The 239,397-nt window shown below is 41.9% G+C and overlaps 2 protein-coding genes across 2 annotated transcripts; both read left to right on the top strand.

Annotated features, from left to right (window-relative positions):
* Nucleotides 1-23,880: 23,880 nt before the first annotated feature.
* LOC132816697 (alpha-(1,3)-fucosyltransferase 4-like) lies at nucleotides 23,881-26,958 on the top strand. Its single transcript, XM_060826578.1, has one exon. The coding sequence runs from the start codon at nucleotides 24,303-24,305 to the stop codon at nucleotides 25,377-25,379; it is 1,077 nt and encodes a 358-aa protein (XP_060682561.1). The 5' UTR covers nucleotides 23,881-24,302; the 3' UTR covers nucleotides 25,380-26,958.
* A 43,175-nt stretch (nucleotides 26,959-70,133) lies between these two features.
* Nucleotides 70,134-226,651, top strand: LOC132816696 (piwi-like protein 4). The gene is made up of 18 exons (XM_060826577.1): nucleotides 70,134-70,224; nucleotides 75,227-75,441; nucleotides 79,846-79,967; nucleotides 81,158-81,238; nucleotides 98,547-98,744; nucleotides 115,954-116,065; nucleotides 131,048-131,174; nucleotides 134,849-134,966; nucleotides 144,996-145,107; nucleotides 151,667-151,851; nucleotides 180,961-181,033; nucleotides 182,992-183,189; nucleotides 191,992-192,092; nucleotides 199,286-199,356; nucleotides 206,379-206,532; nucleotides 214,477-214,602; nucleotides 219,517-219,664; nucleotides 226,535-226,651. Exons 1-18 carry the CDS (start codon nucleotides 70,134-70,136, stop codon nucleotides 226,649-226,651), a joined length of 2,349 nt encoding a protein of 782 aa, XP_060682560.1.
* Nucleotides 226,652-239,397: the final 12,746 nt, after the last annotated feature.

Genomic DNA, 239,397 nt, shown 5'->3' with positions numbered 1-239,397 from the left:
GTGCAACTTTGGAACTCTCTGCCTGAGAAGGCAGTAGAGGTGAAAGTCGTTGAATGTTTTTAAAACAGGTGTTGATAAATTCATGTCAGGACATTAAAGGGTTGATTATCAGGATTAGATAGGAATATGAAATTTGAAACAAATAGATAATCCTTGATCTTATTGAAGAGCCTGAATGAGAGGATCCTATTTCTTCTGTTCAAAAAGGAGGCAGTCTGAAAGCAGGAAATTAAACAACAATGAACAATCCCAATACAATTCAGTGAGCTCCATTACCGACCTGTTGGTAACTCCATACCAGTATTGCTCCATGATTGTAATTTGGCAAGCTGGACAGTAGAACGTGCAATTATGCACAAGTATATTTACATCAGTAGGGCAAGAGCAATGACAAGAAAATACTTTTTGTATCTAAAAATTGTGTAAGTCTCCAGTATAAATATACTTTCAACTTGTGACTTGCAACCTGTGATCAGATATTACTCTTGAAATGAAGTTGTCTTCAAACTAAAATAACAATAGGGTAACCATTATTTGAATAACGAAGGTAAGTTTTTAATTTCTAAGCTTTACTTTACCCTGCCTTCATCTGAATTACATAACTTTGTGCTTCACGGTAGTCATTAGTTGAAGTTTCAACTTCAAGTTATTTAAGATTCAGCAATATATTTGAACATTTCTGATGTTTATCGTAGACTTTGTTTGTTGTGGCTGAGAGAAAAGAAGTGTCACTGGTTGGAATGCTAATTCTGTCCCATCAGGGACCACTGACAGACTGTCATACAAAAAGCTTTGTATGGCCTTTGCTGTGAAGGGCACTGCTTGCCACTGGCCACTTGGCTGTTTTCTTTTCTTCCTGGTGGTGGAAACCGAATGAAGATTTGTGCACCTTGTGTCTTTCACTGTGTCTCACACCTACACACATGCACCATGGGTGCTGGGGGAAAAAATAAGCACTACCACAGTTAGGTGGTAGTGTGGGGGTTGGGGAAAAAAGAGGAAGGAAAAAAAGTGTTCACCTACACACACGAGAAGAAAAAAATAAAGAAGTAAAAAATAATCAGAAGTGCCAGAGGTTCTGCTCACTGAGAAAAATAAAACTTGAGTATCACACAGCATTGCCCTTTGATGTGAAGGGCACTACTTGTCACTGGCCACTTGGGTGTTTCCTTTCTTCCTGGTGGTGGAAACTGAATAAAGATTCATGGACCTTGTGTCTTTCACTTTTTAAAAAAAAGTATCAGAGATACTGGCACTCTGGTACCTGACTCTGAATGAGGCAGTACTAAAGTCAAGGACTGCACCTGTGGAAATAAAGTATGAATTGATGATGGATATTGGCCTCTGGGGTGTTATTTCAGTGGTGATGGGATGAACCGCAATCCTGAAGAAACTCGCTTACAACAGTCGGCCTTAAATTGGAGTAAACATTTCTTGTATCATGCTTTTATTTGGAAAATGTGCCTCATTTGACACTACCATTGAGGACAGGGCCCAGTACATGAAAAGAATGCATATTTTTTCTGGGTAAATAACATTGTGGCAGATGAAAATTAACAATTCTCCTGGCAGCATATGCAGCTGTAGCTTTTTCTGTTATTAGGAGCTTTACTTTTCCTGAGGGACCAGATACTAAAAGCTTTCAAGAATTACTGCCATAGTTAAGAAATAATTAGTTAAGGATCTTCCAATGGAAGTGGACAATCTTGCCAACTCAGCTTTGGTCACCACTTGAGCACAGGCAATTGCAAAGCTTCACGCAGGACATATCCTGATCAGAGAGACTCTAGAATAGCCCACAGCTAAACCCCAAAACTGAACCAAGTTTGGCCAAATAATTTAAAATTTTCTTCAAGATGCTGGTGGGCAAACCATTGTAGTTGTTGCTGGTATGTGGATTTGAGGCAACAAAAGAGACCTACTAGACCTAAATTGAGTAAGATACCTCATCGTTGAAAAGTGTGACACTGGAAAAGCACAGCAGGTCAGGCAGCATTTGAGAAGCAGGAGAGACAATGTTTTGCAAATAAGCCCTTCAGCAGGAACATGGAAAGGGACTGAGAAATAAATGGGGGCTGAAGGTGAGACTGGGGAGAAGGTAGGTGGAGAGGCATAAGTGGATGCAGGTGGAAGGTAATTATGATAAGTTATGGGGAGGGTGAAACAGATAGGTTGGAAGCAAAATGTACAGGTCAAGCCAGCAGTGCTGACTTGGAGGGTTTAAACTGAGATGAGGTGGGGGGGGGGGGAGGAGATTTGGAAACTGGTGCAATTGATGTGATTGCCATTTGGTTGGAGGGTTCCGAGGCAGAAGTTGGTGGGTTTGGTTTGGCGGTGGAGGAGAACTTGCATGTTCTTGGAGGAATGGGAGGTGGAGTTGAAGTGGTTGACCACAGGGTGGTATGGTTGTTTGGTGCGTGCATCCTAGAGATGTTCCCTGAAACACTCTGCGAGTTGTACTGTCTGCCCGATGCAGAGGAGACCACATTGAGACCAATGGACACACTAGATGAGGTGGGTGGATGTACAGGAAGATCTCGACTGGATTGGAAATGATCCTTTAGGTCCTTTGACGGAGGTGAGGTTGCAGGATTTGCACATTGTGCAACGAGAATTAGATGGCAGAAGTCAAGAGACTGGAAAGTGAAGGAATCATCAAGCCAGAATAGGCAGCACCGGTCATACTCATTTGAAGCCCAACAGGTCATATCACCTTTGTGGGAATTTTAAACGAATGGTTCACTGCTTTTTGCAGCTGGATAAATACTCAAATGCTTGTAGATGCAAAGTTGGATATGAATCGTGCATACAGGGAAATCTAATAAGGAACACTGAGAAAACTTGGATGTAGTCCTAAGGTACTTTTCCAAGAAAGTGAAACATTTGTGTTTTAGGCTCCCAAGTGTCCTGCTAGAGTTACAGAGTCAATAAGACCAGGTTACACATTGGAAGATAAAGTGAGTTTGCTGACCAGGACCAGGGGCTCCCATGTTTTACCAACCTAAGTCATTTCTTCGGTTGGTAAATTATTACAGTAAATTCATACATAACCTGGCACCATGCTGGCACCTTTGCATCAACTCTTAAAGGGTCAGCCTTAGAATGGTTACATGATTTGATTTGATTTATTTATTGTCACGCATCCCTAAGTACAGTGGAAAGCTTTGGCCAGTACAGCCAGATCATAGTAAGCAAGGACATACAGATCATAGGATTGAAAAAAAAATAAGAGGTGTATGCTGCACAAGGTGTGCATGAGACAAAGTCAACTTTAGTAAGGTCAGTATTATTTGAAGTTAGAGAGGCTTTTCATCAGTTTAATAACACCCAGGAAGAAGCTGTTCCTGAACCTGCTGTATCTTCTGCCTGACAGAAGAAGTTGTGGGAAAACATTACTGGGGTATGATGTGTCTTTGACGATGTTGGGAAACTTTCCATGGCAATGAGCCATGTAAGTGGTGTCCATGGATGTAAGGTTGGCTTCCATGATGATCTGGACTGTGTGCACAATCTTTTGTGGTCTCTTTCGGTCCAGAGCAGAGCAACTGCAACACCAAGTCACTATGCACCCAGACAGAATGCTTTCAATGGTGCATCTGTAAAAGTTGGTAATGGTCTGTTCTTATGGTCATGCCAAATTTCCTGAGCCACCTGAAGAAGAAGAGGCATTGTTGTGCCTTCTTGCCCTTCGCATCTAGGTCAGAAGTCCAGGACAAGTTGTCCGTTATCGTCACTCCTTAGAACTGAACACTCTCAACCTCAGTTCTGTTGATGTAGATGGGGGGTATATTAGATTACTTACAGTGTAGAAACAGACCCTTCAGCCCAACAAGTCCGCATCGACCCACCAAAGTGCAACCCACCCATTCCCCTACTTTTATCCCTTTACCTAACACTGTGGGCAATTTAGCATGGCCAATTCACCTGGCCTGCACATTTTTGGACTGTGGGAGGAAACCAAAGCATCCGGTGGAAACCCACACAGACACGGGGAGAATGTACAAATTCCACACAGTCAATCGCCTGAGTCGGGAATTGAACCCGGGTCTCTGGCAGTGTGAGGCTGCAGTGCTAACCACCGTGCCACCCACAGATTACTGGAATGCCCCTATGAAGTCCAGCTAGCTGACACCATTACAATCACTACATTCCTCCACCTCTAAGTCTGAGGACATAGGCTAGTCCTTTTTTTAATCTTCTCCATTCTTCTCCTTTCTTTCTGAAGTCAATGATCAGTTCTTTAGTTTTGCCAATGTTGAGAGAGAGGTTGTTCTCATTGCACTGCGTCACCAAGTCCTCTGTCTCTTTTCTGTATTCTGACTCATTGTTGTTAGATATGCCTTGGGTTGCACTCAATGGCAAGCTCTAATAATAAGTGCTGACGATTATAATTTGGAACACTGTACAGGAAATGCAGATGCATTGAGCCAACTACCATGAGCAAATACGTTACTGGTGGTATCCACAAATATGGAGTTTGTAATGATATTAAACTTTTTGGACATGCTCCTAGTTGACAATATCAAACTTTGGATGCAGAATGATCCAGTCCTTTCAAAATCAAAACGACTAGTACTACTGGGGGGAAAGCAAGGCACCATCACAACTGGAATTGTGGACCTGAAGAGACCAGTTCTCAGTATAATGTTATAAGGAGAATGAGTGATTCGCCTGAGCAAAGACTGTCATCAAATACTGGCTGAATTCTACCAGGGCCATTCGGGAGTCTCCAAAATGAAGATGCTGGTGAGAAGTTATGTCTGTGGCCAAACATGGTTGTGTTGGTGAGGCAGTGCCCAGAGAACCAATATGAACAAATATTACCAGCAGCAACTGCCCCACAAACATGGGAATGGCAGGGTATACCTTGGACTTGGTTGCATGTCAATTATACAGGTCCTTTCATGGTTTGCATGTTCTTTGTCATGGTAGACTCTCAAAATGGGTAGACATGCATAAGGTTCATTCATCAATTACTGAGACAATGATAGAAAAGCTGCAAGCATCATTTTCAACAAATGGAGTACAGGAAACATTGGTCTCATAAAATGGGCCATTGTTATCTAGTAGGGAATTTGAATATTTCTTAAACTCGAATGGGATTCAATGTATAAGGACAGCTCCATACTACCCATCATCAAATTGTCTGACAGAAAGAACAGTCCAAACTTTGAAGGCTGGCTTGAAGAAACAGCCTACAACCTCACTGGATACCAAGCAGTCATAGTTCTTATTTGATTACTGGAATGCCTCTATGAAGTCCAGCTAGCTGACACCATTACAATCACTACATCTCTCCACCTCTGAGTCTGAGGACATAGGCTGGTCCTTTTATTTTTATCTTGGACAGCCTCTTGGGGCATTTTAGCACTGGATCAGGTTTTGTCTGACTTGGCATTTGATAGGGGTGATGTGTAACACATGGGAGCTCACTTCTTGAAACAGCATGGGGCAGTTGCTGCTGGTAACATTTGTTCATATTGGTTCTCTGGGCACTGCCTCACCAACACAACCATGTTGTGATATTGGAAGAATATCACCTTCTTCTGGCAGCAAAGGCATTGAGGTGACTACATCCATCATGCCCATTTCGGGTTCTGAAGACTTGACAACACTTGCTGAAAAGGGTGAACCCATGGATTTTGGCAACCTTTCTAACTGTTCTGAGAACAGGGCACTGCTCCTGCACTGTTTGCAAATTTGTGACTTGCATATGGGCCACATGCTTGTTCAGAATCGTTGCAGCTATCACTGGTCCTGACCTCGCATTGACCATGCCTCTTACCCAAGTGGGACCATTTCTGTGATTCTGACACCAAACCCCTGCTTTAAACTGTTTCTCTTGATTGGTAGAGTCTTGGGTCCTGAGACAGAGTCCTCTACCCATTAGCAACTTTGCTGCTGCTATCTCTTTACTGGTATATAGGGTGTTCCAGTAATCAAATAAGAACAATGACTGCTTGGTATCCAGCGAGGTTATAGGCTGTTTCTTCAAGCCAGCTTTCAAAGTTTGGACTGTTCTTTCTGTCAGGCCATTTGATGATGGGTAGTATGGAGCTGTCCTTATACATTGATTAGGGCTGTTAATCTGGTCTAATCAGGGAGCCCTGGCTGACATATAAAAAGGGTGAGTATCAGAGATGCTGACATTTTGGTACCTGTCTCTGAATGAGGCAGTATCAAACTCAAGGACTGTTCATGTGTAAATGAAGGGTGACTTAGTGATTGATGCCAGCCTCTGTGGAGTTATTTCATCCTTGTGGTACAGGCATAGTATTCCTACCTCGAAGCTAGAAGAAATCCCAAATTCCACAAAAGTTGGACACAGCATGTCAGAACTCCTTAACTAAGAATAATTCCAAACATATTTTGTCATAGTCTTCCTTGGTGTTAATGATAAATTTCCCCATTCCAGTTCTGGTATCATCCTCAAGTCCCTTTTGCTTATGTACCAATTTATGTTTTTACAGTTCAGGAACAGTAAACAACTTCCTTTATATTTTTTCTGAAGTATGATGACTCATATTTAATATTTGTTTAAATTCAAATGTGCACTTGAATGTTCATTCGCATATTTATTAATTATGTTTTGTAAATTTTTGCAGTCCCCATATTTATTAACTCTTACTGTTCTCCCCTTTTCCACACTTTGTGATGTTTTGGAAGTTTAACATTTGTGTTTTTGATTCTAGATTCTAAACCCGTATTATAAATTAAGCTGTTTTTGATTTCAAAATAGAGGCAGATGGATGTGGGTCAGTTCTGAGAAGTTTTTTTTTGGAAGTCAAAATACTGAAATACTCTAGTCCCAAGAAGTCAATGTGTTTGTTGATAAAGGTGTAGCATTGCAACCGTAACTCTAAGAATTCTTGTTTGGCAGAAAACTAGCCACCAGGATACATGAACATCAACTAGCCACAAAACGACATGACCCACTAGTATCCTTACATACAAATGAGGAAGGACACCACTTTGACTGGGACAAACACATCTATCCTAGGATAACCCAAACAGAGACACACATGAGAATTCCTAGAAGCATGGCATTCCAACCGAAACTCTATCAACAAACACATTGACTTGGACCTGATTTATCACCCCCTGAGAAAAAGAACGGGAAATGACATCACCATAGGAGATGACGTCACCATAGGAAACGACATCACTAACCCAAAGAAACCCAACCATATAAATAGAAATCAGGAATCATCAACAGTGCTTCGTCTGGAGACTCACTGAAGATGTTACCTATTATGGTGACGAAATGTCTGAAAATGAACCTTCCAGCTCAGTGAGCAAATATGCATCCAAACTTTTATATCTTCCACCCAACAGAAGAGGTAGGACCTTGATTATATTAGTTGCTCTCCAAATGCAGTGAGAAGTATGCATGAGGTCAATGGCTGGAAGGCAAGTTTGGGTGATGGACTGGGCTATGTTCACAACTCTGTAGTTTCTTGAAATCTTGAAACAGCAGTTACCGCATCCAGATAGGATGCTTTCTATTACCCTTCTATAAAAAATTGTAACATTTGTAATATTCAAAGAAATAATTAATTGTTTGAGAATAAAGCCGTTTGTGTCTTCAGCTTATCATCCTCAGACTTCAGCAGAATTGCAAAGGTGGCATTGAACTTTTTCAACCATGACTAGAACTATTGTCAAGAGTGTTATACGGATGAAGGAATTCCCTCTTTGCTGTTTGCCATTAGGCAAACCCATAATGGGTTTACAAGATTCGGTACTTTCCAATAGATGTGTAGACATGAGATATATTACATTTATTAAAGAAAAAATTATCATACCAAGCTAAGAGACTACGTTTCCAGCAAAGAAACTAACCAAAATGATTGAAATAGTGAAAAATGCATTTGCAAGTGAACAATGAAAACTAGAGCAAATAAAAAGGCCAAGCTCAAAGTTTTACTAGATGAAAATGAGCACTGCAGATGCTGGAGATCACAGTGTGATGCTGGAAAAGCACAGCCAGTCAGGCAGCATCCGAGGAGCAGGAGAATCATTAGCTCTTCATCAGAAATGAGGGTGTGGCCCAATGGGGGCTGAAAGATAAATGGGAGGAGGTGGGGCTGGGGAGAATGTAGCTGGGAATGTCATTGGTAGATGAAGTTGGAGGTGAAGATGATAGGGTGGAGTAGGTAGGTGGGAAGGAAGATGGATAGGTAGGACCATTCAAAGGGGAGGTGCCAAGTTGGAAAGTTGGGATAAAGTGGGAAGAGGAGAAATGAGGAAACTGGTGAAATTCACATTGATCTTGTGAGGTTAGAGGGTCCCAAGGCAGAAGATGAGGTGTTCGTCCTCTAGGCATCAAGTGGTAAGGGTTTGGCAGTGGAGGAGGCCCAGTTAATGTGTTCGGCCATGAGCCAGTGGAAATGTTTTGTACATGTGTCCCAGTGATGTTCTCTGAAGCATTCTGCGAATAGGTGTCCTATCTTTCCATTGTGGAAGTTCAGATAAATTTCTGAAGGAATGTGGAAGGCTCCTTTGGGGCCTTGGATGGAGGTAAGGGGCGGGAGATTTGGGCGCAAGATTTGCAATTCTTGCGGTGGCAGGGGAAGGTGCCAAGTGGGGAGTGTGGGTTGCTGGGGGGACGTGGATCTCACAAGGGAGTCACGGAGGGAATGGCCTTCACAGAATGCAGTTATGGATGGAGAGAGAAATATATCCCTGGTGGTGGGGTCTGTTTGTAGTGGCGGAAATGGCAGAGGATAATGCAATGCATCTGGAGGTTGATGGGGTGGAAGGTGAGGACCAAGGGATTTTGTTGTTGTTGCAGTTGGAGGGATGGGGTTTGAGGGTGGAGTTGCGGAAAGTGGATGAGACGCACTGGAGGGCCATCAACCACATGAGGGGGAAATTGCGGTCTTTGAAGAAGGAGGCCATCTGGTAAGTTCTGTAGTAGAATTGGTCCTCCTGGGAGTGGATGCAGTGGAGGCGGAAAAATTGGGAATAAGAGATAGCATTTTTACAGGAGGCAGGGTGGGAGGAGGTGTAGTCTAGGTAGCCGTGGGAGTTGGTAGGTTTGTAGTAGATGTCAGCATTGAGTCGGTCACTGTTAACAGAGATGGAAAGGTCCAGGGAGGGGAGGGAGGTGAACTAGATATCAAGATGGAATATGTTAGTGAAGTTGATGAACTGTTCAACCTCCTTGTGGGGGCACAAGGTGGTGCCAATACAGTCATTGATGTAACGGAGGAAAAGGTGGGGAATAGTGCTGGTGTAGCTGCAGAAGATGGACTATTCCACATACCTGACAAAGAAACTGGCATAGCTGAGGTCCATGGGGGTGCCATGGCTACCCCTTTTATTTGGAGGAAATGGGAGGATTCGAAGGAGAAATTATTGAGAGTGAGAACCAATTCAGCCAAACTAATGAGTGTATCAGTGGAAGGGTACTGGTGGGGTCGATAGAAGAGGAAGAAACGGAGGGGTTGGAGGACTTCATCATAGCAGATAGATGTGTGCAGAGACTGAAATTCCATGGTGAAGATGAGGCATTGTGGGCCGGGGAAATGAAAGTCGTGGAGGAGTTGGAGGGTGTGGGTGGTGTCCTGAATGGCACTGGGGAGTTCCTGGACCGGGGGATAGGTTGGTGTCAAGGTATGTGGAGATAAGCTCGGTGAGGTCAGAGCAGGCTGAGGGATAGGTCAACCGGGGCAGTCAGGTTTGTTAATTTTGGATAGGAAGTAGAACCGGGTGGTGCAGGGCTCCAGGACAATGAGGTTGGAGGCTGTGCATGGGAGATCCTTGAAGTGAAGAGGTTGTGTATGGTCTGGGAGATGATGGTTTGATGATGGGCCGTGAGGTCGTGGTCAGGGGGGCAGTAGAGGGAGGTGTTTGCGCCTGGCTTCAGTGCTGTAGAGATCAGTGCACCAAACTACCACTGCAACCCCTTGTTTGCTGGTTTGATGGTGAGGTTGGTGTTGGAGAGAGGGAGTGGACGGCTGCGCGTTGTGAGGGTGAGAGTTGGAGTGGATGAGGGGGGGGGGGGATGGACAGGTTGAGGCAGTCACTGTCCTGGTGGCTGTTTAAAATAAAGAGATCGAAGACGGGTAATAGGCCAGCATGGGAGATCCAGGTGGGTGGGGTGTGTTGGAGGTAGGGGAAGGGGTCCTTGGAGCATGGGCAGATGTCCAGGTGGAACAAGTAAGTCCGGAGGTGGCGGAACGAGTGTTTGAAGTCACAATGGGTGTTGAATTTATTGATCAGGGAGCATAGGGGGATGAAAGTGAGGCCTTTCCTGAGGACTGATTGTTCATCCACAGTGAGGGAAGAGGTTGGGGGAGCTTCCATTCAACTCCCCAAAGGAGCCTTTCATAAGAGATTTACCTGCACTTCCACACATATCTGCTCTATCTGTTGCTCCCAATGTGGTCTCCTCACATTGGGGAGACAGGACTCCGACTCGCCAAATGCTTCAGGGAACATCTCCGGGACACATGCACAAAACAAGCCCAACACCCCATGGCCAAACACTTTAATGTTCCTTCCCACTCCGCCAAGGACATGCAGATCCTGGGCCTCCTCCACCACCAAACCCTTACCACACGAAGCCTGGAGGGAGAACGCCTCATTTTCCACTTTGGGACCCTTTAACCACACGGGATCAATTTGGATTTCACCAGTTACCTCATTTCTCCTCCCCCCACCTTTTCCCAGATCCAATCTTCCAACTCATCATCGCCCTCTTGATCTGTCCTACCTGTCCATCTTCCTTCCCACTTATCCACTCCACACTCCTCTCTAACCTATCACCTTCACCCCAACTTGTCTACCTATCTCATTCCCAGCTACCTCAAACACAGCCACCCCCCACCCCATTTATCTTTTAGCCCCCTTGGACCACCACCTCATTCCTGATGAAGAGCTAATGCTCAAAATGTCGATTTTCCTGCTCTTGGAATGGCTGGCTGTGCTTGACTATTAATGTTATTGCTTGTCTTAGGAGAACCATTAAAAGCAAAGTTTGCTGGACCATATCAAATCAAAAAGAAACTCAATGTGAATTATGTATTAAGTACTCCACACCGACATGTCCTTTAAGCTCCTTTAGTCACTCCAGGTGTCCATGCATGGTGACTGGCGTGACAACACCATTTGCAAAAGTAACTTACTGCTTTGTTCTTGTTTAGGAAGAACACTGTTCGACATAGGAGGAAAACTCAGCATATTTTAAAAATACGATAATGAGATATGAAAGGGAGGTTATCTAAAGAACAATGGATTCAGGATGGCATAAAGCACATAGGGTCTAAAAATAGTGTGGCAGATCAGTGGGTGAATTTATCAGAAATTGAAAATGCAAAAGTTTTAATGCAAGAAGTATAGTAGGTAAGGCAGGTGAACTTAGGGCTTGGATAAGTACCAGGCCTATGTTGTTATTGCTATTACTGAGACTTAGTTGAGGGAAGGGCATGATTGGCAGCTAAACATCCCAAGTTATCGATGCTTTAGGCGGAATAGAGTGGGAGGTAAAAGGGGTGAAGGTCAAAGGAGATATCACAACTGTGCTGAAGGAGGTCATTATGGAAGACTCAAGCAGTGAGGCAATATGGGCAGAGCTCAGAAATAGGAAGAGTGAGGTAACAATATTGGGCCGGTACTACAGACCTCCCAACAGCAAGTGTGAGATAGAGGGACAAATATATAAACAGATTATGGAAAGATGTAAGAGCAACAGGGTGGTAGTGATAGGAGATTTTAATTTTCCCAACATTGAGTAGGATTCACTTAGTGTTAAAGGGGTAGATGGAGCAGAATTTGTAAGATCATCCAGGAGGGTCTTCTAGAGCAGGATGTAAATAGTCCAACTCGGAAGGGGGCCATACTGGACCTGGTGTTGGGAAAATAAGCCAGGCTAGGTAGTTAAAGTTTCAGTAGGGAATTACTCTGGGAATAGTGATCACAATTCCATAAGTTTTAGGATACTCATGAACAAAGACAAGAGTGGTCCTAAATTGGGGGAAGGCCAACTCTACCAAAATTCGGCAGAAGCTGGGGAATGTAGATTGGGAGCAGCTGTTTAAAGATAAATCCACATTCAATATGTGGAAGGATTTTAAAGAGAGGTTAATTAGAGTTCAGGAGAGGTTTATTTATGTGAAAATGAGGGTTCGAAATAGCAAGTACCATGGATGACAGGTGAAATTATGAGACCATCTAAGAGGAAAGAGGATGCATACATAAGGTCTAGGTGACTGAAGACGGACCAAGGCTTTGGAAGAATATCGGGAATGTAGGACTAATCTGAAATGAGGAATTAAGAGGACTAAAAGGGGTCATGAGATACCCTTAGCAAACAGGGTTAAGGAAAATCCCAAAGCCTTTTTTTTCACATATAAGGACCAAGAGGGTAACTGGCCCAATCAAAGACAAAGGAGGAAAGTAATGCATGGAGTCAATGAAAATGGGTGAGATTCTTAACGAGTATTTTGCATTGGTATTCACTGAGGAGAGGGACATGACGGATGTTGAGGTTAGGGATAGATCTTTGAGTACACTTGGTCAAGTCAGCATAAGGAGGGAGGAAGTTTTGCATATTTGAAAAGGCATTAAGGTAACTAAGTCTTCAGGTCTGAATTGGATTTAGCCCAGGTTACTGAGGGAAGCGAGAGAGGAAATCATTGGTGCTTCAACAGATATCTTTGCAGCATCCTTGAACACGGGTGAGGTCCCGGAAGACTGAAGAATTGCTAATGTCCCCTTGTTTAAGAAGGGTAGCAGGGATACTCCAAGTAATTATAGATCATTGAGCCTGACATCAGTGGCAGGGAAGCTGCTGGAGAAGATATGGAGGGATAGGATCTATTCCCATTTGGAATAAAATGGCCTTATTAGTAATGGGCAGCATGGTTTTGTGCGGGGAAGGTCATGTTACAAACCTAATAGAATTATTTGAGGAAGTTTAAAAGTTGATTAATAGGGGAAGGGCTGTAGATGTCATATCATAGAGGTATTTGATAAGGTTCCCCATGGTAGGCTGATGGAGAAGGTGAAGTTGCATGGGGGTCCAGTGTGTTCAAGCTAGATGGATAAAGAACTGGCTGGGCAACAGGAGACAGAGTAGTAGTGAAAGGGAGTTTCTCAAAATGGAGACCTGTGACCAGTGGTGTCCCACAGGGATGCATGCTGGGACCACTGTTGTTTGTGATGTATATAAATGATTTGGAGGAAGATTTAGGTGATCTGATTAGCAAGTTTGAAGATGACACTAAGATTGCTGGAGTAGCAGATAGTGAAGGGGACTGTCAGAGAACACAGATTGGAGAGATGGGCAAAGAAATGGCAGATGGAGTTCAATCCAGGTAAATGCGAGGTGAGGCATTTTGGAAGATTCAATTCAAGAGTGAACTATACAATAAATGGAAAAGTCATGGGGAGAATTGACGTATATAGAGAGATCTGGGTGTTGAGATCAATTGTTCCATAAAATTAACAATGCAGGTCAGTAAGGTGGTCAAGAAGGCATATGGCATGCTTTCCTATATTGGATGGGGTATTGAGTACAAGAATTGGCAGGTCATGTTACAGTTTTATAGGACTTTGGTTCGGCCACATTTGGAATACTGCGTACAGTGTTCCACATTACCAAAAGGATGTGGATGATTTGGAGAGGGTGCAGAGGAAGTTCACCAGGATGTTGCCTGGTATGGAGGGCACTAGCTACGAAAAGAGGTTGAATAGATTAGAATCATTTTCATTAGAAAGAAGGAGTTTGAGAGGGGACATGATTGAAGTCTACAAGATCATAAGAGGTATAGACAGGGTGGATAGCAAGAAGCTTTTTTCCCAGAGTGTGGAATTTAATTACTAGGGGTCACGAGTTCAAAGTGAAAGGGGAAAGGTTTAGGGGAGATATGATTGTGAAGTTCTTTACACAGAGAGTGGTGGGGCCTGGAACGTGTTGCCAGAGAGGTGATAGAGGTAGGAACGATAGCATCATTTAAGATGTATCTAGACAGATACATGAATGGGCAGAGAGCAAAGGGATACAGATCCTTAGAAAATAGGTGGCAGGTTTAGATAGAGGATTTAAATTGGCACAGGCTTGGAGGGCCGAAAAGCCTGTTCCAGTGCTGTAATTTTCTTTGTTCTTTGATTGCCCAGTGATCAGCTTGAATGATAGAAAGTTTCTTCAAAAGTTAAATGGAGTGTTACGATATCTTCCAAAAAAATATCAAAGTTATGTACAAAAGTGACTGCAATCTCATGTACTCATTTGTGTGAATAGCTAGGAAAGTACACTTTATTTATACATGATGTTGTGGGATATAGATATAGTGTTACTTCTGCAATCATAATTACTTATGCAAGGTAAATGAACTCACACCAGTGTATAATTGTTTCAACCAAGAGCTGAGTCAACAAGATTGAAAACTATGTGAGGAAAATATATAATTGTTTTTGTATTAGCTAAAATGTGCATACAAGAATGAAATGTGCCTGCAAACAATGGTAGAGGTAACTGACAAATAGATAAGGTGCTGTGAGGGTGTAGGTTAAGTCAGATATGCTTGTACCAACAATAGTTATAAGCATCTGTTTCCCACTTCTGCAAAAACAAAAACAAACCACAATTAAAAGATCATAAGACTCAATATGAATGAAGAATGGGAGGAAATGTTACAAGTAAAGGAAGCAGATGGTAGTGAAGGAGGATATACCTAACAATGGACCACAGCAGGATGTGGTGAAATGGCCAAGTAAAACTTGTACTTTGTTATGCACTAGGCCAGATAAGGCAAGAGATAAACAATAGTAATGGGCACCGGGTTTAGAGTAATGGGAGGAGGGAAGGAGAAATAAATTCTATATAAGATATGTACTCGCTAAACTCTGCGTGTCTATTTTAGGCACCACGCTTGCAAGTGTATAATAAATGATACTGTGCTTCAGCTCTTGTCTCGGACTGAAATTTTTGAAGTGAGTGGGTTCTATTTCCCACAATGTTATATAGGGAATACACTATTCATACATAACATCATTATAGATTCAACACAGAGACATTAGCTTGGGTGAGGGAAGAGAGTAAGTCCATGATGGAAAGTTATATTATCAAACCAGATCTTAATTGCTGGAGTTCATCTATCATGGTTGTGCCTAAACCTATTGAAGTCACAAAGTTTGTGCATTAGCACAAAGTCAGTGTGGTAACAAAAGCAGATTTCTGTCCAAGACCATGACTTGAGGACTGCGTTGAAAGAATTGGATACATGATTTGTTGCCAAAGTGACTTACTAAAAGGATAATGGCAAGTTGCAATGACTGATAGGTCTAAAGTAACATGAGCTTTTTCACAATTGGGTGGAGTTTATTAATATAAAGTCTTACCATTTGGAATGAGAAACGCATCAGTAAATTTCCAGTGACTAACCAACAATGTTGTAGAAATGTGGTGTAACTGTGTTGTCTAAAGCTGTGTTCAACCAAACTTGTGAATAACAGTTATACCCATTTGAATGAACTATTTAAACCATTGCAAAGAGCAAAATTGGTCATTATATCTGACTTAAAGTGAATTTGCCAGAGCACAAGTGACTTACTTGGGCCATGTTGTCAGCCAGAGTCAGGTGGCATGTGGGGAAGTAAAAATAAGGCTGCCATGGATTTTATCAGAGAAAGGTGAAAAGTTTAAATGGCCAGACATATGTCAGAGTGCCTTTGACAATTTGAAAGCCTTTATGGCAACTCCATTGTGAGAAGCCATTCAAAATGGCTATTAGCACCAGCAATGTTGGAGGCTGCTATTTTCATAGAATCCCTACATTGTAGAAACAGGCCTTTTAGCCCATTGAGTCCACACCAACTCTCTGAAGAGCATCCCACCCAGACTCACCCCCGTTGCGCAATACTCCTGAATTTCCTGTGGCTAACCACTGCCCCCCCTTCCCCTCAGCCTGTTCATCCCTGAAAACTGTAGGCAATTTAACATAGAGTAAAAAATGAGGTCTGCAGATGCTGGAGATCACAGCTGGAAATGTGTTGCTGGTCAAAGCACAGCAGGCCAGGCAGCAACTCAGGAATAGAGAATTCGGCGTTTCGAGCATAAGCCCTTCATCAGGATGAAGGGCTTATGCTCGAAACGCCAAATTCTCTATTCCTGAGATGCTGCCTGGCCTGCTGTGCTTTGACCAGCAACACATTTCCAGCGGCAATTTAACATAGCCAATTCAACTAACCTGCACATCTTTGGACTGTCGGACAAAATTAAAGCACTCAGAGAAAACCTACACAGATATAGGAGAATGTGCAAACTCCACACAGATGATCGACCAAGCATGGAATCAAATCCAGGTCTGTGGCACTTTGAGGCAGCAATGCTAACCACTGAGCCACAGTGGTACCCTATTAGAACATGATAAGATAGAGATCAAATCGACAGTTTGCAATTTTACACAGAAACTGAATGGCCATCAAAAGGAATATTAAAAAATGAAGAAAGAAACCATGGATCTGTGTTAACGCTACAAAAGTTTGCAACTTATTTATCTAATAAAAGAGATTGGTTTTTATAGAAAGCACCCTGTCTTCTTTGTTTGGAGAAACTAAAAAAACCATGATAAAAGTTGGAGAGTGTTTCTTTGGAGCTCTAACCATTCAATGGCCAGCAAGAACAAAATCGTAGTGTATTCATTTTCAAGAACAAATATGAATGAAGTCAAATGCTGTGAACAAAACAAACCTGCATGGAATACGGTAGTTATGAGAACCAGTGTATGTTTAATACAATATTGCTATTGATGTGCCATAGAAATAATGTTACTATTTACTGTTTGATGGAAAAAATGAAAAGCCTCTTCAGGATATCTTTTCATTTTGTCTTTGTGTTGAAAGGTGAATTATATGTTTCTTTTGGATTTGGATGTCAAAATAGGGATAGATGGATGTCAGCCAGTTCTGTGATAGATTTGTAAAGATCAGACTGCCATTTAGAAATGACCTACATGTCTCAGTTCCAAAAAAGAAATTGTACGAATGCAGTCTAGATGGATCTTGATCAGATGGGCGCATAGACTGAGGAGTGGCAGATGGAGTTTAATTTAAATAAATATTACACGTTTCATTTTGTAAAGGCAAATTAGAGCAGACTTATACACTTAATAAAGTCATAGAGATGTACAGCATGGAAACAGACCCTTCAGTCCAACTCATCCATGCCGACCCGATATCCCAACCCAATCTAGTCCCATCTGCCAGCACGGCCCATATCCCTCCAAACCTTTCCTATTCATATACGCATCCAAATGCCACTTAAATGTTGCAATTGTACCAGTCTCCACAACTTCCTCTGGCAGCTCATTCCATACATGTACCACTCTGTGTGAAAAAATTGCCCCGTAGGTCTCTTTTTTATTATTCCCCTCTCACCCTAAACCTATGCCCTCTAGTTCCCCAACCCCAGGAAAAAGACTTTGGCTATTTACACTATCCATGCCCTTAACACTATGTCAGTCCCAGTCTATGTTTGGAAAGTTAAAATCCCCTACCATAACCACCCTATTATTCTTACAGATAGCTGAGATCTCATACAGCAAGAACAGCCCATGATATTGTGCTGCACATTTGTCCTATCTTAAGCACCTATCCATGTACCTATCCAATTGCCGCTTAAAGGTCACCAATGATTCTGATTCTGCCACTCCCACAGGCAGTGCATTCCATGCCCCCACCACTATCTGGGTAAAGAACCTACCCCTGACATACGCCCTAAACCTTCCACCCTTCAGCTTAAATTTATGTCCCCTTGTAACACTCTGTTGAACCCAGGGGAAAAGTCTCTGACTGTCTACTCTATCTATTCCCCTGATCATCTTATAAACCTCTATCAAGTCACCCCTCATCCTTCACCGTTCCAATGAGAAAAGGCCTAGCACTCTCAACCTATCCTCGTATGACCTATCCTCCATTCCAGGCAACATCCTGGTAAATGTCCTCTGCACCCTCTCCAAAGCTTCCACATCTTTCCTAAAGTGAGGTGACCAGTACTCCAAATATGGCCTTACCAAGGTCCTATGCAGCTGCAACATCACCTCATGACTCTTGAATTCATGACTGAGGACTGAGTCCTTTTTTTTAGATTAGAGGAGGAGGGAGAGTGAGAGACACAACACGTAGTGTCTCGGGTTCCTTCTCCACTCAAATAACAATCACTTATCTTCCCGACTAGCTCTGCGTTCCGACTTCACTTCCATCCAGCTCCCGCCACTCTCTGCTGCAAAAAGACTGTTGACATCAAGGTAAGTTCTTAAATAACGATCACTTACCCTCCCTACCAGCTCTGCCCTCTGACTTCATTCTGCCCAGCTCCCGTCGTTCTCTGCTGCAAAAAAAAGAAAAAAAAATGTTTGTTTACAAGTTTGTTTCTCAGTTTCCCTCTGACTATTAGGGAGTCTTTAATACAATCCCAATAAGGTGATCATCCCTTTCTTATTTCTCAGTTCCACCCAAATAACTTCCCTGGATGTATTTCCAGGAATATCCTCCCTCAGGACAGCTATTATGCTATCCCTTATCAAAAATGCCACTCCCCCTCCTCTCTTGCCTCCCTCCCTATCCTTCCTGTCATTAACTGTTTGCTTCCCTTCTGCATTAGATCTCTCGAAATGCAACACCTTGTATTTGTCCGGAATAAACTCCATCTGCTATTTTATTGCCCAACTCACCAGCCTATCTATATCCTGCTGTTTCCTCTGGCAAGCCTTCCCCCTATCCACAGCTCCCCTCAATCTTTGTGTCATATGCAAACTTACTAATCAGAATACCTACATTCTCCTCCATATCATTTTTATATATTACAAAGGATAGGGGTCCCAGCATTGATCTCTGAGGAATGACATTTGTCACAGATGTCCAATCTAAAAAATACCTTTCCACTTCTACTGTGAGTCTTCTATGACTAAGCCAGTTCTTTATCCATCTTACCAGCTCACCGCAGATCCGACGTGCCTTTACTCCTGCCATAGAGACCTTGTCAAAGGCCTTGTTAAAGTTCATATAGACAACATTTATGGTCCTTCTCTCATCAGTCATCTTTGTCACTTCCTCAAAAACTCAACTAAGTTTGTGAGACATGATTTTCCTGCACAAAGCTGTATTGCCTATCACTAGTAAGTCCATATTTTTCCATATGTGGATAAGTCCTATTTCTAAGAATCTTTTGCAATCATTTCCCTACCATTACCTTCTGCTATTTGAAACAACATGAGGGCTGCATTCTCCTTCACTGCAATATTCTCTGGATTTTAACATTATGTCGAGAGTGTGATGCTGGAAAAGCACAACAGGTTAGGCAGCATCTGAGGAGCAGGAAAATTGATGTTTCGGGCAAAGGTCCTTCATCAAGAATTTTATATTCATGACCAGCTTAGCAGCATTTGGACAGAAGTGCATTTGTTATCATGGATTCAATATTGACTGACTGTGCGCATTTGTTGTGTGTTAATCATGGTCTGAAAGCTGATTGATGACCCAAAATGGACACCCATTTTGTGAGTATTAATGCTGGATCATGGCAGTTGGTTCTATGATGGTTCACCCTCGGAAGAAATGTATTCTTTTGAGGAGTCATTCTCAGGAATGTCCTGCAACACTTCTTGTAAGTGGGAATGTTCTCCCATTCACCACATTTAGTTTTTATATTTTAGTTCTTTATAAAGCTTCAAGTCACAGATATTTCTAATTCTGCCTCCAGCTATCTGTGAGCCTTCACTCTCTTTATTGCAAACTGAGAAGGTTGCAGATATGCAACTTTTCTCCAGAGGATCGTTCTTTCCATTAGAGAGGTTCGTTATTGTGCCAGCCCATGCCTGGTGAGATATTCCAATAAATGTACTGTGTTATATTGTGTAGTTACTGGAGTGAGTGATGGATGGATGATAGGAAAGATGATGAAGTGCATAAAAAGTGTAGACTGATGCTGCTGAGAGTTTAGTGGGCGCTACAGATGATGTGATGGAAATGCTAGCAGGGAAAAGTGAATGTAACAGGGTGAAAAATGTTCTTATAGCACAGGATATAGTTGAATCTGTAGTTCAGTTCACTTTTCCTAACCTTGTTTTATCATTCATCTACTGTCTACATTGGGCTCAGTTGATGGATTCAATGTCCCTGCTGCTCAATTCCTCAACTAAGTTCACTTACAACCTCTTGTTGACAGCAGATGCACTTTTCCGTCTACTGCTGAAAAAAATGGCCCTATTCCTCTTGGCTTTACTCAATGATAATTCCAGTAAGCCATCATTAAGTCTGGTGCTGTCATTATTTATATGTACAGTTCATCCTGAGCATCTCCATATGCGCAGTGTCACATTAAATGTAGCTGAAATCAATTTTTCTTGGTTCATATCATACCTGTACAGCTTGGAGTATCAATGTCAAAATTAATTTGTACAATGAATTGAAGATCGCAGATTGTCTTGTGATTCGTTGACTTCTGGATTTCACTTACATATTATCAAATTGTACAAATCTCCACCCATCAACACTATCACAGAGACCAGATGCAACATTCTAATTAACATCAGGCCTTGGAATCATGATGTATGCTACTTGCAGGTGACATTTTCATGACAAAAATGTTTTAAGTGAATGAACATACCTGAGTTTAAAATACCATATATAGGGTATTTTAACTTTCACAAAGAATTTTGTGCAAAGAAAAAAGCATTAAAAGTAAAGGATTGCAGTTTCTTTATTTCATGATTTTAGTTTAAGTGAAATTTACATATTAGTCCCAATGGGAAATAAGTAGTTCATTTAATTACTGAATATTGCTGGGCTTAAGTATGAAATCAAATGGAGCTGAATGATTTGTGATGGAACCTCAACAAGGACAGAAGAAAGAAGAGTGAGTCAAAAGTGCTTCTCAATGTCCTGCTTCTCAACTGCTTGCTGAATTTTTAGCAAGGTTTGTCTTTCATGATGGCAAAGTAGTGAGGCAGAGCATGACGAGTCTTAAGTATCAATATGTCAAGCATCACAAGGTTCCTTCAGAGCATACCCTTTTAGCAAACCAACGATCTGTTCAATTTCACTTTGTGTGGCAAGAATATAATGTGCCTACAACTACATGTGTTCAGACTGCAGTCATCAGCTACACCATCAGCAGAAAATCTTTATTGCCCAATGGCCAAGGTTTAATTTGTTGTGATGTTCTGTAAATCCCACAGAATGAAAGTATTATGACTAGAGTCATAGAGTTCTACAGCACGAGACAGGTCTTTTATCCCAAACTAGACCACACCAACCAAAATATCGGTCCATGCTAACCCCATTTCCATGCACTTAGCCCAAATCCTTCCAAGCCTCTCTGATCCATGTATCTGTCCAAATACCTTTTTAATATTGTTAACGTACCTGCCTCAATCATTTCTGCTGGCAGCTCATTCCATATGCATCCCCACTCTGTATAAAAATGTTGCCCCTCAGGTTCTCATTTATTCTTTCCCTTCTTACTTTATACCAATGTCCTATAGCTCTCAATTCTTCAATTCTGGGAAAAAGACTGAGTGCAATCATTCTATCCACGCCTCTCATGATCTTATACACTTCTATAAGATCTCCCCTCAGTTTCTTACATGCTAAAGAAAAAGTCCTCGCTTGTCCAACCTCTCCCTATAACGCAGTACCTTGAGTCTTGGCAACATCCTTGTAAATTTCATCTGCACACTTTCCAGTTTAATGCCATCCTTTCTATAACAAGGTGACCAAAACTGAACACAACACGCCAAGTGCAGCCTCATCAATATCCTAGAGATTGCTGTGGAAGGAAGGAAAGGGAAAAGGGTGTGGGCTGGGTGAGGAAAGAAATATAATCATCAACTACTACCAGGTTACTGGGCAATATCCTGCATGATTTGCTGTTTGTGTGGAAATCATTTTGATTCCAGCGTTATGAAAAAATAACGTGACACCCTCAAAGCATATCACACGCTTTGCCAAGGACTGGTCTGTTTATCCCAGTGGATCTGCATGCTTCAAAATTCCTAGTGACCTCTCTAACGCAACAGTGGACAGAAAACTGCAAGATGCTGCAAATATCTTGACCTCCAGCCTGAAAGAAAGCAGGAACCAATTCATTGCTACAGTCACCTTCACAGCCACATGACATGCAATCCTTGCCCTGCTTGGTGTTTACAGTTGTGGCTACAAAAGATGACAATTTTGAGTGAGCACATTGTTAGTGAAACGTGGATTTCTTGTATGTAGTTGCTTGCTAAGGTTCAGGTATGAAAATTGCTTGCAGAACACCTGGTTCTCTGCTGAAAGCCCCTTCCTATTCCAGAAGTTTGTTCAGCTTTGTATGAGTTGAAAGTGAGGACTGCAGATGCTGGAGATCACAGTCAAAAATTATGGTGCTGGAAAAGCACAGCCGGTCAGGCAGCATCTGAGGAGCAGAGAAGTATCAATTCTTCTGCTCTTCAGATGCTGCCTGACCAGCTGTGCTTTTCCAGCACAACACTTTTTGATTCTGCTTTGTACAACTGCAGTTCATTTTCCAGGTCATTTTTTTTTAATCAATGGTATGCCTAGTGAACCCATGACTAAAAGCAGCTGATTTTGCAGAAGTCTGAAGTCAGTTTAAAGCAATCCTTTACTATGTACCTTATTGTAAACTTCTGCAATTACAAATACTGAAGTGATTGTAACAAGGTCAGCCAATGCATAGAATATAAATTCCCTAACTGAGTCTATTAATCTGGTCCATTCAGGGAGCCCTAGCTGATATAAAAAGGGCAAGGATCAGAATTTCTCTGAATGAGGCAATACCAAAGGCAAGGATTGTTCATGTCTAAATACATGGTGACTTGATTCAGAATACTAGCCTCTATCAAGTTATTTCACTCACTTGTAAATTCAAGTAACAACTAAGTTATAATCTCTGCAAATGATCCCTCTAAATAGCATTGGCAGCAGGACCTGCCTGCAGTGGGAGATTAAAATAAAAGAACATTAGCTGGATAATAGTGCTTCAAATTGGAATTGCTAGCATTGAGTGAACAATGCTGGTGCCTAGTGTGATTTGCTGGTGCCTAGTGTGGGACTTTGGTTTATTTCTCTGAAACTTTCAGCACCTTCAACATTCACTTCCTCTGCCACCAGAGTGGTAGCATTGTATACAATCTACAACATATATTGCAACAATATAACAAGTCTCCTGCAACAACACTGCCCAAATCTATGACTTATACAAGCCATAAGGACAAGGGCAGCAAACATATGGAAACACACAGCTGCAAAGTCCCCTCCAAATTCTATACCATCCTAACTCGGAACCATGTTGCTATCCCCTCACTGTCATTAGGTGAAAATCCTGGGATACCCTAACAGCACTGTGTGAGTACCACGAGGATTGCAGCGGTTCAGGAAAACAGCTCACCAGCTCCTCCAGGGAACAGTAATTGGGGATGGTCAATAATTGTTGGACTAACAAGATGTCCAAATCGTGCGAATGAATAAAAAAAACTGAAAGCTTTAATTGGGCATGCTTTTATTTAGAGTGCTTTTTATAAAAAAAAGTATTGAATAAACTCTGAAAGATTGCAAACAGGTGCACAATTTCTGTCCCAATATGAAATGATAGTTTGCTAAAGTAATTTAATGATTAATTATACACACGTGTTTCGTGGATGTAAAGTTTCGAAATTTTCTGGACATTTTGTGAAGGCTATCAACTTTTTACGTTGAGTTCTGAAGCAGCTTTTAAATTGGTTGGACTTTCCCTTCACATGTAATACTTAGTTTACGTAATCATTGAATGTCCCGCTAAGCGTATGAGAACAATTATATTAAAAGAATTCCTCCCACGCAGACACAAGGAGAATATGCAAACTCCACACAGTTGCCTAAGGCGGGAATAGGCAACTGTGTGGAGTTTGCATATTCTCCTTGTGTCTGCGTGGGAGGAATCCTTTTAATATAATTGTTCTCATACGCTTAGCGGGACATTCAATGATAAAGCAGAGAGCTGCTGCCTTTGTACTTTCAACTTAAATCTGTTGGACTACAATCTGGTGTTGTATGATTTTTGACTTGGTTACTTGTGACAGGCCTCCTCCCACCCACACTTCAATTTGTGCCACGTACGTATCCTGCTCGAAAAATTGCATAGTAAAGGTGAGGGGCATGGGTGCGGTAGCAGAGCTGGTCGAACAAGGCTCATTGCAACAGTTGGTAGTACAGAAAGCACTGTTTCCGAGCTTAACAGCAAGTAAAGCACGCCTCTCGGATGCATCTGATTTTAGCAAGGTTAATAATCGAACCTCTGGAGGAGTGGCAATTTTTTAATGTTGCTCACAAGAGTGACTCGATGCGTATTAATTATGCGCAGACGCTTGTGCCAGCGGCTGTCTTTGGCTCTTTCCGTGGCCATCCTGCTAAGCTTTTACAAATCTGTGCAAGACATTCCTCAGGTCATTCTTCCACATTCTTTACAGAAAAGAATCGGAGTCAGTAAAACGCCTCCGACCGTGACTGTGCTCATCTGGTGGTATCCATTCGGTAAGAAAACCAATATCCGGGACTGTAATACTCTGTTCAAGATCAGCGGCTGTCGGTTAACAACAAATCGGCAACTCTACCCCGTTTCGCAGGCTGTGATCATCCATCATCGAGATTTAACAGGAAATGGAAGCCAGCTCCCTGCAGAGCGGAGACCGTCTTTCCAGAGGTGGGTTTGGATGAATTTCGAGTCTCCCACTCACTCCTCAGGTCTAGAAAAACTTAATGGCGTCTTTAACTGGACTGTGTCATACAAACGAAACGCTGACATCTTTATTCCGTATGGATACCTCTATCCCAAAAAGAGAGCAGGAAGGAGGGTAGTACTACCCGCCAAAAGTAAATTGGTAGCTTGGGTCATCAGCAACTGGAATGAGGAGCATGACCGGGTTAAATATTACCACCAACTCAGTCAATATGTTCACATCGATGTTTATGGAAAATATCACAATGATCTACAGAATAACAACGTTGTTCAGACTGTATCACGTTATAAATTTTATCTGGCTTTCGAAAATTCGCAACACGTGGACTACATAACTGAAAAGCTCTGGAGAAATGCCCTAATGTCTGCTGCCGTGCCGATAGTTCTAGGGCCTAGCAGAGCCAATTATGAACAGTATATTCCACCTGATTCTTTTATCCATGTAAATGATTTCTCGAATCCTAAAAAGCTGGCTGAGTATTTGTTATTTTTGGATAAAAATGAAAGTCGCTATCAGAAGTATTTCGATTGGAAAAGGTTATACAGTGTGCATCTGACAACTTTTTGGGAGGAGCCCTACTGCAAAGTATGTCAGGCAGTCAAAAGTGCCAAGGCTAACTATAATACTATCTCAAATCTGGCCAGTTGGTTCCAATGACTAAAGTAGTAGCCTCTATATTTCTACAATAAGAAAATCAAGAAATGAAAGCATTCTTCGTAATTGACTGATTTTCATGTTATATAATCTGCTGCTAAATTGTGGAATCTACATTCAATGACAGAACTATACTTTCAGATACAATGTTATGTGTGACATTGCTGCAAGAACGATGATTTTAAAAACAATAATTTGAAAATGGGGTGGCACAGTGGTTAGCACTGCTGCCTCACAGCAGGTTTCATTCCAACCTCAGGCAACTGTGTAAAGTTTGCACATTCTCCCTGTATCTGCGTGGGTTTCCTCCGGGTGCTCTGGTTTCCTCCCACAATCCAAAGACGTGCAGGTTAGGAGATTTAGCCATGCTAAATTGCCCATAGTGTTAGGTGCCTTAGTCAGAGAGAAAATGTGTCTGGGTGAGTTACTCTTTGGAGGGTTGGTGTGGACTTGATGGGTCGAAGGGCTTGTTTCCACACTTTAGGGAATCTAATCTAACCTAATCATGTTGCACTATTTTTGCTCTAGCGAATCACAATTTGCGCAAATATTTCATTGAAATGGCAAAGAAGATTTTGAATTCTGATTACTAAAACAAAACATCTGCCAAATGCAGCTGAGATGATCTACCAGTGTTGTTTACTGTGTACACTGTGAAGTATAGGATAGAATGAACCATCTCTATTCTAAAGTTAACTCTAAGGAAAATTTTTAGAGAATAGTATTTTCCCCTGCATCTACCATGAGTTTCCTAATTTCTTTCAGTGTTTTGTTGTTGCTCACCCCTACTCCCAGGTATTGTTTGGAACAGTCACTTTCAATTACATACTTGTCATACATAAACCAAGTAAAACTTGCAACAAGAGAATAACAAGAATAGCGCAAAAAAAGTCTTGAAGTTGAAGATCAGCTATGATCTCCTTGAATTGTAGGTTCAGCTCACCTACACTCTTCCATTTCTTATGTTCTTAGTTTAATTTTGTTAATGCAACTTATTCATTGGCATTCTCAGGTGGTCGCTTGAAGATGCCTTCAGATTAACGTTTTACTTAGAAGAACTGTTTATGAATTGGAGTTTCATACAGATAAGAGTATGTGAGTAGCATACAGATAGGACTTTGTTCAAAACAGCTATCTTGCAGTAATAATGATTTCATCAAGCAGCTATTTAATGTGAATGCAGTGCTTATGCTAGAATAATGTTTGTAACTCAAGAACAGTTTGGCAAATAAGTTTAAAAACAAATACTTCAATAAACGTCAGGAAAACAATATGGAAAGTTAATTATTGCTTTTTCAGTGTCCATAATCTGGAAAAAAGGAAATGCTTCTGGACTGTAGTGTATTCAGATGAATAAGTAGCAAACTTGCTGAGTTCTGAGGTTTTGATGATAGTGGGATTTCAAGGAGCAAACATAAATAATGGACAAAGTTAAAAATCACACAACCCCAGATTAACTTCAAACAGATTTATTTGGAAGTACTAGTTTTCAGAGTGCTGCTCCTTCATCAGGATCATAAAATACAGAATTTTTAGCAAAAGATCACAGTGTCATGCAATTAAAACAAAATACACTGTGATCTTTTGCTATAAATTCTGTGTCTTATGATCCTGCCCCACATGTTACCTGATGAATGAACAGCGCTCTGAAAGCTAGTACTTCCAAATAAACCTGTTGGACTCTAATCTGGGGTTGTGTGATTTTTAACTTTGTCCACCCAGTCCAACAATGGCACCGCCCACAGCATACGTAATGGTGACATTCAATTCAAGTACGTTTGAGGCTGTTGTGATCATGCTTTATTGTACCATGATATTCAGGTGGACAATCATTTCACAGTTCACAATTTTCTTAATTCCTGTGATTGGCTTCTTTCTTTTCACTTTGTATAGAGGTTTTCAGATGAATTTTACGTATTTTAAAATCAACTCTTAAAGCAGAATAGCCTCAGCAGTTTTAACAATCTGGTTTTAAATTAATCTTGTTACAACTATGAAAGAAGCATCAACTTTTTTCACTCCTAAATAATTTTGTTATAACTTTTACATGATGAAGAAAAATAGATTTTCTAAGTAGCTGAGAGAGAGATTTCCCTTTTTATTTATTTACTTCTTTTGCACTACAGGCAATAAAATGTCAAAACAAAATGTTGTGCAGTGTTAGAAACAAAACTTGAAAACTTCAGCAATTTAAATATTACTGAAAATTAAATTGATAACTGGTTTGATGTTTGAAGCACAGACTGAAAAATTGAACAAAATCACAGAGCACCAAAAAAATGTGACTGGGATCAGAACTATTCCTATGCAAATGTCCAGATAGTATTCTGAATGAAATTTGCACTTTTACCATTACTGCATTTTTACTACTGTAAAACATTGCCCTGGAAAAAAGAAAAACAAGTTTATCATTTGTAATGAATGATATATCGAATGCGATGGAGCTTAATAGTTGTCGGCTTCTGGATAATCTGGTTAGGTATGTGATGTGTGGAAATACCATTAAAGTATAATATATAAATCAGAATTGTCGTGAAGCTTTCAGTTTAATTTAGAAAAAAAGAAACAAATTGAAGTTTTAGTTCAAGGAAATATTTATTTTAATAATATTTTGTGCTTTTTTTGTCTGCAATTTTCGTATCTTATTAAATAAAAATTTCCAATGAAATTGGGTATTTTCCTTTACTTCATTTTAAGTGAAAATAATTAGATTAAATTCTAAGGGCAGCATGCTAGCAGGGTGGCACGGTGGCACAGTGGTTAGCACTGCTGCCTCACAGCGCCAGAGACTCGGGTTCATTTCCCAACTCAGGCGACTGACTGTGTGGAGTTTGCACATTCTCCCTGTGTCTGCGTGGGTTTCCTCCGGGTACTCTGGTTTCCTCTCACGGTCCAAAAATGTGCAGGTCAGGTGAATTGGCGATGCTAAATTGCCCTAGTGTTAGATAAGGGGTAAATGTAGGGGTATGGGTGGGTTGTGCTTCGGCGGGTCGGTGTGGACTTGTTAGGCCAAAGGGCCTGTTTCCACACTGTAAGTAATCTAAATGTTCAAAATATCTTTTATGCACTTAAGCTGTATAGACAACTCATCTCTGTTGAACTGCATCATTTCAGTAGAGAAATCACAATTGGCCTAGGTGCCCTAAGACAGAAAGGAAGAAACTTAGCCAGGATTCCCATTTTTAAAATTTTTTTCTCTTTTTATTCTTACATGAGATGCAAGTAAGCATTGTTTCCATGTATATTTGCCCTTGAAGTAAATGGCGTGCCATTTCAGAGGGCAGTTAAGAATTAATTGCATTACCATGGCCTGGAGTGATACGTAGGCCAAACTAGATTAAGGATGGCAGATTTACATCTCTGAAGTATATTTGCGGATCGAATGGGTTTTTACAACAATTGATGATAATTGTCATGATCGCTATTAATGAGACTAGCTTTATCTTCCAGATTTGCCACAAATTTTAATAGTCACTGACCCTGTTACAAAGTCCATTTAGCTGCAAACTTTTGCCTCGATCCTCATTATTATTGAATATTCTGCCAAAGTTTGCCCTTAAGATTTACACTGAAGAACTGTTTTTTGTCCTCTGGTTGTCTTTACGACCATGTACTCACTATATTATCAGTTCTAGAAATTTAGCCTTATGACAATAAAGAAGTAATAAAAATGAAAGGAAAGCCTTGCATTTATATAGCACCTTGCAGCACCATAACATATTGCAAAGCTCTTTACACTTTCCCTCTAAAACATACTTTATTCTTAACATTTATAAATGTATATTACAAAACACTTTTGCTTAAATATTGTAGAATTTGCAAAAAAATTTCACATCTTTCACAGTATTAGTCTTATTCGAGGCAACATATATTATTTGTCAGGCATACAGCTCAAGAGCAAAACGTTTCAAATCCAAAAATACAACAAGTTTGGGAATAAATTTTTCTCCCTGAATCAATGAAGAACTTTAAATTAGTGAAGTATTTTAACAAAACAGGGAACGCAACAGTAAATATGCTAACAGCCAACTCTAATTAACAGAACTGTTGAAATGATTTTTTTAAAATGTTACTTGACTGATACATATTGAACTGAAAATGTGTTGCTGGAAAGGCGCAGCAGGTCAGGCAGCATCCAAGGAGCAGGAGAATCGACGTTTCGGGCATGAGCCCTTCTTCAGGAATGAGGAGAGTGTGCCAAGCAGGCTAAGATAAAAGGAAGGGAGGAGGGACTTGGGGGAAGGGCGTTGGAAATGCGATAGGTGAAAGGAGATTAAGGTGAGGGTAATAGGCTGGAGTGGGGGTAGGGGCGGAGAGGTCAGGAAGAAGATTGCAGGTTAGGAAGGTGGTGCTGTGTTCGAGGGTTGGGACTGAGGCAAGGTGGGGGGAGGGGAAATGAGGAAACTGGAGAAATCTGTTTTCGTCCCTTGTGGTTGGCGGGTTTCTAGGTGGAAGATGAGGCACTCTTCCTCCAGCCGTCGTGTTGCTATGGTCTGGCGATGGAGGACTCCAAGGACCTGCATGTCCTTGGGGGAGTGGGAGGGGGAGTTGAAGTTTTGAGCCATGGGGTGGTTGGGTTGGTTGGTCCGGGTGTCCCAGAGGTGTTCTTTGAAATGTATTGACCAGGGCATCAGAGATAGCTCCAATGATTGTCTTTGAAATAATACTGTGGAATTTCAAAACTGGAGTCAATGCGAATCAAAGAATTAAAATCATAGTCTGGTGGTTAAGTCATACCTAGCACAAAGGAAGATGATTGCTGTTATTGGGAGGTCAATCTCTGAACCCTTGTATATCCTAACCAGAAATGTTATTATACACCCCAGAATCAAATTGCACCGGTGGTGGAGGCATGACCACTGCACTAAATCCTAGAGTAGTATGCTAGGCCCAACCATCTTCATTTGCTTTATCAATTATCTTCCCTCCATCATAAGATCAGAAGTGGAGATATTTAATGATGATTGCACAATGCTCAGCACCACTTGTGACTTCTCAGACAATGAAGTAGTCCATGTCCAATTGTACGAAAACGATATGTGCTGGCAAATGACAAGTAACACTGTATCACACAAGTGCTAGCCAATGGCCATTTCTAATAAAACCAAATCTGACCATTGCCCCTTGACATTAACAATCATCACCATTACTGAGTCCCCTACAACCAACATTCCGGGGGTTATAATGAACAACTAAAATGAACTAGACTAGCCATATAAATACTGTGGCTGCATGTGCAAGTCAGAAACTAGCAATCCTGTGGCAAATAACTCATTTCCCAAAGCTGTCTACCGTCTTCAAGACAAAAGTCAGAATTAGCATTCCCTCTTATTTTCTTTGTGGCTGTATGGGTCTGTGAGGTCCATGGATGCTAGTGACTTTTGAAAGTAACATCAATGCCACAATTGGTGTACCTACGAAATAGCCATGTTTCGAACCTTGGACTGGCTACGCAAACAGCCCTGCAGAAGGAACTTTGGTCAAAAGTGTGATAGAATGCTCCCCATTTCCCTGGTTGAGTGCAATTCCAAGAAGTCTGAACCAATCCAGCGCAAAGCACCATATTCACTCATCGATGCACAGTAGCACCAGTATGTAACATCTACAAGGTGCATTGCAGGAATTCATCAAGGTTCCTTAGATGGCATCTTTCAAATCCACAACTAATATCATCCATAAGGACAAGGACAGCTGAAATACCACCACATGCAAGTTTCTTTCCAAGCCATTCACAATCCTGACTTAAAAATATATTGTTATTCCTTCAGTGTCTCTGACCCAAAATCTTTCTCTGGTTAAGCACAATCTAGACACCTACCTATTCTCTGTGTAAAATATTTGTCCCACATATCTCCTTTGAACTTTCGCACTTTCATCTTAAATGCAGGTGTCGTGGAGAAAATATAGAGGATCACCAGGAGACGCAGAGAGTTCTTCAAGAAGTAGGGCTTTTATTTGCAAACAAAAAACCGTTACACTGAGAAAGCAGATTCTCAAATGCCCATGAACCTCAGGGTCCATGGATTTTTATATTTTTTTAAATCATGTTTCTGTTGGCTTATCAGCATGTCCAACTATATCAATCAAAATACCTCACTCTAGCTACACAATAAACCAGTGATGTTAGTTTCCATTATCTCTTTACTGGTACATTCTATTTAATGTTATTCTAATGTCACGGTGATAATATTTATTATCACCTCTGCTACAGTGATCTTCCATTCCAGACTAACTTGTCATGATAGATATTTAGCTATTCCTTATATTACAATAGTCTCCTGCCTCAAGCTAACTCAACTAACTAGATAACTAATTAGATATTTTAATGTCATGTCCCAAGTACTTATGGTCCCAATCCTGTCATAATGACACTTAACAGAAAAACTAGCTCTACTAACTGCTATCTCATCTTGCCATAGTGACCTTTCAGCCTTAACCTTACTCTGCTAATTGGTGTAAGAGCATTCCACTATTCCATCTTGCCTTCCACAGACCACAGATTGCCAATGGTCTTCATGCTTTAATCCTTCCCATGCTTTCATGCTCTTTATTTTCCATACAGGCCCCTTGGTATTAGACATTTGAACTCTGGGAAATAGATTCTAACAACCCTATCTATGCATCTCATAATTTTATGGACTCCCTTCAGCCTCCACCACTCGAACAACCCAAGATATTCTAGCCTCTCCTTATAAAATGAACAAACAGTGAAATTCACAGCTGACCTTGGAAGAATCTGTACGGGAGAGCTCACAACACGGGAACAGATAAGTGCATAGTTTTTAATGTGTAACCTTGCTGTAAGTCTACAGTAGTGAGTGGAGTGGTTTCTTTTTTGATTATATGTTTTATTGAAATCTGTCTCCGGGTGCTCCGGTTTCCTCCCACAGTCCAAAGATGTGCGGGTCAGGTGAATTGGCCATGCTAAATTGCCCGTAGTGTTAGGTAAGGGGTAATGTAGGGGTATGGGTGGGTTTCGCTTCGGCGGGTCGGTGTGGACTTGTTGGGCCGAAGGGCCTGTTTCCACACTGTAAGTCTAATCTAAAAAAAAATCTAAATCTAAAAAATCGTAAGTTCTAAGTTAATCTGGAACACTTTTTTTAGAGCAATATGACAGTGCTATTTTCTGAGTCTGTAGGTTGTAAAGGATGGCCTTTAGTAGAGTAATACACTTTCCTGTCAGATGGGCGCTTTGGAAGAGTTTCTACATGACTGATGATTATGTCTGCAGAAGAGTCTTTGGTTATAAATCCTATCAAATTGCATGGATTGGTTGGAGCAGCAGTTAGAGCCAATGAGGATTTACAAGAGTGAGGGGGTGTGATGGATGGCAGTTGTAGGAAAGGACAAAAGCCACAGATAGTTAGATGGGTTAACTCCAGGAAAGGTAGGAGGGGTAGACAGGTAGTGCAGGAGTCTTCTGTGGCTATCCCCATTTCAAACAAGTATGCTGTTTTGGAAAATGTAGGGGTGATGGACTCTCGGGTAAAGCCAGGTTTCTGATATTGAGACAGGCTCTAATGTAATGAGGGATACATCAGGTTCCAAGTGATCGATTGTGATAGGGGACTGTCCAGTCAGAAGTACAGACAGACTTTTCTATGGGCAGCAGCTAAATATCAGAATGGTGTGTTTCCTCCCTGGCACCATGATCAAGGATATCTCATAAAGGGTGCAAAATGTTCTCAAAGGGAAGAGGGACCAGCAGGAGGTCATTGAACATGTTAAAACTAACAACACAGAGAGAAATAGGAGGATAGAGCAGATGAATGCGTGGCTAAGGAGCTGATGCAGGGGAGAAGGGTTCACATTTTTGGATCATTGGAATCTCTTCTGTGGTAGAAGTGACCTTTACAAGAAAGACAGATTGCACCTGATTTGAAAGGGGACTAAAGTACAGGTAGGGAGATTTGCTAGAGCTACTCGGGAGGATTTAAATTAGTAAGGTGGGTGGGGTGTGCGGCCCAGGGAAATAGTGAGGAAAGAGATCAATCTTTGGAAAGAGCAGGCAGGAACAAAGCAGAGAAAAAGAAAGGACTGATAAATTAAACTGCATTTACTTCAATGCAAGAGCCCTGACAGGGAAGGCAGATGTACTCAGGGCATGGTTAGAAACATGGGACTGGAATATCATAGCAATTACAGAAATGTGGCTTAGGGATGGACAGGCTTAATGTTCCAGATTACAAATTATATAGAAAGGGAGGTGCGAGAGGAGCTGGAGTAGCATTTTTGATAAGGGATAGCATTACTGCTGTACTTAGGGAGGATATTCCTTGGAATACATCCAGGGAAGTTATTTGGGTGGAACTGAAAAATAAGAAAGGGATGATCACCTTATTGGGATTGTATTATAGACCCCCTAATAGTCAGAGGGAAATCGAGAAGCAAATTTGTAAAGGGATTTCAGTAATCTGGAGGAATAATAGGTGATTATAGTAGGGGATTTTAACTTTCCAAACATAGACTGGGACTGCCATAGTGTTAAGGGTAAGGATTTGTTAAGTGTGTACAAGAAAATTTTCTGATTCAGTATGTGGATGTACCTACTAGAGAAGGTGCAAAACTTGACCTATGCTTGGGAAATAAGGCATGGCAGGTGACTGAGGTGTCATTAGGGAAGCACGTTGGGGCCAGTGGCCATAATTCTATTAGTTTTACTACAGTAATGGAAAAGGATAGATCAGATCTAAAGGTTGAAATTCCAAATTGGAGGAAGGCTAACTTTAACAATATCAGGCAAGAACTTTCAAAAGCTGCCTGGGGGCAGGTGTTTGCAGGTAAAGGGACAGCTAGAAAATGGGAAGCCTTCGGAAATGAGATAACGAAAGTCTAGAGACAGTATATTCCTGTTAGGGTGAAAGGAAAACCTGGTAGGTGTAGAGAATTCTGGAAGATGAGAGACATTGCGATTTAGGTTAAAAAAAAGAAGCATATGTTAGGTATAGACAGGATAGATCGAGTGAATCCTTAGAAGAGTATGAAGACAGGAGTGTATACTTAAAAAGGAAGTCAGGATGGGAAAAAGAGGTCATGAGATAGCTTTGGTAAATAGTGTTAAGGAGAATCCAAAGGATTTTAAAAAATATATGAAGGACAAAAGGGTAACTGAGAGAGAATAGGGCCCCTCAAAGATCGGCAAGGCAGCCTTTGTGTGGAGTGCAGGAGATGGGAGAGATACTAAGTGAGTATTTTGCATCAGTGTTTACTATGGAGAAGAATATAGAAATGTGGGAAATTAGATAGTTACATCTTAAAAAATGTCCCTATTTCAGAGTAGGAGGTCTTCCAATGCATGAAAGTGGATAAATCCCCCAAGGCCTGATCAGGAGTACACAGAACACTATGGGAAGGTAGGAAGGTGATTGCTGGGATCCTTGCTGAGATATTTGCATCATTGATAATCATATGTAAAGTGCTGGAGGACTGGAGATTAGCTACCGTGGTGCCACTATTTAAAAAAGGTGGTAAAGAAAAGCCAGGGACCAAGCCAGTGAGCCTGACATCAGTGTGGGTGGCACGGTGGCACAGTGGTTAGCACTACTGCCTCACAGCGCCTGAGACCCGGGTTCAATTCCCGACTCAGGCGACTGACTGTATGGAGTTTGCACGTTCTCCCTGTGTCTGCGTGGGTTTCCTCCAGGTGCTCCGGTTTCCTCCCACAGTCCAAAGATGTGCGGGTCAGGTGAATTGGCCATACTAAATTGCCCGTTGTGTTAGGTAAGGGGTAAATGTAGGGGTATGGGTGGGTTGCGCTTCGGCAGGTCGGTGTGGACTTGTTGGGCCGAAGGGCCTGTTTCCACACTGTGAGTAATCTACTCTAATCTAATCTAATCAGTGTTGAGCAAGTTGTTGGAGGGAATCCTGAGAAACAGGATTTACACTTATTTGGAAAGGCAAGGACTGATTAGGGATAGTCAGCTCAGCTATGTGTGTAAGCAATCATGTTTCACGAGCTTGATTGAGTTGTTTGAAGAAATAACAAAAAGGATTGATGTGGACAGAGCAACGGACATGAACTATACGGACTTCAGAAGGCATTGGACAAGGTTCCCCATAGGAGACTGCTGAGCAAGGTTAAATCTCATGGAATACAAGGGGAAGTAGCCATTTGGATACAGAACTGGCTCAAAGGTAGAAGACAGAGGGTGATGGTGGAGGGTTGTTTTTCAGACTGAGACCTGTGACCCATGGAGTGCCATAAGATCATTGCAGGATCCACTACTTTTTGTCATTTGTATTAATGATTTGGATGTGAGCGTAAGAGGTATAGTTAGTAAGTTTGCAGATGACACCAAAATTGGAGATGTAGCGGACAGTGAAGAAGGTTGCCTCAGAGTACAATGGGATCTTGATCAGATGGGCCAATAGGCTGAGAAGTGACGATGGAGTTTAATTTAGTTAAATGTGAGATGCTGCATTTTGGGAAAAAGAATCTTAGCAGGATTTATACACATAATGGTAAGGTCCTAGGGAGTGTTGCTGAACAAAGAGACCTTGGAGTGCAGGTTCATAGCTCCTTGAAAGTAGAGTCATAGGTAGATAGGATAGTGAAGAAGGCATTCCTTTATTGGTCAGAGTATTGAGTACAGGAGTTTGGAGATCATGTTGCGGCTGTACAGGACATTGATTAGGCCACTTTTGGAATGTTGCGTGCAATTCTGGTCTCTTTCCTCTTGGAAGAATGTTGTGAAACTTGAAAGGGTTCCAAAAAGATTTACAAGCATGTTGCCAGGGTTAGAGAATTTGAGCTATAGGAAGAGGTTGAATAGGCTGGGGTTGTTTTTCCTGGAGCGTCAGAGATTGAGGGTTGACCCCATAGAGGTTTATAAAATCATGAGGGATATGGATAGGATGAATAGACAAAGTAATTTCCCTGGGGTGGGGAAGTCCAGAACTAGAGGGCATAGGTTTAGGATGAGAGGGGAAAGATATAAAAGAGACCTAAGGGGCAACATTTTCATGCAGAGGGTGGAACATGTATGGAATGAGCTGCCAGAAGAAATGGTGGAGGCTAGTACAGTTGCAACATTTAAAAGGCATCTGGATTTGAATAGGAAGAGTTTGGAGGGATATGACCCTGGTGCTGGCAGGTGATACAAGATTGGGTTGAGATATCTGGTCAGCATGGACGAGTTGGACTGAAGGGTCTGTTTCCATGCTGTACACCTCTATGACTCTATAACCTCTCTAGTGGCTAGTGAGGATACAAAGATCTTCTCTTGCCTCTCTCAATAACCTGGATAGATACCATCAGGTCCTGAGGACCTATCCAATTTAATGCTCTCCAAAAGACCCAATATCACATCTTTCTTGATCTCAAAATGACCTAGGATATTAGCATAGATTCATAAAGTCATACAGCACGGAAACAGATCCTTTAGTCCTATCAGTCCATGTTGAATATAGAACATAGAACATAGAAAGGTACAGCACAGAACAGGCCCTTTGGCCCACGATGTTGTGCCAAGATTTAATCCTAATGTAAAATATAGTAACTTAATCTACACACCCCTCAACTCACTGCTATCCATGTGCATGTCCAGCAATCGCTTAAATGTCCCCAATGTCTTCACTTCCACCACCTCAACTGGCAATGCATAAAGAACCTCCCTCTGATGTCTCCTTTATACCTTCCTCCTAATATCTTCAAACTATGACTTCTCTTAGCAGTCAATCCTGCCCTGGGGAAAAGCCTCTGGCTATTGACTCTATCTATTCCTCTCATTATTTTATACACCTCGATTAGGTCTCCTCTCTTCCTCTTTCTCTCCAGAGAGAAAATTCCAAGCTTATTCAACCTTTCTTCATACTGCAAGCCCTCCAGTCCAGGCAGCATCCTGGTAAACCTTCTTTGTAACCTCTCCAAAGCCTCTATATCTTTCTTGTAGTAGGGTGACCAGAACTGGACACAATATTCCAAGTGTGGTCTCACCAGGGACTTGTGGAGCTGCAGCAAACCACATGGCTCTTAAACGCGATCCCCCTGTTAATGAAAGTCAAAACAGCATATGCTTTCTTAACAACTCTATCCACTTGGGTGGCAACTTTCAAGGATCTATTTACGTGCACACCCAGATCTCTCTGTTCCTCCATACTGCCAAGAATCTGGTCTTTAATCCCATATTCAGCATTTGTGTTCGACCTTCCAAAATGCATTACTTTGCATTTATCCAAGTTGAACTCCATTTGCCATTTCTCAGCCCAGCTCTACATCCTGTCTATGTCGCGCTGCAACCTGCAGTAGCCGTTTAAAGTATCGACGACACCTCCAACCTTAGTGTCATCTGCAAATTTACTAACCCTCCTCATCCAAGTCATTTATAAAAACTACAAAGAGCAGAGGCCCAAGAACAGAGCTCTGCGGGATCCCACTCAACACTGACCTCCAGGCAGAATATTTTCCATCTACAACCACTCTCTGCCTTCTGTCAGGCAGCCAATTCTGAATCCAGATAGCCAAATCTCCCTGTATCCCACACCTCCTGACTTTATGAAAGAGCCAATAAATATAATTCCAAACTAAACGTATCCTACCTGCCAGCTCCTGGCCCATATACCTTCAAACCTTTCCTATTCATATACTTATCCAAATGTATGAAAACATGGTAATTGTACCCACACCCACCACTTCCTCAGAAAATTAATTCCATATGTGAACCACCCTCTGTGTAAAATATTGTCCCCAAGTCTTTTTGAAACCTGCCTCATCTAACTTTAAAATGTGCCCCCTATTCTTGAAATCCCCCATCCTAGGGAACGGACAGCTACCATAAACTCTATTCATACTCCTCGGTATTTTATAAATTTCTATAAGCTCACCTCGCAACCTCCCATGCTCCACATTAATCTCATTATTTTCTGTATTCTTCTCTTACATGAATACCAATGCAAAGTACTCATTTAGGATCTTGACCACACCCTCTGCCTCCACGATCAAATTCCCTTCTTTCAATGGATCCCTTCAATGGATATCTCCCTTGTTATTCTCTTGTTTTTAATATATATACAGAATGCTTTGGGCTTCCTTTTAACCCTAGTTGCTGAAGTCAGTTCATGGCCCTTCTTGTTCTCCTAATTCCCTGCTTATGTACCGTCCTGCTTTCTTTATATACCTCATGGACCCTGTCGATTTTAGCTTTCTAAACCTTACATGTGCTTCTTCATTCCTTTTTACTAAATTCACAACCTCTCTCACCTTGTCCTTCCTCCTTAGTGGAACATGACAGCTCTGAACTCTGATCAGTAGCTCTTTAAGCAAAAGTCAAATGTGGACTTTTCTGATAACAACTGCTCCCAATTAACTCCCCCTGGCTCCTGCATACTACTCTTTCCACATTTTTGTCCTAAATGGTCCATCTTGTATCCTGAGTATGTGTCTGCTGGTTCTAGACTCACCACAAAGGGAATCCATCCTTCTTGTATCTAGTCTATCCAGCCTGTTCCAATTTTATACATTTCAATCAGATCTTACATCATCCATCCAACTTCTCATGAATACAGGTCCAGTTGAACTAACTTCTCATTGGAGAGTCCTGCCAACCATGGTAAACATCCCCTATACTCCCACTATAGCAAGTATATCCTTTCTTTTGTAGGGACATCCAAACTGCATACAATACTCCAGATAATGTTTCACTAAGACTCTGTATAACAGCAGGGAGGCTTCCCTATTTAGGAACTCAAATCCTCTTGTAATGGAGGCCAATATACAACTTGCCTTCAAATTTGTTTACTGAAAGCTGCCTGTCTACTTTCATTGATTAGTGCACAAGGACACCCAGATTGCTTTGTACATCAGTATTTCCCAAAATATTACCATTTAAATCGTATTTTCTATTTCTCACACTGAATATTTTCACAAGTTATTTAGGTGGAATTGAGAAATAAGAAAGAGATGATCACCTTATTGGGATTGTACTGTAGACCTCCAACTGCCAGCACAAAATTGAGGAACAAATTTGTAAGGAGATGTCAGTTATCTGTAAGAAGTATAGGGTGGTAATGGTAGGGGATTTTAACTTTCCAAACATAGACTGGGACTGCCATAATGTTAAGTGCTTAGAAGGAGAGGTATTTGTTAAGTGTGTCCAAGAAAATTTTCTGCTTCAGTATGTGGATGTACCAACTCGTAAAAGAGCAAAACTTGACCAACTCTTGACAACTAAGGCAGGGCAGATGACTAAGGTGTCAGTGGGGGAGCACTTTGGGGCAGTGACCATAATTCTATTAATTTTAAGATAGTGATGGAAAAAGATAGACTGGATCTAAAAGTTAAAGTTCTAAATTAGAGCAAGTCAAAATCTGATGTTATTAGGCAAGAACTTTCAAACATTCATTGTGAATGGAAATTTGCAGGTAAAGGAATAGCTGGGAAATGGGAAGCCTTCAAAAGTGAGATCCCAAGAGTCCAGAGACAATATGTCCCTGTTAAGGTGAAGGGCAAGGCTGGTATGTGCAGGGACTGCTGGATGACTAGAGAAATTGAGGTTTTGGTCAAGAAAAAGAAGGAAACAATTGTCAGGTATGGACTGTAAGGATCAAGTGAATCCCTAGAAGGGTATAAATACAAACAAATACTTAAGAGGGAAATTAGGAGAACAATAGGACATGAGGTAGCTTTGGCAAATAGGGTTAAGGAGAATCCAAAGGGATTTTACAAATACATTAAGAACAAAAAAGTAACTAGGGAGAGAATAAGGTCCCTTACAGATTAGCAAAGCCACCTATGTATGGATCTGCAGGAGATGGGGAGATACTAAACAAGTATTTTACATTAGTGGAAAAAGAATTGGAAGGTACAGTATGTTGGGAAATAGATGGTGACATTTTGAAAGATGTCCATATTAGAGAGGAGGAAGTGCTGGATGTCTTAAAATGTATAAAGATGGTTAAATCCCTGGGACCTGATCAGTTGTATCCTAGAACTCTGTGGGAAGCTAGGGATGTGATGCTGGGCCTGTAACTGAGATATTTGAATCAATGGTAGGAGAGATCCCAGGAGATTGATGTGGTGTCACTATTTAAGAATAGAGGTAATGAAAAGCCAGGAAATTATACACCTGTGTGCCCGCCATCAATGGTGGGCAAGTTGTTGAAGAGGATCCTTCAGGATCCTTTAGAAAGGCAAGGACTGATTAAGGATAGTCAGCATGACTTTGTGCATGGGAAATCATGCCTCACTAATTTGATTGAGTTAATTGAAGAAGTAACAAAAAGGATTGAAGAAGGCAGGTGGTGGACATAATCTATATGGACTTCATTAAGGTGTTTGACAACATTCCTCATGGTAGACTGGTTAGTGATATTAGATCACACAGAATACAAGGAGAAATAGCCAACTGGCTTGACGATAGAAGACCGAGGGTGTGGTGGAGTGTTGCATTTCAGATTGGAGTCCTGTGACCTGCGGTGTGCCACAAGGATCAATCCTGGTTCCACTGCTTTTTGTCATTTATGTAAATGATTTAGATGTGAACATAGAAGGTATGTTTAGTAGGTTTGCAGGTGAGACCAAAATCAGAAGTGTAGTGGACAGCAAAGAAAGCAACCACAGAATACAATGGGACCTTGATCAAATGAGTCAATGGGCTGAGGAGTGGCAGATGGATGGGTATATGAATAAGAAGGGTTTAGAGGGATTTGGGCCAAGATCTAACAAATGGGATTAGATTAATTTAGATGCGTGTGAGATGCTGCGTTTTGGAAAGACAAATCATGGCAGGACTTGAACACTCAATGGTAAGGTCCTGGGGAGTGTTGCTGAGCAAAGAGACTTTGGAATGCAGTTTCAATAGTTCATTGAAAGTTGGGTCTCAAATAGACAGGATAGGAAGAAGGTGTTTTGTATGCTTCCTTTTATTGGTCTGTGCATTAAGGATATTGAGATCATGTTGCGGCTGGACAGGACAATGGTTAAGACACTTTTGGAATACTGCATTCAATTCTGGTCTCCCTGCTATAGAAAAGATGTTGTGAAACTTGAAAGGGATCAGAATAGGTTCACGATTGCCAGTGATGTGTTGAGCTACAAGGAGAGGCTGAATAAGCCGGGGCTGTTTTCCCTGAACTATGAGGGTCTGAGTGACCTTAAAAAGGTTTATGACATAATGAGGGGCAACCCAGGGTGGGAGAGTCCAAAACTAGAGGGCAGAGGTTTAAGGTGAATGGTGAAATATTTAAAAGGGACCCAAGGGGGCAACTCCTTCAGATACAGCATGCTGTGTGTATGGAATGAGCTGCCAGAGGAAATGGTCGAGGCTGAAAATGAAAAGGCATCTAGAAGGATACCGTATATGAATAGGAAGGGTTTAGAAGGATATGGGTGAAATTTTGGCAAATGGAACCAGTTTAATTTAAGATATCTGGTCAGCATGGATGGGTTGGACTGAAGAGTCTGTTTCCAGGCTGTACTGCTCCAAAACTCTACAACTCTGTTATTCTGCAACAGCCATACGTTTGTTTACTCACTCAAATTGTCTAAATCACATTGATGCCTCCTTGTAACCTCCTCACAATCGACTATCCTACCCAGTTTTGTGTCATCAGCAAACTTGGAAATTGAGCATTTGATTCCCTCATCCAGATCATTTATGTATTTCATGAATAGCTGGGACCCATGCACTGATCCTTGCAGTATCCCACTAATGACTGGCTGCTACTCAGAAAAAGACCCATTTAAATGTCTCACCTTTGAATGTAATATATTGTTAATTTATTTTGTAAGCCCTGATTGAGCTAACTTTCCTCTACAGTTTTTAAGCAAGACAGGAAAGATTAATTGTTATAATTCATGCATACATTCTTTAACTATGACATATTGCCTATCCACCATCAACCCCTTTTGGTTTGTTCCTTAATCCATCCTTTCAATTTGTGCCTCATACCAGCATAAATACCTTTATTTAGATTCAGGTCCTGAGTTTCAAATTTGACTACTTCACTCTCCATCTTAATAAAAAATACGTTCCTTTATATCTCCACTACTATTTGATGATGTATAGGTAACACCCAACAACATCTTTTTGCCCTTGGTGGGTTGGCCATGCTAAATTGCCCAGGAGAAAGTGATGACTGCAGATGCTGGAGCTCAGAGCTGAGAGTGTAGTGCTGGAAAAACACAGCAGGTCAGGCAGCATCTCAGGAGGTCAGGAGCAGGAGAATTGATGTTTCAGACATAAGCCCTTCATCAGGAACTGACCTGCTGTGCTTTTCCGGCACTACACTCTCAATGCTAAATTACCCATAATGTTCAGGGATGTGTAGGTTTACAGGGATGACTCTGGGTGGGATGCTTCTAAGGGTGGCATGGTGGTTTAGTGGTAAGCACTGCTACCTTATAGTGCCAGGGACCCAGATTTGATTCCAGCCTTGGGTTGCTGTCTGTGTGCAGTTTGCACATTCTCCCCAGGTCTGTGTGGGTTTCCTCCGGGTGCTCTGGTTTCCTCCCACAATCCAAAGATCTGCAGGCTAAAATTGCCCATACTGTTCAGGGATGTGTAAATTAGGTGCATTAGTCAAGGGAAATGCAGAGTGATAGGGTCTGGGTGGGTAATTCTTTGAAGGGTTGGTGTGAACCTGTTTGTCCAAATAGTCTGTTTCCACGCTATATGATTCTATGGTGTTTTTATCTCCATCCATACAGATTCCACGTCATGCTGTTATAAGTGTTTATCTATCCTCACTATTGCATTGAATGCTTCTTTGCGAACAATGCTACCCTATCTCCTTTCCTACTTTGTCTGTCCTTCGTAAATAATGAATACTCCTGGATGACCAGTTCCCATCAGTGGTAACACTACAGTCATGTCTATGTAATTGAAACTATATCATGACCATGTATATCGCTTTGCACTGCTAATTTACCTAGCTTATTATAAATGCTATACTCAATAAGACACAGAAATCTTTAGACTTATCTTTTTAATCTTGTTAGTCATCTTAGCTTTATATTGCATGAAGATCCCATTTAATTTTCATCGTTCTTTTTTCTGCCTTCCACTCTGGCTTCTTACATTTCTGTCTTTTGTTTCTTTCCTCATTTCTTTTTCCCTTTCTTCCTGCTCAAGATCCTATCTCCTTTAATATTTTAAACCTTTCCTCATAATACTAGCAATGCTCATCTCCGTATTATCTTTTGCACCCCTGAGGACATTGATCCTGCTTCTGTCCAGATGCATTCTGTCCTGCTTATGTCAGTTCCACCTTCTTTCTGCAGAACCCATTCCAATGTACCAGCAAATTCAATTCCTCCTCCTACACCATTTTTCCAGGCACATATTTAACTGCTATATTCTATTTGTTATACCTTCTTTAGAACTTACTACCTTTGAGGTTCTACAGTTTAATTTACATCCTAACTCCCTGTATTCAGCTTATAGGACTTCATCCCTTATTTTACCTGTGTTATTGGTGCTAATACATACGATGTTCACCCTCCCACTACAGAATGCCCTGCAGCTACTCCACAACATCTTTGACCCTGGCGCCAGGGTGTCTCATTTTTTTGGCCATACCTGTTCCTCCTACTACTGAATTCCCTATCACCATAGATTTCCTGCCATTCTTCCTTCCCTCTTGTGCAGCAGAGCCACCTGTGGTTCCATGGACTTAGCTTCCACTATTCTCCCCTGAGAAGTCCTCTCCCTCCCACTCCCAACAGTGCTTAAAATGGTGAAGAGTTTCTGGTTCAGAGAGGTCTCCTACACCACCTATCTGTCTGCCACTATACCGGGTGGACATCCATCCACCTTCTACCTGTTTAGTCTTCACCTGTGGTGTGACCACTCACTGAACATGCTGTCCATGGCAAATTCAGCATTGCAGATATTCCACAGTGACTCCATCAACTGGCCCAGCTTGGAATAGCATTAAGCCAGTGACTGCAGCTGGACACACTTCTTGTTCACATAGTTGCTGGGAAAAATGGACATATCGATGACTTCCCACACAGCACAGGAGAAGCACCTCACAATTCCAGTGCCAGGATTTCCCATCAGATTAAATTTGTTAATTACACCCTTTGAAGTATGCTAATTATACGAAGGACCTTATTTCGGAGAGGGGGCAGAGATCAATGGCCCGTGAGTGGCATCAGATATCGCTGTGGTTTAGCTGGGTCTGGGCCTTAAAGTCTCAGCCCATCCTCTGTTCTGAGCCTCTGCATACTCCCACCTCCATCAGTCTGGGACAAAGCACTTTACAGTTTAGTGTGGGAGGAATCCAACATTTTAGGACAGATGAGGAATCTCACAGTCTCCCAGCTCCCCTGCATCTCTCTCTATGAGCTGAAGTCCTCAGCCCAAGTCACAGCCACTGGACCATTCTCTGGACTTAAGCCAACGTGAGTAGCTTCAGTAGTATACCCACGTAGCTTTGTAGGTCATTCATTTCCAGGGAGTCCAGGATTACTTCTTTTGGGCTTAGTCATATTATAGCAATCCCTGATTGCCACAGAGCTTTTAAAATGTCAGCCACCAACTTCTTAGAGATGGTGCACCTTCAGTTCTGACAAAGAGTTATATTAAGTTTAAAATGTTAACTCTGTTTCTCTCTCCACAGATGCTGAGTTTGTTTAGTGTTCTCTGCATTTGTTTCACAATAATTTTGCTTTACTTGCCTTCAAAGTCTCCTGGTTCTGATCTCAAGTCTTCCATAGGACCTTCCATATCACCTACAAGAGAGGCGGTGAACCAAATCTTCTAATAGCAACAATCACTATCAGATTGCTGCCTTTGCACCTATCCATTCACCTTGCATCCGGCCCCCACATTTTTGGACCAACTTCTGTTGCTGGAGGCCTCAGAAATGCGCAGCATATCTTTAGTCCAACTGAATTCTCATAGTTCCAAGGAGGGGGGGTGGGGTCATATCAGACTCGAAGCATTCTCTCCACAGCTGCAGCCAGACCTGCTGAGTTTCTCCAGCACTGACTGTTTTTGTTTTGAATTCTTGTTGAGGGGTTAATTCTTGTTAGTTCGCTAGATGAGCCAGTGGAAAGCCAGGCCATTCTTTACAGCAGTAACTGCCATATTCTGACAAGTTTATTCATTTATTAATTCACTGAACAACAGTCGGACACTTAAACAGCTTCTTCATGTGTTAGTAAATGAGTGTGAGTCATATGTGTCAGAGGGGTTGGGTGAGGTAAGTAGTAAAGGTATGGGGGGGTTATTGTCACTAGAGAAGGAGGCAAGGTGACGGGGGTAAAATTGGGTATAGTGATGGGAAGTAACATGTTAGGGTAGATAGAGGGTAAGTTGATGGAGGTAAAGTGACAATGTGGCAGGGTGGCAGGATAGATGAGAGGATGACTGGTTACTCAGATTGGGTCAGGGTGGGATGTTAGTGAGTTGGGCAAATTTGTGTCAGGTTCGAGGAAAGAAGTCAGGTTGGTTCTGGAGCAAGGATTGAGCAAAGAACAAAGAGGATTAAAGCACAGGAACAGGCTCTTCAGCTGAACAGGCCTGTGTTGACACACTTTGCACTTCCATACTATAAACTTCTAGCAGTTTGTCCCTCAACCTCCTGTGATCCAGTGAAAGCAAACCCAATATATCCAACCTTTCTTCATAACTGGAACACAGGATGAAAGCAAATGGTTATTTCTCTTCATCAGCAGTGCTGTAAGAGGTGTGAAATTGTACAATAAAGTTTAGATAAGGAGATAATTAATGTGGAGGTATCAGGACCAATTTATGAAGCTTCACAATTAATATCCTAGTTTAGATGGTTCTTGCATCCTACTGTGAGAGCAGCATGGACATCTCTGGAAGCCTCTTAACTCATCTCCCTCTGTACTTTTGAGACCTTTGTGCCTAATTTCTTCAAGCTTGTCTATCTTCTAAAGCAGGTGGTCTTTCTGTGTTCTAACATTGTTGTTGCATTTTGATTTTATTATTTCATTTGTCAACATGGAGCTGTAAACAGGAATCATTGCTTACATAGTCCTTTGTTAACTTTTGCCTGTACTGCATAAGCATTTGCTAAACTTAATCCTTACGCTCATGTGGTAATAGCTCCAAAGTCCATGTATCAATAAATTGAAAAATATACCCTTTGATTAAAATTGCTAATAAAGCACATCTATCCTCATCTGTCTTTTGTTATTTACATTATACTACTCATTCCTGTTACAGTGTGATTTTAATTTGACTGAAAGTCACACAGACCATATCTCCTAAACGTACACCTAGAATTAACCCTTTATCTATCAGGAGTTTTTTTTAGATTTGATTCCCTACAGTGTGGAAACAGGCCAATTTGCCCAACAAGTCCATACTGACCCTCCGAAGAGTGACCCAACCAGACCCATTGTCCTATATTTACCTCTGACTAATGCACCTAACACTATGGACAATTTAGCATTGTTAATTCACCTGACCTGCACATCTTTGGATTGTCAGAGAAAACAGGAGCACCCAGAGGAAACTCACGCAGACACAGGGAGAATGTCCAAACTCCACACAGACAGTCGGCCGAGACGGGAATTGAACCCAGATCCCTAAATCTGTGAGGCAACAATGCTAACCATTGAGCCACCATTCCTATAAAAAACACATTAAAAATGCTACCACAAAACAAAGAAGGCAGAGCTAAACGTTTTTTGCTGTACGGTGTGAAAAACTCAAATGGTTTGTTGATCTAGTGGGGTTTGAGCTCTTCAAGTATGTTGAAAGTGTGGTGCTGGAAAAGCATAGCAGGTCAGGCAGCATTCGAGGAGCAGGAGAGTCAATGTTTCAGGCAAAAGCCTTTCATCAGGAATGACAAATATTTCTGATGAAGGGCTTTTGCCCAACACATCAATTCTCCTGCTCCTCGGATGCTGCCTGACGTGCTGCGTTTTTCCAGCACCACGCTCTCGACACTAATCTCCAGCATCTGAAGTCCTCCCTTTCGCCTCTTCAATTATGTAGCTATATGCTGGTTATCACTGGAAAAAGTTATGGCTTATATTGTATTTTGAAAATGTGGTCTGCATTGTCTCATACTTCAGTACTGAAATTGATCAAAGTATTTGCTGAAGCTTCCTTTGATAGAGTAAGATTAAAGTGAAGGCAATAATGAATTTGCCATTATAACTGTTGTCACTGTCTAATTAACATTCTGGGACAAATTGTTACCATGCTTGAAGAAGTCAACCTAAAATTACTGTCCATGCTAACATCTACACTTGTCTTTCCCTAATCCTCATTTCCATGGCTTGAGACATTGACTTCCATTGGACTAATCTTCACTATTTGCAAAGTACTTCAGAATGACTGACCAGGAAGCCCTCCTAATTACAAAAACCATCAACTGTAGTGAAGGATGTACAAGCTGAAAATCACCCTGTTTTGTTATTTTATAAGTGCACTTTTCATGGCTAACAAATCCTGGAATAGTATTCATACCCAGAGGTAGGGAAGCAACCATTGTGCCAAAAGACCACCTCAATCCACGGTAAGATTGGTAAAGAATCCATGGGTTATTCCTTTGGCTCCCAAGGATGGTAGCAGAGTAGAGCTTCAGCCAGAACTCATCCACTCAGTTTGTTTATTTTTCTTTATTTCTCTTTGGTGTATTTCACTCTCTCTTCTTTCTTCTCAGCAATTTTCTGAACTCCTGGCCTCAGGACTGACTTGGAGTCTCAGATTCGGAGCAAACCTGGCAAAGCATCCTCTTTGCCCAGCATGGTGGTTTCCCGGTTCGGCCCAATGGTGTCTCAGCCCGGTGTGATGGTCACTTAGCCTGGCATGGTAATCTCTCAGTAGCCTAGTGTGGTGGTCTTTCGGAAACCCATGGCAGTCTTTCGACGTGGTGTGGCCTCATTGTGAACGTGCAGACCCAAGATGAATCCAGAGTGGTTGCCCAGCCTCGAAAGCCTTGGAATGAAGTTTGGCGTGGACTGGAGTCAAAGCCTGATTCAGACAGGAGGCTAGGTGCCAGCGTGGACTGGGTTGGAAGGACTGTTGTTTTGAACTTTTTATTTCTCTATTTTCTAATTTATTCTTATGATCTGTAATTCTGAACTTTTTATTTCTGTATTTTCGAACTTTTTTTCCGAAGAATTTGTATGAAGCACCTTGTACCTAGGTACCTCTTATATAAGATGGTGCTGGAGGTGGCAATTTGTACAGTTTTCACTGTAGTCTTTTGAATACATGTGACAATAAAGCTAATTCAATTCAATTCAATAGTGTAGTCTGGCTGAGCTGCCTGATCACCAAAGGGAAGAATATCAAGAAACTTCTTCACTTTCATCCAGCTAAGAAGTTCATACCTTGAGAAGTAGTTTGGTGTGACAATTAGCTGTTTGCCTAGAGATGTCTGATCTTAAATGATGTAAGTCTCAAGTATGGTGTTCGAAAGGAGTGCATGTAAAGTTTTCAACTTCATGGTGCCCTTCTAACTGATAGTCAATATGGCAAATATTGTACTCTCACATCACTGTTAAAGGATGTTGATCGGGAGAAATTAGTTCCAGAGAAAAAGAATAGATATTTAGATCATGCATTATGTTGAAAAACCTGTATACATTGATGTTATTTGTCTTGAAAAAATGCCCAATTAAGTGCACAAGTTAAGACATATTTGCATTGTGACAGATGGAGTGTTTGTAGGAATGGGTGCAGTGCTGATCTCATAAAGGTTGAATGTGGTCCAAGCTACCTGGGGACAGCCAGTGGGCTGGAGGCCTGAGTGGAGGGGAAATGGCCAGCAGACTGTAAGCTCAAGTGTAGCAGGATGGTTGTTAGACTGGGGACTGGTGCAAGTGGTCAGTGGCTTGCGAGCCCAGTCAGGCCATGTGTTGAAGCTCCCTAAGCTGATCTACTGCAGGCCTTGAAAAAAGATTGTAATGCTTACCTTTTTAGGAGATAGTGTGGTCCACAGATTTCTGAGAAGCCAGAACTTTATCCAGTGCCACAGCTTCATTGATGCTTATCTTTTGAACTTTATTTTTTATTTTTCTAAATTATGCTATGAATAATTGTAAGCAATGTAACCTTTTTCTTTTTTTCCTTTATTCCTCTATTTTGTATCTAAGACCTGTACCTAGATACTTTGTACTGATTTCATTGTACTCCTGTATTTCTGGACTTGAATACATGTGACAATAAAGGATATTCTGTATTCTCTTTAAAATGTAATTGCCAAATATCATGCAATGAATTTGTAGCCTTTCCATTGTCTAATTGTGGTCTGCTTGAAGCTGTAGCATCAAAAATAAGTATCTGAATAAATGATTGTTCAGTAGACAGTAGACAGTAGACTATATCTTTCAACAGTGTTGCTATCAAATCAATAATAATTTTAACTAAATCCAAAGGCTCAGAATAACGAGATGCAGAAGTTTGACATTTAAGTGATTTCTGATTTTAAGGAAAGAACTTGTTAGAGGTTATAGAGCAACTAGGCTTCCAAGGAGCACTGAGGTCCTTAAGTGGAAAGGAGGTCCTTATGGGGTGTCACTCACCAAGGTAAATGGAAAGTATTCCATCACACTCCTGACTTGTGAGTATACAGATAGTGAACAGAATTTGAGAAATTAGGAGATAATTATTTTCTTCAAACTTCTCAATCCCTGGCCTGGTCCTGTAAGCACATCAGTGTGGGGGTAGTTCAGTTAAGTATCTGGTCAACGGTGCTGTCCAGAATTTTAATCTTGGGAAATTCAGCAATTGTAATGTCAAGAGCAGAAATTATTTGCTAAATAGCTGGAGTTCATCATTGCCTGACACAAACGTTAAATGCCACTTTTTGAAAGTCTGAATGTTTTCCAAATCCTGCTGCATTATACACATTACAGACTGCTTTGGTTTCCAATGAGCCATGAATAGTGCTGAACATGGTGCTAGCATCAGCGACTGTCCACAGTTTTGGCTATATAGTGAAGGTAAGGTTATTGATGTAACAGTTGGGCCAAGAATACTTTCAGCAAGGTCTTGGGGGTGAGACAAATGACCTCCAGCAACCAAAACCTTTATGCTAGATATGAGTCCACCCAATGGAAAGTTTTCCCTCTGATTCCCATTGACTTCAATTTTGCTAGGGTTTCTTGCCTTCACATTTAATCAAATGATACCTTTTTCAGTATATTTTGTCTGCATTTGAACAAAAGCTGTAATGAAGATAGGAACTGCAAGGCCGTGGCAGGACCAAAAATGTGCTTTGGTGAAGGGGGTATTACTCTGTAACTGTGTTCTGGTGAATCATGGCTGAAAACAAATGTTTTGGGTTTAAAGTATAGTTATTCATTAAATTACCTTGTTTAATTTTTTTCTCAGTTAAAGTTGTTGTACATTTAATAAATTGTTAAGTCTTTTGTTTAAAATACAAAAGTGGTATCTGAAATTAACTATTCATAAAGTCTGGTTAGTTGTTCGAATGATTGGGTAGGAACCATTGGAGTAACACTTGAGGGTCTTTGAAGGTTTTAATTTACCGAGTTGTGAACACAGAGGTGGAAAACTGGTTTGGTTTGGTTGTCTGTCTCCATGTCATAACATAATTGGGGGCTTGAGTTCAGGATCTTGAAACATAGATCAAATTGGATTTTGGTACTTAGAGTGAGTAATCAGACACCAGCTTTGCACTAAAACTCCTGATGACACTGGAAATTGTTAAAGCATTTTTCAACCTGCCAAAAGTTTTCTGGTATAGTTAAAGAGTACAACTAAAGCCTGTTGCTTCTGAGTGAAAAATCACCTTTCTGAAAAATCACCAGATCAATCATAATCCCTCTTTGCTTCTCACATTTGACATTTTAGTTCACTTCTGAATCCTTTGTATTCCATTTGGTTCGCATTTATATTTGATATCTTACATTTTTATAAGGACACTTTGTGGTCTTCAACTCAATCTTCATTTCATTTATCATTCAGGGACCACTGGATTTAATTGTCCTACCTTTCCTTTTTGAGGGAATATTCCTTGTTCCCAAATTACATCATATTTGAATGTAGCATATTGTTTGCCTACTTTTTTTTCCACCGTTTGATTTCTGTTATAACCACAACAATGTAATTACACAAAACAATCTGTGTCTGTAACTCTTATCTTATTAACTATATGCTGATCATTCACATATATGTAGTGTAACCTTGAAGTTGGGAGTCAAGGATTGCATTGTTAAAATGGGGGTAGTGCTGGGATGAGGTGCAGTCCAGGTAGCTGTGGGAGTTGGTAGGTTTGAAATAGATTTTCCTGTTGAGTCAGTTGCCAAAGATGGAGTCAGAGAGGTCCAGGAAGGAAAGGAAGGTGTCCGTGATGGTCCGAGTGCACTTAAGGTCAGGATGTTAGTGAAGTTGATGAATTGTTCAACCTCCTCGTGGGAGGACTAGGTGGCGCTGATACACAATGTAGTGGAGGAAAAGATGGGGAATGGTGCCAGTGTAACTCTGGAAGAAGGATTGTTCGACCTATCTTATGAAGAGGCAAGCATAGCTGGGGCCTATGATGATTTCCTGATGAAGGGCTTTTGCCCGAACTGTCAATTTTACTGCTCATCGGATGCTGCCTGAACTGCTGTGCTTTTTCAGCACTACTAATCCAGAATTTTATCTACCTGGGCCCTATGGCTACCCTTTGAATTGAATGAAATGGGAGGATTCGAAGGAGAAGTTGTTGAGGGTGAGGACCAGTTTCACCAATCAATTAAGTGTGTCAGTGAGGTGGGATTTCGTTGGGTCAGCGGACGAGGAAGAAATGGAGATCTTGGAGGCTTTCGCCATGATGGCCTCCAAGTATGGATACTGGATGTCCATGGTGAAGATGAGGTGTTGGTGGCTGGGAAATGAAAGTCACGAAGGAGGTGGAGGGCATAGGTGGTGTCCCTTATGTATGTGGGAGTTCCTGGACCAAGGGGGACAGAACAGTGTTGAGATATGAGGAGATAGGTTCAGTGGGGCAGGAGTAGGCAGAGATGATAGGTCAACTGGGGCAATAAGGTTTGTGGGTTTTGGGTAAGAGGTAGAACCAAGCGGTGGGGGGCTCTGGGATTATGAGGTTGGAGGCTGTGGATGGGAGATACCCTGAGGTGATGAGGTTGTGGATGGTCTGGGAGATAATGGATTGGTGATGGGAGGTTAGATCATGGTCGAGAGAGTATTAAGAGGAGGTTTCAGAGAATTGGCGTCTGACTTCAGTGGTATAGAGGACAGTGTGCCACACTACCACTGTGCACATCTGCTGGTTTAATAATGAGGTCGGTGTTGGAACGGAGGGCTTGGAGGGCTGCACTTTGTGGGCGGCACAGTGGCACAGTGGTTAACACTGCTGCCTCACAGCGCCAGAGACCCGGGTTCAATTCCCGACTCAGGCGACTGACTGTGTGGAATTTGCACGTTCTCCCCGTGTCTGCGTGGGTTTCCTCCGGGTGCTCCGGTTTCCTCCCACAGTCCAAAGATGTGCAGGTCAGGTGAATTGGCCATGCTAAATTGCCCGTAGAGTTAGGTAAGGGGCAAATGTAGGGGTATGGGTGGGTTGTGCTTCAGCGGGTCTGTGTGGACTTGTTGGGCCGAAGGGCCAGTTTCCACACTGTAAGTAATCTAATCTATGTGTTAGAGGATGGAGCAGGTGAGAGGGGTGGACAAATTGAGGTGGTCAATGTCATGGTGGCAGTTAAAGACCAAGGCAGGGTGTCCAAGAGGATGGAGAATGTTGGAGGTTGGAAAGGGGTCCTTATAGGATGGGTGGGAGTCATGATTGAAAAAGTAAGCATGGAGGTGGAGGTGGCGCTGTCAGTGTTTGGTGATGACTGACAGGTAGTGAGGGTGCAGTCTCTAATGATAACTGAAAAATGGGAAGTGGCTAATTAAGTAGATTAGATTAGACTTACAGTGTGGAAACAGGCCCTTCGGCCCAACAAGTCCACACCGACCCGCCGAAGCGAAACCCACCCATACCCCTACATTTATCCCTACCTAACACTACGGGCAATTTAGCATGGCCAATTCACCTGACCCACACATCTTTGGACTGTGGGAGGAAACCGGAGCACCCAGAGGAAACCCACGCAGACACGGGGAGAACGTGCAAACTCCACACAGTCAGTCACCTGAGTCGGGAATTGAACCCGGGTCTCAGGTGCTGTGAGGCAGCAGTGCTAACCACTGTGCCACCGTGCCGCCCACGAATGTATAATGATAACTGGCAGGTGAGGGGTGGTCCATGGAGATGAGTGACGGTTAGGTTGAATTGATACGGATCACTCGGGCGGGGCTCAGCTAGTTTTGGATACGTTTGCAGCCCAGTCAGTCAACTGGTTGGGAAGGTGTGTTGCGCAACTGACCGTAGGTTAAGCGGCAGCAGTTTTTTCCTTCAAATAACTGGGTAACAATTTCGAAGTTATTAAATGTGAGTAACGGTGGCTTTTGCCCTCCAAATTATTCTATAGACAATTGATAGAATGCTGGTTGAAGTTCCTTGCAATTGGTTTGTTTGCAGATGCATTCAGAAGAGCTAGCTCATTCAGGTTCTATTACAAAGTATATGATAATTTGTAAAGTTTTTATCGGTTACAATGCAATGCAAACTTTTAGCATTCTCCGATGTAAATAATAATGCGAAATAAAGTACATTGAACAGTGTTTGGACGTTTCTATTTTTGGCAATTATCGAGAGGATATTTTTGAAGAAGCTGAAATGTTAACAAATTTAAATATGTTTTTTCCAACAGTAATCATGAGGCCGCCTTCTCACACTTCTATTTAATGATCAGATAACGAAGGACAGAAAAATTGCTTACATTTTAAGCATTAAGAAAAACGCTTGCTAGTAGGTTACTATACTCTGGATTTAGCGTTAAGAGTGAAAAAGGGGAATAGTTTTGCAGGAATACGAAAAAAAGAGGTTATTGTGATACGTTGCTACAATTGAGGAATAGTGCAACCTTTTATTTCAAGTGTGCAATGTTGCGGTATTTTTTATGTTCGCGGATTGCAGAAGGGGCGAATAAGGGCGAACGCACGAAAATAAATCCCAATTTAGCAATTTCAGCTTTGCATTCCATTTTCAAACAAACGTTTTTACGTTTTAAAGATTGTAACCGTAACATTTCCTGCAATCTCAGTCGGGATGAGGTAGCATTAAGTTCGTGCAAAGTTCTGGTATATATATAAGCAAATATCATTCCTCGCCTAACAGTTTCTCTGTGCTTCCCTATATTGATTCTCAGTGTCTCAACGCAACAAATTAAAATGTTTATACTTTGTTTGAATCTTGTTCCCGTGTTCTCTACCTTCCTACACCCTCTCAAAAACTGGCACAGAGTACATCATATGCAGTGCTAGATTTGAACAAAGTACTCTAGTGAGGACAAATGAATATTTTATTAAGTTCTTCAAAACGTCCTTGCTTTTTTAAAAATTCTGCACTGCTATTTGGAAAACTGTAGATCCCACGTGCCTTTGTGACCATTCTTGTAGCTGGCATTGCCACCTTCACCCATTAGGCTTTTTGGACAGCATAATTCAAACCCACAACCATTACCATGAAGAAGGATAAAGGTGGCAAATACATTGAAACACTACCTCTACCACATTCCCCTTCTCACCACTCACCATCCTCACTTGGAAATATACCACCATTCTTTCAGTGTTGCTGGTTCAAAATCCTAGAACTCCCTCCCTGACTGCATGTTGGTCCACCGACATCAAATGGACTTTTTAAAAAAAGATTCCCTACAGTGCGGAAACAGGCCCTTCAGCTCAACAAGTCCACACAGACCCTCCAAGATGCAACCCACCTAGACCCATTTCCCTCTGACTAATGCACCGAACACTATGGGCAATTTTAGCATGACCAATTCACCTAATCTTTGGACTACGGGAGCACCCGGAGGAAACCCATGCAACTATGGGGAGAATGTGCAAACTCCACACAGGAAGTCACCTGAGGCTGGAAATGAACCTGGGACCCTGGTGCTGTGAGGCAGCAGTGCTAACCACTGAGCCACTGTGTCGCCCCAAAATTGCTAACGAAGGAAGCTCCCCAACACCACCTTAAGGGCAACTAGGGATGGACCATCCCATGTATGTATAAAAATACATTACCAGGACTTTCATTTCAGCAGACTGTACTGGTTTAGCTAGCATTACCCATATATTTGTTGGTGAAATAAGGATAAAGAGTACGCCAATATCACTAGAGCATAAAACTGTCTAACTTATTAAGAAATTTCATAGACTTCATTGAAGAAGTGACAAAGAAAATTGAAGGTAGAACAATGGATGTAGTCTGTATGGACTTCAGCAAGGTGTCCAACAACATTCCACATGGTAGACTGATTAGTAATGTTAGATCACATGGAATCCAGAAAGAGCCATTGGATACAAAGTTAATATGAAGGTAGAAGACAGAGAGTGGTGGAGGGTTGTTTTTCAGACCATAGGCCTGTGACCAGTGGCCTGCCACAAGGATCGATGCTGGGTCCACTGCTTTTTGTCTTTTACATAAAATGTTTTGGACGTGAATATAGGAAAAATGGTTAGTAAGTTTGCATATGACACCAAAATTGGTTGTGTTTTAGATGGTGAAGAAGGTTATCTCAGAGTAAAACAGGAACTTGATCCGATGGGCCAAGGAGTGTTGGATGGAGTTTAATTTAAATAAATGTGAGGTGCTGCATTTTGATGAGGCAAATCAGGGCAGGATTTCTGGTAATGTCCTGGGGATTGTTTCCAAACAAAGAGACCTTGAGGTGCAAGTTCATAGTTCCTTGAAGGTGTAGTCACAGGTAGATGGGGTAGTGAAGAAGGCATTTAGTATATTTACATTTATTGGTCAGTGCATTGTGTACAGGAGTTGTGCCTGCACAGGACATTGGTTAGACCACTTTTGGAATATTGCATTCAATTCTGGTCTCCCTGCTACAGGAAAGATGTTGTTAAACTTGAAAAGATTCAGAACAGATTTACAAGGAGGTTGCTGGGGTTGGAAGGTTTGAGCCAAAGGGAGAGGCTGAATAGTGTGAGGTTGTTTTCCTGGGGCATTGGAGGCTGAGGGGTATTTTTTTAATAGATATTTTTATTGGAAATTTAACATTTTTACAAGTTTACAAAAATAAAAAAAACTCTCAAGTACAAACATTGATATACAATTATATCTTAAATAAATAATAACCAAAATTTAACAAAAGAAAAATACCGAGAGAAATAAAACAAAACTCACCGAACTACTAATCTAACCTACAAATAACCAGAGTGTATAATTAAGTCTCTTACATTGTTCAAATAAGAGAAAGAAAAAAAACAATGGGTAACACAGAAATTGGACAGTGAGATACATGCTCGGAATGTGTTAACATCAAATGTAACGAAACCCGTATTCGTGCGGGATTCCTCTCCCAAGGGGCCCCGGACCAGCCATAGTTCTCAATCTCAATTAAATAAAAGCCCTTGTTAGAATAGCCGAAATATCTGTATTTACATAATTCAAGAAGGGCTGCAATATTTTACTAAATAATTCGGTCTTTCGGTGCACCATATTTGTAAGGAAGTCAAGGGGAATACATTCCATAGTTAATCTGTGCCAGTTTGAAAGTCCAGGGGGCCCTCAGACACCCAGTTTACCAAAATATTTTTCCTTGCACAGAAAGAATAGAAAATAATCTCTTCATGTGCATATCCAGGAGGGTAAGTTCGAAAAGCCCAAAAGGAGAGATACAGGGTCCACTTTAATTTCCGTTCCTAAAATTTCTGTCAGGGTACTTGCTACTTTACTTCAGTATCTACGGATTTTATGACAGGTCCACAGGCAATGTACAAGAGTGCCCACCTCTATTTTACATTTGGGACACATTGGAGATGCTCCTGCCGTAAATTTTGCCAATCGATCTGGTGCTATATGGGCCCTATGAAGTATCTTCAGCTGGATAGCCTGAGTTCTGTTGCAGATGGTGATTCTTCTGGTGTTTTCTCAAATGTCATTCCACGTTTCTATAGAGATTTCTAGTTCCAAATCCTGATCCCATGTTTTAAGCAGATTGTCCATATCTCCCAATACTACTTCATGTAGTAAATGATAAGTAGTACTGACGGAAGATACCCCCATTGGCCATAGCACTCTACATTCTCTATCTGATTTATAAAGACTATCTAATAACATAGTCTTCTTCAGTATATAATCTCGAATTTGGAAGTGTCGAGGTTTCCATTATGTAATCCGAATTTCTGACGCAGCTGTTCAAAAGACATCAGGACCCCTTCTTTAGATAGGTCCCCTAAACATGAGATACCCCTGGATCTCCAGAGTTTAAAAGTGGCATCTGTAAACCCCGGTTGAAATCCCCATGCTCCCACAATCGGAGCATAGGAGGATGTCCAATGTGAGTTGCCCTCATTTTGCCGCATTATATTCCAAGCTTTAATTGTGTTTAGTATTATAGGGTTTTTACAGTGATCTGTAATGATTTTCCTCTTGTCTGAAAATAAAAGGTTAATAAGTGGGCATTTTACTTGAGAAGCCTCGATGTCCAGCCAGATTGATTGCGGGTCAGACAAGACCCAATCAGCTATGTAACTTAATAGGGAACTTAACTGATGTTTCCTAAAATCTGGGAAGTCCAATCCTCCCCTTGCCTGTGGAAGCTGTAGCTTCTTCAGCTTAATGAGGGGCCGTCTATGATTCCAGATAAAGGAACCCAACCAGCCATACCGATGCCAGCCTCGGTAGCATCACTGGAAGCATTCTCATAGGGTATAGGAGACGGGGCAGAACATTCATTTTAATTAGTGCTATTCTACCCAGCCAGGAAATTGGAAGGTCTCCCCTTTCCTGGAGGTCCTGCCTTATCCTTTCCAGTAAATGCACAAAGTTAGCCTTGTATAACTGACCAAATACTGGAGTAATAAAAATGTCTAAATATAAGAAACCCTTCAGGGAGCACCGAAAGGGAAAGTGGGATCCGTCCACTAAGTGGAGTATCATAGCAAGACCACCCATTGGCATAGCGTCCGATTTTGAGAAGTTAGTTTTATAGCCTGGGAATGCACTAAGTGTATTAATAACTTGGATTAAGCGAGGCACAGATATCAGAGGATTACTTAGGAATAGAAGAACATCATCTGCATAATTTTATGTTTACCTATACCAATCCTCGGGGCTGTAATATTAGGATCAGCCTGTATAGCTTCTGCTAGTGGTTCAATTATTAGTGTAAATAACAATGGCGAGAAAGGACATCCCTGACGGCAGCCCCTATCCACACTGAAGCTATCCGAGCCTAATCCACTGGTAACCACAACTGCTTTGGGATCACTATACAATGTTGAGAGCCATTTGGTAAACACCTTTCCAATGCCAAACCTTTCCAATGTGTAAAACAAATATGACCATTCAACCCTATCGATTGCCTTTTCCACGTCTAATGAGACTACTACTCCTGGTATCATTCCCTGATGGCAGGCTTGAATCATATTCAAAATCCTTCTAATATTATTGGATGATCTATGGCCCTTAATAAATCCTGTCTGATCCCCCTTTATGATATGTGGCAATACCCTTTCAAAGAGGCTGAAACAGCATAAGCTGACAGACCTTCTGTTATCAAATTGCAAAGGAGTGTGGTGTTTAAAGCTGTCCTAAGGGCATAATCCTTTGCAATTTGATAATAGAAGGTCTGTCAGCATATGCTGTTTCAGCCACTTTTAAGCGAGCTTTGAGCAGACGCTGTTGTTCTCCCTTTAACTTTTTCTGGGTCGCTGAGTATGAGATGATCAAACCTCGCGCATAAGCTTTGATGGTCTCCCATATCATTGATGGGTTGCTAGCCGTACCTAAATTAATTTCTAAAAAAGTTTTAAATTCTTGAGAAAAGTACTTTACAAACTTACTATCTTTCATCAGGAAGGGGACCATACGCCAATGCCGAGGGGATGTCCCATTGTTCCTCGCCTTGATTTCCATATATACAGCAGCGTGATTGGAAATTGTTATACTACCTATTTTAAAAAATCGAGGGGGCAAAGAACATATCAATTCTGGTATGACATTTATGTGGATTGGATAAAAAGAAAAATCTCTACCCTGTGGATGAAGACATCTCCACACATCTACTAATCCTAATTCTTTGTTCAAATCCACCAATTGTCTAAATCTGGGAGATACTCCTGGGAATTCTATCTATTTCCGGATCCATAATACAATTAAAGTCTCCCCCTATAATTGTATGACGGGCACCGAGAGCCATCAATTTTGAGAAGGCTTCCATTATAAATTTAAAAGGATGTGCCGGGGGCAATACAAATTTAAAATCCCATATTCCTCTGCATTTATAAGGGCTTTAATCAGAATATATCGTCCAGATTTGTCTTTTATCTGATTTAGGATTTTGAAAGGGAAATTCTTCCGAATAAGAATAACAACTCCCCTGCTTTTTGAGCTAAAAGAAGAAAAAAAGACCTGATCAAATCCACCCTGTCGTAATTTCAAGACAATTTTCTTTATCCAACAAGTGTGTCTCCTGTAGGAGAGCAGTATCAACCCTTTCTTTCTTGAGATTTGATAATATTTTCTTCCTTTTGACTGGCGAATCACTCCCCTTGACATTCCAGGTGCACCACTTAACCAACTGATCAACCATAATCGTCCGGGCAAATCGAGACCCCTCGGGAGGGGAAACCCTATCTAGAACATCCCGAGCATATAAAATTCACAAAAATAAAGGCTCTCTAATACACGCACAACAGTATAATAAAAAAAATTTCAAAATTAAAAGAAACGTATTTAAATGGAGATTTTCCCCCTTGTTCCTAGGGGGTATCACTTCCATTCCAAAGGTCCATCATATCCTCTCCCAGCCAGTGCCCTATCCTTGACCCAGGCGCTCCTCAATAGGATAAGGAAAATTCAAATATACTACAGAACTTGAGTTAACAGTGAGTACTCTACCCAACCACCCCACCCACACCAACACCTGGATATATTCGGTAATGTTAACATATATACCTATAAAATTACAACCTCAACAAGTAATAATTAAATATAATACAAAATAACAAGGGAAAACAACCCCACTCCTCAAGACAGAGGTAAAATAGAGTAAGGTAATGACCTCCCCACACCAACATTAACTAAACCCCCCGGCCCATATATATGTAGAATAATAAAAAAAACGGGGTGAGAAAATCGTTAAGTAGAGAACAAATAAATAAATCCCTCTCCCCACCCCCCAAGATAATATTAAACAGTAAGGTAAAAAAAAAGGGGGATGTAAACCGGAGTGGGGAGAAGGCAAACCAACATCAATTATCTCTTACAATTTATCTAAGAGAGTCCAAAAATTCCTTAGCCTTTTCCGGCGATCCGAAGTTATACACGGATCCTTCATGGTTAAAGCATAGCGTCGCTGGGTAGCGTAAGGAGTACTGAATATTCATCGCCTCATAGAATGTCTTCCTCTTTCGTACCAGAGCTGGGGGAAAAGTCCTGGAATAACATGATCTTGGATCCTTTATAGATCATGGTTTGGGGATCTTTTCCAAGATTTCTAGAGGCATCTAGGAGTATCTGCCTCTCCTTATAGCTCTGCAGCCAGAACAGGACCGGGCGGGGGCGCTGGTTCGAGTCAGGCCCACGTGTTGCGTCCCGTACTCATTCTACCCTTACCTGGCCTGATCCAGCCTCCAGATTTAACAGCTGTGGAAACCATTGTTCAAGGAACCTTGTAAACTGGCCTTACTCTTCCCGTTCGGGAAGGCCCAGCAAACTAATATTTTTTCAACGACCTCGATTCTCGAGGTCATCAATGTGGTTCTCTAAGGTCCGGACTAGCTGTTTGAGAGTCCGGACCTGATCCACGGCCGATTATGCTGTAGTTTCGGAGGTCGCAGCCTTTAGCTCCGCCCCTCCGACTCGGCGCTCAATGTCCTTAATGTCTCGGTCGTGCTTTTGCAGCATGGCCGAGAGTGAGTTCCATCGACTTCGGGATTCTTCAATAAAAGCGTCCAATTTGGAGATGATTTCCACAAGGCTCGCCACTGTAGGTAAGTCCCCCGGGGCGGCTGCGGACACCTCTGCTGCAGCTGGAGAGGGTGGGGGAGGGGTTCCTGCTTGCTGAGAGCTGCGGGCTCCGTTCCCTTTAGTCATTTTTATTGAAGATTAAATTGTTTAAATTCAATACTAAACAAATAATTAAATTAAACAGCTATTGTAAATGATTTGGTGAGTATGGTGGGGGTGGGTGACCCGCTTTGCTCAAGTCTTAGGAGGAGCACTGTAGACTCAGACTTGCTGGGTCGCCGCCATCTTGGATCCCCCCCGAGGGGTATTCTTGTCGAAGTTTATAAAACATTAGGGGTATTAATAAGATGAATAGCCACGGTTTTTTCTTTCAGGGTAGAGGAATCCAAAACAAGAGGGCATAGGTTTAAAATTAGATGGGAAGGATTTAAAAGAGGTTGGAAGGGAAACCTTTTTTCAGAGATTGGTGTGTGTATGGAATGAGCTGCCAAAGGAGGTGGTAGAGATTGGTACAATGACAACAATTAAGTGACATCTGAATGAGTGCAACAGTAGGAAGAGTTTCGAGGGATATGGACCAAATCCTGGCAAATGGAATTAATTTAGGTTATCTGGTCATCATGGGCAGGTTGGACAAATGATCTGTTTCCATGCTGTACAACTCTGACTCTAAAGAATCCCTGCAACCAACTCCTGGAGAGTTCCACCATATGCCTTCTTCCAGTCCAAAAACACCTAATCACCCATGCTCCTTTCTTCCTGGATCCCATATCTATGTTGTTACTTTCTCTTTTATTCCGTTGTGTGGTCCTATTAAATGATTTTTGTAAGTGTACTACATCAGTTGCAATATCTAATCAATCCTTTTTGTTACTGCATAAAAGCATGTAATCAAGATATTTAAATAAAACGCGCATGTAGTCCATGATGACTTTTCCTAACTTTGTCATACATTTTCAACTCTGAGCACATCTCCACTATCAAAGCTAAACTGACTAGCCTTTAATTGCTGTGTTTTTCTTTACAATCATTTTGATTAAGGATGTAGCATTTGCAGTTCTACACTCATCTGGTACCACTGCTATTTTAAGGGAGTATTGAAAGGTCTTGCTGCTGCCTCCACCCATATGCCCTACTTGGCATGAAATGTGAAACAAAATTCTCCATGCACCTTTTTTGACTTTCCCACATTCAGAATATACTCTACCATTGAACAGAGGTATTATCTGCTATTATCTTATGGTATTATCGCATGACTATTAATCCAGAAACCCAATTAATGTTATGGGGATTTGGGTTTCAATCCACTATGACAAATGGTGGAATTTGAATTAAGAAGAAAACTTGCTGATGACCATGAAACTAATGTTGATTGTCAGGAAAACCTATTTGGCTCACTAATGAGGCCTTCTGAGAAGGAAATTTACCATCCTCAACTGATCTGGCTTGCATGAGACTCCAGCCCCACAGCAATGTGGTTAACTTCCCTCTGAAATAGACTAGCAAACCACTTAATTGGTTTCCGAAGTCTTAACAAAGAAATGAAACTGGATGCACATTCTGACATCGAACTAATGCCAAAATTGGGAGAGCTGTCTCACAGACAAGTCAAATAATAGCCTGACTGAATCATAAATTACTGAAAATGTCCCAGAAACCACTATCACCAACCCTGGATATGCCAAGTCCAACTGGCAGGATAGACCCAGCAAAGGTTGTGGCACAGTAGTAAATGTTTGGGAGAGATTGCCCTGGGAGTTCAAATTCCAGATTCCATGAAGTCTCATGGCTTTAGGTTAAATATAGGCAAGGAAACCTCCTGCTGATTACCACATCTGTCCTCCCTTGGCTGATGAATCAGCACTTGGGTGAAGCAATGAAGGTGGCAACGGTGCAGAATGCATTCTGGGTGAGGGATTTCAAAGTCCACCACCAAGAGTGGGGGGGGGGGGGGGGGGGGCTGCATGATTGGCTCAGTGGTTAACACTTCGAACCAGCAACCTCGGTTTGATTCCAGCTTTGGGCGACTGTCAGTGTGGGGTTTGAATGTTCTCCCTGTATCTGTGTGGGTTTCCTCCGGGTACTCCGCTTTCCTCCCACAATCCAAAGATGTGCAGGTTAGATGAATTGGCCCTGCTAAATTGCCCATAGAGTTAAGGAATGTATATGTTAGGTGCATTAATCAGGGATAAATGTAGATTAATAGATTAGGGAAATGGGTCAAGATGGGTTACTCTTTGGAGGGTTGTTGTGGATTCATTGGGCCAAATGGCCTCTTTCCACACTGTATGGATTCTATAACTCCATAACACCACTACACTCCAGGCTGGTTGGGTCCTAACAAACCTAGCTGGTAGACTGGGTCTGCATCACGTGGTGAGGGAACCACCAAGAAGAAAAAACTTACTTGACCTACTTCTTACCCATCTAATGCCTGCAGATGCATTTATTCATGACACTATTGGTGAGAGTGACCACCACACAATCTTTCTGGAGATGAAGTCCTTTCTTCACATTGAGAATCCTCTACATTGTGTTTTGTGTCTAAATAGGACAAACTTCAAATAGAACTCGCAACTCAAGACTGGTATTGTGGTCCATCAACAGCAGCAGAATTGGACTCTGGCACAATCTGCAATGTTGTCACTGAATATATTCCCCCACTTAATGACCACCATCAAGCCAGTGGATTAACCCTGGTTCAAAGGAAGTCTAGTAGGGCATGCCAGGAACAGCATCTGGCTTATCTAAGTGTCAACTTGGTGAAGCTAGCAACATTGCATCCCAACCAGTATAAGCAGCAAGTAATGGGCAGAGCTAAGCGATCCCACAACCAACAAATCAGATCTAAGCTCTGTAGTCGAGGAAGATCAGTCATATATGGTGATGGACAATTAAGTAACTCACTAGAGGAGAAGGCTCACACATATCCCCATTGTCAATGATGGAAGAGCCAAATAATCAGTGCAAAAGATAAGGCTGAATCATTCATAGCAAACTTCAGCCAGAAGTCCCAAGTAGATGATCCATCTTGGTCTCCTCCAGTGATCCACCATCACCGATATCAATCTTCAGCCAATTTGATTCATTCCATGTGATATAAGAAACAATTGGAGGCATTGGATACTGCAAAGGCTGTGGACCCTGACAACAGATTTATAGAACCAAAGAATTCCTAGAATGTAAACGCAACCATTTGGCCCAAAGAGCATGGGCCGAATGCTAATCTTCCAAAGAGCATCCCACACAGACAGACCTGATCCCTGTACCTCTGCATTACCCATGGCTAATCTACCTAACTACATGTCTGTGGAGGCTATGGGCAATTCAGCACAGCCAAATCACCTAATCTGCACATCTTTAGAAACCAGAGCACCCAGAGGAAACTCAACTGAACTTATGTGGACTTACCACATAAACACAGCAGCTACAAGAGCAAGTCAAAGGCAACGATTACTATAGCAAGCAATTCACCTGCTGACTCACCAAAGCCTGAGCAGCATCTACAAGGCACAATTATTCCCCAATTGCCTAGTTAGGGTGCTGCTCCAAAAGCACTCAAGAAGCTTGACACCATCTGCGCGAAAGCAACCCACCTGATTGGCAACCACCCTCTTCACCACTGATGCTCAGAAATAATGATGTGTTCAGGTTTGCTTTAGGAAGGATGTTATTAAATTGGAAAGAGTGCAGAAGAAATTTACAAGGATGTTGTCAGGACTGAGGTGTATGGAGAGGTTGAACAAGTTAGGACTTTTTTCTTCAGAGCATTAGAGACTGAAGTGTGATCTTATCAAATGTATAAGATTATAAAAGGCATGGATAGGGTGAATGCACTTAGTTTTTTTTCCCCCAGAGAACTAGAGAGCATCAGTTTAAGGTAAGAGGGGAAAGAATCAATGGGAACCTGAGGAGCAACATTTTTACACAGAGGGTGCTATGCATATGGAATGAGCTGCCAGTGGAAGGGCTTGAGATGGGTGCATTAACAACATTTGAAAGGCATTTGGACAAATACATGGATAGAAAGGGTTTAGAAGAATATGGGCCTAGTGCAGGGAAATGAGGTTACTATGGATGGACATTTTAGTTGGGATGGGTCAGTCTGCATTGAAGGGCCTGTCTCCATGATGTAGGACTCTGTGACTCTATATAGAAGGATAAGGGCAGCAGATAAATGCAAACACCATCACTGCTTCCCACCAAGTTCCCCTCCAAGCCAATCACCATCCTGACTTGGAAATACATAGCCATTTCTTCATTGTCACTGGGTAAAAATCCAGGAATTCTTTCCCCAGGGCCATCATGAATTAACTTACTGCAACAGTCCAAGAAAGGGTCTTCCAGTCACTCTTAAAGTGTACAATCAGTTTTCAAAATGAATTGCATAACACCATAAGGTAATAAGATATATCAGAAGAATTAGGCCATTCAGTCCTTCAAATGTGCTCTGCCAATTGATCAAGGCTGAATGAATTCTCAACCTCATTCTTCTGCCTTCTCTTCATAACCTTTGATTTGCTTACTAATCAAGAACCTGTCTATCTCTTTTTTAAATATACTCAATGACTTAGTCTCTGCAGCATTGATTCCCACCCTCTGGCTGCAGAAATTACTCCTCATCTCAGTTCTAAAGGTTTGTCCCTTCATCCTGTGGCTATGCCCCTCTACTTGTGGAAACATCTCATGCATGTCTATTCTATTTAGGGCTGTCAGTGTCCAAAAAATCTCAAACAGATTCCAAATCCTCAACTTTAATCATTTGATAAGACTTCCAGCCCTGAAATCATTCTAATAAACATCTTTGGCCTCCACCCCCAGCCTCAGCACAGCCTTCTTAGATAAGGGGCCAAAAACAGCTCACAATATTCCAAATGTGGTCTGACCAGAGCCTTATACAGCTTCAGCAGTATTTCTCTGCTGTTGTTTACTAACGCTGTTGAAATGAATACCAACTTTGTACTTGCCTTCCTAACTGCCAGCTGGACCTGCATGTTAACCTTGAGAGAATCCTGAACTAGGACACCCACGTCCTTTTGTGGTTTGAATTTCTGAAGCCTTTCCCTTTTTAGAAAATAGTCTATACCTCAATGCTTCCCACCAAAATGTATAACCTCACACTTTGCCACATTGTATTCCATCTGCCACTTATTTGCTCACTTGCCTCATATGTCCCACCCCTTCTGCAGTCTCTCCATTTCTTTAACACTGTCTGTGAAGGCCAGTGAAAGGACCCCTTTATTCGTACTCTCTGCCTTCTGCCAGTTAGCCAATCCTCTACTCATGCCAGTACCATGTCTCTAATACTATGGGGTAATCTTATTTAGCAGCCACCTGAGCAGCACCTTGTCAAAGGCTTCTAGAAATCCAAATGTATTGCATCCACTGGATCCCCTTCGTTTAATTAGCTCAGTATCTCCTGAAAGAATTTTAACAAATTTGGCAGGCATGACTTTCCCTGGATGAAATAATGCTGACTCTGCTCTGTTTTACCATGTAGGTGGGGGCGCGGATGGGGGCAGTGTTGAATAGGATTGGGGGCAGGTGGTGGGCAGTGTTGGACAAGGTTGCGGGCCGGGGGATGAGGGCAGGCGGGCGGGGGCTCACGTCCGGTGTGCTGCCTCACTTCCTTTAGTAACCTTGGATAAATCTGGGGACTTATCTACATTGATGCTTCCCGAATTTCCAACACATCCACTTCCTTTATATCAATCTGTTCAAGCTTATTAACCTGGTCCACAGCGTTCTCACTATCAACACGGCCTCTCTATCTAATGAATACTGAAGCAAAAAACTCATTTAGGGCCTCGAGGTAAAAACAATGACTGCAGATGCTGGAAACCAGATTCTGGATCAGTGGTGCTGGAAGAGCACCGCAGTTCAGGCAGCATCCAACGAGCAGCAAAATTGACATTTCGGGCAAAATCTCTTTTATTCCTGATGAAGTGCTTTTGCCCAAAACGTCGATTTCGCTGCTCATTGGATGTTGCCTGAACTGCTGTGCTCTTCCAGCACCACTGATCCAGAATCATTTAGGGCCTCCCCTACCTCTTCAGACTCCAGGCACAAGTTCCACCCACTATCGCTGATCAACCCTACCCTCTCTCTGATCATTTTTTTATTCCTCATGTAAGTGTAGAATGCCTTTGGGTTTTCCCTAATCCTTCCTACCAAGGTTTTTTTGTGCCCCTTCCTAGCTCTCTTCAGTCCATTTTTGAGTTCTTTCCTCACTACTCTGTAATCCTCCTCTACCTTATGTAAGATTCCTTTTGACAAGAAGCCCCTCTACTCTTGTTATCCAAGACTCCTTTACCTTACCATTCCATGCCTGTCTCAGTGGGACAAAGTTATCCAACACTTGCAACAAGTGCTCCTTAAACAGGCTCCATATTTTTGTTGTGCATTTCCTGTAGAACAATTATTCCCAATTTGTAATCCACAGCTCCTGTCTAATGGTGTTATAATTTCCCCTCCCGCAATTAAATACCTTCCCCTACTGTCTGTTCCTATCCCTCTTATTATCTTGTACACCTCTATCCAGTGTGATGCAAAGGAAGTAAATATCTGGATTGTGTCATGCTAAAGCTATATTAGATTAGTACCAGAGCTGTAGGTGTTTGAACTACTCCATGATCAAAGTCTCATTTAAAATATCATGAGAGTTCTGAGGGGTTACTATTCATTGATGGAAGAGCTTGAAGTCAACTCGTAAAGATACAGTGTATACCTGTTACTAAAAATTGGAAAAGTTAAGTCTGGAATATTGCTTCAAGCTTAACTCTGAAAACAAGACAAAGGGACATTAGTCTTAAATTTTTCATTTGTTGTTTGAAATAATGTTAAGAAATTCTCCACAAACAGCATAATAAATGTGTGCAATTCTGGGTAGGGTATTGCAGCTAAAACTCTGGAACTAGTCACAAAATTTGGGATGGAGTAATAATGAGTCTTTCTGTTCATAGACTCCCTTTGGCCCAAATGAGCCAATGCTGACCAAAATGTTCATCCACACTACCCTCTTTTCCCTGCACTTGGCCCTTGCCCTTCTAATCCTTTCCTATCCATGTATTTGTCTAAATGCCTTTTAAATGTTAATGTACCCACCTCAACACTTCTGCTGGCAACTCATCTCACTAAGATTTTTTATATAGAATCCTTACAGTGTGGAAACAGACCCTTCAGCCCAATAAGTCCACATCAACCCTCTGAAAAGTACCCCACCCAAACCCATTCCCCTACCCTAATACTCTACATTTACTCCTGACTCGTGCACCTAACCTACACATTCCTGAACTCAAAGAGCAATTTAGCACAGCCATTCTGCACTTCTTTGGATTGTGGGACGAAACCCACACAGACACAGGGAGAATGTGCAAACTCCACATTTACTCAAGGCCAGAATCAAACCTGAGTCCCTGGCGCTGTGAGGCAGCAATGTTCACCACTGAGCCAGTATTGTTGATTGACTTACTGGAGCTCATCATCAGAAATGATTGCAATTCCCTTCATAACTTTTTTATGAATGGAAACTAGTAACAGTATCAATTATATATTGAATTATGTTGTATAACATACTGAATTATGTTAACTATTAGATTGCAATAGAGCATGTCTCGGACCAGTCATATCAAAAGGTAAACAAAAAGTTGCCATTGTTCTCCTGGACTATACGGCTGCTCACCCATTAGAAGGAGACAACTGGTGGTGTTTTAATCTGAGGGTCACTGTATCTCAGGTGAGAGGTCAGTTTGTGAACGTGCAACCTTCATGGTCACCTTGGTATGGGAATTGAACCTGCACTGTATTGTACCTGTTCTGCATTGTATTGCTAATCAACCATCATACAATGTTCTAATGAACTAGCATAATTTCTAAATTCAAGAGTTTGGTGCTGGAAAAGCACAGCAACCAAGGGGCAGAAAATTGGTGTTTCAGGCATAAGCCCTTCATCAGGAATCGGTGATTTCTGAACAATTTCTCAATTGTTCATTTTGCTTTTCAGTATAACATTGGGCACTGTTCAAGTTTGCATACGGAAATGTTTGGAATTCACAGCGCAATGAAACTGAGAATATCAGAAGTTTCAAAGACATTGTGTGTTACACTGGGGTGGACAAAGTCAGAAGTCACATGACACTAGGTTATAGGCTAACAGGTTTATTTAAAATCATAAACTTTTGGAGAATTGCTCCCTTATCACCTGACAACAGTGCAGTGCTCCAAAAGATTTCAAATAAACCTCTTGGACTATAACCTGTTGTGCTAGAAAAGTCAACTGAGGGTAATAAATAGAAAACCCTTTTTCTGAACTCGTAGCTGATCAGATAGACATAAATGTTCCAGTACATGCCTGGTTTATTGCAATCAAGATTCAACTCCTTTTGGGTCTCCAAGTTAAAATGTGTGGTGCTGAAAATCACAGCCAGTCAGGCAGTATCTGAGGAGCAGGAGAGTCAATGTTTCGAGCATAAGCTGTTCATCAGGAATCATTCCTGATGAAGAGCTTATGCTTGAAACATCAACACTCTTACTCCTCGGATACTGCCTGACTGGCTGTACTTTTCCAGCACCAAACATTTTGATTCTGATCTCCAGCATTTGCAGTCCTCACTTTCTCGCTTTGGGGTTCTGCCTGTCAGATGCCAAAATGTTATTTGGAGTCCAGGCGAACTATTGGGATTCTGTGAACCATTGTTTGTTGATTTTTACAGTTTAGGGCCAATTTTCTCTGGAGAACAGATTCATACAATCAGGCATAATAGTAATCATTTTCTTGCTTAACAGACGGTATCTGCTTGTTCTGAATGACAATTAATAATGGAGAGACGACATTCCAAGAGAAGCAATTTCTTTGATTTTGGTGTAAATACAAGGCAAACAATGCGACATGTGGAACATTCTAAATCAGGTGAAAAATATTTCACAGCATAATTGTTTTAATTTTTCAGTCTGCTGTTCTAGAAGTCATTAATATATTTCTGTGAAAATTTAACTTAACTGATCATGATTGCATGTAATTAAAGCTTTAATATTAGATTACTTACAGTGTTGAAATAGGCCCTTCGGCCCAACAAGTCCACACCGACCCGCAACCCAGCAATTCTCTTGCATTTATCCCTTTACCTAACCACTATGGGCAATTTAGCACGGACCAATTCACCTGACCTGCACATCTTTAGACTGTGGGAGGAAACCTGAACAACCAGAGGAAACCCACGCAGACACAGGGAGAATGTGCAAACTCCACACAGTCAGTCACTTGAGGTGGGAATTGAACCCAGGTCTCTGGTGCTGTGAGGCTGCAGTGCTAGCCACTGTGCCGCCCACAAATATCTAGCAGCAGATGAAATAATCAAAAATGACTTGAACAGGTAGGTTGTTGATAATATAACTCTGGCAACAAATTCATTAATCCATGAGTTAACCTGGGATAAGTAGTACTTGTGCAATATAATTTCACTCCTGAGCTTCCAGGATACTGTACACATTGGAAGCAGACTTTTTGCTGACCAGACAATCATTATTACTGCCATGAAAGTAGAACATGGCTTGCATTCCCGTTCTGTTATATGAAAGAACTGTCAGAATGGAAGTCCACCTCTGCATTTCTGAGGAAGACCTGAGTAGAATTTCCACTCATAACTGTCAACGTCCTTTCTTTTGTAAAATGAAGGGCTGACAATGTGCATGAAATTGTCATTCCTGGCCCATTGTATTGCGTATAAGTACTCACAATGCCTGAAGTTGAATGATTTTAGTTTTAGATTGAGGTTAATATTGGTTGAACAAATTCCCATTTTATGTTATTCATTGATGGGATGAGGGCGTCAGTGGCTAGGCCAACATTTATTGCCAGAGGGTAGCTAAAAGATAACCACATTGTTGTGTGTTTGGAGTCAAATGCAGGCCAGACCAGGTAATAATGGCAGTTTCCTTCGCCAAATCAACAATGGGTTCATGGTCATCATTAGACCCTAAGTTTCAGATTTTTTTAAACTCGATTTTAAATTCTACCATCTACCATGGTGGGATTTGAGCCTGTATCCCCAGAATATTACCTGGGTTTCTGGATGAACAGTTCAGTGATAATGCCACTAGGTCACCACCTCCCCATGTTCTGTATATTACCTTCACATTTGTGGATAATTTGCTAGAGATGAGACGGGATATTGAAGTGAGGAAAAAGAAGACTGGTTTGATTGACTCTATTTTTCAAAGACATTAGGACTATTGTACTTTAAATGGTCATGTATTCATCCATGTTGTTGAGATGCTGCTTAGTATGATGGAAACCCAAACACCTTGTTATTACAATCATGTTATAAACCACCTTTCAGATCACCACCATATGACAAGCTCTCCAACACTGGGATTGTGGAAAATAACATTAAAGCTATGAAGGATGACCTAAAATTACACTCGGATAAAACCTAAATGAGCTATGAGAGTCGATGTTCAGAAACCATTCCTGAGAATCTCTGAAGGTGGAGTAGGGGATCTAAGAATATGCTTTTAAAATAATTTCCTAGCTTCAAAAATCTGAACTGAAAAATCCATGTCCTCATCTGTCTCAGGAACTCCTCAGTTTCAGTTCTTAATAGACACTGCATTTCATTGAGCTGCACTTATTTGAGTACAGCTGCAGTACAAATCAAGGTAAACCAGAAGTTCTGATGCTCTCACTTTAAAATATTCAAATGATGCAAGTGGTAGTCACTTAGAAAATGAACATTGCATCACATGTAGACAAGATAGTTAAGAACGTGTTTAGCAAATTTGCCTTCATTGAACATAGAACATAGAACATAGAAAAATACAGCGCAGTACAGGCCCTTCAACCCTCGATGTTGCAGCTACACTAGCCCAATAACCTCCATATGCTTATCCAATGCCCGCTTAAATGACCATAAAGAGGGAGAGTCCACCACTGCTACTGGCAGGGCAGTCCATGAACTCACAACCCGCTGAGTAAAGAATCTACCCCTAACATCTGTCCTATACCAACCTCCCCTTAATTTAAAGCTGTGTCCCCTAGTAACAGCTGACTCCATTAGCGGAAAAAGATTCTCACTGTCAACCCTATCTAAACCCCTAATCATCTTGTACACCTCTATCAAATCTCCCCTAAACCTTCTTTTCTCCAATGAGAACAGCCCCAAGTGCCTCAGCCTTTCCTCATACGATCTTCCTACCATGCCAGGCAACATCCTGGTAAACCTCCTCTGCACTCGTTCCAATATCTCCACATCCTTCCTATTGTATGGCGACCAAAACTACACACAATACTCCAGATGAGGCCGCACCAGAGTCTTATACAACTGCAACTCAGGACTCCGGAACTCAATTCCTCTACCAATAAAGCCCAGTACACCATATGCCTTCTTCACAGCACTATTTACCTGGGTGGCAACTTTCAGAGATCTGTGTACATGGACACCAAGATCCCTCTGCTCATCCACACTACCAAGTAGCCTACCATTAGCCCAGTAATCCATCTTCTTGTTACTCCTACCAAAGTGAATGACTTCACACTTAGCTCCATTTGCCACCTTTCTGCCCAGCTCTGCAACTTATCTATATCCCGCTGTAACCTGCCACATCCTTCTTCGCTGTCCACAACTCCACCGACTTTTGTGTCATCCGCAAACTTGCTCACCCAGCCTTCAAGCCCCTCCTCCAGGTCATTTATGAAAATGACAAACAGCAATGGTCCCAAAACAGATCCTTGTGGTACACCGCTAGTAACTGCACTCCAAGATGAACCTATACCATCAACTACTACCCTCTGTCTCCTTCCAGCCAGCCAATTCCTAATCCAAACCTCTAATGCACCCTCAATGCCATACCTCCGTAGTTTTTGCATTAGCCTGACATGGGGTACCTTATCGAACGCCTTCCTAAAATCCATATACAGCACATCTACTGCTTTACCCTCGTCCACTTCCTTGGTCACCTTCTCAAAGAACTCAATAAGGTTTGTGAGGCACGACCTGCCCTTCACAAAACCATGCTGACTATCCTTGATCACATTATTCCTATCCAGATGTTCATAAATCCTATCCCTTACAATTCTTTCTAAGACTTTGCCCACAACAGAAGTGAGACTCACTGGCCTATAGTTACTAGGGCTGTCCCTACTCCCCTTCTTGAACAAGGGGACCACATTCGCTATCCTCCAGTCTTCTGGCACTATTCCCGTAGACAACGACGATATAAAAATCAAGGCCAATAGCTCCGCTATCTCCTCCCTAGCTTCCCAGAGGATCCTTTGAACATAGGAGCTGGGAAGTCATGTTGAGGGTGGCGAGGCCTCTTCTTGAGTTTGGTCATCCTGTTATTGGAAGGATATTATTAAGGTAGTGAGCATTCAGAAAAGATTTACCAGGATACTGCCAGGAGTGGAGGGTTTAGGTTATAAAGATATGGGCTGGGACCTTTTTCACTGGAGCATAGGGGGTTGAGGCATGACCTTATGGAGGTTTATAAAATCATGAGGCATATAGATAAGGTGAATGGCAGGCATATTTCCTTAGGTTGGAGTTTTCAAGACTATGAGGCATCCTTTTAAGGTGAGAGAAAAAGGATTTAAAAAGACATAAAGAGCAACCTTTTTTACACAGTTCATATGGGGAATGAACTTCCAGAGGAAGTGGTGGATGCAGGTACAATTACAGCATTTAAAAGACATTTGGATAAGTACATGAATAAGAAATGTTTGGAGGGATATGGGCCAAGTGCAGGCAGGTGGAACTAGCTTAGTTTGGGAAGATGGCTGGCATGGACTGGTTGGATTGAAGCGCCTGTATCTTTGTTGTATGAATCAGACACTATAACACAGAAACAGGTCATTTGGCTCAACTAGACCTTACAGATATATCTACAGCACACAAGTCTCATCTTATTCTACTACTATAAACTTTCAGCGCATATTTTTATTCTTTCCTTGTATTCCATAATCTCCTTGAAAATGTCTCTGCAACCCAAAAACTGTATCTCAATGGCTGAAAACACTGAACGTCCAATTTCTCCAATACTTTTACATTTCTCGTGTAATGTAGACACCAGGACTGTGCACAGTACTCAGGCTTTAGCTGATACAGATTCTGTATAATCATTCCACATGACCTTCTGTGGGGAAATCAGTCTCAAATGAATCAATATGGCAGCAAGGAGGGATGGCATCTTAGAAAGCTCCTCAAATGAAGCCATAACAGGAGCAATTACATTGCCAGGATTGTATTATACGTGCCTTAAATTTTGACGGAAAAAGAATAGCACTTATGTAGGTAATTCTTGGGCAAGTGTAAATATCATAGGATACTTAGTAGGAGATTTCAGCATCTTAAACATTAACTAGTAGTCATAGTGTGAAAGGTGTATAGGATGAAAATCCTTAAAATGCATCCAGAAGAGATTTTTTTACGTATGTAGAAGACTCAACAAGACGGGGGTCCTGAACCTCCAACCACTTACCTGGATTCAGTGTCTAAAATGATGTATCAGTGGTGAGCATTTTGCAGACTGTAATCCTAACAACCTTGAATCTAAGAGAGTTATGGAAAAGGGCAAGCCTGGGTCTGAATTCAAAGTTTTAAATTGGTGGAACACTGATTTTAATTAAAGTACTTAGATGGTTGTTTTTGACCGGTGCCGATTCGATGGACCGAAGGGCCTTTTTCTGTGCTGTTGACCTCCATGGCTCTACTTTTGCCTTAAAAATATTTCCTGAGGAATCTCCTGACTTTCTGAGCTCTTTGATTAGATGGAGCATAAGCTAATAGTTTCCATGTGGTCCACACTGTAAGTAATCTAATCTAATCTAAACTCACTCTGTGGTGCTGTGAGGTACTATTTGAAACTTCTCCTAAGTGTGATAATGTTACTGACTAAATTAATTTGAATACTTGCAGGTTCCAGTGGGATTCCAGTGAAGATTGTTCCTAATCTTTTTGCCTTCAGATCACCATCAAAATGGTGTCTGTACCAGTACCAAGTGACCTTTATGCCTGACATTGAATCCAAACGTTTACGAATGGCACTGCTGTTCAGCCACAGTGATCTTCTCGGAACAATCAGGGCATTTGATGGAGCTATATTGTTCCTCCCAAATAAACTGCAGAATCAAGTAAGAAGCATATTTTTGAAACTCCTCAATAATATTGATATTGTAACTTTGGAAAAATGTTAAGAATGAGAATTAATGCTGAAAAGCAATATGAGAACCAAACCCATTTTAACACCTCCAATTAAATCTCCCAATTAGTCTGTGATGCTGTCATTGGTGTGGACTTGTTGGGCTGAAGGGCCTGTTTCCACACTGTAAGTAATCTAATCTAATATGTTATAAAATTATGGACGTAGTGTCTGAGATTTTCCAACCCTCACACACAGGATACCACAGCACTGATACGACAGTTTAGACAATTGAACTATTCATTGTTTTTAGAATGAATACCCAAGGGTTGGTCAGAATTGTAATCAGTGCTGATGATATTTATGTTGCATTTAAAAAGTAGTTAGTGTATGATTGTGTGAGCCCAAGGGCATCAATTTTGTGAAAATAAACACAGCTTAATGCTTGTTTTGCTATGTTGCCGTGTTTATTTATTGCCAAGATTTCAGAATTTAAGCGGAACTCTTCAATCAGTATTTCAGGAAGGATGTGGAAGCTTTGGAAAGGGTTCAGAGGAGATTTACTAGGATGTTGCCTGGTATGGAGGGAAGGTCTTATGAGGAAAGGCTGAGGGACTGTTTTTGTTAGAGAGAAGAAGGTTGAGAGGTGACTTAATTGAGACATATAAGGTAGTCAGAGGGTTGGATGGGTGGGCAATGAGAGCCTTTTTCCTTTGATGGTGATGGTCAGCACGAGGGGACATAGCTTTAAATTGAGGGGTGATAGGCACAAGACAGATGTCAGAGGTAGTTTCTGTATTCAGAGCAGTAGTGGAATGCACTGCCTGCAACAATAGTAGACTCGCCAACTTTAAGGGCATTTAAATGGTCATTTAAATGGTCATCTGGACGAGAATGGAATAGTGTAGGTTAGATGGGCTTCAGATTGGTTCTACAGGTCAGTGCAACGTGGAGGTCTGTAGGGCCTGTACTGCACTGTAAGGTTCTATGTTCTACTTCCTTTTGAAAAACAAAATAACTTACTTAGATCCCAGCCATATCAGAATTATTACTTAATTTTTTCAGCACTGATCAGTTGCAAGGTAACATATTTAAATGAAAGTAAATCAATCAGCTTTTTCAGATGTGTTATGACAAGCGTTTGGAGCAGATAGGTCTCAAACCCGGGTATCCTGGCTCAGGAGTAGGGATCCTGCCACAGAGCTGTAAGATCCCCTAATTTCCATTCATTTACCTTTAGGAAATTGGCAGGCCACAGTAATGTGACAATCTGCAAGAGATAGCTGTCCACATTTTATTCACGGGCATATGTGAAAGAAAAATCTACTGATGATTTACAGTTGTGCATGTTCGAGACCAATTTAACCATTATAACTATTACCATGCTTTATCTATACCATATCTGATGTATCCATTGCTCTTAGGAATTTAATAAGCGTGCAAGCCAAATCCATTCCAGTAAAAAGGAAAGAACAAATTAAACAGTTGGGTATTTGAGGGTGAATAAAGATGTAAACAAAATTTTGAGGTCTGGGAATGAGGTGTACATTGAAAACATAAGCAGCAGTGACTGCATGATATGTGGAAAAACAAAGAAATTAGGAGAGAAGATAGTAAACAACTAAGAAAACCATGAAGAACTATGAAAATAAAGTATCATGAAACATAAATTAGATTTTTATTAGCACATTAATGTAAAATATGGAGATTGACTTGAAGTAGGACTATTAAGGGAAAGAGAGGATAATACCACAGGGAATGATAAAGCAATAGTAGCAGTATTGAATCAGTATTTTTATCTGATATTTACCATGGTGATGGAATAAGTAGCCAAGATATTAAATAATGAAGAAAATATGAAATAGTGCATTTAAAAGTAAAAACAAAAGGAAATTGTTTAAATAAGATAATCACAATCGAAGAAGATAGTACTCCTCAGTCTGGATCCGATTTCCACTCCACCAAAGACAGGCAGGTCCTAGACCTCCTCCATCACCAAGCCCTAACCACCTGATGCTTGGAGGAAGAACACCTCATCTTCTGCCTTGGGACCCTCCAACCACATGGTCCCTTTTATATCTTTCCCTTCTCACCCTAAACCTATGCCCTCCAATTCTGGATTTCCCCAACCCAGGGAAGAGACCTTTGTCTATTTATCCTTTATCTATTTTATAACCTTTACAAGGTCACCCCTCAGCCTCTGACACTGCAGGCAAAACAGCCTCAGCCTATTCAGCCTCTCCGTATAGCTCAAATCCTCCAACTCTGGCAACATCCTTGTAAATCCTTTCTGAACCCATTGAAGTTTCACAGCATCCTTCCAATAGGAAGAAAACCAGAATTAATGTTAGTTCAACCATTTATTGATGAGTGTAAAACCAGCAGTTGTGCTGTCTGAGGTAGTTAATCTATCATTTACCTAACTATCCCAGAAGTCCGTATTACTGCATGCTTTGAAAGAACTAGATACAGAGCTGAGATTGTGCCTTATCAATATTGTGCCCACATTGAAGTGCATTTCAGCTGCAGATATCGTTGCATTAAACCACATAACTGTGCAGCTAACTTGAAATCCTGAGTATAGCTCATTTTGTTATTTCCAACTAGATATGTTTGCTATTATATTGGCTAATGCAACAATTGTATTATTGCAAAGAATCCTGATCTGATAGGCTGTGTACCTTCAGGACAATTACATGACACATTAACCGTGCGATGCTGTGGTATAAAAGTTCTAACTTCCAGAAACTCCTTGCTCAATTCAGTGGAGTTAGTGTGTGTTCAGTCAATCAGTTATAACAGTTAACAGTAATAGTCTGACAAGTACAGAGCCTGACAGTCTAATACACATAGCCTGGTTCTATGTTCAAGTCTGAGATACCAAAACAGTGTAAATTGTTGATAATGTAAATAAACTTCTAGACTTCTGTCTCAACTAGAATGTAGCGTTGATGTTTAATGTTATGTGAGCTAATATATAGAGAATCTCAGAGATATGCCATTCTGACAATGGTGTTTGATCAAAGAAACCATGTCAGTGGCTGTATAAGCTATTAAATTCCCTGGAACGTCTTATTTCATACATTGCCAAATGAAAAATGACATTGTGATTTTATACCTTCCAAAAAAAAAGTATCTAGTATTATGGTTTGTCAAACTTTCATATACCCATCCTATTGAATATGAGTAGTCTATTGCAACCAATGAGATTTGTTTTGACATTAGCTATCCTTAAATCATATTTCAGATGTATTTGCAACCAGGGTCAGTCTTTCCTATGTGCTTGCATGCACTATGTACTAGGTTGAGACTGTAGTGCTGGAGAAGCACAGTAGGTCAGGGAATATCTGAGAAACAGGGTAATTTACGTTCTGGGCAAGTGCACTTCATCAGTCATCTCTGATAAAGGGCTTTTGTCCGGAACATCAATTTTCCTGCTCCTCGGATGTTGCCTGACCTGCTGTGCCTTTCCAGCACCACACTCTTGACTCTAATCCCTAGCATCTACAGTCCTCACATTCAACTATGTTGAGACTGTACAAGCAGTAAGTAGGTAGCGAACAGTTTTATCCTATTAGTGTAGGTAGAATTCAAACCCAAAGCTTAGAGTTCGAAGTGTTAACCTACTTTGTTTGCATTCAAATTTTATTAGACCTATGTTCTGTGCAAAAACAATTCTGTTTCAGCAGTTCCTGTATATCCACAAATATTTCGTCCCAAGTAATATCAATGGCATGCAACAGAAACAGAAAGTACTGGAGAAATTCAACAGGTGGAAATAAAACAGAGTTAATGTTTTGTGTTTTGAACATCTACTTCCATGTCTTTTAATCACTGCTACACCCCAGATCCAATCATGACATGCCAATTCATTTTGACCCACTCATGGACCTCATTATTATCTATCTAGATTTACCCTGCCCTTGTTTACTATCAACAATCCCTTTGTTCCTCTCTCTCTCTCTCTGGGCTCCATCTCTAACTGTCAGCTCACTTCTTTCTTTCCAAATCTACCCCTTGTCATTAAGATAAATACCACATTTACCCAGATGCTATCAGTTCTGAAAAAGGATTACTGGACTCAAGATGGTGACTCTATTTTCTGCGTACAGATGCCATCACACCTGCTGAGTTTCTCCAGCAATTTCTGTTCTTGTTTTGTTTCAGATTTCCAGCATCTGCTGTTCTTTATTTTATAATATCAATTTGTCTTAGTGTCTGTCCATTAGTAATGGAGACAGTTTTAATTTTTTTTAGTTCCTGCAATATTGGGAAATCATTGGGGTTAGTTATAGTGCGATAGTCTTAGATGCTAAAAATACTTTTGTCAAGAACATTGTAAATCTTTTTTTGTTTTGCTTTGAAATTTTCTATTAAAGTCATATTTTGCTTATAGGCTACAAAAGTGACAAGCATGATGAAAGATGGTCAGGTGGTGAATATAACAATTCTTCTGACAAGTACGTTTCCGCAGGATTCTCCAACATGTGTCCAGTTCTTCAATATCATCATTAAAAAGTGAGTTTTTTTAATCCAAAAAGCTCCAAAATCTGATTTTTTTTTCTGGAGTGTGGAGCATCATTTTGGCATGTGAGCAGGTAACGCAACTCCACACCCACTTGAAACATGTCACTCAGATGTGACGAGGTGGTGTGGCCCAGCACCAGCAGGCATCAATTGTCTCTCAGCGGTTGTACTATTCACAGGTGAGTCTGCTGTACAAATTCTGCTTTTTATTTCACTGTGAAAATGTCATTTATTCCAAAATTTGAAAAATACCAAATTCCAAAAAATAACTGGCCCCAAGGATTCCGGATAAAGCATTGTGTACCTGTTGTACAAAATAGCACATTATTAAAAGGAGCATTAGGCTTAGGTACAGAACTAGGCCATTTGGTCCTTAAAGCTTTCTTCATTATTCAATAAGATCGTGGTTGATCTGGCTGTTGTCACAGCTCCAATTTCCTGTCTGTCCCCCGTAACCCTTGACTACCTTGTCTATCAAAGATCTAATTCAGCCTTGATTAAATGTAAACACCCAGTTTCTGTTACCTATTGGGAAAGAGAACTCCACATTCTCATGACCATCTATAGGAAAGGTTTCACCTTATCTAAAAAGGACTTAAAAGAGAGCCATCTGGGAACTAGTCCATTTACCAGTGCATTGAATGTAAGTTCAATCTTATATAGATTAGATTACCTACAGTGTGGAAACAGGCCCTTCGGCCCAACAAGTCCACACCGACCCGCCGAAGCGCAACCCACCCATACCCCTACATTCACCCCTTACCTAACACTGGGAAATTTAGCATGGCCAATTCACCTAACCCGCACATCTTTGGACTGTGGGAGGAAACCGGAGAACCCGGAGGAAACCCACGCAGACACGGGGGGATCGTGCAAACTCCACACAGTCAGTCTCCAGAGGCGGGAACTGGACCCGGTCTCTAGCGCTGTGAGGCAACAGTGCTAACCACTATGCCACCGTGCCGCCTAAGATGTTTTCTCATTTTGGGAATGTTTTAATGAAATATCATAAAAGAAACACAATGAGAATTAAGAATATTCTTGTTCACGTAGTTTAAAATGTTTTGAACTTGTACTTGATGCATTCAAGTGATTAAAAATGCAAGTGATGTTATTTTTCTACATAATTGGTCAATTTTTAAAATAAATGACATGTTTAAGACAGTTATATTTTTGAACAGAGTTCTGAAAATGCTATCTCTGTACCAAATTGGGCAGAACTTCTATAATCCTTCAACTCCAATTCACATTCCTCAACATAGGTATGTAATTTCTTTGATTATATTTCTAATTTTCTGAAAAGATTGTGTGATAACCACTTCATGAAATATAGTGAATTACTAATATTCAATAACCAATTTTCTTTTTAGTTAGAAATAACCAATAATGCTATTTCTACTAATGTTATTTAGTAGTACACAGCCTTGGCATCACTGAAACGACACATTTTGTGAAAGTTTCGTATGGAAGTGATCAGAACATCACACAAGGGTACAAACTCAAAGGGAAAACCTGCAGTATACTGCATAAGACAAAAGTGTTATGGAGGTAAAAGCAATGATTGCAGTTGCTCAAAACCAGATTCTGGATTAGTGGTGCTGGAAAAGCACAGCAATTCAGGCAGCATCTGAGGAGCAGTAAAATCGACGTTCTGGGCAAAAGCCCTTCATCAGGAATAAAGGAAAAAAGTGTTATGGAGCAGACCAAACCCCTTCAAAACATATCAAGGAGATAACCTATACCCTAACTTTTCTTGAAAGACAAATGCAGGGCACTGCATTCCAGAAGTGATTCAATTTGTCAAACTATTAGGTTTTAAGCAAATCATCCTTTATTCTTACATCACAGTTAAAATACCAGCAATAAAAGAAGAATTGGCATAACTTTAACCTGTTTGTTAAGTTTTTTTCTCCTGAGGTTCTAATGCACTTGATGCAACTGCAAGCACCAATTTCTGTGAACAAGCAAAATTTATTAAGCACAGTACTGTACAAGCTTTGGAGAAACTCTGAACATTACTCATCATGCTTGCAAGCCATGTCCAGGGGTCTCTCTCTGAACAAAGTAAACAATCCTTCCTTTATACAAAATCTTTACATCACAGTTAGTAATGCTCACGAGACAACCCCCAATCACTCCCTCACAGTCATACGCTACTCAAGATACAATGCAGTGACCACATCACCTCTAGAAACAATGTAATGCAAATCATCCCTTAATGGCCAGATCTGGTGTGAATTTGTATTTTTTGTAACTATAGGGGAGTAGTCAAACGCCAAGTGTAATGTTCTGAGTAGGGGATGAAAATGTAAATCATCCCTGAATGACAATGGATGGGAATGTAAACCTCCCACATTCCACCTATAAGACAAAGACACACCACCCTACCCCCAGGGCATTCAATTTTTAAAAGTCAGCAGAGCAAATTAACTCTTTATAATGCTATACATACTAAAATACTATATGATTTAACTAATACTTATCAACTGTTCCAATATAGCAGCATCCCATAAACACACCTATGGCAAAAGCAAATTCAGCAAAACAGATTTCTCACATTCTTCTCCAGTCCTGAATAAGGAGCACTGACAGAATGAATCTAGCAGTAGAGAGAGCACTCAAGCTTTTGCAACAGCAAAGAGAGCTGTATCTAGCAGCTTCAACTCCGAATCCCCTCAAACACTCGACAATTTGGTTGAGTGGAAACAGGCATATTGCATCCAAGTGTTCTTTCTGCCTGCAGAGGACAGGAGCCTGTACATTAATATTTGCAGTTTTTGCAGTACATACAACTGTCCCATACTGTGAGCTTGACTGATAATCCTAAGTTGGTTGTCAGTGTAATTTTTTGTATGCTAAGAATTATCCAGAAAATAAGAGAAGGTAGCTCAAAAGTGGCCAATCAGAATCAACCTGCCTGGTTTGAATTTTAAAGAGAGCCATCCATCATTAATTGGTACATTCTTCATGGCAGTGTCTCTAGAAATCAAAGTCTACATGCGAGCCAGTCACCACTCTCCTCACATGTGGTAGAATGGTACTTTTCCCTTTGAACTGGTATTCTTGCAAGTGGTCTTGATGAATGCAAGACACAGCTTCAATAAATTGTCTTTTTCAGACACCATATTTCTGTCGGAGTTTATCATTGTTGTTTATCACTTTGCCTGTGGCTTAATTTAGCAGGAATGGCAATAAATTGACTAATATTAATATATCTGCAATAATTGTTTTTGCTTAGTAAATGCAAAAATATCAGTTTAACTGGTATAAGACCATAGGACGTAGGAGAAGAAATTAGGTCATTTGGCCCATCGAATCTGCTCCGCTATTCAATCATGGCTGATAGGTTTTCCAAACCCATTTTTGTGCCTTTTCCCTGTAACCTTTCAGCCCCCTGGCAACCAAGAACATATCTACCTCTGTTTTAATTATACTTCATGAGCTGGCCTCTACAGCTTTCTGTAGCAGTGAAATCCACAGATTTGTCACTCTCTGGCTGAAGAAATTTCTTCTTATCTCTGCTTAAAGGGTTTTTCCTTTACTCTATTGTGCCCTTGGATCTTTATCTCTCCTACCAGTGGAAATGCCTCCCCAATGTCCACTCTGCCTTTCAGTATTCTATAAGTTTCAATCAGATCTCCCCTCATCCTTCTCAACTCCATCGAGTATAGTCCCAGAGTCCTCAAACATTCCTCAGATGTTAAGCCTTTCAGTCCTGGGATCATTCTCGTAAATCTCCTATGGATGCACTTCAGGGCCAATTCATCCTCCCTGAGGTATGTGGCCCAAGATTGCTCAAAGTACGCTAAATGTGGTCTGATCAGAGCTTTATAAAGCCATAGAAGTATATCCCTGCTTTTATATTCTAGTCCTCTTGAGATGAATGACAACATTGTGTTTGCCTTCATAACTACCGACTCAATCTCCAAGTTTACTTGAAGAGAATCCTGGATTAGGACTTCCAAGTGCCTTTACACTTCAGATTTCTGAATTTTCTCTCCATTTAGAAAATAGTCCATGTCTCTATTCTTCCTGCCAAAATGCATGACTCCACACTCTTCCGCATTGCATTTCATCTCTTACTTCTTAGCCGACTCCCCTAACCTGTCCAAATCTTTCTGCAGCTTCCCTGACTCTTCACTACATGTCCCTCCACCTATCTTTGTAGCATTTGCAAACTTAGCCAGAATACCCTCAATTCTTTCATTCAGATCATTAATGTAAAAAGTGAAAAGTTGTGCTCTCAACTTTTGGACCCTACTTCTATCCTGAAAAGCACCCCTTTTATCCCCCACTGTTTGCCTTTTGCCAAAAGGCCAATCTTCTATCCATGCTAGCACCTTGCCTCTAATACTTATCTTACTCAGTAGCCTTCTGCATGGCACCTTATCGAAGACTTTCTGGAAGTCCAGATAGATAACATTCATTGGTTATCCTTGGTCAAACCTGCTCATTACCACCTCAAAGAATTTTGACAGATTTGTCAGGCATGACTTCCCCTTGATGAAGCTATGCTGACTTTGCCCTATTTTAGAAATCTCATCCTTCACAATGAACTCCAAACTCTTACCAATGATTGATGTCAGGCTAACCAGCCTATAATTTCCAGTCTTTTGCCTCACTCCCCTCTTAAACAGGGCTTGCATTAGCAATGTTCCAGTCCTCTGCAACCTTCCCTGACTCCAGTGATACCCGAAAGATCACGACTAAAGCCTCCACTATCTCTTCAGTTTTCTCCTTCAGAACTCTAGGATATAGCCCATCTTGTCCAGGTGATTTATCCACTTTCAAACCTTCAGTTTTCCTAAAGCCTTCTCCTTGGTGATGTCCACTGTATTCATCTCTGCCTCCTGACACTTGAATTTTTTGGACATTATTTGGGTCTTCCACCATGAAGACTGACGCAAAGTACTTATTGAGTTCCTCAGCCATTTCTTTGCTCGCTTTACTACTTTCCCAGCATCATTTTTCAATACCCAATGTCCATCCTTGCCTCGCTTTTGCCCTTTATATATTTAAATAAACTCTTGCAATCTTTCCTAATGTTACTGTCTAGCTTAACCTCATATTTAATATTTTCCCTCCTTACTACTTTCTCCGTTGTTCTCTGTTGGTCTTTATAGGCTTCCCAATACTCAGCCTTCCCACTGCCCTTCAACATTTTACATGCTTTCTCTTTTGCATTTATGCTGTCCCTGACATCCCTCATCTGCCATAGTTGCCTTATCCTCCCCATATCATCTTTCTTTTATCTCAGGATGAATTTTTGCTGTCGCCTGAATTACTTCCAGAAATTCCCGCCATTGCTGTTCCACTGTCTTTTCTGCTAGGCTTCTCTCACAGTCAATTCTGGTCAGCATCCTCCCATGCCTCTGTATTTGCCTTTATTCAACTGTAATACTGTTACATCTGATTCCCTATCAAAGTGCAGAGTAATTTCTATCATATTATGGTCACAGCCTTCAAAGGGTTTCTTCTCCGTCAGCTGCCTGATCAAGTCTGCCTCATTGCACAATACTAAATCCAGTATTGCCTGTTCCCTAGTGGGCTGCACCACAAGCTGCTCCAAAAAGCCAACTCGTAAACATATTACAAATTCCTTTTCTTGCGATCCACTACCAGTCTAATTTTCCCAGCCCACCTGAATATTGAAATCCCTCATGATCACTGTAACTTTGACTTTCTTACACGCCTTTTCTATGTCGTGGTGTATTTTATGCCCCATATCCTGACGACTGTTTGGAGGCCTGTACATAACTCCCAGTGTGTTTTTTTTTAACTTTACGCTTCCACAGTTCTACCCACTCTGATTCTACATTATCTGACTTTGTTTATTTTTATTTTATAAGTAACAAAAATATAGTAAATGCACATATTGACTGTAGGAAGTTAGAATGCTTTCAAATAGTAAATTGAGATGATCAGGAAAACTGATTTACTGCCCCATCTTGCTTTATCAAAGTAGAGTTGCTGTATCAAAGCAGAAAATAAAAAGAACTTCCATCAGTCAGGACTGAACCTTGAGTCTCCATAAAGTATTGATGAAATCTGAAGCAACATAACTGTTAATTGTATTTTGATTGTATTGGGAGCTGACAATGAGTATTAAATCATCTTGGAGACTGCAGACAAGAATTGGGTTATAATTTCTAAAGGACATGAATCATATCAGCCAGGCACAAGGCAATCATTGCATTGCAGAAGATACACGATGGAATCTTATAGGGGGCCTGAACATCATAGATTATGATGATAAATGTGGCAGGGAGGCCTATCTTGACATCAGAAACAGAAAGCTGTCTCTTTTAACTTATTTTTGAGGCATGATCTTTGTTTATTATTATTAATGGGGATTAGATTAGACTTACAGTGTGGAAACAGGCCCTTCGGCCCAACAAGTCCACACCGACCCGCCGAAGCGAAACCCACCCATACCCCTACATTACCCCTTACCTAACACTATGGGCAATTTAGCATGGCCAATTCACCTAACCCGCACATCTTTGGACTGTGGGAGGAAACCGGAGCACCCGGAGGAAACCCACGCAGACACGGGGAGAACGTGCAAACTCCACACAGTCAGTCGCCTGAGTCGGGAATTGAACCCGGGTCTTCAGGCGCTGTGAGGCAGCAGTGCTAACCACTGTATTGCTTATTAATGATCTTAAACGTGCAGACTCACCTCATCACTATGTAGATTTCTATCGTACAGCCTGCTGAGTGAAAGCAGGATGGCAGGAAATCACTGCTCACTGCTTTCTACAACAATCTCCATGTTGAACTCAAGGCACTCCCATATCAACAGATATTAGCATCTGACTTGTGCCAGTTACTAAGAACCCTCATGGTGCAACTCCAGTCTACTTGTAGGATGCCTCTATACTCCAATACTGCTGCATCTTGGGATGCAGCAGCATACATCTCTTTGATATTTGCTTTCTTTCTCAGTGCCCACCTGAATGCTCCCTGCATTGTCTTGCCTTGCCTTTTTACATCTTGCCCTCAGCCAGTGATACCAGGGTCATAGTGCTCTGTATTTCTGTGCTGTTTGGCACAGACACAAAACCAGGAAGCTTTTCATTGTTGTCAGCAGACCTCATTCATATCAAGGGAAATAGACTACAGTTAGACGGCCCCAATTTCATAAGTCAAGGGTAGCCTCTGATACTAGTGTCTTGTTAGTTAGCTGCTTGTGGTGGATAGCTTCAGGGTATTCTCCTCGTAAGGGAGGAGGAGCTGAATTTCAGGCAGCCCACCACTTGTCCTGACATCTTGTGTTCTATTTTGGACTGTTTTCTTCCTGGAATGAGAGAAATGTAGAGATAATGGGCGATTTGAAATCAATGGCAGAGCTGTTACTTTTGTTGCAGATAGAAATATGCCGGGCATGAATAGGCAGTGCACAGAGCATCCAGAATGGGTAAAGTAGAGTGAGGGAAAGTGTTACAGACAATATTAAGAGTGGTGGACAATGAACCTTGGTTGGAATGGGTACAATAACAAAGAAGAGTACAACTGTAAGATATCGTAGAATTATAGAATCTCTACAGTGTGGAAGAAGGCTTTTTATCCCATCAAATCTCCGAACAGCGTGTCCCGTGGCTAATTTACCTAACCTACAGATCCCTGGACACTATGGGCAATTTAGGAGAAAATGAAGACTGCAGAAGATGGACATCAGAGTTGAGAGTGTGATGCTGGAAAAGCACAGCAGGTCAGGCAGCATCCGAGAAGCAGGAGAATCAACATTTTGGGCAAAAACCCTTCATCAGGAATGAGGATGTGAGTTAAGGGGCTGGAGAGATAAATGAGAGTGGAGAGGGGGTGGTTTATGGGGGGGCTGGGGCAAAGGTAGTTGAAAGTTCAATAGCTTGATGAAGCTGGAGGTAATGGTGATAGGTCGGAGTGGAGGGTGGAGCGGATAGGTGGGAAGGAAGATGGACAGGTAAGACAGGTCACGAGGGCAGTGTCGAGTTAGAAGTTTGGATCTTGGATAAGGTGGGGGAGGGGAAATGAGCAAACTGAATGAAATCCACATTGATCCCATGTGGTTGGAGGGTCACAAGGCTGAAGATGAGGCATTCTTCCTTCAGGTGTCGGGTGGTTAGGGTTTGGCGCTGGACAAATAGACAATTTAGCATAGTCAATGCACCTGACCTACACGTCTTTATCTGTGGAAGGAAACTGGAATACCTGGAAAAAAAACCCATGCAGACTTGGGAGAAGTCCACACACAGAGTAGCCTGAGGGTGGAATCGAACTTGGGTCTCTGGTGCAGTGAGGCAGCAGTACTAACCACTGAGCCACTACATCATCCCTGGTGGCACTAAAGCTAGCAGAGTAGAGAAAAGTATTGACTTCTTCCTACATTGCTGTGTATTGCTCCAGATAATTGATGCTGTAGCCTGAATTGCTGGTTCAGTGGTAAGAAGATATCCTGTGTCTGCACCACTTGTCCAGCAGGACCCTGCCACAAAATGAGGTGCAAATTTTCCTTTCTCTGACAAGTCCAGGCCAAATATCAGGAACAGTGCAGGTTAGTCAGGGTGCAAAATGAACTTTTAAAGAAGGCACCAATGCCAGGGATACTGATCCATTCTGTAATATCTAGACAATAGCAAGTTCTTCTGGGTTAAGTATTAGAATGGGTTAAGATCAAATATGAAGAATGTTGTTGGGCTGGCGTGGGTCGTTAACAAGGTAAGTTTACTAAGGTATGATTAGAAAATCTGTTAGGCCTTGTGGAGAGAAACTCTCCATGAAAACCAGCAAAAATGACAGGCAAAAAGATGTTAGATTCAGCCAACAGAATCTGAACATAGAACAGTACAGTGCAGATCAGGCCCTTCGGCCAACAATGTTGCACCAACCTGTGCACAAATCTAAGCTCATCCCCTTACACTATCCCATCATCATCCATGTGCTTATCCAAGGATTATTTAAATTTCTCTAATGTGGCTCAGTTAACTACATTGTCAAGCAGGGCATTCCACACCTATCCACTCTCTGAGTAAAGAACCTGCCTCTGACATCTGTCTTAAATCTATCACCCCTCAATTTGTAGTTATGCCCTCGCATACAAGCTGACGTCATCATCCTAGCAAAAAGACTTTCACTGTCTACCTCTGATCATCTTGAATGTCTCTATCAAACTCCCTCTTAGCCTTCTTCCCTCCAGACCCAAGTCTCTCAGCCTTTCCTTGTAAGGTCTTTCCTCCAGACCAGGCAACATCCTGGTAAATCTCCTCTGCACCTTTTCCAATGCTTCCACATCTTTCCTGGAATGGGGCGATCAGAACCGTACACAATATTCCAAGTGCAGCTGCTCTAGTGTTTTGTATAGTTGCAGCATGACATTATGGTTCTGGAACTCAATTCCTCTACCAATAAAACCTAATACACCATATGCCACCTTAACAGTACTATCAACCTGGTGACAACTTTCAGGGGTCTGTGTACATGGACTCCAGAATCCCTCTGCACATCCACACTACCAATAATGTTTCCATTGACCCTTCCTGTTATTCTTCCCAAAGTGAATCACCTCACATTTAACTGCATTTAACCCCATTTGTCACCTCTCAGCCCAATTCTGTAGTTTATCCAAGTCCCCCTGCAACCTGCAACCACATTGTCCACTATTCCACCGACTTTAGTATCATCTGCAAACTTACTAACCCATCCACCTATGCTTGCATCTAAGTCATTTGTAAAAATAACAAACACCAATGGTCCCAAAACAGATCCTTGTGGCACACCACTAGTAACTGGACTCCAGACTGAATATTTTCCATCAACCACCACTCGCTGCCTTCTTTAAGAAAGCCAGTTTCTAAACCAAACTGCTAAATCACCCTCAATCCCATGCCTCTGCATTTTCTCCAATAGCCTACCATGTGGAACCTTATCAAAGACTTTACTGGAAGTCCATGTACACCACATCAACTATCCTACCCTCGATCGTATGTTTGGTCACCTTCTTAAAAAACTCAATGAGATTTGTGAGACACGACCTGAACTTGACGAAACCATGTTGCCTCTCTGAAATCAAATTGTTGCTTGCTAGATGATTAGACATCCTATCTCTTATAATCCTTTCCACTGGTTCACTGGTCTATAATTATCTGTGTCATCTCTACTGCCTTTTTTGACAAGGTCACAACATTTGCAATCTTCCAGTCCTCTGGTATTAAACCTGTAGACAATGACGACTCAAAGGTCAAAGTCAAAGGTTCCACCATCTCCTACCTAGCTTCCCAGATGATCCTGGGATAAATCCCATCCAGCCCGGGGACTTGTCTACTTTCACTCCTTCTAGAATTGATAACACCTCTTTCTTACTAACCTTGATCCGTTCTAGTTTAATATCTTGTAACTCATTCTTCTCCTCTACAATATTCTCCTTTTCCTAAGTGAAGACCGATGAGAAATGTTCGTTTATCACCTCTCCGATCTCCACAGGATCCACACACAACTTCCCACTTGTGTTTTTGACTGGCCCTATTCCTGCCCTCGTCATCCTTTTATTCCTCACATACCTATAGAAAGCTTTAAGGTTCTCCTTTATTCTATTTGCTAAAGACTGCTCATGTCCTCTCTTTGCTCTTCTTAATTCTCAGTTTAAATCCTTCCTAGCTGATCTGTAACTCTCTCTCGCCTCATCTGAACCATTTTGTCTCATTGTCACATAAGCCTCCTTCTTCCGCTTAACAAGAGATGCAATTTCTGTAGTAAACCATGATTTCCTTACCTAATCACTTCCTCCCTGCCTAACAGGGACATAGTTGTCAAGGACACGCAATATTTGTTCCTTAAACCAGCTCCACATTTCAATTATCCCCATCCCCTGCATTTTGGTATTCTGTGCATCCCAAGTTTTGCCTAATCACATTATAATTGCCCCCTTCCCCCATTTATAACTCTTGCCCTATGGCATGTACCTATCCCTTTCCATTGCTAAACTAAACGTAATTGAATTGTGGTGACTCCCTCCAAAGCGCTCACCTGCCACGAAATCAAACGCCTGGCCTGGTTCATTACCAAGCATGAGATCCAGTGTGGCCTCCCCTCTTGTCGACCCCTCGATATACTGTGTCAGGAAACCCTCCTGAGCACATTGGATAAAAACTGATCCATCTGACGTACTAGGGTTAGAGCATTTCCGGTCAACATTGGGTAAGTTAAAGCCCCCATAATGACCATTGTGTTCCTTTCATTCCTACCCAGAATCATTTTGTCAATCCTCTCCTCCAGCTCCCTGGAACTCAGCGGAGGTCTATAAAAAAAATTTCCAGCAGTGTGACCTCTCTTCTCCTGTTTCTAACTTCAACCCCTCCTAATTCTGTACACGTGTCCTCGTCAAAAGTTCTTTCAGCCACCATTATACTATCTTTGACTAACAAGGCCACACCTCCCCCTCTTTTACTGCCTTGCCTGTTCTTAATGAAAGATCTAAACCCTGGAACCTGCAACATTCATTCCTGACCCTGTTGTATCCATGTCTCCAAAATGGCCAAAATGTCGCAGTCCAAGGTTCCAATCCATGCTGCAAGCTCACCTACCTTATTTTGGATACTTCTGGTGTTGAAGTAGACACACTTCAAACCAGCTTGCTGTCTGCCAGCATCAAGAAACAAGCTAAATCATTCTCAGTTTCCAGTGCTGAGTCATAGCATCAATGACAACATATATCCTCTCACTTGCTCTTCGGCTAACCTCTGATTCAACTTGCAGCAGCAAAGTCCACTCCGGTGATTTCTTCCCTCAGCCTCTCTGGCTGTGCTTTTCCAGCACTGCACTTCTTGACTCTGTATCCAGACAGCAGTCTGTCTATTGCAAAGAGTTCTAGATTTGATATGGTTTGTCAGTCAAACAGGTTCACTAAGCCTACATACCTGACCTCACTCCGGCACCTTAATTCGTATCACATTTTATCAATTTATGATGATCAGTTGAGTTTATAGCGCTGTTTGCTTACAGGTGCTAGAAATCACATACTTTCACATTCAGCTCTATCCTTTGCATACAGAAAAAAATGCCGCCATCACAATCTGCTTTTTTCATGTGAATCAGAGCTTGAAGATATCAATTTCCTGGTTGATTCTCTGTGACAATACCTCTACTAATTAGAGTACCCTTCTTAATCAGTCAGCACCCTCTGCTCATGCAGTATAAATTGTTCCTTTTTAGATTTGATCATTGTGCAAGTTTGCCCTGATGAATGCAAGATGAAAAATTTTGAATTTTTTTTGGCAGTGCTCAAGTTCTGTTCAACTATGTAGCCAACAATTTGAGATGGTTTAAAACATGTTCATCATAACCATCTTATAATACTTCAAATTTGTAATGAAAGCTTCTTTGGCAACACCTTCCAAAACTGCAACACTGGAAAGAGCATTGCATATAAGGACACCATTGCCTCTTGCATCTCCAAGTTATGTTGACTGCTTAGGATGGATATATGTTATGCTGCTCTGTTGCTGGTTCACAGTTCTGATGCAGACTAATAACAGCATTAGAATATACCTTCATCTTACTAGTTAAATTCAGCTTAGTGTTTTTGGATGGACAGCCTTATATAGGAGGAAGAGGGATTAGATTAGATTACTTACAGTGTGGAAACAGGCCATTCGGCCCAACAAGTCCACACTGACCCGCCAAAGCGCAACCCACCCATACCCCTACATCTAACAGTACGGGCAATTTAGCATGGCCAATTCACCTGACCCGCACATCTGCGGATCATTCGGGAGGCAGAGGAGGTCATAGATCGGAGCTTTAGGCAAGTAGTTACTCCGAAAGTTCAAGATAGATGGGTGACAGTGAGGGGGAGTGGGAGGAGGAAGCCACTGCAGGGACCCCCTGCGGTCATTCCCCTCAAGAACAAGTATACCGTTTTGGATACTTGTGGGGGGGATGACTTACCAGGGGCAAGCAACGAGGTTCAGGCCTCTGGCACGGAGCCTGGCCCCGTTGCTCAGAAGGGTAGGGTGGAGAAAGGTAGAGCAATTGTTCTTGGGGACTCGATAGTGAGGGGTACAGACAGACGGTTTTGTGGGGGCGACAGGGACTCACGTTTGGTATGTTGCCTCCCAGGTGCAAGGGTACGTGATGTCGCTGATCGTGTTTTCCGGGTCCTTAAGGGGGAGGGGGAGCAGCCCCAGATCGTGGTCCACGTTGGCACCAACGATATAGGTAGGAAGAAGGGTGAGGATGTCAGACAGGCTTTCAGGGAGCTAGGTTGGAAGCTCCGAGTTAGAACAAACAGAGTTGTAGTCTCTGGTTTGTTACCCGTGCCACGTGATAGAGAGTCGAGGAATAGGGAGAGAGAGCAGTTAAATGCGTGGCTACAGGGATGGTGCAGGAGGGAGGGATTCCGGTTTCTGGACAACTGGGGTCCTTTCTGGGGAAGGTGGGACCTCTATAAAAAGGATGGGCTACACCTGAACCTGAGGGGCACCAGTATCCTTGGGGGGAGGTTTGCTAGTGCTCTTTGGGAGGGTTTAAACTAACTCCGCGGGGGCATGGGAACCAGGACTGTAGCTTTAGGGTACAGGACCTTGAGTGTAGGGAGGTTAGGAATAATGCAACGATCTCTAAGGAGGGTGCCTGTAACCAGAAAGGTGGATTGAAGTGTGTATACTTCAATGCCAGAAGTATAAGGAATAAGGTAGGTGAACTTGCAGCGTGGGTTGGTACCTGGGACTTCGATGTTGTGGCCATTACAGAGACGTGGGTAGAACAGGGACAAGAATGGCTGTTGCACGTTCCAGGGTTCAAATGTTTTAGTAGGATCAGACATGGGGGTAAAAAAGGGGGAGGCGTGGCATTACTTGTCAAAGACAGTATCACAGCAGTGGAATGGACGATGGAAGAGGACTTGCCATCTGAGGTAGTTTGGGCTGAGGTTAGAAATAGGAAAGGTGAGGTCACCCTGTTAGGTGTTTTCTACAGGCCTCCTAATAGTCATAGAGAAGTAGAGGATAATATTGCGAGGATGATTCAGGAAAAGAGTGAAGGTAGCAGGGTGGTTGTTATGGGGGACTTTAACTTCCCAGATATTGACTGGGAGAGCTATAGCTCGAGTTCATTAGATGGGTCGGTGTTTGTACAATGTGTGCAGGAGGGTTTCCTGACACAATATGTCAACAGGCCAACAAGAGGGGAGGCTATATTGGATTTGGTTCTAGGTAATGAACCAGGCCAGGTGTTAGACTTGGAGGTAGGTGAGCACTTCGGGGACAGTGACCACAACTCGGTGACTTTTACTTTAGTGATGGAGAGGGATAATCGTGCATCGCAGGGCAAGAGCTATAGCTGGGGGCAGGGAAATTATGATGCAGTGAGGCATGACTTAGGATGTGTGGATTGGAAAAACAGGCTTCAAGAGAAGAACACTAATGAGATGTGGGGATTGTTCAAGGAGCAGCTACTGCGTGTCCTCGATAGGTATGTACCAGTCAGGCATGGTGTAAAGGGCCTTGTGAGGCAGCCGTGGTTTAGTAAGGAATTGGAGTCCCTTGTGAAAGGGAAGAAGGCGGCATATGTAAAGATGAGGCGTGAAGGTTCAGTAGGGGCGATTGAGAGTTATAAGGTAGCCAGGAAGGAGCTAAAGAGGGAGCTAAGAGAAGCGAGAAGGGGACATGAAAAGTCTTTAGCTGGTAGGATTAGGGAAAACCCAAAGGCTTTCTATAGGTATGTCAAGAATAAAAGGATGACTAGGGTAGGTATCGGTCCAGTCAAGGATAGTAGTGGGAAGTTGTGTGTGGAGGCGGAGGAGATTGGAGAGACATTAAATCAGTACTTTTCATCAGTATTCACTCAGGAACAGGACACTGTTGCTGATGTGAATATGGAATCACAAATAATTAGAATGGATGCCCTGGAAATATGCAGGGAAGAGGTTTTGGGAATATTGGAAAGGATGAATATAGATAAGTCTCCTGGGCCTGATGGCATTTACCCCAGGATCCTATGGGAAGCTAGGGAGGAGATAGCAGAGCCATTGGCCTGGATTTTTATGTCGTCATTGTCAACGGGAATAGTACCAGAGGACTGGAGGATAGCGAATGTGGTCCCATTGTTCAAGAAAGGGAGTAGGGATAGCCCTAGTAACTATAGGCCAGTGAGTCTGACTTCAGTGGTGGGCAAAGTCTTAGAGAGAATGGTAAGGGATAAGATTTATGAACATCTGGGTAGGAATAACGTGATCAGGGATAGCCAGCATGGTTTTGTGAAGGGCAGGTCGTGCCTCACAAACCTTATTGAGTTCTTTGAGAAGGTGACTAAGGAAGTGGATGAGGGTAAAGCAGTAGATGTTGTGTATATGGATTTTAGTAAGGCGTTCGATAAGGTTCCCCATGGTAGGCTAATGCTAAAACTTCGGAGGTATGGCATTGAGGATACATTAGAGGTTTGGATTAGGAATTGGCTGGCTGGAAGGAGACAGAGGGTAGTAGTTGATGGATTATGTTCATCTTGGAGCGCAGTTACTAGCGGTGTACCACAAGGATCTGTTTTGGGACCATTGCTTTTTGTTATCTTTATAAATGATCTAGAGGAAGGACTTGAAAGCTGGGTAAGCAAGTTTGCGGATGACACAAAAGTCGGTGGAGTTGTGGATAGTGAGGAAGGAAGTGGTAGGTTACAGCGGGATATAGATAAGTTGCAGAGCTGGGCGGAAATGTGGCAAATGGAATTCAATGTAGCTAAGTGCGAAGTCGTTCACTTTGGTAGGAATAACAAGATGATGGATTACTGGGCTAATGGTAGGCTACTTGGTAGTGTGGATGAGCAGAGGGATCTTGGTGTCCATGTACACAGATCTCTGAAAGTTGCCACCCAGGTAAATAGTGCTGTGAGGAAGGCATATGGTGTACTGGGCTTTATTGGCAGAGGAATTGAGTTCCGGAGTCCTGAGGTCATGTTGCAGTTGTATAAGACTCTGGTGAGGCCTCATCCGGAGTATTGTGTGCAGTTTTGGTCGCCATACTATAGGAAGGATGTGGAAGCTTTAGAACGAGTGCAGAGGAGGTTTACCAGGATGTTGCCTGGAATGGTAGGAAAATCTTATGAGGAAAGGCTGAGGCACTTGGGGCTGTTCTCATTGGAGAAGAGAAGGTTTAGGGGAGATCTGATAGAAGTGTATAAGATGATTAGGGGTTTAGATAGGGTAGATACTAAGAACCTTTTACCGCTAATGGAGTCAGGTGTTACTAGGGGACATAGCTTTAAATTAAGGGGTGGTAGGTATAGGACAGATGTTAGGGGTAGATTCTTCACACAGCGGGTTGTGAGTTCATGGAATGCCCTGCCCATATCAGTGGTGAACTCTCCTTCTTTATGGTCATTTAAGCGGGCATTGGATAGGCATTTGGAAGTTATTGGGCTAGTATAGGTTAGGTAGGATTCGGTCGGCGCAACATCGAGGGCCGAAGGGCCTGTACTGCGCTGTATCCTTCTATGTTCTATGTTCTATCTTTGGACTGTGGGAGGAAACCAGAGCACCCGGAGGAAACCCACGCAGACACAGGGAGAATGTGCAAACTCCACACAGTCAGTCGCCTGAGTCGGGAATTGAACCCGGGTCTCTGGCGCTGTGAGACAGCAGTGCTAACCACTGTGCCACTGTGCCGCCCACAGTAGGATGTAGGCAAGAGATTGGTGATGTGGCTACTCAGTGGATGTGTTGGAAAGGAAGATTGAAGAATGAAGCAATTGGGGGTGCTTCTTGTAATCAAACAATGGTGAGAGCTCTTTAGAGAATGCTGAAAAGAACACAGTGAGAAACATCAGAAATGTTCAAGAGGAATTCAACCCGAGATTGGTAATGAAGCAGAAAATTTGCAAGAAAAGTGAATTGGATCATACCATCAATTGAGCAAGTTCAGCAGTTTATTAAGATGGTTTTGATGTCAAAGTTAATCATTCTGCCATATCCTCATATCTTTTGATACCCTTACAGACCATAAATATATTAATTTAATTCTTGAATATTCTCACCAACTGTGCATCCACAACCCTCCAGTAGAGAATGCAAATGTCCTCACCCAGAGGGTGATGAATATTTCTCTTCCTTAATGGCTGACTTCTCACCTGAGACGATGATCCCTGTGCTGGATGCTCCATGTGTGGCAAGAGAGCAAAGGGGAGAAAGGCTTTTGCACTCAAGAATAGAAACAGAGATTCAGGTAGTGGACTTGGGTCTGAAGCACCAAAACTATTAATGGCCACAATAGGAAATATGTAGAGATTAGGTACGACATACAGTTGACTGAGAAGACAATGTAAAAAAAGTATAAAGTTACCATTTAATATTTGGGATCAGATATTGAAAATGTCTGCATGGAGCAAGCTAGCTGGGAGGTGTTTGTGTAGACGTAATGTCACAAAGGCCCTTGGTTAATGCTGTAGGTCCAAATCCCACCATGACAACTTGGTGGAATTTCAATTCACTTACATTGGAATTGTAAGCTAGTCTCTGTAATGGTGAATATGAAACTATTATCAATTGTCATAAAATCCCATCCAGTACAGTCATGCCCTTCTGGAAAGGAACTTCATCAACTGTACCTGGTCCGTTCTACATGAGATTCCAAATCACAGTTATGTGGTGGTCTGTAATTGCTTTCTGAAATGGTGCATAAAGTCACCTAGTTCAAGGGCAACTGTTATTGGCCTCACCAGAGATGCCAATATCCGAAGAAAGAATAAATAAAAAGCTCTACCCTTTTAACTTCAGATTTACTTATGGAACAAGACTATATCCAGGAAACATGTAGGGCAAGATATCAATGGAAGCATTGGTGGGAGTTACCTTGTAGAAATAGACAGCCAAGGAAAAATGGACAATTGATCATGTGTCAGGAAAGACTGATCCTGCAGTTCAGTGGAACTGCATAGTGGACTCTCTTGTTGCTAAGATGGACCCATTATACCAACAAAAGGATGAAGTGTAGTGTAAGTGAAATGCATTAACCAACAGCTCCAAAGCCTATGAGAGTCCATGGGACCACTGCAAAAGATCACCTGTAAGGTTGTTTGAAGCAAACATGATTGGAAGCAGCATAATGAGCTTGATGGTGTGGTTCAAAGAAAGCTTCAAAGGCAATTGAGGAATTTTGAAAGATGAGTGGGGATTGAGTGGTCACAGAAGTGAGCAGTCACCGAAATTAAATGGCACTAGAACTGTGTTCAGTCCCTTGGGAGTGATATCCACAGTGGGATGAAACAAGCAGGACCAAATAGCAGGACTAGTCCAGAGCAGAGTTAAATATCTCAAAAGCAGGAGTGAGTCTAGAAGAGCTACATAAACAGGTAATAGAAAATCGATAGTCCAATGGAAAAATCAGCTTCAGTCAAAAGAAAGTATGCAGTCATTAATTATTTGTCAAGTTCTTGAATCCTGCTATATGCTGTTAATCCAGTGCCTTATCTGCCAATGTTTGACTTCTCTTCCTCTTCCATTCTGAAATAATCAAAATTAGAATTTATCTCAATTCAGTTGTATTTGGAAAGGGTCCAAATACTGAATTGCCATGTATTTATGATTTATGCATTTTCTCATTCCAGGTTGATTTTATGGCCAGGCTTTTCTACTTCAATCTTGAGATATGAGACCAAGATCCTGTTGTCTGTTGATATAAGCCACAAAGTTCTACGTAGTGAAACTGTATTAGACTTCATGACTGAGCTATACAACAGAGTTGGTGACCAACATTTCAGTGATACCTGTATGAATGAGTTAGTGGGATTTGTTGTTCTTACAAGGTAAATAAACAAACCAGAAGAGCTAGTTGATATGTAGGTTCTTATTGTCATCTTCTGGTGTGATAGTAATAACAACAAAATTATTTTTAAAAATTTAATCATCAAAACAAAAAATAAAAACTAAACAGTATTTGAAATCTTTAAAGTTATTGGTAGAATAGTCTCTTTACTCAGTTAATGAAATTGTAATTAATAATTCTACCTAATGTTGCATCATTACTTAAAATTGTGTAGTAACTGATTCTGAGTTAAAAGTTTTATTTGTCTTCATGTTCATGTGATTTTGTAAGTTCTGTTTGTCTTTTCTGTGCATTTAAATTTTGAAAGAGAAGCTTGGTGGAAGTTTCACCTATGAAAATGCAAGTATAACTTGTTCAAAAATGCATAATCAACATTGTATTTTCATGTATATTGTTCCAAATTATTTGTTATAAAAAATCTAGCAATAATGTCAGGGGATCACAAAAAACCTTTCACAATGTGATTGTACATGTGGATTAAAGGTAAAAGAAAGGATGTTAATTAAGAAACCATGTCACTCATCATTGTTAATTAACTGCTTTTAGGTCAAGTCATATGAATGATCTTCGAAACTCCGTAATACAATCTCAAATCAAAATATTAGTATTCTTGAGCATCATTTTCAGTTCTTTTTCATTCCATTATTGATGCTGAATTGATCTTGTAGAAGGGGGTGGCATGGTGGCTCAGTGGTTAGCACTGCTGCCTCATAGTGCAAGGGACCCAGGTTCGGTCCCTGCCTCAGGTGACTGTCTGTATGGCGTTTGCACATTCTCCTTGTGTCTGCACAAGTTTCCTCCCACAATCCAAAGATGTGCAGATCATGCTAAATTGCCTATAGTGTTAGTTGCAATAGTCAGGCATAAATGTAGGGGAGTGGGTCTGGGTGGGTTACTCTTTGGAGGGTCAGTGTGGACTTGCTGTGCCAAAAACCCTGTTTCCATACTGAAGGTAATCTAATGTATTCCTGATATTTGGAATGTCTGCTGTTGGGCTCGGTTGTCTGCTTGGTAAAGAATCAAGACAATTTCAGTTCTCTGATCAACAACATTGTTACATTATTCTTACTGTTGTGGACCAGTAAAAAAAACCCTCAATATATATTTAAAAGATACTTTTGACCCCAATCTTTCCTTATTTTTAAAACCATTGTATTCAAAATGCATCAAATTAGTCAAATTACCAGGCTTCAAGCAAAACACACTTTATTCTTACACTATAGTAACAATACCAAAAAAATTGGAATAACTTAATTCTATTTAAAGAATAAACAGCAACCATTCCAACATAGTAACATTCCATGATCACACCCTTGGGCAAGATAAAATTAGTTAAATGGATTACCTCTTATGCAATGCTCCAGTTCAGGAAGAAAGAAGACCAGAAGACCATAAGGCGTAGGAGTGGAAGTAAGGCCATTTGGCCCATTGAGTCCACACCGCCATTCAATCATGGCTGGTGAGCATTTCAATGCCACTTACCTGCATTCTTCCCCGTAACCCTTAATTCCTTGCAAGATCAAGAATTTATCAATCTCTGCCTTGAAGACATTTAACATCCACTGCGCTCGGTGATAATGAATTCCACAGGCCCACCACTCTCTAGCTGAGGAAATGTCTCCTCATTTCAATTCTAAATTGATCCCCTCTAATTCCAAGGCTGTTTCACTGTCTAATCCTAGCGTCCACCATTTCTAAGCCAAGCATTATCTTGTAAGTTTCTATTAGATCTCTCCTCAACCTTCTAAACTCTAATGAATACAATCCCAGGATCCTCAGCCGTTAATCGTATGTTAAGCCTACCATTCCAGGGATCATCTGTGTGAATCTGCGCTGGACACGTTCCAGTGCCAGTATGTCCTTCCTGAGGTATGGGGCCCAGGCCCAGAATTGGACACTATTCTAAATGGGGCCTAACTAGAGCTTTTAAAGTCTCAGTAGCACATCGCTGCTTTTAAATTCCAACCCCCTTGAGATAAATGACAACATTACATTTGCTTTCTTAACCATGGACTCAATCTGCAAGTCAACCTTGAGAGAATCCTGGATTAGCTCTCCCAAATCCCTTTGTACTTTGGCTTTATGAATTTTCTCACTGTTTAGAAAATAGTCCATGCTGGTATTCTTTTTTCCAAAGTGGAAGACCTCGCATTTGCTCACATTGAAGTTCATCAGCCATTTCCTGGACCACTGTCCTAAACTGTCTAAATCTTTCTGCCTCCTCCCCACTCCTCAGTACCACTTGCCTGTCTGCCTAACTTCGTATCATCAGCGAACTTCGCCAGAATGCCCCCAGTCCCCTCATCCAGATCATTAATATATAAAGTGAACAGCAGCTGCCCCAACACTGAACCCTGCATGACATCATTTGTCACCAGCTGCCATCCGAAAAAATACCACCTCTCAGTAGCTCACCTCGAGCATCTTACACAGCAGTCTCCTGTGAGGTACCTTATCAAAGACCTTTTAGAAATTTAGGTAGATAACATCCACTGGGATTCCCTGGTCTAACCTACTTGTTTCCTCTTCAAATAATTCTAACAGGCTTGTCAGGCATGACTTCCCCTTACTAAATCCGTGCTGACATGTTCTAATCTCACCCTGCACTTCCAAGAATTTAGGAATCTCATCCTTAACGATGGATTTTAGAATTTTACCTACAACTGAAGTTAGGCTGATCGTCCAATAATTACCTCTTGTTAGTTCCTTATGTATTGAAATAAACTTTAACTATATTTTTTAATATTATTGGCTAGCTTACCTTCACATTTGATCCTCTTTCTTATTTCTCTATTTGTTATCCTCTGTTTGTTTTTGTAGTCTTGCTAATTTTCTGATTTTCCAGTGCTCTTGGTCACTTTATAGGCTCTCTCTTTTTCTATGATACATTTCCTGACTTCCTTTGTCAGCCATGGCTCCCTCACCCCCTGAATATTCTTTCTTTTCTCTGGGATGAACCTCTGTACTGTGTCCTCAATTACACCCAGAAACTCCTGCCATTGTTGCTCAACTGTCTTCCCCACAAGGCTCTGCTTCCAGTCGATTTTTGTCAGTTCCTCTCTCATGCCTCTGTAATTGTAACACCGTTGCATCCAAATTTGCTTTCTCTCTTTCAAACTGCAGACTTAACTCTACCATATTATCATTGCTGCCTCCTAAGTGTTCCCTTACTTTAAGATCTTTTATAAAGTCATTACACAGCACTAAGTTCAGAATAGCGTGCTCCCTTGTGTGCTCCATCACAAGCTGTTCCAAAAAGCCATCCTGTAAGCATTCCATGAAATTCCTTTCTTTGGTTCCACTGGCAACATTATTCACCCATCCATTTGCATATTGAAGTCCCCCATGATCACCGCGATCTTGCCTTTCTGACATGCCCTATCTATTTCCTGATACAGGAGAAAATCAAGAGAAAACTCTGTGAGAAAGAGAAAGGATGCAAGCATTTTGGTGTAGCAGGGAGAATAGCAGCTTCTAAACTCCAACAGCTATGGAAAGTTAAACTAAAATCCTGGTTTGATGGGAGCTTAAACTCACCCTTCATGCTGCTTCAATTTTTAAAATGCACACGGACTCACAACCTGTTCACTTCACTAGCTAGGAACAGATTGTTTGCCATTCCTGTCTTAACCTCTCTTTACAAAAAAAAGGACAAAGGACACCTCTTAAAGCCATAGTATCGTCACACCTTCCCCCTTTAAATAAAATGAACCATCAATGTCCAAGGATGGCTTGATTTTTAAAACCTTTTGATCTTTGGCTATTAGTATACTGCATTACACATATATTTCATTGTCGCTAAGCATACACACATTCAATACTACAGTACATTTCAATTCATTATTCCCCCACAGAATGCCTCCATCTTCACTCATCTAAATCGTGACAACATGTTGGCAATTACATTCTCTTATCCTGCTACATATATAATTTGAATGGCTGCAATAATAAACTCCATCTAAATAGTCTGGAATTTTTATCCTTAAATTTTTCAAAAAACCTTAAAGCGTTATGATTAGTATATACAATTATCTCAGACACATGATTGACAACAAAAATGTTGAATGCTAATGCCAAATGTAAAGTCTCCTCAATTGTGGAATATTTCTTTTGATGAATATTTAGCTTTTGGAAAAGATACCCAATAGGTGTTCTCTTGTTGTCTTGTAAGAGTACATCACCAACCCCTACATCACTTGTATCGATAGCCACCTTGAATGGCTTTGCATAATTAGATGTTGCTAACACAGAGGTGGTGATTACCACAGCTTTCAGATTGTCAAATATCTTCTGACACTCTTCCCTCCACTGAAGTGTTTTAGAACATAGAACATAGAATATAGAAGGATACAGCGCAGTACAGGCCCTTCGGCCCTCGATGTTGCGCCGACCGAGTCCTACCTAACCTATACTAGCCCAATAACTTCCAAATGCCTATCCAATGCCCGCTTAAATGAACATAAAGAAGGAGAGTTCACCACTGATACGGGCAGGGCATTCCATGAACTCACAACCCGCTGTGTGAAGAATCTACCCCTAACATCTGTCCTATACCTACCACCCCTTAATTTAAAGCTATGTCCCCTAGTAACACCTGACTCCATTAGCGGTAAAAGGTTCTTAGTATCTACCCTATCTAAACCCCTAATCATCTTATACACTTCTATCAGATCTCCCCTAAACCTTCTCTTCTCCAATGAGAACAGCCCCAAGTGCCTCAGCCTTTCCTCATAAGATTTTCCTACCATTCCAGGCAACATCCTGGTAAACCTCCTCTGCACTCGTTCTAAAGCTTCCACATCCTTCCTATAGTATGGCGACCAAAACTGCACACAATACTCCAGATGAGGCCTCACCAGAGTCTTATACAACTGCAACATGACCTCAGGACTCCGGAACTCAATTCCTCTGCCAATAAAGCCCAGTACACCATATGCCTTCCTCACAGCACTATTTACCTGGGTGGCAACTTTCAGAGATCTGTGTACATGGACACCAAGATCCCTCTGCTCATCCACACTACCAAGTAGCCTACCATTAGCCCAGTAATCCATCATCTTGTTATTCCTACCAAAGTGAACGACTTCGCACTTAGCTACATTGAATTCCATTTGCCACATTTCCGCCCAGCTCTGCAACTTATCTATATCCCGCTGTAACCTACCACTTCCTTCCTCACTATCCACAACTCCACCGACTTTTGTGTCATCCGCAAACTTGCTTACCCAGCTTTCAAGTCCTTCCTCTAGATCATTTATAAAGATAACAAAAAGCAATGGTCCCAAAACAGATCCTTGTGGTACACCGCTAGTAACTGCGCTCCAAGATGAACATAATCCATCAACTACTACCCTCTGTCTCCTTCCAGCCAGCCAATTCCTAATCCAAACCTCTAATGTATCCTCAATGCCATACCTCCGAAGTTTTAGCATTAGCCTACCATGGGGAACCTTATCGAACGCCTTACTAAAATCCATATACACAACATCTACTGCTTTACCCTCATCCACTTCCTTAGTCACCTTCTCAAAGAACTCAATAAGGTTTGTGAGGCACGACCTGCCCTTCACAAAACCATGCTGGCTATCCCTGATCACGTTATTCCTACCCAGATGTTCATAAATCTTATCCCTTACCATTCTCTCTAAGACTTTGCCCACCACTGAAGTCAGACTCACTGGCCTATAGTTACTAGGGCTATCCCTACTCCCTTTCTTGAACAATGGGACCACATTCGCTATCCTCCAGTCCTCTGGTACTATTCCCGTTGACAATGACGACATAAAGATCCAGGCCAATGGCTCTGCTATCTCCTCCCTAGCTTCCCATAGGATCCTGGGGTAAATGCCATCAGGCCCAGGAGACTTATCTATATTCATCCTTTCCAATATTCCCAAAACCTCTTCCCTGCATATTTCCAGGGCATCCATTCTAATTATTTGTGATTCCATATTCACATCAGCAACAGTGTCCTGTTCCTGAGTGAATACTGATGAAAAGTACTGATTTAATGTCTCTCCAATCTCCTCCGCCTCCACACACAACTTCCCACTACTATCCTTGACTGGACCGATACCTACCCTAGTCATCCTTTTATTCTTGACATAAAAAAAAAGCTTGATGCTCTAATTGCTCCTTCCTCTAATTGTGTGACTGAAAATCACCAGATTATTTATGTACAACACACAATCCTGAAATGACTTTATTGGTTAACCTTTGAAATGTGGCTGGCTCATTTTGTGCTTCTACAACAGGTCCGTCAGTGCAGCAACCACACTGCTAAAATTCAATACTTAATTTTTGATAAAAAAAATTCAGTCCTAGGAATCATAGTACTTCTGTTTTCATTAGTGGTATGGGAAACTCCATAAACATCTTTGTTTTCACAACCTGTGGAGCCATCTGTCCATGATATGGCCCAGGAACATGACTTGGGCTTTTGTGAACTCACAGCCAAGTTTGTCACCAAGCCAGTCTCTTGAAATTGACCAAATAATTCTGCTTGATGCTCTAATTGCTCCTTCCTCTAATTGTGTGACTGAAAATCACCAGATTATTTATGTACAACACACAATCCTGAAATGACTTTATTGGTTAACCTTTGAAATGTGGCTGGCTCATTTTTATACTAAATGGTATGACTTTAAACTGGTACAAGCCGTTCAGTCTCTGAAAGCTGAAATTTTCTTCACCCTTGAGCATTTTCTCAGTAAGTCCAACATAGAAATATAATTTACTTGTCCCACCTTCTCAATACAGTCTTCCAAACTTGGAATAAGATATGAATCAGACTTTGTAACTTCATTGACTTTGTGATAGTCCACATCGTAGGTTTTGGCATCATTGCTATGAGTGAGCTCCATTTCCTGCAATTCACTTGAATTATGGCATTTCTGAACATGCTTTCTATGTCTTGCCAACTTCAAAGGATTACGTCTATATGATGTTGCTGAATTGGAACAGCATTTCCTATATCTACGTCATGTGTAATTAGATTAGTACTTCCCAGTTTCTTCCCACATAACATGCCAGCTGATTTGTAAAAACCTTTCAGCTCATTTTGATTTTCCTCTGGAAAGTAACACAATAATGTGTCCAAATTTTTGAGAGCTTCCTCATTGTACAATTTAATTTGAGGCATGTCCAATTCAGAATCATCTGAAATCGGTTCTTCACTTTGTGTTGTAACCAGTAATACATTGATCTTTTGCTTTCCTTCCTAGTCAAAATACCTTTTGAGTGTATTCACTTGATACATTGAGATTTCCTTTCATCTGGTCTTCTTATCAAATAATATGACAAGAGTCTTAAATGGTTGCATTGGACCCCTCCCTAAAATTAAATGTGGGAATCTATATTTGTTGACCATAGTAGATGTATCTGTTAGATTTCTGGAGGCCATTCCATCAAGCAATATCATGGCTAAAAGGATTGTAGAAGAGCCACTGAAATTTCCTGCTAGATATGGCCTACCTGCTGAAATACAATCAAATCAAGGGAGGGGTCCTATTCAATCAATTAGGACTCTTGTAAAAGGTTCCTCAAATGTGGGAATGGATATTAGAGGGTTGTTTCTATCACTTCCTGAGGTTTTCCAATTACCTGACATGTATGACATGTCTGGCAAAATTCAACCACATCTCTGCAATCCAGGCCAATAAAACATTTTAATATTTTGGCTTGAGTTTTTCCTTACTCTAAATGACAACCTACCAGTAATTCATGCTACTCACAACACCTCCTTTCTGTAACCTACTGATAAAACAACTTGATGAACTTCTGCCCGTTTTCTCATCTGCCTGAATATGTAATGATTTCCATTTCCTCATCAAGGCTACATTTTTAAGATAGCAACATTCTGGAATACATTCAAATTTTTCCGTGTACGTTGTTTAATACAACTGCTTTAGGGGCAGCACGGTGGCACAGTGGTTAGCACTGCTGCCTCACAGCGCCAGGGACCTGGGTTCAATTCCCGCCTCAGGCGACTGACTGTGTGGAGTTTGCACGTTCTCCCCGTGTCTGCGTGGGTTTCCTCCGGGTGCTCCGGTTTCCTCCCACAGACCAAAAGATGTGCGGGTCAGGTGAATTGGCCATGTTAAATTGTCCGTAGTGTTAGGTAAGGGGTAAATGTAGGGGTATGGGTGGGTTGCGCTTCGGCGGGTCGGTGTGGACTTGTTGGGCCGAAGGGCCTGTTTCCACACTGTAAGTCTAATCTAATCTAATCTAATCTTTTATCTTTCCGTTGTAATTCATCTAGCTTATCTGAACTAAAAATATCTATTTTGTCCTCCACTGTGCTTATTTTTTCCCAACCATTTAATCAAACATAGTTTCTGATAATTGAACGTAAACTTCCTTACCTTTAATATTTAATTTCTCCTACTGTTTTAACTAATGCTTTGGAACATTTTTACCACACAGTCAGGAAAAATCCCAGGTTATTCATCCTGTAACACCTCAGTTGTCTGACTTTTCATTGGCTTTTCAACCACAATAGTCATCATTCTCACCTGTGATCCAGCTGTATCATTACCAAGGGTAACTGTATGTCTGAAACGGAAAATTCCTCTATTACTCCTCCCACTACTTCACCACTTTTCACTGGACTCTCCAGCCTCATCTTATAATGCAGAATATTGTACTTCTAACATGAATTCCAATCTTACCACCTTTTCTGGCAAAGCTCTCTCTGAGTTACATATCTCCTCATCTTTTATCATCAAAGATTGCTCCTGTCTCTATTAAAATTTTAATTTCTTTACCTGCTCCTCCTGGCATACATGAGTAAACCTTATCCATGCAACAGAACTTACTGGTTTACCCTGTTTTCCCAAATCTGTCTTCCCAAAGCATCAGTGATATCTCATTTGCCCTTACCTTGTGAGGATCTCTCTTTCCCCCAAGTTTTATTCCTCGCAGATTGAAATTGATATTGGGAGCCTGATTTATGAACTAACTCGTAATCATTGTCCAGTTCTGCAGTCTTAACGCTCTGGTCTTCCACATGAGTTTGCACTTCTTCAGGAAGTGAATTTTGAACTTCTTCAAAGTAGTTGTCTGTCTGAAAGTGTCATATGTTTGACCTATTTTCAGTGCCTTTATCCACCTATCAAAATTGCTTTGTTTAGACGTTTCAAATTCAATGTAGGTTTGACCAGGCTCCCTCCTTAGATTCTTGAACTGTTTGTATGCTTCTGTCAGTAATGCATATGCACATGAAATGTTTTTTTTCACATCATCATACTCCCCAAATCCCTCCTCTGACAGTGATACAAATACCTCACTTGCTGTACCTACCCAACTTTGTTTGCATCAACAATGCCCACGTGATCACCAGCGATTTCATTTGTTTAGACACTCTCTCAAATGAAATGAAAAGTGCTTCTATATCTTTGTCGTCAAACATATGCAATCCTTGGACATAATTAAACAGATTCCCCACCAGGCTTTTGATTAGGATGAGATTGCTGTCTGTTCCTACTCCTGCCTTGCACTGCCACCTCTGTCATTTTGAATCAACTTTGTGTTTTCAGTTCTAATCTCCGTAGTTCAAAAACTCTCTCTTTTTCCTTTTCTTCTGTTTAGTCTTCCCTTCTGTTTCTTTTTCCTCTGCTAGAACTGCTCTCTTTTTCTGCTTTTCTTCTGCCTTCAATCATAATTCAAACTGTTTAATTTCCTTTTCATGCTTCATTTGCAATTGAATTTTAGCCATTTTCAAAGATTCCAATTGCATTTCTGGATATCATAAATGTTTGCAATTACCTCCCCTTTTCACTCATACGAAGGCAACCTAACTCCAGCTTGTTTGTCAATTCCAAAAGATGTGCCTTGCTTACTTTCTGTAATACGCCCAAAGTGATTTCTTCCACCCCCAGGAAACTCTTAGTTACCGAAAGAGCCATGACTACACAAAGCATTCCCTATTTAAACCAAGCAAAAAGTGAACACTAACACTGAACACTCATTGTCTTTGAGTCCAATAATCCTGAACCCAAACTGGAATGACAGATTGCGATCCCAACAAGAGCCCCAGTTTTTTTTTGTGGACCAGACCATACCCCCTCAAGATATATTAAGAAGATAACCTAGACACTAAGTTTTTATTTTTTTAAAGGCAAATGTAAGATGCTGTGTTCCAGTTGCACTAGATTGAAGCAAACACTTGAAGCAAATTATGGTTTATTCTGATAGATTGATCTGATTTATTGTCACGTGCACCAAGGTAGAGTGAAAAGCTTTGTTTACGAGCAGTACAGTCAGATCATAGTAAACAAGGACATAGATAGGGTGAAAAAAAACCTGGACAGAGTAAGGTATACAAGTTACACGGCATAGGACATGTGCTAGACAGGATCAGCATTAATGAGATAAGCATTATTTAAAGGTAGAGAGTCCATTCATCAGTCTAATAATGCACGGAAGAAACTGTTCTTGAACCTGAGGGTGTATGTGTTCAAGTTTCTGTGTCTTCTGCCTGATGGAAGAAGTTGTAGAAGAGCATTACCAGTGTGGAGTGGGTCTTTGATGATGTTGGCAGCCTTTCCATGGCAACAGACGTGTAAATGGAGCCCAAGGATGGGAGGTTAGCTTCCGTAATGGTCTATGCTATGCACACAACCATCTGTAGTTTGTTATGGTCCTGGGCAGAGCAGTTACCATACCAGGGTGATATGACCAGGGCAGTATGCTTTCTGTGGTTCATCTGTAAAAGTTAATGAGGGTCCTTATGGATGTGCTGAATTTCACCTGAGGAAGAAGAGATGTCATTTTGTCTTCTTGATGTTTCCATCTACATGGGACGTCCAAGACAAGTCGTCAGTTAACGTCACTCCTAGAAACTTACTCGGTCAACCTCCTCAATGTCTGCTCCATTGATGTAGATAGGAATATGTTCTCCTTTATTTCTGAAGTCAGTGATGAGTTCTTTAGTTTTGCTGACATTGAGAAAGAGGTTGTTAATGCACCATGTCACCAAACCTGCTATCTCCTTTTTATATCCTGGCTCATCATCGTTTGATATCTGACCTGCCATTGTATTTTTGTCAGCAAACTTGAAGATGGCATTCATTTGGAATTTGGTGGCACAGTCATGGGTGTGCAGGCAATATAGGAGGAGGTTGAGAACACATCCTTGAGAGGCTACAGTATTGAGTGTTATTGTGGAGGAGGTGTAGTTATATATCTTCACAGATTACAATCTGTGGTTAGGAAGCTGAGGATTCAGTTGCAGAAGGCGGAGCTGAGACCTACAGCCTGAAAGGGATAATGGTATTGAAGGCAGAGCTGTAGTCAATATCAGGAGTCTGGCATAGATGTCCTTGATATACAGATGTTCCAGCGATGAGTGTAGATTTAGGGATATGGCATTCCACTGTGGACCTGTTATGTCAGTAGGCAAATGGCAGGGGACTGAGGCATCCTGCAAGACTCGAGTTGATGTTGGCAATGACCATCCTCTCAAAACAGTTTATTAATATGGATGTCAAAGCCACAGGGTGGTAATCATTAGGACATGTTACATGTGCTTTCTTAGATGGAGGTCTTCTTGAAGCAGGTGAGGACTTTGGCTTGTAGGAGGGAGAGGTTAAAGATGCCAGTGAATACCTCTGGCAGCTGGTCCATACAGGATCTAAGTGCATGGCTGGGGATTCCATCTGGGCTCATCACTTTTCTTGGGTTGACTCCCAGGAAGACCAATCTGTTGTCTGCAGCGGTGATGAAGGGAAGAGATACTTCTGGGGCTGTTGGGACGATGACACCATCTGGCTAGAACAGAAAATGTTGAGCACATCAGGGAGAAATGTGGTCTGCTTCATTTTGTATCCTGTTATGTTGTTTATGCCTTGCCGCAGACAGTGGCAGTCCGTAAGGTCGGTTCGGACCTCTAATTTGATCTGGTAGTGCCTCTTGGAATCTCTGATGGCTCTGTTTCAGTCATGTCTGTACTTTCCGTATAGGTCTGACTTGAATGCTGCACACCTGGTCTTCAGCAGGGAGTGGATTTCCCAGTTCATCCAATGTTTCCCGGTTGGGGAACACTCAGATTGACTTCTTTGGCAAGCTGTCCTCCATGCATTTGCTAATGAAGTCCGTATAAGTGGTGGTACACTCATCCAGATTTTCTGCTGAGTATGTGAATATGGTCCAGTCCACTGATTCCAAACAGTCCCAGAGACGCTCTTCTGCTGCTTCTGAGCAGCATTGTATTCCTTTTTGTGAAGAATCCTCTCATTTCAGCATCTGTATTCTCACACTATAGTTAAAATACAAACAAAAGAAGAATTGGTGTCACAACTCTAATGGAACTTTTAATAGAATAATGGGTTATTTAATGTACTGAATAGCAACTGTTCCAATACAATAACACACAATAAACACACACTTGGCAAAGGCAAGTTCAGTTAAATAGATTGTCTCACATGCAGTGCTCCAGTCTGGAAGAAAGTGAAAAAACAAAGAGAGACAGAGAGAAAGAATGCAAGCATTTTGCTGTCACAGGTAGAGATGCATAACAGTTTCCATACACCATTTAAGGTTAAACTAAAGTCCTGATTTTGTGGGACCTTGACTCCACCCCTTTGTGCTGCTTCAATTGTACCAACCTTTTCAAAGAAAACGCAAGGCCTCACAACCAACTTTGTTGGTTGGGAACAGACCACTCAATGCCTTTGTATCAACTTCTTTTCATTTTAAATAAAACCAGGACAAAATACACCTTTTAAGGCCATAGTATCCTCACATTACTAAAAATGAATATTGACTTCCCAATTAGAACATTGAACATTACAGCGCAGTACAGGGCCTTTGGCCCTCGAAGTTGCGCTGTCCTGTGAAACCAGTCTGAAGTCCATCTAACCGACGCTATTCCATTCCCTTCCATATGGCTATCAAATGTACTATTTAAATGCCATTACAGTTGGCGAGTCTACTACTGTTGCAGGCAATGCGTTCAATGCCCTTACTACTCTGAGTAAAGAAACTACCTCTGACATCTGTCCTATATCTATCACCCCTCAATTTAAAGCTATGTCCCCTTGTGCTAGCTGTCACCATCTGAGGAAAAAAACGCTCTTGCTGTCCAACCTATCTAACCCTGATTATCTTATATATCTCAATTTAGTCACCTCTCAACCTTCTTCTCTCTAACGAAAACAGCCTCAAGTCCCTCAGCCTTTCCTCATAAGACCTTCCTCCATACCAAGCAACATCCTAGTAAATCTCCTCTGAATTCTTTCCAAAGCTTCCACATTCTTCTATAATACGGTGACCAGAACTGTATGCAATACTTCAAATGTGTCCGCACTAGAGTTTTGTACAGTGCAGCATAATCGTGTGCCTCCGAAACCCAATCCCTCTACCAATAAAAGCTAACACACTGTATGCCTTCTTAACAACCCTATCAACCTGGGTGGCAACTTCCAAGGATCAATGTATCTGGACACTGAGTTCCCTTTGCTCATCTACACTGCCAAGAATCTTACCATTATCCAAATACTCTGCATTCGTGTCACTCCTTCCAAAGTGAATCACCTCAAACCTTTCTGCATTAAGTTCCATTTCCCACCTCTCAGCCCAGCTCTGCAGTTTATCTATGCCTGTCTGTAACCTACAACATCCTTCACCACTAGCCACAACTTTATCAACCTTTGTGTCATCTGCAAATTTACTAACCCATCCTTCTATGCCCTCATTCAAGTCATTTATAAAAATGACAAACAAAAGTGGACCCCAAGCATATTCTTGCAATCTCCCACTAGTAACTGAACTCCAGGATGAATATTTTCCATCAACCACCAACCTCTGTCTTCTTTCAGCCAGGCAATTTCCGATCCAAACTGCTAAATCACCCTCAATCCCATGCCTCTGTATTTTGTGCAATAGCCTACAGTGGAGAACCTTATCAAATGCCTTACTTAAATCCATATACACCACATTAACTGCTTTACTGTCATCCACCTCTCTGGTCACCTTCTCAAAGAACTCAATAATGTTTGTGAGACACGACCTATCCTTCACAAAACCGTGTTGACTATCCATAATCAATTTATCCCTCTTGAGATTATTATAAATCCTATCTCTTATAACCTTTTCCAACACTTTACCCTCAACCAAAGTAAGGCTCACTGGTCTATAACTTCCAAGGTTGTCTGTACTCGCCTTCTTGAACAAGGGAACAACATTTGCTATCGTCCAATCTTCTGGCACTATTCCTATAGACAATGACGGCATAAAGATCAAAGCCAAAGGCTCAGCAATCTCCTCTCTGGCTTCCCAGAGAATCTTAGGATAAATCCCATCCAGCATTACATTTACATTACACTTTCCAGAATTGCTAACATCTCCTCCTTATGCACCTGAATCCCATTTGGTCTGTATCTCAGTGTTTTCCTTGACCACATTGTCTTTTTCTAGTGTGAATACTGATGGAAAGTATTCATTTAGCATTTCCCCTAGCTCCTCCGACTCCATGCATAACTTCTCACTATTATCCTTGATTGGCCCTAAACTTACTCTAGTCATTTTTTTAATTCCTGATATACCTATAGAAAGCCTTAGAGTTTTCCTTGATCCTCACTGCCAATGACTTCTCATGTCCCCTCCTGGCTCTTCTTAATGCTTTCTTTAGGTCTTTCCCGGCTAACTTGTAACTCTCAAGTCTCATCCTAACATAAGCCGCCTTTTTCCTCTTGACAAGAGATTCAACTTCCTGAATAAACCACCACTCCTGCTCTCGCAACCTCCTCCCTGTCTGACAGATGCATACTTATCAAGGACACGCAGCAACCGTTCCTTGAATAAGCTCCACATTTCCATTGTGCCCGTCCCCTGCAGTTTCCTTTCCCATCCTATGTATCCTAAATCTTGCCTAATCGCATCATAATTGCCTTTTCCCCAACCAAAGTGCTCACCTACCTCCAAACCTAAAATCTAGCCAGGTTCATTACCCAGTACCAATTTTAATGTAGGCTCACCCCTTATTAGCCTGTCTACATACTGTGTCAGGAACCTTCCTGTACACATTGGGCAAAAACTGACCCATCTGAAGTACTTGAACTATAGCTGTCAGTATTTGGAAAGTTAAAAATCGCATAACAACTACCCTGTCATTCTCGCTCTTATCAAGGATCATCTTTGCTATCCTATCCTCTACATCTCTGGAACTATCTGAAGGCCTGCAGAAAACTCCCAATAGGGTAACCTCTCCTATTTCTAATCTCAGCCCATACTACCTCATTACACGAGTCCTCAAAAGTCCTTTCTGCCACCATAATACTGTCCTTGACTAATAATGCCACACCTCCCCGTCTTTTATGATTTTCTCTGTTCTTACTGAAACATCTAAATCCTGGAACCTGCAATAACCATTCCTGTTCCTGCTCTACCCATGTCTCTGAAATGCCCACAACATCAAAATCCCAGGTACCAACACATGCTGCAAGTTCACCCACCTTATTCCAGATGCTCCTGGTATTGAAGTAGACACACTTCCAATGAACTTCTTGCTTGCTGATGCTTTCTTGCAATCTTGAAATCTTAGTTCTGACTTCACTCCTCTCAACCTCCCCTATACTCGAATTACAATTTTGGTTCCCATCCCCCCTGCTGAATTAGTTTAAACCCACCCAAAGAGCATTAGCAAATTCCACCCCACCCCCACCCCCCAGAATATTTGTACCCCCTAGTTCAGGTGAAGACCTGGTTCAGGTATTTGTAGAGGTCCCACCTACCCCAGAAAGAGCCACAATTATCCAGGTAACCAAAACCTCCGTCCTGCACCATACCTTTAGCCACCTGTGCAATTCTTCTCTCTCTTTATTCCTCACCTCGCTAGCATGTGGCACAGGCATAATCCAGAGACAACAACTCTGTTAATTCCAGCTGTAAGCTTCTACCCTAGCTCCCTGAATTTCTGCCTTAAATCCACATTTCTGTTCCTATCTTTGTGGTCCATAGAAGCACCAACAACAACTTGGGGCTGCTCCCCCTCCCCCACAAAGATCCCAAAGACATGATCAGATACATCACAAGCCCTGGCACCTGGGAGGCAATACACAAACCATGAGTCTCTCTCATTCCCATAGAACCTCCTATCTTCCCCTAACTATAGAGTTTCCAATGACTAATGCTCTGCTCCTCTTTCCCCTTCCCTTCTGAGCAACAGGGACAGACTCTGTGCCAGAGATCTGTGCCCCATTGCTTACCCCTGGCAAGTCATCCCCCCAACAATATCCAAAATGGTATACTTGTTGCTGAGAGAAACAGCCACAGGGGATCCTGCTCTGCCTGCCAGTTCCCTTTCCGTCCCCTGATAGTAAGCCATCTACCTTCTTCTTTTGTTTGAGGTGTGACTACCTCCCTGTAACTTTTCTTGATAACCCCTCTGCCTCCCAAATGATCCAAGTTCATCCAGCTCCTGGTCCATTTCCCTAATGAGGTTTTCAAGGAGCTGAGTTGGGTGCAATTCCCACAGGTGCAGTCAGCAGGGACAATAGATCTGACCCTTCCCTCTCAGAACTTTCAGCTGCCCTAACTTCCATTCTAAATTCTAAATTTCCAATGAGACAACTGACAAACTAAAACAAAAGGAAACTAGTTACAAGACCTTTTGTTTGGTTAGAGGAGGAGGATAGGTGGGAGACACTACCCAAGTTTAGCTGATGTGTTAGTAGAGATTCAACAGAGTCCCATGGCCTCTTTAAGGATGTGTCTTGACAATGGTTTTTGACCCTGTTTTGGCCTAGGCAAACAATGGTTTGGAGTTCTGCTGCAGTTTAGCACAGCTAGTGTCCTAAGTTTAGCCAGTTGAAGAAATTCAAAATTGTGAACTTAATTCAGCCATTGCTTAGAATATTTAAATATGAAAGAAAATCATCTACCCTTATCGTTGTGCTAATAGCACTGAATTTCAGGGATGGACAAACCTCCTCTATGTCCAAATTTCATCAAGTATACATAAAGCGTTTTTCTCACAGTTGTAGCTTTAGTAATTATAATAGGTAGACTCATATTCGGACAGACATATGCTCAAAGTTGGCTCAGCTAAAATGCAGAATTAGTGGAGGCTAATGGGGAGCAGTTGCACATTTATTGAAATATCCAGTTATGGTAACCTAACTTGAAGAAAAAATCTAGATTGTCATTCTTATTATAGGTTTTTACATTACTGCACTGTTTCTTTCTCCTAGATACAACAACAAAACATATCGTATCAATGACATTGACTGGAGTGTGAAACCTACCGACATATTCAAAAAAGCAGATGGAACTGAAATCACCTATGTTGATTATTATTCACAGGTGGGAAAGTTGATCTATTATTAAAATAAGATACATTTGTTTGATGAGCAAGGTCAGTGAATTGGTTAGTACAAGACTCAAAATATCACTGCCCGCAACTGTAGTTGACTCGCCAACTTTAAGGGCATTTATATGGTCATCGGATAGACATATGGATGGGATGGAATAGAGTAGGTTAGATGGGCTTCTGATTCGTTCCACAGGTCGGTACAACATCGAGGGCTGAAGGGCCTGTACTGCGCTGTAATGTTCTATATTCTATTGCAATATTTAAAAGGCATCTGGATGGGTATATGAATAGGAAGTGTTTGGAGAGAAATGGGCCAGATGCTGGAAAGTGGGACTAGATTAGGTTGGGACATCTGGTCAGCATGGACAAGATGGACCGAAGGGTCTGTTACCATGCTATACATTTCTATGACTCTATGTTCTATAAACAAAGGATATATTATGTATGTGTGAGGAATTTTTATGTGATCTTTACTGATAGTAGAATTTATCATTATACTTTGTGGTATTATTAAGGTGCGTTAAAACTTTATTTGAAAGTATGTGCTAGTTTAAACTCAACACAAGAGAAGAAAATCTAACAGAAGGAGGAAGAGTAATGGATAAACACTAGTTGCAATGTATTCTGACTACATTTGTTCTTTCAAAATTATGCAGTTCAAGAAGTTGAACAAAGAAGTTATCATTTGCCATAAATTTAATTTGCAAGTAACTATTTTAACCAGGCAAAGTTTATTTGAGAATCAGGATACTTGGCACTGAACAAAGATGCAATAGTTCAATGCATAAGTTTTTGTAGCCATAGCCTCCTCCATCACATGCCAACAAAAGAGCTACTGGCTTATGATTAGTCAGTAAGTCCTTCCAAGTGGGACCTCTCCCACAAGTGGGACCGTGTGGGCAGCACGGTGGCACAATGGTTAGCACTTATGCCTCACAGCGCCAGAGGCTAAATATAGGGGAATGGGTGGGTTGCAGGTCGGTGTGGACGTTTTGGGCCGAAGGGCCTGTTTCCACACTGTAAATAATCTAAAACTCCATGCAAATTACTCTTGGGGAGGTCCACTTGCCTTGCACTGCATGATTAGCTTGTGATTTAGCAGGCCTTCCCTGGAAGAGGCACCATTAGTCTCTGACCATTTTTTCTGTAGCAGCTACTAAAATCCCTGACACCTTAAATCTGTGATCATATTGTGAAAGGAAATAAAACGTAAAAATGAGGAAGGGAGAGAAGATTTGCAATACAAATAAGTAATATTTGAGTAATAACTTTGTAAACTGTTTAAAAATATAGTTATTAGTTATTAATTGTAATTACAGTATTTAATTCGAATACTTTCAGATACAAATTTCAACACTGAAGTGTAATAATATGAGGAGGTGCCAGTGTTGGACTGGACAGACAAAGTCAAAAATCACACAACACCAGGTTATGGTCCAACAGGTTTATTTGAAACTGCAAGCTTCCAGTGCCCCGCTCCTTCCTGAGGCAGCTAACGAAAGAGAATACATTAGGCACAGAATTTCTAAGTAAAAGATCAAATGGTAATGCAACGTATGCAAATCTATGTGGCTATTAAGTCTTTAATCAATTAGAATGGAGCTACAGGTTTAGATGAATTAATATTGATTGTTAAATCCCAGAATTTCTTTGAAGTCACTGCCCTGAGATAAGTTTAGGTTTTATCAGAGTAAAATCTGGTCAGACAGTGTATTTCAGGTGTGAGGCCATGTTTCAAGATCATCAGCTTTTTGAGCAAAATGGAATATATCTGCAAATGCACCCCATAGATTTATATATGTGTCTGCAAATGTATGTGGGGTGGCGAGAGAGAGAGACTGTGTGTGTGTGTGTGTGTGTGTGTGTGGGTGTATGTGGTGCTTGAGAGGGAGTGTATGTGAGTGTGAGAGAGTATATATTTATGAGAGTGTGCATGTGAGTGTGCGCGTGAGTGTGGGTGCTTGAGAGAGAGTGTGCACAGGTATAAGTGAGTGATATGACTGTGAGAGTACGAGTGTGTGTATGAGAGTGCACAGTGTGGTAGGGTCATAGTGTGACATGAACCTAAGATCCCAGTTGAGGCTATCCTCATGGGTACAGATGATAGTTATCAGTCTCTGTTCGGCAACTCTGCGTTGTTGCATATCCCGAAGTTTACCTCAAGATCCAAGGCTGAATGTTTTTGACCGCTAAATTATTCCTCCACACAAACATACACATGTACACACGCGCGCGTGCACACGTAGATTCATACACATGAACACATGCACACACTCTCTCACACAAATAGATGCACACAGACCCCTTTTTCATACATACATACTCGCACCCATACTCTCTCACAGGTCTATACTCCCTCACATTCTCTCTCAAGTACATTTGCACACACGCACCCCATTCTCACACTCTTTCCTGTCTCTCCTTCCCACATGCATACATACACACACATACAGACTATCTCTCTTCCCTCCTCCCAATTCACACACATACACAAATCTGTGGGGTGAATTTGCATTTGCAGACTTGTATTTGCAGGTACATTCAATTTTGCTCGAAAAGCACACAATCTGGAAACAGTCAGTAAATGTGGCATTTTATAAATTCCTCCTTTGGAAATAAAACCAGTCTGACAGTCACAAACAGACTTCAAACATGGCCTCACACCTAAAATGCATTGTCTGACCAGAGGTGTCATCTTTATACTGATGTGGAGATGCTGGTATTGGACTGAGATGGACAAATTTAAAAATCATACTACAACAACTTATAGTCCAACAGATTTATTTTGAAGTACTAGAAGAAGCAGGTAACTAGTGGGACAAGACCATAAGACTCAGAATTTGTAGCAAAAGATCATAATGTCATGACACTATGATCTTTTGCTATACATTCTGAGTCTTATGGTCCTGCCCAATTTGCTACCTTATGAAGGAGCGGCGCTCCAAAAGCTCATACTTCCAAATAAACCTGTTGGACTATAACTGGTGTTTTTTGATTTTTTTTAAACCTTTACTCTGATAAAACCTTAAGTTATCTTGGGTCAGTGACTTGAAAGAAATTCTGGGATTTACATATTTATCAATCGAAACCTGCACCTCTATTCTAACTGATTAAATACTTAACAGCTATCTAGGTTTGTTTAATACATTTGTATAAGTTGTATGATCCTTTGGTCTTTTACTTATAAATTCTGTTTGATGTATTTGCTCACTAGCTGCTTGAGGAAAGAACGGGGGCTCTGAAAGCTTGCGGTTTCAAGTAAACCTGTTGGACTATAACCCAGTGTTGTGATATTTTTGAATTTGCAATTATAAAGTAGATGATATTAAAAAGATACAGAACATGAGCTTGATTAAAATGAATTTGTCTTTTTTTAACCCACTTAAAATGGGCAGCCTGATTCAGAACAAAGGAATCTTACATCTTGAGTGTATTTTTTGTTGCAATCATCATTGCAATCACTGCTTCTATGATGTGGAGCAGCAAATGTTGGACAAAGTTAAAAATCACACAACACCAGATTTAGATTGGATAAGATTCCCTACAGTATGGTAATAGGCTATTTGGCCCAACAAGTCCACACCAACCCTCTGAAGAGTAACCCACCCAGACCCATTTCTGTCTGACTAATGTACCTACCACTATGGCCAATTCACTTGACCTGCACATCTTTGGATTGTGGGAGGAAACCAGAGCAAACCCACGCAGACACAGGGAGAATGTGCAAACTCCACACAGGCAGTTGCCCAAGGCTGGAATCGAACCCAAGGCCCAGGTACTGTGAGGCAGCAGTGCTAACCACTGTGCCACCATGCCATCCCATTTATTTGGGAGCTCTAGCTTTCAGAGCACTGTCTTTCATCAAGTGGTTGTGGAGTATAAGATCATAAGACACAGTACTTACAGCAAAAGATTACGGTATCATACAGTGATATATTGAACAAACCTGGATTGTTAAGTTTTTCATCTTTTAAAATGCAGGTTTTGCTTCATTAATATGTAATCTCAGAGCTTTTTTTAAGTCATGTTCTCAAGATAACTGAATGTTTTATAACAAAAGGTGACATCACAGCTCAGACAATGCATTAAAGGTGTGAGTTTAGAATCTGTCTGTATCCCAGTCTTGAGTCAGACTGGTTCTATTTCCAAAGTTTATAGAAGTTTATAAAAAGTCTTTTTCTCCCTGGGGTGGGGGAATTCAGAACTAGAGTGCATAGATTTAGGGTGAGAGGGGAAAGATATAAAAGGGATCTAAGGGGCAACTTTTACATGCAGAGATTGGTGTGTGAATGGAATGAACTGCCAGAGGAAATGGTGGAGGCTGATACAATTACAGCACTTAAAAAGTATCTGGACGGGTATACGAATAGGAAGGGTTTAGAGGGATATGGGCCAACTGCTGGCAAATGGGACTAGAATAGGTTAGGATAGCTGGTCAGCATGGATGAATTGGACAGAAGGGTCTCTTTCTGTGCTGTACATCTTTATGACTCTAAGTCCATTATTTCTGAAAAGCTGAACAGCATTTCCAAATTATTGGAAATGCTGAGATTATGGATATGCATGCAAACTATATAGCCCCTTAAGAAAGATCACAGTTGGGTAAATGTCCACGTACAAAGGGTGTATTACAAAGGTGGAAGAGGGTATGGTCCCTTTATAGCCTTTTCTGAGCTGACAGATTGTGATAGCACGTGTGTCCATGACTAGCTGACAGGTGCAGAGAGTGATGAGAATTGATAATGTATAGCAATCAGTTTGGAGTCGTATTTTAATGTTAAGGCAACTGGATTTGAATTTAACTGATTAAATTATTCCCAGGATACCAAAAACCAATTGATTTGAATCTTATTGTAAGGACAACATCAGATTTATGAGAGAGTATGAGTCTTGGGGATGTAAAAAGAGAGGGCATTTCAAAAATTACTCAGAACTAACTGACTATCGAACCAGAGAGCATATGTCATCTGAAAAGGGCTCTGAAAGCGCACAAAAAAAATCTCTCAAGGCATCATCCAATAAAGGTACCACGAAATTTTCTATAAAGTCACTGACAATAAAAAGTAAGAAAGAAATGCAGAGTGAAGACAGCAGATTTAGAAGACTGGAAGGAAGACAGTGAAAGAGACAGTATGGACATTAGAGATTAAGTTAATTTAATGTTTAGTAATTGTGTTATTGGACCACCATTTTAACAGAGTTAGGGTAAGATGGTGATTAGTTAAGAAAAAGAGGGCTCAGGTTTGTTAATGGTTTTGTTTAATTTTCACTGTTATTGTTAGGAAAATAAGTTTTTTCTGTAAACTGTGGAAATCGAGGGTTTCTTTCATTTACTTACTTTTAACAGATGAGGAGGCGGAATGGGACTCTTTGGCGACACCCTTTTGGCGCCGATCATTTGGCCCCACCGTTTTGGCTCTAAACTGTTTTGGCGCCGAGCTGTTTTAGCGCCAATTCAAAATTTAAAAAAGTGTTGTAGAGCCCATAAGAAATTCGTTTTTATTGCATTGTAAGAAATCTAATTATTTTTTATTCATTATTTTTAACCTATTCATTATAAAAATGAATTTCTACATTTTGCTACATTTGGCAGTAGATGACTATTAACAATTATTAAATGAGAAAATGATTACAAAATGAGATTTGAATCTACAGCGGGTCATTACAACTTTGACTACCAACTCTTGCTAGTTGAGAAACTTACATTGGGCCATTAGTCATCCTCTCTTCTTTAACCAAACAAGATTTTTTTAAAATTCTGAATTGGCACCAAAACAGCTTAGCGGCAAAGTAACGACTGCCAAAACGGCAGGGTCAAACGATCAGTGCCAAAAGGGAGGCACCAAAACATACCCGACCCTGACGAGGCAAGCTTTTCTGGGTGGTTTAATTTAATTAATGGAGGAATTCGACCTCTGCATTGTAACAGGTGCAATAAAACAAAGAGGAAAATTCCAAATACAGTCAGCATTTTGAAGTCTGCTCTCAAGAACTGTTCTTAAATATATTTTACTTTCCTTGGTTCTTATTTACACTTACTTATAATATATGGTACGTTGCAGCCAGATGAGAGTTTTAAGAGCCACATTCAAGTTTTGTGCATGTGTGTTTGCCAACTAGTGGTTATAACTGGACACTTGGAAAATGTCAATGTAATAATTCCTCAAGGTCTGTCAAACATCTACAAGGCACAGGTCAGGAGTATGATGGCACATTGTCTCTTTTCATGGATCAGTGCTGCTTCAACACACTCAAAGTGTAACATCAACCAGGACAGAGCAGTGTACTTGATTGTCACCGCATCCACTGCTTTGAACATTTGTTTTTTCACCATTGGTGGGAGCTGTGTACTACCTACTAGATACACTGCACCAGTTCACCAAAGCTCCACAAACAATATCTTCCAATCCTGTCACCTCTGCCATCTAGAAGAATAAGGCCATTAGCTACATGGGAACAACACCACCTGCAATGTCCCTTTCAAGTCACAAATCACCCTGACTTGGAAATATATTGCCTTTCCTTCACGGTCACAGAAACAACTTCCTGACAGCACTGTGGGTGGCCCTATGCTTTAAGGATGGCAGTTTTTAAGAAGGCAGCTCACAGCCATGTTCTCTACAGCAGTTAGGAATGGGCAATAAATTGCCCTTCAATATCAAAACCATAGGAATGAATAAAAATAACCTGAAAGCAGAGTCAACATGGTTTTGTGAAAGGGAAGTTATGTTTGACTAATTTCATAGAAATTTGCAGTACAGAAGGAGGCCATTCAACCCATCAGTCTGTACCGGCTTCCAAAAGTGCTGCCTAGCTAGTCCCATTCTCCAGTCCTAACTCCATAGCCCTTCAAATTAATCACTCTCAAATATATACACAGCTCTCTTTAGAAACCATCTATGGATCCCTCCATTACAAATCTTAATACTTCTCTGAGATTTATAACAAAACTTTGAGGAAGTAGTATGCAGTGTGGATAAAGGAGAATCTGTATACCCATGTATACTTGGCTTCCATAATCTGTTTGATAAAATGCCACATCGAAAGTTACTACAAAAAATAAAGAGCTCACAGTGTAAGGAATAACACATCACGGATAATTGAGTTACAGGAAGCAGAGAGTAGGGATAAGTTGATTATTTTTGGGTTGGCAGCTGCAACCAGTGAAGTGTTAGAGGGATCAATGCTGCGGCATTGAATATTTAGGACCTACAGAAATGACTTCGATGAAGGTATGGTTGCTCAATTTGCCAATAACACAAAATAGGTAGGAAAGTAAATTGAGTTGATATGGAGAATCTAAAAAGCAATCACTGGCATTTCAAATAATTGGATAAAACATTGACAGTTGGAGTATAACATGAGAAAATATGAATTTGCCCACTTCAGCAGAAAGAAAATTAGTATTGAATTGAGTTGAATTTTTTTGTCACATGCACTGAGGCACAGTGAAAATAGACAATAGCCAATAGGTGCAGGAGTAGGCCATTCTGCCCTTCGAGCCTGCACCACCATTCATTATGATCATGGCTGATCATCCTCAGTCAGTATTCTGTTCCTGCCTTATCTCCATAACCCTTGATTCCACTATCCTTGAGAGCTCTATCCAACTCTTTCTTAAATGAATCCAGAGACTGGGCCTCCACTGCCTTCTGGAGCAGAGCATTCCACACACCCACCACTCTCTGGGTGAAGAAGTTTCTTCTCATCTCTGTCCTAAATGGTCTACCCCTTATTTTTAAGCTGTGTCCTCTGGTTCAGGACTCACCCATCAGCGGAAAGACGTTTCCTGCCTCCAGAGTGTCCAATCCTTTAATAATCTTATTCATCTCAATCAGATCCCCTCTCAGTCTTCTAAACTCAAGGGTATACAAACCCAGTCTCTCCAATCTTTCAACATAAGTTAGTCCTGCCATTCCAGGAATTGACCTCGTGAACCTACGCTGCACTCCCTCAATAGCCAGAATGTTTTTCCTCAAATTTGGAGACCAGAACTACACATAATATTCCAGGTGCGGTCTCACCAGGGCCCTATACAGCTGCAGAAGAACTTCTTTGCTTCTATACTCAATCCCTCTTGTTATGAAGGCCAGCATGCTATTAGCTTTCTTCACTACCTGCTGTACCTGCATGCTTGCCTTCATTGATTGGTGTACAAGAACACCCAGATCTCTTTGCCTAACTTGACTCCATTTAGGTAGCAGTCTCCTTCCTGTTCTTGCCACCAAAGTGGAGAACCATAAATTTAGCCACATTAAACTGCATCTGACATGCATCTGTCCACTCACCTAACCTGTCCAGGTCACCCTGTAATCTCCTAACATCCTCCTCATGTTTCACCCTGCCACCCAGCTTTGTATCATCAGCAAATTTGCTAATGATAGTATTAATACCATCTTCTATATCATTAATATATATTGTAAAAAGCTGCGGTCCCAGCACTGATCCCTATGGTACCCCATTGGTCACCACCTGCCATTCCAAAAGGGAGCCGTTTATCACTACTCTTTGTTTCCTGTCAGCCAACCAATTTTCAATCCAAGTCAGTACTTTGCCCCCAATGCCATGCGCCCTAGTTTTGCTCACTAACCTCCTATGTGGGACTTTATCAAAGGCTTTCTGAAATTCCAGGTACACTACATCCAATGAATCTCCCTTGTCCATCTTCAGAGTTACATCCTCAAAAAATTCCAGAAGATTATCAAGCATGATTTCCCCTTCATAAATCCATGCTGACTCTGTTACAGCTATCCAGATGTGTCAGAATTTCATCCTTTATAATTGACTCCAGCATCTTTCCCACCACTGAGGTCAGACTAACTGGTCTATAATTTCCTGCTTTCTCCCTTGTTCCTTTCTTAAAAAGTGGTACAACATTAGCCACCCTCCAATCCGCAGGAACTGATCCTGAATCTATCGAACTCTGGAAAATAATCACCAACACAGCCACGATTTCTCGAGCCACCTCCTTCAGTACCCTGGGATGTAGACCACCAGGCCCAGGGGACTTATCAGCCTTCAGACCTAACAATCTCTCCAGCGCCATTCCTGGCAAATATAAATTCCCTTCAGTTCAGGTCCTTCAGCCACTGTTACCTCTGAGAGATTGCTTGTGTCTTGCGAGCAATATAGGCAGATAACATTGTTAAATAGCATAGATAAGTAAATAATAGGTAAATAGCAGCAAAACAAAAACACAGGTGCAGGTGAATGCTGAGAGTTTGTGAGTCCATTCAGTATTCTAACAACAGTAAGGTACGAACTGTTTCGAAACTGGCAGGTGCGTGTGTTCAGGTGTCTGTACCTTCTCCCCGATAGTAGAGGTTGGATAAAAGCATTGCCAGGGTGAGAAGGATCTTTGAGAATGCTGGCAGCCTTTCCTTGCCAGCGGGCCTGGTAGATGGATTCTGTAGATGGGAGGTTGGCCTTTGTGATTGTCCAGGCCGAGTTCACCACTCTTTGTAACTGTCTCCGATCCTGAATGGTACAGTTGCCATACCAGGTAGTGATACATCCAGACAGAATGCTCTCAATGGTGCACCTACAAAAGTTGGCGAGGGTACTTGCCATCATGCCAAATTTTCTCAGCTGCCTGAGGAAGAAGAGACATTGTTGGGCCTTTGTAACCAGTGCGTCCACATGAAGAGTCCAAGAAAGCTTGTTGTGGATGACCACTACCAGGAGCTTGACACTCTCCACCTCTGTGCTGTTAATGTATAGGGTAGCATGAATAATATCCACATAAAGACAATAATGAGTTCCTTGATTTTGCTGGCATTGAGAGCTAGGTTTTTCTCAGTGCGCCATTTTTCTAGGTCTTCCATCTCCCATCTGTAGTCTGTTTCATCGTCATCTGAGATTCGACCGACTATGTGGTGTCATCAGCAAACTTGTAAATGGTATTAGTCTGATATTTGGCAACACAGTCATGGATAGACAGTGACTACAGTAGGGGGCTGAGTACACATTCTTAGGGGCCTCCAGTGTTGAGTGTTAGCGAGGATGAAATATTGTCCCCAGTCTTCACTGATTGTGGCTTATGAGTCAGGAAACTGAGGATCCAGTTGCAGAGAGTGGGGCTTAGTTTAAGATCACTAAGTTTAGTAATCAATCTCGCTGGGATAATAGTGTTGAAGGCTGAAATGTAGTCAATAAGTAGAATTCTTGCATAACTGTTCTTGGTGTCAAGATGTTCTAGGGAGGAGTGAAGGGCAAGTAATATGGCATCTGATGTGGATCTGTGGTCCGATGGGCAAATTGGAGTGGGTCAGGAGTCGTGGGGAAGCTGGAGTTCATTAATGCCATGACCAGCCTTTCAAAGCACTTCATGACCACCACAGTTACAGCCACTGAGCGGTAGTCATTGAGACTTGGTGCATGAGCCTTCTTAGGCACGGGGATTATGTTGGCCCTCTTGAAACAGGTAGGGACAGTGGCCTGCTGAAGGGAGAGGTTGAAGATGTCAGAGAAGACCCTTGCCAGTTGATCTGCGCATGCTCTGAGTGCATGGCCTGGTACTCCATCTGGTCCCATCGTTTTCCTTGGATTCATGTGAAGGAAAACTGATCTGACCTCTGATGCAGTGACTGTTGAGATAGGTTTGTCAGGACTTGTCAGAATAGGTGTTAACTCTTTGCTGATATTCTGTTTAAAGTGAGCATAGAAGGCGTTGAGACGATCTGGGAGGAATGTATCATCGTCTGCTATTTTGCAATGTCTCTTTTTAGAACCTGTGATGTCATTCAGTCCTTGCCATCGTTGCCGGGTATCTGTCTAGGTCTCTCCTTTGGATCGGTGTTGGTCCTTGGCTGTCTTAATGGCCCTGCGAAGGTCATACTTGGATTTCTTACATTTGAATGGGTTTCCTGACCTGAAGGCCTCAGACCTGGTTTTTAGCAGGTTCTGTATGTCCTGATTCATCCATGGTTTCCTGTTGTGTAACACCCGATTGACTTCCTCGGTATACAGTCCTCCATACACTTGCTGATAAAGTCTGTGATGGTGGTAGCATACTCATCCAAGGAACCTGTGGACTGTTTGAACATGGCCCAGTCAGCCATTTCCAGACAGCTCTGGAGTTGATCCTCTGCCTCCTCTGTCCAGCACTGAACCTATCTCCGCGAAGGGGTCTCCAGCTTGAGCTTTTGCCTGTAAGCTGGGAGAAGAAAAATGGCATTGTGGTCGGAGTTCCCGAAATGAGGGTGGGGGATGGAGTACTAGGCATCTTTCACAATGGTGTGGCAGTGGTCTAAAATGTTCGGGCCCCAAGTGGGGCAGGTAATGATCTGGTGTTACTTAGGCAACACCTTCCTTAGATTGGCTTGATTGAAGTCGCCAGTTAAAATAAATGGCCTCAGGGTGCTCCATCTCCAGGGTGTTACTAGTGGAATATAGCCCATTCAGAGCTTTCTCAACCTTTGCTTGTGGCAGTATGTACACAGCAGTTAGTATAGCAGTGGTAAATTCCCATGGAAGACAGAAAGGCCAGCATTTAATGGTGAGGAATTCAAGTTTTGGGGAGCAGTGGCTGCCCAGGGTTTCAATATCCATGCACCACAAGTTGTTGATTAAAAAGCAAGCCCCTCCACCCTTTGTCTTACCTGAGGTCCATACAATGGATAGAAAAACCATCAGCCTGAAGTGCGCAGTTGGGAACAAATGGTTTGAGCCAGGTTTCTGTGAAGCAGAATGCACAGCAGTCCTGCAGTTCACATTGGAAGCTGAGCCATGATCTGAGTTCATCCATCTTGTTCTCCAGAGATTATACGTTTGCTAGGAGTAAGCTAGGAAGAGGTGTCTTGAAACCCCTGGTCACAGTCTTACTAGCAGGCAAGCACATTTACCCCGCTTCTTTGCAGGTTCCTGTAGTATAACATTTAAATGTAGAAAGGTTTCAAAGCTGCAGGATAGAATCATTTAAGGGACATGGTACATGAATCACAAAACTTGCACAAGGACAGGAACTGATCATGAAGACAAATAGAGTGGTGTCATTTATTTCAAGGGGAATGGAAATCAAAGTAGGAAAACTTTGCTAAAGTTGTGTGGGACAATGGTGAGACCACAGTTGGAGTAATGTATGGACCAAATAGTTTGGTCTCTTTTTGTAAGGAAATATGTTTTAGCATAAGAAGCAGATCAGAGGATGTTCAGTCAACTGATTCCTAGGATAATGGGCTTATCTACTAAAAGAAGACTAGGTAGTTGAGCATGCATGCACTGAAGTTTTAGGAGAATGACATGGTCTTACTAAATCATACAAGATCCAGATGGAAATTGAGATTGTTACACCTCACTAGGATGTTATGCTGGGACTCAAGCCCGGCTATCCTTGAGTTATCATAATGTAGTTAAATAGTTAAAAGTTTTGGAGAAGTATACAGAATTTCCCAATTTATCTGTGTTTTAGATCCAGATACCTGGAAGTATGAACCAGGTATTGTACTAAATGAGAAAAATATATTAGTTACGAATATTTAGATTCTAGCCAAAGATAATCAAGTTTCAGCCAGTGACATATAACTCTACCAGTTAAAACTCAAACCATTTTATAAAACTTCCCCACTCATACAGACAGACATAGACAAACAGGAAAATGGGTGGCTTTTTGGGTGGAAAGAAAGATGGGCAATGCTATTCAATGGCCCTTGTCCATAATGATTCTTTTGCCTTATAAAGACCTCTTTAGTGCTGCTTCTTCAGGTGCTTTTGCTTGCAGGAGCCACAGGACAACTAATTCACATGTGTAACATCTCTGACTTATTGGTTTAAGATACAGCTTACAGAAACTGCTCAGGACAAAGGTGCTTTTCACTCCTGGGAAAGAAGAACTGGTCCTTTCTTATGAAAAGTGTGATGGCTTCTTCCTCAAACATTGATATGTATAAGCTTGTTAGCTGCCTGCAGGCCAATTGCATAGTTGTTGACAGACAGAAAGCATTTGTTATCAATAAGCAGTCACAACTCCATAGATCAATCAGCTATTTCGTGCCAGTCAAGTTTTCCTCCATATGCACCAACTGAGTCTAGCTTATCTGAAACCAGACTTTCCCAACTCGGCCTCCCCCATACCCCATTACTTGAACAAATAATACTGTACACAGCACTTGCAAAGTGTAGCAATGCTTTTCACAATTCGTGGTTTCTAAAGGATTTATTTTCCAACTTGATTAACAATCAAAGAAACACCAAAATAATGATACAATCTTTACAATGAAATGGTTGTGGTAGAGACAAGAACTAGAAGACAATTTAAAAATTGATAGTCTCCACTTAAGACACAGAGTCGTAGAGACATACAGTAAACAGACCTTTCTGTCCCAACCAGTACATGACCAACCATAACCCCAACTAAACTAGTCTGTGCTTTGTCCATATCACTCTGAACATTTCTTATGCATGTGGCTCGGTGGCTCAGTGGTTAGTGTTACTGCTCCGCAGCGCCCGGGATATTGTTTGCCCATTCTCCCCATGTTTGTGCACGTTTTCTCCAGGTGCTCCGGATTCCCCCCATAGTCCAAGATGTGCAGGTCATGCTAAATTGCCCGTAATGTCCAGGAATGCGTAGGCTAGATGAGTTAGCCATGGGAATGCAGGGTTACAGGGATGAGGAGGGTTTAGGTGGGACACATTTTAGGGGATTTTTGTGAACTTTTTGGACCAAGTGGCCTGTTTCCACACTGTAAGGGTAGGGAATTCTGTGGCAAATTGTCTAAATGTCTTTTAAACGTAGTAACTGCACCCGCATCCACCACTTCATCTGGAAGTTCATAAAACAAATGAATCACTCTCTGTAAAAACAAAATTTCTCCTCATGTCGTCTTAAAACATTTCTCACCTTAAAACACATAGATTAGCAGTCTTTTTTCCTCTGAGGTCATTTGATTGTGGAATACTCTTTTCTCAGTAATAATGAAGAAAGGATCATCAAATATTTTTCCGGCTGATTGAGATGGATGCTTCATTAATAAAGGAGTACAAGAGGTAGACAGGAAAGTAGGTATGAGGCCACACCGGATCAACCATGATCTTATTAAATGGGGAGCAGATTCAAGGTGCTGAACAGCCTATAGCTGCTCTTTATTTGTATGCATGTATATATGTGTGTTTGAATGTCCCTGAGTTACGTTTTGAGTAACATTATCTTTTTCAATTGTCGTTTCAAGACTGATATTAGATTAGATTACTTACAGTATGGAAACAGGCCCTTCGGCCCAACAAGTCCACACCGACCCGCCGAAGCGCAACCCACCCATACCCCTACATTTTACCCCTTACCTAACACTACGGGCAATTTAGCATGGCCAATTCACCTGACCCGCACATCTTTTGTGACTGTGGGAGGAAACCGGAGCACCCGGAGGAAACCCACGCAGACACGGGGAGAATGTGCAAACTCCACACAGTCAGTCGCCTGAGGTGGGAATTGAACCCAGGTCCCTGGCGCTGTGAGGCAGCAGTGCTAACCACTGTGCCACCGTGCCGCCCTAACCACTGTGCCACCGTGCCGCCCTTGATGCCCTTGTTAAAATATATATTTACCCCAAAATTATTGTTACTGAGAGCACACAAGTGGTGTTTTCAAGATGTGCACCTCAACTACTGTCAGCACATTTTGGAAGTTGTGGGTGACCTGCCCTGAATTTTTAATTCAAACGGTCAGTAACTTCGCAACAGATAATGATTTTCTGATGCACATTGACAAAGTTCGGTATCGCTGGTATATATTCAGAAATCTGCATCTCAGCCATACAGAAAGCCACCTCCAAAAAGAAAGCCATTAAATATGAATGGGTTACTGTTGCTAAATATTCTAGAATGATAGAGGTATAATTTTTAACATAGTGTGGGATATAGTAGAGGTCACAGATTTACTATCATATCTTTTGAACTATCATCATTGCAAATTTCTGTCACGATATATTTCTTTTTAGGATTTTGTTCAATATTGTCTTTACTTTTTGTGTGCACAGCAATATGATGCCTCCATCACTGATCTGAAACAGCCAATGCTAGTCAGCTGGTTAAAAACTAAAAATCGTTCCATGGATGTGGCCCCACGTCTAGTTCATCTCATTCCAGAGTTTTGCTACCTTACAGGTAACAAACAAAAGATTTCTAACCAAATAATCACGTACTGAGCAAATACTTATTAAAGTTAATCATGAATCTGAATCGAATTAACTTTATTACCATGTACTCAGATCATCAGTACAGTGAAAACTTTACAAGTCACCACTTATGGTGCCAGCTTAGGTACAAAGGTTCCAAGGTATAGATTCGTCAGTACAACTGCTTATGAAAAAAGCATTAGAACATAGAACATAGAAAAATACAGTGCAGTACAGGCCCTTCGGCCCTCGATGTTGCACCGATCCAAGCCCACCTAACCTACACTAGCCCACTTTCCTCCATATGACTATCCAATGCCCGTTTAAAAGCCCATAAAGAGGGAGAGTCCACCACTGTTACTGGCAGAGCATTCCATGAACTCACGACTCGCTGAGTAAAGAATCTACCCCTAACATCAGTCCTATACCTACCACCCCTTAATTTAAAGCTATGCCCCCTCATAATATCTGACTCCATACGTGGAAAAAGGTTCTCATGGTCAACCCTATCTAAACCCCTAATCATCTTGTACACCTCTACCAAGTCACCCCTAAACCTTCTTTTCTCCAATGAAAACAGCCCCAAGTGCCTCAGCCTTTCCTCATACAATCTTCCTACTATACCAGGCAACATCCTGGTAAACCTCCTTTGCACCCGTTCCAGTGCCTCCACATCCTTCCTATAGTACGGCAACTAAAACTGCACACAATACTCCAGATGCAGCCGCACCAGAGTCTTATACAACTGCAACATGACCTCAGGACTCCGGAACTCAATTCCTCTACCAATAAAAGCCAGTACGCCATATGCCTTCTTCACTACACTATTTACCTGGGTGGCAACTTTCAGAGATCTGTGTACATGGACACCAAGATCCCTCTGCTCATCCGCACTACCAAGTATCCGACCATTAGCCCAGAACTCCATCTTCTTGTTACTCTTACCAAAGTGAATCACTTCACACTTAGCTACATTGAACTCCATTTGCCACCGTTCTGCCCAGCTCTGCAGCTTATCTATATCCCGCTGTAACCTGCCACATCCTTCCTCACTGTCAACAACTCCACCAACTTTTGTATCATCCGCAAACTTGCTTACCCAACCTTCTAGCCCCTCCTCCAGGTCATTTATAAAAATGACAAACAGCAATGGTCCCAAAACAGATCCTTGCGGAACACCGCTGGTAACTGCACTCCAAGATGAACCTTTACCATCAACTACTACCCTCTGTCTTCTTCCAGCCAGCCAATTCCTAATCCAAACCTCCAACTTACCCTCAATGCCATACCTCCGTATTTTTTGCCGTAGCCTACCATGGGGAACCTTATCAAATGCCTTACTAAAATCCATATACACCACATCTACCGCTTTACCCTCGTCCACCTCCTTAGTCACCTTCTCAAAGAATTCAATAAGGTTTGTGAGGCATGACCTGCCCTTCACAAAACCATGCTGACTATCCTTGATCACATTATTCCTATCCAGATGTTCATAAATCCTATCCCTTACAATTCTCTCTAAGACTTTGCCCACAACAGAGGTAAGACTCACCAGCCTATAGTTACTCGGGTTATCCCTACTCCTCTTCTTGAACAAGGGAACCACATTTGCTATCCTCCAGTCTCCTGGCACTATTCCTGTAGACAACGAGGACATAAAAATCAAGGCCAATGGCTCTGCAGTCTCCTCCCTTGCTTCCCAGAGAATCCTAGGATAAATGCCATCAGGCCCAGGGGACTTATCTATATTCACCTTTTCCAGAATTTCCAACACCTCTTCCCTACATATCTCAAAGCCATCCATTCTAATTAATATTCAATATTAATGACTCAATATTCACATCAGCAACAATGTCCTGTTCCTGAGTGAATACTGACGAAAAGTATTCATTCAGTGTCTCCCCAATTTCTTCAGCCTCCACATGCAACTTCCCACTACTATCCTTGACTGGACCTATTCCTACCCTAGTCATTCTTTTATTCCCTAATCCTACCAACCAAGGACTTTTCATGTCCCCTCCTTGCTGCTCTTAGCTCTCTCCTTAGATCCTTCCTGGCTACCTTATAACTCTCAATCTCAATTGAACTTCACGCCTCATCTTTACATAGGCCGCCCTCTTCCCTTTAACAAGGGATTCCAATTCCTTATTAAACCACGGCTCCCTCACATGACCCTTTCCTCCCTGCCTACCAGTCAATATCTGGAAAGTTAAAGTCCCCCATAACAACCACCCTATTATTTTCACTCTTCTCCTGAATCATCGTCGCAATCCTTTCTTCTATGTCTCTAGGACTATTAGGAGGCCTGTAGAAAACTCCTAACAGGGTGACCTCACCTTTCCTATTTCTAAGCTCAGCCCAAACTACCTCAGATGGTGAGTCTTCATCCATTGTCCTTTCCACTGCTGTAATACTATCTTTGACAAGCAATGCCACACCTCCCCCTCTTTTATTCCCACCTCTGACCCTACTAAAACATTTAAACCCTGGAACCTGCAACAACCAATCCTGTCCCTGTTCTACCCATGTCTCCGTAATAGCCACAACATTGAACTCCCAGGTACCAACCCACGCTGCAAGTTCACCTACCTTATTTCGTATACTTCTCGCATTGAAGTATACACACTTCAAGCCACCTTCCTGTTTATAGGCACCCTCCTTCGAGTTTGATGCCATGTTCCTAACCTTCACTCCAGGTCCTGCACCCTAAAGCTACAGTCTAGGTTCCCATGCCCCTGCAGAGTTAGTCCTCTCCTGCGCGCCTTTGTTGGAAAACAACTTACCCAGGTAAGCTTGCGCTACACCAGCTTCTGGGTTCGCTCCACGCTTTTTCAAATTTAAACCGTTAAACAAACGTCACCGAGCCTTCAAGCAGCCACTGCCAAACAGCCCTTACCTGCTCTGCTGAGAGAGTGAAAATAAAGAAATAAGAAATCCAGCATTGCAGATTGTAGAAATAAATTAGTAAAAAGAGAAAAAGCTCAGAGCAACCATCCTTCCAACCGAGTCCACCTTTGCAGCTCACCTCCACTCAGCACCAGATCCTGACTCCAGTCCACGCCAGATTTCATCCCAGGGCTTTTGAGGCTGGGAGACTGCTCTGGAATCAGATCAAGACTGAAGTCCACATTGAGGCCATGCTTGAGGTCACCTTGCCAGGGAGGCCACCACACCAAGATGGGAGACCTGTTGGTTGTCCAGTTTTAACCTGAATTGCCTACCCTTGGGTTGGCCAACTGTTAATTTTCATAATCAGAAGGCAGGCAAAATGAATCTTCTTTCTTACTGTATTGTATAGGCACCAGAAATTTAAGTTTACTTTGAAGTGTAGCTGATTTTGCAACTTATTTATGGTGCGCTTTTAACCCAATAAGATGTCTTGTAGCACTTTGAAGGAAAATGATAAAACAAAATAGGGCTCCTATCATATAAGTAAGCCTCAGGTACAAAATAAGATCGTGGCCAAAGAGGGTGGTTAAAATCCATTGGGTTCAGTGTGGTTCTCAGAAACAATCATAGGTTGCTTACCACTTGATGTTGAGCATATTTACCATGTCTGATGTTTTCAGAATAACTTACCATGAAGTGAAATTCAAAGTAGGATTTATTTTCCTTGCAAAAATAAGCATTTTGATTTATTTTGCGGTAATGTGTTATCCACAGGGCTAAGCAACCAGGCTCGCTCTGATTTTCGTATAATGAAGGATTTGGCTGCAGAAACGCAACTGTCTCCTCAAAAAAGACAAAAGAGATTGCATGAACTAATTGATAATATTCAGAGGTAAACAGATCATTTGTAGGACAAATTTTTAATTCTATTTTTAAATGTAAATTTTGAAAAACAGCAGCCAGGTAGTATTTTGTGATTAGTTTGTTACTTTGTATGCTAATATGGAAAAGGGTGAGTTATGTTAGTTCTAGGAATTGAACACTCCCATTTTAGGAACTGGACACTTACAGCGCGGGGTTAACCCAGTTTATTATTATGTATAACTTTTTCTAATTATCCACAGTAACATAGTCTCAAACTTGCAGGAGAATCTTCGAAATGCTTGATTTGATATTTACTTAGTCCAGAAGCAACTTCAAGATGTTTTGCCTACAATTTTGGCACAGTAACCTAATAATGATTTTACTATAATTTTTACCAGTTAGGAAGGAATGACCAGTTTTCACGTGGTGATTCTCAAGTGGGCCATTGACTTGAAAGTCAAACCTGTTTCTCTCTTCACAGATTACTGAGATTACTACATCTGAGGTCCTACTTTTTACTACATTCTCAATATTCTTCCAAAGTTTTGTCTGTTTTCAGTTGCATCTTCTTTCCTCTTAGCTGGTCTCACAATTTCACCTGTCATCCATGGTTCCCTAATCTTGCCATTTCTGTCCCTCATTTTCATATGAACATATCTCTCCTGAACTCTAATCAACCTCTCTTTAAAAGCCTCCCACATATCGAATGTGGATTTCCCTTCAAGCAGATGCTCCCAATCGACATTGCTCAGCTCCTGCTGTGTTTTGGTATAGTTGTCCTTCCCCCAATTTAGCTCTCTTCCTTTAGGACCACTCTTATCTTTGTCCATATGTATTGTAAAACGTATGGAATTGTGGTCACTATTCCCAAAGTAATCCCTCACTGAAACTTCAACCACCTGGCCGGGCTCACTTCCGCACACAAGGTCTAGTGTAGCCCGTTCCCGAGTTAGACTATTTGCACACTACTCTAGGAAATCCTTCTGGATGCTCCTTACAAATTCAGCTCCATTCAGACCTCCAACACTAACTGAATCCCAGTCAAAGCTGGGAAAATTAAAATTTCCTATCATTACCACCCTCTTACATCTTTCTATGATCTCTCTATATATTTGTACTTCTATCTCACATTCACTGTTGGTAGGCCTGTGGTACAATCCCAACATTGTTACTGTACCCTTCCTATTTCTGACCTCTGCCCATATTGCCTCACTATTCGAGTCTGCTATAGTGCCCTCCTTCAGCACAGCTGTGATATCCTCTCTGACCAGTAATGCAACTCCTCCATCCCTTTTACCTCCCATTCTATCCTGCATGAAGCATCAATATCCTGGGATATTTAGTTGCCAATCATGCCCTTCCCTCAACAAAGTCTCAGTAATAGCAATAACAGCATACTCCCAGGTACTAATCCAAGCCCTAAATTCATTTGCCTTATCTACTAAACCTCTTGCATTAAAACAAATGCACCTCAAACCACCAGTTCACCTTCTGATTCCTGCCTCCTCTTCTCCTTAGTCACACTGACTTCATTATCTAGTTCCTTACAGGCTTTAGTTACTACGTCCTTATTGTCCACTAACCTCCTCACTTGGTTCCCATCCCCCTGCCACATTAGTTTAAACCCTCCCCAAAAACATTTGCAAAAGCTCCCCCAAGGACATTGGTTCCAGTCTGGCCCAGGTGTAGACCATCCAATTTGTAATAGTCCCAACTCCCCCAGAACTAGTCCCAATGTCCCAAAAATCTAAACCCCCTCCCTCATGCACCATCTCTCAAGCCATGCATTCAAACTGAATATTCAAACATTCCTACACTGACTAGCACGTGGCACTGGTCGCAATCCTGAGATTACTAAATCTGAGGTCCTACTTTTTAACTTGGTTCCTAACTCCCTAAATTCTTTGTGGAGGACCTCATCCTGCTTTTAATCTATATCATTGATACCTACAAGCAGTATAACAACTGGCTGTTCTCCTTCCCCCTTGAGAATTTTCTGCAGTCACTCCGAGAACTCATTTATATAAATGACATAAAGCAGTGAACCTAGCATCGATCCTTGTGGCACACCGCTGGTCACAGGCCTCCAGTCTGAAAAGCAACCTTTAACCATCACCTATGGTCTCCTACCTTTGAACCAGTTCTATATCCAAATAGCTAGTTCTCCCTGTATTCCATATGATCTAACTTTGCTAATCAGTCTACCATGTGGAGCCTTGTCGAACATCTTACTGAAGTACACGTCACATCCACCTCTCTGCCTTCATGAATCTTCTTAGTTACTTCTCCAACAAGCTCCATCAAGTTAGTGAGACATGATTACCCATGTTGACTATCTCTAATCAGTCCTTGCCTTTCTAAATACATTTAATTCTTGTCCCTCAGGGTCTCTTCAACAACTTGCCCACCACTGATGTCAGGCTCAATGGTCAATGGTTTCCTGGCTTTTCCTTACCAACTTTAGACAGAATAGTGAAGGAGTTTGGTATGCTTGCCTTTATTGGTCAGTGTTTTGAATATATTGAGATCATGTTGCAGTTGTACAGGACATTGGTTAGGCAACTTTTGGAATGCTACATTCAATTCTGGTCTCCCTGCTATAGAAAGAATGTTATGAAACTTGAAAGGGATCAGAAAAGATTTACAACGGTGTTCCCAAGGTTAGAGGGTTTCAGCTATCAGGTGAGGCTGAATAGCCTGAGGCTAATTTCTGATGGGTGGCCTTACAGAAGTTTATAAAATCACGAGGGGTAGAGATACAGTGAATAGCCAGGATCTTTTCACCAAGCTAGCAGGGTCTAAAATGAGAGGTCATAGGTTTAAGGTGAGAAGAGAAAGATTTAACAGTGACCTAAAGGGCAACTTTTTCAAGTGGAGGGTGTTGTGAATATGGAATGAGCTGGGCACAATTACAACATTAAAAAGCATCTGGATGGGTATATGAATAGGAAGAGTTTAGAGGGATATGGGCTTAATGCTGGCAAATGGAAGGAGATTAATTTAGGATATCTGGTCAGCATTCTCATTCTGAAGTGAGGAATTACGATGGCTAAAAGGGGTCATGAGATATCTTTAGTGAACAGGGTTATGGCAAATCCCAAAGCCTTTTATTCATATTTAAGGAGCATGAGGGTAATAAGGAAAAGGGTTGGCCCAATCCAGGACAAAGGAGGAAAGTTATGCATGGAGTCAGAGAAAATGGGTGAGATTTTTAATGGGTACTTTGCATTGGTATTTACTCAGGAGAAAGACATGACAGATGTCTCCACAACCACCTGATGAAGGAACAGTGCTCTGAAAGCTAGTGCTTCCAGTTAAACCTGTTGGACTTGGTGTTGTGTGATTTTTAACTTTCGTCATGACAGATGGTGAGGTTAGGGATAGATGTTTGATTACTCCAGGTCAAGCATAAGGAGGGAGGAAATGTTGTGTATTCAAAAAGGAATTAAGGTGGACAGGTCCCCAGGTCTGGATGGGCTCTATTCCAGGTTTACTGAGGGAAGCAAGAGAGGAAATATATAACAGATACCTTTGCAGCATTGTTGAAAATGGGGAAAATCCCAGAGGACTGGAGAATTGCTAATGTTGTCCCCTTGTTTAAGAAGGGTAGGAAGGTTAATCCAGGTGTTTACAGACCAGTGAGCCTGATGTCAGTACTAGGGAAGCTACTGGAGAAGATACTAAGGGATAAGATATATACTCATTTGTAAGAAAATGGGCTTATCAGTGATAGGCAGCATGGTTTTGTGCAGGAATGGCCATATCTTACAAACCTGGTAGAATTCTTTGTAAGGTGATGAAATTGATTGATGAGGGAAGGGCTGTAGATGTTATATACATGGACTTTAGTAAGGCGTTTGATAAGGTTCCCCATGGTAGGCTGATGAAGAAGGTGAAGTCGCATGGGTCCAGAGTGTTCTAGCTAGATGTATAGAGAACTGGTTGGGCAACAGGAGACAGAGTAGTATGGAATGAAGCTTCTCAAAATGGAGACTTGTGACTAGTGATGTCCCACAGGGAACCGTGCTGGGACCACTGTTGTTTATGATATGTACAAATGATTTGGAGGAAGGTGTAAGTTACCTCATTAGCAAGTTTGCAGATGACACTAAGATTGCTGGAGTAGCAGATAGTGAAGGGGACTATCAGAGAATACAGCAGAATATAGAAAGGTTGCTGAGTTGGGCACAGAAATGGCATACGGAGTTCAATCTGGACAAATGCAAGGAAATGCATTTTGGAAAGTGCAATTCCGGAGTGAGTTATACAGTAAATGGAAAAGTCCTGGGGAAAATAGATGTGCAGTGAGATCTGGGTGTTTAGGTCCATTGTTCCCTGAAGGTGGCAACGCAGATCAGTGGAGTGGTAAAGAAGATATACGGCATACTTTCCTTCATGGATAGGGTATTGAGTACAAGAAATGGCAGGTCATATTACAGTTGTATAAGACTTTAGTTTGACCACATTTGGAATACTGCGTTCTTGGCACCACATTACAAAAAAGGATGTGGATACTTTGGAGAATGTGCAGAGGAGGTTCATCAGAATGTTGCCTGGTAGGGCGGCTGCTAGCTATGAGGAGAGGTTGAGTAGATTAGGACTATTTTCATTGGAAAGAAGGCAGTTGAGGGGGAACCTGATTAAGGCCTTCAAAATTATGAGAAGTGAAGACAGAATGGATAGCAAGAAGCTTGTTTCCCAATGTGGAGGACTCAATTACTAGGGGTCACAATTTCAAAGTGGGGGGGACACTTTTAGGGGAGATATACATGGAAAGCTCTTCACGCAGAAAGTGGTGTGTACATGGAATGCATTGCCAGTGGAGGTGGTAGACTCAGGAATGATAGTGTCATTTAAGATGTATCTAGACAGATAGATGAATGGGCAGGGAGTAAAGGGTTACAGATCCTTAGAAAATAGACGGCAGATTTAGATAGAGGATCTGGAACAGCGCAGGCTTGGAGGGCCGAAGAGCCTGTTCCTGCGTTGTATTGTTCTTTGTTCTTTGAGTTGGATGTGAACATAGGAGGTAGTGTTAGTAAATTTGCAGATGACACCAAAATTTGTGGGTAGTGGACAGCAAAGAAGGGATACTTTTCAGAGGGTCATTGTGGATTTGCTGGGCCGAAGGGCTGGTTTCCACACTGTAGTGACTCTATGATTTCAGGATACTGTACAGGATGTGGATAGGATGAATAGCTTATTGAGATTGTTATCAGATGGTAAATCGAGGGCTTTCTTCATCCTGCATCTTTAAACCTCACTTCTGTATGACATTGTGCATATCCTAACACATTCCTTTCTGTGGGGGACTAAGGTTTCTTTATGTCCTAAAAGTCGAATATTCAGTCAGTTTAAGAATGTGAAGTAGTCAAAGATGCTGTGTTGCTGCAGAATGAAGGCATCATGGCAACTCCCAAGAATCTGATGCAAAACTGCTGATCTTGTGATTGCACACTATCTGCACATTGATGGAAGGTAAATCCTGTTGGATGTCATACTGTCTTGCAATATACTTGCAACCAATGGCAACATGTATCCATGGGAAGTCAATTACAGATGTATCGAACTTAGCTCCTTCCATAACACAATCTAGAGTAACCGTGGTACCAATCTTCCTTGTGTTGCTTGTATATGATTATCTCCACACTTTACCAATTCTCCGCAGAAAGGAATGTGTTAGGATATGCCCAACGTCATACAGAAGTGAGGATTAACGATGTAGGATGAAGAAAGCCCTCATAATTTACCATCTGACAATGGATGAACTTTCAGCGAATCTGTTACCCCGACACTGGCATTTCCTCTGAGGCCATGAGCATCATGACATAGTTCGTCAACGATATTTTTGAGGACTTCACTTCGGAGGCTTCCCTCCTAGCCCTTTACAAATAGCACTGCACCCATCAGCATCTGGGAGATACAGACCCCCACATGCCTGCTGCTGTCTGGGGAACTAGTCAAGAATACCACAACTGAGGGAACAAAGGCAGTGACCCTCTTCAAGTGAAATACCTCATTTTACTGAAAAAAAGACAAAGGGAACCAAGAAAGCATATTTTGCATAGGCATGGTAATTTAAAATAATACCCTGAATGGCAACACATGAAACAATTCTTATTTTCTTCCTTATGCATTAACAATTCTGCCAGAAATCAACAAATGTTGATTATCTTCTTCCAGGTTTCCTATGATAATGGATTAATTTGTTTGACCAGTGGAGTAAAATAGATGCAAATCAGGAGGCGGATTTATAATCTACATGCTTTTACTTTTCTGATAAGAAAATCAGGCGGAAGACAAAATAGTGTTGCTTCACTAGCACCCATTTGGAATCTTAGAAATTATACAGTAGCGCCTCGACTTACGAACTTAATCCATTCCGGGACCCAGTTCGTGAACTGAAAAGTTCGTGAACTGAATCAATTTTCCCATTGTTCGGATATTTCTGGAGTCTTTTCTCTTTTTTGTCTCTTGGAGGTTGGTGATGCCACAAGAAAACGATCCAGAGAAACTTGTTTTTTTCTTTGTTGCAGAATTTTCCGAAAATGAGACATGACATTGTCATTTAAAAATGTTCACTGCGCTGTTGGTTACAGTTTTGTTAGGGTGATGCCTCTCAACAAAAGCCTGCACTTCACTCCATTTGCTACAAATGTCTTTGATTTGAACACTTGATACATCTTCCCTCTCTTCTTCCTTCTCTCCAGAATGTTCCTGCTGCATAACCTTCACCTGCTCCTGTTGCAATTCAACAAGATCTTCTGTGCTAAGTTCTTGTCTGTGGTTCTCCACCAGCTCCGCCACATCATCCTCATCAACCTCCAAGCCCATATTTTGGCCCAGGGTTACAATCTCGTTCACTACATTTACTGATGTCTCCTCCTCAAAACCCTCGAAGTCTCTCTCAGGTACACAATCTGGCCAAAGTTTCCTCCAAGCTGACTGCAATGTACGGAAAGAGACCTCGCTCCATGCCTTATCAATAAGGCTTATGCAGTGGAAGATATTGAAGTGGTCCTTCCAGTACTGAACAAGGGTCAAATCTGTGTCATTGGTGACCTGGAAACACCTGGCGAATAGAGCCTTTGTATATTTTTTTTGAAATTTGCAATGGCATTCTGGTCCATGGGTTGGATGAGAGGAGTGGTGTTAGGAGGAAAAATCTTTACTTTTATGAAGTCGTATTCAATGTCCAAGTCTTCTTCCAAATTTGGAGGACGGGTAGGAGCATTGACCATTACTAGAAGACACTTAAGTGGCAAATTATTTGTTTCAAGATATTCCTTGACAGCTGGTGCAAAGCCTTCCGTCAGCCATTCCATAAAAATCATTCGCATGACCCAAGCCTTGCTATTCGCCCTCCACATTACCGGGAGTTTAGTCTTCAACGCATTATTGCATTTAAAAATGAGAGGATTTTCAGAGTGGTAGACTAATAGAGGCTTAATCTTGCAATCCCCACTTGCATTCGCGCACAATAAAAGCATTAATCTGTCCTTCATTGGTTTGTGTCCCGGTAGTGCCTTCTCCTCGGGTTATGTTGGTCCTTTTGGGCATTTTTTTCCAGAAAAGTCCAGTTTCATCACAGTTAAAAATTGATGTGAGATATAACCTTCATCTTCGACAAACTTATTGAATTCCTTCACAAAGTCCTCTGCTGCCTTTTTGTCCGAACTAGCCGCTTCTCCATGCCTTATTACGCTATGGATTCCAGTTCGTCGACGAAATTTATCAAACCAGCTTCTGCTGGATTTAAATTCTACAATGCTAGCAGGACTTGTACTCGACAGTGCCGCCAACAAATCACGGTGTATGTGTAGAGCCTTCTCGCAGATTATAGTCTCGTTAACACTATCTCCAGCAAGCTCTTTTTGATTTATCCAAACTAATAATAATTTTTCAACCTTGTCTAACAATTTAGGCCTTTGCTTTGTTAAAATAGTCACTCCTTAAGCCATGTCAGCTGCCTTTAGTGCCTCTTTGCTCTTTAGAATAGTACAGATAGTCAATTTCGCCATGTCGTACTGCATAGTGAGATCAGATACGTGAGCACCATTCTCATGTTTAGCTATTATTTCCAGTTCGCTTATACAGTAATACGTTTAGGCTTCTTAACACCACTAACACTACCATTTTTCACTTTCGTGGGAGCCATAGTGAGGGCTAATTTAATGCAAAAAAAATGCGTAAAAATGCTTGGACATTAGAGGTTCACAGTGCACGTGCCAAAGACAAACTGAATAAGATCACGTGGGGCCCGAGTTCAAAGCGCGTGTAGATAAGCAGAACATGACAATGAAACCACGGGCTTTTTGTGTTCATACCTTCGTTCGTAATTTGAATTTCGTACGTACTTTGAAGCAAAATTTTACTTACAATCCTGTTCGTAAACTGATTTGTTCATGAACGAGGTCATTCGTATGTCGAGGTGCCACTGTATATTGTATACACAGAAGATGGCCAAAAGATCAATTTATACCAGTGTTGACTCTTTGAAAGTGCAATCCAATGTGTCCCACTTGTCCATCCTTCCACTATGACCAATAACAACAGACCAGATTTTTCCAACGACAGTCAGTTTGGAACAAAAGCAGGCAAGTACAAAAGAGATGGCCATCAGCTCATTCTGTCAGAGGTCCTGCCCGAGTTTCCACCCTTTCCAATCTTCACAAGGATGGAGGACAGTACGGCACATAAAACTCCTCTGTGCCAATTAAACTCATCATAAGCTCGTTAAAAGTTCATCTCTGGCAACTTTGCAAATTTTCCTGGAACCGTCAGAGTTTAGTAACCTGTCAATTTCAGAGGTCACAAAGGGATGAATCATGGAGGTATTTGAAAAATCAAATATAAAAGCTTTTCAGAGTTTATCCCTTTTGTGGGCGGCACGGTGGCACAGTGGTTAGCACTGCTGCCTCACAGCGCCTGTAGACCCGGGTTCAATTCCCGACTCAGGCGACTGACTGTGTGGAGTTTGCATGTTCTCCCCGTGTCTGCGTGGGTTTCCTCCGGGTGCTCCGGTTTCCTCCCACAGTCACAAAGATGTGCGGGTCAGGTGAATTGGCCATGCTAAATTGCCCATAGTGTTAGGTAAGGGGTAATGTAGGGGTATGGGTGGGTTGCACTTCGGCAGGTCGGTGTGGACTTGTTGGGCCGAAGGGCCTGTTTCCACACTGTAAGTCTAATCTAAGTTAAATTTGTAGCAGTATATCATAAAGCAGGACAAAACACAGAGTTAGGAGCTCAGCCATTTCAGGGGATTCTCACCCTTTTACGATCCATGAGAGGACATCAGAGCAGTCGGTAAGGAGGCTTGGACTCCATCACAGCAGCAGGAAAGTTGAAGCTGGAAGTAGATGTCATACTTAAGAAGTTCAGGTCATTAGAGCTGAGGAACAGTAGCTCACACAGGAAAGAAAGAGCATGTGACATTAGAAGGCCAGAGGAGAAGGACAAAGGGCATGAACAAAGAGGAGACCCAAATTGATTTCAGGGACAAAGAGCTATGAATAACTGAGAACTAGTGGTGAAGGCTGTTGCAACACTCTAGGAAGATGATCATAGATGTCTGTACCTTTGCCAGCTGTGAGCCTCTGCTTTCTCTCACAGACAATTGCACACTGGTACATCATCTAGATGACAAATGTTGCCTTGACTCAGGATAAGGTGGTCTCTACCTCCAGGAAAAGGATATTCTTGCTATTCCTCACTCATGACAGGCCTGTGGCACCCCGTGCCAACTCAGGTTCCTGTGGTGTATCACAAATATCCTTCCTGAAGACAGCCAGTAATTTCTGTCATGGCTGCCTTGGGTGTCTGAAAACTTCCTCCATTCCTGTTTCAATAAGCTGTAATTGGATAGGACATGCAACTCCGATCAATTATGGGTTTATATTTGGGAAAATATGAACATATGTTCTGCTGGAGTTACATTGCAGAAATAAAAACAAGCTGATTTCTATTTCCCATCTGCAAGGCTTAAATCCTCCTACTGTGTCTCTTTACTGGCAGACATACAATAAAAGCATAACATTTTGACAATGCATTTTTACAGAAATAAAGTAATACGGACTGAGTTGGAAGGTTGGGGATTACACCTTGATGAACAGATCTCATTGGTAGGCCGTGTCCTTCCTCCTGAGAAAATTCATATGTTTGATCATTCAGTAAGTATTCATCTTGTGTTAACATCATGAAGTTTTTAGAAGCAAAATCTTTTTAAGTTGTGCATTTAAACTAGAACTTCAGTGGGCTATTCAATTTATATAAAATGTAATATTGCATGTAACAATCATGTTTTACTTTGAAAGTCTGTTGACCTGTACTTTGTCTAAACCACAGCTTTAATACCATGTTTTCATTTTACATCAAAGCATTAAGACAAGAGAGTTGAAATTACCATTTGAGATGTTATCTGATGATTGCTTTTGATATCCAGTTTAAATTCCTTTCTGCAGTATTACAATCAGTATTGCTACAATGTTGGCTGTGATTGAGCGACCATGAGTCCAAAACTGGCATTTTAAATTGATCCACAGCTGGACACATTGGGGCCGACAGAAAATTGGCCAAATTAAACAGTAGCCAGCAGCTCTTGGCTGCAGAGAACAGTGGAAACCGAAGTCAAAGAGCTTGTGTATTGGAGAAGTGTCGAGCAAACTTTCTGATGCCATGACTGCCTGAGGATGTGCACTTTACATCTCCCCGCATTGCAATATTTGGGAAATCCTAACATGGTGTTTTCTTTTCCTTTATTCTTTCATGGGATGAGGGTGTGCTGGCTCAGCAGCATTTATTGCCTATCCCTATTTGCACAGAAGACAATTAGGAGTCAACCACATTGCTGTGGTTCTGGAGTTGCATGTAGGCCAGACCAGGTTAGGATGGCTGTTTCCTTCCTTACAGACATTAGTGAACCAGATGGGTTTTTCTTGACAGTGATGATGGATTCATGATCATCATTAGACACTTAATTCCAGATTTTAAAAAAAATTGAATTCAAATTCCACCACCTGCTGTGACAGGATTCGAACCCAGATCCCGCAAAACATTATCTGAGTCTCTGGGATTAGCAGTCCAGCAGTAATAGCACTGGGAATAAGAATATTTTGTTAATAAAATCCAAATGAATTGCAAACTGAATTCTGTGTTCCCTTAGTTTAGATCAGAGTGGTGCTGGAAAAGCACAGCAGCTCAGGCAGCATCCAAGGAGCAGGAAAATCGACGTTTCGGCCAAAAGCCCTTCATCAGGAATAGAGGCAGGAAGCCTCCAGGGTGGAGAGAAGGTGGGGCTGGGGAGGAGGTAGCAAAGAGTACAATAGGTGAATGGGGGGTGGGGATGAAGGAGGTTGGTCAGAGAGAAGGGTGGGGAAGGTAGCAAAGAGTACAGTGGGTGAATGGGGGTGGGGATGGAGGTGACAGGTGTGAGGGAGGTTGGAGCGGATAGGTGGGAAGGGAGATTGGCAGGTCATGAGGACAGTGCCGGGCTGGAAGGTTGGAACTGAGGTAAGGTGGGGGGAAGGGAAAATGAGGAAACTGGTGAAATTCACGTTGATGCCCTGGGGTTCAAGTGTTCTGAGGCGGAAGATGAGGCATTCTTCCTCAAGGCGTCGGGTGGTGAGGGAGCAGCGGTAGAGGAGGCCCAGGACCTGTATGTTCTCGGCTGAGTGGGAGAGGGAATTGAAATGTTACGCCACGGGGTGGTGGGGTTGATTGGTGCGGATGTCCCGGAGATGTTCCCTGAAGCACTCTGCGAGGTGGCGTCCAGTCTCCCCAGTGTAGAGGAGACTGCATCGGGAGCAATGGATACAATAAATGACATTGGTGGATGTGCAAATGAAATTTTGATGGATGCGGAAGGCTCCTTTGGGGCCTTGGATGGTGGTGATGGTGGGCACAGGTTTTGCAATTTCTGCGGTGGCAGAGAAGGGTGCCAGGACAGGAGGGTGGTTTGTTGGGGGGCGTGGACATGACTAGGTAGTCACGGACGGAACGGTCTTTGCGGAAAGGAGTGGGGAGGGAAATGTATCTCTGGTGGTGGGGTCTGTTTAGAGATGGATGATATGGTTAATGCAAAGGTTGGTAGGGTGGTAAGTCAGGACTAGGGGGGTTCTGTCCTTGTTACGGTTGGAGGAGTGGGGTTTGAGGGCGGAGTTGCGGGATGTGGATGAGATGTGTTGGAGGGCATCTTAAACCACATGAGAAGGAAAATTGTAATCTCTAAAGAAAGAGGCCATCTGGTGTGTTCTGTGGTGGAACTGGTCCTCCTGGGAGCAAATACAGTGGAGGCGAAGGAATTGGGAATACGGGATGACATTTTTACAGGAGGTAAAGTGGGAAGAGTTGTAATCTAGGTAGCTGTGGGAGTCGGTGGGTTTGTAAAAAAAAATGTCAGTGTCAAGTCAGTTGCCATTAATGGAGGTGGAGAGGTCCAGGAAGGGGAGGGAGGTTTCAGAGATGGACCAGATGAATTTAAGGTCGGGGTGGAATGTGTTGGTGAAGTTGAACTGCTCAACTTCCTCGCGGGAGCATGAGGTGGCGCCAATGCAGTCATCAATGTAGCGGAGGAAGAGGTGGGGAGTGGTGCCGGTGTCACTACGGAACATGGACTGTTCTACCTAGCAGACAAAGAGACAGGAATAGCTGGGACCCATACGGGTGCCCATGGCTACTCCTTTAGGTCTGGACTGATAAGAGTACTTTGGTAAATAATTTTTAAATTGATCAGTGTTCAAAGCATGGTCAGCATTTCTAAAGTTTCATAATCACTGAAAAATTGCTCAAGCAATGTGTAAATTGGAGTAGAGATATGAAATTCAGATGAGTTAGCACATGGTTTAAGAGCCGTTGCAGGAAAGAGAGTTTTCTTTTCGTGGGCCACTGGCACAAATGTTGAGTCAGGTAGGAGCTGTGCAAATGGGACGTGCTCCACCTGAACCAGAAAGGAAAACTGAAAATGTTGGAGAAACTCAGCAGGACTGACAGCATCTGTGGAAAGAGAAATAGAGTCTGATATGACTCCTCCAGAACTGAACCATCTGAATCAGAATAGGACGTGTCTAACTGGAAAGGATGCGTGGGAAGGAGGTAAATCTTTTAAACAAGTAGGATGGGGGAAGAGATCTACAAAAAATTAAGCAATGAACAAAATAGAAAAAGAGATCATAGAGCAGGTTAAAAGAAAAATGTAAATTGCCAGTGAATAAATACTCACAGAATGGGAGTGTAAAATTGTGGTTAAAAGTAAAATGCAGTTTCTGGATCCCATTGACTTGGGGACCCAAGGATCAGGTTATCAAATGTCCCTCTCTTGGGAAAGCTAGATGCCATCTCATGCTACATCTCTATACTGAGGGTGTAAACAACATATCAAACTCTGCTATTCAAGACTTCATTGATCCCCCCCAGAAGGATCCGATACATTGATAACCCTTCCTCTCTCTGATACAAAGCTCCATGTTCGGTTGGAGAGAATGGCCTTTGTTGCCCATTCCCTGTTGAAGAATGGGTGGAATGGGATTAGTCCTCTCAAGACATAAATGATGGGAAGAGTTTTCTCTGGAAGTTCTCTTTTCCTTCCCCCTCTTTCTCGCCGTTTGTTCCATTTGTTAATTATTTTGAAGATGCAGAGACACTCCAACCATAGCTCCTGTAGCTTATGCATATTTGAGTCACTAAATGTTGTTGCCTTTCTAATATATGCTGCGCCTCTTCAAAACACAATCCACGAATTTCTAATAACTTTGCCAAAGCATAAGTAAGCCAAAAGGGCCACATGTGCAAGTTAATAGTTAGCATTTTAGAAAAAAGTGTTCTGGGAGGATTCTGATACTATTGAATGTCTGTTCGTCTGAAAATGGTTAACACACACAATCAGTGTGCATCCACAGACCAGGTCAATGAAACAAATGGGCCATACATGGATGTGTGGAGCTGAAGGAGATGGACAAGGTCCTCCATGAATATTTCTCCTCAGTGTGTATCATGGAGAAAGACGTGAAGACTTGGAAAGTTGGGGAGGTTAGTGGTGATATCTTGGACGCAGACTATATCATAGTCGAGGAGGTTTTGGATGTATTAGAATGTATGAAGTTGGATAATCTCCAGGTCCTGACCAGATGTATCTAAGAACCCTGCAAGAGGCTAGAGAAGAAATATTTTTGTATCATTGCAATAGGCGAGGTTCTGGAAGACTGGAGGGTGGCGAATGTTGTGCCATTATTCAAGAAGTGTTGCAAAGAAAAACCTGGGAACTATAGACCAGTAAGCTTAACAACTGTGGTAGGTAAGTTCCTTGAGAAGATTCTGAGGGATAAGCCTTACATACATTTGGAAAGATGGGGCTTGATTAGTAGTCAGCATGGCTTTATTCTTGAGAGATCATGCCTCACAAATTTGTTCTTTGATGAAGTGACCAGGAAGGTTGATGAGGCCAGGTAGATGTAGTCAATATGGATTTCAGTAAGGCCATTGATAAGGTTCCATGTGGTAAAGTATTCTGGAAGGTTAGATCGTATGGAGTGCAGGGGAAGCTGGCAAATTGGATGCACAATTGGTTTGATGGTAGGAAGCAGAGAGTAATAGTGGAAGGATGCTTGTCAGACGGGAGGCCTGTGACTAGTGGTGTACCTCTGGTCAGTGCTGTGCCTATTGCTACTTGTTATCTATATTAATGCTTTGGATGAGAATGTCCAAGGCATGATTATTAAGTTTGCAGATGACACTAAAATAGGCAGTATCGTGGACAGCGTGGAAGGTTGTCAGAAATTGCAGCTGGACCTTGACCAGCTGGGGAGGTGGGCTGAGAAATGGCAAATAGAGTTTAATTTAGATAAGAATGAGGTCTTAGAGTTTAATTTAGATAAGAATGGAAAGTTAAATCAAGGCTGAAGATTTATGGTGAATGGTAGGATCCGGAGTGTAGTGGAGCTGAGAGATCTTGGAGTTCAGTTGCATGATTCTCTGAAAATGAAGTCATAGATAGACATGGCAGTGAAGAAGGCTTTTGGCACACTGGCTTTCATCAGTCAGGGCATTGAGTATAGAAATTGGCAAGTTGTGTTGCAGTTGTACAGGATGTTGTGAGGCCGCTTTTGGAGTACAGTGTTCAGTTTTGGTCACTTCACTATCGGAAGGATGTTTTTAAACTAGAAATACTTCAGAAGAAATTTACAAGGATGTTGCCAGGACTCAAGGGACTGAGTTATAGGGAGAAGTTGGCCAAACTAGGACTTTTTTCTGTAGAGCATAGGAGACTGAGTGGGGAACTTATAGAAGTGTATAAGACCATGAGAGGGATGGATAGGGTGCATGCATTCAGTCTTTTTCCCAGGAGTGGGGAATTTCAGGCTAGCGGGGAAAGACTAAAAGAGAACCTGAGGAGCAGAGGGTGGTGCGCATATGGAATAAGCTGCCTGTAGAAGTGGTTGAGGCATGTACATTAACAACATTTAAAAGGCATTCGGACAAATACATGGATAGGAAAGGTTTAGAAAGGCCAAGTACAGGGAAATGGGGTTAATGTGGATGGACATTTTGGTTGGCATGGACCAGTTTCGGCTGAAGGGCCTGTCTCCAAGCTGTATGGCTTTATGACTCTAAGTACCAAATCAAATGGGACATGATGATAAGGGCTCTATTGCAATTATATATCACACACATGATATAACAGCATGGGACCCATGCAGCTGTTCAGATAGCAGCCTGCCGTTTTAGATCTTCACAGCACCAATAGCACTACCAAGGTTAATTTTGCCAGCAAAGATACTAACCCTGATGCAGAAGTGCATAACTAGAGGCCTTCAATGTAGGGTAATCACCAGTCTTTACTCAGAGTTTTGAAAATGTGCAAGTCATTACAGTGAGTTCTACTTAAAGTTAATTTACTTAATACTGTTTTTCATTTTAATGTTATAAATACATTAGTATCAGTATAACTACTTAATATTGTGAGTTTCACGTTAATGTCATTTGCAGAATTCCTGTTCTGTGGTCTGCCTGTTCAGATGACCTCTTGCCCCAATACATCCATTGTAGCCCTCCATTCCTCTATAGCCCTTTGTCTCCTGCCCTGGCTCCTGGCCTTGACATCCCTCACAGCACACCCCAGCCTCACCTATCCCATGGCCTCATTCCTTAATCTTGCTGCTTCTTGAACCTTGCTGGCTGGCTACTTGAACCTTGCCTCTCCCCCAGTCCAGGTCTTGCTTCCTGTCCTTGCTCCTTATGTTAACCTTATCTCTCACCCTCACTTAACTTAGGTGTAAGTATGCTGTAACTATTGTAATTTGTTTCCTATATATTTGATGATGCATTTTCTTTTGTTGTCAGCTATTCTTGCTGGAATAGACAGTGTTGCACATGATTGGTACACTGTTTTCTGCGTGAGAAATGTCCCAAGGAACTCTAGTATCAACATTAATTCCTATTGGAGCACCTGACTCACCTAAATTTGTTTCACTGACTCAAGAGCACATGGCAACTTACTGTATCATAACATGGAGCTTAGGTGAATGATATAGATGCTTTCACAGGGTGCAAGGAATTGACATTATTGCTAGTAGAGTTAAGTAAAGAAAACAGAGAAAAGGCTCAAATGGATCATCAATACTTATATGAATTGGTTCGACTAAATGGCTGTCCATGTGCTGCATATTCATGCAATTTTAAGAAAAGGTATTAAATATTTAATACAGACAATTTGTCCTTATTGTTCCCCATTTGCAGTGTCAGCCAGTTTCACCAGTAGACTGGACTAAAGATATTCGAAAATCAAGGATTATTGGCAGTGGGCCACTCCAAGACTGGCTGATGGTTTTTAGTCACAGAAATTATGAAGTTGCTGGTCAGCTTTTGGCATGTCTTAAGAAAGTCGGACCACCAATAGGCTTTTTGATTGACAATCCAAAAATGTAAGTCTAGACTAAAAACAAATATTATACTGTTAACTTTGAAACTATTTATTGCTTTTCACGAGTGAAGAATAAGCCCTTTGGGAACAAAATGTCACATAAAGGGAAATATTTTCAACAGTAGGACACAAGTTTCAAATTTTGTCAGTTAACACATTCATTTATCATTCAAGGTTATCAATGGTTTTTTACCCTGCAGTAAATACTAAACTACCCTTACTGAGGGTATGGTTAGCTCAGTAAGCTGGACAGACTACTTGTGATGCACAAGGCATGTGTTCAATCCCTGCACTGGCTCAGGTTACCATGAAAGAATTGCCCTCTCCTGTTGTCTGAGGCATGGTGACCCTCAGGTTAAGCCATTGCCAGTTCTCTGTCTCTAATGAGAGAACAGTAGGATGATGGAGACATTACCTTATTACTAATTTGAGTTCTGATATCCTGGCGATATAGAATAAAATATCTGAAACAGATATTAAGTCAAAACCCGGAAGTGTTGGTGTTTATGCTCCACTTCAGCCTCCTCGTCTTTCCAAATTTAACCTTATTACCTGATTTCAACCCCTCTGTTTTCTATTATCAGAATAAAGAACAAAGAACATTACTGCACAGGCATAGGCCCTTTTGCCCTCTAGCCTCCACTGATTTTTATCCTCTATCTAAATCTGCCATCTATTTTCTAAGGATCTGTATCCCTTTGCTCCTCACCCATTAATGTATCTGTCTAGATACATCTTAAAGACGCTATCATTCCTGACCCTACCACCTTCGCTGGCAATGCATTCCAGGTACCCACCACCCTCTGCATTAAGAAGTTTCCATGCACATCTCTCCTAAACTTTTCCTCTCTCATTTTGAACTTATGACCCCTAGTAATTGAGAACCCCATACTGGGAAAAAAGTTTCTTGCTATTCACCCTGTCTACACCTCTCATAATTTTGTAGGCCTCAATCAGGTGCCCCCTCAATCGCCTTCGTTTCAATGAAAATAATCCAAATCTACTCAATCTCTCCTCTTAGCTAGCATCCTCCATGCCAGGCAACATCCTGGTGAACCTCATCTGCACACTCTCCAAAGCATCCACATCCATTTCATAATGTGGTGACCAGAACTGTACGCAGTATTCCAAATGTGGCCAAACCAAAGTCTTATATAACTGTAACATGACCTGCCAACTCTTGTACTCAATACCCCCTCCAATGAAGGAAAACATGCCGTATGCCTTCTTGATGACTCTACTGATCTGTGTTGCCACCTTCGGGGAACAGTGGACCTGAACACCCAGATCTCTCGACTTAAAAGAATACGACAAAATGGCCTGTTAACCATACTGCTGAATGATTTGCAGAATTAACTTGCAGTTCAAAGATAAGAGGACAACAGAGTTTTCATAAGATGAATACTGACACATTGTGGGCGGCACGGTGGCACAGTGGTTAGCACTGCTGCCTCACAGCGCCTGTAGACCCAGGTTCAATTCCCGACTCAGGCGACTGACTGTGTGGAGTTTGCACGTTCTCCCCGTGTCTGCGTGGGTTTCCTCCCACAGTCCAAAGATGTGCAGGTCAGGTGAATTGGCCAAGCTAAATTGCCTGTAGTGTTAGGTAAGGGGTAAATGTAGGGGTATGGGTGGGTTGCGCTTCGGCGGGTCGGTGTGGACTTGTTGGACCGAAGGGCCTGTTTCCACACTGTAAGTCTAATCTAACATTAATTGACCATTGTAACTCACTCTTGAACTAATACATGGCATGACTATTTAGGTAAATTGGATATCCTTCTTAAAGAAAATATAATTGGATTAATTTGCTGAAAATCATGTTATTCATCAATTATTATACGTGATTGGTCTTTTTTGTGTGCACATTTTAGTTAAATCAGAAACAATTATGTATTTCATTCAACCAAAAGAGAAAATGTTGGAAAATCTTAGCAGGGGCAGCATCTGTAAGGAGAGAAAAGAGCTGACATTTCAAGTCTAACTGACCCTTTGTCAAAGCTGATCTTTCACATTTCCTTCACATAGTTTCATTCTTGTATGCACATTTTAGCTAACTCAGCTCTTTGCTGAAACAATTATACACTGGTGTAGGTGAGTTCATTTACCTTGCGTAAGCAATTATTGTTGCAGAAATAACACTACCTATATCCATGATTTGGAGATGCCGGCGTTGGACTGGGGTGTACAAAGTTAAAAATCACGCAACACCAGGTTATAGTCCAACAGGTTTAATTGGAAGCATACTAGCTTTCGGAGCGATGCTAGTATGGTGATAGTGGAGGGCTCAATTCTAACACACAGAATTTATAGCAAAAATTTACAGTGTGATGTAACTGAAATTATACATTGAAAAATTGATTGACTGTAAAGCCTTTCATCTGTTAGAATACAGTGATAGTTTCACTTCTTTCATGTGTAAATCACAAAACCTTTTTTTTAAAAAAAGTTGCATTCTCGGGTTAGCTGTTAAGAATGGTGATAGCTAGACAATATGTTGAAGGTGTTTGCCCCTGTGTTCTCTGTCTATGCCATGGTGTTTAGATTGATTCTAATCTAAAAAGTGAGATAACAGAGTTCTACATAAATTCATGAAGTTTTTGAGCAAAGTACAATGCAAGTACAAATTCACCCCACAAAATATATGTGTCTTTGTCTGTGTATGTGTGTGTGTGTGTGTGTGTGTGTGTGTGTGTCTGTCTGTCTGTCTGGGTTGGGGGTGTGAGTGTGAGAACGTGTATGTGTGGGTGTAGTGGTGCAGAGTGTCTTAAGTTTGTGAGGGGGTGCATGTGGGAGTGTGGGAGTGTGTGTGTCTGTAAGGGTGCGTGTGTCTGTGTGCGCATCTGTGTGTACGTGTGACCGTGTGTATGTGTATATTTGAGTGCCTGTATGTGTGTGTGTGTAGGAGTATCTGTGTGTGTGTATAGTGCAATGGTAGTCACCTGTAATGCAACATGAACCAAGGTACCGGTTGAGGCCCTCCCTATGGATACCAAACTTATCTATCAGCCTCTGCTCGGCCACCTTTCTCTGCTGCCTGTCCCAAAGTCCACTTTGGAGGATGGTAACCCGAAGGTCCGACGCTGAACGTCCTGGACCACTGAAGTGTTCCCCAACTGGGAGGGATCCCTCCTGTCTGTTGATTGTTGTGTGGTGCCCATTCATCCGTTGTCGTAGCCTTTGCTTGGTTTCCCCAATGTACCATGCCTCCAGGCATCCTTGCCTGCAACGGAGATGATAGACAATGTTGACTGAGTCACATGAATACCTGCCATATACAAGGTGGGAGGTGTCCCACATTAAAGTTTTTTTTAATTTAAATAAAATGAAAAAAACGAAGTTCAAACCGTTGGAGTTTTTTTTTAAATGAAAAAGACGAGAAGTTCAAACGATCGGAGTTTTATTTAAATGAAAAAAATGATGTTCAAATGATCGGAGTTTTTTTAAAAACCAAGTTCAAACGATCGGAGTTTTTAACGAAAAAACAAAGTTCAAATGATCGGAGTCTTTTTTAATGAAAAAAACGAAGTTCAAATGATCGAAGTTTTCTCTAAAAATGAAAAAATGCGATGTTCAAACAGTCGGAGTTTTTTATGAAAATAAATTAAGATAAAATGACATGAACCCGAAAAAACGAAGTCAAAGCACTCGGAATTTTTTTTAAAACCTGAAGAAAAACGAAGTTAAGGCAATCGGAATTTTTTTAAAAACCCGAAAAATAACGAAATTCAAATGAAACGAACCCGATAAAAAACAAAGTTAAAGCAATTGGAGTTTTTTTAAAAGCCAAAAATAAACGAAGAAAAAATGACACGAACCCGAGAAAATGAAGTCAAAGCAATCGGAGTTTCCGAAAAAAAACTGTGAGAAACAAAGCTCACTCACTTCAATAATTTCAGTCCGAGACAAGATCTGAATCAGTAGTGCCCTTTATTTCACACTTGCAAGTGGGTGTGATGTCCAATGGGCAGGGACAAAACACACTGATTTCAACAAATACTTGATATTTATAGAATTTGGTTCCTACATATTTTTGTCTTATTTCATTGTTTCTCCCCCTGTTTACATCCTCCACTTCCCTAAGACCGGGTACCCATTACTCTTGTTTATCTCTTGTCTTATCCAGCCTTGTCTGTGACAAAATGCTTATTCCTGTTCTCACAAGGCCATTTGACCTCCACCTGCTGTGGGCACATCCTTGCCTTACCATTATTTACTCCCTCCATCTGTGCTGCCCCTCACAGCATCTTATCACTAAGCCCTTTTAATTGGGGTTTGTTCTTGTGTTTCTGTAAAAGTGGGAAACAGATGTTTATACCTATTGTTTATATAGGCCTGTCTTCACAGCATCTTATCTAGTGCCTGTATTTCTACCATTGTCTTACAGTCCCATTTCTTTCTTGCATACATTTTTAGCTAATACAAAAAAACAATTATGCATGTCCTCCACATAGTTCCCATTCTTGTTGACTCAGCTCCTGGCTGAAACAATTACACACTGATGTGAGTTCATTCACCTTGTATCAGAAATTATAATTGAGAATTGCAGAAGTAACATTAATTTACCATATCCCACAAAACGAAGTTCAAACTATCAGAGTCACATACCCGAAAAAATGAAGTTAAGGCAATCGGAGGATTTTTTAAACCAAAAAGTAACTAAAGTTAACACAACTCGAACCCGAAAATAAACGAAGTTTAAGCGAATGAAGTTTTGTTTTAAAAAAGAAAACACCGGAAAATAACAAATTTCTGAAGATCGATTTTTTTACTTCTGAGATCAACGAAGCTCAGGAGGAAGAATTTTTTTTTAAAAAACCAAAAATTTACAAAGTTTGGGAATTCAGATTTCGACCCTCCCCTCAGAGTTCAGCAATTTTTGAAGACCACTGTCCATAAGTACCAAAGCACCCTCAACTTCAATTAATCTCTCCCCCCTTTTTAAACGTTTAACAAGTCCGCCAGACTAAACCATTGCTAAGACAGATCCTTTTGGGCTGGACTGGAAAATAAACAGCGAGGGGTCACATTAGACACCACTTAAATGAGAGGAAAACCAAACGTTCTGAAAATACTCACGTCTGGCCAGCCGAATTCCTCAACACTCAATAGTGAAGGGCATTTAACTGTTACACCGCTGTTCACAATCTGTCTGAGCCGAAACGTGTCACGGCACCAAAATAAAGATCTGTGTTCCCTGAAGAGGGGCCTCTTGGTTCAAAATTGGTCAAAGGAATCAACAAATGCGGTCTATTCAAAAAGCAAGGTTCATCAGTTTGTTGAATTAAGGTACCTTGAAGCAATTCCATCCAGCAACAGAGAGATTGAAGCTTCTGTGTTCCGTGATGAAGTTGCACAATTACATTTGAAAATTACACATTATTTGTATGTTTTTTAAGAAATAGTACAGCCTTAATTACAAAAAAGACCAATCATGACATGATTTACAGCAAGTTAATCCAATGATATTTTCTTTAAGAAGGATATCTAATTTACATAAATTGTCATGCCATGTATTAGTTCAAGGTTAGTTCAAATGGTCAATTAATGTGTCAGTATTCATCTTATGAAAGCTCTATTGTCCTATTATCTTTGAACTGCAAGTTAATTCTGCAAATCAGCAGTATGGTTTACAGGCCATTTTGTAGTATTCTTTTAAATCAAGAAACCATTTTGTTGAAATAAAAATCTACATATTTTGTTGCCTAAATTCCAATTTTAAATCCTCACCCTCATCAATCAACTTTGTCACCTCTTCAAAAAATTCTGTTAGGTTTATAAGACATGACCTTCCCTGCACAAAACCATGCTGCCAAAACCATATGCCAAAACCATAAACACATTTTCTTACAAACGGATATATATCCTATCCCTTCGTATCTTCTCCAGTAGCTTCCCTACCACTGATGTCAGGCTCATAGGTCTGTAATTACCTGGTTTATTCCTGCTACCTTTCTTAAACAATAGTGTGACATGAACCTAAGGTCCCAGTTGAGACCAACCGGGACCTTGGGTGCATGTCACACCACAGGTGACCCCACTGCACTAGACACAGACACACACACACACACACACACACACACACACACACACACACACACACACACACACACACACACACTCTCTCTCTCTCTCTCTCTCTCTCTCTCTCTCTCTCTCTTTCTCTCTCTCTCACGCAGATCCCACACACCCACATCCACATCCATATACACACATAAGTTTGTGGGATGAATTTGTATTTGCAGAATTACATTGTATTTTGCTCAAAAACTGCATGAATCCATGTAAGACTATGTAAACCCCTTTTTAAGATTAGAATGAGTCTGAACATTGGGGCATAGACAGCTTCACACAGAGCACCTCACACCTTCAGTGCATTATCTGGGCCAACATGGAATCTATTGTTAAGGTTCACTTGAGAAGCTAACATTAAGGAAGTTCTGGAATTTACATGTGAAAAAACTGAAACTAACTTGCCCCTTCTAAAGAATGAGAGGCTTAACAAGCAATCCAGGTCTTCAAATATAATTTCAGTTACATCACACTATGAACTTCTGCTATTAATTCTGTGTCCTACAATCTTATACTCCACAACCACTTGATGAAGGAGCAGCACTCAAAGCTCGTGCTCCCAAATAAACCTGTTGGACTATAACCTGGTGTTGTATGATTTTTAACCATCTTCAGATGAGCAGAAATCCCTTGCCTGACATCATCCTTGTGAATCATTTTCATACCACAGTTCTCCAGATATGGCCTAACCAATGTTTGATGCAAATTTAGGTTCTTCATTTTCCACTTTTTGTTCACTTCTATTGCTAAACTTAATCCATTTATATCCACCTAATGTAGATTTTCATTTTCTAAATAATTTGTGAACTCTATTTTGTTCTTACCAAAATGTAGTATTTGTATTGAAATTAATTTGTAAATTTTAAAATTTGAGATTCAGTAACATTTTTTAAGTTGTTGCAAATGTTCTTCACAACCTCCTTAAAATGGTATCACTGACAGATGTGGTAATTACAGTCAGAACTTCCTGGTTTTTTTGGCAGGTTTTTTTTCTAGTAATATTCCAGACAGTCTGTCAAGATCCATGTTGACCTTTCTTTTTGGAATGTTTAATTCTGCAGCTCACTAAGTAAACAATTGGCCTGTATGGCACCCACCTTGTAGAAACTTGCAGCAGGCATGGGGGAACCGCTGATTGCTGCTGGGATTTTTCAATGTTGGCATCGCTGGTGCCAAATTAAAATCCCAGCTCCACAGCATTTCAGAAATTTCATCATTCTTTACAGTGTTCTGTTCATCTGTCATGGAGGATTTGGTGCAGAAAGGGAAGTTAGCTCCTTACTTTGCTTACAGTGAATTTGAGGTGCTCATATTATATATATATATATATATATATATATATATTATATATGCTCATATATATCTTTTCTCTCCAGATACCCTAGGGTCACTGGACCTGAAACATTAGTTCATTTCTCTTCACATTTGCTGCTCAACCTGTTGAGTTTTTCTAGCAATTGATGTTTTTGTTTCAGAGACTTTCACCTCTATAGGTACTCTTTCTGGATTCAACTGATTCAAGTATTACAAGGTAATGTACAAAGTATGTGTTAGGGCCTGACCTGCATACAATATTGCACACTTACACCTTGTGAGTCAAAGCAAGGAGTCAGAGATGACTCCACACATCTGTGCAGGCAATGATTCATCCTATGTTTCAGTTTTCAAGGGGAGTGCATTGTTAGGTTAGGACATGTCTAATACGAAGTTGCCTCCACTCTCCCTCAATGCAGTGAGCTGCTGAAAGAAGCTGCATACGATGCTGTCTTTCTCAGGTTAAATGCTGTCCTGCAGGATACTTAAGCATTTCAGGACAGATTACCAATCTACACAAACTCTGAAACATTGAAGGCTAACTGATGAGGAAAAGTGAAAATGGAGATACCTCAGGATTGCTCCTAAACTGCTGCCTATCATGAGGCACAGTAATGCACACCATTTGGATTCCATGCGCCAACTAAAGCGTTAAAAACTTGAGTACCGTACAGTGTGATTGCCCTATCTTGCTGGCTGCTGCTCTCATCCGAACAGTGAAAAAAACTTATAAACTGGATCATTTATGCATACATTCATATGGACAGTTAAACATTTATTTGACAACAGGGAGAAAATGAGGACTTTCCTTGTAGAGCAAGGAGGAGGAGGTGCTAAACCCTAACCACTCAACGCCTGGAGGAGGGATGCCTCATCTTTTGTTTTGGGATCCTGCAACCACATGGGATTAATGTGGATTTCACTAGTTTCCTCATTTGCCCTCCCCCAGTCCCAAGCCTCCAACTTCACACCACATTCTTGACCTGACCATCATCTTTCCTATCCATCCACTCCACCGTCCTCTCCGACCTATCACCTCCCCCACCTTCATCTACCTATGGCATTCTCGGCTACCTACCCCCAGCTCCACCCCCCCCCTTCCATTTATCTCTCAGCTCCACAGTTCAAAAGCCTCATTCCTGACGAAAGGCTTATGTCTGAAATGTAGATTTTCCTGCGCCTCGGATGCTGCCTGACCTGCTGTGCTTTTCTAGCACCACGCTCTCAACACTTACTCAACAACAGAGAAGTTGTGAGAAACAGAGTTCAGAAAATGCTAGTTCCACATATGCTGTGGAATTACTAGGGACTGCTTGCCATAGAACCTGCAGAAAATAATACATTGAAATGAAGTACATAGTGAGATTGTTCCTCCTAGAAGCGGACTTCAATTCAGTTCTGTCTGACCTCGTGCTCAATATTGCATAACTCTGTCATAGTCTCTCAGATATCTATCCCAGTAATATATTCAAATCATCACCCTCAAAATATTGCTGTCATTCCCCATTTTGTCCATTACCTTCCCACCTTGTCGGCTCCACTTGTGAAGAACACAATGATGTTGGACACCCTTTCAGGGCTATATTGCACAACCCCACTGGGGTGATTGAGACATTAAAACTTCACCTTAAGGAGGCCTATGACCTGTTCTACTGTGGCCCTGATGGAAGCATGGGCAGCATTGTATTGCTATTCTGCATCAATGGAAGGGTTTCCTAAAAGTGTCATGAGCCACATTTGGAGGAAATCAGCACTTGTGTCCCAACAGCCCAAGGACCTTGGACAGTACCCTGTGAGTTCGCTGCATATATACATTGTGACAGCTGCCAGGATATCTAGTGCAGAGCTCCAAGATCTGGCACCCAGATGGGCTGGACATTCACAAAATAGAATAAAAACAGAAGATGCTGGCAAAACAGTGTTAACATTTCAAGGCCAGATTTTCAGCACAGTGGCTCAGTGGTTAGCACTGCTGCCTCACAGCACCAGGGTCCCAGGTTCAATCCCAGCCTCGCGCGACTGTCTGTGGGGAGTTTGCACATTCTTCCCAGATCTGTGTGGGTTTCCTCTGGGTGCACCGGTTTACTCCCACAGTCCAAAGATGTGCAGGTCAGGTGAATTGGCCATAGCGTTAGGTGCATTAATCAGAGGGGGATGGGTTGCTCTTCGGAGGGTCGGTGTGGACTTGTTGGGCTGTAGGGCCCGTTTCCACACGGTAGGGAATCTAATCTAATTGGGAAGCCTTCAGAAATGAGATAACAAGAATCCAGAGAAAATATATTCCTGTCAAGGTGAAAGGGAAAGCTGGTAGGTCTAGGGAATGCTGGATGACTAAAGAAATTGAGGGTTTGGTAAAGAAAAAGAAGGAAACGTATATCAGGTATAGGCAGGTTAGATCAAGTGAATCCTTAGAAGAGTATAAAGAAAGTAGGAGTATACTTAAGAGGGAAATCAGGAGGGCAAAACGGGGACATGAGATAGCTTTGGCAAATAGAATTAAGGAGAATACAAAGGGTTTTTACAAATATATTAAGGATGAAAGAGTAACTAGGGAGAGAATAGGGCCCCTCAAAAATCAGCAAGGCTGCCTTTGTGTGGAGCCACAGAAAATGGGGGAGATACTAAATGAATATTTTGCATCAGTATTTACTGTGGAAAGGATATGGAAGATATAGACTGTAGGGAAATAGATGGTGACATCTTGCAAAATGTCCAGATTACAGAGGAGGAAGTATTGGATGCTGGGCCTCTTGCTGAGATATTTGTATCATCGATAGTTACAGGTGAGGTGCCAGAAGACTGGAGGTTGGCAAACGTGGTGCCATTGTTTAAGAAGGGTGGTAAAGACAAGCCAGGGAACTATAGACAGGTGAGCCTGACCTCGGTGGTGGGCAAGTTGTTCGAGGGAATCCTGAGGGATAGGATGTACATGTATTTGGAAAGGCAAGGATTGATTCAGGATAGTCAACAAGGCTTTGTGCATGGGAAATCATGTCTCACAAACTTGATTGAGTGTTTTGAAGAAGTAACAAAGAAGATTGACGAGGGCAGAGCAGTAAGGACTTCAGTAAGGCATTCAACAAGGTTACCCATGGGAAACTGATTAGCAAAGTTAGATCTCATGGAATACAGGGAGAACTAGCCATTTGGATACAGAACTGGCTCAAAGCTAGAAGACAGAGGGTGGTGGTGGAGGGTTATTTTTCAGACTGTGACCTGTGACCAATGGAGTGCCACAAGAAGCGGTGCTGGGTCCTCTACTCTTTGTCATTTACATAAATGATTTGGATGCGAGCATAAGAGGTACAGTTAGTAAGTTTGCAGATGACACTAAAATTGGTGGTGTAGTGGACAGTAAAGAGGGTTACCTCACATTACAACAGGATCTGGACCAGATGGGCCAAGGGGCTGAGAAGTGGCAGATGGAGTTTAATTCAGGTAAATGGGAGGTGCTGCATTTTGGGAATGCAAATCTTAGCAGGACTTATACACTTAATGGTAAGATCCTAGGGAGTGTTACTGAACAAAGAGACCTTGGAGTGCAGGTTCATGGCTCCTTGAAAGTGGAGACGCAGGTAGATAGGATAGTGAAGGAGGAGTTTGGTATGCATTCATTTATTGGTCAGTGTATTGAGTACAGGAGTTGGGAGATCATGTTCGGCTGTACAGGACATTAGTTAGGCCTCTGTTGGAATATTGCCTGCAATTCTGATCTCCTTCCTATCGGAAAAATGTTATGAAACTTGAAAGGGTTCAAAAAAGATTTCCAAGGATGTTGCCAGGGTTGGAGGATCTGAGCTACAGGAAGAGGCTGAACAGGCTGGGACTGTTTTCCCTGGAGCATCGGAGGCTGAGGGGTGACCTTATTGAGGTTTACAAAATTATGAAGGGCATGGCTAGGATAAATAGATAAAGTATTTTCCAGGGAGTCCAGAACTAGAGGGCATAGGTTTAGGGTGAAAGGGGAAAGATATAAAAGAGACCTAAGGGGCAACTTTTTCACACAGAGGGTGGTAAGTGTATGGAATGTGCTGCCGAGGATGTGTTAGAGGCTGGTAATTGCAACATTTAAGAGGTATTTGGATGGGTTTGGAGGGATGTGGGCTGGGTGCTGGCAGGTGGGACTAGTTTGGGTTGGGATATCTGGTCAGCATGGACGGGTTGGACCGAAGGGTCTGTTTCCATGCTGCACATCTCTATGACTCTATGACTCTAATTTAATCTAAAGGTATTTTGTTTTTAACTAATCAAGTGGAAGCCTTTTCGGTTGACAAACTCTGCAGGTTGGTGAGAGGACCACTCTCAAAGCAGCACGGCAGCACGGTGGCACAGTGGTTAGCACTGCTGCCTCTCAGCACCAGAGACCTGGGTTCAATTCCCGCCTCAAGCAACTGACTGTGTGCAGTTTGCACATTCTCCCCGTGTCTGTGTGGGTTTCCTCCGGGTGCTCCGATTTCCACCCACAGTCCAAAAATGTGCAGGTTAGGTGAATTGGCCATGCTAAATTGCCCATAGTGTGAGGTGAAGGGGGAATGGGTCTGGGTAGGTTGCGCTTCGGCAGGTCGGTGTGGACCTCTTAGGCCAAAGGGCCTGTTTCCACACTGTAAGTAATCTAATCTAAAAGCAACGTGGATGCAGATAAAGCGTCTTGCAGCTGGATGAAGCCAGTGATGTTGGCTGATTGGCTCTCCTTGTCATGGAGGAGTGATATAACTTGGTATAATCTGGAAAAAATGGCATCTTTAATAACTCAACAATTGGGAGCTGCCAAACAGGTGCTCATAAAAAATTCAGAACAGATGTAACCTTGATGACCACGAGGATAGAATAGCTACTCATTCGATCTGAACCCAAGTCCTGCTGTAGCAGATGATGCAGTTCATTGATGGGAGTCAGGGTCACCCTTTGTTTCCACCTACATTGGGTTTGAGAGAATAATAGATAATATCAGCAAGATCTGTATATTGTGGGTCTAATTATTCTTGTTCACCTCCTTGTTGGATCTTCACTGATTTATTCCTCCTGGAGGCAATGCAACAGACAGTGAAAGTTCCTATTCTTGTTGTGCAGTTTTGTAATTGCTGACTTCAACATTGTTGTTGGATTTATTACACAAGGATTCCTCCAAGCTTCAATTTCATCTCAGCTTCACTTCGTCTTCACAAAGTGGTTAATGTAATGCCTCGATATGGACCTTTAAGCTATGTCACTGAAATAACTCCATGGAGGTCAGTATCCTGTCACCAAATCACCCTTTATTTGCACATATACAGTACATTGTCTTTGACCAGCTAGTCCAGAGCCATTCCCAAGAGTTGAAGAGAATATTTGAGATTCTTGAGTTTTTCTCTTTTTTATTGTGCATATTATATCCCCACATCACTTGTGCTTGTGTCTGTATGTGCAGTGACTCAGTAAAAAGACATTTTATTTGCATACTTCCCACTACCAGGAAAATATACCCATGTGGTTAGTGAACCAATAAGAAGCAAAACCTAATAAGGGCAATGCTTACATGAAGAAAGTGAAAGGAAATGATAGGGATTAAATCAAAATAGAATTGGAATCAGAACTAAAGCACTCTGTCCTCCGTGGTGCCCAGCTCTCCCTAAACAAATTGAGAGCACGAGTCAGACTCCTATTTGTCAGCCAAGGCTCCCTTGTTGACCCAGATTAACAACCCCGATCAGGATTTCATAGTCAATGAGATCCACATTGCCCTCATTCCAATTACTACAATCCACTTCCCACCCGGCCTCCCCCACCTCCCTCACACACACATAAGTGGGATGCAGATCTGTTATTTTTCTTAGCATTCTCCTTGGACGTTTTCACACCAGGTCCAGTTCCTTCAACTCTGATGTGGGTGGCATATGGTGGACTAGAGCCTGTCTCTCGTGCCCGGAGTGTCTTGGAAGAAATTCCTCCTTTTCAGGCAATGACGGTACCAAGTATGTGACAGAGGCTGCAGGCATCTCGGACTCTGGAGGTTTCTTTGACCTGGTTCTCAGGGGCCAGGTGTTTTTTTAGCTTATCCACTGTTTGCAAGGTAGCAGCTTTCATGTGATCCACAGGTTTGTTCAGAACCACCTTACCTATCCAAACTTTGTATATCATGGTGCCTGACCTCGTGTTGACCTTGCCTCATAGCCATATAGGGCTATTTTATAGTTTCAACATCCTGAAGTGAACTGTCTCTCTCGCTTAAAGGAGGCATGTGGCCAGCATTGGCATTACTGATGCCATTTCATGCTCCCTCCTCCCCACCCAGATGTCCAGAAATGTCAGGATTAACCTGGTTTGAGATATTCTCCCCATCTGCAACGCTGCAGGAGCTTCCCTGCAGCCATGTGAAGGGTGGTACCATTATCAAACAGGAACCAGGACATTTTTGTATCAAATAAAGTGTAGACTGTTTCTTTAAGCCTGCCTTCAATGTTTGAACTGCTGTTTCCATCAAACCATGGTCTGGAGCTGTCCAAACACACTGAATGTCATTCGACTTTAGGAAATACTCAAAATCTCAGCTGATAAATGGCGTCCCATTGTCTGTGACCAATACTTCCAGGAATCCATGTATTGCTCACAGCTTTTCAATCATCATCCCTGAATTTGCTGAATGAACTCTATCCACTTTGAAAGGGCATCCACAATGACCAAGTTTATTGAGCCCATGAAAGGACTGGTATAATTGATATGTAACTGAGTCCGGGGTTTACTCGGCCACTCCGACAAATGTAAGGGAACTGGTGGTGGGAAACTTTGTCTTTGTTGGCACTCTGGACACTGCCCCAACAACACAGCTATGTGTGCATCCAATCCTGGCCACCAGACATAACTTAGAGTCATACAACACAGAAACAGACCCTTCGGTCCAAGCAGTCCATGCTGAACATAATCCCAAACTAAACTCGTCCCACCTGCCTGTCCGTGGCCCATATCTCTCAAAACTTTTCCTATTCATTTATTTAGTCAAAAAGTGTGGTGTTGGAAAAGCGCAGCTGATCAGGCAGCATCTGAGGAGCAGGAGAATTGATGTTTTGAGCATAAGCTCTTTATCATTCCTGATCGAAACGTCAATTCTCCTGCTCCTTGGCTGTGCTTTTGCAGCACCACGCGTTTTGACTCTGATCTCCAGCATCTGCAGTCCTCACTTTTTCCCTATTCATGTACTTGTCCAAATGTCTTCTAAACCTTGTAATTGTACCCACATCTACCACTTCTTCAGGAAGTTCATTCCATACACAAGCCACCCACTGTGTAAATATTTTGCCCCTCATGACTTGTTAAAATTTCTGTCCTCTCACCTTCAAAAACATGCTCCCTTGTCTTAAAATTCTCCCCATCCTGGGGGGAAGAAAACTCCCAGGAACTCTATTCAAACCCCTCAATATTTTATTTCCTTTTTGGAAAAGGTGAGGACTGCAGATGCTGGAGATTAGAGTCGAAGGATGTGGTGCTGGAAAAGGGCAGCAGGTCAGGCAGCATCCAAGGAGCAAGATGCCAACTTCTGGATTGTTTCAGAGAACATTTCTGGGACATCTGCACTAACCAACCCCAACGCCCCATGGATGAACATTTCAACTCCCCTCCCAATCTGCCAAGGACATACAGGTCCTGGGCCTCCTCCATCACCAAACCTTTACCACTCTCAATCCCCTGGGACCCTGGAACCACACAGGATTAATGTGCATTTCACCAGTTTTCTCATTTACCCTCCCATCACCTTATCCCAGTCCCAAGCCTCAAACTCTGCACCACCGTCTTAACCTGTCAATCGTCTTTCCCATCTATCCACTCTACCCTCCTCTCTGACCTATCACCTTCACCCCCTTCTTCATCTACCGATGCATTTTCAGCTACCTTCCCCTCCGACCCCGCCCCCCCTCCCATTTATCTCTCAGCCCTGGTGACCAGAAAGGTGTCCAGAAAGATTAAAACCAGAATGGAATCTTTCAGGCAAGGTACCACCCAATGGGAATTCTGCCAGTGAGAGGTACCTCAAAGCATCCACATTCGCCACTTGGTCGATGTTCCATCTTGTAATTGTGCGCACTGAGAATAAGGGCCCATTGTTAAATTTGACCAGAAGCTATGTGCTGCACTTCCTTGTCTTCTTTAATTAGCTCTACAGGGGTTTGTGGTCTGTTGCTATGACAAATTAATGTCCATAAAGGTGTTGGTAGAACCTTCTCACACCAAAAATAACTGCCAAACTTTCCTTCTCTATCTGAGCATTCTTGTGTTTAGCATCAGCCAATCTTGGAACCATATGCGATGGGCATTCCTCTCCATTGGGTCTTTGAGTCAACATTACCCCAATGCCACATCGGGAGGCATGGTATGTCAGCACCTTTCTTGGGATTGTAGTGAGCTAACACTTTAGATTAGATTACTTACAGTGTGGAAACAGGCCCTTAGGCCCAACAAGTCCACACCAACCCGCCGAAGCGCAACCCACCCATACCCCTACATTTACTCCTTACCTAACACTATGGGCAATTTAGCATGGCCAATTCACCTGACCCGCACATCTTTAGACTGTGGGAGGAAACCGGAGCACCCGGAGGAAACCCACGCAGACATGGGGAGAACATGCAAACTCCACACAGTCAGTCGCCTGAGTCGGGAATTGAACCCGGGTCTCAGGCGCTGTGAGACAGCAGTGCTAACCACTGGTGCCACCGTGCCGCCCACTTTACTCAATGATAGCTGCTTCTTTACTTCCCTAAAGACTACATGACCATTTGCAAGGCTGACCTTTTTGCAATAGGTCCCAATGGAGGCCAGGTTACATATTAATTCCACAATAATTCACCAATCCAAATAAAGACCTAAGCACCAGTGCAAACATTGAAGCCAGGGCAACTTGATCCCTCCCATTTTATCTTCCAATGGGTGTAACCCAGTGTTGTCAACTCTGTAGCCTAAGTAGGTCACTTAAGGTGGAAAAGTGTGGTACTGTTCATCGGGAAGCTTATGCTTGAAGCGTTGACTCTCCTGCTCCTCGGCTTCTGCCTGACTGGCTATGCTTTTCCACACCACACTTTTCGATTCTGCTGTCCAGCATCTGCAGTCCTCACTTCCTCCTAGGTCATCTCAGGTGTCCGGGACAAACATTTTTCCCTTCTGAAGCTGACACCTGCTGGGAGAAACATTTAAGCACTATGTCCAAGTTTTCCAAGTGCTCATTATTGGTCATCCTGGTTATTTGCACATGATATGCATACATTAAAAATAAGAGGATAACTAGGCAGAAAGTAGGAAGACTCAAAGATAAAAGAGGGAAACTGCGTTTAGAGGCAGAGAATGTGGGTGAGATCCGAAATGAGTATTTTGCGTCAATATTTACCCAGGAGAAGGATAGGAAGGATAGCTAAATTAATGTGGAGCATGCTAATGCGTTAGAGCATTTTGAGATGAAGACATGAGTGGTGTTAGGTCTCTTGAAGAGCATTAATAGGGTGGGTAAGTCCCCGGGACCCTAAGGTATCTACCCCAGGTCATTGAGGGAGGCAAGAGAGCAGATTGCTGAGGCATTGACCAAGATCTTTGTATCCTCGCTAGTCATTGGAGGGGTAATGAGGACTGGGAAGTAGCTAATGGTATTCCTCTGTTCAAGAGGGGAAATAGCAATAATCCAGGAAACTATAGACCAGTGAGTATCACGTCAGTGGTTGGGAAGCTATTGGAGAGAATTCTTAGGGTTAGGATATAGGTGCATTTGAAAAAGTATGGCCTAATAAGGGATGGTCAGCATGGGTTTAGTGAGGGGCAGGTTATATCTTACTAACTGGATTGAATATTGAGGAGGTGGCAAAGGTGTTCAATGAGGGTGATGGAGTGGAAGCCATCTATATGGATTTTAGGAAGGCTTTCAGTAGGGTCCTTCATGGCAGGATCATCCAGAAGCTGAAGTTGCATTGGATCCACAGTGACTTGGTCACATGGATTCAGAATTGGTTTGCCCACAGAAAGTGGTGGCTAATAGTGGAAGGGTGTTTTTCTAGCTGGAGGTCCATGACTAGTCATTCCACAGGGATCTGTACCGGGACCTCTGCTGTTTGTGATATATATATATATATATATATATATATATATGCCTTGGATGAAAATGTAGATGGGTGAGTTTGCAGACAATACAAAGATCCTTGGAGTTGTGGATAATGTAGAAGCTTGTCAAAGCATACAACAGGATATAGATCACTTGAATACATGGATGGATAAATGGCAGATGATGTTTAATCCAGGTCTGCAAGCTGTCATTACTTTTCATTTGTCCCAAAGTCATTTGCTGAGAGAAGATAATGCATTCTTTCCACATACTGGACCCAGTTTTTCATGGCCAAAGTAAATGAGTCAAGCTCCCCAAATAATAGCATGATACCAGAAACACCTACTCCAACTCATAGACAACTGTTGCGAGCAGAATTTCTTCAGGAGTATATTTGTTTCTCTCATTGCCATTGAAATAACTCCAGAGGCGAGTGTTCCATCACCAAGTCACCCTCTATTTACACATGCATAGTACTTGACACTGGTCCTACATCTTTAGAGCCAGCTCTCAGTATGAGCAGAACCTCTGACACTTCTATTTATATTAATTAGCTAGGGCTCCCTGATTGAACTAGGTTAACAGCTGCAATAAGGGATCTCATATTAGAACAAAGAGCAAGAGCAAACAAAATTACAGCACAAGAGCAGGCCCTTCGACCCTCCAAGCCTGCACTGATTCAGATCCTCCACCTAAACTTGTTGCCTATGTTCGAAGGATCTGTATCCCTCTGTTCCTTGCCCATTCATGTATCTGTCTAGGTGCATCTTAAATGAAGCTATGGTCTCTATCACCTCTGCTGGCAACGCATTCCAGGCACCCACCACCCTCTGCGTAAAGAACTTTCTACGCATATCTCCCTTAAGCATTTCCTCTCTCATTTAGAACTTGTGACCCCGAGTAATTGAATCCCCCACTCTGGGACAAAGCTTCTTGCTATCCACCCTGTCTATACCCTTCATGATTTTGTGGACCTCAGTCAGGTCTCCCTCAATCTCCATCTTTCTAATGAAAATAATCTTAATCTACTCAACCTCTCTTCATAGCTAGCGACTTCCATACCAGGCAACATCCTGGTGAACCTACTCTGCACTCTCACCAAAGTATCCACATCCTTTCGGTAATGTGGCGATGAGAACTGTGCGCAATAATCCAAATGTGGCCAAATCAAATTCTTATACAACTATAATTAGACCTGCCACTCTTGTACTCAATATCCTGTCTGATGATGGAAAGTATGCAGTATATGCCTTCTTGTCCACTCTATTGACCTGTGTTGCCACCTTCAGGGCACAGTGGACCTGAACACACAGATCTATCTGTACATCAGTTCTCCCCAGAGTTTTTTCCATTTGCTGTATAGTTTGTTCTAGAATTAGATCTTCCTAAATTCATCACCTCGCATTTGTTCAGATTGAACTCCATCTACCATTTCTCTGTGCAACTGTCCAATCTATATTCTGCTGCGTTCTCTGACAGGAGAATCGACGTTTCGGGCATAAGCCCTTCTTCAGGAAACTTCGGGCTTATGCTCCTTTGATGCTGTCTGACATGCTGCGCTTTTCAGCAACACATTTTTAAGCTCTGATCTCCAGCATCTGCAGTCCTCACTTTCTCCTGCATTCTCTGACAGTCCCCTTCACTTTCTGCTACTCCACCAGTCTTAGTGTCACCTGCAAACTTGCTAATCAGACCACCTATATCTTCCTCCAGATTACTTGCGTATATCACAAAAACAGGGTCCCAATACGGATCCCGGTGGAACACTGCTGGTCCCAGTTCTCCATTTTGAGAAACTCCCTTCCACTACTACACTGTGTCTTGTTGCCCTGCCAGTTCTTTATCCATCCAGCCAGTATACCCTGGACCTCTATGACTTTACTTTCTCTGTCAGCCTACCATAGATAACCTTATCAAACGAGGAGAAAGTGAGGTCTGCAGATGCTGGAGATCAGAGCTGAAAATGTGTTGCTGGAAAAGTGCAGCAGGTCAGGCAGCATCCAAGGAACAGGAGATTCGATGTTTCGGGCATAAGCCTGATGAAGGGCTTATGCCCGAAACGTCGAATCTCCTGTTCCTTGGATGCTGCCTGACCTGCTGCGTTTTTCCAGCAACACATTTTCATCTCTAACCTTATCAAACACCTTATTGAAGTCCATGTAAATGACTTCTCTCAATCAACTTTGTCACTTCCACAAAGAATTCTATTAAGTTGGTAAAACATAATTTTCCCTGCACAAGACATTGCTGCCTATCACCGATAAACCCATTTTCTTTCAAATGGGAATAGATCCTATCCCTCAGTATCTTTTCAAGCAGCTTCCTGATGTCAGGTTCACTGGTCTATAATTATCTGGATTATCCCTGCTACCATTTTTAAAAAAGGGGACAACATTAGCAATTCTCCAGTCCTCTGGGGCCTCACCTGTATTTAAGGATACTGCAAAGATATCTGTTAAGGCCCCAGCTATTTCCTCTCTTGCTTCCTTCAGTAACCTGGGATAGATCCCATCTGGCTGCAAATGTGTTGCTGGTCAAAGCACAGCAGGCCAGGCAGCATCTCAGGAATAGAGAATTCGACGTTTCGAGCATAAGCCCTTCATCAGGAATAAGAGAGAGAGAGCCAAGCAGGCTAAGATAAAAGGTAGGGAGGAGGGACTAGGGGGAGGGGCGATGGAGGTGGGATAGGTGGAAGGAGGTCAAGGTGAGGGTGATAGGCCGGAGTGGGGTGGGGGCGGAGAGGTCAGGAAGAGGATTGCAGGTTAGGAGGGTGGTGCTGAGTTGAGGGAACCGACTGAGACAAGGTGGGGGGAGGGGAAATGAGGAAACTGGAGAAATCTGAATTCATACCTTGTGGTTGGAGGGTTCCCAGGCGGAAGATGAGGCGACCTTCCTCCAGCCGTCGTGTAGTTGTGTTCTGCCAGTGGAGGAGTCCAAGGACCTGCATGTCCTCGGTGGAGTGGGAGGGAGAGTTAAAGTGTTGAGCCACGGGGTGATTGGGTTGGTTGGTTCGGGCGGCCCGGAGGTGTTCTCTGAAGCGTTCCGCAAGTAAGCGGCCTGTCTCCCCAATATAGAGGAGGCCACATCGGGTGCAGTGGATGCAATAGATGATGTGTGTGGAGGTACAGGTGAACTTGTGGCGGATATGGAAGGATCCCTTGGGGCCTTGGAGGGAAGTGAGTGTGGAGGTGTGGGCGCAGGTTTTACATTTCCTGCGGTTGCAGGGGAAGGTGCCGGGGGTGGAGGTTGGGTTGGTGGGGGGTGTGGATCTGACGAGGGAGTCACGAAGGGAGTGGTCCTTGCGGAACGCTGATAGGGGAGGGGAGGGAAATATATCCTTGGTGGTGGGGTCCGTTTGGAGGTGGCGGAAATGGCGGCGGATGATACGTTGTATGCGGAGGTTGGTGGGGTGGTAGGTGAGAACCAGTGGGGTTCTGTCTTGGTGGCGGTTGGAGGAGCGGGGCTCAAGGGCGGAGGAGCGGGAAGTGGAGGAGATGCGGTGGAGGGCATCGTCGATCACGTCTGGGGGGAATCTGCGGTCCTTGAAGAAGGAGGCCATCTGGGCTGTGCGGTGTTGGAATTGGTCCTCCTGGGAGCAGATGCGGCGGAGACGAAGGAATTGGGAATATGGGATGGCGTTTTTACAGGGGCAGGGTGGGAGGAGGTGTAGTCCAGGTAGCTGTGGGAGTCAGTCGGTTTATAATTAGATTAGATTACTTACAGTGTGGAAACAGGCCCTTCGGCCCAACAAGTCCACACCGACCCGCCGAAGCGCAACCCACCCATACCCCTACATATACCCCTTACCTAACACTACGGGCAATTTAGCATGGCCGATTCACCTGACCCGCACATCTTTGGACTGTGGGAGGAAACCGGAGCACCCGGAGGAAACCCACGCAGACACGGGGAGAATGTGCAAACTCCACACAGTCAGTCGCCTGAGGCGGGAATTGAACTAGATGTCTGTGTTGAGTCGGTCGCCCGAGATAGAAATGGAAAGGTCTAGGAAGGGGAGGGAGGAGTCTGAGACAGTCCAGGTGAATTTCAGGTCGGGATGGAAGATCCTACGAAGAGGCAGGCATAGCTGGGGCCCATGCGGGTGCCCATGGCAACTCCTTTAGTTTGGAGGAAGTGGGAGGATTGAAAAGAGAAGTTATTCAGGGTGAGGACCAGTTCAGTCAGTCGAAGGAGGGTGTCAGTGGAAGGGTACTGGTTGGTGCGGCGGGAAAGGAAGAAGCGGAGGGCTTTGAGTCCTTCGTGATGGGGGATGGAGGTGTACAGGGACTGGATGTCCATAGTGAAAATAAGGCGTTGGGGACCGGGGAAGCGAAAATCCTGGAGGAGGTGGAGGGCGTGGGTGGTGTCCCGAACGTAGGTGGGGAGTTCTTGGACTAAAGGGGACAGGACCGTGTCGAGGTATTGGGAGATGAGTTCGGTGGGGCAAGAGCAGGCTGAGACAATGGGTCGGCCGGGGCAGGCAGGTTTGTGGATTTTGGGCAGGAGGTAGAAACGGGCGGTGCGGGGTTGTGGGACTATGAGGTTGGAGGCGGTGGATGGGAGATCCCCTGAGGTGATGAGGTCCTGGATGGTCTGGGAGATGATGGTTTGGTGGTGGGAAGAAATCCTCTTACAAGGATGCCTTCCTTGAAGAAGCTCTCTTCCTCCCTCTACAAGGATGAAGGGTTTATGCTCGAAACGTCGAATTCTCTATTCCTGAGATGCTGCCTGGCCTGCTGTGCTTTGACCAGCAACACATTTGCAGCTGTGATCTCCAGCATCTGCAGACCTCATTTTTTACTCGAAGATTTTAACCTACTGCGAATCCTCTTACAAGGATGCCTTCCTTGAAGAAGCTCTCTTCCTCCCTCTACAAGGATGAAGGGCTTATGCTCGAAACGTCGAATTCTCTATTCCTGAGATGCTGCCTGGCCTGCTGTGCTTTGACCAGCAACACATTTGCAGCTGTGATCTCCAGCATCTGCAGACCTCATTTTTTACTCGTAGATCCCATCTGGACCTGGGACTTGTCCACCTTAATGCATTTTAGAATACGCAACACTTCCTTGCTCCTTATGCCGACTTGACCTAAAGTAATCAAACCATCTATTCCGAGCCTCAACATTCGTCACGTCCGTCTCCTCAGTGAATACCAATGCAAAATACTCATAAAAGCCTCCCTCATATTAAATGTGAATTTACCTTCAAACAGTTGCTCCCAATCCATGTGTCCCAGCTCCTGCTGAATTTTGCAGTAGTTGGCCTTCCACCAATTTAGCACTCTTCTTTTAGGACCTCTCTGGCCTTTGTTCATGACAATTCTAAAACTTACAGAATTGTGATCACTATTCCCAAAATAATTCCCTATTGAAACTTCAGCTGTCTAATTGAGCTCATTCCCAACACCAGGTCCAGTACAGTCCCCTCCTGAGTTGAACTATTTACATTCTGCTCTAGAAAACCCTCCTGGATGCTCCTTACAAATTCTGCTCCATCTAGACCTCTAACACGAAGTGAATCCCAGTCAATGTTGGGAAAATTAAAATCTGGCATTACCACCACACTGTTGCTCTTACATCTTTCCATAATCTGTTTACATATTTGTATCTTTATCTCATGCTTACTGTTGGGAGGCCTGTAGTATAGATGCACCCTTCCTATTTCTGAGCTCTGCCCATTTGCCTTACTGCTTGAGTCCTCCATAGTGCCATCTTTCATCACAGCTGTGATATCCTCTCTGACAGTAATGCATTTGTTCCACGCCTCTACCCCCCCTCTCTATCCTGCCATCTATATCCTGGGAAATTTTGTTGCCAAGCATGCCCTTCTGTCAACCAAGTCTCAGTAATAACAATAACATCATACTCCCAGGTACTAATCGAAGCTGTAAGTTCATCTGCTTACCTCCTACACTTTTCGTATTAAAACAAAAGCACTTCAGGCCATATATCTCTTTGCTTCATCTTCTGCTCCCTACCTACTCTTCTCCTTAGTGACGTTGGCTTCATTATTTAGTTCTTTACAGGCTTTAATTCCTACCTCCTTCCTGTCAACTAATCTCCTTGTTTGGTTCCCATCCCCTGCTACATTAGTTTAAACCCTCACTAACAACGTTAGCAAAAGCACCCCTTAGGACATTGGTTCCAGTCTGGCCCAGGTGTAGACCGTCCAATTTGTAATAGTCTCACCTCCCCCAGAACCTCCACTAGTGTCCCAAAAATCTGAACCCCCTCCCTCCTGCACCATCTCTCAAGCTACGCATTAATCCTGCCTATTCTTTCATTTCTACTCTGACTAGCACATGGTACTGGTAGCAATCCTGAGATTACTACCTCTGTGGTCTTACTTTTAAACTTGGCTCATCACTTCCTAAATTCTGCTTGTAGGATATCATCTGAATTTTTACTTGCATCATTGGTGCATGTTTGCACCATGACAGCTGGCTATTCATCCTCCCCCTTTAGAATGTCCTGCAGCTGATCTGAGACATCCCTGACCTGTGCACCGGAGAGGCAACATATCATTTGGGAGTCTCGTTTTTGAACACAGGACCATCTGTTTACTCCCTTACAATTGAATCCCTATGACTATAGCCCTTCCACTCTTTTTCCCACCCTTCTGAACAGCAGAGCCAGCCACAGTGCTATGTATCTGGCTCGAACTTAAAATCCTTACCACTCATCTTTGAACATAAAATCCCTACTGTGTGGAAATAGGCCATTTAGTGCAACAAGTCCACATCGACCCTCTGAAGAGTAACCCACCCAGACCCTTACCCTATTACCCTACATTTACCCCTGACTAATGCACCTAATCCACACATGCCTGCATACTATGGGCAATTTAGCATAGCAAAGTCACTTAACTTGCACATCTTCGGATTGTGGGAGGAAACCAGAGCACCCGGAGGAAACTTAAGCAGAACATAGAAAGAATGTGCACACTCCACACAGACAGTCACCCTAGGTTGGAATCAAACCAGGTCCCTGGCGCTGTGAGGCAGCATTGCCAACCACTGAGCCATCATGCTGCCCTGGCTACTGCTGCCTTCTCCTGGTGAGCCATCTCCCCCAACAGTGTCCAAAATGGTACACCTGTTTTGGAGGGAGATGACTCCAAGGGACACCTGCACCGCCTACCTGCTCTTTCCCTGCCTTTTGGTCACCCATATCCTTTCTCCTTCAGCAGTCCTAATCTGCGATGTGACCAATTCACTAAAAGTGCTATCGATGATGCTCCAAAATGAGTCCATTTGCAGCGCCAGAGCCGTCATGTGGTCTAACAAAAGCTGCAGCTGGACTCACTTACTGCACTTGAAGGAGTCGGGCACATCAGCAAGAGGAGCATAACACGGGTCTGGCATCTCCTGCATTTTTATTCTTAAACTTAACTTAGTCCAACTATAATATCAAATAATAGATAAGTTAAAGAAAAAAAAAGTTTTTACCAATCAACCAATACAAAAGAAATAGAAAAATCTTACCTTATTAACACACCGGGAAGTTTTTTTTTTGGGCGGAGGGTGAGGGCAGATGGGAGACATTTTAGTGTGGGCATTGTATTGTCAAGGTCAATTGTGTCTATGACAAGCTTCTTGATCTTTAATTATTTATTTACACGTGGTGGGCGTTCTGCAAATTTCAACACTCTGCCTCTGCCAAGCTCTGGTATTATAGAGATGAACTCAGGAGTAGGCACGAACTTGTGGGCTAGACAACTGGCCTATATTGCAGAGAGACAAAATAAAAACTGCAGATGCTGGAATCCAAAGTAGACAAACAGGAGACTGGAAGAACACAACAAGCCAGGCAAAATCAGGAAGTGCAGAAGTCAACATTTCGAGTCAAGACCCTTCATCAGGTTATAGAAAGGGGAAAGGAGCCCAGAAATAAATGTGGGGCGTAGGGCTGGGGAAAAGCAAGTGGGATAGAGATAGGTGGCTGCAGTTAGGGGGTAATTGCGATAGGTCAGTGGGAAGGGTGATGAATAGGTAAGGTCAGGTCAAAGGGACAGGAGGAGAGTAAGGCTGGACATGGGATAAGGTTGAGGGTGCAAAGATAGTGAAGCCAGTGAGGACTTTGTTGAGGCCTGTTTAATTGATGGGAGGGATGAATCCAGTTGGTAGCTGGAAGACAGGGTCGGGAGGTGAAGAAGGGCTGAATTGAAATGGGCTGTGAGCAGGAGGTCAGACTAGCCGTTTAGGACCCAGTGCCAATGCTCAGTGAAATGGTCACCTAAACTATACCAATTCTTCCAACTTTTTCCAAATCCAAGGGGTAGCCATAGGACCTAGACACGCCTATCTCTTCGTCAGTCATAGAACATAGAACGTTACAGCACAGTGCATGCCCTTCGGCCCTTGATCTTGCACCGAACTGTGAAATTAATCTGATACCCATATAACCTACACCATTCCATTACTATCCATATGTATGTCAAATGCCCATTTAATTGCCCTCAACGTCAGCGAGTCTACTCCTGTTGCAATCAGACCGTTCCATGCCCCTACTATTTCCCGAGTAAAGAAACTACCCCAATATCTGTCCTGAATCTATCACTCCTCAATTTAAAGCTATGTACCCTCATGTTAACCTTCACCTTCTGAGGAAAAAGGCTGTCACTGTCCATTCTATCTAACGCCCTGAATAACTTACACATCTTGATTAAGCCACCTCTCAACCTTCTTCTCTCCAATGAAAACAGCCTTAGTTCCCTCAGCCTTTCCTCGTAAGACCTTACTTCCATACTAGGCAACATCCTAGTAAATCTCCTCTGAACCCTTTCCAAAGCTTTCCCATCCTTCCTATAATGCAGTGACCAGAACTATTCGCAATACTCCAGGTGCGGCCTTACCAGCTGAAGCATGAAATCGTGGCTCCAAAACTGAATTCCCCCTACCAATAAATGCCAACGCATCATATGCCTTCTTAACAACCCTATCAACCTGGACAGAAACTTTCAGAGATTTATATACCTGGACACCGAGATCTCTCTATTCATCTACACTGCCAAGAATTTTACCATTAGCCCAATACTCTGCATTCCCGTTACTTCTTCCGAAGTGAACTACCTCACAATTTCCTGGATTAAACTCCATTTGCCACTTCTCAGCCCAGCTCTGCATCTTAGCTATGTCTTTCTGTAACCCACAACATCCTTCAGCACTATCTACAACTTACCTTCCACCTGGGCAGCCTACAGCCTGGAGGACTTAACATTGAATTTCACATAAACATTTCACCCAACCCCCAGCTCCCTTTCCAGTTCCGCCTCCTCTTTTCCATTCTAACGCTCGATCCTTTCTTTCAGCTACCTTCCTGATTCATCCCATCCATCGATCAAACAGGCCTCAACATAGTCCTCACTAGCTTCACTATCTCCAAACCCCCAACCTCATCACATATCTAATCCTTACCCTTCTCCCTGTCTCCTTGACCTGACCTTACCTGTCCATCAATCAATCTTCCCACCTATCTGCTCCACCCTTCCCACTGACCTATGACAAAAACCCTCTACCTGCATCCACCTACTGCCATCCCAGCTATCTTTCCCACCAGCCTCACCACCATTTCCACCCCATCCCACTATGTATTTCTGAGCTCCCTTCCTCTGCCCAATTCTGATGAAGGGTCTTGACTCAAAACATTGAATTCTCCACCTCCTGGTTCTGCCTGACCTGCTGTGTTCATCAAGTCTCCTGTTTGTCTACTTTGGCCTATATGGCATAGCCCCCCACCAAAAGCAGATTAAGCACTAGTTAGCTGTTCAATTGTGGATCATGTTTCTGTAACCCTGCACAATAATTCTGTTTAAATATCTGTCAAATGTTCTCTTGAATGCCTAATTGAATTTGCTTCCAACAAATGCCCATCACTGCATTTCAGAATTGGATTGCTCATTGTGAAAAGATTTCTTCTCACAGTACATTTACCTCTTTTGAAAATCATTTAAAATGTGTGCCCTTTTTTTGATGCTTTTACAAGTTGAAATTGTTTCTTCTTATGTCTATGATGAAACATATCATGATTTTTAAAATTGCATCAAGTTTCCTCTGTGTTCCCCTGTCCCTGGAAAACAGTTCCAGCTTCACCAGTCTATCTTCATATCTGAAATTTCTCATCACTGGAACTATTCTCATAAATCTCTTTTACATCCTTCCTGAAGAATGATGCCCAGAAATGCACACAGTGCTTCAGTTAAGGTGGATATCATACCTTTTACTATCCAAGCATTACCTCCCTGCTGTTGTATTATACACTGCTATTAATACAGCCTAGGACACTGTATGCTTTCGCTACCATACTGTCCACCTGCCCTGTCATTTTTTTTATGTTTGCTTATGCATACCCAATCTCTCTACTCATGCACACCCTTTAGAGTAGTCCTCTTTACTTTATACTGTCCCGCCATGTTCCTTCTATCAAAATGTATAGAGAGTGTTTTGCTGAAAAAACACAGCAGGTTAGGCAGCATCCGAGGAGCAGGAGAATTGACATTTCAGGCATAAGACTTTCATCAGGAATGAAGCTTGTGGGTCGGTACACTGAGAGATAAATGGGAGGTGGATGGGGTGGGGGGGGGGGGAAGGTAGCTGGGGATGTGAAAGGTAGATGAAGATGCGGTGGAAGTGATAGGTTGGAGGAGAGGCTGGAACGGATGGGTGGCAAGGAAAGAAAGTGGACAGGTAGGACTGATCAATGGGGCAGTGCTGAGTTGGAGCCTTGGGGGTGGGAGAAGGGGAAATGAGACTGGTGAAATCCACATTGATTCTGTGTGGTTGCAGAGTCCCAAGGCAGAAGATGAGGTGTTCTTCGTCCAGGTGTCGGGTAGTAAGTGTTTGGCAATGGTGGAGGCCCATGACCTGCATGTCCTTGATGGAGGGATACAGAGGTTAAAATGTTCAGCCATGGAGCGATGGGATTAGATTGGGATTAGATTGTGTGGGTATCCCAGAGATGTTCTCTGAAAAGATCCTCAAATTGGCGTCCTATCTCCCAATGTAGAGGAGACGACATTGGATGCAACAGATACAGAGATAACGTGCGTGGAAGTACAGGTGAATTTCTGTTGGATGTGGAAAGATCCTTTGGGACCTTGGATGGAGGTGAGGGGGGAGGTGTGGGCACAGGTTTTGCATTTGCTGCGGTGGCAGGCGAAGGTGCTGGGAGTGAGATTGGGCTGGTGAGGTGCTTGGATCTAACGAGGGACTCATGGAGAGAATGGTCTCTCCGGATTGCTGATAGAGCTGGAGAGGGAAATATATCCCTAGTGATGGGTCTGTTTGCAGGTGGCGGAAGTGGTGGAGGATGATGCAATGTATGCAAAGGTTGGTCAACCTGCATCACCTCAAACTTCTTTGCATTGAAATTCAACTGCCATCTATCCACCAACTCCACCTGTTTATCATTATCCTTTTGAAATTCCACATTGTACTTCTCAAGAATACAATACTCTGAAAACTTTAACATTGTCCCCTGCATGCCTCAAGTATTAAATTAAATAATGAAAAGCAATTTTCCTAACACTGATCCCTGAGGAATGCCGCGACAAACCGTTCAGCCTGAAAACACCAAATTACCATTTCTCTCTTTATATGTTTTATATTATCATAACTTATGAGTTGTTAAACCCATTGTGTTAATTATTTCCTGATGGTTTGTCATTTGTTTACAGGATACAAGTAAATGATAGCCCTGTCTCCTTCATCCAAGCTTTGAGGCATCATATTGAGTCCAGTACCCAGCTGGTAATTATTTAGGCTGTCTGTATTTTTTGTTTAAGATTACATGCCCACCTAGGACCCCTCAGCCACATGTGGCCTGCCACAGCAAATCATACCACCTAGCATCTGCTTAAATGATAGATTAATTTACAGCTCATTCACAGAGTTCTCATAATAATTACATACTCTTGTGTGAGAAGGATCATAGACCAGGAAAAATAGATACAATGAGAAAGTTTGTTGTTTTTGAAAATAAGGTATTAGTTTGTGTTATTTATGTTTTATTTGTAGCTAAAATTTCAAATATAGATAAGTATAAGTGGAAGATTTTGCAACGAGCTGCCCCTCCAAAATTAGTGGCTCATTCTCTCCAGTATGTCACCAGTCTGTGATTGGAGAAGGTGCGAGCAGCCTGAAGCCCAGAGCCATGGTGTTGCAGCTGGAGGTTTTCAGAGAGATTATATCTTGGACAGGAGGAGAAGGAGATGAGAGTCGCATCATGGGAAAAAGGCAATGAGAGTCAGATGTCTGAGGGAATTTGCAAATCAGGTCATGATGACGAGAGGTAGGGTTGAGAGAATGATAGTCAGGCTCTAGTTTGCTTTTGCTAATTGTTTTATAGTTTCATTTTTTAAAAATTCACCTTTTATGAAATTCCTTTTACATCTGTCTGCAAAATCAGTAATGATGACTTTCGTTTCAAGGTGAATGATTGCTGGTGAGATAGTAGTGCTGCTGGAAGTTTTTTGAGCACAAAATCCCATGGATTATTTTCTTGCAGTTAAAGTTGGGTATAGAGAGGAGGAAAAATGTGACAGAGAAAGAGGGACAGAAAGAAGAATGTGGGAAAACGAGAAGGAAAACAGAACACGAGGGAAGGAAAATCCAGGTCAAAAGCCAACTTACTTTTGACTGTACTTTCAAGTGAATTCCACTGAGGCCAACTCCAAGTATGCCTCATTACAGACAACTCAGGTTAGCGTTAACATAACTCCTGAGCTCAGTCCCAGAAACCATCTCCTTCCCTGGTGGATCATAATTCGGTACTGATTGTTTTTTCTCTTCAGACACTTGGCAATTATTAGTGGTCATTTCTATTAATGGCTCATTTAAATGATATACTTGTCACTTTGGTTTTCGATGAATGTCATGTTTGCTATTGTGGCAACCCTTACCTTTCTGAAATTTGCCCATTGGCCACAGAAGAAGAAAAAAATTGAAATGTACCCCACTCATCTCATGAAAAAATTTGGCCAGCCTGATTTAAGAAGGACTGCAAAGCTTCAACAAAAGAAGTGACTAAATTGTCAAAGGCATCATTTCACAGGCTTTAGATACCACTTGTATATATTGAAGAGACCCAGTGGTTGGTTTAAGTGACTGCCCAGACCTAAAAGGAACCCCACAACATGGGCAGCACAGTGGCACAGTGGTTAGCACTGCTGCCTCACATCGCCAGAGACCTGGGTTCAATTCCCGCCTCAGGCGACTGACTGTGTGGAGTTTGCACATTCTCCCCGTGTCTGCGTGAGTTTCCTCCGGGTGCTCCGGTTTCCTCCCACAGTCCAAAGATGTGCGGGCCAGGTGAATTGGCCATGCTAAATTGCCTGTAGTGTTAGGTAAGGGGTAAATGTAGGGGTATGGGAGGGTGGCGGGTCGGTGTGGACTTGCTGGGCCTGTTTCCACACTGTAAGTAATCTAATCAAAAAAACATTGACAGAGAGTCCAAGATCTGCCCTGATTGTGTACAAGCTATCCCACCACTAAGCCGATATGCTTTTGTTCCCTTTTTTATGCCTTATACGGTGCAACAACACATTAATTTCTACCCGAAATCAAAACTGAAAATTCTGGGAGTACTAAATGCTCTGACATTCGCAGTTGCTGTCCATCTGTAGACAGAAATAATATTTCATCTCAAATATCGAATAATTTTTTTTGTGCACTCTTCCCAACTGATTGCTCTTTTTCTTGAATTGTAGGTGTTGTGCATTCTACCCTCAAATCAAAAGAATAATTATGATTGTTTAAAGAAATTCTTGTGCGTAGAGAAGCCAATTCCAAGTCAGTGTGTGGTGGCCCGTACACTAAACAAGGCAAATACAATGAGTATTGTGATGAAAATTGCTTTACAGATGGCTTGCAAGACAGGGGGAGAATTGTGGATGGTGGAGATTCCTGTGAGTATTCGGTTCTATATCTTATCTAAAACTGAAATTTTTCTTATTATTTCAGTTTCGTTAAATTCAAAAGCTTCTTTGATCCTTTTTAAGCTGCATTAATGTAATCACATTGAAGTACTGTGTATTTTAATAAGTTTTCAAGAAATGTATAATTGCTGTTCTAAATCTACCTAGCTACAGATCTTTAACATACTTGAAGACAACAAACGCTGGAGATCACAGCGAGTCCAACAGCATCCATGGAGAGAGAGTCATCTAGACTGGAAATATTAGCTTGCTCTCTCTCCATGGATGCTGTTTGACTCGCTGTGATCTCCAGCATTTGTTGTTTTCAGTACAGATTCCAGCATCTGCTGTACTTGGCTCCTATAATGTCTTTAACATATCCATGTGGTGTGTCCTAACCTGTTCCCTCATATTAGTTACATTGGGAAATCAGGGACTATTGCAGTGTCCATGAGACCACAAATGCAGAAAGTATATCCAGCTGTAACCTTAGGAAATTCACACTTCAGACTTCAAGCAGTGATCAGAATCGCTGAGTATTCAGAAGGCTGATGTCTATATTTGTAGCACTGTATTGCAAGCTGGTCATACCACAGGTGGTTGTACCACACATCAAACTTTATTGTACAGACAGAATGGGACTCAGTCACCAATCAGAACATTTGTTCATTTGTCAACATATCCCAAAGAGGAGTTATATTAAACTCAAAACGTAAACTCTGTTTCTCTCTCTACAGATCCATATATAGTAGTAATAAATTGGCTTGAATGGAGAATTGATTAGAATACAGGGCAAAAAGAGTAGGAATTAGTAGTCATTTTCAGCATGGGATACCTTCAAGATCAGTGCTTAATCCCCATTTATTCACATTATACATTGATGACTTGGGTCAGGGAATCTGATGTCACAAAACTCGGTGGAAGTGTGAGGGGGCGTGGAAAAGTGCTTCAAGGGGATTTGGCAAGTTGAGTGAATGGACATATACATGGCAGTTGCAGTATCGGATAGATAAATGTGAAGTTATCCACTTTGGTATGAGAAACAGAAAGGCAAAGCATTGTTTAAATGGTGTTGGATTGAGAAAGGTTAATGTTCAAATGGACGTGAATGATAAAGTATGCCATTAATGGCACATAAATCCAAATACTTCACTTCCAACTTTTCTCCTTCATCTATTCTACAATTCACATCCTCAAAAATCCCAGTAAGTTTTTCAAAAATGATTTCCCTTTCTTAAAACCATGTTAACTTTGAGTAACATTGTTGGTATTTTCTAACTGTCATGTTATCACATCTTTGATAATAAACTTAAGCATTTTGCCAACCACAGATATTAAGATGAGTCGTCTGGAATTGCTAGTTTCTCCCTTTTTTTTGACACTGTGTGCTTACGTTTGCCACCCTTTAATCTGCTGACAATGATCTGGAATCTACAGGATTTTGGAAGGTGATAACCAATTGCATTCATTATTTCTCTGGCCAGCTCTTCAGTACTATGTCATGTAGGTTATCAGGCTCTAGGGAGTTATCAGCTTTCAGTACAATTAAGTTCCTCAACACTATTTTTATTTTAACATTTATTTTACTTTAATTCCTCCATTCCAAAAGACATCTACTTCCCTAGCATTTCTGTGAAGACAGAACTAAAACAGTTGTTTAATTGCTCTGCCTTTTCCCTGTTCTCCATTATAAATTATCCCTTGGATGTTTCCTTGGATGGCAGAGTGTAAGAAATAGGAGCAGGTTTAGGCCATTCATCCCCTCAAGTCTGTTCCATCACCTATATGATCATGGCAGATCTGCCACAGGCCTCAACACCTTTCTTGTGTCAGTTCCTCATAGCATTCAACTCCTCAATATTTCAAAATCCTCTGTACTGCACCTGTATTCACTGAATTTAGAAGAATAAGAGGGAAATCTCATTCAAATGTAAAATTCTAACAAAGCTGTACAGACTGCATGCAAGGTTTATACTTCTTGCTTGAGGGTCCAAATAGAGTCATTGCCATAGAGATGTACAGCATGGAAACAGACCCTTCGGTCCAACCCATTCATGCCGACCAGATATCCCAGCACAATCTAGTCCCACCTGCCAGCACCCGGCCCATATCCCTCCAAAACCTTCCTATTCATATACCCATCTAAATGCCTCTTAAATGTTGCAATTGTGCCAGCCTCCACCATGTCCTCTGGCAGCTCGTTCCATACATGTACCACCCTCTGTGTGAAAAGGTTGCCCCTTAGGTCTCTTTTATATCTTTCTCCTCTCACCCTCTAGTTCTGGATTCCCCGACCCCAGGGAAAAGACTTTGTCTTTTTATCCTATCCATGCCCCTCACAATTTTGTAAACCTCTATAAGGTCACCCCTCAGCCTCCGACGCTCCAAGGAAAACAGCCCCAGCCTGTTCAGCCTCTCCCTGTAGCTCAGATCCTCTAACCTTGGCAACATCCTTGTGAATCTTTTCTGAACCCTTTCAAGTGTCACAACATCTTTCCGATAGGAAGGAGTCCAGAATTGTACGCAATATTCGAACAGTGGCCTAACCAATGTCCTGTACAGCCACAACATGACCTCCCAACTCCTGTACTCAATACTCTGACCAATAAAGGAAAGCAAATTAAACACCTTCTGCACTATCCTATCGATCAAAGATCAGGATCTATAAATATACAATGAAGAAAAATTTCTTCACTGTGGTAACCTCACAGAAATTCCTATGATGTGTGGCAATGGAGGTAACATTCCTGAATATGTTTAGATTAGATTAGATTAGACTTACAGTATGGAAACAGGCCCTTCGGCCCAACAAGTCCACACCGACCCGCCGAAGCGCAACCCACCCAAACCCTTACATCTACCCCTTACCTAACACTACGGGCAATTTAGCATGGCCAATTCACCTAACCCGCACATCTTTGGACTGTGGGAGGAAACCGGAGCACCCGGAGGAAACCCACGCAGACACGGGGAGAACGTGCAAACTCCACACAGTCAGTCGCCTGAGTCGGGAATTGAGCCCGGGTCTCAAGCGCTGTGAGGCAGCAGTGCTAACCACTGTGCCACCGTGCCGCCCACAAAGGAAAAAGAGTTTCCAGAGGTTAAGGATGTCAGAGGCTATAAGCGACAATAATATGATAGAGCTCATCATCAAGATGGAGAGTGACATGGTTGATTCTGTGACCAAGGTCCTGAATCCAAATAGAGTTATGAGGCACAAGTTCTCTATGATAGTTTAAGGAACATTTCTGAAAGGCCTGAAAAAGAAGAGCTGAGGAGTCGGTTTAGAATTTAGCAAAGGAGTACCAAGGGATTCATTAAGAAAGGGAAATGAAGCACGAAAGTAAGCTTGCAGGAACTTTGGTGAAGACAAATGTAGGATCCTTATGGTCAGAAATAGAGGAATTTATAATGAGGAATAAAGAGATGGCTGACAGGATATTTTAGTTCTGTGTTTACAAAGGAAGACGTAAGTAACATACCAGAAATGTTAAGGAACACATGGTTTAGTCAGAGGGAGGTACCAATGGAAATTAGTATTAACAGAGAAATGGTGTTAGGCAAATTGATGAGATTGGAGGCTGATAAATCCCCAAGCCTTTTTTTTCCCTTTATTCATTCAAGGGATGAGTGCACCACTGGTTAGGCTAGCATTTATTACCCATCCTTAAATGTCTATAAGCTATATCCCAGAGTACTTAAGAAAGTAGTCTTTGAAATTGTGCAGCGTGGCACTGGAAGAAGTACAGCAGGTCAGGATGGATCCGAGGAGGAGAGTCGACATTTCGGGCATGAGCCTTTCATCAGGAATGTGAGGAGGAAGGGGTCTGAGAGACAAATAGTAGGGTGGAGATTGGGGCTGGGGCACAAGGTAAGTGGGATGGTGATAGGTGCATCTGCAGTCCTCACTTCCTCTTTAGAAATAATGTATACATTGGTAGTTGTCTTCTAAAATTGTATAGACTCTGAAACAGTTCCTATAGATTGGAGGATAGCTAATGTAACCCCACTAATTAAGAAGGGAGTTAGAGAGAAAACCAAGAATTATAGACCAATCAGTCCGACGTTGTCTGTGGGGAATATTATAAAAGAATTATTAGCTGAGCATTTGGAAAACAGTGGTCAAACTGGACAGTTAGAATGGATATGTGAAAGGGAAGTTATGCTTGGCAAATCTGCCATAATTCTTTGAGGTGCAACAGGTAGGATGTTAGCTATGAGGAAAGGCTGGATAGACTGAGTTTGTATCTCTGGAATGCAGGAGATTGAGGGGCAACTTGACAGAAATTTATAAGTTTATGATTGGCATAGACAGAGTGGAAAGTGTGAGGGTTTTTTTCCAAGGTGGAGAGGTCAGTTACTAGGGGACACAGTTTCAAGGTGCGGGGGAGATGTACAAGGCTAGTTTTAAAAGAGATGTACAAGGCTAGTTTTTCACATAAATGATGGTGAGTGCCTGGAACATACTGCAAGAGAATGTGATGGAAGCAAACATAATAGCAGCATTCAAGAAACAATTGAACAAATAACTGAATACGAAGGGAATAGAGGAATATGGATCTTGTAAGTGAAGGCAGTTTTACAGAGGAACCTCAATTATCTGACCATTGATTATCTGAATTTCGGAATTTCCAAACAAGATCGCAAGGTCCTGATGCTTGGCTAACCTGTATTATCCAGCATTTAATTGTCCAGCATTTGATTATCTGTTTAGTAACAGCAGGAATGAAGCTGTTTGTACATGTGTTTCAGCTTTTATATCTACTGCCTGATGAAAGAGGTGGAAGAGATTAAAAGCAGGTGGGAGACATCTTTGGTGATGTTGGCTACCTTTCTGAGGCATCAAGAAGTCTAGATGGAGTCAATGGATTATTATTTGAAAGGCTGTAAGCTAAGAGTGGGAAATGCTCAATGAGACATGGGTGTCCTCATACAGGAATTGCTGAACATAAGCATGTAGGTGCAGCAGGCGACAAAGAAGGCAAATGGCATGAAGCCTTTATACTGGTAGGATTCAAATATAGGATCAGGGATATTGTGCTGCAATTATACGTGGCCTTGATGAGACCACACCTGAAATATTGTGGACAGTTTTGGTCTCCTTACCTAAGGAAGGATGTTCTTAAAGAGTGAATGCAGCAATTGTTACCAGATTAAGATCTGGGATGATGTATGAAGAGTGATTGAATTGGCTGGGATTATATTTGCTGCAGTTCAGAAGAATGAGGCCAGGGTCTCAAAGATACCTACAAAACTTTAACAGGATAGCATAGATGCACAAAGGATATTCCTGTTGGAGAGACAGTCCAGAACCAAGGGTCACAATCTAAAGATAGGGCATAAGCAATTTAGGACTGAGATGAGAAACTTCTTTGCCCGGAGAGTAGTGAACCTGTGGAACTTGCTACCATAGAAAGCAGTCAGAGCCAATATATTCAAAAAGTGTTGTGCTGGAAAAGCACAGCCATTCAGGCAGCATCCAAGAAGCAGAAGAGTCAATGATTCAAGCATAAGCCCTTCATCAGGAATGAGGGGGTGGCTCAAGAGGGCTAAGAGCTAAATGGGAGGAGGGTGGTAGCTGGGAATGTGATAGCTGGATGAAGGTGGGGGTAAAGGTGATAGGTCAGAGAGGATGGTGTGGCAGATAGGTGGGAAAGAAGATGGACAGGTCGGACAGTTCAAGAGGACGGTCCCAAGTTGAAGAGATGAAGGTTTGGATCTGGGATAAGGTGGGGGTGGGGAAATGAGGTAACTGGTGAAATCCACCAGTTGTTCCCATGTGGTTGGAGGGTCCCAAGGCAGAAGATGAGGCATTCTTCCTCCAGGCATCTGGTGGCCGTGTTTGGTGTTGGAGGAGGCCCAAGACCTGCATGTCCTTGATGGAGTGGAAGGGAGAGGGTGTTAGTCAACTGTTCACCATCCTCACCCACTCCAACCTCACACCCTCGCAAGGTGCAGCCCTTCACTCCCTCACCTCTAACCCCAACCTCACCATCAAACCAGCAGACTGGATGGGGGGGGGGGGGGGGCAGTGGTGGGGTGGGGGTGACATGCAGTGGTAGTTTGGCACGCCAGCCTCTACACCGCTGAAGCCAGGCACCAATTTGCTGGCACTTCCTCTACTGCCCCTTTGACCACAACTCCAGCTCCCATCACCAAACATCATCTCCCATACCATCCTCATCGCCTCAAGGGATCTCCCACTAACAACCTCATGGTCCAGGAACCCCGCACCGTCCAGTTCTACCTCCTTCTCAAAATTCACAAACCTGACTGCCCCGGGCGACCAATCGTCTTGGCCTGCTCCTGCCTCACCGAGTTTATCTCTGCCTACCTTCACACTGTCCGGTCCCCTTTGTCCAGGATCTCCCCACATATGTTTGAGAGAGCACCCAAACCCTCCACTTCCTGCATGACGTTGTCTCCCTGGCCCCAATGCCTCATCTTCACCATGGACATCAGTCCCCTGTACACATCCATCTGTCATGACTGAGGCCTCCAAGCCCTCTGTTCCTTCCTCTCCCGCCAACCCAACCAGTACACTTTCACTGACACACTGATTCGTTTGGCTGAACTGGTCCTCAGCCTCAACAATTTCTCCTTCAAATCCTCCCACTTCCTCTCGACCAAAGAAGTAGCCATGGGCACCCACATGGACCCGAGCTATACATGCCTCTTCTTTGGGTATGTGGAACAGTCCACTTTCCGCAGTTAAAGTGGCACTATTCCTCACCTTTTCCTCTGCTACATCAATGACTGTATTGTCGCCACCTCATGCTCCCAGGAAGAGGTTGAACAATTCATAAAGTTCACGAACACCTTCCACCCTGATCTCAAGTTCTCCTGGACCATTTTGATCAACTCCCTTCCCTTCCTGGACCTCTCCATCTCCATTTCCGGTGACCGACTCAACATGGACATCTACTTCAAACCCATCCACTCCCACAGCTGCCTAGACTACATCTCCTCCCACCCTGCCTCCTGTGAAAACATCATCCCTTATTCCCAATTGCTCCATCAATACAGCATCTGCTCCCAGGAGGACCCCTTCCAACACAGAACATCCCAGATGGTGTCCTTCTTTAAATACTGCAATTTCCCCTCCCATGTGGTCGACAATGCCCTCCAATGCACTCCTCCATTTCCCACATCTCCACCCAGTCCCAACAAGGACAGAACCCTCCCCGTTCTCACCTTCCACCCCAACAACCACCAGAAACATCGCATCACCATCTGCCTTTTCCTCCACCTACAAACAGACCTTACCATCAGCAATACATCTCCCCTCCCACCCCTATCTGCATTCCCGAGAGATCATTCCCTCTGTGACTCCCTTGTTAGGTCCACACCCCCACCAATCCGCCCTTCGCTCTCAGAACCTTCCCCTGCCACAGCAAAAAGTGCAAAATCTGCATCCATGCCTGTCCCCTCACCTCCATCCAAGGCCCCGAAGGATCCTTCCACATCCGACAGATATTTATCTGTACTTCCACACACATCATCTACTGTGTCGTTACTCTCGATGTGGTCTTCTCTACATTGAGGAGACAGGATGCCAACTTGCGGAATGTTTCAGGGAACATCTCTGGGACACATGCACTAATTAACTCCACTGCTCTGTGCCCAAACACTTTAATTCCCCCTCCCACTCCACCAAGGACATGCAAGTCCTGGGCCTCCTTCTCTACCAAGCTCTAGCCACCCGATGCCTGGAGGAAGACTGCCTCATCTTCCACCTTGGGACCCTCCAATCACATGGGATCAATTTGGATTTCACCAGTTTCCTTATTTCCCCTCCCCCTACCTTCCCAGATCCAACTTTCCAACTCAGCACCACCCTTTTGAACTGTCCTACCTGTTCATCTACCTTCCCACCTATTCACTTCACCCTCCTCTCTGACCTATCACCTTCACCTCCATCTTCATCCACTAATCACATTCTCAGCTACCTTCCCCCTCACCCCACCCCCTTCCATTTATCTCTCAGCCCCCTTAAGCCACCAGCTCATTTCTGATGAAGAACTTATGCTCAAAACGTCAACTCTTCTGCTCTTCAGATGCTGCCTGACTGGCTGTGCTTTTCCAGCACCGCACTCTTTGACTCTGATCTCCAGTCTTCACTTTCTTCAAGGTCAATATATTGCATGATTTCAAGAAGGAGTTGGATATCGCACTTGGGACTAATGGGATCAAAGAATGTGGAAGAAAATTAGGAACATGCTATTAGTTGGATGATCAGGCATGATAATATTGAATAGCCTCCTCCTACTTCTCTTTTCAATGTTTTTTTATGTATAAGGAGAGAACAGGATTATGGCATTGAGCTGAATCGCTATGATTATATTCAATGGTGGAGTAAGTTCACAGGGTAAATTTCCTGCTCCTATTTTCTATTTTTCCACCGTACTACATGTATGTCTTTTTGGATTGCTGACTCAATTTTCAATTTGTGAATTTGGGCATGTGAGTTGGATATGAGTTGTGAAAGAAATTTATGACCAAATCACTGGCATCTATCACAAGGACCAAATGATTAGGTGTCATCTACTGTCTATTTAGAACCTCTGCTTGCTTGCAACCTCATCTTCTGTTTCAATTGCACTCCTAGGTATACGAAAGACCCTGTGATTCAAGACTTGCAGAGGAAGCAAACTCATATATAATCAAGCTTACTGCCCATTTTACACACAGCTTTTAAAATATTTTTCCTAAATGTGGTCTGATTATTAATATCTACACATTTGAATCATGAGGGTTTTGTGGTAATTACATAAATTAAACATTATTTTGCAGTTAAAATCTTTGATGGTAATCGGCATTGCCATTAACTTTGACACCCTGAGAAAAGGGATATACGTTGGATTTGTTGCAAGCATCAATAGTACAGTCACAAAGTAAGTTCTGTTTTAACTCTGTTCAGAATTCTGCTTCGTTAAGTATTGCATTTACAAAGCAACTCTCAGATTACTCATCCTTGTTTGTTTATTCATGAAATGAAACCAGCATCTTCACCCATTCCTAATTGACTTGGTGAAGGTGTAGTGAGCTGCCTTCTTGAATCTTTACAGTCCATTCAGTATATCTATTCCCACAGTTTGTCAGAACTTCTGAGAAAGGCAGTGAATGATCACATCAGACACAGTCACTTCTTATATCAGCAGCTGTTGGGTAGGAACATGGGTAAGTGTGAAGTGTGTGCAGTGAGTAGGATGAGCCAATAGGGAATCGATATGGATATTTGGGGGCTCACTAATACCCTCAGGCTGAACCTGGAAGCTATTGGCAGAGGATCACTCACTGTCACTTTCTATCATGTTAGAAATCAAAATGCTCAGTTTGGAAGAAAATGGCTATGAGCACACTCAGAGTGTGTGCACGAGTGACTCATCCTTTGAGGGAGAGGGCTGCAGCAAAACTGATCACAGGTCTTCTAAAAGGAAAGAACGTTCTCCACAGTCTTATACAAAATATAGCACAGAGGTTGCCTGCTCTCTGGCCATCCTGCAGTATTGATCCTGTGTGTGTGTTGCAGCCCCTAGCACAGCCACAGCTGGACAACTCTGATAGCTTATCTTTGTACATAGAGAAACCGAACATTGGAGATGTTGAATGAGGAGGGACAAGATGAAGGGCTTATGCCTGAAACGTCGAATTTCCTGTTCCTTGGATGCTGCCTGACCTGCTGCGCTTTAACCAGCAACACATTTTCAGCTCTGATCTCCAGCATCTGCAGACCTCACTTTTTCCTTGAGGAGGGACAAGATGCAAGCTTGACCCAATTCTTGGCATTTGCATTGTTTTCCTGGCTTCCAGATGGCATGTAGGCTGCCAGCGCTGATCTCCAACCATGGAGCCTCATCTGTGGCCACAAAATGCTGCCTCATGATGTGATAATACGTTTAGCACCAACAAAGACTCAACCACACGAATCCTAACATCAGGAACATTTATGCACTTATCACGTGTGCCACAATGTGCCCTCAATTTATTCTCTTCTGTTCAGTAAGAAAAGGGAAGGTGGTAAAAGGGGGAGTTGTGGCATTGTTAGTCAAGGACAGTATTACGGTGGCAGAAAGGATGCTGGAAGATAGACCTACTGAGGTAGTATGGGCTGAGGTTAGAAACCGGAAAGAAGAGGTCACCCTGTTGGGAGTTTTCTACAGACCTCCAAATAGTTCCAGAGATATAGAGGAAAGGATAGCCAAGATGATTCTGGATAGGAGCATTAGTAACAGAAGAGTTGGTATGAGGTCTTTAACTTTCCAAATATTGACTGGAAATATTTTGTTCAATTACTTTAGACAGACCATTTCTTTGTCCAATGTGTGCAGGAGGGTTTCCTGGCACAATATGTAGACAGGCCGCTAAGGGGTGAGGCCACTTTGGATTTGGTACTGGGTAATGAACCAGGCCAGGTGTTAGATTTGGAGGTAGGTGAGCACTTTGTTGATAGTGACCACAATCCAGTTATGTTTACTTTAGCAATGGAAAGAGATAGGTATATCCAGCAGGGTAAGAGTTATAGCTGGGGAAAAGGCAATTATGATGCGATTAGGCAGGATTTAGGATGTATAGGAATGAGATGGAAACTGCAGGGGATGGGCACAATTGAAATGTGGAATTTGTTCAAGGAACAGCTACTGCATGCTCTTGATAAGTTTGTATCTGTTTGGCAGAGAGGAAGTGGTTGACCAAGGGAGCGATGGTTTATACAAGAAGTTGAATCTCACATTAAGAGGAAGAAGAATGCCTATGTAAGAATGAGACATGAAGACTCAGTTAAGGCACTTGAGAGTTACAAGTTAGCCAGGAAAGACCTAAAGAGAGGGCTAAGAAGAGCCGGGAGAGGACATGAGAAGTCATTGGCCATGAGGATCAAGGAAAACCCTAACTTTCTATAGGTATGTCAGGAATAAAAGAATAACTAGGGTAAGATTGGGGCCAATCGAGGACAGTAGTGGGAAGTTGTGTATGGAGTCAGAGGAGGTAGGAGCAGCACTAAATGAATATTTTTCATCACTATTCACAGTGGGAAAAAAATGTTGTCATGGAGAATACTGAGGTACAGACTAGTGAACTAGAAGGTTAGCAATTCTGCAAAGTGTGAAAATAGATAAGTCCCCTGGGCTAGATGGAATTTATCCTAGGATTCTCTGGGAAACCAGAAAGGAGATTGCAGAGCCTTTGGCTTTGACCTTTATATCATCATTGTCTACAGGAATAGTACCAGATGACTGGAGGAGAAGGGGAGTAGAGACAACCCTGGTAATTATAGACCAGTGATCCTTACTTTGGTTGTGGGTAACGTGTTGGAAAAGGTTAGAAGAGTTAGGATTTATAATCATCCAGAAAGGAATAGGTTGATTAGGGATAGTAAACATGGTTTTGTGAAGGATAGGTCATGCCTCGCAAACTCAAATGAGTTCTTTGAGGAGATGACCAAACAGGTGAAAGAGACTATGGTGTATATAGATTTCAGTAAGGCATTTGATAAGCTTCCCCATGGTAGGCTATTGCACAAAATACCAAGACATGGGATTGAAGGTAATTTCATGCTTTGGATCAGAAATTTACTAGCTGAAAGAAGACAGAAGATGGTGGTTGATGGGAAGTGTTCATCCTGGAGTTCAGTTACTAGTGACAAGGACCTGTTTTGGGGACGCTGCTGTTTGTCATTTTTATAAATGACCTGAATGAGAGCATGGAAAGATGGGTTTGTAAATTTGTGGATGACACAAAGGTTGGTGGAGTTGTGGATAGTGCTGAAGGATATTGCAGATTACAGAGGGAAACTGCAGAGCTGGGCTGAGAGTTTAAATAGGCAAATGGAGTTTAAAGCAGAAAAGTGCAAGGTGATTCACTTTGGAAAGAGCAACAGGAATAAAGATTACTGGGCTAATGGTAAAATTCTTGGTAATGTATATAAGTAGAGAGGTCTTGGTGTCCATGTGTATAAATCCCTGAAAATCGCCACTCAGGTTGACAGGGTTGTTCAGAAGGTGTATTGGCTTTTATTGGTAGGGGGATTGAGTTTCGGAACCATGAGGTCATGTTGCGGCTGTACAATACTCTGATGCAGTTGCACTTGGAGTATTGCGTGCAGTTGTGGTCACCAATTTCTCAGAAGGATGTGGAAGCTTTGGAAAGGGTTCAGAGGAAATTTACTAGGATGTTGCCTTGTATGAAATAAGGTCTTATGGGGAAAGGCTGTGGGACTTGAGGTGTTTTAATTAGAAGAAGGTTGAGAGGTGACTTTAATTATGACACATAAGATAATTAAAGGGTTAGATAGAGTAGACAGTGACAGCCTTTTTCCTCAGAAGGAGATGGCCAGCACAAGAAAACATGACTTTAAATTGAGGAGAGATAGATATAGGACAGATATCAGAGGTAATTTATTTACTCAGAGAGTAGTAGCGGCGTGAAATGCCCTTCCTGCAACAGTAGTAGAACTTTAAGGGCATTTAAATGGTCATTGGTTAAACATATGGATGAAAATGGGATAGTTTACGTTGAATCGGCTTTAGATTGGTTCACAGATCAGCACAACATGAAGGGCCAAAGTGCCTGAATTGTGCTGGACTATTCTATGTTGTATGTTCTCTGTTCCTTCTCTCCCCCCCCCCCACCCCCACAACATTTTAGTGTACTTACTGGTTCCATAGATGGAGTGGCAGGAGACTGCTTGACTGCCAAGCTTGTTGGCCCTGAGGATCTTCTTGCTGAGTGCAAGTTGGCCATCCTTTGCTTGGACTTTCAAAGATCTGAGGTGGGCAGGCTGGGTGGACATGGAGTTTCCAGGCACTTCTACAGTGTTTTCTATGGAATCCACCGAATGACCTTTCTGTGACTCCACCTCTGTCAGCCTTTTAGCACCATCCTCTTTTCTTGTGAGGAGGGGTCATCTGGATTGGGGTCACAGTTCTCAACCCCTTTAGTCCTATGGATGAATGGGTAGAGCATGGGAGTGGAGATGTGTGCATCTCCCTGGCAGCCCCTGAAGGTACTGGACCTGGCTCCCCATGGCAGCCATCAGTCTGCCCAGGGGAACAGACAGATGGTTGCTTGACTCATAGCATAGTTATAGCTTCTGTACAGTGAGGACCATTGCATCCACTGTCTCCTGCCTGTTCCTGCCCACTTATATCAGGCTTCCAAGTGCCAGCAGCCTGGGTCATTTCTCCTTCAGAGCTGAATATGTGTTGCTGGAAAAGCGCATCAGGTCAGGCAGCGTCCAAGGAACAGGAGATTCGACATTTCGGGCATAAGCCCTTCTTCAGGATTCCTGAAGAAGGCCTTATGCCCGAAACGTCGAATCTCCTGTTCCTTGGATGCTGCAAACGTCGAATCTCCTGTTCCTTGGATGCTGCCTGACCTGCTGCGCTTTTCCAGCAACACATTTTCAGCTCTAATCTCCAGCATCTGCGGACCTCACTTTCTCCTCGTTTCTCCTTCAGTCAGCTGCATTGCTTTTGCTGTGAGATGCTTCACTCTGTTAGGCTGAAAGTGTCTGGTTCTTTAAGGTCAGATCAAAATGTTTACAAGAAGACAAGCACTTCAATGTAAAGTAAATTTATTACTTTAATCTGCATTGTATATACTCGAGATATACACAAACTCATGAGTATGAGCTTAAACCTCATAATATACATATATTTGTACAAACAAACAAGCCTAAAGGTTCCTGAAGAAGGGTTCATGCCCGAAACGTCGATTCTCCTGCTCTTTGGATGCTGCCTGACCTGCTGCGTTTTTCCAGCAACACATTTTCAGCTAATACCACCTTCAACCTATCAGAGACAATGGCGATGGTGGCAATCGAAGCTCTGTCTCAGATTCTATGGCACCAGGCTCTCAAATCCCAGCCTGATGGTGAAAAGTTCAATGAGTTGGGCAGAGTTCCTGATATTCATTCTATTCTCAATCTAAGATTACGTGCTGAATCCCCATTTCGTAATAACTTCAGTACTTTACCATCCCTCAAAAATCAGTTGAAAACAAGTCCAGGTGGCCCCATTTAGACCACACAAGCAGACAGTCTCTAAAAGTTAGGCAGCTTCCTCCCAAGCAAAGCAGGCCGTTATTTTGAATCTGGCCTGTCTTTCATTTACTTTTTCCATTTTATTTCAATTGCTAATTATCATGTCCAGTTAATCCTTAAAGATTAACCATTAATGATATTGACCATGGCTGGAACTGGTTAAACTTGAATGGAGAAACTGTGAGTTACTCAAGTTAAATGAGTGTCAAAATATGAGCATGGTAACAATCACAAACACAATGGCTGCTACCCAGGCCAAATAGGAAAGGGAATGCAATCCTGCTACTTAGTTGGAGGATCTGGTGCTTAGCAACATGACATAGATGCCCTTATTTGGAAGAAGACTAAGAGGATCAGGGATAAAACAAAGCATAATGAAAGACCTACACTACACTTCTGGAGAATAACAGCACACAAGCAACCTCTTGCCAGGAGGCGGGATGAAAACAACAAAGGAACTGCTCAGCTTGGCTAGCTGACCATTCCCAGATAATGTGTTTCAATTAAATGCAGTATTAAGTTAGTAGAAGGATGACTTAACAACTTATTATTTATATTTAGGGATATTTTTGATGCTTAATATTTTTGATATTTGAGACTTGAGAATAAAAGAGTGAATTGGTTTAGTTGAAGCCTTCTATACTTGCTTCCGTTGAGGTTAACTGTTCTCTTAGACAGAGACAGGCAACAATGGTCTGGTTTGAAGATATAATTTGTCAGCACAACACTATACTCACCAGATTGTGTAACCTCACTCTGTCATGATGGCTTCCCCAAGGTGTCAGTGACTGGGCTGGTGGCGGCTGTTGGAAGCTTCCAGTACAGCCTCGATACTCTTTGTCAAAGGTTCAGGAGGGTGATTCTTGGAGAATTTGTCTGAAAAAATCATGGGAGGCAGGCAGAACGTGCAAGATAAAAGAAAGAGGTGTTGCAGCTAGTGGTAAGACATGATGTGCAATGAAGCAAACTGGCAGCAGGATTTATGTGGCAGTTACAGTGCAAGGAAGTGTGCAGTCACTCTTTTTTACTACCGTGTGTCGATGGAAATTGCATTCCAATTGTGGCCGAACAACAATACAGTTTCAGCATAACTTTTCGGGTCCTATTTTCTCTGCAAAGACATAGGTACAGAAAATAATATAAATTGTAGAACTGTCAACGCTGAAGATCTGAAACCAAAACATAAATTGCTGGAGAAACTCAAAAGGTTGCCAATATCTGTGGAGAGAAAGCAGAGTTAATGATTTGGGTCCAGTGACCCTTCAGAAATGTTAACTCTGCTTTCTCCCCACAAATGCTGTAAGAACTACTGAGTCTCTGCACCAATTTCTGTTTTTGTTTCAGATCTTCAGCATCCACAGTTCTTTGTTTTATAAAATACTTTACAAAAATATTCTGTAGATCTTCTGAACCATCTCATCAACCTGTTCAATCACCTTCAAGGTTCGAAAGGAATAATCTCCAAAGTCACTTTACCTCCAATCTCCTCATTATTTGATCATTTATTATGTATTCCGTTACTTTGTTAGCCTTCCACCTAGCACTGCACTTGATTGAACTCAATTTGTCTTCTATCCACCTGGCTAGTATATTGGGCCATCCTATAGTATCTTATTGCTGAAATGTTTACAACATGTAGAGAAAACTGGCAATACATTGTTGATAGGGAATTAGTGTCAAATATCTGAACGATTTGCAATGAGGATTGTTCTATTTCTGTATTTCCTGTAAATTTTCACTGTCATTCAGTGTGATGCAAGAGACAGAATTGATTTTTAGTATGAGCAATCCTTAATCCAAAATGACATTACTTGATTTGAACATGTAATTTGACATTTGAATTTTTTTGTGCCAGTGACGAGTTAATTCCCAATTCACTCTATCTGATATGTGAACATTGATTCAAAGTTCAGCCATTTAAAATGGCTTTTATCTTGTTTTCCTATTGTTGAATCAATCTTGTATGGGTTAATCAGAATGGTTCATAAGAGAGAATTAGAAATAAAAGTATTACATTTGATTGACTGAATGGATGGTTTTCTGCAGATGGTTGTCTCGCTGTATCTTCCAGTCTTCCAGTGCGGAGGTAGCTGATTGTTTAAAAGTTTGCATGAAAGGTACTGATTTTTATCCCTTTTAACATATTTTGTCTCATAAAAATGAAGGCTGTAAATTTTGGTTGGTAAAGGATATACATATAGTGGAATTTCCCTTCCCTCCCCACCTTATCCCAGTTCCAACCTTCCTATTCAGCATCACCCTCACGACCTGTCCTACTTGTCCAGCCTGCTTCACACCTATCCGCTCCACCCTCCTCTCTGACCTGTCACCATTACCTCCACCTCCATCAATCTATTGCACTCTCAGCTACCTTCCCCCTAGCCTCAACCCCCTCCCAATTTATCTCACAACTCCCTCAGCTCACAGCCTCATTCCTGATGAAGTGTTCTTGGCTGAAAAGTCAATTCTCTTGCCCCTCGGATGCTGCCTGACGTGCTGTGCTTTTCCACCACCATACTCTTGACTCTAATCTTCAGCATCTGCAGTCCTCACTCTCACCTCGTAGTACAATAACCCAGGCCAGTGTTCTGGGGACATGGTGTGATGATATGTTCCTTTAAGAGAGATTTGTTCTGTTCTGTTTCTCTTGGAAAGGGTATTGTCAACCTGGTGTTGAAGTGTAGATGTCAACAGGAAGCATTAAATATCTTTTTTTTAAATTAGACAATTGAATCATGGTGAGTAGAGTCGGGCTCTCTCAAACCCAGTGTTTTAGTTTTGCTTTCAAGTGGGCATTTTTTGGAGTTGAAGCTGCTAGATACAGCTGTCTCTCTGCTGCAACAAAGCTTGAGTTCTCTCTCTTTTGCCAGATTCATTCTGTGAATGTTCCTTTTGCTGGCCTGGAGGAATTGGCCAATCTGTTTTGCCGAATTTGCCTTTTCGAAAGGGTCTGTTTGAGATGCTGCTATTTTGGAACAGTTGATGAGTAATCGTTAAAATTTGATAGAGTTGGGGATACAAGAGAAGACTGAGGAAGCTTTGGGATTCAGTACTCTCTGAAGTATCCGGAGGTGCCTTGGATCACCTTAGATGGATCCATACATCTCTTTGACACATCGGAGAAGGCAAGAGACTTTGTGGACAAATTAACCTAGTCTGAACAATTTAGTATGAATAAATAGTAATGCTGTTTGGGTATGGCTATGTCATTTTGTAAAAGAAATAGAGGAAGTCTGGTTGTAGCTTTCTTTTTCTTTCTTTTCCTATTGATAATAATTTGGTTTAAACTATGTTTGGCAGTGATTGAGATGTGTATTTTCAATTTCTAAGTTAAGATATACCAAAGGATGTATGGGGTATTTACCCTTTTGTTTCTTTAAAAACTTTGTTTTATTCATATTGGTATTATATGGTGTGTTTACTTTATTTTTTGCTTGTGTTTACAGTGTGGCTCTAGCGGGGAGAAGTGAAGGTGAGTGGGATGGTTAGATGCCTACTTATGGGCAGTTTGGGATGAGTAGTTGCCCCCTCCGAGCAGGCGGGTGAGTTCCCCTATTCAGTGCCGTTGGCGCTTTATAAGGTTTTTGTTCTTAATTTTTAATAGTTTTGTAGGTTTCTTAACATTATTGGTCTTGGTTTATGCAGTTTTGATGTTCAGTGGATCATGTAACACTCAGGCTCAGCAATTTGAGGCTCCAGTTCCTCCTCTGTGGAATTTAAATGTTACTGCAGAAGGTTATCGCTAATAACTTGATTAAATGATGTACCTTGAATATCAAGGAAAGTCACTCATCAATTAAGAGGAAGACAGTACTCTTGAGTATTAGAAGGGAGAAGGTGGATATTTCTTTGTTACAGATGCACTTGGATGACAAGGAGCATTTGAAATTACAACAGAATGGCTTTGACCAAGTTTATTTTTCATTATTTAATACCAGAAGTAGGGGAGTAGCTATATTGGTAAGGAAGAATCTCCCATTTAAGTTACTAGAGTGTGTTAAAGATACACACGGGAGGTTTTTAATCTTAAAACTCTGATAAATGGGGATGAATATGATATTTTAAATGTTTATTGTCCTCCAGCTCATCCCCTTAAATTTTTGGTAGATGTGTTTTCTGAACTGATAAGTCTTGAGTCCCCTCACATCATTAGAGAGGAGATTTTAATTGTCTCATGGATCCCACAGTAGACAGGTCCCTCGATACCCTCTGTACAAACTAAACAATTAGTGGATCTGTGTGTGGAGTTAGGGTTGGTGGATGTCTGGAAGTGTCTCCACCCTACAGGCAGAAATTTTACATTTTTTTTTCCAATCCACACAGATGTCACACCAGGATTAATTTTTTTTCTGACCCCTGTGGCAACCCTGGACTTGGTGGCATCTTGTACGATTCGTAATATTACCATCTCCGACCATGCTCCAGTGTACCAATTGGTTAAGATTAAGGACGTAATACTGGGTTCGAGGCACTGGCGAATGGAACCCTTTATCCTCAAGGATTAGCTTGTGGAGTATTTCTGGAGAGAATTTCAGGCATTCCTAGATGTTTAACTCAGGCTCAGTTGGTAGTCCATCCGTCCTTTGGGAAACTGCCAATGCCTATACCAGAGGGTTAATTATTTCCTACTCTGCCAGTAGGAAGTGGCAGAAGGGTGAACAACAATGTCTCCTCGAAGCATGGTTGAAAGCAGCCGAGAAGGCATACTTTGACAGACCCTCGTTGGTCAAATGACAAAGGATTACGGCGCTGCGGTCTGGATTTGGATGGGTATATAAATAGGAAGGGTTTGGAGGGACATGGGCTGGGTGCTGGCAGGTGGGACTAGATTGGGTTGGGATAGCTGGTCGGCTTGGACGGGTTGGACCGAAAGGTCTGTTTCCATGCTGTACATCTCTATGACTCTTGGTCAGTAGTTCCCTGTTCTCTTTCTTCATCCTTTCTTAAATAACAGAGCTACAATTGCAATTTTCCAGTCTGCATGCAGCCTTGCAAAATTAAGAAAATTTTCAAAGATAATCACCGATACACTATCTCAGTAACTAGCTCTTTCAACACTTAAGGTCCTCAGGTCCCAGGGATTTGTCAACCTTCTGTCCCATTAATTTCTACTGTGCTATTTTTTCTAATAATCCTAATTTATGTTAGTTCCACACTCTCACTGGATCCTTTGATCTTAATCATTTCAGGGAGAGCTCTTGTGTCTTCCTTTGTGAAGGTAGGCACAAAATACTAATTTATAGCTTCTCTGCATTTCTCTGTTTCCAAATATTAATTCTCCTGCAATGGTTTCGTGTTTGACTTTGGCATTATTTTTTTCCTTTCTTCACACCTTAAGAAGTTTTTGCATCTGTTTTTGTGTTTCATGGCAAATGAAGCTGAATGAAAGTTTCAGTTTCCAAATTACATTCTGAATGCCATTCAAGAGATACAGACACTTGCACAAGCCATTTGGCATTTCCACTTCCTACTCCAGAAAAGTATCCACATGAACAGCACAAGATAGTGATCTTCCCCGAGTGGAAGCAATTCAGAATGATCTGCTCTGGTATGGTTGGGGAGATGAAGGGTGCCATCACATACTATGATCAGAATCTTGTGTGACTGCTCATCAGGTGATCCTAAAGCTGAACAAAAATGCTGCAATTAAGATGTCTGAAAACAGCTACGCAGATCATGTACAGACAGTGAAAATAATTTAACCAGATCCTGACATGCAGTGATCAACAGCCACAGTCCAAAGATGTGCAGGTCAGGTGAATTGGCCATGCTAGATTGCCCATAGTGTTAGGTGCATTAGTCAGAGTGAAATGGGTCTGGGTGGGTTACTCTTTGGAGGGTCAGTATGGACATGTTGGGCCAAAGGGCCTGCTTCCACACTGTAGGGAATCTAATCTAATCTAAACCAATAAAACAGATGTAAAAGCAGTGATTTGTTGGATTTGTTTAGCAAAGTTCTTGCTTAATTCCTAGTCAGAGTTGGAACCTCTACACAATCTCACTATTAAGGAAGTTCAGTGGTACTGAAACACAGGACAAGAACTAAATCTCAGAAGATTCAAACAACTCATAATTTCAACTCTTCTGGGTGAGTGTTATGTTAATGGTGAAGTCATCTTGTGGGTATCATTGCACCATTTAGGACTTGGAACAACCCTAACACAGCAAGGGAAAACAGCTGCATCTGAATTCTATATTTTAACTCAAATTCAGTGTCCTATACACTCAAACGGTGCAAAATGCCAGGATGTGGCCTTTGCTTATGACTATTTTAATCAAACCATGTTTGGAAGTGTCAAATTGGTGTAGAATCAAATCACAAGCCAGTTCAAACCACCTTCCTCAAACTGTTTCTATATAACTTCATATTACTAAAAAAGTTACTTCATTTGAAGACATTCCATCTGCCCATGACAGACAAACAAGGGAAATATATCTACGTTGTTGACATTCTGTTGAGAATGACAATTCCTTTGAAGTTGGTTGAGGATGCTAAAGCAGAGTGAAATCTTCCAGATTCAATTAAAGCAACAGCTTTGTGTGTTATGGATGTCATCAACCCAGCAAAGACATTAAATCTGACAGAGAAAAATCTTTTGTTCAGATCAGAGTGGTGCTGGAAAAGCACAGCAGGTCAGGCAGCATCCAAGGAGACAGAAAATTGACATTTCGTTCAAAAGCCCTTCATCAGAAATAGAGAAACATTTTGCCCAGTTCACACAAACAGCCCAACTACAACTCTCCATGTCTGCAGGAAATAGTGATGAAAAGATAGCATGAAAGCAGCAAGGATACCCCCATTATCAGAAGCAAGTATTGGGCAGAGATGAAGTGACAACCTAAGATGGTGTCTTTCTTTTTTAAAAAAAAGTAGCATTATTATCTCACAAGATGTGAAAAGAAATGTCGAAGCACACTCATGCAAGTCACCAAGGTACAGTACTGAAACTACTGTGAAGAAGGTAAGAGAAGTGTACAACCAACCAGGACAAATAAGCCAATGCAGTGCTTGTACCAGATAGCAAGCTAAGCAAACTAAAGAGCCATTTTTGAAACATGCCACTTCAGACAGACCACAGGATGAAGTTTTGTGAAGATCTCTGTTCTCTTGCAGAAGCTAATTATTACAATCAATTACTAGTATGACTACTGGCAGTTAGATTAGTTGACATCAGTGACTTCCAGTGACATTGTAGAATGCATGAATATATACTTAAGTCATTACATTTTTAGATTGTGATGAGTTACCATGGCCCACAATCAAAGAAAAATTCAGTCACTCAAAGCATTGGGAAATTCAACATCATTTAGCTCCACTGTAATTTCTATCAAATGGAAAAGCTAAGATGGCAGTGTAAGTGATCATAAAATAATCAAGCATATCTAACACAGATGAATACAAGGGAATCCTTGTGTGGAAAAAATGCAATCCCTTACTCCCAATTCCTCTCAGGTTGAGCGATTCCATTCCAGGACATCCAAAACACAACAAGGATAGAATCCCCTTGTCCTCACATTCGACTCCACTAATCTCCAAATACAGCGCATCATCCTCTGCCATTTCTGCCACCTACAATCAGACCCCAGCAACAAAAATATATTTCCCTCCCCACCCCTATCTGCGTTCAGTAGAGACTGTTCCCTCCACGACTTCCTCAGGTGGTCCAAGCTCCACACCAACCCCTCTCCACACCTGGCACCTTCCCTGCTGCCATGGGATGTGTAAAGCCTGTGTCCGTACCTTCCCGTCTCTCACCTCCATTCAAGGCCACAAAAGGATCATTCCAAATCCAGCAGAGATTTACTTGCGTTATCCTCGAACCTCATTTGCTGTATCCATTGTTCTCAATGTGGTCTCCTCTATATCGGACAGACCGAGCATAAGCGTGCAGAATAGTTCACGGAACATCTCTGGTCCATACACCCCACCCAACACTTGCTTCTAGTGGCCATCCTTTTCAACTCTCCACCCCACTCCCTCAGTGTCCACTCTGGCCTCCTCCACTGCTTAAACAAGACCACCTGCAAACTGGAGGAAGAACACATTCTGTTCCACCTTGTGAGCCTTCAACCGCACAGCCTCAGATTAAATTCACCAGTTCCCAAATCTCCCCACTCCCATCCCATCCCAGATCCAACCCTCTGCCTGGGCACTGCTCTCATGATCTAACCTAGCTGTTCATCTTCCTTCATACCTATTTGCTCTACCCTTCTCACCAACCTATGATAATCACCTCCTACCTGCATCCATTTATCGCCATCCTTCCTACCTTTCCCCTAGCCCCACATCACTTCTCATTTATTTCTCAGCATACTTCCCCTCCCCAGCCCTGATGAGGGGCCCTGCCTGAAACATTGACTCTCTGGGATCGTGGACTCAATGCAGCCAGATGCTGCCAAGATCGGTACTCTTATTGTCCATTGCATGTCAACATTGGCTGGGCCTCACATCTTCAACTCATTAATTGACTGCCAATCAAATGATCATGACTGCATTCTGATTGTATGGCAGCAGTGCCCACTTCTGGGTCCACACTGGAAATTCATATTGTGCAAATCAAGTTCAGTTTCCTTCGGTCTTTTTCTTTCTTTTTTAACCACACACGGATCAAAATATGAATGTTAATAAAGAGACATAATTTGTGATCTCTGATCATGAACATTGAGGCTGCAGTATATATTAAGCCATGACCTATGCTAACCTTTTAGTGCATCTCCCCTGAGAATACTTGGTGTTAACACAGGATTCCCATAGCAAGTACCATAAGTTTCCCATTCTTCAAAAAAAAAGAACTTATGGCTCGGGTAGATAGCAAAGGTCTTCCCTAGGGTTGGGGAGTTCAAAACTTGATGGCATAATTTTAAGATGAGAGGAGTAGGATTAAAAGGGGCAACTTTTTCACACATATGTGGAATGAACAGCCAGAAGAAGTGGTAAATGATATTTGGACAGCTACATGGATAGGAAAGGTTTAGAGGCATAAGGGCCAAATGCAGGGAAATGGGATGGGATGAAAGAGTTGGACCAATGGGTCTATTTCCATACTGTATAACTCTAGCTTTATTTAAATGTTTTACTTGTGTTAGTAAGAGTCTGAACTTGATTATGTCTTTTGATGATTAATATGTTACTTTATAGGTGCTTTAAGTAAATGGCTTGAAGTGAATCATGTACTGCCTAGCCGTATTGTTGTTTATCGTGATGGTGTCGGGGATGGGCAACTAATGACATTAGTTGACTATGAAGTGCCCCAAATATTGGACAGCTTCAAGATGATTGACTCAGACTATAGGTAAGGTGCAATCATATTTTTTGTCAGAAATGCTACACGTGTAAGCAGTGAGCTCTAGAAATTATAATGACCACTTATATAAATACAAAAATGCTAAGATGTATGTGCAGTATCATAAAGGAAATATGCATTATTGTTATCTATTCATTTCCTGTGTTTTAAAGAATAAAATATATGTGAGCTATATGGATTTATAATTGCAATTGCAATTAGCTGTGATGTAGGATAATTCACACAAATAGTAATTTATTGTCATGGTAATTGAGGGAAACATAGTCCACATTATAGAATATTCTTCACTGTTTCTCAAAATAAATGCCATGGGATCTTTTGTATCCACCTGAACGAACAGGTGGAAAACTAGTTTAATTTCTCATCTGAAAGATGGAACTTCCAACTAAGATTCCATATAGATTTTTGTAAATGTTTTACTTATGCTAGCAAAACATCAGCCACTTAATATCATTCATGACTAACGTGATACAATCATAGAACTGTACAGCACGGAAGCAGACCCCTTGATCCAACATATCCGTGTTGACAAGACATGCAAATAAATCTAGTCTCATTTGCCAGCATTCGGCCCATAATGAGATGAGCAGTGAAGAAATACATGAGATAACACACTGAAAGATTCGGTTTGTGAAACATCCCAAAATTGACACTTAGCTAATTTTTGGTAAAATTTAGCCCATACATTTTATATGTGCATGCAAATTGCCATTTTATATATTGAATTATTTGATCCTCCAATCCTGGCAGCATCCTTGTAAATCTTTTATGATCTCTTTCAAGTTTCACAACATCCTTCCTATAACATAAGAGAACTGAATGCAGTATTCTAAAAGTGGCCTAACCAATGTCCTTTACAGCTGCAACGTGACCTCACAACTCCGAGACTTGGTCGTCTGACCAACGAAGGCTAGCACACTAAATGCCTTTTTCACTGTCCTATCTACCTATGACTATACTTTCAAGGAACTATGAACCTGCACTCCAAGGTCTCTTCATTCAGCAACACTCCCAGGATCTTACCACTAAGTGTACAAGTCCTGGCCTCATTTACCTTTCCAAAATGCGGTACCTCACAATTAAAAATATTAAACTTTTTCTGCCACTCCTCAGCCCATCACCCTATTTGATCAAGATCCTGTTGTACTCTGAAGTAACTTTCTTCACTATCCAGAACACCTCCAAGCTTACTAACATACCTCCTACATTCATATCCAAATCACTTATATAAATGACAAAAAGCAGTGGACCAATCACTGATCCTTATAGCACAGCACTGGTTGCAGGCCTCCAGTCTGAAAAGCAGCCATCCACCACCCTCTGTCTTCTACTTTCGAGCTGTGCTGTGTCCAAATGGTTAGTTCTCCCTGTATTCCATGTGATCTATAGAAGGTGTTTCTCAAGTACCACCAGAATATTCCCTGCCGCACCAGGCTCCTAAACATTTTAGACCACTGTTACAACACTGTGAAAGGTGTCTACTGATCCATCCCCCGCCCTCATTTCGGGAACTCCGACCACAATGCCGTGTTTCTTCTCCCGGCTTACAGGCAAAAGCTCAAGCAGGAGACCCCCTTGCGGATACAGGTCCAGTGCTAGTCGGAGAAGGCAGAGGATCAACTCTGGTGCTGTCTGGAATCAGCTGATTGGGCCATGTTCAAACAGTCCGCCGGTACCTTGGATGGGTATGCCACCACCGTCACAGACTTTATCGGCAAGGGTGTGAAGGACTGCATAACGAGAAAGTCAATCCGGATGTTCCCCAACAGGAAACCCTGGATGAATCAGGACATACAGAACCTGCTAAACACTAGATATGAGGCCTTCAGATCAGGAGACCTACACAAATATAAGGAATCCAAGTGTGACCTTCAATGAGCCATTAAGATAGCCAAGGACCAATACTGATCCAAACTATGGCGAGGATTGAATGACATCACTGGTGTCATTCATAGGCTAAATGTTATCTACCTAGACTTCCAAAAGGCCTTTGATAAGGTGCCTTATAGGAGGCTGCTGAGTAAGGTGAGGGCCCATGGCGTTTGAGATAAGCTACTGGCATGGATTGAGGCTTGGCTGTCTGACAGAAGGTAAAGAATTGGGATGGCAGCTAGTGACAAATGGTGTCCCGCAGGGTTCAGTGTTGGGGCCACAGTTGTTCACTTTCTGGATGAAAGTGACTGGAGGCATTCTATCGAAGTTCACCAATGATACGAAGTTAGGTGGACAGGAAGGTAGCACTGAGGAGGCGGGGAGGCTGCAGAAAGATTTAGACAGTTTAGGAGAGTGGTCCAAGAAATGGCTGATGAAATTTCATCTGAGAAAATTTGAGGTTTTGCACTTTGGGAAAATGAATACAGGCATGGGCTATTTTCTAAATGGTGAGAAAATTCATAAAGCCAAAGTACAAAGGGATCTGGGTGTACTAGTCCAAGATTCTCGAAAGGTTGACTTGCAGATTGAGTCCGTGATTGAGAAAGTGAATGTAATGTTGTCATTTATCTCAAGAGGGTTGGAATGTAACAGCAACGATGCACAATTGAGACTTGATAAAGCTTTAGTTAGGCCCATTCAGAATATTATATACAGTTTTGGGCCCCACACCTCAAGAAGGACATACTGGCACTGGAGGGTGTCCAGTGGAGTTTCGCATGAATGATCCCTGGAATGGTAGGCCTAATATACAAAAAACAGCTGAGGAGTTTAGAAGGTTGAGGGGAGATCTAATAGAAACTTACAAGATAATGCATGGATTAGAAAGGGTGGAGGCTGGGAATTTGTTCCTGTTAGGTGGGGATACTAGGACCCGTGGGCGCAGCCTTAGAATTAGAGGGGGTAGTTTAACCGGAAATGAGGAGACATTCCTTCAGTCAGAGCAGTGGGCCTGTGAAATTCATTGCCACAGAGTGCAGTCGGGGCCGTGACATTAAATGCCTTCAAAGCTGAGATTGATAACTTCTTAATTTCGCAAGGAGTTAAGGGCTACAGGTAAATGGCTTGAAATGCCCATCAGCCATGATTGAATGGCAGAGTGGACTCGATGGGCCGAATGGCCTTACTTTCATTCCTAGGCCTTATGGTCTTCTTAAAAAGGGACATTGCAAGATAGCAGACGATGACACATCCCTCCCAGATAATCTCAACGCTTTCTATGCTCACTTTGAGCAAAATTTCGGCAGAGGTAACAACTATGCTGACACTTCCTGACACACCTTTCCCAACAGTCACATCAGAGGTCAGATCAGTTTTCCTTCATGTGATCCAAGGAAAGCGATTGGACCAGACGGAGTACCAGGCATGCGCAGATTAACTGGTAGAGGCCTTCTCTGACATCTTCAACATCTCCCTGCAGCAGGCCAGTGTCTCTGTCTGTTTCAAGAGGGCCAACATCATTGCTGTGCCTAACAAGGCTCATGCACATAGTCTCAATGACTACCGCCCAGTGGCCCTAACTGTGGTGGTCATGAAGTGCTTTGACAGCATGGTCATGGCATTAATCAACTTCAGCCTCCCCACTACTCTTGACCACTCCAATTTGCCTATCGGACCAACAGATCCATGTCCAATGCTATATCACTTGCCCTTCACTCCTCCCTAGAACATTTTGACACCAAGAGCAGCTATGTAAGAACTCTACTCATTCACTACAGTTCAGCCTTCAATACTATTATCCCCTCGAGACTGATTACTAAACTTAGTGATCTTGGTCTAAGCCCCACTCTCTGTAACTGGATCCTCAGTTTCCTGACCAACAGGCCACAGTGAGTGAAGACTCACTATCACTCAACGCTGGATCCCTCCCAGGGCTGTGTACTCAGCCCCTACACTGTATTCACTGTATTCACTGTATACCCATGACTGTGTCACCAAATACCAGACTAATGCCATTAACAAGTTTGCTGGTGACACTACCATAATTGGTCGAATCTCAGATGGCGATGAAACAGACTACAGACAGGAGGTAGAAGACCTGGAAAAATGGCGCACTGAGAACAACCTAGCTCTCAATGCCGGTAAAACCAATGAACTCATTACTGACTTTCGGCGGGATGTTACTCATGCCTTCCTACACATTAACAGCACAGAGGTGGAACAGGTGGAAAGTGTCAAGCTCCTGGGAGTGGTCATCAACAACAAGCTTTCTTGGACTCTTCACGTGGACACACTGGTTACAAAGGCCCAACAACATCTCTTTTTCCTCAGGCAGTTGAGAAAATTTGGCATGACGACAAATACCCTTGCCAATTTTTACAGGTACGCTATCGAGAACATTCTGTCTGGATGTATCACTACCTGGTATGGCAACTGTACCATTCAAGATCGGAGTCAGTTACAGAGAATGGTGAACCCGGCCCAACAATCACAAAGGCCAACCTCCCATCTATAGAATCCATCTACCAGGCCCGCTGTCTAGGAAAGGCTGCCAGCATTCTCAAAGATCCATCCCACCCTGGCAATGGTTTTCTACAACCTTTACCATTGGGGAGAAGGTTCAGAAGCCTGAACACACGCACCAGTCAGTTTTGAAACAGTTTCTACCCTACTGTTGTTAGAATACTGAATGGACTCACAAACTCTTAGCATTCACCTGTACCTGTGTTTTGGTTCTTGCCGCTGTTTACCTATTATTTACTTATCTATGCTAATTAACTATGTGATCTGCCTGTATTGCTTGCAAGACAAAGTTTTCTTTTACATGTGACAATAAATTCAATTCAATTCAAGATCTAACCTTGCTAACCAGTCTACCATGAGGAACCATATCAAACACTTATAGATCACATTCGCTGCTCTGCCTTCATCAATGTTCTTCATTACTTCAAAAAAGCTCAATCAAGTTCATGAGACATGATTTCCCACACACAAATCCATGTTGGCTATCCTTACTCAGTCCTTGCCTTTCCAAATACATGTAAATCCTGTCCCTCAGGAATCCCTCCAACAGCTCACCCACCATTGGTGTCAGGCCCACTGGTCTCTAGTTCTGGTTGGAAGTGTGCTCCCTGAGCTGGTAGATTTGTTCTCAGACGTTTTGTCCCCAAGCTAGGTAATGTCATCAGTGAGCCTCTGATGAAGTGTTGGTGTTCTGTTTCACTTGCTATTTATGTGTCTTCATCTGTTGTGATGGGTGATATCACTTCCGGATCTGTTTCTAAGAGGTTGATAAATGGGGTCCAAATCTGTATGTTTGTTAATAGAGTTCTGGTTTGAATGTCAGGCCTGTAAGAATCCCCGTGCATGTCTCTGTTTAGCCTGTTCCAGAATGGATATATTATCCCAGTCGAACTGGTTTCCCCTCTTCATCGATGTGTATGGCTACCAGTGAGAGTTGATCATGTCTTTTACATGAGCACCAACTAGCCACCAAAATTGACCCCATTTACTAATCTCTCAGAAAAAACAACCAGAAGTGACATCACCCACCACAACAGACCAAGACACATAAATTGCAATCAGGACAGAACACCATCGTTTCATCGGAGGCTCACTGTTACCTAGCATGGTGACAATATCTGAGAACAAATGTACCAGCTCAGCGAGTAAATTTACAACCTGATCCACAACCTGAGCTATAACTCTTCTCTAAATTGGTCTAAAAGTTCCCTGGATTTTCCACACCACCTTTCTTAAATAGTGGTACCATATTAGCCAACCTCCTGTCTTCCAGCACCTCTCCTGTGACTATCGATGATGCAAGGGGCCAGAAATCACTTTCCTAGCTTCCCACAGGGTTCTAGTGTACACCTGATCAAGTCTTGGGGATTCTCCTGTGGTTCCACACATAGCCTGCCTTGCTGATCGTTGAAGAGTCCTATTCTCTCCCTAGTTACCATTTCATCCTTAATGTATTTGTAAAATCCTTTGGATTCTCCTTACCCCTATTTGCCTAAGCTATCTCATGTCCCCTTTTTTTGTCTTCCTGATTTCCCTCATAAGTATATTCCTACTGCCTTTATACTATTCTAGGAATTCACTGGATCTCTGCTGTCTACACCTGACATTTGCTTCCTTTTTTTCTTGACCAAAATCTCAATTTCTCTGGTCATCCAGCATTCTCTATACCTACTTGCCTTGCCCTTTGCCCTAACCGGAACATTCTACGTCTGGACTCTATCTCATTTTTAAAGGCTTCCCTTTTTCCAGCCATCCCTTCACCTGTGAATATTGGCTCCCAGTCAATTTTTGAAAGTTCTTGTTTAAAACCGTCAAAATTGGCCTTCCCCCAATTTAGAACTTTAACTTTTAGATCCATCAGTATTTAAAAACTAATAAATCAGGTCCATGGCCCCAACGTGCTCCCCCACTGACAACTCAGTCACTTGACCTATCTTATTTCCAAAGAGATTTTATACTTTCTCTAGGTATGTCCACATACTGAATCAGAAACTTCTCTTATATACACTTAACAAATTACTCTCCATCTAAATTCTTAACACTATGGCAGTCCCAGGCTATATTTGGAAAGCTAAAATCCTCTACCATAACCAGCCCATTATTCTTACAGATAACTGAGATCTCATTTGTTTCTCAACTTCCTGCTGACTATTGAGAAGTCTATAGTACAATCTCAATAAGGTTATCGTCCCTTTCTTATTTCTCAGTTCTAGTCGAGAGTATGGTGCTGGAAAAGCACAGCAGGTCAGGTAGCATCTGAGGAGCAGGAGAATCAACATTTCGACTATAGCCCTTCATCAGTATGAGGCTTGTGGGCTGGGGGGCTGAGAGATAAATGGGAAGGGGCTGGGGTTGGGGGAAGGTAGCTGATAATGCGGTAGGTACTTCTCAGTTCTACCCAAGTAATCTTCCTGGATGTATTCCAAGGAATATCCTCCCTAAATACAGCTGTAATGTTATCCATAATCAAAAGCACTACTCCCCCTCCTGTCTTTCCCCACTTTCTATCCTTCCCATACCATATATGCCCTGGAATATTAAGCTGCCAGCCCTGTCCATCTCTGAGCCACGAGTCTGTAATCACTATCCCAATCCCATGTTTCCAAACATGCTCTGAGTTCATCTGCCTTACCTGTTAAACCTCTTGCATTGAAATAAATGCAGTTCAATTCATCAGTCCTCTAAGGTGTTGCTTTATGGATACTGTAGCCCTCTCTCAATTCCATGCAGGAATGTCAACCTTGGGTTTTGTGATCAAGCCCTTGAGCTGAACTTATCTAAAACCTGATGTCTCATTAACAAATGAAAAGTGAAAAAGAAAAGCTTAGCATTAGACCTAAATTTATCAAGTACATGTTTGACCCCATTTTTCTTAGTCTTACTCTCTCTTTGAGTTCCCAATCTTTTATACAATATCAATTTAAGCGTATCACTTGGAGAGATCTGAATGTTACTAGCTTTGAAGTTTAATTGTTAAGCCTACTTTCTGAGTGACTTTCTAAGGATTTCAACCCTTTCCTTCCTCCAGAGAAAGCTATTGCTTTTAACTTATAGGAGAACCAATTGATCTGAGAGTCCAGATTAAACATTTCCATACTCACTTGCTTTGACAGAAAGTCACCACCGCTGCCTCTGCTACTGTTACTTTTCAAAATCTCTAGTTTGAAAAATCTTTTCACATTCTTGATAGAACAGATTGTTCGAAGTATACCTGAGGTTTGCTGATTTCCAGTTTAAGTAAAATCAGTTTGAAACACTTCCTGCTGGAGTGTTCATTCATTTATCCGTAATTTACATTTTGCAAAAATCTTCTGGAATTGCAAATTACTGATCCAATGCTGAAATTCTTACTATAATTGAGACAAGTTGCAATTCAGTTCTATGTATAAATTCCAATGCTGCGGTAAGAGGATTTTGTAATTGCGATCTAAAATTAGGTACCTTTGAGAAGGGCTTTGATGAGCAAAAATCGACAATCATTTTACTATAATACTTCAGTTCTAAACACATGCCTATGAGATTCTTTGTTTCTTTTAGACCCAAAGTAACAATCATTGTAGTTCAGAAGAAAAGCACCTGCAGATTTTTTGCTGATGTGAATGGAATGCTTCAGAATCCACCGGTTGGCACTGTGATTGACAACGAGGCTACCCGTCCTGAATGGTTTGTTAAAATTACATATGAATGAATAACATTTTCACATTAAACAGCTATCACTGAACATCCAGTTACACAGGATTGCAAATGTCAAGACAGTCCACTTGGCATAAAAGGGAATGAGAGTGTATATGTATGTCTGTTGGAGTTGGTGGGTGTATCTGATTTACCTGTGTTAGCGAGACACCAACTGATCTGTGGGCACCACATTATGCTTGTGCTTAACAGACATAATGTACCTGGCTTCCAGAAAAAGACTCTGGTATCCATTTGAGATGCCATGTTCCTTCCATCGCCTTGCAAAATTATTTATTTGGATTTTAGTAGAGTCCCATATGGTGGACTAACTATTAAAGTCAGGTCACATGAGATTCAGGGTGAGCTTGCCAATTGAATACATAATTGTCTTAACAGCAGGACAGTGTGATGAGAGAATGTTGTTTTTCAGACCAGAGGCCTGTCTTTAGCAGTGTTCCATAAGGATTCATTCTGGGTCCTTTTTTTTATTATTTATTTAAATGATTTAAAGAGAATATAAAAGACATGGTTAGTACATTGTGAATGACAGCAACACTGGTGGCATAGTGGAGAGTGAAGAAAGTTTTCTAAGATTACAAAGGTATCTTGATCAAATGTGTTAATGGGCTGAGAAATGGCGGATGGAGTTCAATTTAGATAAATGTGAGACATTGCATTTTGGTACAAAAGCAGAAGCAGGACTTGTACAATAAATGGTAAGGCCTTGGGTAATGTTGTAGAAAACAGGGGCCTAGGAGTTCAGATTATGTTTCTTTGAAGTTTGCATCTCATACAGACAGGGTAATTTAAAAAGTTGCTTTATGTGTTTGCCTTCATTGCTAAGATCTTTGAGTATAGGATTGGGAAATCATTTTGAGGTTGTACATGGTGAGGCCTCTTGATCATAGATTACAGTGTGGAAGCAGGCCATTCAGCCCATCAACTTCACACAAGCCTCCAAAGAGCATCCTACCCAGATCCCATAAACTTGCATTTGTCACGTATTTTGGCACATAGCACTGGCTTCAGCCTTGGTCATTCACAACTCCTAATCTCCCTATAATCTCTCTATGCACTGTCATTATCACCTCTTTATTGTTATCTTTGCTTCTGGAGCCATGACTCACCTTCTCGCAGCCTAGTATAAATACCTCCCTATTTCTCCCTTTTTTTTAGCTTTGACAAAGGGTCAGTTAGACTCGAAACGTCAGCTCTTTTCTTTCCTTACAGATGCTGTCTGACCTGCAGAGAATTTCTCGCATTTTCTCTTTTGGTTGCATTTCTCATGGCTAATCCACCTAACCAGCATATCCATAAGACATAGGAGCAGAAATTAGAGCATTCAGTCCATCAAGTCTGCTCCGCCATTCAATCATGGCTGATACATCTTTTAACCCCATTCTCCCTGGACATAGTGGAACAGTGGTTAGCACTGTTGCCTCACAGTGCCAGAGACCCGGGTTCAATTCCCGCCTCAGGTGACTGGCTGTGTGGAGTTTGCACATTCTCCCCGTGTCTGCGTGGGATTCCTCCGGGTGCTCCGGTTTCCTCTCACAGTCCAAAAATGTGCAGGTTAGATAAATTGACCATGCTCGTGGCATGGTCACAGGTGATGGGGTAAATGTAGGGGAATGGGTCTGGGTGGGTTGTGCTTTGGTGGGTCGGTGTGGACTTGTTGGGCCGAATGGCCTGTTTCCACACTGTAAGCAATCTAAAAAAAAATTATGACCAATTTAGTATGGTCAATCCACTTAAGCGGCACATCTTTGAGCTCTGGGAAGACCCAGTGGAAACCTACACAGGCACTGGGAGAATGTGCAAATTCCACAAAGCCTGAGGGTGTAATCGAATCTGGGTCCCTGGCTCTGTGAGGCAGCAGTGCTAACCACTTGTGGGCTACTGTCCAGGTCTGGTTGCCCTGTTAAAGGATGGATAATATTAAGCTAGAGAGAGTTCAGAAGATATTCAGGATGTTTAAGGGAGCTGTGGTTTACTAAATAAGTTGAATAATTTGTCAAGAGGAAGAAGGCAGCTTATGTTAAGATGAGATGTGAAGGCTAGTTAAAGCATTTGAGAGTTACAAGTTAGCCAGGAAGGACCTAAACAGAGAGCTAAGAAGAGCCAGGAGAGGACATGAGAAGTCATTAGCAGCTAGGATCAAGGAAAGTTTTCTATAGGTATGTCAGAAATAAAAGAGTGACTAGAGTAAGAAAGTTGTAGGAAATTGTGTGTGAAGTCAGAGGAGATAGGAGAAGCGCTAAATGAATATTTTAAGATTAGATTACTTACAGTGTGGAAACAGGCCCTTCAGCCCAACAAGTCCACATCAACCCGCCACCCACCCATATCCCTACATTTACCTCTTACCTAACACTACGGGCAATTTAGCATGGCCAATTCACCTGACTCACACATCTTTGGACTGTGGGAGGAAACTAGAGCACTTGGAGGAAACCCACACAGACACAGGGAGAACATGCAAACTCCACACAGTCAGTCGCCTGAGGCGGGAATTGAACCCAGATCTCTGGCGCTGTGAGGCTGCAGTGCTAACCACTGTGCCACCATGCTGCCCACTAAATCAGTAATCACACTGGAAAAAGACAAAGTTGTCGAGGAGAATACTGAGATACAGGCTACTAGACTAGATGGGATTAAGGTTCAAAATGAGGAGTTGTTAGCAATTCTGGAAAGTGTGAAAATAGACAAGTCGCCCAGGCTGAATGGGATTTATCAGAGGATTCCCTGGGAAGCCAGAGAGGAGTTTGCAGAGCCTTTGGCTTTGTTCTTTATGTTGTCATTGTCTACAGGAGTGGTGCCAGAAGACTGGAGGATAGCAAATGTTGTCCCTTTTTTCAAGAAGGGGAGTAGAGACAACCCTGGCACCAATGAGCCTTACTTAATTTGTAGGTAAAGTGTTGGAAAAGGTTATTAGAGATAGGATTTATAATCATTTAGAAAGGAATACGTTGATTAGGGATAGTCAACACAGTTTTGTGAAGGGTAGGTCATGCACTACAAACCTTATTGAGTTCTTTGAGAAGGTGACCAAATAGGTGGATGAGGGTAAAGTGGTTGATGTGGTGTATGTGGATATCAGCAAGGTGTTTGATAAGGTTACCCATGGTGGGCTACTGCACAAAATAAGGAGGCATGGGGTTGAGGGTGATTTCACAGTTTGAATCGGAAATTGGCTAGCTGAAAGAAGCCAGAGGGAGGTGATAGATGGGAGATGTTCATCCTGGAGTTCAGTTACTAGTTGTGAATTGCAAGGACCTGTGTGGGGCCACTGCTATTTGTCATTTTTATAAATGACCTGGAGGAGAGCATAGAAAGACGGGTTAGTAAATTTGCAGATGCCACTAAGGTCTGTGGAGTTGTGGATAGTGCTGAAGGATGTTGCAGAGGGGTGAAGATAAGATGCAGAGCTGGGTGGAGAGGTGGCAAATGGAGTTTAATGTGGAGAAGTGTGAGGTGATTCATTTTGGAAGGAGCAGCAGGAATACCAGGTATTGGTCTAATGATAAGGTTCTGTAGTGTAAATGAGCAGAGAGAACTTGGTGTTCATGTGCATAAATCCCTGAACGTTGCCACCCAAATTCATAGGGTTGTTAAGAAGGCATCTGGTGTATTGGCTTTTATTGGTAGGGGGATTGAGATTTGGGGCCATAAGGTCACGTCATCGCTATACAAAACTCTGGTGCGGCCGTGCTTGAAGTATTGCATGCAGTTCTGGTTACCACATTCTAGAAAAGAGGTTGAAGCTTTGGAAATGGTTCACAGGAGATTTGCTAGAATGTTGCTCGGTATGGAGGGAAGGTCTTATGAGGAAAGGCTGAGGGACTTGAGGCTGTTTTCATTAGCGAGAAGAAAGTTGAGAGGTTATTTAATTGAGACATACAAAGTAATCAGAGGGTTAGATAGGGTGGATAGTGATAGCCTTTTTCCTAGGATGGTGATGTCTCGTATGAGGGGACATAGCTTTAAATTGAGGGGTGATAGTATAGGATAGATGTCAGAGGTAGTTTCTTTACTCAGAATAGTAGGGATGTGGAATGCCCTGCCTGCAACAGTAGTAGACTCATCAATTTAAGGGCATTTAAATAGTTATTGGATAAGTACATAGATTTAAATGGAATGATTTAGGTTGGATGGGCTTCAGATTGGTTTCACAAGTTGGCACAACATCAAGGGCTGAAGGGTTTGTAATGTGCTGTAATGTTCTATGTTCTATGATGTTGCCGGGTATGGAAGTCTTGAAGTCTACAGAAAGAATGCGTAGACTGGGATTTTTTCACTGGAGCATAGGAGGTTAAGAGATGACCTTATAAAGGTTCATAAAATCATAAGGGGTATAAAATATGTTTATGGTAGGTGTCTTTTTCCTGGGATGGGGAGGTTTTCAAGACTAGGGGCAACATTTGGGGGCACTAGTGTGAATATGGGCACAGTTACAATGTTTAAAGACAGTTGGATAAGTACATGAATAGGCAAGGTTTGGAGGGATATGGGCCACGAGTAGACTAGTTTAGCTTAACATTCGACTTGGACTGGTTGGACTAAAGGGTTTGTTTCCATGCTGTATGACTCTGTGACTACATTCGATGCACTTGAACCTTTAAAGTCACATTTTCAAGGGATTGCAACCTCCAAGAACCAGCTGTGTGACTTGAGTCATGGAATTTGGGTCTTCCACTATAAGGAGTCATAATCCACAGTTCTGGGACATTAGGTGCAATCTTGTCAGAAGGAGATAGACATTTTGCTCCATAAGTGCAAGCTCGAGGTCAAAAAAGGACTTGTATAAATTAAAACATTACCTACAATGACTCAAATACTGTAGTTCACTCTTCTCTTAAATGTTCTTAAATGTGACCTAAATTTGTTGTATCATATTGACAGGTATGACTTCTTCCTAATCAGTCAATGTGCATGCCAAGGCACTGTTTCTCCAACATACTACAATGTTGTATATGACAATAGTAGCATGAAACCAGACCATGTGCAGAGACTAACTTACAAGATGTGCCACCTCTATTATAACTGGCCAGTGAGTAGACTTTGATAAAATGAATAGATTATTAATTTATAACTGTTTTCATTCTTTCTCCAACTCTGCAATTATTTTGTAGTAACTATTATCCATGATAAAATCTGGCACTCTCAATTTCCAGGAATTGATTTGACAACACATAACTGCTGTTTGGACAATAATATTGATCAAAATTTTTCTATTTCCAAAAGCAGATGTAATATTTTGTTTCCTTTTCCTTCACTCTTCCAGTTTAATAGAAGTTAACACTTTCAGTTATTTGAAGGCTTTCCAACACTTACTGCTTCCACATTGAACTGTGACAAGATATTATGTTACACTGGGTATTATGGAAGTGCTAAGAAATGTTACTGTGAAAGCTCAATCCTTTTGACTACAATTACAATGTTGTCAATCAGACACATGAAGTAAATTAGAAATACATACCCAAATGTGAGCTTTTATTTGCAATGAAGACTCACTCGTGCCATATAAGTTCCATCAAAAACTGCTCTTTTCATATGCTTCCACTCTAAGGACTAAGAAGGGCTATTCGTGGCAGACCATTAATGACCTAGTAGATAGCTGGACTTTAAATCTGGCACTGGTGCTTGAAATCCCAGAATGCCCCACCAGAGGCAACTCCAACTGCTGCCTCTGAGAGCACAGTACCATACAGGCATAATGCATATATAATGAAGTGAGCAGCGAAGAAATAAGTGAGATAGCAAACTGGAAGAATTCCTTTATGGAACATCACAAAATTGACACTTAACTATTTTTTGGTAAAATTTAGCCCATATATTTTGTATATATACGTGCAAATTGCCATTTTATGTATTGAATTTTTGACCCTCTGAACAGCATTTTTTTACTGTTGACAGATCTGTAAGATTAATTATAACTTGAGTGAGTAATGCAACTCTTAATATAGTTTGAGATGGTGGGTTTTAGAAAGCCTTAAAACTTGATAAAGTGTTAGAAGCTAAATTTGAATTTGCTCCATGATAGATCAAATTAAATTAAAGCAGCTTCAAGAATCAGAGTTATAAAGTTTGATATCAACCAGTTTGTATAGATTATTACTGCTAACACCTTTTTAGTGTAGAATCAGTTTCAAGATAATAAGGGGAGCAGTGGGTGGGGTGTGGGTGGACGAAGTATGCGTTGTAAAGCACTCAGCACGCCCATTTTAACTAAGATGTCAAGTTTTGGTCCATTTTAATTTGCTGGGCCTAATGTTCCCACCTGAGAATTCACTTAGAGTCATAGAATTGCACAGCATGGAAACACACCCTTCAGTCCAACTCGTCCATGCCAACCAGATATCCTAAATTAATCTAGTCCCATTTTACAGCATTTGCCCCATATTCCTCTAAACCCTTCCTATCCATGTACCCATCCAGATGTCTTTTAAATGTTATAATTGTTCCAACCTCCACCACTTCCTTTGGCTGCTCATTCCATTCATGCACCACCATGAAAAAATTGTTCCTCAGGTCCCTTTTAAGTCCCCTCCTCTCCCCCCATCTCAAACCTGTGCCCTCTAGTTTTGGACTCTGCTATCGTGGAGGAAACGATCTTGGCTCTTCACCCTATTTGTGTCTCTCATGATTTTATATACTTCTATAAAGTCATCCCTCAGCCTCCGATGTTCCACGGAAAATAGCCTCCTCAGCCTATGCAGCCTCTCAATGGATCAAACCCTCCAACCCTGGCACTATTCTTGTAATTTTTTTTCTTAACTCTTTCAAGTTTCACAACATCATTCCTATAGCAGGGAGACCAGAAATGAATGCAAAGGTGTCATAACCAATGTCCTTTCCAGCCCCAGCATGACCTCTCAACTCCTATGCTCAATGCACTGACCAAAAAAGGAAGGCATACCAAACACCACCTTCACTACCCTATCTACCTGCAACTATTTTCAAGGAACCATGAACCTGTAATCCAAGGTCTCTTTGTTCAGTAACACTCCTCAGGACCTTAGTATTAATTGTATAGGTCCTGTCATGATTTGCTTTCTCAAAATGCAGCATCTCTCATTTATCTGAATTGAACTCCATCTGCCACTCCTTGGCCCACTGGTCCATCTGATCAAAGTCCTGTGTGGAATGAATCTTTGGATTCATTTAAGAAAGAGTTGGATAGAGCTCTCAAGGATTGTGGAATCAAGGATTGTGGATAAGACAGGAACAGGATACTTATTAAGGATGATCAGCCATGATCATATTGAATGGTGGTGCAGGCTCGAAGGGCAGAATGGCCCACTCCTGCACCTATTGTCTGTTGTCTGTTGTCATGCTCTGAGGTAACCTTCTTCACTGTCCACTACACCATTAGCTTTTATGTCATTTGCAAACTCACTAACCATACCTCCTGTGTTCACATCCATTTATATAAATAACAAAAAACAATAGACCCACCACCAATCCTTATGGCACACTGCTAGTCACAAACCTCCAGTCTGAAAAGCAACCCTCCACTACCATCCTCTGTCTCCTATCTTTGAGCCAGTTCTGTATCCAAATGGCTAGTTTTCCTGTATTCTATATAATCTAATCTTGCTGAGTAGTTTACCATGAGGAACCTTGTCAACTGCATTACTGAAGTCCATCAACCATGCTTTTATCAATCCACTTCATCACTTATTCAAAAATTCAGTTAGTGAGACATGATTTTCATGCACCAAGTCAGTAACTATCTCTAATCAGTCCTTGCCTTTCCAAATACATGTAAATTTTGTCTCTCAGGATCTCCTTGAACAATGTGCTGAGCTCTAAGTCACTGTGTAGACAGTCATGCAGAAACATTTAATAGGCCAACCATGTAAGTCTCAATACCATCACCATGCATTGGCTTAGTTTCATTTCATTGAAATTCCTCAAAAGCATAGACAAAGTGAATTCATTCCACAATCAAAACAGGAATAGGAATTCTGATGCCATTTGCTGCTGAGCATGGCTGGATATTTTCCCTATGGTCAGGTAAAATAATGAGGAATGGGCTGGAATCTACAACTGGGAAAGAACAGAAGTCATGGAGCAAGGGAGCTCAAGGCCTCCAAGGCCTGAGAGGCCCAGACAAACATATCCTCCTCTCCTAGCCCACAGGGTGGCCTAATGTGCCTCAACCTTTTCTGGGTCACCATTCATCACTATTCAGATTTGATCTGAAATGGGAGCTGCCACTACTTCACAATTAATTTACTGTTTCACAGTACAGTCATGCCTCAATGTCACAGTCAGGACTTAATTTACCTATTCAAAGAAGTTGACCAATATCAGAACCTGGTGGATAATATTAACTGTCTTCTGCTTGTTTTCTTCCAGCATTTTGGAGTTAAAAGTAAGGCAATTGTTTCAATTAAAGTAACAACACAGCATTTTTATTTTGATATACTGGGTGTTCTTCTGCGGAATGGGATTTGGCTTTTGTACTTTCCTTCATGATAAGTAGTTGATCTCTGGTATATCACTATAGGAAGATGTAACTTCTGTGTGTTTTAAAATATATTATAAAGTGTTTTATAAAAAGTTTGCCCTGCTTTTCTTAATGAAAATATAGAAATAAGTCAGATAAAAAACTGACAAAGCACTTCAGCCAAACACCTTGTTATTATATTTCACACTATATCACTCTATAAATTGTTTTCCTTACCACTTAAAATTAATTATGGCTACAAATTTCTAGAAAGAAGCCAAGATTGGAACAACAGAACTCCTCTTTGTAAAACAATGCTGCATATTTTTCTATGCATAAGTTAAATTAAGCCCTCTCAGGTTAATATTGCAAGTCCTCTTGGAGGCCTTATAATGAAGCAAATGTGATTTCACACTGGTAGCAATTGTAGTTTTGCCTATAGATTCTCCCACTGCTGAAATTAGCTTACTTTAAGGCATGCTCTTTATTAAAGTTTTGGTTATTGTTCATTCCCTTTTAAATTTAATGTTGTGGGACATGCCACAAAGTCGTGCAACACTGAAACAAGTTAACTCTCCAAAGGCTTGTGTGTGTCCTTTCTGTGATTTGACAAAGATAAGTGACTGAGGTGTCAGTGTAGGAACACTTTGAGGCCAGCAACCATAATTTAATTAGCTTTAAAATACTGATGGAAAAGGATATACCAGATCTAAAAGTAGAAGTTCTAAATCGGAGGAAGGCCAATTTTAACGGTATTAGGAAAGAACTTTCAAAAGTTGATTTGGGGGTGGGGGGGCAGTGGAGGTGGAGGATGATGTTCACTGGTAAAGGGAGGGCTGGAAAATTGGAAGTCTTCAAAAATTAGATAAGGAGAGTATGAAAGGCAAGGCTGGCATGTGTAGGGAATGCTGGATGACTAGAGAGATTGAGGATTTGGTTTAGAATAAGAAAAAAACATATGTCAGGTATAGACAGCAGAGATCAAGTGAATCTTTAGAGTATAAAGGGAGTAGGTTGTATACTGAAGAGGGAAATCAGGATGGAAAAAAGGTGACACTGGATAGCTTTGGCAAATAGGGTTAAGGAGAATCCAAAGGGATTTTATAAATACGTTACAGGCAAACGGGAGAGGTTAGAACCCCTCAAAGATCAGCAACTCAACCTATGTGTGGGACCGCAGGAGATGGGGGAAGATACTAAAAGAGTATTTTGTATTAGTGTTTACTGTGGAGGAGGGCATGGAACATATTGAATGTGCAGAAATAAATGATAACATCTTGAAAAATGTCCACATTGCAAAGGAGGTAGCGCTGGATGTCCAAACACGCATCAAGGTGGATAAATCCCCAGGTGATCAGGTGTACCCTACAACTCTGTGGGAAGCTGGAGAAGTGATCTATGGGCACTTTGCTGAGATATTTCTATAATCCACAGTCACAGGTGAGTTGCTGGAAGACTGGGAGTTGGCTAATATAGTGCCACTATTTAAGAAAATTGGTAAGAAAAAGCCAGAGATCTATAGACCAATGAGCCTGATATCAGGGCTGGGCTCGTTGTTGGAAGGAAACCGGATTTATATGTACTTGGATAGACAAGGACTGATTAGGGATAGTCAACATGGCTTTGTGCTTAGGAAATCATGTCTCTCTAACTTGATTGAGTTTTTGAAGAAGTAACAAAGTGAGTGCCGAACCAGAGGACACAGCTTAAAAATACGGGGTAGACCATTAAGGACAGAGATGAGGAGAAACTTCTTCACTCAGAGGGTGGTGGCTGTGTGGAATGCTCTGCCCCAGAGGGCAGTGGAGGCTCAGTCTCTGGATTCATTTAAGAAAGAGTTGGATAGAGCTCTCAAAGATAGTGGAATCAAGGGTTATGGAGATAAGGCAGGAAGAGGATACTAATTAGGAATGATCAGCCATGATCATATTGAATGGCGGTGCAGGCTCGAAGGGCTGAATGGCCTACTCCTGCACCTATTATCTATTGTCTATTGTCTAAAGATTATTGAGGGCAGTGACCTATATGGACTTCAATAAGGCATTCGACAAGGTTCCTCATGGTAGACTGGTGAGCAAGGTTAGATCACATGGAATACAGGGAGAACTAGCATTTGGATACAGAATTGGCTCAAAGGTAGAAGACAGGGTGGTAGTGCAGGGTTGCTTTTCAGACTGGAGGCCTGTGACCAGTGGTGTGCCACAAGGATTGGTGCTGGGTCTATTACTTTTTGTCATTTATATAATTGATTTGGATGTGCAAGTATGAGGTATCGTTAGTAAGTTTGCAGATGACATGAAAATTGGAGGTGTAGTGGACAGCAGAGAAGGTTGCTTCATAGTATAACGGGATCTTGATCAGATTGGCCAAGGGGCTGGGAGTGGCAGATGGAGTTTAATTTAGATAAATGAGGTGCTGCATTTTGGAAAGCCAAATCAGGTCAGGATTTATACGCTTAATGGTAAGGTCCTGGGGCGTTTTGCTGAATAAATAGACCTTGGTTTGCAGGTTCATTGTTTTTTAAAAGTGAAGTCACAGGTAGACAATGAAGAAGGCATTTGGTATGCTTTCCTTTATTGGACAGAACATTGAGTGTAGGAGTTGGGAGATTGTGTTATGGCTGTTCAGGATATTGGTTAAGCCATTTTGGAATATTGCATGCAATTCTGGTCTCCCTGCTATAGGAAGTTTGTTGTGAAACTTGAAAAGGTTCATAAAAGATTTGCAAGGATGTTGCCAGGGTTGTGGGGTTTGAGCTATAGGGAGAGGCTGAAACGGCTGGAGGTGTTTTCCCTGAAGAGATGGAAGCTGAGGGGTGACCATACAATGGTTTATAAAATCATGAGGCGCATAGATAGGGTAAATAGACAAGCTCTTTTCCCTGGGGTGTGGTAGAGGTTATAGGTTTAGGATGAGAGGGGAAAGTTTAAAAGGTACCTAAGGAGGTAACTGTTTCACAGAAAGGCTGGTGCATGTATGGAATGACCTGCCAGAGGCTGGTACAATTACAACATTTCAAAGGTATCTTGATGGGTATATGAATAGTAAAGGTTCAGAGGGATATGGGCCAAATGCTTGCAAATGGTACTAGATTAATTTGGTATATCTGGTCAGCATGGATGAATTAAACTGAAAGGTCTTTTCCATACTGTACATCTCCATGACTCTGACTCCATAACCCACTTCTTGTTAATTTTATTCTCATCTTTGAATCAGCATCAATGAACTTTGTTTGATGTAAAATAATGTTATACATCTGGCAGTTCATTGAATTATTTGGTAATTTCCTCACCACTATGTACAGCATTCATTTTATTTGTAATCTTTCTGACTTACCTGAATACAGCATTAACATTCATCTCTACCCACGCGCTGAAGAAAGTTTGTATATTTTGAACAGTTTTAACTGTGTTTGTCCCTTTACATCTTTCCCATTTAAAATACACATATTTGGTTCTTTTACAGGGTGTGATTCGCTTGCCAGCTCCATGCCAATATGCCTTCAAACTTACAACTCTAGTGGCTCAGAATGTTCATAGAGAACCTGACTTAGAGTTGGCTGATCGTCTTTTCTTCCTGTGAAAGTAAATAATCCAGGAAATAGTCAGTCGAATTCTTCAATATTTTATTTTCTGAAAAACCAAATACGATTGTTTTTCTTAAAATCCAGGAAAGCTATTATTTTCCGTATGTTTTGTAAGTTTATTTTAAGGAGGTCTGTTCTGTTCCTCTGGATTTTGTTTGCTTTCAATGAAACTTACTTCATTTTAAATTGTTAACTGATCATATATTTATTTGAATAAGGATATACAAGTATGTTACAGAACCTCAAACCTTACTTTAAAATATGGTACAATATATGTAGTTGTTTGAAGTAGAAAATATGATCAATGTTTATAACATTTTGCAACATTTACAAAAAAAATTGTACTTCATTCAAGTCAAACATGTTCCGTATTTGCACAATTTTTTTGAAGAAATGAACAATTTTGCATAAATGGGAATGTATTCATTTTTTGAATAGTTCAATGAAAATTATGGTCACATTTCATTTTCTTGATTTTACTTTAATCAGCAAACCACTTGTTTATTTTACTAAAGATATGGGATTCTTAGCCAATTGGTAAACACAGTTAGTAGAGAATTAAAGGGTTACATTCATTATTCCTTTATTTATTTTACAAAATGTAAGGTTAACTTTTGAAGTATTATTGAAAATGCTTTAATTTTGAACAAAATTTATTTTAATCTGATGTTGTCCAATAAAAACCATAATAAATGCATACACCATATTTAAATTGGTGTCACTGTTACATGATGTTCAAAAGATAATAAACATACTTCTCCTCATTAAAGTATTTATTCAGTAGTTATGTATGTTTTATTGTCAGAGACATTTTTATTGCAGTTTGGTTATGTTGCAGTTTTTATGTCATTACGCCGTACCAGATTGGTACTCCTTACAGTCAAAATTTGGATTAGATTAGATTACTTACAGTGTGGAAACAGGCCCTTGAACCTGGGCCTCTGGCGCTGTGAGGCAGCACTGCTAACCACTGTGCCACCGTGCTGCCATATGTTACATACAAATGCCTTTGGGCAAAAGTTTTCTCAATTAAATTCTTATACCCAAAATTTAAGTATTCCAGGCTTAACAAAAAGATTAATTGCAGTGGTCTTCAACAGTAGGCTCTGTTCTTGGGCCTCTGCTCTTTGTAGTTTTTATAAATGACTTGGATGAGGAGATTGAGGGGTGGGTTAGTAAATTTGCAGATGACACAAAGATTGGAGGTGTCGTCGATAGTGTAGAGGGCTGCTGCAGGCTGCAGCATGACATAGACAGGATGCAGAGCTGGGCTGAGAAATGGCAGATGGAGTTCAACCTGGATAAATGCGAAGTGATGCATTTTGGAAGGTTGAACTCGAATGCTGAATATAGGATTAAAGACAGGATTCTTGGCAGAGTGGAGGAACAGAGGGATCTGGGTGTGCAAGTACATAGATCCCTCAAAGTTGCCGCCCAAGTGGATAGGGTTGTTAAGAAAGCATGTGGTATTTTGGCTTTCATTAACAGGGGTATCAAGTTGAAGAGCCGCAAGGTTTTGCTGCAGCTCTACAAGTCCCTGGTGAGACCACACTTGGAATATTGTGTCCAACACTACTATAGAAAAGATACAGAGGCTTTGGAGAGGGTGCAAAGAAGATTTACCAGGATGCTGCCTGGACTGGAGAGCTTGCCATATGAAGATAGGTTGAATAAGCTTGGACTTTTCTCTCTGGAGAGAAGGAGGAAGAGAGGAGGCCTGATCGAGGTGTACAAATTAATGAGAGAAATGGATGGAGTCAATAGCCAGAGACTTTTTCCCAGGGCAGGATTGACTGGTACGAGAAGTCATAGTTTGAAGATATTAGGAGGAAGGTATAAAGGAGACATCAGAGGTAGGTTCTTTACGCAGAGAGTTGTGAATGCATGGAATGCGTTGCCAGTTGAGGTGGTGGAAGCGAAGTCATTGGGGACATTTAAGCGACTGATGGACATGCACATGGATAGCAGTGAGTTGAGGGGTGCGCAGGTTAGGTTACCATATTTTACATTAGGATTAAGCCTTGGCAGAACATCATGGGCCTAAGGGCCTGTTCTGTGCTGTACTTTTCTATGTTCTATGTAAGTTCATTCTGGCAGCTAGCAATCTGCATATTATGGATTTCATTTAGGCATACAATCAAGAGATAATTTTGAACATTACAGCATAGAATATAACTAGGCATTTGCGTTTTCTAATGAAGAAAAATAATTTAATACATTGTAAGATTGACATATTGTATAAATACTTTAGTTGATATCTTTTCAAACCAAGTAGACAAAGCATATTTTCTAACAGTTTACAATACAATAAATTTACTAAAAGGGTTCAACAGGACCTACTATATTTCAAAAATCATGCCCAATCTGAATTTTCTATCCTTGAGAAGGATAGAATAATATAGTATACAATAGATAATGTTTGTGAATATCTAGGCATTTATATTATCTTATATTTTGCAACAATTTTAGAGTCATAGAGTCATAGATAAGAGGAAGAAGAAGAGTGCTTATGTTAGGATGTGATGTGAAGACTCAGTGATTGAGAGTTACAAAGTAGCCAGGAAAGACCTAAAAAGAGAACTAAGACGAGCGAGGAGAGGACATGTGAAGTTGTTGGAAGGGATAAAAGAATGGCTAGAGTAAGATTAGGGCCAATCAAGGCCAGTAGTGGGAAATTGTGCATGGAGTCAGAAGATATAGGGAAAGTGCTAAATGAATATTTTTTGTCAGTATTCACACTGGAAGAAGATAATGTTGTTGAGGAGAATACTGAGAAACAGGGTATGAGAATAGATGGGATTGAGGTTCACAAAGAGAAGGTGTTAGAAATTCTGGAAAGTGTGAAAATAGTTGAGTCCCTGGATTCTCTGGGAAATCAGGGAGGAGATTGCTGAGTCTTTGGCTTTGATCTTTAAGTCGTCATTATCTACAGGAATAGTAGCATAAGACTGTTGGATAGCAAATGTTGTTCCCTTGTTCAAAGAAGGGGCGTAGAGACAACCCTGGTAATTATAGACCAGTGAGCCTTACTCGGGTTGTGGGTACATAGGGACATAAGATAAGCTGGGCTGAGAGATGGCAAATGGAGTTTAATGCAAAAAAGTGAGGTGATTCACTTTGGAAGAAGTAACAGAAATGCAGAGTACTGGGTGAATAGTAAGATTTTGGTAGAGCAGAGAGATCTCGGTGTCCATGTACATAGACCCCTCAAAGCTGCCACCCCGGTTAATAGGGCTGTTAAGAAGGCACACGTGTGTTAGCTTTTATTAGTAGAGAGATTGAGTTTTAGAACCATAAAGTCATGCTGCAGCTGGACAAACCTGGAGTATTGCATACAGTTCTGGTCATTATAGGAACAATGTGGAAGCTTTGGGAAGAGTTTAGAGAAGATTTACTAGGATGTTGCCTGGTATGGAAGGAAAGTCTTACGAGAAAAGGTTGAGGGACATGAGGCTGTTTTCATTAGAAGAAAGTTGAGAGGTAATTTAATTGAGACATAAAAGATAATCAGAAGGTTAGATCGGGTGAACAGTGAAAGCTTTTTTCCGAGGATGGTGATGGCTAACACAAGGGGGCATAGCTTCAAGTTGAGGGGTGATAGATATACGACAGATGACAGAGGTAGTTTCTTTACTCAGAGTAGTTGGGGTGTGGAGCATACTGCCTGCAACAGTTGTAGACTCACCAATTTACGGGCACTTAAATGGTCATTGGATATGCATATGGATGAGAATGGAATACTGTAGGTTGGATGGGCTTCGGATTAGTTTCACAGGGTGATGCAACATCAAGGGCTGAAGGGCCTGTACTGCACTGTAATGTTCTATAGTAATAGCATGCAGTGCTTCTGCATTAACAAGTAGTAATATTGATTATATTGAGTAGCTTTTAACATTCTACCCATTGGTAGTTGAGGCAGAAACTGTCAACTGATTTAAGAGGAACCTGGATCTGTACTAGAAGTGCTGTAACCTGCAAAGTTGTGGACCAAGTGCTAGAATGTGGGATTAGAATAAGTGAATGGTTTATCCACTCAACACAGATACAATGGGCTGAATGATTGCTTTGTGCTATAATTTTTCTACATTTCTATTTACCTATAATTTTAAGTTTGGTCTTTGGAGAAAGTTTGTCTGATGCACAGATCCACACTTAATGGAAATGTGGCTTGATTTGATTTATTGTGGCCACATATATCTAAGTACAATGAAAACTGTGTGATTTGAGTTGTTCATCAACTAATCCTAGTGAGGGATCCCATGCCTGGAGTTTACATGTCTGTGTTTTCAGTGAGAGCCATGTAGAATATTGTGGGTGCCCACCAACTGTATTTACATCTTAGATGGATTAGTCAACTTTTTCTTTGGCAAAAAAGGTCACAATCATACTGTAAATTTATAAGGAGGTTTATAATATCTAGCCAGATTTGGATATTAATGGCCAATCATGTTCATTGTGTTGGCTCCTCAATTAAAAGATTACACCATTGGACCAAACAGAACCCAAACTGCTTGATAGTGTTATAGACTAGACCAAACCCCATCAAAATATATTCAGAAGTTAGTCTAGACCTGTCTCTTTTTTTAAATTTTAAAAGATAAGTGGAATTGTTATGGATTAGGCCAGACCATTCAAAACATTCTTAAGCAGGCAGCCCCAGACCATAATTTTGCAATTTGATTCAGTAAGTATACAGTGAAAATTACCTGGAGTAAGATAGCCAAGTTGACTACTAGATTTTAAATCAGACAAAAATTTACTCACAAAATTACACAATGAAACACAAAGAATAGAATAAAGAACCCCTACAGAATCATCCTATCCAACTAGACTTAATTATGCTGTTCCAAATATACACAACAGTCCCAATAAGCAAACTCCTTTTAAAACCCAGTATAAATGGAACACATGCTTACAGGTTGAAGTTGAGAGGCAGAAAGAGAGAGAGAGAGAGTTTCCACCCAGCTCCCTGTTGAACTCCTCAACCAGTTCAAGACTGAATTAAAACTGCTCAGCTCAGCTAGAGAGCTGACCACTCTCCTCTCTTTATACAGGTCACTTCTAAATCATGACCACGCTGCCCTGAAATCTCATCTATTTACATATAAACAAAATGCCTTTCAAAATCCTTTACATCTCTGTACCAAACCAGACTGATCAGAGCGCGGCCCACTTTATTGCCCCTCTTTATTGGCTCAAGGAGACGTTGAGCCAAGGAACAGCTTTTAGGAAACAAAAAATGACAAACTTTGTGACATAAGGTATTGTGATCCAGATGCAATTTGATTGGTCAAACTAATTGATGTTAAACAAAGCACACTTCACTCATACACTATAGTTAAAATACAACAAACAAAAGAAGAAATTGGAATAACTCTATTGGAAAACTTAACAGAACATTAGATTATTTAACTACTAACCAGTAATTGTTTCAATACAGTAATAGCCAATAAATGCAATCTTGACAAAGGCAAATTCAGTAAAATGGATAGTCTCACAGGCAATTCTCCAGTCCATGAGAAAAAAAATCAACAGAAAACTCCAAGTAGTAAAGAAGGATGTACAGCAGTTTCCAAACCCAGTGTAAAGACCCCAGCAACTGTGGCTGAAAAACTAAAATCAAAAATTTTGGCTCTGAGAGAGCTTGACCCCACCCATTTCAGCTGCTTCTATTGTTCTAACTTAATAAAAACGAGGCTTTACAAACTGATTACTCTATTGTGTTCAAATAGACAGCTCGACATCACTGTCTTAATACCTCTTCTAAAAAACAGGATAAACTACATATCTGAAAGCCACAGAATCATCGCAATAGCTGTGCACTCAATAACATGTTCTGATATGGTGTGGTGCAGTCATGAGTGTGGTGCTGGAAATGGATAGCAGGTCAGGCAGCATGCTGTAATACAGCTTACTAGCTGTGGAGTCGAGTCTATCACCAGTTGTTGGTAGGTATCAGTATCGGTGAGTAGTATGTTTGCTTTTTCAATGTATTGTGTTCTGTTCAGGATGACAGTCATGCACTTTTTGTCTGTCAGCAGGATTATGATATTTCTGTCTTTTCTGAGTCCTTACAGGGCTGTACTTTCTAGTATGTTGAGGATGTTCCTTTCTTTCTGTTTTTTGAGGTTAGTGCAGCTGTCTGTCTGTCTATTCACATCAATAAACAACACCTAGCCGAAGAAACATTGGCCTCACTGCCACATGCACCAAGGACACAAATGCCTGACAATACCAATTTTATCAGCAAGGACAGCAATGTCAAACTAGTAGACTTGTGCCTCAAAACCCACTTCACCTTCAATGACAAGATCTACAAACAAATCAATGGGATGCCTATGGGGTCACCAATATGAGGATTCTTAGCAGAAGCAGCTATGCTGAGGATAGAATAAACAGCCCTTCCCATGATCCAGCCCAAGTTTTAGGTCCGCTATGTGGATGACACCTTTGTCATCATGAAATGCAACAAATTAGAAGTAACCCACAAACACATAAACAACACCCTTACTGGTTGTTCACCAAAGAGGAAGAGAACAACAACAGACTCCCCTTCTTCAACATCACAGTAGAATAAAAGGCCAATGGAGAGCTGCAGACCTGCATCTATAGGAAAGCCACTCACACTGACCAACTACTCAACTCCAGGAGCAATCATTCCAACACCCACAAACAGAGCGGCATCAGGACATTATTTAAGTAAGCCACAACACACTGCGGCACCCAGGAACTATGAGAAATCGAGGAAAAATACCTATACAGGAACAATGGGGACCCGATAAGTGCAGTCCGTCGATTCCTGCACAACAGACCTAAACAAGAAGGCACAACACACCCAGAGACTATAGCCACCCTGCCGTACATCAAATACATGATTAGATTACCTACAGAATGGAAACAGGCCATTGGACCCAACAAGTCCACACCAACCCTCCAAATAGTAATCCACCCAGACCCATTCCCCTACCCTGACTAATGATCCTAACACTATGTGGGATTGTGGGAAGAAACCGGAGCAACCGGAGGAAACACACACAGACATGAGGAGAACGTGCAAACTCCACACTGACAGTTGCCCGAGGTGAGAATTGAACCCAGATCTGTGGCACTGTGAGGCAGGGTGCTAATCACTGAGCCACATCTCGGAGATTGTGCTCAGACTACTCTGGCGCCAAAGCATTAAGGTAGCCCTCAAACCTACCATCACACTGAAACAGCTCCTGATGAATTTAAAGGACTCTGTACCAACAACATGCAGAATGCATGTCATAGACAAAATACTCTTCAAGGGCTGTAACAAACTACATTAGACAGACAGACAGTAACTGAGCCACCAAGATACATGAGCACCAACTAGCCATCAAAAGACATGACTAACACATAAACAGACGAAGAGGGATACCAGTTTGATAGGGACAATACATCAATTCTGGGAGATGCTAAACAAAGACATGCATAGGAAATCCTAGAGGCCTGGCATTCAAACCAGAACTCCATTAATAAACATGTAGATTCACCAACCTCTCCGAAACAGAACTGGAAGGCATATCACCCACCACAACAGACACAAGTAGCAAGTGAGACAGAACACCAATGTTTCGTCAGAAGCTCACTGATGATGGTGACGGAACATCTGAGAAAAAAATCTACCAGCTCAGCGAACAAATTACAATCTAATTCACAACCTGAGTGACAAAACGTCTTCAAAATCACAATTTCCTACGGATCCTTGTGGAAGCAGGAAATAGTGCTACCATACCTTCAATCCTTCCATCCAAATTGTTTTTATAACTTATATACAAGTTAGGGTGCCAGTACCATTGTGGTCACCACTCATGAAAAAGGCCAACTTATTCCTACTGTGTACTTCCTGTAAGCAACCCTATATTCTGTTTCTGCCAATTTGTTATGCCCCACCCCCCACCATACACACACACACAAACACACACATGCACATCATAATCTAATAAAGACATACGCCTATATCCCTTAGAGTTTAGAATAATGAGCAGTTATTTTATTAAAACATGTTGCAAAAATATTTCCACTAGCTTGGGAAATGAGAACACAGGGTCAGATTCTCAGAAAAAGGTTTCTGAAAGTTTTGAATAACATGGGAAAGAGTGTCTACACTCAAGGTTGTGTTACTGGGATTTCTAGACTAAAGAATTGCAATACTTAGTCATGAGTATATTCAAGACAGACATCAATAAATTTTTGACACTTCATGGAAGAATGTATTTATTTCAACTTATGTTGACTTACCAGAGTGGTTTCTTTTAAAAGATATTGTTGAATTTCACTGAAACATTGGAAAATGTCTTAGCAAGACTTCCTTGAAATGATATGACTGGCAACTATTGCTTGCTTGGCTGTAGATTCCTGCTGGAGCTGTTGGAACAATGATTTATTGGAAAATATTCTGGTTTTCATCTGAGCCTTTAGGGAATCATGATTTGAGAAGTTTATATTGAATTTGAGTGATTGAGTTAATTCCAAAGAGTTTTCATATGTTTATCTATTTGCTGTTGTGTTTTCTTTCCCTGAAACAGGTCATAGCCTGAATCAGATGGTTATTACTTAAGGGTGCCAGATCAAATCAGACATGGCTGATCATGAGTTTCTCCTGCTCTTACTGCCAGCTGTGGGTGTTGGAATGTCTTGCAGGTTAGTATTTGGCTATATTATAAATCTGTCTTCCTTGCCTATTATATCCTGGATTCAGACACAAGCTTAAAGACACTGTGCCAGCAGAACATCATCTAGTTCCAATATAATATAAATGAAGTAAATTACATCAGTAGGAGAGCCAAGTAGCTAGACCTTTTACTGAATTGCTTAAAGAGAACGGAACCAAGTTCCCCTGAACTGAGCTAGACAAAACTGGTAGCAATTGAAATAATGGCTGTTGCAGAAAAATGCAAAGATTTAAACTTTGGAACAGAATTTAGGCTTCATAAAATGGTATTGACGTGTATAATTAGTTAAAGTGAATTATGAATAGATTACAAAGTGATAACAGATTTCATCCTCAACAAACAGAATTTAATGAGCCCCCCCCCCCCACCCCCCCAATACCCGAGGCAAATTGCTATTAAGAAAGGGGCAAAGGAGAACCTAGGAAATAACAGATCCATCAGCTTTAAATCAATTGGGAAAGCTAATGGAGGCTATAATATAAGGTGAGGTACATAAAGAGAAAAAAAAAGTTAATACTAGACAGTCAACATAACTTTGTCAAGGAGAAGTCATGCCTGACAAATTTAATTGAGATCTTTGATCAGTTAACACAGACAATGGATGAGGGCAGTCCTGTGGTTGTTGTATATTTGGATTTTGATATGGTGCCACATGGCAGATTGGTTAGCAAATTAAAAATGTTTGGGTTTAATGAGTTTTTGGCATGGATTAGAAGTTGGCTAAAAGATAGGAAATAAAGGGTAGGTATAAGTAGGCATTTCTTGCATTGGAGAAAAATTGAAAGTGGCATTCACAAGGATATATTTGGGCCCTTGCACTTTTTGATTTGCATAAATGATTTGGAAATGAGTGTTAAAGGCAAAATCTTTAAATTTGCAGATGATACTATGCTAGGGACAATAGTGAATTGTGAGGATGACACTGAACAACTCCCATGGGTTTATTTGAAATCACAAGCTTTCAGAGCATAGCCCCTTTGTCAGGTGAAGTGCCAAAAGTGCTGCACTCCAAAGCTTGTGATTTCAAATAAACTTATTAATATTGTATAACTTCTGACTTTGTTCAGCCCAGTCCAATACCAGCATCTCCACATCATCAACTTCAGGGGGACATTGACAAGTTGGTCAAATGGGCAAACACCTGGCAGATGAATTTCAAGGCAGAGAAATGTGAGGCAGAAAAAGCACAGAGAGACAATATAGGCTCAACTTTTGAGGGGAGCACTGGAGCAGAGTGACCTCAGAGTTGAAGTGCATAACTCTCTAAACGTGGCCAGGCAAGCTGAAACAGTTGTTAAGGCTTATAGGATCCTTGGGTTTATAAATCAAGGCATAGATATAAAATCAAGGGATTGATGTTACACCTCTACAAATCAGATCAGACATATTTGGAGTATTGCATTCAGTTGGGGGCAACTTATTAAAGCAAGGATGTTAAAACCCTAGAGAGAATGCAAAGGAGATTTACTAAAACCTGGAATGAGGGATGTTAGATACAAGAAAACATTAGAGAAACTGTGCTTATTCTCCTTGGAGCAGAGAAGATTAAGAGGTGACCTTATTGAGGTGTTTAAAGTTATTATCAATTTTGACAGTAAATTTTGACAGGATACATTCTGTTTCCACTAGTTTGTAAATCATTAACAAAGGAGGTCAGCAAGAGATTTGGAATGCACTGCCTGGGAGAGTGGTGGAGGTAGATTGCATAGGAGCATAGGTGGTTTCAAAAGAGTGCTGGATATAGATTCAAAAGTGATGAATTTAGAGTGGTAAAGGAGATAAGGCTGGAGAATAGGACTAGCCGGGTAGTTCTTATGGACATGATTTGCCAAAAGATCCTCCTGTGCTGTAAAAATTGAGGTGACAGTCCATGCAATTGGGTGGGAGAGTGGGGGGCGAGGGGTAGATGGAGAGTTCACAGCACTCACACATCCCCTGAAAAGTCTAGCGCAGGAAGACTTGGCAGTGGTCATCTGACTCAGTGGTCAACAGAGGTCCTCAAATGACCACTTAGTAGTGGTATATGGGCTCCATGCTGCTGGTTAAAGACAGATGGGCAGGTGGCTAACCAGTTGGGAAGATCACCTAGCAAAATTCTGTTGGGTTTGCCATCAGGCTAAAAACTAGAGGCTCCCTCACCAAGGGCACTCATCCAGAACTAGAGGGTATAGGTTTAGGGTGAGAGGGGAAAATTTTAAAAGAGACCTAAGGGGCAACATTTTCATGCAGAGGGTGTTGTGTGTATGGAATGAGCTGCCAGATGAAGTGATGGAGGCTGGTACAATTACAACATTTAGGAGGCATCTGGATGAGTATATGAATAGAAAGGCTTTAGAGGGATGTGGTCAACTGCTGGCAAATGGGACTAGATTAGGTTAAGATATCTGGTCGGCATGGACGAATTGGACAAAGGGTCTATTTCTGTGATGTACATCTCTCTGACTCTGTAAGGGAAACCTTGACTGGTTGTTATGTATATTAACAACTTGAATGTCAAAGGTATAATTACTAACTTTGCAGATGACATGAAAATTCACGGTGTTGTCAATAGTGAGGAGGACAGTCTCAGACTGATATTTGATCAGCTGGCGAATTGGCAGGTGGAATTTAATCCTGATAAGTTTGAGGTGATGCATTTTGAGAGAACTATACAGGAAGGATACTCACAATGTGCGGTAGGTCATTAGGGAGTACTGAGGGAAAAAGGGACATTGGTGTACAAGTCCATAGATCCCTGAAATTGTCAACAAAGGTAGACAGAGTGGTGAAGAAGGAATACAGAATATAGGAGTAAGGAATTCTTGAGTCAACTGCATAAAGCATAGGTTAGGTTACAGATAGAACACTGTGTGCACCTCTGATCATTACACGTGATTGCACAGGAGAATTATCAAGGTGTTGCCTGAAATGAAAATCCCTAGGATGAACAAACAGCTCATTTAATATACAAAGTGGGACTATTAAAAGTATAATGAGAAAGACTGGAGGCAGAAGTAAAAAGCTGAAGTACAGGATAGAATGTACAGCTAAAAATAAAGTTATTCATGCAAATACATGGTATGTAAGGAACAAATCAAATATTTCAGTTGAATAAAGGGAACGATGGAGCTATGAGGGAGGAGCTGGCCAAAGTTCAATGGTGCAATACTTTAGCAGGGATGACAGTGGAAGAACAATGGCAGATATTTTTGGATATAATGCAGAAGATGCACGATCAGTTCATTCCAAAAAGGAAGAAAGATCCTAGGAGGAGGCAGGGGTGGACATGGCTGACGAGGGAAGACACATGTAAAGTCAAAAGAGAAAAAGTATAACACAGCAAAGGTGAGTGGGAAAACGGAGGACTGGGAAGTTTTTAAAGAACAACAGAGGATAACTAAGAAAAAAAATACAGAGAAAAAATGAGGTACGAAAGTAAACTGGCCAAACATGTAAAGGAGGATAGTAAAAGCTTTTTTAGGTATGTAAAGGGAAAAAAATGGTTAACACTAAAATTGGGCCCTTGAAGACAGAAACAGGGGAATATATTATGGGGAACAAAGAAATGGCAGAAGAGTTGAATTGGTACTTCAGATCTGTGTTCACTGGGGAAGACACAAGCAATCTCCCAGAGGTAACAGTGGCTGAAGGACCTGAACTGAAGAGAATTTATATTTGCTAGGAATTGGTGTTGGAGAGACTGTTAGGTCTGAAGGCTGATACGTCCCCGGGGCCTGATGGTCTACATCCCAGGGTACTGAAGGAGGTGGCTCTAGAAATCGTGGATGCATTGGTGATTATTTTCCAGAGTTTGATAGATTCAGGATCAGTTCCTGCAGATTGGAGGGTGGCTAATGTACCACTACTTAAGAAAGGAGCAAGAGAGAAAGCAGGAAATTATAGACCAGTTAGTCTGACCTCAGTGGTGGGAAAGATGCTCGAGTCAATTATAAAGGATGAAATTATGACACATCTGGATAGCAGTAACAGGTTAGGTCAGAGTCAGCATGGATTTATGAAGGGGAAATCATGCTTGACTAATCTTCTGGAATTTTTTGAGGATG

Source organism: Hemiscyllium ocellatum, chromosome 6 (assembly GCF_020745735.1).
Source record: "Hemiscyllium ocellatum isolate sHemOce1 chromosome 6, sHemOce1.pat.X.cur, whole genome shotgun sequence".
Taxonomy (NCBI): Eukaryota; Metazoa; Chordata; class Chondrichthyes; order Orectolobiformes; family Hemiscylliidae; genus Hemiscyllium; species Hemiscyllium ocellatum.
This window is presented reverse-complemented; position numbering and strand designations above follow the sequence as displayed.

What these genes read in the sequence shown, in the direction of transcription:
- LOC132816697 (XM_060826578.1), top strand. Translation starts at nt 24,303, where the DNA reads ATGTTGCTCACAAGAGTGACTCGATGCGTATTAATTATGCGCAGACGC.
- LOC132816696 (XM_060826577.1), top strand. Translation starts at nt 70,134, where the DNA reads ATGGAGAGACGACATTCCAAGAGAAGCAATTTCTTTGATTTTGGTGTA. An exon ending in TTGATTGACAATCCAAAAAT is followed by an intron (nt 151,852 to 180,960) that starts GTAAGTCTAGAC and finishes ATTTGTTTACAG; the next exon opens with GATACAAGTAAATGATAGCC. An exon ending in ACCTCTATTATAACTGGCCA is followed by an intron (nt 219,665 to 226,534) that starts GTGAGTAGACTT and finishes GTTCTTTTACAG; the next exon opens with GGTGTGATTCGCTTGCCAGC.